This window comes from Pleurodeles waltl, chromosome 7, assembly GCF_031143425.1.
Source record: "Pleurodeles waltl isolate 20211129_DDA chromosome 7, aPleWal1.hap1.20221129, whole genome shotgun sequence".
Taxonomy (NCBI): Eukaryota; Metazoa; Chordata; class Amphibia; order Caudata; family Salamandridae; genus Pleurodeles; species Pleurodeles waltl.
Window position 1 is genome coordinate 192,375,794 of NC_090446.1, and position 288,358 is coordinate 192,664,151.

Here is a 288,358-nt window from a genome sequence, read left to right on the forward strand (position 1 = left end):
CGGGAGACTTGGGGGAACGCTGGGTGGAAGGAAATTTGTGGCTCCTCTCAGATTCCAGAACTTTCTGCCACAGAAATATGAGGAACATGTGTTTTTTTAGCCAAATTTTGAGGTTTGCAAAGGATTCTGGGTAACAGAACCTGGTCCGAACCCCGCAAGTCACCCCATCTTGGATTCCCCTAGGTCTCTAGTTTTCAGAAATGCACAGGTTTGGTAGGTTTCCCTAGGTGCCGGCAGAGCTAGAGGCCAAAAGCTACAGATAGGCACTTCGCAAAAAACACCTCTGTTTTCTTCCAAAAATTTGGATGTGTCCACGTTGCGCTTTGGGGCGTTTCCTGTCGCGGGCACTAGGCCTACCCACACAAGTGAGGTATCATTTTTATCGGGAGACTTGGGGGAACGCTGGGTGGAAGGAAATTTGTGGCTCCTCTCAGATTCTAGAACTTTCTGCCACAGAAATGTGAGGAACATGTGTTTTTTTCGCCAAATTTTGTGGTTTGCATAGGATTCTGGGTAACAGAACCTGGTCCGAGCCCCGCAAGTCACCCCATCTTGGATTCCCCTAGGTCTCTAGTTTTCAGAAATGCACAGGTTTGGTAGGTTTCCCTAGGTGCCGGCTGAGCTAGAGGCCAAAATCTACAGGTAGGCACTTCGCAAAAAACACCTCTGTTTTCTTCCCAAAAATTTGTATGTGTCCACGTTGCGCTTTGGGGCATTTCCTGTCGCGGGCGCTAGGCCTACCCACACAAGTGAGGTATCATTTTTATCGGGAGAATTGGGGGAACGCTGGGTGGAAGGAAATTTGTGGCTCCTCTCAGATTCCAGAACTTTCTGCCACAGAAATATGAGGAACATGTGTTTTTTTAGCCAAATTTTGAGGTTTGCAAAGGATTCTGGGTAACAGAACCTGGTCCGAACCCCGCAAGTCACCCCATCTTGGATTCCCCTAGGTCTCTAGTTTTCAGAAATGCACAGGTTTGGTAGGTTTCCCTAGGTGCCGGCAGAGCTAGAGGCCAAAAGCTACAGATAGGCACTTCGCAAAAAACACCTCTGTTTTCTTCCAAAAATTTGGATGTGTCCACGTTGCGCTTTGGGGCGTTTCCTGTCGCGGGCACTAGGCCTACCCACACAAGTGAGGTATCATTTTTATCGGGAGACTTGGGGGAACGCTGGGTGGAAGGAAATTTGTGGCTCCTCTCAGATTCTAGAACTTTCTGCCACAGAAATGTGAGGAACATGTGTTTTTTTCGCCAAATTTTGTGGTTTGCATAGGATTCTGGGTAACAGAACCTGGTCCGAGCCCGCAAGTCACCCCATCTTGGATTCCCCTAGGTCTCTAGTTTTCAGAAATGCACAGGTTTGCTAGGTTTCCCTAGGTGCCGGCTGAGCTAGAGGCCAAAATCTACAGGTAGGCACTTCGCAAAAAACACCTCTGTTTTCTTCCAAAAATTTGGAATCATTTTTATCAGGAGACTTGGGGGAACGCTGAAACACCTCTGTTTTCTTCCAAAAATTTGGATGTGTCCACGTTACGCTTTGGGGCGTTTCCTGTCGCGGGCGCTAGGCCTACCCACACAAGTGAGGTATCATTTTTATCGGGAGACTTGGGGGAACGCTGGGTGGAAGGAAATTTGTGGCTCCTCTCAGATTCCAGAACTTTCTGCCACAGAAATGTGAGGAACATGTGTTTTTTTAGCCAAATTTTGAGGTTTGCAAAGGATTCTGGGTAACAGAACCTGGTCCGAGCCCCGCAAGTCACCCCATCTTGGATTCCCCTAGGTCTCTAGTTTTCAGAAATGCACAGGTTTGGTAGGTTTCCCTAGGTGCCGGCTGAGGTAGAGGCCAAAATCTACAGGTAGGCACTTCGCAAAAAACACCTCTGTTTTCTTCCAAAAATTTGGATGTGTCCACGTTGCGCTTTGGGGCGTTTCCTGTCGCGGGCGCTAGGCCTACCCACACAAGTGAGGTACCATTTTTATCGGGAGACTTGGGGGAACGCTGGGTGGAAGGAAATTTGTGGCTCCTCTCAGATTCCAGAACTTTCTGCCACAGAAATGTGAGGAACATGTGTTTTTTTAGCCAAATTTTGAGGTTTGCAAAGGATTCTGGGTAAAAGAACCTGGTCCGAGCCCCGCAAGTCACCCCATCTTGGATTCCCCTAGGTCTCTAGTTTTCAGAAATGCACAGGTTTGCTAGGTTTCCCTAGGTGCCGGCTGAGCTAGAGACCAAAATCTACAGGTTTGCACTTCGCAAAAAACACTTCTGTTTTCTTCCAAAAATTTGGATGTGTCCACGTTACGCTTTGGGGCGTTTCCTGTCGCAGGCGCTAGGCCTACCCACACAAGTGAGGTATCATTTTTATCGGGAGACTTGGGGGAACGCTGGGTGGAAGGAAATTTGTGGCTCCTCTCAGATTCCTGAACTTTCTGCCACAGAAATGTGAGGAACATGTGTTTTTTTAGCCAAATTTTGAGGTTTGCAAAGGATTCTGGGTAAAAGAACCTGGTCCGAGCCCCGCAAGTCACCCCATCTTGGATTCCCCTAGGTCTCTAGTTTTCAGAAATGCACAGGTTTGCTAGGTTTCCCTAGGTGCCGGCTGAACTAGAGACCAAAATCTACAGGTTTGCACTTCGCAAAAAACACTTCTGTTTTCTTCCAAAAATTTGGATGTGTCCACGTTACGCTTTGGGGCGTTTCCTGTCGCAGGCGCTAGGCCTACCCACACAAGTGAGGTATCATTTTTATCGGGAGACTTGGGGGAACGCTGGGTGGAAGGAAATTTGTGGCTCCTCTCAGATTCCTGAACTTTCTGCCACAGAAATGTGAGGAACATGTGTTTTTTTAGCCAAATTTTGAGGCTTGCAAAGGATTCTGGGTAACAGAACCTGGTCCGAGCCCCGCAAGTCACCCCATCTTGGATTCCCCTAGGTCTCTAGTTTTCAGAAATGCACAGGTTTGCTAGGTTTCCCTAGGTGCCGGCTGAGCTAGAGACCAAAATCTACAGGTTTGCACTTCGCAAAAAACACTTCTGTTTTCTTCCAAAAATTTGGATGTGTCCACGTTACGCTTTGGGGCGTTTCCTGTCGCGGGCGCTAGGCCTACCCACACAAGTGAGGTATCATTTTTATCGGGAGACTTGGGGGAACGCTGGGTGGAAGGAAATTCGTGGCTCCTCTCAGATTCCAGAACTTTCTGCCACAGAAATATGAGGAACATGTGTTTTTTTAGCCAAATTTTGAGGTTTGCAAAGGATTCTGGGTAACAGAACCTGGTCCGAGCCCCGCAAGTCACCCCATCTTGGATTCCCCTAGGTCTCTAGTTTTCAGAAATGCACAGGTTTGGTAGGTTTACCTAGGTGCCGGCTGAGGTAGAGGCCAAAATCTACAGGTAGGCACTTCGCAAAAAACACCTCTGTTTTCTTCCAAAAATTTGGAAGTGTCCACGTTGCGCTTTGGGGCGTTTCCTGTCGCGGGCGCTAGGCCTACCCACACAAGTGAGGTATCATTTTTATCGGGAGACTTGGGGGAACGCTGGGTGGAAGGAAATTTGTGGCTCCTCTCAGATTCTAGAACATTTTGCCACAGAAATGTGAGTAACATGTGTTTTTTTAGCCAAATTTTGAGGTTTGCAAAGGATTCTGGGTAACAGAACCTGGTCCGAGCCCGCAAGTCACCCCATCTTGGATTCCCCTAGGTCTCTAGTTTTCAGAAATGCACAGGTTTGCTAGGTTTCCCTAGGTGCCGGCTGAGCTAGAGGCCAAAATCTACAGGTAGGCACTTCGCAAAAAACACCTCTGTTTTCTTCCAAAAATTTGGAATCATTTTTATCAGGAGACTTGGGGGAACGCTGAAACACCTCTGTTTTCTTCCAAAAATTTGGATGTGTCCACGTTACGCTTTGGGGCGTTTCCTGTCGCGGGCGCTAGGCCTACCCACACAAGTGAGGTATCATTTTTATCGGGAGACTTGGGGGAACGCTGGGTGGAAGGAAATTTGTGGCTCCTCTCAGATTCCAGAACTTTCTGCCACAGAAATGTGAGGAACATGTGTTTTTTTAGCCAAATTTTGAGGTTTGCAAAGGATTCTGGGTAACAGAACCTGGTCCGAGCCCCGCAAGTCACCCCATCTTGGATTCCCCTAGGTCTCTAGTTTTCAGAAATGCACAGGTTTGGTAGGTTTCCCTAGGTGCCGGCTGAGGTAGAGGCCAAAATCTACAGGTAGGCACTTCGCAAAAAACACCTCTGTTTTCTTCCAAAAATTTGGATGTGTCCACGTTGCGCTTTGGGGCGTTTCCTGTCGCGGGCGCTAGGCCTACCCACACAAGTGAGGTACCATTTTTATCGGGAGACTTGGGGGAACGCTGGGTGGAAGGAAATTTGTGGCTCCTCTCAGATTCCAGAACTTTCTGCCACAGAAATGTGAGGAACATGTGTTTTTTTAGCCAAATTTTGAGGTTTGCAAAGGATTCTGGGTAAAAGAACCTGGTCCGAGCCCCGCAAGTCACCCCATCTTGGATTCCCCTAGGTCTCTAGTTTTCAGAAATGCACAGGTTTGCTAGGTTTCCCTAGGTGCCGGCTGAGCTAGAGACCAAAATCTACAGGTTTGCACTTCGCAAAAAACACTTCTGTTTTCTTCCAAAAATTTGGATGTGTCCACGTTACGCTTTGGGGCGTTTCCTGTCGCAGGCGCTAGGCCTACCCACACAAGTGAGGTATCATTTTTATCGGGAGACTTGGGGGAACGCTGGGTGGAAGGAAATTTGTGGCTCCTCTCAGATTCCTGAACTTTCTGCCACAGAAATGTGAGGAACATGTGTTTTTTTAGCCAAATTTTGAGGTTTGCAAAGGATTCTGGGTAAAAGAACCTGGTCCGAGCCCCGCAAGTCACCCCATCTTGGATTCCCCTAGGTCTCTAGTTTTCAGAAATGCACAGGTTTGCTAGGTTTCCCTAGGTGCCGGCTGAACTAGAGACCAAAATCTACAGGTTTGCACTTCGCAAAAAACACTTCTGTTTTCTTCCAAAAATTTGGATGTGTCCACGTTACGCTTTGGGGCGTTTCCTGTCGCAGGCGCTAGGCCTACCCACACAAGTGAGGTATCATTTTTATCGGGAGACTTGGGGGAACGCTGGGTGGAAGGAAATTTGTGGCTCCTCTCAGATTCCTGAACTTTCTGCCACAGAAATGTGAGGAACATGTGTTTTTTTAGCCAAATTTTGAGGCTTGCAAAGGATTCTGGGTAACAGAACCTGGTCCGAGCCCCGCAAGTCACCCCATCTTGGATTCCCCTAGGTCTCTAGTTTTCAGAAATGCACAGGTTTGCTAGGTTTCCCTAGGTGCCGGCTGAGCTAGAGACCAAAATCTACAGGTTTGCACTTCGCAAAAAACACTTCTGTTTTCTTCCAAAAATTTGGATGTGTCCACGTTACGCTTTGGGGCGTTTCCTGTCGCGGGCGCTAGGCCTACCCACACAAGTGAGGTATCATTTTTATCGGGAGACTTGGGGGAACGCTGGGTGGAAGGAAATTCGTGGCTCCTCTCAGATTCCAGAACTTTCTGCCACAGAAATATGAGGAACATGTGTTTTTTTAGCCAAATTTTGAGGTTTGCAAAGGATTCTGGGTAACAGAACCTGGTCCGAGCCCCGCAAGTCACCCCATCTTGGATTCCCCTAGGTCTCTAGTTTTCAGAAATGCACAGGTTTGGTAGGTTTACCTAGGTGCCGGCTGAGGTAGAGGCCAAAATCTACAGGTAGGCACTTCGCAAAAAACACCTCTGTTTTCTTCCAAAAATTTGGAAGTGTCCACGTTGCGCTTTGGGGCGTTTCCTGTCGCGGGCGCTAGGCCTACCCACACAAGTGAGGTATCATTTTTATCGGGAGACTTGGGGGAACGCTGGGTGGAAGGAAATTTGTGGCTCCTCTCAGATTCTAGAACATTTTGCCACAGAAATGTGAGTAACATGTGTTTTTTTAGCCAAATTTTGAGGTTTGCAAAGGATTCTGGGTAACAGAACCTGGTCCGAGCCCGCAAGTCACCCCATCTTGGATTCCCCTAGGTCTCTAGTTTTCAGAAATGCACAGGTTTGCTAGGTTTCCCTAGGTGCCGGCTGAGCTAGAGGCCAAAATCTACAGGTAGGCACTTCGCAAAAAACACCTCTGTTTTCTTCCAAAAATTTGGAATCATTTTTATCAGGAGACTTGGGGGAACGCTGAAACACCTCTGTTTTCTTCCAAAAATTTGGATGTGTCCACGTTACGCTTTGGGGCGTTTCCTGTCGCGGGCGCTAGGCCTACCCACACAAGTGAGGTATCATTTTTATCGGGAGACTTGGGGGAACGCTGGGTGGAAGGAAATTTGTGGCTCCTCTCAGATTCCAGAACTTTCTGCCACAGAAATGTGAGGAACATGTGTTTTTTTAGCCAAATTTTGAGGTTTGCAAAGGATTCTGGGTAACAGAACCTGGTCCGAGCCCCGCAAGTCACCCCATCTTGGATTCCCCTAGGTCTCTAGTTTTCAGAAATGCACAGGTTTGGTAGGTTTCCCTAGGTGCCGGCTGAGGTAGAGGCCAAAATCTACAGGTAGGCACTTCGCAAAAAACACCTCTGTTTTCTTCCAAAAATTTGGATGTGTCCACGTTGCGCTTTGGGGCGTTTCCTGTCGCGGGCGCTAGGCCTACCCACACAAGTGAGGTACCATTTTTATCGGGAGACTTGGGGGAACGCTGGGTGGAAGGAAATTTGTGGCTCCTCTCAGATTCCAGAACTTTCTGCCACAGAAATGTGAGGAACATGTGTTTTTTTAGCCAAATTTTGAGGTTTGCAAAGGATTCTGGGTAAAAGAACCTGGTCCGAGCCCCGCAAGTCACCCCATCTTGGATTCCCCTAGGTCTCTAGTTTTCAGAAATGCACAGGTTTGCTAGGTTTCCCTAGGTGCCGGCTGAGCTAGAGACCAAAATCTACAGGTTTGCACTTCGCAAAAAACACTTCTGTTTTCTTCCAAAAATTTGGATGTGTCCACGTTACGCTTTGGGGCGTTTCCTGTCGCAGGCGCTAGGCCTACCCACACAAGTGAGGTATCATTTTTATCGGGAGACTTGGGGGAACGCTGGGTGGAAGGAAATTTGTGGCTCCTCTCAGATTCCTGAACTTTCTGCCACAGAAATGTGAGGAACATGTGTTTTTTTAGCCAAATTTTGAGGTTTGCAAAGGATTCTGGGTAAAAGAACCTGGTCCGAGCCCCGCAAGTCACCCCATCTTGGATTCCCCTAGGTCTCTAGTTTTCAGAAATGCACAGGTTTGCTAGGTTTCCCTAGGTGCCGGCTGAACTAGAGACCAAAATCTACAGGTTTGCACTTCGCAAAAAACACTTCTGTTTTCTTCCAAAAATTTGGATGTGTCCACGTTACGCTTTGGGGCGTTTCCTGTCGCAGGCGCTAGGCCTACCCACACAAGTGAGGTATCATTTTTATCGGGAGACTTGGGGGAACGCTGGGTGGAAGGAAATTTGTGGCTCCTCTCAGATTCCTGAACTTTCTGCCACAGAAATGTGAGGAACATGTGTTTTTTTAGCCAAATTTTGAGGCTTGCAAAGGATTCTGGGTAACAGAACCTGGTCCGAGCCCCGCAAGTCACCCCATCTTGGATTCCCCTAGGTCTCTAGTTTTCAGAAATGCACAGGTTTGCTAGGTTTCCCTAGGTGCCGGCTGAGCTAGAGACCAAAATCTACAGGTTTGCACTTCGCAAAAAACACTTCTGTTTTCTTCCAAAAATTTGGATGTGTCCACGTTACGCTTTGGGGCGTTTCCTGTCGCGGGCGCTAGGCCTACCCACACAAGTGAGGTATCATTTTTATCGGGAGACTTGGGGGAACGCTGGGTGGAAGGAAATTCGTGGCTCCTCTCAGATTCCAGAACTTTCTGCCACAGAAATATGAGGAACATGTGTTTTTTTAGCCAAATTTTGAGGTTTGCAAAGGATTCTGGGTAACAGAACCTGGTCCGAGCCCCGCAAGTCACCCCATCTTGGATTCCCCTAGGTCTCTAGTTTTCAGAAATGCACAGGTTTGGTAGGTTTACCTAGGTGCCGGCTGAGGTAGAGGCCAAAATCTACAGGTAGGCACTTCGCAAAAAACACCTCTGTTTTCTTCCAAAAATTTGGAAGTGTCCACGTTGCGCTTTGGGGCGTTTCCTGTCGCGGGCGCTAGGCCTACCCACACAAGTGAGGTATCATTTTTATCGGGAGACTTGGGGGAACGCTGGGTGGAAGGAAATTTGTGGCTCCTCTCAGATTCTAGAACATTTTGCCACAGAAATGTGAGTAACATGTGTTTTTTTAGCCAAATTTTGAGGTTTGCAAAGGATTCTGGGTAACAGAACCTGGTCCGAGCCCCGCAAGTCACCCCTCCTTGGATTCCCCTAGGTCTCTAGTTTTCAGAAATGCACAGGTTTGATAGATTTCCCTAGGTGCCGGCTGAGCTAGAGGCCAAAATCTACAGGTAGGCACTTCGCAAAAAACACCTCTGTTTTCTTCCAAAAATGTGGATGTGTCCACGTTGCGCTTTGGGGCGTTTCCTGTCGCGGGCGCTAGGCCTACCCACACAAGTGAGGTATCATTTTTATCGGGAGACTTGGGGGAACGCTGGGTGGAAGGAAATTTGTGGCTCCTCTCAGATTCCAGAACTTCTGCCACAGAAATGTGAGGAACATGTGTTTTTTTAGCCAAATTTTGAGGTTTGCAAAGGATTCTGGGTAACAGAACCTGGTCCGAGCCCCGCAAGTCACCCCTCCTTGGATTCCCCTAGGTCTCTAGTTTTAAGAAATGCACAGGTTTGATAGATTTCCCTAGGTGCCGGCTGAGCTAGAGGCCAAAATCTACAGGTAGGCACTTCGCAAAAAACACCTCTGTTTTCTTCCAAAAATGTGGATGTGTCCACGTTGCGCTTTGGGGCGTTTCCTGTCGCGGGCGCTAGGCCTACCCACACAAGTGAGGTATCATTTTTATCGGGAGACTTGGGGGAACGCTGGGTGGAAGGAAATTTGTGGCTCCTCTCAGACTCCAGAACTTCTGCCACAGAAATGTGAGGAACATGTGTTTTTTTAGCCAAATTTTGAGGTTTGCAAAGGATTCTGGGTAACAGAACCTGGTCCGAGCCCCGCAAGTCACCCCATCTTGGATTCCCCTAGGTCTCTAGTTTTCAGAAATGCACAGGTTTGCTAGGTTTCCCTAGGTGCCGGCTGAGCTAGAGGCCAAAATCTACAGGTAGGCACTTCGCAAAAAACACCTCTGTTTTCTTCCAAAAATTTGGATGTGTCCACGTTGCGCTTTGGGGCGTTTCCTGTCGCGGGCGCTAGGCCTACCCACACAAGTGAGGTATCATTTTTATCGGGAGACTTGGGGGAACACTGGGTGGAAGGAAATTTGTGGGTCCTCTCAGATTCTATAACTTTCTGCCACAGAAATGTGAGGAACATGTGTTTTTTTAGCCAAATTTTGAGGTTTGCAAAGGATTCTGGGTAACAGAACCTGGTCCGAACCCCGCAAGTCACCCCATCTTGGATTCCCCTAGGTCTCTAGTTTTCAGAAATGCACAGGTTTGCTAGGTTTCCCTAGGTGCCGGCTGAGCTAGAGGCCAAAATCTACAGGTAGGCACTTCGCAAAAAACACCTCTGTTTTCTTCCCAAAATTTGGATGTGTCCACGTTCCGCTTTGGGGCGTTTCCTGTCGCGGGCGCTAGGCCTACCCACACAAGTGAGGTATCATTTTTATCGGGAGACTTGGGGGAACGCTGGGTGGAAGGAAATTTGTGGCTCCTCTCAGTTTCCACAACATTTTGCTACAGAAATGTGAGTAACATGTGTTTTTTTAGCCAAATTTTGAGGTTTGCAAAGGATTCTGGGTAACAGAACCTGGTCCGAGCCCCGCAAGTCACCCCTCCTTGGATTTCCCTAGGTCTCTAGTTTTCAGAAATGCACAGGTTTGGTAGGTTTCCCTAGGTGCCGGCTTTGCTAGAGGCCAAAATCTACAGGTAGGCACTTTGCAAAAAACACCTCTGTTTTCTTCCAAAAATGTGGATGTGTCCACGTTACGCTTTGGGGCGTTTCCTGTCGCGCGCGCTAGGCCTACCCACACAAGTGAGGTATCATTTTTATTGGGAGACTTGGGGGAACGCTGGGTGGAAGGAAATTTGTGGCTCTTCTCAGATTCTAGAACTTTCTGCCACAGAAATGTGAGGAACATGTGTTTTTTTAGCCAAATTTTGTGGTTTGCATAGGATTCTGGGTAACAGAACCTGGTCCGAGCCCCGCAAGTCCCCCCATCTTGGATTCCCCTAGGTCTCTAGTTTTCAGAAATGCACAGGTTTGCTAGGTTTCCCTAGGTGCCGGCTGAGCTAGAGGCCAAAATCTACAGGTAGGCACTTCGCAAAAAACACCTCTGTTTTCTTCCAAAAATTTGGATGTGTCCACGTTGCGCTTTGGGGCGTTTCCTGTCGCGGGCGCTAGGCCTACCCACACAAGTGAGGTATCATTTTTATCGGGAGACTTGGGGGAACACTGGGTGGAAGGAAATTTGTGGGTCCTCTCAGATTCCAGAAATTTCAGCCACAGAAATGTGAGGAACATGTGTTTTTTTAGCCAAATTTTGAGGTTTGCAAAGGATTCAGGGTAACAGAACCTGGTCCGAACCCCGCAAGTCACCCCATCTTGGATTCCCCTAGGTCTCTAGTTTTCAGAAATGCACAGGTTTGGTAGGTTTCCCTAGGTGCCGGCTGAGCTAGAGGCCAAAATCTACAGGTAGGCACTTCGCAAAAAACACCTCTGTTTTCTTCCCAAAAATTTGGATGTGTCCACGTTGCGCTTTGGGGCATTTCCTGTCGCGGGCGCTAGGCCTACCCACACAAGTGAGGTATCATTTTTATCGGGAGACTTGGGGGAACGCTGGGTGGAAGGAAATTTGTGGCTCCTCTCAGATTCCAGAACTTTCTGCCACAGAAATATGAGGAACATGTGTTTTTTTAGCCAAATTTTGAGGTTTGCAAAGGATTCTGGGTAACAGAACCTGGTCCGAACCCCGCAAGTCACCCCATCTTGGATTCCCCTAGGTCTCTAGTTTTCAGAAATGCACAGGTTTGGTAGGTTTCCCTAGGTGCCGGCAGAGCTAGAGGCCAAAAGCTACAGATAGGCACTTCGCAAAAAACACCTCTGTTTTCTTCCAAAAATTTGGATGTGTCCACGTTGCGCTTTGGGGCGTTTCCTGTCGCGGGCACTAGGCCTACCCACACAAGTGAGGTATCATTTTTATCGGGAGACTTGGGGGAACGCTGGGTGGAAGGAAATTTGTGGCTCCTCTCAGATTCTAGAACTTTCTGCCACAGAAATGTGAGGAACATGTGTTTTTTTCGCCAAATTTTGTGGTTTGCATAGGATTCTGGGTAACAGAACCTGGTCCGAGCCCCGCAAGTCACCCCATCTTGGATTCCCCTAGGTCTCTAGTTTTCAGAAATGCACAGGTTTGGTAGGTTTCCCTAGGTGCCGGCTGAGCTAGAGGCCAAAATCTACAGGTAGGCACTTCGCAAAAAACACCTCTGTTTTCTTCCCAAAAATTTGTATGTGTCCACGTTGCGCTTTGGGGCATTTCCTGTCGCGGGCGCTAGGCCTACCCACACAAGTGAGGTATCATTTTTATCGGGAGACTTGGGGGAACGCTGGGTGGAAGGAAATTTGTGGCTCCTCTCAGATTCCAGAACTTTCTGCCACAGAAATATGAGGAACATGTGTTTTTTTAGCCAAATTTTGAGGTTTGCAAAGGATTCTGGGTAACAGAACCTGGTCCGAACCCCGCAAGTCACCCCATCTTGGATTCCCCTAGGTCTCTAGTTTTCAGAAATGCACAGGTTTGGTAGGTTTCCCTAGGTGCCGGCAGAGCTAGAGGCCAAAAGCTACAGATAGGCACTTCGCAAAAAACACCTCTGTTTTCTTCCAAAAATTTGGATGTGTCCACGTTGCGCTTTGGGGCGTTTCCTGTCGCGGGCACTAGGCCTACCCACACAAGTGAGGTATCATTTTTATCGGGAGACTTGGGGGAACGCTGGGTGGAAGGAAATTTGTGGCTCCTCTCAGATTCTAGAACTTTCTGCCACAGAAATGTGAGGAACATGTGTTTTTTTCGCCAAATTTTGTGGTTTGCATAGGATTCTGGGTAACAGAACCTGGTCCGAGCCCCGCAAGTCACCCCATCTTGGATTCCCCTAGGTCTCTAGTTTTCAGAAATGCACAGGTTTGCTAGGTTTCCCTAGGTGCCGGCTGAGCTAGAGGCCAAAATCTACAGGTAGGCACTTCGCAAAAAACACCTCTGTTTTCTTCCAAAAATTTGGAATCATTTTTATCAGGAGACTTGGGGGAACGCTGAAACACCTCTGTTTTCTTCCAAACATTTGGATGTGTCCACGTTACGCTTTGGGGCGTTTCCTGTCGCGGGCGCTAGGCCTACCCACACAAGTGAGGTATCATTTTTATCGGGAGAGTTGGGGGAACGCTGGGTGGAAGGAAATTTGTGGCTCCTCTCAGATTCCAGAACTTTCTGTCACAGAAATGTGAGGAACATGTGTTTTTTTAGCCAAATTTTGAGGTTTGCAAAGGATTCTGGGTAACAGAACCTGGTCCGAGCCCCGCAAGTCACCCCATCTTGGATTCCCCTAGGTCTCTAGTTTTCAGAAATGCACAGGTTTGGTAGGTTTCCCTAGGTGCCGGCTGAGGTAGAGGCCAAAATCTACAGGTAGGCACTTCGCAAAAAACACCTCTGTTTTCTTCCAAAAATTTGGATGTGTCCACGTTGCGCTTTGGTGCGTTTCCTGTCGCGGGCGCTAGGCCTACCCACACAAGTGAGGTACCATTTTTATCGGGAGACTTGGGGGAACGCTGGGTGGAAGGAAATTTGTGGCTCCTCTCAGATTCCAGAACTTTCTGCCACAGAAATGTGAGGAACATGTGTTTTTTTAGCCAAATTTTGAGGTTTGCAAAGGATTCTGGGTAAAAGAACCTGGTCCGAGCCCCGCAAGTCACCCCATCTTGGATTCCCCTAGGTCTCTAGTTTTCAGAAATGCACAGGTTTGCTAGGTTTCCCTAGGTGCCGGCTGAGCTAGAGACCAAAATCTACAGGTTTGCACTTCGCAAAAAACACTTCTGTTTTCTTCCAAAAATTTGGATGTGTCCACGTTACGCTTTGGGGCGTTTCCTGTCGCAGGCGCTAGGCCTACCCACACAAGTGAGGTATCATTTTTATCGGGAGACTTGGGGGAACGCTGGGTGGAAGGAAATTTGTGGCTCCTCTCAGATTCCTGAACTTTCTGCCACAGAAATGTGAGGAACATGTGTTTTTTTAGCCAAATTTTGAGGTTTGCAAAGGATTCTGGGTAAAAGAACCTGGTCCGAGCCCCGCAAGTCACCCCATCTTGGATTCCCCTAGGTCTCTAGTTTTCAGAAATGCACAGGTTTGCTAGGTTTCCCTAGGTGCCGGCTGAGCTAGAGACCAAAATCTACAGGTTTGCACTTCGCAAAAAACACTTCTGTTTTCTTCCAAAAATTTGGATGTGTCCACGTTACGCTTTGGGGCGTTTCCTGTCGCAGGCGCTAGGCCTACCCACACAAGTGAGGTATCATTTTTATCGGGAGACTTGGGGGAACGCTGGGTGGAAGGAAATTTGTGGCTCCTCTCAGATTCCTGAACTTTCTGCCACAGAAATGTGAGGAACATGTGTTTTTTTAGCCAAATTTTGAGGCTTGCAAAGGATTCTGGGTAACAGAACCTGGTCCGAGCCCCGCAAGTCACCCCATCTTGGATTCCCCTAGGTCTCTAGTTTTCAGAAATGCACAGGTTTGCTAGGTTTCCCTAGGTGCCGGCTGAGCTAGAGACCAAAATCTACAGGTTTGCACTTCGCAAAAAACACTTCTGTTTTCTTCCAAAAATTTGGATGTGTCCACGTTACGCTTTGGGGCGTTTCCTGTCGCGGGCGCTAGGCCTACCCACACAAGTGAGGTATCATTTTTATCGGGAGACTTGGGGGAACGCTGGGTGGAAGGAAATTCGTGGCTCCTCTCAGATTCCAGAACTTTCTGCCACAGAAATATGAGGAACATGTGTTTTTTTAGCCAAATTTTGAGGTTTGCAAAGGATTCTGGGTAACAGAACCTGGTCCGAGCCCCGCAAGTCACCCCATCTTGGATTCCCCTAGGTCTCTAGTTTTCAGAAATGCACAGGTTTGGTAGGTTTACCTAGGTGCCGGCTGAGGTAGAGGCCAAAATCTACAGGTAGGCACTTCGCAAAAAACACCTCTGTTTTCTTCCAAAAATTTGGAAGTGTCCACGTTGCGCTTTGGGGCGTTTCCTGTCGCAGGCGCTAGGCCTACCCACACAAGTGAGGTATCATTTTTATCGGTAGACTTGGGGGAACGCTGGGTGGAAGGAAATTTGTGGCTCCTCTCAGATTCTAGAACATTTTGCCACAGAAATGTGAGTAACATGTGTTTTTTTAGCCAAATTTTGAGGTTTGCAAAGGATTCTGGGTAACAGAACCTGGTCCGAGCCCCGCAAGTCACCCCTCCTTGGATTCCCCTAGGTCTCTAGTTTTCAGAAATGCACAGGTTTGATAGATTTCCCTAGGTGCCGGCTGAGCTAGAGGCCAAAATCTACAGGTAGGCACTTCGCAAAAAACACCTCTGTTTTCTTCCAAAAATGTGGATGTGTCCACGTTGCGCTTTGGGGCGTTTCCTGTCGCGGGCGCTAGGCCTACCCACACAAGTGAGGTATCATTTTTATCGGGAGACTTGGGAAAACGCTGGGTGGAAGGAAATTTGTGGCTCCTCTCAGATTCCAGAACTTCTGCCACAGAAATGTGAGGAACATGTGTTTTTTTAGCCAAATTTTGAGGTTTGCAAAGGATTCTGGGTAACAGAACCTGGTCCGAGCCCCGCAAGTCACGCCTCTTTGGATTCCCCTAGGTCTCTAGTTTTCAGAAATGCACAGGTTTGATAGATTTCCCTAGGTGCCGGCTGAGCTAGAGGCCAAAATCTACAGGTAGGCACTTCGCAAAAAACACCTCTGTTTTCTTCCAAAAATGTGGATGTGTCCACTTTGCGCTTTGGGGCGTTTCCTGTCGCGGGCGCTAGGCCTACCCACACAAGTGAGGTATCATTTTTATCGGGAGACTTGGGGGAACGCTGGGTGGAAGGAAATTTGTGGCTCCTCTCAGACTCCAGAACTTCTGCCACAGAAATGTGAGGAACATGTGTTTTTTTAGCCAAATTTTGAGGTTTGCAAAGGATTCTGGGTAACAGAACCTGGTCCGAGCCCCGCAAGTCACCCCATCTTGGATTCCCCTAGGTCTCTAGTTTTCAGAAATGCACAGGTTTGCTAGGTTTCCCTAGGTGCCGGCTGAGCTAGAGGCCAAAATCTACAGGTAGGCACTTCGCAAAAAACACCTCTGTTTTCTTCCAAAAATTTTGATGTGTCCACGTTGCGCTTTGGGGCGTTTACTGTCGCGGGCGCTAGGCCTACCCACACAAGTGAGGTATCATTTTTATCGGGAGACTTGGGGGAACACTGGGTGGAAGGAAATTTGTGGGTCCTCTCAGATTCCGGAAATTTCAGCCACAGAAATTTGAGAAACATGTGTTTTTTTAGCCAAATTTTGAGGTTTGCAAAGGATTCTGGGTAACAGAACCTGGTCCGAACCCCGCAAGTCACCCCATCTTGGATTCCCCTAGGTCTCTAGTTTTCAGAAATGCACAGGTTTGGTAGGTTTCCCTAGGTGCCGGCAGAGCTAGAGGCCAAAAGCTACAGATAGGCACTTCGCAAAAAACACCTCTGTTTTCTTCCAAAAATTTGGATGTGTCCAAGTTGCGCTTTGGGGCGTTTCCTGTCGCGGGCGCTAGGCCTACCCACACAAGTGAGGTATCATTTTTATCGGGAGACTTGGGGGAACGCTGGCTGGAAGGAAATTTGTGGCTCCTCTCAGATTCTAGAACTTTCTGCCACAGAAATGTGAGGAACATGTGTTTTTTTAGCCAAATTTTGTGGTTTGCATAGGATTCTGGGTAACAGAACCTGGTCCGAGCCCCGCAAGTCACCCCATCCTGGATTCCCCTAGGTCTCTAGTTTTCAGAAATGCACAGGTTTGCTATGTTTCCCTAGGTGCCGGCTGAGCTAGAGGCCAAAATCTACAGGTAAGCACTTCGCAAAAAACACCTCTGTTTTCTTCCAAAAATTTGGATGTGTCCACGTTGCGCTATGGGGCGTTTCCTGTCGCGGGCGCTAGGCCTACCCACACAAGTGAGGTATCATTTTTATCGGGAGACTTGGGGGAACACTGGGTGGAAGGAAATTTGTGGGTCCTCTCAGATTCCAGAACTTTCAGCCACAGAAATGTGAGGAACATGTGTTTTTTTAGCCAAATTTTGATGTTTGCAAAGGATTCTGGGTAACAGAACCTGGTCCGAACCCCGCAAGTCACCCCATCTTGGATTCCCCTAGGTCTCTAGTTTTCAGAAATGCACAGGTTTGGTAGGTTTCCCTAGGTGCCGGCTGAGCTAGAGGCCAAAATCTACAGGTAGGCACTTCGCAAAAAACACCTCTGTTTTCTTCCAAAAATTTGTATGTGTCCACGTTGCGCTTTGGGGCATTTCCTGTCGCGGGCGCTAGGCCTACCCACACAAGTGAGGTATCATTTTTATCGGGAGACTTGGGGGAACGCTGGGTGGAAGGAAATTTGTGGCTCCTCTCAGATTCCAGAACATTTTGCTACAGAAATGTGAGTAACATGTGTTTTTTAGCCAAATTTTGAGGTTTGCAAAGGATTCTGGGTAACAGAACCTGGTCCGAGCACCGCAAGTCACCCCTCCTTGGATTCCCCTAGGTCTCTAGTTTTCAGAAATGCACAAGTTTGGTAGGTTTCCCTAGGTGCCTGCTGAGCTAGAGGCCAAAATCTACAGGTAGGCACTTCGCGAAAAACACCTCTGTTTTCTTCCAAAAATTTGGATGTGTCCACGTTGCGCTTTGGGGCGTTTCCTGTCGCGGGCGCTAGGCCTACCCACACAAGTGAGGTATCATTTTTATCGGGAGACTTGGGGGAACGCTGGGTGGAAGGAAATTTGTGGCTGCTCTCAGATTCCAGAACTTTCTGCCACAGAAATGTGAGGAACATGTGTTTTTTTAGCCAAATTTTGAGGTTTGCAAAGGATTCTGGGTAACAGAACCTGGTCCGAGCCCCGCAAGTCACCCCTCCTTGGATTCCCCTAGGTCTCTAGTTTTCAGAAATGCACAGGTTTGGTAGGTTTCCCTAGGTGCCGGCTGAGCTAGAGGCCAAAATCTACAGGTAGGCACTTCGCAAAAAACACCTCTGTTTTCTTCCAAAAATTTGGATGTGTCCACGTTGCGCTTTGGGGCGTTTCCTGTCGCGGGCGCTAGGCCTACCCACACAAGTGAGGTATCATTTTTATCGGGAGACTTGGGGGAACGCTGGGTGGAAGGAAATTTGTGGCTCCTCTCAGATTCTAGAACTTTCTGCCACAAAAATGTGAGGAACATGTATTTTTTTAGCCAAATTTTGTGGTTTGCATAGGATTCTGGGTAACAGAACCTGGTCCGAGCCCCGCAAGTCACCCCATCTTGGATTCCCCTAGGTCTCTAGTTTTCAGAAATGCACAGGTTTGCTAGGTTTCCCTAGGTGCCGGCTGAGCTAGAGGCCACAATCTACAGGTAGGCACTTCGCAAAAAACACCTCTGTTTTCTTCCAAAAATTTGGATGTGTCCACGTTGCGCTTTGGGGCGTTTCCTGTCGCGGGCGCTAGGCCTACCCGCACAAGTGAGGTATCATTTTTATCGGGAGACTTGGGGGAACGCTGGGTGGAAGGAAATTTGTGGCTCCTCTCAGATTCCAGAACTTGCTGCCACAGAAATGTGAGGAACATGTGTTTTTTTAGCCAAATTTTGAGGTTTGCAAAGGATTCTGGGTAACAGAACCTGGCCCGAGCCCCGCAAGTCACCCCTCCTTGGATTCATCTAGGTCTCTAGTTTTCAGAAATGCACAGGTTTGGTAGGTTTCCCTAGGTGCCGGCTGAGGTAGAGGCTAAAATCTACAGGTAGGCACTTCGCAAAAAACACCTCTGTTTTCTTCCCAAAATTTGGATGTGTCCACGTTCCACTTTGGGGCGTTTCCTGTCGCGGGCGCTAGGCCTACCCACACAAGTGAGGTATCATTTTTATCGGGAGACTTGGGGGAACGCTGGGTGGAAGGAAATTTGTGGCTCCTCTAAGTTTCCAGAACATTTTGCTACAGAAATGTGAGTAACATGTGTTTTTTTAGCCAAATTTTGAGGTTTGCAAAGGATTCTGGGTAACAGAACCTGGTCCGAGCCCCGCAAGTCACCCCTCCTTGGATTCCCCTAGGTCTCTAGTTTTCAGAAATGCACAGGTTTGGTAGGTTTCCCTAGGTGCATGCTGAGCTAGAGGCCAAAATCTACAGGTAGGCACTTCGCAAAAAACTCCTCTGTTTTCTTCCAAAAATGTGGATGTGTCCACGTTACGCTTTGGGGCGTTTCCTGTCGCGGGCGCTAGGCCTACCCACACAAGTGAGGTATCATTTTTATTGGGAGACTTGGGGGAACGCTGGGTGGAAGGAAATTTGTGGCTCTTCTCAGATTCTATAACTTTCTGCCACAGAAATGTTAGGAACATGTGTTTTTTTAGCCAAATTTTGTGGTTTGCATAGGATTCTGGGTAACAGAACCTGGTCCGAGCCCCGCAAGTCACCCCATCTTGGATTCCCCTAGGTCTCTAGTTTTCAGAAATGCACAGGTTTGCTAGGTTTCCCTAGGTGCCGGCTGAGCTAGAGGCCAAAATCTACAGGTAGGCACTTCGCAAAAAACACCTCTGTTTTCTTCCAAAAATGTGGATGTGTCCACGTTATGCTTTGGGGCGTTTCCTGTCGCGGGCGCTAGGCCTACCCACACAAGTGAGGTATCATTTTTATTGGGAGACTTGGGGGAACGCTGGGTGGAAGGAAATTTGTGGCTCTTCTCAGATTCTAGAACTTTCTGCCACAGAAATGTGAGGAACATGTGTTTTTTTAGCCAAATTTTGTGGTTTGCATAGGATTCTGGGTAACAGAACCTGGTCCGAGCCCCGCAAGTCACCCCATCTTGGATTCCCCTAGGTCTCTAGTTTTCAGAAATGCACAGGTTTGCTAGGTTTCCCTAGGTGCCGGCTGAGCTAGAGGCCAAAATCTACAGGTAGGCACTTCGCAAAAAACACCTCTGTTTTCTTCCAAAAATTTGGATGTGTCCACGTTGCGCTTTGGGGCGTTTCCTGTCGCGGGCGCTAGGCCTACCCACACAAGTGAGGTATCATTTTTATCGGGAGACTTGGGGGAACACTGGGTGGAAGGAAATTTGTGGGTCCTCTCAGATTCCAGAACTTTCAGCCACAGAAATGTGAGGAACATGTGTTTTTTTAGCCAAATTTTGAGGTTTGCAAAGGATTCTGGGTAACAGAACCTGGTCCGAACCCCGCAAGTCACCCCATCTTGGATTCCCCTAGGTCTCTAGTTTTTAGAAATGCACAGGTTTGGTAGGTTTCCCTAGGTGCCGGCTGAGCTAGAGGCCAAAATCTACAGGTAGGCACTTGGCAAAAAAAACCTCTGTTTTCTTCCCAAAAATTTGTATGTGTCCACGTTGCGCTTTGGGGCATTTCCTGTCGCGGGCGCTAGGCCTACCCACACAAGTGAGGTATCATTTTTATCGGGAGACTTGGGGGAACGCTGGGTGGAAGGAAATTTGTGGCTCCTCTCAGATTCCAGAACTTTCTGCCACAGAAATATGAGGAACATGTGTTTTTTTAGCCAAATTTTGAGGTTTGCAAAGGATTCTGGGTAACAGAACCTGGTCCGAACCCCGCAAGTCACCCCATCTTGGATTCCCCTAGGTCTCTAGTTTTCAGAAATGCACAGGTTTGGTAGGTTTCCCTAGGTGCCGGCTGAGCTAGAGGCCAAAATCTACAGGTAGGCACTTCGCAAAAAACACCTCTGTTTTCTTCCAAAAATTTGGATGTGTCCACGTTGCGCTTTGGGGCGTTTCCTGTCGCGGGCGCTAGGCCTACCCACACAAGTGAGGTATCATTTTTATCGGGAGACTTGGGGGAACGCTGGGTGGAAGGAAATTTGTGGCTCCTCTCAGATTCTAGAACTTTCTGCCACAAAAATGTGAGGAACATGTATTTTTTTAGCCAAATTTTGTGGTTTGCATAGGATTCTGGGTAACAGAACCTGGTCCGAGCCCCGCAAGTCACCCCATCTTGGATTCCCCTAGGTCTCTAGTTTTCAGAAATGCACAGGTTTGCTAGGTTTCCCTAGGTGCCGGCTGAGCTAGAGGCCACAATCTACAGGTAGGCACTTCGCAAAAAACACCTCTGTTTTCTTCCAAAAATTTGGATGTGTCCACGTTGCGCTTTGGGGCGTTTCCTGTCGCGGGCGCTAGGCCTACCCGCACAAGTGAGGTATCATTTTTATCGGGAGACTTGGGGGAACGCTGGGTGGAAGGAAATTTGTGGCTCCTCTCAGATTCCAGAACTTGCTGCCACAGAAATGTGAGGAACATGTGTTTTTTTAGCCAAATTTTGAGGTTTGCAAAGGATTCTGGGTAACAGAACCTGGCCCGAGCCCCGCAAGTCACCCCTCCTTGGATTCATCTAGGTCTCTAGTTTTCAGAAATGCACAGGTTTGGTAGGTTTCCCTAGGTGCCGGCTGAGGTAGAGGCTAAAATCTACAGGTAGGCACTTCGCAAAAAACACCTCTGTTTTCTTCCCAAAATTTGGATGTGTCCACGTTCCACTTTGGGGCGTTTCCTGTCGCGGGCGCTAGGCCTACCCACACAAGTGAGGTATCATTTTTATCGGGAGACTTGGGGGAACGCTGGGTGGAAGGAAATTTGTGGCTCCTCTCAGTTTCCAGAACATTTTGCTACAGAAATGTGAGTAACATGTGTTTTTTTAGCCAAATTTTGAGGTTTGCAAAGGATTCTGGGTAACAGAACCTGGTCCGAGCCCCGCAAGTCACCCCTCCTTGGATTCCCCTAGGTCTCTAGTTTTCAGAAATGCACAGGTTTGGTAGGTTTCCCTAGGTGCATGCTGAGCTAGAGGCCAAAATCTACAGGTAGGCACTTCGCAAAAAACACCTCTGTTTTCTTCCAAAAATGTGGATGTGTCCACGTTACGCTTTGGGGCGTTTCCTGTCGCGGGCGCTAGGCCTACCCACACAAGTGAGGTATCATTTTTATTGGGAGACTTGGGGGAACGCTGGGTGGAAGGAAATTTGTGGCTCTTCTCAGATTCTATAACTTTCTGCCACAGAAATGTTAGGAACATGTGTTTTTTTAGCCAAATTTTGTGGTTTGCATAGGATTCTGGGTAACAGAACCTGGTCCGAGCCCCGCAAGTCACCCCATCTTGGATTCCCCTAGGTCTCTAGTTTTCAGAAATGCACAGGTTTGCTAGGTTTCCCTAGGTGCCGGCTGAGCTAGAGGCCAAAATCTACAGGTAGGCACTTCGCAAAAAACACCTCTGTTTTCTTCCAAAAATGTGGATGTGTCCACGTTATGCTTTGGGGCGTTTCCTGTCGCGGGCGCTAGGCCTACCCACACAAGTGAGGTATCATTTTTATTGGGAGACTTGGGGGAACGCTGGGTGGAAGGAAATTTGTGGCTCTTCTCAGATTCTAGAACTTTCTGCCACAGAAATGTGAGGAACATGTGTTTTTTTAGCCAAATTTTGTGGTTTGCATAGGATTCTGGGTAACAGAACCTGGTCCGAGCCCCGCAAGTCACCCCATCTTGGATTCCCCTAGGTCTCTAGTTTTCAGAAATGCACAGGTTTGCTAGGTTTCCCTAGGTGCCGGCTGAGCTAGAGGCCAAAATCTACAGGTAGGCACTTCGCAAAAAACACCTCTGTTTTCTTCCAAAAATTTGGATGTGTCCACGTTGCGCTTTGGGGCGTTTCCTGTCGCGGGCGCTAGGCCTAACCACACAAGTGAGGTATCATTTTTATCGGGAGACTTGGGGGAACACTGGGTGGAAGGAAATTTGTGGGTCCTCTCAGATTCCAGAACTTTCAGCCACAGAAATGTGAGGAACATGTGTTTTTTTAGCCAAATTTTGAGGTTTGCAAAGGATTCTGGGTAACAGAACCTGGTCCGAACCCCGCAAGTCACCCCATCTTGGATTCCCCTAGGTCTCTAGTTTTTAGAAATGCACAGGTTTGGTAGGTTTCCCTAGGTGCCGGCTGAGCTAGAGGCCAAAATCTACAGGTAGGCACTTCGCAAAAAACACCTCTGTTTTCTTCCCAAAAATTTGTATGTGTCCACGTTGCGCTTTGGGGCATTTCCTGTCGCGGGCGCTAGGCCTACCCACACAAGTGAGGTATCATTTTTATCGGGAGACTTGGGGGAACGCTGGGTGGAAGGAAATTTGTGGCTCCTCTCAGATTCCAGAACTTTCTGCCACAGAAATATGAGGAACATGTGTTTTTTTAGCCAAATTTTGAGGTTTGCAAAGGATTCTGGGTAACAGAACCTGGTCCGAACCCCGCAAGTCACCCCATCTTGGATTCCCCTAGGTCTCTAGTTTTCAGAAATGCACAGGTTTGGTAGGTTTCCCTAGGTGCCGGCAGAGCTAGAGGCCAAAAGCTACAGATAGGCACTTCGCAAAAAACACCTCTGTTTTCTTCCAAAAATTTGGATGTGTCCATGTTGCGCTTTGGGGCGTTTCCTGTCGCGGGCACTAGGCCTACCCACACAAGTGAGGTATCATTTTTATCGGGAGACTTGGGGGAACGCTGGGTGGAAGGAAATTTGTGGCTCCTCTTAGATTCTAGAACTTTCTGCCACAGAAATGTGAGGAACATGTGTTTTTTTCGCCAAATTTTGTGGTTTGCATAGGATTCTGGGTAACAGAACCTGGTCCGAGCCCCGCAAGTCACCCCATCTTGGATTCCCCTAGGTCTCTAGTTTTCAGAAATGCACAGGTTTGCTAGGTTTCCCTAGGTGCCGGCTGAGCTAGAGGCCAAAATCTACAGGTAGGCACTTCGCAAAAAACACCTCTGTTTTCTTAAAAAATGTTGGATGTGTCCACGTTGCGCTATGGGGCGTTTCCTGTCGCGGGCGCTAGGCCGACCCACACAAGTGAGGTATCATTTTTATCGGGAGACTTGGGGGAACGCTGGGTAGAATGAAATTTGTGGCTCCTCTCAGATTCCAGAACTTTCTGCCACAGAAATGTGAGGAACATGTGTTTTTTTAGCCAACTTTTGAGGTTTGCAAAGGATTCTGGGTAACAGAACCTGGTCCGAACCCCGCAAGTCACCCCATCTTGGATTCCCCTAGGTCTCTAGTTTTCAGAAATGCACAGGTTTGGTAGGTTTCCCTAGGTGCCGGCTGAGCTAGAGGCCAAAATCTACAGGTAGGCACTTCGCAAAAAACACATCTGTTTTCTTCCAAAAATTTGGATGTGTCCACGTTGCGCTTTGGGGCGTTTCCTGTCGCGGGCGCTAGGCCTACCCACACAAGTGAGGTATCATTTTTATCGGGAGACTTGGGGGAACGCTGGGTGGAAGGAAATTTGTGGCTCCTCTCAGATTCTAGAACTTTCTGCCACAAAAATGTGAGGAACATGTGTTTTTTTAGCCAAATTTTGTGGTTTGCATAGGATTCTGGGTAACAGAACCTGGTCCGAGCCCCGCAAGTCACCCCTTCTTGGATTCCCCTAGGTCTCTAGTTTTCAGAAATGCACAGGTTTGCTAGGTTTCCCTAGGTGCCGGCTGAGCTAGAGGCCAAAATCTACAGGTAGGCACTTCGCAAAAAACACCTCTGTTTTCTTCCAAAAATTTGGATGTGTCCACGTTGCGCTTTGGGGCGTTTCCTGTCGCGGGCGCTAGGCCTACCCGCACAAGTGAGGTATCATTTTTATCGGGAGACTTGGGGGAACGCTGGGTGGAAGGAAATTTGTGGCTCCTCTCAGATTCCAGAACTTGCTGCCACAGAAATGTGAGGAACATGTGTTTTTTTAGCCAAATTTTGAGGTTTGCAAAGGATTCTGGGTAACAGAACCTGGCCCGAGCCCCGCAAGTCACCCCTCCTTGGATTCCCCTAGGTCTCTAGTTTTCAGAAATGCACAGGTTTGGTAGGTTTCCCTAGGTGCCGGCTGAGGTAGAGGCTAAAATCTACAGGTAGGCACTTCGCAAAAAACACCTCTGTTTTCTTCCCAAAATTTGGATGTGTCCACGTTCCGCTTTGGGGCGTTTCCTGTCGCGGGCGCTAGGCCTACCCACACAAGTGAGGTATCATTTTTATCGGGAGACTTGGGGGAACGCTGGGTGGAAGGAAATTTGTGGCTCCTCTCAGTTTCCAGAACATTTTGCTACAGAAATGTGAGTAACATGTGTTTTTTTAGCCAAATTTTGAGGTTTGCAAAGGATTCTGGGTAACAGAACCTGGTCCGAGCCCCGCAAGTCACCCCTCCTTGGATTTCCCTAGGTCTCTAGTTTTCAGAAATGCACAGGTTTGATAGATTTCCCTAGGTGCCGGCTGAGCTAGAGGCCAAAATCTACAGGTAGGCACTTCGCAAAAAACACCTCTGTTTTCTTCCAAAAATGTGGATGTGTCCACGTTGCGCTTTGGGGCGTTTCCTGTCGCGGGCGCTAGGCCTACCCACACAAGTGAGGTATCATTTTTATCGGGAGACTTGGGGGAACGCTGGGTGGAAGGAAATTTGTGGCTCCTCTCAGACTCCAGAACTTCTGCCACAGAAATGTGAGGAACATGTGTTTTTTTAGCCAAATTTTGAGGTTTGCAAAGGATTCTGGGTAACAGAACCTGGTCCGAGCCCCGCAAGTCACCCCATCTTGGATTCCCCTAGGTCTCTAGTTTTCAGAAATGCACAGGTTTGCTAGGTTTCCCTAGGTGCCGGCTGAGCTAGAGGCCAAAATCTACAGGTAGGCACTTCGCAAAAAACACCTCTGTTTTCTTCCAAAAATTTGGATGTGTCCACGTTGCGCTTTGGGGCGTTTACTGTCGCGGGCGCTAGGCCTACCCACACAAGTGAGGTATCATTTTTATCGGGAGACTTGGGGGAACACTGGGTGGAAGGAAATTTGTGGGTCCTCTCAGATTCCGGAAATTTCAGCCACAGAAATTTGAGGAACATGTGTTTTTTTAGCCAAATTTTGAGGTTTGCAAAGGATTCTGGGTAACAGAACCTGGTCCGAACCCCGCAAGTCACCCCATCTTGGATTCCCCTAGGTCTCTAGTTTTCAGAAATGCACAGGTTTGGTAGGTTTCCCTAGGTGCCGGCTGAGCTAGAGGCCAAAATCTACAGGTAGGCACTTCGCAAAAAACACCTCTGTTTTCTTCCCAAAAATTTGTATGTGTCCACGTTGCGCTTTGGGGCATTTCCTGTCGCGGGCGCTAGGCCTACCCACACAAGTGAGGTATCATTTTTATCAGGAGACTTGGGGGAACGCTGGGTGGAAGCAAATTTGTGGCTCCTCTCAGATTCCAGAACTTTCTGCCACAGAAATATGAGGAACATGTGTTTTTTTAGCCAAATTTTGAGGTTTGCAAAGGATTCTGGGTAACAGAACCTGGTCGGAACCCCGCAAGTCACCCCATCTTGGATTCCCCTAGGTCTCTAGTTTTCAGAAATGCACAGGTTTGGTAGGTTTCCCTAGGTGCCGGCAGAGCTAGAGGCCAAAAGCTACAGATAGGCACTTCGCAAAAAACACCTCTGTTTTCTTCCAAAAATTTGGATGTGTCCACGTTGCGCTTTGTGGCGTTTCCTGTCGCGGGCACTAGGCCTACCCACACAAGTGAGGTATCATTTTTATCGGGAGACTTGGGGGAACGCTGGGTGGAAGGAAATTTGTGGCTCCTCTCAGATTCTAGAACTTTCTGCCACAGAAATGTGAGGAACATGTGTTTTTTTCGCCAAATTTTGTGGTTTGCATAGGATTCTGGGTAACAGAACCTGGTCCGAGCCCCGCAAGTCACCCCATCTTGGATTCCCCTAGGTCTCTAGTTTTCAGAAATGCACAGGTTTGCTAGGTTTCCCTAGGTGCCGGCTGAGCTAGAGGCCAAAATCTACAGGTAGGCACTTCGCAAAAAACACCTCTGTTTTCTTCCAAAAATTTGGAATCATTTTTATCAGGAGACTTGGGGGAACGCTGAAACACCTCTGTTTTCTTCCAAAAATTTGGATGTGTCCACGTTACGCTTTGGGGGGTTTCCTGTTGCGGGCGCTAGGCCTACCCACACAAGTGAGGTATCATTTTTATCGGGAGACTTGGGGGAACGCTGGGTGGAAGGAAATTTGTGGCTCCTCTCAGATTCCAGAACTTTCTGCCACAGAAATGTGAGGAACATGTGTTTTTTTAGCCAAATTTTGAGGTTTGCAAAGGATTCTGGGTAACAGAACCTGGTCCGAGCCCCGCAAGTCACCCCATCTTGGATTCCCCTAGGTCTCTAGTTTTCAGAAATGCACAGGTTTGGTAGGTTTCCCTAGGTGCCGGCTGAGCTAGAGACCAAAATCTACAGGTTTGCACTTCGCAAAAAACACTTCTGTTTTCTTCCAAAAATTTGGATGTGTCCACGTTACGCTTTGGGGCGTTTCCTGTCGCAGGCGCTAGGCCTACCCACACAAGTGAGGTATCATTTTTATCGGGAGACTTGGGGGAACGCTGGGTGGAAGGAAATTTGTGGCTCCTCTCAGATTCCTGAACTTTCTGCCACAGAAATGTGAGGAACATGTGTTTTTTTAGCCAAATTTTGAGGCTTGCAAAGGATTCTGGGTAACAGAACCTGGTCCGAGCCCCGCAAGTCACCCCATCTTGGATTCCCCTAGGTCTCTAGTTTTCAGAAATGCACAGGTTTGCTAGGTTTCCCTAGGTGCCGGCTGAGCTAGAGACCAAAATCTACAGGTTTGCACTTCGCAAAAAACACTTCTGTTTTCTTCCAAAAATTTGGATGTGTCCACGTTACGCTTTGGGGCGTTTCCTGTCGCGGGCGCTAGGCCTACCCACACAAGTGAGGTATCATTTTTATCGGGAGACTTGGGGGAACGCTGGGTGGAAGGAAATTTGTGGCTCCTCTCAGATTCTAGAACATTTTGCCACAGAAATGTGAGGAACATGTGTTTTTTTAGCCAAATTTTGAGGTTTGCAAAGGATTCTGGGTAACAGAACCTGGTCCGAGCCCCGCAAGTCACCCGTCCTTGGATTCCCCTAGGTCTCTAGTTTTCAGAAATGCACAGGTTTGATAGATTTCCCTAGGTGCAGGCTGAGCTAGAGGCCAAAATCTACAGGTAGGCACTTCGCAAAAAACACCTCTGTTTTCTTCCAAAAATGTGGATGTGTCCACGTTGCGCTTTGGGGCGTTTCCTGTCGCGGGCGCTAGGCCTACCCACACAAGTGAGGTATCATTTTTATCGGGAGACTTGGGGGAACGCTGGGTGGGAGGAAATTTGTGGCTCCTCTCAAATTCTAGAACTTTCTGCCACAGAAATGTGAGGAACATGTGTTTTTTTAGCCAAATTTTGTGGTTTGCATAGGATTCTGGGTAACAGAACCTGGTCCGAGCCCCGCAAGTCACGCCATCTTGGATTCCCCTAGGTCTCTAGTTTCAGAAATGCACAGGTTTGCTAAGTTTCCCTAGGTGCCGGCTGAGCTAGAGGCCAAAATCTACAGGTAGGCACTTCGCAAAAAACACCTCTGTTTTCTTCCAAAAATTTGGATGTGTCCACGTTGCGCTTTGGGGCGTTTCCTGTCGCGGGCGCTAGGCCTACCCACACAAGTGAGGTATCATTTTTATCGGGAGACTTGGGGGAACGCTGGGTGGAAGGAAATTTGTGGCTCCTCTTAGTTTCCAGAACATTTTGCTACAGAAATGTGAGTAACATGTGTTTTTTTAGCCAAATTTTGAGGTTTGCAAAGGATTCTGGGTAACAGAACCTGGTCCGAGCCCCGCAAGTCACCCCTCCTTGGATTCCCCTAGGTCTCTAGTTTTCAGAAATGCACAGGTTTGGTAGGTTTCCCTAGGTGCATGCTGAGCTAGAGGCCAAAATCTACAGGTAGGCACTTCGCAAAAAACACCTGTTTTCTTCCAAAAATGTGGATGTGTCCACGTTACGCTTTGGGGCGTTTCCTGTCGCGGGCGCTAGGCCTACCCACACAAGTGAGGTATCATTTTTATTGGGAGACTTGGGGGAACGCTGGGTGGAAGGAAATTTGTGGCTCTTCTCAGATTCTATAACTTTCTGCCACAGAAATGTGAGGAACATGTGTTTTTTTAGCCAAATTTTGTGGTTTGCATAGGATTCTGGGTAACAGAACCTGGTCCGAGCCCCGCAAGTCACCCCATCTTGGATTCCCCTAGGTCTCTAGTTTTCAGAAATGCACAGGTTTGCTAGGTTTCCCTAGGTGCCGGCTGAGCTAGAGGCCAAAATCTACAGGTAGGCACTTCGCAAAAAACACCTCTGTTTTCTTCCAAAAATGTGGATGTGTCCACGTTGCGCTTTGGGGCGTTTCCTGTCGCGGGCGCTAGGCCTACCCACACAAGTGAGGTATCATTTTTATCGGGAGACTTGGGGGAACACTGGGTGGAAGGAAATTTGTGGCTCCTCTCAGATTCCAGAACTTTCTGCCACAGAAATGTGAGGAACATGTGTTTTTTTAGCCAAATTTTGAGGTTTGCAAAGGATTCTGGGTAACAGAACCTGGTCCGAACCCCGCAAGTCACCCCATCTTGGATTCCCCTAGGTCTCTAGTTTTCAGAAATACACAGGTTTGGTAGGTTTCCCTAGGTGCCGGCTGAGCTAGAGGCCAAAATCTACAGGTAGGCACTTCGCAAAAAACACCTCTGTTTTCTTCCAAAAAATTGGGATGTGTCCACGTTGCGCTTTGGGGCATTTCCTGTCGCGGGCGCTAGGCCTACCCACACAAGTGAGGTATCATTTTTATAGGGAGACTTGGGGGAACGCTGGGTGGAAGGAAATTTGTGGCTCCTCTCAGATTCCAGAACTTTCTGCCACAGAAATATGAGGAACATGTGTTTTTTTAGCCAAATTTTGAGGTTTGCAAAGGATTCTGGGTAACAGAACCTGGTCCGAACCCCGCAAGTCACCCCATCTTGGATTCCCCTAGGTCTCTAGTTTTCAGAAATGCACAGGTTTGGTAGGTTTCCCTAGGTGCCGGCAGAGCTAGAGGCCAAAAGCTACAGATAGGCACTTCGCAAAAAACACCTCTGTTTTCTTCCAAACATTTGGATGTGTCCAAGTTGCGCTTTGGGGCGTTTCCTGTCGCGGGCGCTAGGCCTACCCACACAAGTGAGGTATCATTTTTATCGGGAGACTTGGGGGAACGCTGGCTGGAAGGAAATTTGTGGCTCCTCTCAGATTCTAGAACTTTCTGCCACAGAAATGTGAGGAACATGTGTTTTTTTAGCCAAATTTTGTGGTTTGCATAGGATTCTGGGTAACAGAACCTGGTCCGAGCCCCGCAAGTCACCCCATCCTGGATTCCCCTAGGTCTCTAGTTTTCAGAAATGCACAGGTTTGCTATGTTTCCCTAGGTGCCGGCTGAGCTAGAGGCCAAAATCTACAGGTAAGCACTTCGCAAAAAACACCTCTGTTTTCTTCCAAAAATTTGGATGTGTCCACGTTGCGCTATGGGGCGTTTCCTGTCGCGGGCGCTAGGCCTACCCACACAAGTGAGGTATCATTTTTATCGGGAGACTTGGGGGAACACTGGGTGGAAGGAAATTTGTGGGTCCTCTCAGATTCCAGAACTTTCAGCCACAGAAATGTGAGGAACATGTGTTTTTTTAGCCAAATTTTGATGTTTGCAAAGGATTCTGGGTAACAGAACCTGGTCCGAACCCAGCAAGTCAACCCATCTTGGATTCCCCTAGGTCTCTAGTTTTCAGAAATGCACAGGTTTGGTAGGTTTCCCTAGGTGCCGGCTGAGCTAGAGGCCAAAATCTACAGGTAGGCACTTCGCAAAAAACACCTCTGTTTTCTTCCCAAAAATTTGTATGTGTCCACGTTGCGCTTTGGGGCATTTCCTGTCGCGGGCGCTAGGCCTACCCACACAAGTGAGGTATCATTTTTATCGGGAGACTTGGGGGAACGCTGGGTGGAAGGAAATTTGTGGCTCCTCTCAGATTCCAGAACATTTTGCTACAGAAATGTGAGTAACATGTGTTTTTTAGCCAAATTTTGAGGTTTGCAAAGGATTCTGGGTAACAGAACCTGGTCCGAGCACCGCAAGTCACCCCTCCTTGGATTCCCCTAGGTCTCTAGTTTTCAGAAATGCACAAGTTTGGTAGGTTTCCCTAGGTGCCTGCTGAGCTAGAGGCCAAAATCTACAGGTAGGCACTTCGCGAAAAACACCTCTGTTTTCTTCCAAAAATTTGGATGTGTCCACGTTGCGCTTTGGGGCGTTTCCTGTCGCGGGCGCTAGGCCTACCCACACAAGTGAGGTATCATTTTTATCGGGAGACTTGGGGGAACGCTGGGTGGAAGGAAATTTGTGGCTGCTCTCAGATTCCAGAACTTTCTGCCACAGAAATGTGAGGAACATGTGTTTTTTTAGCCAAATTTTGAGGTTTGCAAAGGATTCTGGGTAACAGAACCTGGTCCGAGCCCCGCAAGTCACCCCTCCTTGGATTCCCCTAGGTCTCTAGTTTTCAGAAATGCACAGGTTTGGTAGGTTTCCCTATGTGCCGGCTGAGCTAGAGGCCAAAATCTACAGGTAGGGACTTCGCAAAAAACACCTCTGTTTTCTTCCAAAAATTTGGATGTGTCCACGTTGCGCTTTGGGGCGTTTCCTGTCGCGGGCGCTAGGCCTACCCACACAAGTGAGGTATCATTTTTATCGGGAGACTTGGGGAAACGCTGGGTGGAAGGAAATTTGTGGCTCCTCTCAGATTCTAGAACTTTCTGCCACAAAAATGTGAGGAACATGTATTTTTTTAGCCAAATTTTGTGGTTTGCATAGGATTCTGGGTAACAGAACCTGGTCCGAGCCCCGCAAGTCACCCCATCTTGGATTCCCCTAGGTCTCTAGTTTTCAGAAATGCACAGGTTTGCTAGGTTTCCCTAGGTGCCGGCTGAGCTAGAGGCCACAATCTACAGGTAGGCACTTCGCAAAAAACACCTCTGTTTTCTTCCAAAAATTTGGATGTGTCCACGTTGCGCTTTGGGGCGTTTCCTGTCGCGGGCGCTAGGCCTACCCGCACAAGTGAGGTATCATTTTTATCGGGAGACTTGGGGGAACGCTGGGTGGAAGGAAATTTGTGGCTCCTCTCAGATTCCAGAACTTGCTGCCACAGAAATGTGAGGAACATGTGTTTTTTTAGCCAAATTTTGAGGTTTGCAAAGGATTCTGGGTAACAGAACCTGGCCCGAGCCCCGCAAGTCACCCCTCCTTGGATTCCCCTAGGTCTCTAGTTTTCAGAAATGCACAGGTTTGGTAGGTTTCTCTAGGTGCCGGCTGAGGTAGAGGCTAAAATCTACAGGTAGGCACTTCGCAAAAAACACCTCTGTTTTCTTCCCAAAATTTGGATGTGTCCACGTTCCACTTTGGGGCGTTTCCTGTCGCGGGCGCTAGGCCTACCCACACAAGTGAGGTATCATTTTTATCGGGAGACTTGGGGGAACGCTGGGTGGAAGGAAATTTGTGGCTCCTCTCAGTTTCCAGAACATTTTGCTACAGAAATGTGAGTAACGTGTTTTTTTAGCCAAATTTTGAGGTTTGCAAAGGATTCTGGGTAACAGAACCTGGTCCGAGCCCCGCAAGTCACCCCTCCTTGGATTCCCCTAGGTCTCTAGTTTTCAGAAATGCACAGGTTTGGTAGGTTTCCCTAGGTGCATGCTGAGCTAGAGGCCAAAATCTACAGGTAGGCACTTCGCAAAAAACACCTCTGTTTTCTTCCAAAAATGTGGATGTGTCCACTTTACGCTTTGGGGCGTTTCCTGTCGCGGGCGCTAGGCCTACCCACACAAGTGAGGTATCATTTTTATTGGGAGACTTGGGGGAACGCTGGGTGGAAGGAAATTTGTGGCTCTTCTCAGATTCTATAACTTTCTGCCACAGAAATGTGAGGAACATGTGTTTTTTTAGCCAAATTTTGTGGTTTGCATAGGATTCTGGGTAACAGAACCTGGTCCGAGCCCCGCAAGTCACCCCATCTTGGATTCCCCTAGGTCTCTAGTTTTCAGAAATGCACAGGTTTGCTAGGTTTCCCTAGGTGCCGGCTGAGCTAGAGGCCAAAATCTACAGGTAGGCACTTCGCAAAAAACACCTCTGTTTTCTTCGAAAAATGTGGATGTGTCCACGTTGCGCTTTGGGGCGTTTCCTGTCGCGGGCGCTAGGCCTACCCACACAAGTGAGGTATCATTTTTATCGGGAGACTTGGGGGAACACTGGGTGGAAGGAAATTTGTGGCTCCTCTCAGATTCCAGAACTTTCTGCCACAGAAATGTGAGGAACATGTGTTTTTTTAGCCAAATTTTGAGGTTTGCAAAGGATTCTGGGTAACAGAACCTGGTCCGAACCCCGCAAGTCACCCCATCTTGGATTCCCCTAGGTCTCTAGTTTTCAGAAATGCACAGGTTTGGTAGGTTTCCCTAGGTGCCGGCTGAGCTAGAGGCCAAAATCTACAGGTAGGCACTTCGCAAAAAACACCTCTGTTTTCTTCCAAAAATGTGGATGTGTCCACGTTGCGCTTTGGGGCGTTTCCTGTCGCGGGCGCTAGGCCTACCCACACAAGTGAGGTATCATTTTTATCGGGAGACTTGGGGGAACGCTGGGTGGAAGGAAATTTGTGGCTCCTCTCAGATTCTAGAACTTTCTGCCACAAAAATGTGAGGAACATGTGTTTTTTTAGCCAAATTTTGTGGTTTGCATAGGATTCTGGGTAACAGAACCTGGTCCGAGCCCCGCAAGTCACCCCATCTTGGATTCCCCTAGGTCTCTAGTTTTCAGAAATGCACAGGTTTGCTAGGTTTCCCTAGGTGCCGGCTGAGCTAGAGGCCAAAATCTACAGGTAGGCACTTCGCAAAAAACACCTCTGTTTTCTTCCAAAAATTTGGATGTGTCCACGTTGCGCTTTGGGGCGTTTCCTGTCGCGGGCGCTAGGCCTACCCGCACAAGTGAGGTATCATTTTTATCGGGAGACTTGGGGGAACGCTGGGTGGAAGGAAATTTGTGGCTCCTCTCAGATTCCAGAACTTGCTGCCACAGAAATGTGAGGAACATGTGTTTTTTTAGCCAAATTTTGAGGTTTGCAAAGGATTCTGGGTAACAGAACCTGGCCCGAGCCCCGCAAGTCACCCCTCCTTGGATTCCCCTAGGTCTCTAGTTTTCAGAAATGCACAGGTTTGGTAGGTTTCCCTAGGTGCCGGCTGAGGTAGAGGCTAAAATCTACAGGTAGGCACTTCGCAAAAAACACCTCTGTTTTCTTCCCAAAATTTGGATGTGTCCACGTTCCGCTTTGGGGCGTTTCCTGTCGCGGGCGCTAGGCCTACCCACACAAGTGAGGTATCATTTTTATCGGGAGACTTGGGGGAACGCTGGGTGGAAGGAAATTTGTGGCTCCTCTCAGTTTCCAGAACATTTTGCTACAGAAATGTGAGTAACATGTGTTTTTTTAGCCAAATTTTGAGGTTTGCAAAGGATTCTGGGTAACAGAACCTGGTCCGAGCCCCGCAAGTCACCCCTCCTTGGATTTCCCTAGGTCTCTAGTTTTCAGAAATGCACAGGTTTGGTAGGTTTCCCTAGGTGCCGGCTGAGCTAGAGGCCAAAATCTACAGGTAGGCACTTCGCAAAAAACACCTCTGTTTTCTTCCAAAAATGTGGATGTGTCCACGTTATGCTTTGGGGCGTTTCCTGTCGCGGGCGCTAGGCCTACCCACACAAGTGAGGTATCATTTTTATTGGGAGACTTGGGGGAACGCTGGGTGGAAGGAAATTTGTGGCTCTTCTCAGATTCTAGAACTTTCTGCCACAGAAATGTGAGGAACATGTGTTTTTTTAGCCAAATTTTGTGGTTTGCATAGGATTCTGGGTAACAGAACCTGGTCCGAGCCCCGCAAGTCACCCCATCTTGGATTCCCCTAGGTCTCTAGTTTTCAGAAATGCACAGGTTTGCTAGGTTTCCCTAGGTGCCGGCTGAGCTAGAGGCCAAAATCTACAGGTAGGCACTTCGCAAAAAACACCTCTGTTTTCTTCCAAAAATTTGGATGTGTCCACGTTGCGCTTTGGGGCGTTTCCTGTCGCGGGCGCTAGGCCTACCCACACAAGTGAGGTATCATTTTTATCGGGAGACTTGGGGGAACACTGGGTGGAAGGAAATTTGTGGGTCCTCTCAGATTCCAGAACTTTCAGCCACAGAAATGTGAGGAACATGTGTTTTTTTAGCCAAATTTTGAGGTTTGCAAAGGATTCTGGGTAACAGAACCTGGTCCGAACATCGCAAGTCAACCCATCTTGGATTCCGCTAGGTCTCTAGTTTTTAGAAATGCACAGGTTTGGTAGGTTTCCCTAGGTGCCGGCTGAGCTAGAGGCCAAAATCTACAGGTAGGCACTTCGCAAAAAACACCTCTGTTTTCTTTCCAAAAATTTGTATGTGTCCACGTTGCGCTTTGGGGCATTTCCTGTCGCGGGCGCTAGGCCTACCCACACAAGTGAGGTATCATTTTTATCGGGAGACTTGGGGGAACGCTGGGTGGAAGGAAATTTGTGGCTCCTCTCAGATTCCAGAACTTTCTGCCACAGAAATATGAGGAACATGTGTTTTTTTAGCCAAATTTTGAGGTTTGCAAAGGATTCTGGGTAACAGAACCTGGTCCGAACCCCGCAAGTCACCCCATCTTGGATTCCCCTAGGTCTCTAGTTTTCAGAAATGCACAGGTTTGGTAGGTTTCCCTAGGTGCCGGCAGAGCTAGAGGCCAAAAGCTACAGATAGGCACTTCGCAAGAAACACCTATGTTTTCTTCCAAAAATTTGGATGTGTCCATGTTGCGCTTTGGGGCGTTTCCTTTCGCGGGCACTAGGCCTACCCACACAAGTGAGGTATCATTTTTATCGGGAGACTTGGGGGAACGCTGGGTGGAAGGAAATTTGTGGCTCCTCTTAGATTCTAGAACTTTCTGCCACAGAAATGTGAGGAACATGTGTTTTTTTTCGCCAAATTTTGTGGTTTGCATAGGATTCTGGGTAACAGAACCTGGTCCGAGCCCCGCAAGTCACCCCATCTTGGATTCCCCTAGGTCTCTAGTTTTCAGAAATGCACAGGTTTGCTAGGTTTCCCTAGGTGCCGGCTGAGCTAGAGGCCAAAATCTACAGGTAGGCAGTTCGCAAAAAACACCTCTGTTTTCTTAAAAAATTTTGGATGTGTCCACGTTGCGCTATGGGGCGTTTCCTGTCGCGGGCGCTAGGCCGACCCACACAAGTGAGGTATCATTTTTATCGGGAGACTTGGGGGAACGCTGGGTAGAATGAAATTTGTGGCTCCTCTCAGATTCCAGAACTTTCTGCCACAGAAATGTGAGGAACATGTGTTTTTTTAGCCAACTTTTGAGGTTTGCAAAGGATTCTGGGTAACAGAACCTGGTCCGAACCCCGCAAGTCACCCCATCTTGGATTCCCCTAGGTCTCTAGTTTTCAGAAATGCACAGGTTTGGTAGGTTTCCCTAGGTGCCGGCTGAGCTAGAGGCCAAAATCTACAGGTAGGCACTTCGCAAAAAACACCTCTGTTTTCTTCCAAAAATTTGGATGTGTCCACGTTGCGCTTTGGGGCGTTTCCTGTCGCGGGCGCTAGGCCTACCCACACAAGTGAGGTATCATTTTTATCGGGAGACTTGGGGGAACGCTGGGTGGAAGGAAATTTGTGGCTCCTCTCAGATTCTAGAACTTTCTGCCACAAAAATGTGAGGAACATGTGTTTTTTTAGCCAAATTTTGTGGTTTGCATAGGATTCTGGGTAACAGAACCTGGTCCGAGCCCCGCAAGTCACCCCTTCTTGGATTCCCCTAGGTCTCTAGTTTTCAGAAATGCACAGGTTTGCTAGGTTTCCCTAGGTGCCGGCTGAGCTAGAGGCCAAAATCTACAGGTAGGCACTTCGCAAAAAACACCTCTGTTTTCTTCCAAAAATTTGGATGTGTCCACGTTGCGCTTTGGGGCGTTTCCTGTCGCGGGCGCTAGGCCTACCCGCACAAGTGAGGTATCATTTTTATCGGGAGACTTGGGGGAACGCTGGGTGGAAGGAAATTTGTGGCTCCTCTCAGATTCCAGAACTTGCTGCCACAGAAATGTGAGGAACATGTGTTTTTTTAGCCAAATTTTGAGGTTTGTAAAGGATTCTGGGTAACAGAACCTGGCCCGAGCCCCGCAAGTCACCCCTCCTTGGATTCCCCTAGGTCTCTAGTTTTCAGAAATGCACAGGTTTGGTAGGTTTCCCTAGGTGCCGGCTGAGGTAGAGGCTAAAATCTACAGGTAGGCACTTCGCAAAAAACACCTCTGTTTTCTTCCCAAAATTTGGATGTGTCCACGTTCCGCTTTGGGGCGTTTCCTGTCGCGGGCGCTAGGCCTACCCACACAAGTGAGGTATCATTTTTATCGGGAGACTTGGGGGAACGCTGGGTGGAAGGAAATTTGTGGCTCCTCTCAGTTTCCAGAACATTTTGCTACAGAAATGTGAGTAACATGTGTTTTTTTAGCCAAATTTTGAGGTTTGCAAAGGATTCTGGGTAACAGAACCTGGTCCGAGCCCCGCAAGTCACCCCTCCTTGGATTTCCCTAGGTCTCTAGTTTTCAGAAATGCACAGGTTTGGTAGGTTTCCCTAGGTGCCGGCTGAGCTAGAGGCCAAAATCTACAGGTAGGCACTTCGCAAAAAACACCTCTGTTTTCTTCCAAAAATGTGGATGTGTCCACGTTATGCTTTGGGGCGTTTCCTGTCGCGGGCGCTAGGCCTACCCACACAAGTGAGGTATCATTTTTATTGGGAGACTTGGGGGAACGCTGGGTGGAAGGAAATTTGTGGCTCTTCTCAGATTCTAGAACTTTCTGCCACAGAAATGTGAGGAACATGTGTTTTTTTAGCCAAATTTTGTGGTTTGCATAGGATTCTGGGTAACAGAACCTGGTCCGAGCCCCGCAAGTCACCCCATCTTGGATTCCCCTAGGTCTCTAGTTTTCAGAAATGCACAGGTTTGCTAGGTTTCCCTAGGTGCCGGCTGAGCTAGAGGCCAAAATCTACAGGTAGGCACTTCGCAAAAAACACCTCTGTTTTCTTCCAAAAATTTGGATGTGTCCACGTTGCGCTTTGGGGCGTTTCCTGTCGCGGGCGCTAGGCCTACCCACACAAGTGAGGTATCATTTTTATCGGGAGACTTGGGGGAACACTGGGTGGAAGGAAATTTGTGGGTCCTCTCAGATTCCAGAACTTTCAGCCACAGAAATGTGAGGAACATGTGTTTTTTTAGCCAAATTTTGAGGTTTGCAAAGGATTCTGGGTAACAGAACCTGGTCCGAACCCCGCAAGTCACCCCATCTTGGATTCCCCTAGGTCTCTAGTTTTTAGAAATGCACAGGTTTGGTAGGTTTCCCTAGGTGCCGGCTGAGCTAGAGGCCAAAATCTACAGGAAGGCACTTCGCAAAAAACACCTCTGTTTTCTTCCCAAAAATTTGTATGTGTCCACGTTGCGCTTTGGGGCATTTCCTGTCGCGGGCGCTAGGCCTACCCACACAAGTGAGGTATCATTTTTATCGGGAGACTTGGGGGAACGCTGGGTGGAAGGAAATTTGTTGCTCCTCTCAGATTCCAGAACTTTCTGCCACAGAAATATGAGGAACATGTGTTTTTTTAGCCAAATTTTGAGGTTTGCAAAGGATTCTGGGTAACAGAACCAGGTCCGAACCCCGCAAGTCACCCCATCTTGGATTCCCCTAGGTCTCTAGTTTTCAGAAATGCACAGGTTTGGTAGGTTTCCCTAGGTGCCGGCAGAGCTAGAGGCCAAAAGCTACAGATAGGCACTTCGCAAAAAACACCTCTGTTTTCTTCCAAAAATTTGGATGTGTCCATGTTGCGCTTTGGGGCGTTTCCTGTCGCGGGCACTAGGCCTACCCACACAAGTGAGGTATCATTTTTATCGGGAGACTTGGGGGAACGCTGGGTGGAAGGAAATTTGTGGCTCCTCTTAGATTCTAGAACTTTCTGCCACAGAAATGTGAGGAACATGTGTTTTTTTCGCCAAATTTTGTGGTTTGCATAGGATTCTGGGTAACAGAACCTGGTCCGAGCCCCGCAAGTCACCCCATCTTGGATTCCCCTAGGTCTCTAGTTTTCAGAAATGCACAGGTTTGCTAGGTTTCCCTAGGTGCCGGCTGAGCTAGAGGCCAAAATCTACAGGTAGGCACTTCGCAAAAAACACCTCTGTTTTCTTAAAAAAATTTGGATGTGTCCACGTTGCGCTATGGGGCGTTTCCTGTCGCGGGCGCTAGGCCGACCCACACAAGTGAGGTATCATTTTTATCGGGAGACTTGGGGGAACGCTGGGTAGAATGAAATTTGTGGCTCCTCTCAGATTCCAGAACTTGCTGCCACAGAAATGTGAGGAACATGTGTTTTTTTAGCCAAATTTTGAGGTTTGCAAAGGATTCTGGGTAACAGAACCTGGCCCGAGCCCCGCAAGTCACCCCTCCTTGGATTCCCCTAGGTCTCTAGTTTTCAGAAATGCACAGGTTTGGTAGGTTTCCCTAGGTGCCGGCTGAGCTAGAGGCCAAAATCTACAGGTAGGCACTTCGCAAAAAACACCTCTGTTTTCTTCCAAAAATTTGGAATCATTTTTATCAGGAGACTTGGGGGAACGCTGAAACACCTCTGTTTTCTTCCAAAAATTTGGATGTGTCCACGTTACGCTTTGGGGCGTTTCCTGTCGCGGGCGCTAGGCCTACCCACACAAGTGAGGTATCATTTTTATCGGAAGACTTGGGGGAACGCTGGGGGGAAGGAAATTCGTGGCTCCTCTCAGATTCCAGAACTTTCTGCCACAGAAATGTGAGGAACATGTGTTTTTTTAGCCAAATTTTGAGGTTTGCAAAGGATTCTGGGTAACAGAACCTGGTCCGAGCCCCGCAAGTCACCCCATCTTGGATTCCCCTAGGTCTCTAGTTTTCAGAAATGCACAGGTTTGGTAGGTTTCCCTAGGTGCCGGCTGAGGTAGAGGCCAAAATCTACAGGTAGGCACTTCGCAAAAAACACCTCTGTTTTCTTCCAAAAATTTGGATGTGTCCACGTTGCGCTTTGGGGCGTTTCCTGTCGCGGGCGCTAGGCCTACCCACACAAGTGAGGTATCATTTTTATCGGGAGACTTGGGGGAACGCTGGGTGGAAGGAAATTTGTGGCTCCTCTTAGATTCTAGAACTTTCTGCCATAGAAATGTGAGGAACATGTGTTTTTTTCACCAAATTTTGTGGTTTGCATAGGATTCTGGGTAACAGAACCTGGTCCGAGCCCCGCAAGTCACCCCATCTTGGATTCCCCTAGGTCTCTAGTTTTCAGAAATGCACAGGTTTGGTAGGTTTCCCTAGGTGCCGGCAGAGCTAGAGGCCAAAAGCTACAGATAGGCACTTCGCAAAAAACACCTCTGTTTTCTTCCAAAAATTTGGATGTGTCCATGTTGCGCTTTGGGGCATTTCCTGTCGCGGGCACTAGGCCTACCCACACAAGTGAGGTATCATTTTTATCGGGAGACTTGGGGGAACGCTGGGTGGAAGGAAATTTGTGGCTCCTCTTAGATTCTAGAACTTTCTGCCACAGAAATGTGAGGAACATGTGTTTTTTTCGCCAAATTTTGTGGTTTGCATAGGATTCTGGGTAACAGAACCTGGTCCGAGCCCCGCAAGTCACCCCATCTTGGATTCCCCTAGGTCTCTAGTTTTCAGAAATGCATAGGTTTGCTAGGTTTCCCTAGGTGCCGGCTGAGCTAGAGGCCAAAATCTACAGGTAGGCACTTCGCAAAAAACACCTCTGTTTTCTTAAAAAAATTTGGATGTGTCCACGTTGGGCTATGGGGCGTTTCCTGTCGCGGGCGCTAGGCCGACCCACACAAGTGAGGTATCATTTTTATCGGGAGACTTGGGGGAACGCTGGGTAGAATGAAATTTGTGGCTCCTCTCAGATTCCAGAACTTGCTGCCACAGAAATGTGAGGAACATGTGTTTTTTTAGCCAAATTTTGAGGTTTGCAAAGAATTCTGGGTAACAGAACCTGGCCCGAGCCCCGCAAGTCACCCCTCCTTGGATTCCCCTAGGTCTCTAGTTTTCAGAAATGCACAGGTTTGGTAGGTTTCCCTAGGTGCCGGCTGAGCTAGAGGCCAAAATCTACAGGTAGGCACTTCGCAAAAAACACCTCTGTTTTCTTCCAAAAATTTGGAATCATTTTTATCAGGAGACTTGGGGGAACGCTGAAACACCTCTGTTTTCTTCCAAAAATTTGGATGTGTCCACGTTACGCTTTGGGGCGTTTCCTGTCGCGGGCGCTAGGCCTACCCACACAAGTGAGGTATCATTTTTATCGGAAGACTTGGGGGAACGCTGGGTGGAAGGAAATTCGTGGCTCCTCTCAGATTCCAGAACTTTCTGCCACAGAAATGTGAGGAACATGTGTTTTTTTAGCCAAATTTTGAGGTTTGCAAAGGATTCTGGGTAACAGAACCTGGTCCGAGCCCCGCAAGTCACCCCATCTTGGATTCCCCTAGGTCTCTAGTTTTCAGAAATGCACAGGTTTGGTAGGTTTCCCTAGGTGCCGGCTGAGGTAGAGGCCAAAATCTACAGGTAGGCACTTCGCAAAAAACACCTCTGTTTTCTTCCAAAAATTTGGATGTGTCCACGTTGCGCTTTGGGGCGTTTCCTGTCGCGGGCGCTAGGCCTACCCACACAAGTGAGGTATCATTTTTATCGGGAGACTTGGGGGAACGCTGGGTGGAAGGAAATTTGTGGCTCCTCTCAGATTCCAGAACTTTCTGCCACAGAAATGTGAGGAACATGTGTTTTTTTAGCCAAATTTTGAGGTTTGCAAAGGATTCTGGGTAAAAGAACCTGGTCCGAGGCCCGCAAGTCACCCCATCTTGGATTCCCCTAGGTCTCTAGTTTTCAGAAATGCACAGGTTTGCTAGCTTTGCCTAGGTGCCGGCTGAGCTAGAGACCAAAATCTACAGGTTTGCACTTCGCAAAAAACTCTTCTGTTTTCTTCCAAAAATTTGGATGGGTCCACGTTACGCTTTGGGGCGTTTCCTGTCGCGGGCGCTAGGCCTACCCACACAAGTGAGGTATCATTTTTATCGGGAGACTTGGGGGAACGCTGGGTGGAAGGAAATTTGTGGCTCCTCTCAGATTCCTGAACTTTCTGCCACAGAAATGTGAGGAACATGTGTTTTTTTAGCCAAATTTTGAGGCTTGCAAAGGATTCTGGGTAACAGAACCTGGTCCGAGCCCCGCAAGTCACCCCATCTTGGATTCCCCTAGGTCTCTAGTTTTCAGAAATGCAGAGGTTTGCTAGGTTTCCCTAGGTGCCGGCTGAGCTAGAGACCAAAATCTACAGGTTTGCACTTCGCAAAAAACACTTCTGTTTTCTTCCAAAAATTTGGATGTGTCCACGTTACGCTTTGGGGCGTTTCCTGTCGCGGGCGCTAGGCCTACCCACACAAGTGAGGTATCATTTTTATCGGGAGACTTGGGGGAACGCTGGGTGGAAGGAAATTTGTGGCTCCTCTCAGATTCCAGAACTTTCTGCCACAGAAATATGAGGAACATGTGTTTTTTTAGCCAAATTTTGAGGTTTGCAAAGGATTCTGGGTAACAGAACTTGGTCCGAGCCCCGCAAGTCACCCCATCTTGGATTCCCCTAGGTCTCTAGTTTTCAGAAATGCACAGGTTTGGTAGGTTTACCTAGGTGCTGGCTGAGGTAGAGGCCAAAATCTACAGGTAGGCACTTCGCAAAAAACACCTCTGTTTTCTTCCAAAAATTTGGATGTGTCCACGTTGCGCTTTGGGGCGTTTCCTGTCGCGGGCGCTAGGCCTACCCACACAAGTGAGGTATCATTTTTATCGGGAGACTTGGGGGAACACTGGGTGTAAGGAAATTTGTGGCTCCTCTCAGATTCTAGAACATTTTGCCACAGAAATGTGAGTAACATGTGTTTTTTTAGCCAAATTTTGAGGTTTGCAAAGGATTCTGGGTAACAAAACCTGGTCCGAGCCCCGCAAGTCACCCCTCCTTGGATTCCCCTAGGTCTCTAGTTTTCAGAAATGCACAGGTTTGATAGGTTTCCCTAGGTGCCGGCTGAGCTAGAGGCCAAAATCTACAGGTAGGCACTTCGCAAAAAACACCTCTGTTTTCTTCCAAAAATGTGGATGTGTCCACGTTGCGCTTTGGGGCGTTTCCTGTCGCGGGCGCTAGGCCTACCCACACAAGTGAGGTATCATTTTCATCGGGAGACTTGGGGGAACGCTGGGTGGAAGGAAATTTGTGGCTCCTCTCAGATTCCAGAACTTGCTGCCACAGAAATGTGAGGAACATGTGTTTTTTTAGCCAAATTTTGAGGTTTGCAAAGGATTCTGGGTAACAGAACCTGGCCCGAGCCCCGCAAGTCACCCCTCCTTGGATTCCCCTAGGTCTCTAGTTTTCAGAAATGCACAGGTTTGGTAGGTTTCCCTAGGTGCCGGCTGAGGTAGAGGCTAAAATCTACAGGTAGGCACTTCGCAAAAAACACCTCTGTTTTCTTCCCAAAATTTGGATGTGTCCACGTTCCACTTTGGGGCGTTTCCTGTCGCGGGCGCTAGGCCTACCCACACAAGTGAGGTATCATTTTTATCGGGAGACTTGGGGGAACGCTGGGTGGAAGGAAATTTGTGGCTCCTCTCAGTTTCCAGAACATTTTGCTACAGAAATGTGAGGAACATGTGTTTTTTTAGCCAAATTTTGAGGTTTGCAAAGGATTCTGGGTAACAGAACCTGGTCCGAGCCCCGCAAGTCACCCCTCCTTGGATTCCCCTAGGTCTCTAGTTTTCAGAAATGCACAGGTTTGGTAGGTTTCCCTAGGTGCATGCTGAGCTAGAGGCCAAAATCTACAGGTAGGCACTTCGCAAAAAACACCTCTGTTTTCTTCCAAAAATGTGGATGTGTCCACGTTACGCTTTGGGGCGTTTCCTGTCGCGGGCGCTAGGCCTACCCACACAAGTGAGGTATCATTTTTATTGGGAGACTTGGGGGAACGCTGGGTGGAAGGAAATTTGTGGCTCTTCTCAGATTCTATAACTTTCTGCCACAGAAATGTGAGGAACATGTGTTTTTTTAGCCAAATTTTGTGGTTTGCATAGGATTCTGGGTAACAGAACCTGGTCCGAGCCCCGCAAGTCACCCCATCTTGGATTCCCCTAGGTCTCTAGTTTTCAGAAATGCACAGGTTTGCTAGGTTTCCCTAGGTGCCGGCTGAGCTAGAGGCCAAAATCTACAGGTAGGCACTTCGCAAAAAACACCTCTGTTTTCTTCCAAAAATGTGGATGTGTCCACGTTGCGCTTTGGGGCGTTTCCTGTCGCGGGCGCTAGGCCTACCCACACAAGTGAGGTATCATTTTTATCGGGAGACTTGGGGGAACACTGGGTGGAAGGAAATTTGTGGCTCCTCTCAGATTCCAGAACTTTCTGCCACAGAAATGTGAGGAACATGTGTTTTTTTAGCCAAATTTTGAGGTTTGCAAAGGATTCTGGGTAACAGAACCTGGTCCGAACCCCGCAAGTCACCCCATCTTGGATTCCCCTAGGTCTCTAGTTTTCAGAAATGCACAGGTTTGGTAGGTTTCCCTAGGTGCCGGCTGAGCTAGAGGCCAAAATCTACAGGTAGGCACTTCGCAAAAAACACCTCTGTTTTCTTCCAAAAATGTGGATGTGTCCACGTTGCGCTTTGGGGCGTTTCCTGTCGCGGGCGCTAGGCCTACCCACACAAGTGAGGTATCATTTTTATCGGGAGACTTGGGGGAACGCTGGGTGGAAGGAAATTTGTGGCTCCTCTCAGATTCTAGAACTTTCTGCCACAAAAATGTGAGGAACATGTGTTTTTTTAGCCAAATTTTGTGGTTTGCATAGGATTCTGGGTAACAGAACCTGGTCCGAGCCCCGCAAGTCACCCCATCTTGGATTCCCCTAGGTCTCTAGTTTTCAGAAATGCACAGGTTTGCTAGGTTTCCCTAGGTGCCGGCTGAGCTAGAGGCCAAAATCTACAGGTAGGCACTTCGCAAAAAACACCTCTGTTTTCTTCCAAAAATTTGGATGTGTCCACGTTGCGCTTTGGGGCGTTTCCTGTCGCGGGCGCTAGGCCTACCCGCACAAGTGAGGTATCATTTTTATCGGGAGACTTGGGGGAACGCTGGGTGGAAGGAAATTTGTGGCTCCTCTCAGATTCCAGAACTTGCTGCCACAGAAATGTGAGGAACATGTGTTTTTTTAGCCAAATTTTGAGGTTTGCAAAGGATTCTGGGTAACAGAACCTGGCCCGAGCCCCGCAAGTCACCCCTCCTTGGATTCCCCTAGGTCTCTAGTTTTCAGAAATGCACAGGTTTGGTAGTTTTCCCTAGGTGCCGCCTGAGGTAGATGCTAAAATCTACAGGTAGGCACTTCGCAAAAAACACCTCTGTTTTGTTCCCAAAATTTGGATGTGTCCACGTTCCGCTTTGGGGCGTTTCCTGTCGCGGGCGCTAGGCCTACCCACACAAGTGAGGTATCATTTTTATCGGGAGACTTGGGGGAACGCTGGGTGGAAGGAAATTTGTGGCTCCTCTCAGTTTCCAGAACATTTTGCTACAGAAATATGAGTAACATGTGTTTTTTTAGCCAAATTTTGAGGTTTGCAAAGGATTCTGGGTAACAGAACCTGGTCCGAGCCCCGCAAGTCACCCCTCCTTGGATTTCCCTAGGTCTCTAGTTTTCAGAAATGCACAGGTTTGGTAGGTTTCCCTAGGTGCCGGCTGAGCTAGAGGCCAAAATCTACAGGTAGGCACTTCGCAAAAAACACCTCTGTTTTCTTCCAAAAATGTGGATGTGTCCACGTTATGCTTTGGGGCGTTTCCTGTCGCGGGCGCTAGGCCTACCCACACAAGTGAGGTATCATTTTTATTGGGAGACTTGGGGGAACGCTGGGTGGAAGGAAATTTGTGGCTCTTCTCAGATTCTAGAACTTTCTGCCACAGAAATGTGAGGAACATGTGTTTTTTTAGCCAAATTTTGTGGTTTGCATAGGATTCTGGGTAACAGAACCTGGTCCGAGCCCCGCAAGTCACCCCATCTTGGATTCCCCTAGGTCTCTAGTTTTCAGAAATGCACAGGTTTGCTAGGTTTCCCTAGGTGCCGGCTGAGCTAGAGGCCAAAATCTACAGGTAGGCACTTCGCAAAAAACACCTCTGTTTTCTTCCAAAAATTTGGATGTGTCCACGTTGCGCTTTGGGGCGTTTCCTGTCGCGGGCGCTAGGCCTACCCACACAAGTGAGGTATCATTTTTATCGGGAGACTTGGGGGAACACTGGGTGGAAGGAAATTTGTGGGTCCTCTCAGATTCCAGAACTTTCAGCCACAGAAATGTGAGGAACATGTGTTTTTTTAGCCAAATTTTGAGGTTTGCAAAGGATTCTGGGTAACAGAACCTGGTCCGAACCCCGCAAGTCACCCCATCTTGGATTCCCCTAGGTCTCTAGTTTTTAGAAATGCACAGGTTTGGTAGGTTTCCCTAGGTGCCGGCTGAGCTAGAGGCCAAAATCTACAGGTAGGCACTTCGCAAAAAACACCTCTGTTTTCTTCCCAAAAATTTGTATGTGTCCACGTTGCGCTTTGGGGCATTTCCTGTCGCGGGCGCTAGGCCTACCCACACAAGTGAGGTATCATTTTTATCGGGAGACTTGGGGGAACGCTGGGTGGAAGGAAATTTGTGGCTCCCCTCAGATTCCAGAACTTTCTGCCACAGAAATATGAGGAACATGTGTTTTTTTAGCCAAATTTTGAGGTTTGCAAAGGATTCTGGGTAACAGAACCTGGTCCGAACCCCGCAAGTCACCCCATCTTGGATTCCCCTAGGTCTCTAGTTTTCAGAAATGCACAGGTTTGGTAGGTTTCCCTAGGTGCCGGCAGAGCTAGAGGCCAAAAGCTACAGATAGGCACTTCGCAAAAAACACCTCTGTTTTCTTCCAAAAATTTGGATGTGTCCATGTTGCGCTTTGGGGCGTTTCCTGTCGCGGGCACTAGGCCTACCCACACAAGTGAGGTATCATTTTTATCGGGAGACTTGGGGGAACGCTGGGTGGAAGGAAATTTGTGGCTCCTCTTAGATTCTAGAACTTTCTGCCACAGAAATGTGAGGAACATGTGTTTTTTTAGCCAAATTTTGTGGTTTGCATAGGATTCTGGGTAACAGAACCTGGTCCGAGCCCCGCAAGTCACCCCATCTTGGATTCCCCTAGGTCTCTAGTTTTCAGAAATGCACAGGTTTGCTAGGTTTCCCTAGGTGCCGGCTGAGCTAGAGGCCAAAATCTACAGGTAGGCACTTCGCAAAAAACACCTCTGTTTTCTTAAAAAAATTTGGATGTGTCCACGTTGCGCTATGGGGCGTTTCCTGTCGCGGGCGCTAGGCCGACCCACACAAGTGAGGTATCATTTTTATCGGGAGACTTGGGGGAACGCTGGGTAGAATGAAATTTGTGGCTCCTCTCAGATTCCAGAACTTTCTGCCACAGAAATGTGAGGAACATGTGTTTTTTTAGCCAAATTTTGAGGTTTGCAAAGGATACTGGGTAACAGAACCTGGTCCGAACCCCGCAAGTCACCCCATCTTGGATTCCCCTAGGTCTCTAGTTTTCAGAAATGCACAGGTTTGGTAGGTTTCCCTAGGTGCCGGCTGAGCTAGAGGCCAAAATCTACAGGTAGGCACTTCGCAAAAAACACCTCTGTTTTCTTCCAAAAATGTGGATGTGTCCACGTTGCGCTTTGGGGCGTTTCCTGTCGCGGGCGCTAGGCCTACCCACACAAGTGAGGTATCATTTTTATTGGGAGACTTGGGGGAACGCTGGGTGGAAGGAAATTTGTGGCTCCTCTCAGATTCTAGAACTTTCTGCCACAAAAATGTGAGGAACATGTGTTTTTTTAGCCAAATTTTGTGGTTTGCATAGGATTCTGGGTAACAGAACCTGGTCCGAGCCCCGCAAGTCACCCCTTCTTGGATTCCCCTAGGTCTCTAGTTTTCAGAAATGCACAGGTTTGCTAGGTTTCCCTAGGTGCCGGCTGAGCTAGAGGCCAAAATCTACAGGTAGGCACTTCGCAAAAAACACCTCTGTTTTCTTCCAAAAATTTGGATGTGTCCACGTTGCGCTTTGGGGCGTTTCCTGTCGCGGGCGCTAGGCCTACCCGCACAAGTGAGGTATCATTTTTATCGGGAGACTTGGGGGAACGCTGGGTGGAAGGAAATTTGTGGCTCCTCTCAGATTCCAGAACTTGCTGCCACAGAAATGTGAGGAACATGTGTTTTTTTAGCCAAATTTTGAGGTTTGCAAAGGATTCTGGGTAACAGAACCTGGCCCGAGCCCCGCAAGTCACCCCTCCTTGGATTCCCCTAGGTCTCTAGTTTTCAGAAATGCACAGGTTTGGTAGGTTTCCCTAGGTGCCGGCTGAGGTAGAGGCTAAAATCTACAGGTAGGCACTTCGCAAAAAACACCTCTGTTTTCTTCCCAAAATTTGGATGTGTCCACGTTACGCTTTGGGGCGTTTCCTGTCGCGGGCGCTAGGCCTACCCACACAAGTGAGGTATCATTTTTATCGGGAGACTTGGGGGAACGCTGGGTGGAAGGAAATTTGTGGCTCCTCTCAGTTTCCAGAACATTTTGCTACAGAAATGTGAGTAACATGTGTTTTTTTAGCCAAATTTTGAGGTTTGCAAAGGATTCTGGGTAACAGAACCTGGTCCCAGCCCCGCAAGTCACCCCTCCTTGGATTTCCCTAGGTCTCTAGTTTTCAGAAATGCACAGGTTTGGTAGGTTTCCCTAGGTGCCGGCTGAGCTAGAGGCCAAAATCTACAGGTAGGCACTTCGCAAAAAACACCTCTGTTTTCTTCCAAAAATGTGGATGTGTCCACGTTATGCTTTGGGGCGTTTCCTGTCGCGGGCGCTAGGCCTACCCACACAAGTGAGGTATCATTTTTATTGGGAGACTTGGGGGAACGCTGGGTGGAAGGAAATTTGTGGCTCTTCTCAGATTCTAGAACTTTCTGCCACAGAAATGTGAGGAACATGTGTTTTTTTAGCCAAATTTTGTGGTTTGCATAGGATTCTGGGTAACAGAACCTGGTCCGAGCCCCGCAAGTCACCCCATCTTGGATTCCCCTAGGTCTCTAGTTTTCAGAAATGCACAGGTTTGCTAGGTTTCCCTAGGTGCCGGCTGAGCTAGAGGCCAAAATCTACAGGTAGGCACTTCGCAAAAAACACCTCTGTTTTCTTCCAAAAATTTGGATGTGTCCACGTTGCGCTTTGGGGCGTTTCCTGTCGCGGGTGCTAGGCCTACCCACACAAGTGAGGTATCATTTTTATCGGGAGACTTGGGGGAACACTGGGTGGAAGGAAATTTGTGGGTCCTCTCAGATTCCAGAACTTTCAGCCACAGAAATGTGAGGAACATGTGTTTTTTTAGCCAAATTTTGAGGTTTGCAAAGGATTCTGGGTAACAGAACCTGGTCCGAACCCCGCAAGTCACCCCATCTTGGATTCCCCTAGGTCTCTAGTTTTTAGAAATGCACAGGTTTGGTAGGTTTCCCTAGGTGCCGGCTGAGCTAGAGGCCAAAATCTACAGGAAGGCACTTCGCAAAAAACACCTCTGTTTTCTTCCCAAAAATTTGTATGTGTCCACGTTGCGCTTTGGGGCATTTCCTGTCGCGGGCGCTAGGCCTACCCACACAAGTGAGGTATCATTTTTATCGGGAGACTTGGGGGAACGCTGGGTGGAAGGAAATTTGTGGCTCCTCTCAGATTCCAGAACTTTCTGCCACAGAAATATGAGGAACATGTGTTTTTTTAGCCAAATTTTGAGGTTTGCAAAGGATTCTGGGTAACAGAACCTGGTCCGAACCCCGCAAGTCACCCCATCTTGGATTCCCCTAGGTCTCTAGTTTTCAGAAATGCACAGGTTTGGTAGGTTTCCCTAGGTGCCGGCAGAGCTAGAGGCCAAAAGCTACAGATAGGCACTTCGCAAAAAACACCTCTGTTTTCTTCCAAAAATGTGGATGTGTCCATGTTGCGCTTTGGGGCGTTTCCTGTCGCGGGCACTAGCCCTACCCACACAAGTGAGGTATCATTTTTATCGGGAGACTTGGGGGAACGCTGGGTGGAAGGAAATTTGTGGCTCCTCTTAGATTCTAGAACTTTCTGCCACAGAAATGTGAGGAACATGTGTTTTTTTCGCCAAATTTTGTGGTTTGCATAGGATTCTGGGTAACAGAACCTGGTCCGAGCCCCGCAAGTCACCCCATCTTGGATTCCCCTAGGTCTCTAGTTTTCAGAAATGCACAGGTTTGCTAGGTTTCCCTAGGTGCCGGCTGAGCTAGAGGCCAAAATCTACAGGTAGGCACTTCGCAAAAAACACCTCTGTTTTCTTAAAAAAATTTGGATGTGTCCACGTTGCGCTATGGGGCGTTTCCTGTCGCGGGCGCTAGGCCGACCCACACAAGTGAGGTATCATTTTTATCGGGAGACTTGGGGGAACGCTGGGTAGAATGAAATTTGTGGCTCCTCTCAGATTCCAGAACTTGCTGCCACAGAAATGTGAGGAACATGTGTTTTTTTAGCCAAATTTTGAGGTTTGCAAAGGATTCTGGGTAACAGAACCTGGCCCGAGCCCCGCAAGTCACCCCTCCTTGGATTCCCCTAGGTCTCTAGTTTTCAGAAATGCACAGGTTTGGTAGGTTTCCCTAGGTGCCGGCTGAGCTAGAGGCCAAAATCTACAGGTAGGCACTTCGCAAAAAACACCTCTGTTTTCTTAAAAAAATTTGGATGTGTCCACGTTGCGCTATGGGGCGTTTCCTGTCGCGGGCGCTAGGCCGACCCACACAAGTGAGGTATCATTTTTATCGGGAGACTTGGGGGAACGCTGGGTAGAATGAAATTTGTGGCTCCTCTCAGATTCCAGAACTTTCTGCCACAGAAATGTGAGGAACATGTGTTTTTTTAGCCAAATTTTGAGGTTTGCAAAGGATTCTGGGTAACAGAACCTGGTCCGAACCCCGCAAGTCACCCCATCTTGGATTCCCCTAGGTCTCTAGTTTTCAGAAATGCACAGGTTTGGTAGGTTTCCCTAGGTGCCGGCTGAGCTAGAGGCCAAAATCTACAGGTAGGCACTTCGCAAAAAACACCTCTGTTTTCTTCCAAAAATGTGGATGTGTCCACGTTGCGCTTTGGGGCGTTTCCTGTCGCGGGCGCTAGGCCTACCCACACAAGTGAGGTATCATTTTTATTGGGAGACTTGGGGGAACGCTGGGTGGAAGGAAATTTGTGGCTCCTCTCAGATTCTAGAACTTTCTGCCACAAAAATGTGAGGAACATGTGTTTTTTTAGCCAAATTTTGTGGTTTGCATAGGATTCTGGGTAACAGAACCTGGTCCGAGCCCCGCAAGTCACCCCTTCTTGGATTCCCCTAGGTCTCTAGTTTTCAGAAATGCACAGGTTTGCTAGGTTTCCCTAGGTGCCGGCTGAGCTAGAGGCCAAAATCTACAGGTAGGCACTTCGCAAAAAACACCTCTGTTTTCTTCCAAAAATTTGGATGTGTCCACGTTGCGCTTTGGGGCGTTTCCTGTCGCGGGCGCTAGGCCTACCCGCACAAGTGAGGTATCATTTTTATCGGGAGACTTGGGGGAACGCTGGGTGGAAGGAAATTTGTGGCTCCTCTCAGATTCCAGAACTTGCTGCCACAGAAATGTGAGGAACATGTGTTTTTTTAGCCAAATTTTGAGGTTTGCAAAGGATTCTGGGTAACAGAACCTGGCCCGAGCCCCGCAAGTCACCCCTCCTTGGATTCCCCTAGGTCTCTAGTTTTCAGAAATGCACAGGTTTGGTAGGTTTCCCTAGGTGCCGGCTGAGGTAGAGGCTAAAATCTACAGGTAGGCACTTCGCAAAAAACACCTCTGTTTTCTTCCCAAAATTTGGATGTGTCCACGTTACGCTTTGGGGCGTTTCCTGTCGCGGGCGCTAGGCCTACCCACACAAGTGAGGTATCATTTTTATCGGGAGACTTGGGGGAACGCTGGGTGGAAGGAAATTTGTGGCTCCTCTCAGTTTCCAGAACATTTTGCTACAGAAATGTGAGTAACATGTGTTTTTTTAGCCAAATTTTGAGGTTTGCAAAGGATTCTGGGTAACAGAACCTGGTCCCAGCCCCGCAAGTCACCCCTCCTTGGATTTCCCTAGGTCTCTAGTTTTCAGAAATGCACAGGTTTGGTAGGTTTCCCTAGGTGCCGGCTGAGCTAGAGGCCAAAATCTACAGGTAGGCACTTCGCAAAAAACACCTCTGTTTTCTTCCAAAAATGTGGATGTGTCCACGTTATGCTTTGGGGCGTTTCCTGTCGCGGGCGCTAGGCCTACCCACACAAGTGAGGTATCATTTTTATTGGGAGACTTGGGGGAACGCTGGGTGGAAGGAAATTTGTGGCTCTTCTCAGATTCTAGAACTTTCTGCCACAGAAATGTGAGGAACATGTGTTTTTTTAGCCAAATTTTGTGGTTTGCATAGGATTCTGGGTAACAGAACCTGGTCCGAGCCCCGCAAGTCACCCCATCTTGGATTCCCCTAGGTCTCTAGTTTTCAGAAATGCACAGGTTTGCTAGGTTTCCCTAGGTGCCGGCTGAGCTAGAGGCCAAAATCTACAGGTAGGCACTTCGCAAAAAACACCTCTGTTTTCTTCCAAAAATTTGGATGTGTCCACGTTGCGCTTTGGGGCATTTCCTGTCGCGGGTGCTAGGCCTACCCACACAAGTGAGGTATCATTTTTATCGGGAGACTTGGGGGAACACTGGGTGGAAGGAAATTTGTGGGTCCTCTCAGATTCCAGAACTTTCAGCCACAGAAATGTGAGGAACATGTGTTTTTTTAGCCAAATTTTGAGGTTTGCAAAGGATTCTGGGTAACAGAACCTGGTCCGAACCCCGCAAGTCACCCCATCTTGGATTCCCCTAGGTCTCTAGTTTTTAGAAATGCACAGGTTTGGTAGGTTTCCCTAGGTGCCGGCTGAGCTAGAGGCCAAAATCTACAGGAAGGCACTTCGCAAAAAACACCTCTGTTTTCTTCCCAAAAATTTGTATGTGTCCACGTTGCGCTTTGGGGCATTTCCTGTCGCGGGCGCTAGGCCTACCCACACAAGTGAGGTATCATTTTTATCGGGAGACTTGGGGGAACGCTGGGTGGAAGGAAATTTGTGGCTCCTCTCAGATTCCAGAACTTTCTGCCACAGAAATATGAGGAACATGTGTTTTTTTAGCCAAATTTTGAGGTTTGCAAAGGATTCTGGGTAACAGAACCTGGTCCGAACCCCGCAAGTCACCCCATCTTGGATTCCCCTAGGTCTCTAGTTTTCAGAAATGCACAGGTTTGGTAGGTTTCCCTAGGTGCCGGCAGAGCTAGAGGCCAAAAGCTACAGATAGGCACTTCGCAAAAAACACCTCTGTTTTCTTCCAAAAATGTGGATGTGTCCATGTTGCGCTTTGGGGCGTTTCCTGTCGCGGGCACTAGGCCTACCCACACAAGTGAGGTATCATTTTTATCGGGAGACTTGGGGGAACGCTGGGTGGAAGGAAATTTGTGGCTCCTCTTAGATTCTAGAACTTTCTGCCACAGAAATGTGAGGAACATGTGTTTTTTTCGCCAAATTTTGTGGTTTGCATAGGATTCTGGGTAACAGAACCTGGTCCGAGCCCCGAAGTCACCCCATCTTGGATTCCCCTAGGTCTCTAGTTTTCAGAAATGCACAGGTTTGCTAGGTTTCCCTAGGTGCCGGCTGAGCTAGAGGCCAAAATCTACAGGTAGGCACTTCGCAAAAAACACCTCTGTTTTCTTAAAAAAATTTGGATGTGTCCACGTTGCGCTATGGGGCGTTTCCTGTCGCGGGCGCTAGGCCGACCCACACAAGTGAGGTATCATTTTTATCGGGAGACTTGGGGGAACGCTGGGTAGAATGAAATTTGTGGCTCCTCTCAGATTCCAGAACTTGCTGCCACAGAAATGTGAGGAACATGTGTTTTTTTAGCCAAATTTTGAGGTTTGCAAAGGATTCTGGGTAACAGAACCTGGCCCGAGCCCCGCAAGTCACCCCTCCTTGGATTCCCCTAGGTCTCTAGTTTTCAGAAATGCACAGGTTTGGTAGGTTTCCCTAGGTGCCGGCTGAGCTAGAGGCCAAAATCTACAGGTAGGCACTTCGCAAAAAACACCTCTGTTTTCTTCCAAAAATTTGGAATCATTTTTATCAGGAGACTTGGGGGAACGCTGAAACACCTCTGTTTTCTTCCAAAAATTTGGATGTGTCCACGTTACGCTTTGGGGCGTTTCCTGTCGCGGGCGCTAGGCCTACCCACACAAGTGAGGTATCATTTTTATCGGAAGACTTGGGGGAACGCTGGGTGGAAGGAAATTCGTGGCTCCTCTCAGATTCCAGAACTTTCTGCCACAGAAATGTGAGGAACATGTGTTTTTTTCGCCAAATTTTGTGGTTTGCAAAGGATTCTGGGTAACAGAACCTGGTCCGAGCCCCGCAAGTCACCCCATCTTGGATTCCCCTAGGTCTCTAGTTTTCAGAAATGCACAGGTTTGGTAGGTTTCCCTAGGTGCCGGCTGAGGTAGAGGCCAAAATCTACAGGTAGGCACTTCGCAAAAAACACCTCTGTTTTCTTCCAAAAATTTGGATGTGTCCACGTTGCGCTTTGGGGCGTTTCCTGTCGCGGGCGCTAGGCCTACCCACACAAGTGAGGTATCATTTTTATCGGGAGACTTGGGGGAACGCTGGGTGGAAGGAAATTTGTGGCTCCTCTTAGATTCTAGAACTTTCTGCCACAGAAATGTGAGGAACATGTGTTTTTTTCGCCAAATTTTGTGGTTTGCATAGGATTCTGGGTAACAGAACCTGGTCCGAGCCCCGCAAGTCACCCCATCTTGGATTCCCCTAGGTCTCTAGTTTTCAGAAATGCACAGGTTTGGTAGGTTTCCCTAGGTGCCGGCAGAGCTAGAGGCCAAAAGTTACAGATAGGCACTTCGCAAAAAACACCTCTGTTTTCTTCCAAAAATTTGGATGTGTCCATGTTGCGCTTTGGGGCGTTTCCTGTCGCGGGCACTAGGCCTACCCACACAAGTGAGGTATCATTTTTATCGGGAGACTTGGGGGAACGCTGGGTGGAAGGAAATTTGTGGCTCCTCTTAGATTCTAGAACTTTCTGCCACAGAAATGTGAGGAACATGTGTTTTTTTCGCCAACTTTTGTGGTTTGCATAGGATTCTGGGTAACAGAACCTGGTCCGAGCCCCGCAAGTCACCCCATCTTGGATTCCCCTAGGTCTCTAGTTTTCAGAAATGCACAGGTTTGCTAGGTTTCCCTAGGTGCCGGCTGAGCTAGAGGCCAAAATCTACAGGTAGGCACTTCGCAAAAAACACCTCTGTTTTCTTTAAAAAATTTGGATGTGTCCACGTTGCGCTATGGGGCGTTTCCTGTCGCGGGCGCTAGGCCGACCCACACAAGTGAGGTATCATTTTTATCGGGAGACTTGGGGGAACGCTGGGTAGAATGAAATTTGTGGCTCCTCTCAGATTCCAGAACTTGCTGCCACAGAAATGTGAGGAACATGTGTTTTTTTAGCCAAATTTTGAGGTTTGCAAAGGATTCTGGGTAACAGAACCTGGCCCGAGCCCCGCAAGTCACCCCTCCTTGGATTCCCCTAGGTCTCTAGTTTTCAGAAATGCACAGGTTTGGTAGGTTTCCCTAGGTGCCGGCTGAGCTAGAGGCCAAAATCTACAGGTAGGCACTTCGCAAAAAACACCTCTGTTTTCTTCCAAAAATTTGGAATCATTTTTATCAGGAGACTTGGGGGAACGCTGAAACACCTCTGTTTTCTTCCAAAAATTTGGATGTGTCCACGTTACGCTTTGGGGCGTTTCCTGTCGCGGGCGCTAGGCCTACCCACACAAGTGAGGTATCATTTTTATCGGAAGACTTGGGGGAACGCTGGGTGGAAGGAAATTCGTGGCTCCTCTCAGATTCCAGAACTTTCTGCCACAGAAATGTGAGGAACATGTGTTTTTTTAGCCAAATTTTGAGGTTTGCAAAGGATTCTGGGTAACAGAACCTGGTCCGAGCCCCGCAAGTCACCCCATCTTGGATTCTCCTAGGTCTCTAGTTTTCAGAAATGCACAGGTTTGCTAGGTTTCCCTAGGTGCCGGCTGAGTTAGAGGCCAAAATCTACAGGTAGGCACTTCGCAAAAAACACCTCTGTTTTCTTCCAAAAATTTGGATGTGTCCACGTTGCGCTTTGGGGCGTTTCCTGTCGCGGGCGCTAGGCCTACCCACACAAGTGAGGTATCATTTTTATCGGGAGACTTGGGGGAACGCTGGGTGGAAGGAAATTTGTGGCTCCTCTCAGATTCCAGAACTTTCTGCCACAGAAATGTGAGGAACATGTGTTTTTTTAGCCAAATTTTGAGGTTTGCAAAGGATTCTGGGTAAAAGAACCTGGTCCGAGCCCCGCAAGTCACCCCATCTTGGATTCCCCTAGGTCTCTAGTTTTCAGAAATGCACAGGTTTGCTAGCTTTCCCTAGGTGCCGGCTGAGCTAGAGACCAAAATCTACAGGTTTGCACTTCGCAAAAAACACTTCTGTTTTCTTCCAAAAATTTGGATGTGTCCACGTTACGCTTTGGGGCGTTTCCTGTCGCGGGCGCTAGGCCTACCCACACAAGTGAGGTATCATTTTTATCGGGAGACTTGGGGGAACGCTGGGTGGAAGGAAATTTGTGGCTCCTCTCAGATTCCTGAACTTTCTGCCACAGAAATGTGAGGAACATGTGTTTTTTTAGCCAAATTTTGAGGCTTGCAAAGGATTCTGGGTAACAGAACCTGGTCCGAGCCCCGCAAGTCACCCCATCTTGGATTCCCCTAGGTCTCTAGTTTTCAGAAATGCAGAGGTTTGCTAGGTTTCCCTAGGTGCCGGCTGAGCTAGAGACCAAAATCTACAGGTTTGCACTTCGCAAAAAACACTTCTGTTTTCTTCCAAAAATTTGGATGTGTCCACGTTACGCTTTGGGGCGTTTCCTGTCGCGGGCGCTAGGCCTACCCACACAAGTGAGGTATCATTTTTATCGGGAGACTTGGGGGAACGCTGGGTGGAAGGAAATTTGTGGCTCCTCTCAGATTCCAGAACTTTCTGCCACAGAAATATGAGGAACATGTGTTTTTTTAGCCAAATTTTGAGGTTTGCAAAGGATTCTGGGTAACAGAACTTGGTCCGAGCCCCGCAAGTCACCCCATCTTGGATTCCCCTAGGTCTCTAGTTTTCAGAAATGCACAGGTTTGGTAGGTTTACCTAGGTGCTGGCTGAGGTAGAGGCCAAAATCTACAGGTAGGCACTTCGCAAAAAACACCTCTGTTTTCTTCCAAAAATTTGGATGTGTCCACGTTGCGCTTTGGGGCGTTTCCTGTCGCGGGCGCTAGGCCTACCCACACAAGTGAGGTATCATTTTTATCGGGAGACTTGGGGGAACGCTGGGTGGAAGGAAATTTGTGGCTCCTCTCAGATTCTAGAACATTTTGCCACAGAAATGTGAGTAACATGTGTTTTTTTAGCCAAATTTTGAGGTTTGCAAAGGATTCTGGGTAACAAAACCTGGTCCGAGCCCCGCAAGTCACCCCTCCTTGGATTCCCCTAGGTCTCTAGTTTTCAGAAATGCACAGGTTTGATAGGTTTCCCTAGGTGCCGGCTGAGCTAGAGGCCAAAATCTACAGGTAGGCACTTCGCAAAAAACACCTCTGTTTTCTTCCAAAAATGTGGATGTGTCCACGTTGCGCTTTGGGGCGTTTCCTGTCGCGGGCGCTAGGCCTACCCACACAAGTGAGGTATCATTTTCATCGGGAGACTTGGGGGAACGCTGGGTGGAAGGAAATTTGTGGCTCCTCTCAGATTCCAGAACTTCTGCCACAGAAATGTGAGGAACATGTGTTTTTTTAGCCAAATTTTGAGGTTTGCAAAGGATTCTGGGTAACAGAACCTGGTCCGAGCCCCGCAAGTCACCCCATCTTGGATTCCCCTAGGTCTCTAGTTTTCAGAAATGCACAGGTTTGGTAGGTTTCCCTAGGTGCCGGCTGAGCTAGAGGCCAAAATCTACAGGTAGGCACTTCCCAAAAAACACCTCTGTTTTCTTCCAAAAATTTGGATGTGTCCACGTTGCACTTTGGGGCGTTTCCTGTCGTGGGCGCTAGGCCTACCCACACAAGTGAGGTATCATTTTTATCGGGAGACTTGGGGGAACGCTGGGTGGGAGGAAATTTGTGGCTCCTCTCAAATTCTAGAACTTTCTGCCACAGAAATGTGAGGAACATGTGTTTTTTTAGCCAAATTTTGTGGTTTGCAAAGGATTCTGGGTAACAGAACCTGGTCCGAGCCCCGCAAGTCACCCCATCTTGGATTCCCCTAGGTCTCTAGTTTTCAGAAATGCACAGGTTTGGTAGGTTTACCTAGGTGCCGGCTGAGGTAGAGGCCAAAATCTACAGGTAGGCACTTCGCAAAAAACACCTCTGTTTTCTTCCAAAAATTTGGATGTGTCCACGTTGCACTTTGGGGCGTTTCCTGTCGTGGGCGCTAGGCCTACCCACACAAGTGAGGTATCATTTTTATCGGGAGACTTGGGGGAACGCTGGGTGGAAGGAAATTTGTGGCTCCTCTCAGTTTCCAGGACATTTTGCTACAGAAATGTGAGTAACATGTGTTTTTTTAGCCAAATTTTGAGGTTTGCAAAGGATTCTGGGTAACAGAACCTGGTCCGAGCCCCGCAAGTCACCCCTCCTTGGATTCCCCTAGGTCTCTAGTTTTCAGAAATGCACAGGTTTGGTAGGTTTCCCTAGGTGCCGGCTGAGCTAGAGGCCAAAATCTACAGGTAGGCACTTCGCAAAAAACACCTCTGTTTTCTTCCAAAAATGTGGATGTGTCCACGTTACGCTTTGGGGCGTTTCCTGTCGCGGGCGCTAGGCCTACCCACACAAGTGAGGTATCATTTTTATTGGGAGACTTGGGGGAACGCTGGGTGGAAGGAAATTTGTGGCTCTTCTCAGATTCTATAACTTTCTGCCACAGAAATGTGAGGAACATGTGTTTTTTTAGCCAAATTTTGTGGTTTGCATAGGATTCTGGGTAACAGAACCTGGTCCGAGCCCCGCAAGTCACCCCATCTTGGATTCCCCTAGGTCTCTAGTTTTCAGAAATGCACAGGTTTGCTAGGTTTCCCTAGGTGCCGGCTGAGCTAGAGGCCAAAATCTACAGGTAGGCACTTCACAAAAAACACCTCTGTTTTCTTCCAAAAATGTGGATGTGTCCACGTTGCGCTTTGGGGCGTTTCCTGTCGCGGGCGCTAGGCCTACCCACACAAGTGAGGTATCATTTTTATCGGGAGACTTGGGGGAACACTGGGTGGAAGGAAATTTGTGGCTCCTCTCAGATTCCAGAACTTTCTGCCACAGAAATGTGAGGAACATGTGTTTTTTTAGCCAAATTTTGAGGTTTGCAAAGGATTCTGGGTAACAGAACCTGGTCCGAACCCCGCAAGTCACCCCATCTTGGATTCCCCTAGGTCTCTAGTTTTCAGAAATGCACAGGTTTGGTAGGTTTCCCTAGGTGCCGGCTGAGCTAGAGGCCAAAATCTACAGGTAGGCACTTCGCAAAAAACACCTCTGTTTTCTTCCCAAAAATTTGGATGTGTCCACGTTGCGCTTTGGGGCATTTCCTGTCGCGGGCGCTAGGCCTACCCACACAAGTGAGGTATCATTTTTATCGGGAGACTTGGGGGAACGCTGGGTGGAAGGAAATTTGTGGCTCCTCTCAGATTCCAGAACTTTCTGCCACAGAAATATGAGGAACATGTGTTTTTTTAGCCAAATTTTGAGGTTTGCAAAGGATTCTGGGTAACAGAACCTGGTCCGAACCCCGCAAGTCACCCCATCTTGGATTCCCCTAGGTCTCTAGTTTTCAGAAATGCACAGGTTTGGTAGGTTTCCCTAGGTGCCGGCAGAGCTAGAGGCCAAAAGCTACAGATAGGCACTTCGCAAAAAACACCTCTGTTTTCTTCCAAAAATTTGGATGTGTCCAAGTTGCGCTTTGGGGCGTTTCCTGTCGCGGGCGCTAGGCCTACCCACACAAGTGAGGTATCATTTTTATCGGGAGACTTGGGGGAACGCTGGCTGGAAGGAAATTTGTGGCTCCTCTCAGATTCTAGAACTTTCTGCCACAGAAATGTGAGGAACATGTGTTTTTTTAGCCAAATTTTGTGGTTTGCATAGGATTCTGGGTAACAGAACCTGGTCCGAGCCCCGCAAGTCACCCCATCTTGGATTCCCCTAGGTCTCTAGTTTTCAGAAATGCACAGGTTTGCTATGTTTCCCTAGGTGCCGGCTGAGCTAGAGGCCAAAATCTACAGGTAAGCACTTCGCAAAAAACACCTCTGTTTTCTTCAAAAAATTTGGATGTGTCCACGTTGCGCTATGGGGCGTTTCCTGTCGCGGGCGCTAGGCCTGCCCACACAAGTGAGGTATCATTTTTATCGGGAGACTTGGGGGAACGCTGGGTAGAAGGAAATTTGTGGCTCCTCTCAGATTCCAGAACTTGCTGCCACAGAAATGTGAGGAACATGTGTTTTTTTAGCCAAATTTTGAGTTTGCAAAGGATTCTGGGTAACAGAACCTGGCCCGAGCCCCGCAAGTCACCCCTCCTTGGATTCCCCTAGGTCTCTAGTTTTCAGAAATGCACAGGTTTGGTAGGTTTCCCTAGGTGCCGGCTGAGCTAGAGGCCAAAATCTACAGGTAGGCACTTCGCAAAAAACACTTCTGTTTTCTTCCAAAAATTTGGATGTGTCCACGTTGCGCTTTGGGGCGTTTCCTGTCACGGGCGCTAGGCCTACCCACACAAGTGAGGTATCATTTTTATCAGGAGACTTGGGGGAACGCTGGGTGGAAGGAAATTTGTGGCTCCTCTCAGATTCCAGAACTTTCTGCCACAGAAATGTGAGGAACATGTGTTTTTTTAGCCAAATTTTGAGGTTTGCAAAGGATTCTGGGTAACAGAACCTGGTCCGAGCCCCGTAAGTCACCCCATCTTGGATTCCCCTAGGTCTCTAGTTTTCAGAAATGCACAGGTTTGGTAGGTTTCCCTAGGTGCCGGCTGAGGTAGAGGCCAAAATCTACAGGAAGGCACTTCGCAAAAAACACCTCTGTTTTCTTCCAAAAATGTGGATGTCTCCACGTTGCGCTTTGGGGCGTTTCCTGTCGCGGGCGCTAGGCCTACCCACACAAGTGAGGTATCATTTTTATCGGGAGACTTGGGGGAACGCTGGGTGGAAGGAAATTTGTGGCTCCTCTCATTTTCCAGAACTTTCTGCCACAGAAATATGAGGAACATGTGTTTTTTTAGCCAAATTTTGAGGTTTGCAAAGGATTCTGGGTAACAGAACCTGGTCCGAGCCCCGCAAGTCACCCCATCTTGGATTCCCCTAGGTCTCTAGTTTTCAGAAATGCACAGGTTTGGTAGGTTTCCCTAGGTGCCGGCTGAGGTAGAGGCCAAAATCTACAGGTAGGCACTTCGCAAAAAACACCTCTGTTTTCTTCCAAAAATTTGGATGTGTCCACGTTGCGCTTTGGGGCGTTTCCTGTCGCGGCCGCTAGGCCTACCCACACAAGTGAGGTATCATTTTTATCGGGAGACTTGGGGGAATGCTGGGTGGAAGGAAATTTGTGGCTCCTCTCAGATTCCAGAACATTTTGCTACAGAAATGTGAGTAACATGTGTTTTTTTAGCCAAATTTTGAGGTTTGCAAAGGATTCTGGGTAACAGAACCTGGTCCGAGCCCCGCAAGTCACCCCTCCTTGGAATCCCCTAGGTCTCTAGTTTTCAGAAATGCACAGGTGTGGTAGGTTTCCCTAGGTGCCGGCTGAGCTAGAGGCCAAAATCTACAGGTAGGCACTTCGCAAAAAACACCTCTGTTTTCTTCCAAAAATTTGGATGTGTCCCCGTTGCGCTTTGGGGCGTTTCCTGTCGCGGGCGCTAGGCCTACCCACACAAGTGAGGTATCATTTTTATCGGGAGACTTGGGGAAACGCTGGGTGGAAGGAAATTTGTGGGTCCTCTCAGATTCCAGAACTTTCTGCCACAGAACTGTGAGGAACATGTGTTTTTTTAGCCAAATTTTGAGGTTTGCAAAGGATTCTGGGTAACAGAACCTGGTCCGAGCCCCGCAAGTCATCCCATCTTGGATTCCCCTAGGTCTCTAGTTTTCAGAAATGCACAGGTTTGGTAGTTTTCCCTAGGTGCCGGCTGAGGTAGAGGCCAAAATCTACAGGAAGGCACTTCGCAAAAAACACCTCTGTTTTCTTCCAAAAATTTGGATGTCTCCACGTTGCGCTTTGGGGCATTTCCTGTCGCGGGCGCTAGGCCTACCCACACAAGTGAGGTATCATTTTTATCGGGAGACTTGGGGGAACGCTGGGTGGAAGGAAATTTGTAGCTCCTCTCAGATTCCAGAACATTTTGCTACAGAAACGTGAGTAACATGTGTTTTTTTAGCCAAATTTTGAGGTTTGCAAAGGATTCTGGGTAACAGAACCTGGTCCGAGCCCCGCAAGTCACCCCTCCTTGGATTCCCCTAGGTCTCTAGTTTTCAGAAATGCAAAGGTTTTGCTAGGTTTCATTAGGTGCCGGCTGAGCTAGAGGCCAAAATCTACAGGTAGGCACTTCGCAAAAAACACCTCTGTTTTCTTCCAAAAATTTGGATGTGTGCACGTTGCGCTTTGGGGCGTTTCCTGTCGCGGTCGCTAGGCCTACCCACACAAGTGAGGTATCATTTTTATCGGGAGACTTGGGGGAACGCTGGGTGGAAGGAAATTTGTGGCTCCTCTCAGATTCCAGAACTTTCTGCCACAGAAATGTGAGGAACATGTGTTTTTTTAGCCAAATTTTGAGGTTTGCAAAGGATTCTGGGTAACAGAACCTGGTCCGAGCCCCGCAAGTCACCCCATCTTGGATTCCCCTAGGTCTCTAGTTTTCAGAAATGCACAGGTTTGGTAGGTTTCCCTAGGTGCCGGCTGAGCTAGAGGCCAAAATCTACAGGTAGGCACTTCGCAAAAAACACCTCTGTTTTCTTCCAAAAATTTGGATGTGTCCACGTTGCACTTTGGGGCGTTTCCTGTTGTGGGCGCTAGGCCTACCCACACAAGTGAGGTATCATTTTTATCGGGAGACTTGGGGGAACGCTGGGTGGAAGGAAATTTGTGGCTCCTCTCAGATTCTAGAACTTTCTGCCACAGAAATGTGAGGAACATGTGTTTTTTTAGCCAAATTTTGTGGTTTGCATAGGATTCTGGGTAACAGAACCTGGTCTGAGCCGCGCAAGTCATCCCATCTTGGATTCCCCTAGGTCTCTAGTTTTCAGAAATGCACAGGTTTGCTAGGTTTCCCTAGGTGCCGGCTGAGCTAGAGGCCAAAATCTACTGGTAGGCACTTCGCAAAAAACACCTCTGTTTTCTTCCAAAAATTTGGATGTGTCCACGTTGCGCTTTGGGGCGTTTCCTGTCGCGGGCGCTAGGCCTACCCACACAAGTGAGGTATAATTTTTATCGGGAGACTTGGGGGAACACTGGGAGAAAGGAAATTTGTGGCTCCTCTCAGATTCCAGAACTTTCTGCCACAGAAATGTGAGGAACATGTGTTTTTTTAGCCAAATTTTGAGGTTTGCAAAGGATTCTGGGTAACAGAACCTGGTCCGAGCCCCGCAAGTCACCCCATCTTGGATTCCCCTAGGTCTCTAGTTTTCAGAAATGCACAGGTTTTGCTAGGTTTCATTAGGTGCCGGCTGAGCTAGAGGCCAAAATCTACAGGTAGGCACTTCGCAAAAAACACCTCTGTTTTCTTCCAAAAATTTGGATGTGTGCACGTTGCGCTTTGGGGCGTTTCCTGTCGCGGTCGCTAGGCCTACCCACACAAGTGAGGTATCATTTTTATCGGGAGACTTGGGGGAACGCTGGGTGGAAGGAAATTTGTGGCTCCTCTCAGATTCCAGAACTTTCTGCCACAGAAATGTGAGGAACATGTGTTTTTTTTGCCAAATTTTGAGGTTTGCAAAGGATTCTGGGTAACAGAACCTGGTCCGAGCCCCGCAAGTCACCCCATCTTGGATTCCCCTAGGTCTCTAGTTTTCAGAAATGCACAGGTTTGGTAGGTTTCCCTAGGTGCCGGCTGAGCTAGAGGCCAAAATCTACAGGTAGGCACTTCGCAAAAAACACCTCTGTTTTCTTCCAAAAATTTGGATGTGTCCACGTTGCACTTTGGGGCGTTTCCTGTTGTGGGCGCTAGGCCTACCCACACAAGTGAGGTATCATTTTTATCGGGAGACTTGGCGGGAACGCTGGGTGGAAGGAAATTTGTGGCTCCTCTCAGATTCTAGAACTTTCTGCCACAGAAATGTGAGGAACATGTGTTTTTTTAGCCAAATTTTGTGGTTTGCATAGGATTCTGGGTAACAGAACCTGGTCTGAGCCGCGCAAGTCATCCCATCTTGGATTCCCCTAGGTCTCTAGTTTTCAGAAATGCACAGGTTTGCTAGGTTTCCCTAGGTGCCGGCTGAGCTAGAGGCCAAAATCTACTGGTAGGCACTTCGCAAAAAACACCTCTGTTTTCTTCCAAAAATTTGGATGTGTCCACGTTGCGCTTTGGGGCGTTTCCTGTCGCGGGCGCTAGGCCTACCCACACAAGTGAGGTATAATTTTTATCGGGAGACTTGGGGGAACACTGGGAGAAAGGAAATTTGTGGCTCCTCTCAGATTCCAGAACTTTCTGCCACAGAAATGTGAGGAACATGTGTTTTTTTAGCCAAATTTTGAGGTTTGCAAAGGATTCTGGGTAACAGAACCTGGTCCGAGCCCCGCAAGTCACCCCATCTTGGATTCCCCTAGGTCTCTAGTTTTCAGAAATGCACAGGTTTTGCTAGGTTTCATTAGGTGCCGGCTGAGCTAGAGGCCAAAATCTACAGGTAGGCACTTCGCAAAAAACACCTCTGTTTTCTTCCAAAAATTTGGATGTGTGCACGTTGCGCTTTGGGGCGTTTCCTGTCGCGGTCGCTAGGCCTACCCACACAAGTGAGGTATCATTTTTATCGGGAGACTTGGGGGAACGCTGGGTGGAAGGAAATTTGTGGCTCCTCTCAGATTCCAGAACTTTCTGCCACAGAAATGTGAGGAACATGTGTTTTTTTAGCCAAATTTTGAGGTTTGCAAAGGATTCTGGGTAACAGAACCTGGTCCGAGCCCCGCAAGTCACCCCATCTTGGATTCCCCTAGGTCTCTAGTTTTCAGAAATGCACAGGTTTGGTAGGTTTCCCTAGGTGCCGGCTGAGCTAGAGGCCAAAATCTACAGGTAGGCACTTCGCAAAAAACACCTCTGTTTTCTTCCAAAAATTTGGATGTGTCCACGTTGCACTTTGGGGCGTTTCCTGTTGTGGGCGCTAGGCCTACCCACACAAGTGAGGTATCATTTTTATCGGGAGACTTGGGGGAACGCTGGGTGGAAGGAAATTTGTGGCTCCTCTCAGATTCTAGAACTTTCTGCCACAGAAATGTGAGGAACATGTGTTTTTTTAGCCAAATTTTGTGGTTTGCATAGGATTCTGGGTAACAGAACCTGGTCTGAGCCCCGCAAGTCATCCCATCTTGGATTCCCCTAGGTCTCTAGTTTTCAGAAATGCACAGGTTTGCTAGGTTTCCCTAGGTGCCGGCTGAGCTAGAGGCCAAAATCTACTGGTAGGCACTTCGCAAAAAACACCTCTGTTTTCTTCCAAAAATTTGGATGTGTCCACGTTGCGCTTTGGGGCGTTTCCTGTCGCGGGCGCTAGGCCTACCCACACAAGTGAGGTATAATTTTTATCGGGAGACTTGGGGGAACACTGGGAGAAAGGAAATTTGTGGCTCCTCTCAGATTCCAGAACTTTCTGCCACAGAAATGTGAGGAACATGTGTTTTTTTAGCCAAATTTTGAGGTTTGCAAAGGATTCTGGGTAACAGAACCTGGTCCGAGCCCCGCAAGTCACCCCATCTTGGATTCCCCTAGGTCTCTAGTTTTCAGAAATGCTGAGGTTTGGTAGGTTTCCCTAGGTGCCGGCTGAGCTAGAGGCCAAAATCTACAGGTAGGCACTTCGCAAAAAACACCTCTGTTTTCTTCCAAAAATTTGGATGTGTCCACGTTGCGCTTTGGGGCGTTTCCTGTCACGCGCGCTAGGCCTACCCACACAAGTGAGGTATCATTTTTATCAGGAGACTTGGGGGAACGCTGGGTGGAAGGAAATTTGTGGCTCCTCTCAGATTCCAGAACTTTCTGCCACAGAAATGAGAGGAACATGTGTTTTTTTAGCCAAATTTTGAGGTTTGCAAAGGATTCTGGGTAACAGAACCTGGTCCGAGCCCTGCAAGTCACCCCATCTTGGATTCCCCTAGGTCTCTAGTTTTCAGAAATGCACAGGTTTGGTAGGTTTCCCTAGGTGCCGGCTGAGGTAGAGGCCAAAATCTACAGGAAGGCACTTCGCAAAAAACACCTCTGTTTTCTTCCAAAAATTTGGATGTCTCCACGTTGCGCTTTGGGGCGTTTCCTGTCGCGGGCGCTAGGCCTACCCACACAAGTGAGGTATCATTTTTATCGGGAGACTTGGGGGAACACTGGGAGAAAGGAAATTTGTGGCTCCTCTCAGATTCCAGAACTTTCTGCCACAGAAATGTGAGGAACATGTGTTTTTTTAGCCAAATTTTGAGGTTTGCAAAGGATTCTGGGTAACAGAACCTGGTCCGAGCCCCGCAAGTCACCCCATCTTGGATTCCCCTAGGTCTCTAGTTTTCAGAAATGCTGAGGTTTGGTAGGTTTCCCTAGGTGCCGGCTGAGCTAGAGGCCAAAATCTACAGGTAGGCACTTCGCAAAAAACACCTCTGTTTTCTTCCAAAAATTTGGATGTGTCCACGTTGCGCTTTGGGGCGTTTCCTGTCACGCGCGCTAGGCCTACCCACACAAGTGAGGTATCATTTTTATCGGGAGACTTGGGGGAATGCTGGGTGGAAGGAAATTTGTGGCTCCTCTCAGATTCCAGAACATTTTGCTACAGAAATGTGAGTAACATGTGTTTTTTTAGCCAAATTTTGAGGTTTGCAAAGGATTCTGGGTAACAGAACCTGGTCCGAGCTCCGCAAGTCACCCCTCCTTGGATTCCCCTAGGTCTCTAGTTTTCAGAAATGCACAGGTTTGGTAGGTTTCCCTAGGTGCCGGCTGAGCTAGAGGCCAAAATCTACAGGTAGGCACTTCGCAAAAAACACCTCTGTTTTCTTCCAAAAATTTGGATGTGTCCCCGTTGCGCTTTGGGGCGTTTCCTGTCGCGGGCGCTAGGCCTACCCACACAAGTGAGGTATCATTTTTATCGGGAGACTTGGGGAAACGCTGGGTGGAAGGAAATTTGTGGGTCCTCTCAGATTCCAGAACTTTCTGCCACAGAACTGTGAGGAACATGTGTTTTTTTAGCCAAATTTTGAGGTTTGCAAAGGATTCTGGGTAACAGAACCTGGTCCGAGCCCCGCAAGTCATCCCATCTTGGATTCCCCTAGGTCTCTAGTTTTCAGAAATGCACAGGTTTGGTAGGTTTCCCTAGGTGCCGGCTGAGGTAGAGGCCAAAATCTACAGGAAGGCACTTCGCAAAAAACACCTCTGTTTTCTTCCAAAAATTTGGATGTCTCCACGTTGCGCTTTGGGGCATTTGCTGTCGCGGGCGCTAGGCCTACCCACACAAGTGAGGTATCATTTTTATCGGGAGACTTGGGGGAACGCTGGGTGGAAGGAAATTTGTAGCTCCTTTCAGATTCCAGAACATTTTGCTACAGAAATGTGAGTAACATGTGTTTTTTTAGCCAAATTTTGAGGTTTGCAAAGGATTCTGGGTAACAGAACCTGGTCCGAGCCCCGCAAGTCACCCCTCCTTGGATTCCCCTAGGTCTCTAGTTTTCAGAAATGCACAGGTTTTGTTAGGTTTCCCTAGGTGTCGGCTGAGCTAGAGGCCAAAATCTACAGGTAGGCACTTCGCCAAAAACACCTCTGTTTTCTTCCAAAAATTTGGATGTGTGCACGTTGCGCTTTGGGGCGTTTCCTGTCGCGGTCGCTAGGCCTACCCACACAAGTGAGGTATCATTTTTATCGGGAGACTTGGGGGAACGCTGGGTGGAAGGAAATTTGTGGCTCCTCTCAGATTCCAGAACTTTCTGCCACAGAAATGTGAGGAACATGTGTTTTTTTAGCCAAATTTTGAGGTTTGCAAAGGATTCTGCGTAACAGAACCTGGTCCGAGCCCCGCAAGTCACCCCATCTTGGATTCCCCTAGGTCTCTAGTTTTCAGAAATGCACAGGTTTGGTAGGTTTCCCTAGGTGCCGGCTGAGCTAGAGGCCAAAATCTACAGGTAGGCACTTCGCAAAAAACACCTCTGTTTTCTTCCAAAAATGTGGATGTGTCCACGTTGCACTTTGGGGCGTTTCCTGTTGTGGGCGCTAGGCCTACCCACTCAAGTGAGGTATCATTTTTATCAGGAGACTTGGGGGAACGCTGGGTGGAAGGAAATTTGTGGCTCCTCTCAGATTCTAGAACTTTCTGCCACAGAAATGTGAGGAACATGTGTTTTTTTAGCCAAATTTTGTGGTTTGCATAGGATTCTGGGTAACAGAACCTGGTCCGAGCCCCGCAAGTCATCCCATCTTGGATTCCCCTAGGTCTCTAGTTTTCAGAAATGCACAGGTTTGCTAGGTTTCCCTAGGTGCCGGCTGAGCTAGAGGCCAAAATCTACAGGTAGGCACTTTGCCAAAAACACCTCTGTTTTCTTCCAAAAATTTGGATGTGTCCACGTTGCGCTTTGGGGCGTTTCCTGTCGCGGGCGCTAGGCCTACCCACACAAGTGAGGTATAATTTTTATCGGGAGACTTGGGGGAACACTGGGTGGAAGGAAATTTGTGGCTCCTCTCAGATTCCAGAACTTTCTGCCACAGAAATGTGAGGAACATGTGTTTTTTTAGCCACATTTTGAGGTTTGCAAAGGATTCTGGGTAACAGAACCTGGTCCGAGCCCCGCAAGTCACCCCATCTTGGATTCCCCTAGGTCTCTAGTTTTCAGAAATGCACAGGTTTGGTAGGTTTCCCTAGGTGCCGGCTGAGCTAGAGGCCAAAATCTACAGGTAGGCACTTCGCAAAAAACACCTCTGTTTTCTTCCAAAAATTTGGATGTGTCCACGTTGCACTTTGGGGCGTTTCCTGTTGTGGGCGCTAGGCCTACCCACACAAGTGAGGTATCATTTTTATCGGGAGACTTGGGGGAACGCTGGGTGGAAGGAAATTTGTGGCTCCTCTCAGATTCTAGAACTTTCTGCCACAGAAATGTGAGGAACATGTGTTTTTTTAGCCAAATTTTGTGGTTTGCATAGGATTCTGGGTAACAGAACCTGGTCTGAGCCCCGCAAGTCATCCCATCTTGGATTCCCCTAGGTCTCTAGTTTTCAGAAATGCACAGGTTTGCTAGGTTTCCCTAGGTGCCGGCTGAGCTAGAGGCCAAAATCTACTGGTAGGCACTTCGCAAAAAACACCTCTGTTTTCTTCCAAAAATTTGGATGTGTCCACGTTGCGCTTTGGGGCGTTTCCTGTCGCGGGCGCTAGGCCTACCCACACAAGTGAGGTATAATTTTTATCGGGAGACTTGGGGGAACACTGGGAGAAAGGAAATTTGTGGCTCCTCTCAGATTCCAGAACTTTCTGCCACAGAAATGTGAGGAACATGTGTTTTTTTAGCCAAATTTTGAGGTTTGCAAAGGATTCTGGGTAACAGAACCTGGTCCGAGCCCCGCAAGTCACCCCATCTTGGATTCCCCTAGGTCTCTAGTTTTCAGAAATGCACAGGTTTGGTAGGTTTCCCTAGGTGCCGGCTGAGCTAGAGGCCAAAATCTACAGGTAGGCACTTCGCAAAAAACACCTCTGTTTTCTTCCAAAAATTTGGATGTGTCCACGTTGCGCTTTGGGGCGTTTCCTGTGACGCGCGCTAGGCCTACCCACACAAGTGAGGTATCATTTTTATCAGGAGACTTGGGGGAACGCTGGGTGGAAGGAAATTTGTGGCTCCTCTCAGATTCCAGAACTTTCTGCCACAGAAATGAGAGGAACATGTGTTTTTTTAGCCAAATTTTGAGGTTTGCAAAGGATTCTGGGTAACAGAACCTGGTCCGAGCCCTGCAAGTCACCCCATCTTGGATTCCCCTAGGTCTCTAGTTTTCAGAAATGCACAGGTTTGGTAGGTTTCCCTAGGTGCCGGCTGAGGTAGAGGCCAAAATCTACAGGAAGGCACTTCGCAAAAAACACCTCTGTTTTCTTCCAAAAATTTGGATGTCTCCACGTTGCGCTTTGGGGCGTTTCCTGTCGCGGGCGCTAGGCCTACCCACACAAGTGAGGTATCATTTTTATCGGGAGACTTGGGGGAACGCTGGGTGGAAGGAAATTTGTGGCTCCTCTCAGATTCCACAACTTTCTGCCACAGAAATATGAGGAACATGTGTTTTTTTAGCCAAATTTTGAGGTTTGCAAAGGATTCTGGGTAACAGAACCTGGTCCGAGCCCCGCAAGTCACCCCATCTTGGATTCCCCTAGGTCTCTAGTTTTCAGAAATGCACAGGTTTGGTAGGTTTCCCTAGGTGCCGGCTGAGGTAGAGGCCAAAATCTACAGGTAGGCACTTCGCAAAAAACACCTCTGTTTTCTTCCAAAAATTTGGATGTGTCCACGTTGCGCTTTGGGGCGTTTCCTGTCGCGGGCGCTAGGCCTACCCACACAAGTGAGGTATCATTTTTATCGGGAGACTTGGGGGAATGCTGGGTGGAAGGAAATTTGTGGCTCCTCTCAGATTCCAGAACATTTTGCTACAGAAATGTGAGTAACATGTGTTTTTTTAGCCAAATTTTGAGGTTTGCAAAGGATTCTGGGTAACAGAACCTGGTCCGAGCTCCGCAAGTCACCCCTCCTTGGATTCCCCTAGGTCTCTAGTTTTCAGAAATGCACAGGTTTGGTAGGTTTCCCTAGGTGCCGGCTGAGCTAGAGGCCAAAATCTACAGGTAGGCACTTCGCAAAAAACACCTCTGTTTTCTTCCAAAAATTTGGATGTGTCCCCGTTGCGCTTTGGGGCGTTTCCTGTCGCGGGCGCTAGGCCTACCCACACAAGTGAGGTATCATTTTTATCGGGAGACTTGGGGAAACGCTGGGTGGAAGGAAATTTGTGGGTCCTCTCAGATTCCAGAACTTTCTGCCACAGAACTGTGAGGAACATGTGTTTTTTTAGCCAAATTTTGAGGTTTGCAAAGGATTCTGGGTAACAGAACCTGGTCCGAGCCCCGCAAGTCATCCCATCTTGGATTCCCCTAGGTCTCTAGTTTTCAGAAATGCACAGGTTTGGTAGGTTTCCCTAGGTGCCGGCTGAGGTAGAGGCCAAAATCTACAGGAAGGCACTTCGCAAAAAACACCTCTGTTTTCTTCCAAAAATTTGGATGTCTCCACGTTGCGCTTTGGGGCATTTGCTGTCGCGGGCGCTAGGCCTACCCACACAAGTGAGGTATCATTTTTATCGGGAGACTTGGGGGAACGCTGGGTGGAAGGAAATTTGTAGCTCCTCTCAGATTCCAGAACATTTTGCTACAGAAATGTGAGTAACATGTGTTTTTTTAGCCAAATTTTGAGGTTTGCAAAGGATTCTGGGTAACAGAACCTGGTCCGAGCCCCGCAAGTCACCCCTCCTTGGATTCCCCTAGGTCTCTAGTTTTCAGAAATGCACAGGTTTTGTTAGGTTTCCCTAGGTGTCGGCTGAGCTAGAGGCCAAAATCTACAGGTAGGCACTTCGCCAAAAACACCTCTGTTTTCTTCCAAAAATTTGGATGTGTGCACGTTGCGCTTTGGGGCGTTTCCTGTCGCGGTCGCTAGGCCTACCCACACAAGTGAGGTATCATTTTTATCGGGAGACTTGGGGGAACGCTGGGTGGAAGGAAATTTGTGGCTCCTCTCAGATTCCAGAACTTTCTGCCACAGAAATGTGAGGAACATGTGTTTTTTTAGCCAAATTTTGAGGTTTGCAAAGGATTCTGGGTAACAGAACCTGGTCCGAGCCCCGCAAGTCACCCCATCTTGGATTCCCCTAGGTCTCTAGTTTTCAGAAATGCACAGGTTTGGTAGGTTTCCCTAGGTGCCGGCTGAGCTAGAGGCCAAAATCTACAGGTAGGCACTTCGCAAAAAACACCTCTGTTTTCTTCCAAAAATGTGGATGTGTCCACGTTGCACTTTGGGGCGTTTCCTGTTGTGGGCGCTAGGCCTACCCACTCAAGTGAGGTATCATTTTTATCGGGAGACTTGGGGGTACGCTGGGTGGAAGGAAATTTGTGGCTCCTCTCAGATTCTAGAACTTTCTGCCACAGAAATGTGAGGAACATGTGTTTTTTTAGCCAAATTTTGTGGTTTGCATAGGATTCTGGGTAACAGAACCTGGTCCGAGCCCCGCAAGTCATCCCATCTTGGATTCCCCTAGGTCTCTAGTTTTCAGAAATGCACAGGTTTGCTAGGTTTCCCTAGGTGCCGGCTGAGCTAGAGGCCAAAATCTACAGGTAGGCACTTCGCAAAAAACACCTCTGTTTTCTTCCAAAAATTTGGATGTGTCCACGTTGCGCTTTGGGGCGTTTCCTGTCGCGGGCGCTAGGCCTACCCACACAAGTGAGGTATAATTTTTATCGGGAGACTTGGGGGAACACTGGGTGGAAGGAAATTTGTGGCTCCTCTCAGATTCCAGAACTTTCTGCCACAGAAATGTGAGGAACATGTGTTTTTTTAGCCACATTTTGAGGTTTGCAAAGGATTCTGGGTAACAGAACCTGGTCCGAGCCCCGCAAGTCACCCCATCTTGGATTCCCCTAGGTCTCTAGTTTTCAGAAATGCACAGGTTTGGTAGGTTTCCCTAGGTGCCGGCTGAGCTAGAGGCCAAAATCTACAGGTAGGCACTTCGCAAAAAACACCTCTGTTTTCTTCCAAAAATTTGGATGTGTCCACGTTGCGCTTTGGGGCGTTTCCTGTCGCGGGCGCTAGGCCTACCCAAACAAGTGAGGTATCATTTTTATCAGGAGACTTGGGGGAACGCTGGGTGGCAGGAAATTTGTGGCTCCTCTCAGATTCCAGAACTTTCTGCCACAGAAATGTGAGGAAAATGTGTTTTTTTTAGCCAAATTTTGAGGTTTGCAAAGGATTCTGGGTAACAGAACCTGGTCCGAACCCCACAAGTCACCCCATCTTGGATTCCCCTAGGTCTCTAGTTTTCAGAAATGCACAGGTTTGGTAGGTTTCCCTAGGTGCCGGCTGAGGTAGAGGCCAAATTCTACATGTAGGCACTTCGCAAAAAACACCTCTGTTTTCTTCCAAAAATGTGGATGTGTCCACGTTGCGCTTTGGGGCGTTTTCTGTCGCGGGCGCTAGGCCTACCCACACAAGTGAGGTATCATTTTTATCGGGAGACTTGGGGAAACGCTGGGTGGAAGGAAATTTGTGGCTCCTCTCAGATTCCAGAACTTTCTGCCACAGAAATGAGAGGAACATGTGTTTTTTTAGCCAAATTTTGAGGTTTGCAAAGGATTCTGGGTAACAGAACCTGGTCCGAGCCCCGCAAGTCACCCCATCTTGGATTCCCCTAGGTCTCTAGTTTTCAGAAATGCACAGGTTTGGTAGAATTCCCTAGGTGCCGGCTGAGGTAGAGGCCAAAATCTACAGGTAGGCACTTCGCAAAAAACACCTCTGTTTTCTTCCAAAAAATTTAATGTGTCCACGTTGCGCTTTGGGGCATTTCCTGTCGCGGGCGCTAGACCTACCCACACAAGTGAGGTATCATTTTTATCGGGAGACTTGGGGGAACGCTGGGTGGAAGGAAATTTGTGGCTCCTCTCAGATTCCAGAACTTTCTGCCACAGAACTGTGAGGAACATGTGTTTTTTTAGCCAAATTTTAAGGTTTGCAAAGGATTCTGGGTAACAGAACCTGGTCCGAGCCCCGCAAGTCATCCCATCTTGGATTCCCCTAGGTCTCTAGTTTTCAGAAATGCACAGGTTTGGTAGGTTTCCCTAGGTGCCGGCTGAGGTAGAGGCCAAAATCTACAGGAAGGCACTTCGCAAAAAACACCTCTGTTTTCTTCCAAAAATTTGGATGTCTCCACGTTGCGCTTTGGGGCGTTTCCTGTCGCGGGCGCTAGGCCTACCCACACAAGTGAGGTATCATTTTTATCGGGAGACTTGGGGGAACGCTGGGTGGAAGGAAATTTGTAGCTCCTCTCAGATTCCAGAACATTTTGCTACAGAAATGTGAGTAACATGTGTTTTTTTAGCCAAATGTTGAGGTTTGCAAAGGATTCTGGGTAACAGAACCTGGTCCGAGCCCCGCAAGTCACCCCTCCTTGGATTCCCCTAGGTCTCTAGTTTTCAGAAATGCACAGGTTTTGTTAGGTTTCCCTAGGTGCCGGCTGAGCTAGAGGCCAAAATCTACTGGTAGGCACTTCGCAAAAAACACCTCTGTTTTCTTCAAAAAATTTGGATGTGTCCACGTTGCGCTTTGGGGCGTTTCCTGTCGCGTGCGCTAAGCCTACCCACACAAGTGAGGTATCATTTTTATCGGGAGACTTGGGGGAACGCTGGGTGGAAGGAAATTTGTGGCTCCTCTCAGATTCCAGAACTTTCTGCCACAGAAATGTGAGGAACATGTGTTTTTATAGCCAAATTTTGAGGTTTGCAAAGGATTCTGGGTAACAGAACCTGGTCCGAGCCCCGCAAGTCATCCCATCTTGGATTCCCCTAGGTCTCTAGTTTTCAGAAATGCACAGGTTTGCTAGGTTTCCCTAGTTGCCGGCTGAGCTAGAGGCCAAAATCTACAGGTAGGCACTTCGCAAAAAACACCTCTGTTTTCTTCCAAAAATTTGGATGTGTCCACGTTGCGCTTTGGGGCGTTTCCTGTCGCGGGCGCTAGGCCTACCCACACAAGTGAGGTATAATTTTTATCGGGAGACTTGGGGGAACACTGGGTGGAAGGAAATTTGTGGCTCCTCTCAGATTCCAGAACTTTCTGCCACAGAAATGTGAGGAACATGTGTTTTTTTAGCCAAATTTTGAGGTTTGCAAAGGATTCTGGGTAACAGAACCTGGTCCGAGCCCCGCAAGTCAACCCATCTTGGATTCCCCTAGGTCTCTAGTTTTCAGAAATGCACAGGTTTGGTAGGTTTCCCTAGGTGCCGGCTGAGCTAGAGGCCAAAATCTACAGGTAGGCACTTCGCAAAAAACACCTCTGTTTTCTTCCAAAAATTTGGATGTGTCCACGTTGCGCTTTGGGGCGTTTCCTGTCGCGGGCGCTAGGCCTACTCAAACAAGTGAGGTATCATTTTTATCAGGAGACTTGGGGGAACGCTGGGTGGCAGGAAATTTGTCGCTCCTCTCAGATTCCAGAACTTTCTGCCACAGAAATGTGAGGAAAATGTGTATTTTTTAGCCAAATTTTGAGGTTTGCAAAGGATTCTGGGTAACAGAACCTGGTCCGAACCCCACAAGTCACCCCATCTTGGATTCCCCTAGGTCTCTAGTTTTCAGAAATGCACAGGTTTGGTAGGTTTCCCTAGGTGCCGGCTGAGGTAGAGGCCAAATTCTACAGGTAGGCACTTCGCAAAAAACACCTCTGTTTTCTTCCAAAAATGTGGATGTGTCCACGTTGCGCTTTGGGGCGTTTTCTGTAGCGGGCGCTAGGCCTACCCACACAAGTGAGGTATCATTTTTATCGGGAGACTTGGGGAAACGCTGGGTGGAAGGAAATTTGTGGCTCCTCTCAGATTCCAGAACTTTCTGCCACAGAAATGTGAGGAACATGTGTTTTTTTAGCCAAATTTTGAGGTTTGCAAAGGATTCTGGGTAACAGAACCTGGTCCGAGCCCCGCAAGTGACCCCATCTTGGATTCCCCTAGGTCTCTAGTTTTCAGAAATGCACAGGTTTGGTACAATTCCCTAGGTGCCGGCTGAGGTAGAGGCCAAAATCTACAGGTAGGCACTTCGCAAAAAACACCTCTGTTTTCTTCCAAAAAATTTAATGTGTCCACGTTGCGCTTTGGGGCATTTCCTGTCGCGGGCGCTAGACCTACCCACACAAGTGAGGTATAATTTTTATCGGGAGACTTGGGGGAACGCTGGGTGGAAGGAAATTTGTGGCTCCTCTCAGATTCCAGAACTTTCTGCCACAGAACTGTGAGGAACATGTGTTTTTTTAGCCAAATTTTAAGGTTTGCAAAGGATTCTGGGTAACAGAACCTGGTCCGAGCCCCGCAAGTCATCCCATCTTGGATTCCCCTAGGTCTCTAGTTTTCAGAAATGCACAGGTTTGGTAGGTTTCCCTAGGTGCCGGCTGAGGTAGAGGCCAAAATCTACAGGAAGGCACTTCGCAAAAAACACCTCTGTTTTCTTCCAAAAATTTGGATGTCTCCACGTTGCGCTTTGGGGCGTTTCCTGTCGCGGGCGCTAGGCCTACCCACACAAGTGAGGTATCATTTTTATCGGGAGACTTGGGGGAACGCTGGGTGGAAGGAAATTTGTAGCTCCTCTCAGATTCCAGAACATTTTGCTACAGAAATGTGAGTAACATGTGTTTTTTTAGCCAAATTTTGAGGTTTGCAAAGGATTCTGGGTAACAGAACCTGGTCCGAGCCCCGCAAGTCACCCCTCCTTGGATTCCCCTAGGTCTCTAGTTTTCAGAAATGCACAGGTTTTGTTAGGTTTCCCTAGGTGCCGGCTGAGCTAGAGGCCAAAATCTACTGGTAGGCACTTCGCAAAAAACACCTCTGTTTTCTTCAAAAAATTTGGATGTGTCCACGTTGCGCTTTGGGGCGTTTCCTGTCGCGGGCGCTAGGCCTACCCACACAAGTGAGGTATCATTTTTATCGGGAGACTTGGGGGAACGCTGGGTGGAAGGAAATTTGTGGGTCCTCTCAGATTCCAGAACTTTCTGCCACAGAACTGTGAGGAACATGTGTTTTTTTAGCCAAATTTTGAGGTTTGCAAAGGATTCTGGGTAACAGAACCTGGTCCGAGCCCCGCAAGTCATCCCATCTTGGATTCCCCTAGGTCTCTAGTTTTCAGAAATGCACAGGTTTGGTAGGTTTCCCTAGGTGCCGGCTGAGGTAGAGGCCAAAATCTACAGGAAGGCACTTCGCAAAAAACACCTCTGTTTTCTTCCAAAAATTTGGATGTCTCCACGTTGCGCTTTGGGGCATTTGCTGTCGCGGGCGCTAGGCCTACCCACACAAGTGAGGTATCATTTTTATCGGGAGACTTGGGGGAACGCTGGGTGGAAGGAAATTTGTAGCTCCTCTCAGATTCCAGAACATTTTGCTACAGAAATGTGAGTAACATGTGTTTTTTTAGCCAAATTTTGAGGTTTGCAAAGGATTCTGGGTAACAGAACCTGGTCCGAGCCCCGCAAGTCACCCCTCCTTGGATTCCCCTAGGTCTCTAGTTTTCAGAAATGCACAGGTTTTGTTAGGTTTCCCTAGGTGTCGGCTGAGCTAGAGGCCAAAATCTACAGGTAGGCACTTCGCCAAAAACACCTCTGTTTTCTTCCAAAAATTTGGATGTGTGCACGTTGCGCTTTGGGGCGTTTCCTGTCGCGGTCGCTAGGCCTACCCACACAAGTGAGGTATCATTTTTATCGGGAGACTTGGGGGAACGCTGGGTGGAAGGAAATTTGTGGCTCCTCTCAGATTCCAGAACTTTCTGCCACAGAAATGTGAGGAACATGTGTTTTTTTAGCCAAATTTTGAGGTTTGCAAAGGATTCTGGGTAACAGAACCTGGTCCGAGCCCCGCAAGTCACCCCATCTTGGATTCCCCTAGGTCTCTAGTTTTCAGAAATGCACAGGTTTGGTAGGTTTCCCTAGGTGCCGGCTGAGCTAGAGGCCAAAATCTACAGGTAGGCACTTCGCAAAAAACACCTCTGTTTTCTTCCAAAAATGTGGATGTGTCCACGTTGCACTTTGGGGCGTTTCCTGTTGTGGGCGCTAGGCCTACCCACTCAAGTGAGGTATCATTTTTATCGGGAGACTTGGGGGAACGCTGGGTGGAAGGAAATTTGTGGCTCCTCTCAGATTCTAGAACTTTCTGCCACAGAAATGTGAGGAACATGTGTTTTTTTAGCCAAATTGTGTGGTTTGCATAGGATTCTGGGTAACAGAACCTGGTCCGAGCCCCGCAAGTCATCCCATCTTGGATTCCCCTAGGTCTCTAGTTTTCAGAAATGCACAGGTTTGCTAGGTTTCCCTAGGTGCCGGCTGAGCTAGAGGCCAAAATCTACAGGTAGGCACTTCGCAAAAAACACCTCTGTTTTCTTCCAAAAATTTGGATGTGTCCACGTTGCGCTTTGGGGCGTTTCCTGTCGCGGGCGCTAGGCCTACCCACACAAGTGAGGTATAATTTTTATCGGGAGACTTGGGGGAACACTGGGTGGAAGGAAATTTGTGGCTCCTCTCAGATTCCAGAACTTTCTGCCACAGAAATGTGAGGAACATGTGTTTTTTTAGCCACATTTTGAGGTTTGCAAAGGATTCTGGGTAACAGAACCTGGTCCGAGCCCCGCAAGTCACCCCATCTTGGATTCCCCTAGGTCTCTAGTTTTCAGAAATGCACAGGTTTGGTAGGTTTCCCTAGGTGCCGGCTGAGCTAGAGGCCAAAATCTACAGGTAGGCACTTCGCAAAAAACACCTCTGTTTTCTTCCAAAAATTTGGATGTGTCCACGTTGCACTTTGGGGCGTTTCCTGTTGTGGGCGCTAGGCCTACCCACACAAGTGAGGTATCATTTTTATCGGGAGACTTGGGGGAACGCTGGGTGGAAGGAAATTTGTGGCTCCTCTCAGATTCTAGAACTTTCTGCCACAGAAATGTGAGGAACATGTGTTTTTTTAGCCAAATTTTGTGGTTTGCATAGGATTCTGGGTAACAGAACCTGGTCTGAGCCCCGCAAGTCATCCCATCTTGGATTCCCCTAGGTCTCTAGTTTTCAGAAATGCACAGGTTTGCTAGGTTTCCCTAGGTGCCGGCTGAGCTAGAGGCCAAAATCTACAGGTAGGCACTTCGCAAAAAACACCTCTGTTTTCTTCCAAAAATTTGGATGTGTCCACGTTGCGCTTTGGGGCGTTTCCTGTCGCGGGCGCTAGGCCTACCCACACAAGTGAGGTATAATTTTTATCGGGAGACTTGGGGGAACACTGGGAGAAAGGAAATTTGTGGCTCCTCTCAGATTCCAGAACTTTCTGCCACAGAAATGTGAGGAACATGTGTTTTTTTAGCCAAATTTTGAGGTTTGCAAAGGATTCTGGGTAACAGAACCTGGTCCGAGCCCCGCAAGTCACCCCATCTTGGATTCCCCTAGGTCTCTAGTTTTCAGAAATGCACAGGTTTGGTAGGTTTCCCTAGGTGCCGGCTGAGCTAGAGGCCAAAATCTACAGGTAGGCACTTCGCAAAAAACACCTCTGTTTTCTTCCAAAAATTTGGATGTGTCCACGTTGCGCTTTGGGGCGTTTCCTGTGACGCGCGCTAGGCCTACCCACACAAGTGAGGTATCATTTTTATCAGGAGACTTGGGGGAACGCTGGGTGGAAGGAAATTTGTGGCTCCTCTCAGATTCCAGAACTTTCTGCCACAGAAATGAGAGGAACATGTGTTTTTTTAGCCAAATTTTGAGGTTTGCAAAGGATTCTGGGTAACAGAACCTGGTCCGAGCCCTGCAAGTCACCCCATCTTGGATTCCCCTAGGTCTCTAGTTTTCAGAAATGCACAGGTTTGGTAGGTTTCCCTAGGTGCCGGCTGAGGTAGAGGCCAAAATCTACAGGAAGGCACTTCGCAAAAAACACCTCTGTTTTCTTCCAAAAATTTGGATGTCTCCACGTTGCGCTTTGGGGCGTTTCCTGTCGCGGGCGCTAGGCCTACCCACACAAGTGAGGTATCATTTTTATCGGGAGACTTGGGGGAACGCTGGGTGGAAGGAAATTTGTGGCTCCTCTCAGATTCCACAACTTTCTGCCACAGAAATATGAGGAACATGTGTTTTTTTAGCCAAATTTTGAGGTTTGCAAAGGATTCTGGGTAACAGAACCTGGTCCGAGCCCCGCAAGTCACCCCATCTTGGATTCCCCTAGGTCTCTAGTTTTCAGAAATGCACAGGTTTGGTAGGTTTCCCTAGGTGCCGGCTGAGGTAGAGGCCAAAATCTACAGGTAGGCACTTCGCAAAAAACACCTCTGTTTTCTTCCAAAAATTTGGATGTGTCCACGTTGCGCTTTGGGGCGTTTCCTGTCGCGGGCGCTAGGCCTACCCACACAAGTGAGGTATCATTTTTATCGGGAGACTTGGGGGAATGCTGGGTGGAAGGAAATTTGTGGCTCCTCTCAGATTCCAGAACATTTTGCTACAGAAATGTGAGTAACATGTGTTTTTTTAGCCAAATTTTGAGGTTTGCAAAGGATTCTGGGTAACAGAACCTGGTCCGAGCTCCGCAAGTCACCCCTCCTTGGATTCCCCTAGGTCTCTAGTTTTCAGAAATGCACAGGTTTGGTAGGTTTCCCTAGGTGCCGGCTGAGCTAGAGGCCAAAATCTACAGGTAGGCACTTCGCAAAAAACACCTCTGTTTTCTTCCAAAAATTTGGATGTGTCCCCGTTGCGCTTTGGGGCGTTTCCTGTCGCGGGCGCTAGGCCTACCCACACAAGTGAGGTATCATTTTTATCGGGAGACTTGGGGAAACGCTGGGTGGAAGGAAATTTGTGGGTCCTCTCAGATTCCAGAACTTTCTGCCACAGAACTGTGAGGAACATGTGTTTTTTTAGCCAAATTTTGAGGTTTGCAAAGGATTCTGGGTAACAGAACCTGGTCCGAGCCCCGCAAGTCATCCCATCTTGGATTCCCCTAGGTCTCTAGTTTTCAGAAATGCACAGGTTTGGTAGGTTTCCCTAGGTGCCGGCTGAGGTAGAGGCCAAAATCTACAGGAAGGCACTTCGCAAAAAACACCTCTGTTTTCTTCCAAAAATTTGGATGTCTCCACGTTGCGCTTTGGGGCATTTGCTGTCGCGGGCGCTAGGCCTACCCACACAAGTGAGGTATCATTTTTATCGGGAGACTTGGGGGAACGCTGGGTGGAAGGAAATTTGTAGCTCCTCTCAGATTCCAGAACATTTTGCTACAGAAATGTGAGTAACATGTGTTTTTTTAGCCAAATTTTGAGGTTTGCAAAGGATTCTGGGTAACAGAACCTGGTCCGAGCCCCGCAAGTCACCCCTCCTTGGATTCCCCTAGGTCTCTAGTTTTCAGAAATGCACAGGTTTTGTTAGGTTTCCCTAGGTGTCGGCTGAGCTAGAGGCCAAAATCTACAGGTAGGCACTTCGCCAAAAACACCTCTGTTTTCTTCCAAAAATTTGGATGTGTGCACGTTGCGCTTTGGGGCGTTTCCTGTCGCGGTCGCTAGGCCTACCCACACAAGTGAGGTATCATTTTTATCGGGAGACTTGGGGGAACGCTGGGTGGAATGAAATTTGTGGCTCCTCTCAGATTCCAGAACTTTCTGCCACAGAAATGTGAGGAACATGTGTTTTTTTAGCCAAATTTTGAGGTTTGCAAAGGATTCTGGGTAACAGAACCTGGTCCGAGCCCCGCAAGTCACCCCATCTTTGATTCCCCTAGGTCTCTAGTTTTCAGAAATGCACAGGTTTGGTAGGTTTCCCTAGGTGCCGGCTGAGCTAGAGGCCAAAATCTACAGGTAGGCACTTCGCAAAAAACACCTCTGTTTTCTTCCAAAAATGTGGATGTGTCCACGTTGCACTTTGGGGCGTTTCCTGTTGTGGGCGCTAGGCCTACCCACTCAAGTGAGGTATCATTTTTATCGGGAGACTTGGGGGAACGCTGGGTGGAAGGAAATTTGTGGCTCCTCTCAGATTCTAGAACTTTCTGCCACAGAAATGTGAGGAACATGTGTTTTTTTAGCCAAATTTTGTGGTTTGCATAGGATTCTGGGTAACAGAACCTGGTCCGAGCCCCGCAAGTCATCCCATCTTGGATTCCCCTAGGTCTCTAGTTTTCAGAAATGCACAGGTTTGCTAGGTTTCCCTAGGTGCCGGCTGAGCTAGAGGCCAAAATCTACAGGTAGGCACTTCGCAAAAAACACCTCTGTTTTCTTCCAAAAATTTGGATGTGTCCACGTTGCGCTTTGGGGCGTTTCCTGTCGCGGGCGCTAGGCCTACCCACACAAGTGAGGTATAATTTTTATCGGGAGACTTGGGGGAACACTGGGTGGAAGGAAATTTGTGGCTCCTCTCAGATTCCAGAACTTTCTGCCACAGAAATGTGAGGAACATGTGTTTTTTTAGCCACATTTTGAGGTTTGCAAAGGATTCTGGGTAACAGAACCTGGTCCGAGCCCCGCAAGTCACCCCATCTTGGATTCCCCTAGGTCTCTAGTTTTCAGAAATGCACAGGTTTGGTAGGTTTCCCTAGGTGCCGGCTGAGCTAGAGGCCAAAATCTACAGGTAGGCACTTCGCAAAAAACACCTCTGTTTTCTTCCAAAAATTTGGATGTGTCCACGTTGCGCTTTGGGGCGTTTCCTGTCGCGGGCGCTAGGCCTACCCAAACAAGTGAGGTATCATTTTTATCAGGAGACTTGGGGGAACGCTGGGTGGCAGGAAATTTGTGGCTCCTCTCAGATTCCAGAACTTTCTGCCACAGAAATGTGAGGAAAATGTGTTTTTTTTAGCCAAATTTTGAGGTTTGCAAAGGATTCTGGGTAACAGAACCTGGTCCGAACCCCACAAGTCACCCCATCTTGGATTCCCCTAGGTCTCTAGTTTTCAGAAATGCACAGGTTTGGTAGGTTTCCCTAGGTGCCGGCTGAGGTAGAGGCCAAATTCTACATGTAGGCACTTCGCAAAAAACACCTCTGTTTTCTTCCAAAAATGTGGATGTGTCCACGTTGCGCTTTGGGGCGTTTTCTGTCGCGGGCGCTAGGCCTACCCACACAAGTGAGGTATCATTTTTATCGGGAGACTTGGGGAAACGCTGGGTGGAAGGAAATTTGTGGCTCCTCTCAGATTCCAGAACTTTCTGCCACAGAAATGTGAGGAACATGTGTTTTTTTAGCCAAATTTTGAGGTTTGCAAAGGATTCTGGGTAACAGAACCTGGTCCGAGCCCCGCAAGTCACCCCATCTTGGATTCCCCTAGGTCTCTAGTTTTCAGAAATGCACAGGTTTGGTAGAATTCCCTAGGTGCCGGCTGAGGTAGAGGCCAAAATCTACAGGTAGGCACTTCGCAAAAAACACCTCTGTTTTCTTCCAAAAAATTTAATGTGTCCACGTTGCGCTTTGGGGCATTTCCTGTCGCGGGCGCTAGACCTACCCACACAAGTGAGGTATCATTTTTATCGGGAGACTTGGGGGAACGCTGGGTGGAAGGAAATTTGTGGCTCCTCTCAGATTCCAGAACTTTCTGCCACAGAACTGTGAGGAACATGTGTTTTTTTAGCCAAATTTTAAGGTTTGCAAAGGATTCTGGGTAACAGAACCTGGTCCGAGCCCCGCAAGTCATCCCATCTTGGATTCCCCTAGGTCTCTAGTTTTCAGAAATGCACAGGTTTGGTAGGTTTCCCTAGGTGCCGGCTGAGGTAGAGGCCAAAATCTACAGGAAGGCACTTCGCAAAAAACACCTCTGTTTTCTTCCAAAAATTTGGATGTCTCCACGTTGCGCTTTGGGGCGTTTCCTGTCGCGGGCGCTAGGCCTACCCACACAAGTGAGGTATCATTTTTATCGGGAGACTTGGGGGAACGCTGGGTGGAAGGAAATTTGTAGCTCCTCTCAGATTCCAGAACATTTTGCTACAGAAATGTGAGTAACATGTGTTTTTTTAGCCAAATTTTGAGGTTTGCAAAGGATTCTGGGTAACAGAACCTGGTCCGAGCCCCGCAAGTCACCCCTCCTTGGATTCCCCTAGGTCTCTAGTTTTCAGAAATGCACAGGTTTTGTTAGGTTTCCCTAGGTGCCGGCTGAGCTAGAGGCCAAAATCTACTGGTAGGCACTTCGCAAAAAACACCTCTGTTTTCTTCAAAAAATTTGGATGTGTCCACGTTGCGCTTTGGGGCGTTTCCTGTCGCGGGCGCTAGGCCTACCCACACAAGTGAGGTATCATTTTTATCGGGAGACTTGGGGGAACGCTGGGTGGAAGGAAATTTGTGGCTCCTCTCAGATTCCAGAACTTTCTGCCACAGAAATGTGAGGAACATGTGTTTTTATAGCCACATTTTGAGGTTTGCAAAGGATTCTGGGTAACAGAACCTGGTCCGAGCCCCGCAAGTCATCCCATCTTGGATTCCCCTAGGTCTCTAGTTTTCAGAAATGCACAGGTTTGCTAGGTTTCCCTAGTTGCCGGCTGAGCTAGAGGCCAAAATCTAAAGGTAGGCACTTCGCAAAAAACACCTCTGTTTTCTTCCAAAAATTTGGATGTGTCCACGTTGCGCTTTGGGGCGTTTCCTGTCGCGGGCGCTAGGCCTACCCACACAAGTGAGGTATAATTTTTATCGGGAGACTTGGGGGAACACTGGGTGGAAGGAAATTTGTGGCTCCTCTCAGATTCCAGAACTTTCTGCCACAGAAATGTGAGGAACATGTGTTTTTTTAGCCAAATTTTGAGGTTTGCAAAGGATTCTGGGTAACATAACCTGGTCCGAGCCCCGCAAGTCAACCCATCTTGGATTCCCCTAGGTCTCTAGTTTTCAGAAATGCACAGGTTTGGTAGGTTTCCCTAGGTGCCGGCTGAGCTAGAGGCCAAAATCTACAGGTAGGCACTTCGCAAAAAACACCTCTGTTTTCTTCCAAAAATTTGGATGTGTCCACGTTGCGCTTTGGGGCGTTTCCTGTCGCGGGCGCTAGGCCTACTCAAACAAGTGAGGTATCATTTTTATCAGGAGACTTGGGGGAACGCTGGGTGGCAGGAAATTTGTGGCTCCTCTCAGATTCCAGAACTTTCTGCCACAGAAATGTGAGGAAAATGTGTATTTTTTAGCCAAATTTTGAGGTTTGCAAAGGATTCTGGGTAACAGAACCTGGTCCGAACCCCACAAGTCACCCCATCTTGGATTCCCCTAGGTCTCTAGTTTTCAGAAATGCACAGGTTTGGTAGGTTTCCCTAGGTGCCGGCTGAGGTAGAGGCCAAATTCTACAGGTAGGCACTTCGCAAAAAACACCTCTGTTTTCTTCCAAAAATGTGGATGTGTCCACGTAGCGCTTTGGGGCGTTTTCTGTCGCGGGCGCTAGGCCTACCCACACAAGTGAGGTATCATTTTTATCGGGAGACTTGGGGAAACGCTGGGTGGAAGGAAATTTGTGGCTCCTCTCAGATTCCAGAACTTTCTGCCACAGAAATGTGAGGAACATGTGTTTTTTTAGCCAAATTTTGAGGTTTGCAAAGGATTCTGGGTAACAGAACCTGGTCCGAGCCCCGCAAGTGACCCCATCTTGGATTCCCCTAGGTCTCTAGTTTTCAGAAATGCACAGGTTTGGTACAATTCCCTAGGTGCCGGCTGAGGTAGAGGCCAAAATCTACAGGTAGGCACTTCGCAAAAAACACCTCTGTTTTCTTCCAAAAAATTTAATGCGTCCACGTTGCGCTTTGGGGCATTTCCTGTCGCGGGCGCTAGACCTACCCACACAAGTGAGGTATCATTTTTATCGGGAGACTTGGGGGAACGCTGGGTGGAAGGAAATTTGTGGCTCCTCTCAGATTCCAGAACTTTCTGCCACAGAACTGTGAGGAACATGTGTTTTTTTAGCCAAATTTTAAGGTTTGCAAAGGATTCTGGGTAACAGAACCTGGTCCGAGCCCCGCAAGTCATCCCATCTTGGATTCCCCTAGGTCTCTAGTTTTCAGAAATGCACAGGTTTGGTAGGTTTCCCTAGGTGCCGGCTGAGGTAGAGGCCAAAATCTACAGGAAGGCACTTCGCAAAAAACACCTCTGTTTTCTTCCAAAAATTTGGATGTCTCCACGTTGCGCTTTGGGGCGTTTCCTGTCGCGGGCGCTAGGCCTACCCACACAAGTGAGGTATAATTTTTATCGGGAGACTTGGGGGAACGCTGGGTGGAAGGAAATTTGTAGCTCCTCTCAGATTCCAGAACATTTTGCTACAGAAATGTGAGTAACATGTGTTTTTTTAGCCAAATTTTGAGGTTTGCAAAGGATTCTGGGTAACAGAACCTGGTCCGAGCCCCGCAAGTCACCCCTCCTTGGATTCCCCTAGGTCTCTAGTTTTCAGAAATGCACAGGTTTTGTTAGGTTTCCCTAGGTGCCGGCTGAGCTAGAGGCCAAAATCTACTGGTAGGCACTTCGCAAAAAACACCTCTGTTTTCTTCAAAAAATTTGGATGTGTCCACGTTGCGCTTTGGGGCGTTTCCTGTCGCGGGCGCTAGGCCTACCCACACAAGTGAGGTATCATTTTTATCGGGAGACTTGGGGGAACGCTGGGTGGAAGGAAATTTGTGGCTCCTCTCAGATTCCAGAACTTTCTGCCACAGAAATGTGAGGAACATGTGTTTTTATAGCCAAATTTTGAGGTTTGCAAAGGATTCTGGGTAACAGAACCTGGTCCGAGCCCCGCAAGTCATCCCATCTTGGATTCCCCTAGGTCTCTAGTTTTCAGAAATGCACAGGTTTGCTAGGTTTCCCTAGTTGCCGGCTGAGCTAGAGGCCAAAATCTACAGGTAGGCACTTCGCAAAAAACACCTCTGTTTTCTTCCAAAAATTTGGATGTGTCCACGTTGCGCTTTGGGGCGTTTCCTGTCGCGGGCGCTAGGCCTACCCACACAAGTGAGGTATAATTTTTATCGGGAGACTTGGGGGAACACTGGGTGGAAGGAAATTTGTGGCTCCTCTCAGATTCCAGAACTTTCTGCCACAGAAATGTGAGGAACATGTGTTTTTTTAGCCAAATTTTGAGGTTTGCAAAGGATTCTGGGTAACAGAACCTGGTCCGAGCCCCGCAAGTCAACCCATCTTGGATTCCCCTAGGTCTCTAGTTTTCAGAAATGCACAGGTTTGGTAGGTTTCCCTAGGTGCCGGCTGAGCTAGAGGCCAAAATCTACAGGTAGGCACTTCGCAAAAAACACCTCTGTTTTCTTCCAAAAATTTGGATGTGTCCACGTTGCGCTTTGGGGCGTTTCCTGTCGCGGGCGCTATGCCTACTCAAACAAGTGAGGTATCATTTTTATCAGGAGACTTGGGGGAACGCTGGGTGGCAGGAAATTTGTGGCTCCTCTCAGATTCCAGAACTTTCTGCCACAGAAATGTGAGGAAAATGTGTATTTTTTAGCCAAATTTTGAGGTTTGCAAAGGATTCTGGGTAACAGAACCTGGTCCGAACCCCACAAGTCACCCCATCTTGGATTCCCCTAGGTCTCTAGTTTTCAGAAATGCACAGGTTTGGTAGGTTTCCCTAGGTGCCGGCTGAGGTAGAGGCCAAATTCTACAGGTAGGCACTTCGCAAAAAACACCTCTGTTTTCTTCCAAAAATGTGGATGTGTCCACGTTGCGCTTTGGGGCGTTTTCTGTCGCGGGCGCTAGGCCTACCCACACAAGTGAGGTATCATTTTTATCGGGAGACTTGGGGAAACGCTGGGTGGAAGGAAATTTGTGGCTCCTCTCAGATTCCAGAACTTTCTGCCACAGAAATGTGAGGAACATGTGTTTTTTTAGCCAAATTTTGAGGTTTGCAAAGGATTCTGGGTAACAGAACCTGGTCCGAGCCCCGCAAGTGACCCCATCTTGGATTCCCCTAGGTCTCTAGTTTTCAGAAATGCACAGGTTTGGTACAATTCCCTAGGTGCCGGCTGAGGTAGAGGCCAAAATCTACAGGTAGGCACTTTGCAAAAAACACCTCTGTTTTCTTCCAAAAAATTTAATGTGTCCACGTTGCGCTTTGGGGCATTTCCTGTCGCGGGCGCTAGACCTACCCACACAAGTGAGGTATCATTTTTATCGGGAGACTTGGGGGAACGCTGGGTGGAAGGAAATTTGTGGCTCCTCTGAGATTCCAGAACTTTCTGCCACAGAACTGTGAGGAACATGTGTTTTTTTAGCCAAATGTTGAGGTTTGCAAAGGATTCTGGGTAACAGAACCTGGTCCGAGCCCCGCAAGTCATCCCATCTTGGATTCCCCTAGGTCTCTAGTTTTCAGAAATGCACAGGTTTGGTAGGTTTCCCTAGGTGCCGGCTGAGGTAGAGGCCAAAATCTACAGGAAGGCACTTCGCAAAAAACACCTCTGTTTTCTTCCAAAAATTTGGATGTCTCCACGTTGCGCTTTGGGGCGTTTCCTGTCGCGGGCGCTAGGCCTACCCACACAAGTGAGGTATCATTTTTATCGGGAGACTTGGGGGAACGCTGGGTGGAAGGAAATTTGTGGCTCCTCTCAGATTCCAGAACATTTTGCTACAGAAATGTGAGTAACATGTGTTTTTTTAGCCAAATTTTGAGGTTTGCAAAGGATTCTGAGTAACAGAACCTGGTCCGAGCCCCGCAAGTCACCCCTCCTTGGATTCCCCTAGGTCTCTAGTTTTCAGAAATGCACAGGTTTTGTTAGGTTTCCCTAGGTGCCGGCTGAGCTAGAGGCCAAAATCTACTGGTAGGCACTTCGCAAAAAACACCTCTGTTTTCTTCCAAAAATTTGGATGTGTCCACGTTGCGCTCTGGGGCGTTTCCTGTCGCGGGCGCTAGGCCTACCCACACAAGTGAGGTATCATTTTTATCGGGAGACTTGGGGGAACGCTGGGTGGAAGGAAATTTGTGGCTCCTCTCAGATTCCAGAACTTTCTGCCACAGAAATGTGAGGAACATGTTTTTTTTTAGCCAAATTTTGAGGTTTGCAAAGGATTCTGGGTAACAGAACCTGGTCCGAGCGCCGCAAGTCACCCCATCTTGGATTCCCCTCGGTCTCTAGTTTTCAGAAATGCACAGGTTTGGTAGGTTTCCCTAGGTGCCGGCTGAGCTAGAGGCCAAAATCTACAGGTAGGCACTTCGCAAAAAACACCTCTGTTTTCTTCCAAAAATTTGGATGTGTCCACGTTGCACTTTGGGGCGTTTCCTGTTGTGGGCGCTAGGCCTACCCACACAAGTGAGGTATCATTTTTATTGGGAGACTTGGGGGAACGCTGGGTGGAAGGAAATTTGTGGCTCCTCTCAGATTCTAGAACTTTCTGCCACAGAAATGTGAGGAACGTGTTTTTTTAGCCAAATTTTGTGGTTTGCATAGGATTCTGGGTAACAGAACCTGGTCCGAGCCCCGCAAGTCATCCCATCTTGGATTCCCCTAGGTATCTAGTTTTCAGAAATGCACAGGTTTGCTAGGTTTCCCTAGGTGCCGGATGAGCTAGAGGCCAAAATCTACAGGTAGGCACTTCGCAAAAAACACCTCTGTTTTCTTCCAAAAATTTGGACGTGTCCACGTTGCGCTTTGGGGCGTTTTCTGTCGCGGGCGCTAGGCCTACCCACACAAGTGAGGTATCATTTTTATCGGGAGACTTGGGGGAACACTGGGTGGAAGGAAATTTGTGGCTCCTCTCAGATTCCAGAACATTTTGCTACAGAAATGTGAGGAACATGTGTTTTTTTAGCCAAATTTTGAGGTTTGCAAAGGATTCTGGGTAACAGAACCTGGTCCGAGCCCCGCAAGTCACCCCTCCTTGGATTCCCCTAGGTCTCTAGTTTTCAGAAATGCACAGGTTTTGTTAGGTTTCCCTAGGTGCCGGCTGAGCTAGAGGCCAAAATCTACAGGTAGGCACTTCGCAAAAAACACCTCTGTTTTCTTCCAAAAATTTGGATGTGTGCACGTTGCGCTTTGGGGCGTTTCCTGTGGCGGTCGCTAGGCCTACCCACACAAGTGAGGTATCATTTTTATCGGGAGACTTGGGGGAACGCTGGGTGGAAGGAAATTTGTGGCTCCTCTCAGATTCCAGAACTTTCTGCCACAGAAATGTGAGGAACATGTGTTTTTTTAGCCAAATTTTGAGGTTTGCAAAGGATTCTGTGTAACAGAACCTGGTCCGAGCCCCACAAGTCACCCCATCTTGGATTCCCCTAGGTCTCTAGTTTTCAGAAATGCACAGGTTTGGTAGGTTTCCCTAGGTGCCGGCTGAGCTAGAGGCCAAAATCTACAGGTAGGCACTTCGCAAAAAACACCTCTGTTTTCTTCCAAAAATTTGGATGTGTCCACGTTGCACTTTGGGGCGTTTCCTGTTGTGGGCGCTAGGCCTACCCACACAAGTGAGGTATCATTTTTATCGGGAGACTTGGGGGAACGCTGAGTGGAAGGAAATTTGTGGCTCCTCTCAGATTCTAGAACTTTCTGCCACAGAAATGTGAGGAACATGTGTTTTTTTAGCCAAATTTTGTGGTTTGCATAGGATTCTGGGTAACAGAACCTGGTCCGAGCCCCGCAAGTCATCCCATCTTGGATTCCCCGAGGTCTCTAGTTTTCAGAAATGCACAGGTTTGCTAGGTTTCCCTAGGTGCCGGCTGAGCTAGAGGCCAAAATCTACAGGTAGGCACTTCGCAAAAAACACCTCTGTTTTCTTCCAAAAATTTGGATGTGTCCACGTTGCGCTTTGGGGCATTTCCTGTCGCGGGCGCTAGGCCTACCCAAACAAGTGAGGTATCATTTTTATCAGGAGACTTGGGGGAACGCTGGGTGGAAGGAAATTTGTGGCTCCTCTCAGATTCCAGAACTTTCTGCCACAGAAATGTGAGGAAAATGTGTTTTTTTTAGCCAAATTTTGAGGTTTGCAAAGGATTCTGGGTAACAGAACCTGGTCCGAACCCCACAAGTCACCCCATCTTGGATTCCCCTAGGTCTCTAGTTTTCAGAAATGCACAGGTTTGGTAGGTTTCCCTAGGTGCCGGCTGAGGTAGAGGCCAAAATCTACAGGTAGGCTCTTCGCAAAAAACACCTCTGTTTTCTTCCAAAAATGTGGATGTGTCCACGTTGCGCTTTGGGGCGTTTTCTGTCGCGGGCGCTAGGCCTACCCACACAAGTGAGGTATCATTTTTATCGGGAGACTTGGGGAAACGCTGTGTGGAAGGAAATTTGTGGCTCCTCTCAGATTCCAGAACTTTCTGCCACAGAAATGTGAGGAACATGTGTTTTTTTAGCCAAATTTTGAGGTTTGCAAAGGATTCTGGGTAACAGAACCTGGTCCGAGCCCCGCAAGTCACCCCATCTTGGATTCCCCTAGGTCTCTAGTTTTCAGAAATGCACAGGTTTGGTAGAATTCCCTAGGTGCCGGCTGAGGTAGAGGCCAAAATCTACAGGTAGGCACTTCGCAAAAAACACCTCTGTTTTCTTCCAAAAATTTGAATGTGTCCACGTTGCGCTTTGGGGCGTTTCCTGTCGCGGGCGCTAGACCTACCCACACAAGTGAAGTATCATTTTTATCGGGAGACTTGGGGGAACGCTCGGTGGAAGGAAATTTGTGGCTCCTCTCAGATTCCAGAACTTTCTGCCACAGAACTGTGAGGAACATGTGTTTTTTTAGCCAAATTTTGAGGTTTGCAAAGGATTCTGGGTAACAGAACCTGGTCCGAGCCCCGCAAGTCATCCCATCTTGGATTCCCCTAGGTCTCTAGTTTTCAGAAATGCACAGGTTTGGTAGGTTTCCCTAGGTGCCGGCTGAGGTAGAGGCCAAAATCTGCAGGAAGGCACTTCGCAAAAAACACCTCTGTTTTCTTCCAAAAATTTGGATGTCTCCACGTTGCGCTTTGGGGCATTTCCTGTCGCGGGCGCTAGGCCTACCCACACAAGTGAGGTATCATTTTTATCGGGAGACTTGGGGGAACGCTGGGTGGAAGGAAATTTGTGGCTCCTCTCAGATTCCAGAACATTTTGCTACAGAAATGTGAGGAACATGTGTTTTTTTAGCCAAATTTTGAGGTTTGCAAAGGATTCTGGGTAACAGAACCTGGTCCGAGCCCCGCAAGTCACCCCTCCTTGGATTCCCCTAGGTCTCTAGTTTTCAGAAATGCACAGGTTTTGTTAGGTTTCCCTAGGTGCCGGCTGAGCTAGAGGCCAAAATCTACTGGTAGGCACTTCGCAAAAAACACCTCTGTTTTCTTCCAAAAATTTGGATGTGTCCACGTTGCTCTCTGGGGCGTTTCCTGTCGCGGGCGCTAGGCCTACCCACACAAGTGAGGTATCATTTTTATGGGGAGACTTGGGGGAACGCTGGGTGGAAGGAAATTTGTGGCTCCTCTCAGATTCCAGAACTTTCTGCCACAGAAATGTGAGGAACATGTGTTTTTTTAGCCAAATTTTGAGGTTTGCAAAGGATTCTGGGTAACAGAACCTGGTCCGAGCGCCGCAAGTCACCCCATCTTGGATTCCCCTAGGTCTCTAGTTTTCAGAAATGCACAGGTTTGGTAGGTTTCCCTAGGTGCCGGCTGAGCTAGAGGCCAAAATCTACAGGTAGGCACTTCGCAAAAAACACCTCTGTTTTCTTCCAAAAATTTGGATGTGTCCACGTTGCACTTTGGGGCGTTTCCTGTTGTGGGCGCTAGGCCTACCCACACAAGTGAGGTATCATTTTTATTGGGAGACTTGGGGGAACGCTGGGTGGAAGGAAATTTGTGGCTCCTCTCAGATTCTAGAACTTTCTGCCACAGAAATGTGAGGAACGTGTTTTTTTAGCCAAATTTTGTGGTTTGCATAGGATTCTGGGTAACAGAACCTGGTCCGAGCCCCGCAAGTCATCCCATCTTGGATTCCCCTAGGTCTCTAGTTTTCAGAAATGCACAGGTTTGCTAGGTTTCCCTAGGTGCCGGATGAGCTAGAGGCCAAAATCTACAGGTAGGCACTTCGCAAAAAACACCTCTGTTTTCTTCCAAAAATTTGGACGTGTCCACGTTGCGCTTTGGGGCGTTTTCTGTCGCGGGCGCTAGGCCTACCCACACAAGTGAGGTATCATTTTTATCGGGAGACTTGGGGGAACACTGGGTGGAAGGAAATTTGTGGCTCCTCTCAGATTCCAGAACATTTTGCTACAGAAATGTGAGGAACATGTGTTTTTTTAGCCAAATTTTGAGGCTTGCAAAGGATTCTGGGTAACAGAACCTGGTCCGAGCCCCGCAAGTCACCCCTCCTTGGATTCCCCTAGGTCTCTAGTTTTCAGAAATGCACAGGTTTTGTTAGGTTTCCCTAGGTGCCGGCTGAGCTAGAGGCCAAAATCTACAGGTAGGCACTTCGCAAAAAACACCTCTGTTTTCTTCCAAAAATTTGGATGTGTGCACGTTGCGCTTTGGGGCGTTTCCTGTCGCGGTCGCTAGGCCTACCCACACAAGTGAGGTATCATTTTTATCGGGAGACTTGGGGGAACGCTGGGTGGAAGGAAATTTGTGGCTCCTCTCAGATTCCAGAACTTTCTGCCACAGAAATGTGAGGAACATGTGTTTTTTTAGCCAAATTTTGAGGTTTGCAAAGGATTCTGTGTAACAGAACCTGGTCCGAGCCCCACAAGTCACCCCATCTTGGATTCCCCTAGGTCTCTAGTTTTCAGAAATGCACAGGTTTGGTAGGTTTCCCTAGGTGCCGGCTGAGCTAGAGGCCAAAATCTACAGGTAGGCACTTCGCAAAAAACACCTCTGTTTTCTTCCAAAAATTTGGATGTGTCCACGTTGCACTTTGGGGCGTTTCCTGTTGTGGGCGCTAGGCCTACCCACACAAGTGAGGTATCATTTTTATCGGGAGACTTGGGGGAACGCTGAGTGGAAGGAAATTTGTGGCTCCTCTCAGATTCTAGAACTTTCTGCCACAGAAATGTGAGGAACATGTGTTTTTTTAGCCAAATTTTGTGGTTTGCATAGGATTCTGGGTAACAGAACCTGGTCCGAGCCCCGCAAGTCATCCCATCTTGGATTCCCCGAGGTCTCTAGTTTTCAGAAATGCACAGGTTTGCTAGGTTTCCCTAGGTGCCGGCTGAGCTAGAGGCCAAAATCTACAGGTAGGCACTTCGCAAAAAACACCTCTGTTTTCTTCCAAAAATTTGGATGTGTCCACGTTGCGCTTTGGGGCGTTTCCTGTCGCGGGCGCTAGGCCTACCCACACAAGTGAGGTATCATTTTTATCGGGAGACTTGGGGGAACACTGGGTGGAAGGAAATTTGTGGCTCCTCTCAGATTCCAGAACTTTCTGCCACAGAAATGTGAGGAACATGTGTTTTTTTAGCCAAATTTTGAGGTTTGCAAAGGATTCTGGGTAACAGAACCTGGTCCGAGCCCCGCAAGTCACCCCATCTTGGATTCCCCTAGGTCTCTAGTTTTCAGAAATGCACAGGTTTGGTAGGTTTCCCTAGGTGCCGGCTGAGCTAGAGGCCAAAATCTACAGGTAGGCACTTCGCAAAAAACACCTCTGTTTTCTTCCAAAAATTTGGATGTGTCCACGTTGCGCTTTGGGGCGTTTCCTGTCGCGGGCGCTAGGCCTACCCAAACAAGTGAGGTATCATTTTTATCAGGAGACTTGGGGGAACGCTGGGTGGAAGGAAATTTGTGGCTCCTCTCAGATTCCAGAACTTTCTGCCACAGAAATGTGAGGAAAATGTGTTTTTTTTAGCCAAATTTTGAGGTTTGCAAAGGATTCTGGGTAACAGAACCTGGTCCGAACCCCACAAGTCACCCCATCTTGGATTCCCCTAGGTCTCTAGTTTTCAGAAATGCACAGGTTTGGTAGGTTTCCCTAGGTGCCGGCTGAGGTAGAGGCCAAAATCTACAGGTAGGCACTTCGCAAAAAACACCTCTGTTTTCTTCCAAAAATGTGGATGTGTCCACGTTGCGCTTTGGGGCGTTTTCTGTCGCGGGCGCTAGGCCTACCCACACAAGTGAGGTATCATTTTTATCGGGAGACTTGGGGAAACGCTGGGTGGAAGGAAATTTGTGGCTCCTCTCAGATTCCAGAACTTTCTGCCACAGAAATGTGAGGAACATGTGTTTTTTTAGCCAAATTTTGAGGTTTGCAAAGGATTCTGGGTAACAGAACCTGGTCCGAGCCCCGCAAGTCACCCCATCTTGGATTCCCCTAGGTCTCTAGTTTTCAGAAATGCACAGGTTTGGTAGAATTCCCTAGGTGCCGGCTGAGGTAGAGGCCAAAATCTACAGGTAGGCACTTCGCAAAAAACACCTCTGTTTTCTTCCAAAAATTTGAATGTGTCCACGTTGCGCTTTGGGGCGTTTCCTGTCGCGGGCGCTAGACCTACCCACACAAGTGAGGTATCATTTTTATCGGGAGACTTGGGGGAACGCTGGGTGGAAGGAAATTTGTGGCTCCTCTCAGATTCCAGAACTTTCTGCCACAGAACTGTGAGGAACATGTGTTTTTTTAGCCAAATTTTGAGGTTTGCAAAGGATTCTGGGTAACAGAACCTGGTCCGAGCCCCGCAAGTCATCCCATCTTGGATTCCCCTAGGTCTCTAGTTTTCAGAAATGCACAGGTTTGGTAGGTTTCCCTAGGTGCCGGCTGAGGTAGAGGCCAAAATCTACAGGAAGGCACTTCGCAAAAAACACCTCTGTTTTCTTCCAAAAATTTGGATGTCTCCACGTTGCGCTTTGGGGCGTTTCCTGTCGCGGGCGCTAGGCCTACCCACACAAGTGAGGTATCATTTTTATCGGGAGACTTGGGAGAACGCTGGGTGGAAGGAAATTTGTAGCTCCTCTCAGATTCCAGAACATTTTGCTACAGAAATGTGAGTAACATGTGTTTTTTTAGCCAAATTTTGAGGTTTGCAAAGGATTCTGGGTAACAGAACCTGGTCCGAGCCCCGCAAGTCACCCCTCCTTGGATTCCCCTAGGTCTCTAGTTTTCAGAAATGCACAGGTTTTGTTAGGTTTCCCTAGGTGCCGGCTGAGCTAGAGGCCAAAATCTACTGGTAGGCACTTCGCAAAAAACACCTCTGTTTTCTTCCAAAAATTTGGATGTGTCCACGTTGCGCTTTGGGGCGTTTCCTGTCGCGGGCGCTAGGCCTACCCACACAAGTGAGGTATCATTTTTATCGGGAGACTTGGGGGAACGCTGGGTGGAAGGAAATTTGTGGCTCCTCTCAGATTCCAGAACTTTCTGCCACAGAAATGTGAGGAACATATGTTTTTTTGGCCAAATTTTGAGGTTTGCAAAGGATTCTCGGTAACAGAACCTGGTCCGAGCGCCGCAAGTCACCCCATCTTGGATTCCCCTAGGTCTCTAGTTTTCAGAAATGCACAGGTTTGGTAGGTTTCCCTAGGTGCCGGCTGAGCTAGAGGCCAAAATCTACAGGTAGGCACTTCGCAAAAAACACCTCTGTTTTCTTCCAAAAATTTGGATGTGTCCACGTTGCACTTTGGGGCGTTTCCTGTTGTGGGTGCTAGGCCTACCCACACAAGTGAGGTATCATTTTTATCGGGAGACTTGGGGGAACGCTGGGTGGAAGGAAATTTATGGCTCCTCTCAGATTCTAGAACTTTCTGCCACAGAAATGTGAGGAACATGTGTTTTTTTAGCCAAATTTTGTGGTTTGCATAGGATTCTGGGTAACAGAACCTGGTCCGAGCCCCGCAAGTCATCCCATCTTGGATTCCCCTAGGTCTCTAGTTTTCAGAAATGCACAGGTTTGCTAGGTTTCCCTAGGTGCCGGATGAGCTAGAGGCCAAAATCTACAGGTAGGCACTTCGCAAAAAACACCTCTGTTTTCTTCCAAAAATGTGGATGTGTCCACGTTGCGCTTTGGGGCGTTTTCTGTCGCGGGCGCTAGGCCTACCCACACAAGTGAGGTATCATTTTTATCGGGAGACTTGGGGGAACACCATGTGGAAGGAAATTTGTGGCTCCTCTCAGATTCCAGAACTTTCTGCCACAGAAATGTGAGGAACATGTGTTTTTTTAGCCAAATTTTGAGGTTTGCAAAGGATTCTGGGTAACAGAACCTGGTCCGAACCCCGCAAGTCACCCTATCTTGGATTCCCCTAGGTCTCTAGTTTTCAGAAATGCACAGGTTTGGTAGGTTTCCCTAGGTGCCGGCTGAGCTAGAGGCCAAAATCTACAGGTAGGCACTTTGCAAAAAACACCTCTGTTTTCTTCCAAAAATTTGGATGTGTCCACGTTGCGCTTTGGGGCGTTTCCTGTCGCGGGCGCTAGGCCTACCCACACAAGTGAGGTATCATTTTTATCGGGAGACTTGGGGAAACGCTGGGTGGAAGGAAATTTGTGGCTCCTCTCAGATTCCAGAACTTTCTGCCACAGAAATATGAGGAACATGTGTTTTTTTATCCAAATTTTGAGGTTTGCAAAGGATTCTGGGTAACAGAACCTGGTCCGAGCCCCGCAAGTCACCCCATCTTGGATTCCCCTAGGTCTCTAGTTTTCAGAAATGCACAGGTTTGGTAGGTTTCCCTAGGTGCCGGCTGAGCTAGAGGCCAAAAGCTACAGATAGGCACTTCGCAAAAAACACCTCTTTTTTCTTCCAAAAATTTGGATGTGTCCACGTTGCGCTTTGGGGCATTTCCTGTCGCGGGCGCTAGGCCTACCCACACAAGTGAGGTATCATTTTTATTGGGAGACTTGGGGGAACGCTGGGTGGAAGGAAATTTGTGGGCCCTCACAGATTCCAGAACTTTCTGCCACAGAAATGTGAGTAACATGTGTTTTTTTAGCCAAATTTTGAGGTTTGCAAAGGATTCTGGGTAACAGAACCTGGCCCGAGCCCTGCAAGTCACCCCTCCTTGGATTCCCCTAGGTCTCTAGTTTTCAGAAATGCACAGGTTTGGTAGGTTTCCCTAGGTGCCGGCTGAGCTAGAGGCCAAAATCTACAGGTAGGCACTTCGCAAAAAACACCTCTGTTTTCTTCCAAAAATTTCGAATCATTTTTATCAGGAGACTTGGGGGAACGCTGAAACACCTCTGTTTTCTTCCAAAAATTTGGATGTGTCCACGTTACGCTTTGGGGCGTTTCCTGTCGCGGGCGCTAGGCCTACCCACACAAGTGAGGTATCATTTTTATCGGAAGACTTGGGGGAACGCTGGGTGGAAGGAAATTCGTGGCTCCTCTCAGATTCCAGAACTTTCTGCCACAGAAATGTGAGGAACATGTGTTTTTTTAGGCAAATTTTGAGGTTTGCAAAGGATTCTGGGTAACAGAACCTGGTCCGAGCCCCGCAAGTCACCCCATCTTGGATTCCCCTAGGTCTCTAGTTTTCAGAAATGCACAGGTTTGGTAGGTTTCCCTAGGTGCCGGCTGAGGTAGAGGCCAAAATCTACAGGTAGGCACTTCGCAAAAAACACCTCTGTTTTCTTCCAAAAATTTGGATGTGTCCACGTTGCGCTTTGGGGCGTTTCCTGTCGCGGGTGCTAGGCCTACCCACACAAGTGAGGTATCATTTTTATCGGGAGACTTGGGGGAACGCTGGGTGGAAGGAAATTTGTGGCTCCTCTCAGATTCCAGAACTTTCTGCCACAGAAATGTGAGGAACATGTGTTTTTTTAGCCAAATTTTGAGGTTTGCAAAGGATTCTGGGTAAAAGAACCCAGTCCGAGCCCCGCAAGTCACCCCATCTTGGATTCCCCTAGGTCTCTAGTTTTCAGAAATGCACAGGTTTGCTAGCTTTCCCTAGGTGCCGGCTGAGCTAGAGACCAAAATCTACAGGTTTGCACTTCGCAAAAAACACTTCTGTTTTCTTCCAAAAAATTGGATGTGTCCACGTTACGCTTTGGGGCGTTTCCTGTCGCGGGCGCTAGGCCTACCCACACAAGTGAGGTATCATTTTTATCGGGAGACTTGGGGGAACGCTGGGTGGAAGGAAATTTGTGGCTCCTCTCAGATTCCTGAACTTTCTGCCACAGAAATGTGAGGAACATGTGTTTTTTTAGCCAAATTTTGAGGCTTGCAAAGGATTCTGGGTAACAGAACCTGGTCCGAGCCCCGCAAGTCACCCCATCTTGGATTCCCCTAGGTCTCTAGTTTTCAGAAATGCACAGGTTTGCTAGGTTTCCCTAGGTGCCGGCTGAGGTAGAGGCCAAAATCTACAGGTAGGCACTTCGCAAAAAACACCTCTGTTTTCTTCCAAAAATTTGGATGTGTCCACGTTGCGCTTTTGGGCGCTTCCTGTTGTGGGCGCTAGGCCTACCCACACAAGTGAGGTATCATTTTTATCGGGAGACTTGGGGGAACGCTGGGTGGAAGGAAATTTGTGGCTCCTCTCAGATTCTAAAACTTTCTGCCACAGAAATGTGAGGAACATGTGTTTTTTTAGCCAAATTTTGAGGTTTGCAAAGGATTCTGGGTAACAGAACCTGGTCCGAGCCCCGCAAGTCACCCCTCCTTGGATTCCCCTAGGTCTCTAGTTTTCAGAAATGCACAGGTTTTGTTAGGTTTCCCTAGGTGCCGGCTGAGCTAGAGGCCAAAATCTACAGGTAGGCACTTCGCAAAAAACACCTCTGTTTTCTTCCAAAAATTTGGATGTGTGCACGTTGCGCTTTGGGGCGTTTCCTGTCGCGGTCGCTAGGCCTACCCACACAAGTGAGGTATCATTTTTATCGGGAGACTTGGGGGAACGCTGGGTGGAAGGAAATTTGTGGCTCCTCTCAGATTCCAGAACTTTCTGCCACAGAAATGTGAGGAACATGTGTTTTTTTAGCCAAATTTTGAGGTTTGCAAAGGATTCTGTGTAACAGAACCTGGTCCGAGCCCCACAAGTCACCCCATCTTGGATTCCCCTAGGTCTCTAGTTTTCAGAAATGCACAGGTTTGGTAGGTTTCCCTAGGTGCCGGCGGAGCTAGAGGCCAAAATCTACAGGTAGGCACTTCGCAAAAAACACCTCTGTTTTCTTCCAAAAATTTGGATGTGTCCACGTTGCACTTTGGGGCGTTTCCTGTTGTGGGCGCTAGGCCTACCCACACAAGTGAGGTATCATTTTTATCGGGAGACTTGGGGGAACACTGGGTGGAAGGAAATTTGTGGCTCCTCTCAGATTCCAGAACTTTCTGCCACAGAAATGTGAGGAACATGTGTTTTTTTAGCCAAATTTTGAGGTTTGCAAAGGATTCTGGGTAACAGAACCTGGTCCGAGCCCCGCAAGTCACCCCATCTTGGATTCCCCTAGGTCTCTAGTTTTCAGAAATGCACAGGTTTGGTAGGTTTCCCTAGGTGCCGGCTGAGCTAGAGGCCAAAATCTACAGGTAGGCACTTCGCAAAAAACACCTCTGTTTTCTTCCAAAAATTTGGATGTGTCCACGTTGCGCTTTGGGGCGTTTCCTGTCGCGGGCGCTAGGCCTACCCAAACAAGTGAGGTATCATTTTTATCAGGAGACTTGGGGGAACGCTGGGTGGAAGGAAATTTGTGGCTCCTCTCAGATTCCAGAACTTTCTGCCACAGAAATGTGAGGAAAATGTGTTTTTTTTAGCCAAATTTTGAGGTTTGCAAAGGATTCTGGGTAACAGAACCTGGTCCGAACCCCACAAGTCACCCCATCTTGGATTCCCCTAGGTCTCTAGTTTTCAGAAATGCACAGGTTTGGTAGGTTTCCCTAGGTGCCGGCTGAGGTAGAGGCCAAAATCTACAGGTAGGCACTTCGCAAAAAACACCTCTGTTTTCTTCCAAAAATGTGGATGTGTCCACGTTGCGCTTTGGGGCGTTTTCTGTCGCGGGCGCTAGGCCTACCCACACAAGTGAGGTATCATTTTTATCGGGAGACTTGGGGAAACGCTGGGTGGAAGGAAATTTGTGGCTCCTCTCAGATTCCAGAACTTTCTGCCACAGAAATGTGAGGAACATGTGTTTTTTTAGCCAAATTTTGAGGTTTGCAAAGGATTCTGGGTAACAGAACCTGGTCCGAGCCCCGCAAGTCACCCCATCTTGGATTCCCCTAGGTCTCTAGTTTTCAGAAATGCACAGGTTTGGTAGAATTCCTTAGGTGCCGGCTGAGGTAGAGGCCAAAATCTACAGGTAGGCACTTCGCAAAAAACACCTCTGTTTTCTTCCAAAAAATTTAATGTGTCCACGTTGCGCTTTGGGGCATTTCCTGTCGCGGGCGCTAGACCTACCCACACAAGTGAGGTATCATTTTTATCGGGAGACTTGGGGGAACGCTGGGTGGAAGGAAATTTGTGGCTCCTCTGAGATTCCAGAACTTTCTGCCACAGAACTGTGAGGAACATGTGTTTTTTTAGCCAAATTTTAAGGTTTGCAAAGGATTCTGGGTAACAGAACCTGGTCCGAGCCCCGCAAGTCATCCCATCTTGGATTCCCCTAGGTCTCTAGTTTTCAGAAATGCACAGGTTTGGTAGGTTTCCCTAGGTGCCGGCTGAGGTAGAGGCCAAAATCTACAGGAAGGCACTTCGCAAAAAATACCTCTGTTTTCTTCCAAAAATTTGGATGTCTCCACGTTGCGCTTTGGGGCGTTTCCTGTCGTGGGCGCTAGGCCTACCCACACAAGTGAGGTATAATTTTTATCGGGAGACTTGGGGGAACGCTGGGTGGAAGGAAATTTGTAGCTCCTCTCAGATTCCAGAACATTTTGCTACAGAAATGTGAGTAACATGTGTTTTTTTAGCCAAATTTTGAGGTTTGCAAAGGATTCTGGGTAACAGAACCTGGTCCGAGCCCCGCAAGTCACCCCTCCTTGGATTCCCCTAGGTCTCTAGTTTTCAGAAATGCACAGGTTTTGTTAGGTTTCCCTAGGTGCCGGCTGAGCTAGAGGCCAAAATCTACTGGTAGGCACTTCGCAAAAAACACCTCTGTTTTCTTCCAAAAATTTGGATGTGTCCACGTTGCGCTTTGGGGCGTTTCCTGTCGCGGGCGCTAGGCCTACCCACACAAGTGAGGTATCATTTTTATCAGGAGACTTGGGGGAACGCTGGGTGGAAGGAAATTTGTGGCTCCTCTCAGATTCCAGAACTTTCTGCCACAGAAATGTGAGGAACATGTGTTTTTTTAGCCAAATTTTGAGGTTTGCAAAGGATTCTGGGTAACAGAACCTGGTCCGAGCCCCGCAAGTCATCCCATCTTGGATTCCCCTAGGTCTCTAGTTTTCAGAAATGCACAGGTTTGCTAGGTTTCCCTAGCTGCCGGCTGAGCTAGAGGCCAAAATCTACAGGTAGGCACTTCGCAAAAAACACCTCTGTTTTCTTCCAAAAATTTGGATGTGTGCACGTTGCGCTTTGGGGCGTTTCCTGTCGCGGTCGCTAGGCCTACCCACACAAGTGAGGTATCATTTTTATCGGGAGACTTGGGGGAACGCTGGGTGGAAGGAAATTTGTGGCTCCTCTCAGATTCCAGAACTTTCTGCCACAGAAATGTGAGGAACATGTGTTTTTTTAGCCAAATTTTGAGGTTTGCAAAGGATTCTGTGTAACAGAACCTGGTCCGAGCCCCACAAGTCACCCCATCTTGGATTCCCCTAGGTCTCTAGTTTTCAGAAATGCACAGGTTTGGTAGGTTTCCCTAGGTGCCGGCTGAGCTAGAGGCCAAAATCTACAGGTAGGCACTTCGCAAAAAACACCTCTGTTTTCTTCCAAAAATTTGGATGTGTCCACGTTGCACTTTGGGGCGTTTCCTGTTGTGGGCGCTAGGCCTACCCACACAAGTGAGGTATCATTTTTATCGGGAGACTTGGGGAAACGCTGGGTGGAAGGAAATTTGTGGCTCCTCTCAGATTCTAGAACTTTCTGCCACAGAAATGTGAGGAACATGTGTTTTTTTAGCCAAATTTTGTGGTTTGCATAGGATTCTGGGTAACAGAACCTGGTCCGAGCCCCGCAAGTCATCCCATCTTGGATTCCCCGAGGTCTCTAGTTTTCAGAAATGCACAGGTTTGCTAGGTTTCCCTAGGTGCCGGCTGAGCTAGAGGCCAAAATCTACAGGTAGGCACTTCGCAAAAAACACCTCTGTTTTCTTCCAAAAATTTGGATGTGTCCACGTTGCGCTTTGGGGCGTTTCCTGTCGCGGGCGCTAGGCCTACCCACACAAGTGAGGTATCATTTTTATCGGGAGACTTGGGGGAACGCTGGGTGGAAGGAAATTTGTGGCTCCTCTCAGATTCCAGAACTTTCTGCCACAGAAATGTGAGGAACATGTGTTTTTTTAGCCAAATTTTGAGGTTTGCAAAGGATTCTGGGTAACAGAACCTGGTCCGAGCGCCGCAAGTCACCCCATCTTGGATTCCCCTAGGTCTCTAGTTTTCAGAAATGCACAGGTTTGGTAGGTTTCCCTAGGTGCCGGCTGAGCTAGAGGCCAAAATCTACAGGTAGGCACTTCGCAAAAAACACCTCTGTTTTCTTCCAAAAATTTGGATGTGTCCACGTTGCACTTTGGGGCGTTTCCTGTTGTGGGCGCTAGGCCTACCCACACAAGTGAGGTATCATTTTTATTGGGAGACTTGGGGGAACGCTGGGTGGAAGGAAATTTGTGGCTCCTCTCAGATTCTAGAACTTTCTGCCACAGAAATGTGAGGAACGTGTTTTTTTAGCCAAATTTTGAGGTTTGCAAAGGATTCTGGGTAACAGAACCTGGTCCGAGCCCCGCAAGTCATCCCATCTTGGATTCCCCTAGGTCTCTAGTTTTCAGAAATGCACAGGTTTGGTAGGTTTCCCTAGGTGCCGGCTGAGGTAGAGGCCAAAATCTACAGGAAGGCACTTCGCAAAAAACACCTCTGTTTTCTTCCAAAAATTTGGATGTCTCCACGTTGCGCTTTGGGGCGTTTCCTGTCGCGGGCGCTAGGCCTACCCACACAAGTGAGGTATCATTTTTATCGGGAGACTTGGGGGAACGCTGGGTGGAAGGAAATTTTTAGCTCCTCTCAGATTCCAGAACATTTTGCTACAGAAATGTGAGTAACATGTGTTTTTTTAGCCAAATTTTGAGGTTTGCAAAGGATTCTGGGTAACAGAACCTGGTCCGAGCCCCGCAAGTCACCCCTCCTTGGATTCCCCTAGGTCTCTAGTTTTCAGAAATGCACAGGTTTTGTTAGGTTTCCCTAGGTGCCGGCTGAGCTAGAGGCCAAAATCTACTGGTAGGCACTTCGCAAAAAACACCTCTGTTTTCTTCCAAAAATTTGGATGTGTCCACGTTGCGCTCTGGGGCGTTTCCTGTCGCGGGCGCTAGGCCTACCCACACAAGTGAGGTATCATTTTTATCGGGAGACTTGGGGGAACGCTGGGTGGAAGGAAATTTGTGGCTCCTCTCAGATTCCAGAACTTTCTGCCACAGAAATGTGAGGAACATGTGTTTTTTTAGCCAAATTTTGAGGTTTGCAAAGGATTCTGGGTAACAGAACCTGGTCCGAGCGCCGCAAGTCACCCCATCTTGGATTCCCCTAGGTCTCTAGTTTTCAGAAATGCACAGGTTTGGTAGGTTTCCCTAGGTGCCGGCTGAGCTAGAGGCCAAAATCTACAGGTAGGCACTTCGCAAAAAACACCTCTGTTTTCTTCCAAAAATTTGGATGTGTCCACGTTGCACTTTGGGGCGTTTCCTGTTGTGGGCGCTAGGCCTACCCACACAAGTGAGGTATCATTTTTATTGGGAGACTTGGGGGAACGCTGGGTGGAAGGAAATTTGTGGCTCCTCTCAGATTCTAGAACTTTCTGCCACAGAAATGTGAGGAACATGTGTTTTTTTAGAAAAATGTTGTGGTTTGCATAGGATTCTGGGTAACAGAACCTGGTCCGAGCCCCGCAAGTCATCCCATCTTGGATTCCCCTAGGTCTCTAGTTTTCAGAAATGCACAGGTTTGCTAGGTTTCCCTAGGTGCCGGATGAGCTAGAGGCCAAAATCAACAGGTAGGCACTTCGCAAAAAACACCTCTGTTTTCTTCCAAAAATTTGGATGTGTCCACGTTGCGCTTTGGGGCTTTTTCTGTCGCGGGCGCTAGGCCTACCCACACAAGTGAGGTATCATTTTTATCGGGAGACTTGGGGGAACACTGGGTGGAAGGAAATTTGTGGCTCCTCTCAGATTCCAGAACATTTTGCTACAGAAATGTGAGGAACATGTGTTTTTTTAGCCAAATTTTGAGGTTTGCAAAGGATTCTGGGTAACAGAACCTGGTCCGAGCCCCGCAAGTCACCCCTCCTTGGATTCCCCTAGGTCTCTAGTTTTCAGAAATGCACAGGTTTTGTTAGGTTTCCCTAGGTGCCGGCTGAGCTAGAGGCCAAAATCTACAGGTAGGCACTTCGCAAAAAACACCTCTGTTTTCTTCCAAAAATTTGGATGTGTGCACGTTGCGCTTTGGGGCGTTTCCTGTCGCGGTCGCTAGGCCTACCCACACAAGTGAGGTATCATTTTTATCGGGAGACTTGGGGGAACGCTGGGTGGAAGGAAATTTGTGGCTCCTCTCAGATTCCAGAACTTTCTGCCACAGAAATGTGAGGAACATGTGTTTTTTTAGCCAAATTTTGAGGTTTGCAAAGGATTCTGTGTAACAGAACCTGGTCCGAGCCCCACAAGTCACCCCATCTTGGATTCCCCTAGGTCTCTAGTTTTCAGAAATGCACAGGTTTGGTAGGTTTCCCTAGGTGCCGGCTGAGCTAGAGGCCAAAATCTACAGGTAGGCACTTCGCAAAAAACACCTCTGTTTTCTTCCAAAAATTTGGATGTGTCCACGTTGCACTTTGGGGCGTTTCCTGTTGTGGGCGCTAGGCCTACCCACACAAGTGAGGTATCATTTTTATCGGGAGACTTGGGGAAACGCTGGGTGGAAGGAAATTTGTGGCTCCTCTCAGATTCTAGAACTTTCTGCCACAGAAATGTGAGGAACATGTGTTTTTTTAGCCAAATTTTGTGGTTTGCATAGGATTCTGGGTAACAGAACCTGGTCCGAGCCCCGCAAGTCATCCCATCTTGGATTCCCCGAGGTCTCTAGTTTTCAGAAATGCACAGGTTTGCTAGGTTTCCCTAGGTGCCGGCTGAGCTAGAGGCCAAAATCTACAGGTAGGCACTTCGCAAAAAACACCTCTGTTTTCTTCCAAAAATTTGGATGTGTCCACGTTGCGCTTTGGGGCGTTTCCTGTCGCGGGCGCTAGGCCTACCCACACAAGTGAGGTATCATTTTTATCAGGAGACTTGGGGGAACACTGGGTGGAAGGAAATTTGTGGCTCCTCTCAGATTCCAGAACTTTCTGCCACAGAAATGTGAGGAACATGTGTTTTTTTAGCCAAATTTTGAGGTTTGCAAAGGATTCTGGGTAACAGAACCTGGTCCGAGCCCCGCAAGTCACCCCATCTTGGATTCCCCTAGGTCTCTAGTTTTCAGAAATGCACAGGTTTGGTAGGTTTCCCTAGGTGCCGGCTGAGCTAGAGGCCAAAATCTACAGGTAGGCACTTCGCAAAAAACACCTCTGTTTTCTTCCAAAAATTTGGATGTGTCCACGTTGCGCTTTGGGGCGTTTCCTGTCGCGGGCGCTAGGCCTACCCAAACAAGTGAGGTATCATTTTTATCAGGAGACTTGGGGGAACGCTGGGTGGAAGGAAATTTGTGGCTCCTCTCAGATTCCAGAACTTTCTGCCACAGAAATGTGAGGAAAATGTGTTTTTTTTAGCCAAATTTTGAGGTTTGCAAAGGATTCTGGGTAACAGAACCTGGTCCAAACCCCACAAGTCACCCCATCTTGGATTCCCCTAGGTCTCTAGTTTTCAGAAATGCACAGGTTTGGTAGGTTTCCCTAGGTGCCGGCTGAGGTAGAGGCCAAAATCTACAGGTAGGCACTTCGCAAAAAACACCTCTGTTTTCTTCCAAAAATGTGGATGTGTCCACGTTGCGCTTTGGGGCGTTTTCTGTCGCGGGCGCTAGGCCTACCCACACAAGTGAGGTATAATTTTTATCGGGAGACTTGGGGAAACGCTGGGTGGAAGGAAATTTGTGGCTCCTCTCAGATTCCAGAACTTTCTGCCACAGAAATGTGAGGAACATGTGTTTTTTTAGCCAAATTTTGAGGTTTGCAAAGGATTCTGGGTAACAGAACCTCGTCCGAGCCCCGCAAGTCACCCCATCTTGGATTCCCCTAGGTCTCTAGTTTTCAGAAATGCACAGGTTTGGTAGAATTCCCTAGGTGCCGGCTGAGGTAGAGGCCAAAATCTACAGGTAGACACTTCGCAAAAAACACCTCTGTTTTCTTCCAAAAATGTGAATGTGTCCACGTTGCGCTTTGGGGCGTTTCCTGTCGCGGGCGCTAGACCTTCCCACACAAGTGAAGTATCATTTTTATCGGGAGACTTGGGGGAACGCTGGGTGGAAGGAAATTTGTGGCTCCTCTCAGATTCCAGAACTTTCTGCCACAGAACTGTGAGGAACATGTGTTTTTTTAGCCAAATTTTGAGGTTTGCAAAGGATTCTGGGTAACAGAACCTGGTCCGAGCCCCGCAAGTCATCCCATCTTGGATTCCCCTAGGTCTCTAGTTTTCAGAAATGCACAGGTTTGGTAGGTTTCCCTAGGTGCCGGCTGAGGTAGAGGCCAAAATCTACAGGAAGGCACTTCGCAAAAAACACCTCTGTTTTCTTCCAAAAATTTGGATGTCTCCACGTTGCGCTTTGGGGCGTTTCCTGTCGCGGGCGCTAGGCCTACCCACACAAGTGAGGTATCATTTTTATCGGGAGACTTGGGGGAACGCTGGGTGGAAGGAAATTTGTGGCTCCTCTCAGATTCCAGAACATTTTGCTACAGAAATGTGAGGAACATGTGTTTTTTTAGCCAAATTTTGAGGTTTGCAAAGGATTCTGGGTAACAGAACCTGGTCCGAGCCCCGCAAGTCACCCCTCCTTGGATTCCCCTAGGTCTCTAGTTTTCAGAAATGCACAGGTTTTGTTAGGTTTCCCTAGGTGCCGGCTGAGCTAGAGGCCAAAATCTACTGGTAGGCACTTCGCAAAAAACATCTCTGTTTTCTTCCAAAAATGTGGATGTGTCCACGTTGCGCTCTGGGGCGTTTCCTGTCGCGGGCGCTAGGCCTACCCACACAAGTGAGGTATCATTTTTATCGGGAGACTTGGGGGAACGCTGGGTGGAAGGAAATTTGTGGCTCCTCTCAGATTCCAGAACTTTCTGCCACAGAAATGTGAGGAACATGTGTTTTTTTAGCCAAATTTTGAGGTTTGCAAAGGATTCTGGGTAACAGAACCTGGTCCGAGCGCCGCAAGTCACCCCATCTTGGATTCCCCTAGGTCTCTAGTTTTCAGAAATGCACAGGTTTGGTAGGTTTCCCTAGGTGCCGGCTGAGCTAGAGGCCAAAATCTACAGGTAGGCACTTCGCAAAAAACACCTCTGTTTTCTTCCAAAAATTTGGATGTGTCCACGTTGCACTTTGGGGCGTTTCCTGTTGTGGGCGCTAGGCCTACCCACACAAGTGAGGTATCATTTTTATTGGGAGACTTGGGGGAACGCTGGGTGGAAGGAAATTTGTGGCTCCTCTCAGATTCTAGAACTTTCTGCCACAGAAATGTGAGGAACGTGTTTTTTTAGCCAAATTTTGTGGTTTGCATAGGATTCTGGGTAACAGAACCTGGTCCGAGCCCCGCAAGTCATCCCATCTTGGATTCCCCTAGGTCTCTAGTTTTCAGAAATGCACAGGTTTGCTAGGTTTCCCTAGGTGCCGGATGAGCTAGAGGCCAAAATCTACAGGTAGGCACTTCGCAAAAAACACCTCTGTTTTCTTCCAAAAATTTGGACGTGTCCACGTTGCGCTTTGGGGCGTTTTCTGTCGCGGGCGCTACGCCTACCCACACAAGTGAGGTATCATTTTTATCGGGAGACTTGGGGGAACACTGGGTGGAAGGAAATTTGTGGCTCCTCTCAGATTCCAGAACTTTCTGCCACAGAAATGTGAGGAACATGTGTTTTTTTAGCCAAATTTTGAGGTTTGCAAAGGATTCTGTGTAACAGAACCTGGTCCGAGCCCCACAAGTCACCCCATCTTGGATTCCCCTAGGTCTCTAGTTTTCAGAAATGCACAGGTTTGGTAGGTTTCCCTAGGTGCCGGCTGAGCTAGAGGCCAAAATCTACAGGTAGGCACTTCGCAAAAAACACCTCTGTTTTCTTCCAAAAATGTGGATGTGTCCACGTTGCACTTTGGGGCGTTTCCTGTTGTGGGCGCTAGGCCTACCCACACAAGTGAGGTATCATTTTTATCGGGAGACTTGGGGGAACGCTGGGTGGAAGGAAATTTGTGGCTCCTCTCAGATTCTAGAACTTTCTGCCACAGAAATGTGAGGAACATGTGTTTTTTTAGCCAAATTTTGAGGTTTGCATAGGATTCTGGGTAACAGAACCTGGTCCGAGCCCCGCAAGTCATCCCATCTTGGATTCCCCGAGGTCTCTAGTTTTCAGAAATGCACAGGTTTGCTAGGTTTCCCTAGGTGCCGGCTGAGCTAGAGGCCAAAATCTACAGGTAGGCACTTCGCAAAAAACACCTCTGTTTTCTTCCAAAAATTTGGATGTGTCCACGTTGCGCTTTGGGGCGTTTCCTGTCGCGGGCGCTAGGCCTACCCACACAAGTGAGGTATCATTTTTATCGGGAGACTTGGGGGAACACTGGGTGGAAGGAAATTTGTGGCTCCTCTCAGATTCCAGAACTTTCTGCCACAGAAATGTGAGGAACATGTGTTTTTTTAGCCAAATTTTGAGGTTTGCAAAGGATTCTGGGTAACAGAACCTGGTCCGAGCCCCGCAAGTCACCCCATCTTGGATTCCCCTAGGTCTCTAGTTTTCAGAAATGCACAGGTTTGGTAGGTTTCCCTAGGTGCCGGCTGAGCTAGAGGCCAAAATCTACAGGTAGGCACTTCGCAAAAAACACCTCTGTTTTCTTCCAAAAATTTGGATGTGTCCACGTTGCGCTTTGGGGCGTTTCCTATCGCGGGCGCTAGGCCTACCCAAACAAGTGAGGTATCATTTTTATCAGGAGACTTGGGGGAACGCTGGGTGGAAGGAAATTTGTGGCTCCTCTCAGATTCCAGAACTTTCTGCCACAGAAATGTGAGGAAAATGTGTTTTTTTTAGCCAAATTTTGAGGTTTGCAAAGGATTCTGGGTAACAGAACCTGGTCCGAACCCCACAAGTCACCCCATCTTGGATTCCCCTAGGTCTCTAGTTTTCAGAAATGCACAGGTTTGGTAGGTTTCCCTAGGTGCCGGCTGAGGTAGAGGCCAAAATCTACAGGTAGGCACTTCGCAAAAAACACCTCTGTTTTCTTCCAAAAATGTGGATGTGTCCACGTTGCGCTTTGGGGCGTTTTCTGTCGCGGGCGCTAGGCCTACCCACACAAGTGAGGTATCATTTTTATCGGGAGACTTGGGGAAACGCTGGGTGGAAGGAAATTTGTGGCTCCTCTCAGATTCCAGAACTTTCTGCCACAGAAATGTGAGGAACATGTGTTTTTTTAGCCAAATTTTGAGGTTTGCAAAGGATTCTGGGTAACAGAACCTGGTCCGAGCCCCGCAAGTCACCCCATCTTGGATTCCCCTAGGTCTCTAGTTTTCAGAAATGCACAGGTTTGGTAGAATTCCCTAGGTGCCGGCTGAGGTAGAGGCCAAAATCTACAGGTAGGCACTTCGCAAAAAACACCTCTGTTTTCTTCCAAAAATTTGAATGTGTCCACGTTGCGCTTTGGGGCGTTTCCTGTCGCGGGCGCTAGACCTACCCACACAAGTGAGGTATCATTTTTATCGGGAGACTTGGGGGAACGCTGGGTGGAAGGAAATTTGTGGCTCCTCTCAGATTCCAGAACTTTCTGCCACAGAACTGTGAGGAACATGTGTTTTTTTAGCCAAATTTTGAGGTTTGCAAAGGATTCTGGGTAACAGAACCTGGTCCGAGCCCCGCAAGTCACCCCATCTTGGATTCCCCTAGGTCTCTAGTTTTCAGAAATGCACAGGTTTGGTAGGTTTCCCTAGGTGCCGGCTGAGCTAGAGGCCAAAATCTACAGGTAGGCACTTCGCAAAAAACACCTCTGTTTTCTTCCAAAAACTTGGATGTGTCCACGTTGCGCTTTGGGGCGTTTCCTGTCGCGGGCGCTAGGCCTACCCAAACAAGTGAGGTATCATTTTTATCAGGAGACTTGGGGGAACGCTGGGTGGAAGGAAATTTGTGGCTCCTCTCAGATTCCAGAACTTTCTGCCACAGAAATGTGAGGAAAATGTGTTTTTTTTAGCCAAATTTTGAGGTTTGCAAAGGATTCTGGGTAACAGAACCTGGTCCGAACCCCACAAGTCACCCCATCTTGGATTCCCCTAGGTCTCTAGTTTTCAGAAATGCACAGGTTTGGTAGGTTTCCCTAGGTGCCGGCTGAGGTAGAGGCCAAAATCTACAGGTAGGCACTTCGCAAAAAACACCTCTGTTTTCTTCCAAAAATGTGGATGTGTCCACGTTGCGCTTTGGGGCGTTTTCTGTCGCGGGCGCTAGGCCTACCCACACAAGTGAGGTATCATTTTTATCGGGAGACTTGGGGAAACGCTGGGTGGAAGGAAATTTGTGGCTCCTCTCAGATTCCAGAACTTTCTGCCACAGAAATGTGAGGAACATGTGTTTTTTTAGCCAAATTTTGAGGTTTGCAAAGGATTCTGGGTAACAGAACCTGGTCCGAGCCCCGCAAGTCACCCCATCTTGGATTCCCCTAGGTCTCTAGTTTTCAGAAATGCACAGGTTTGGTAGAATTCCCTAGGTGCCGGCTGAGGTAGAGGCCAAAATCTACAGGTAGGCACTTCGCAAAAAACACCTCTGTTTTCTTCCAAAAAATTTAATGTGTCCACGTTGCGCTTTGGGGCATTTCCTGTCGCGGGCGCTAGACCTACCCACACAAGTGAGGTATCATTTTTATCGGGAGACTTGGGGGAACGCTGGGTGGAAGGAAATTTGTGGCTCCTCTGAGATTCCAGAACTTTCTGCCACAGAACTGTGAGGAACATGTGTTTTTTTAGCCAAATTTTAAGGTTTGCAAAGGATTCTGGGTAACAGAACCTGGTCCGAGCCCCGCAAGTCATCCCATCTTGGATTCCCCTAGGTCTCTAGTTTTCAGAAATGCACAGGTTTGGTAGGTTTCCCTAGGTGCCGGCTGAGGTAGAGGCCAAAATCTACAGGAAGGCACTTCGCAAAAAACACCTCTGTTTTCTTCCAAAAATTTGGATGTCTCCACGTTGCGCTTTGGGGCGTTTCCTGTCGCGGGCGCTAGGCCTACCCACACAAGTGAGGTATAATTTTTATCGGGAGACTTGGGGGAACGCTGGGTAGAAGGAAATTTGTAGCTCCTCTCAGATTCCAGAACATTTTGCTACAGAAATGTGAGTAACATGTGTTTTTTTAGCCAAATTTTGAGGTTTGCAAAGGATTCTGGGTAACAGAACCTGGTCCGAGCCCCGCAAGTCACCCCTCCTTGGATTCCCCTAGGTCTCTAGTTTTCAGAAATGCACAGGTTTTGTTAGGTTTCCCTAGGTGCCGGCTGAGCTAGAGGCCAAAATCTACTGGTAGGCACTTCGCAAAAAACACCTCTGTTTTCTTCCAAAAATTTGGATGTGTCCACGTTGCGCTCTGGGGCGTTTCCTGTCGCGGGCGCTAGGCCTACCCACACAAGTGAGGTATCATTTTTATCGGGAGACTTGGGGGAACGCTGGGTGGAAGGAAATTTGTGGCTCCTCTCAGATTCCAGAACTTTCTGCCACAGAAATGTGAGGAACATGTGTTTTTTTAGCCAAATTTTGAGGTTTGCAAAGGATTCTGGGTAACAGAACCTGGTCCGAGCGCCGCAAGTCACCCCATCTTGGATTCCCCTAGGTCTCTAGTTTTCAGAAATGCACAGGTTTGGTAGGTTTCCCTAGGTGCCGGCTGAGCTAGAGGCCAAAATCTACAGGTAGGCACTTCGCAAAAAACACCTCTGTTTTCTTCCAAAAATTTGGATGTGTCCACGTTGCACTTTGGGGCGTTTCCTGTTGTGGGCGCTAGGCCTACCCACACAAGTGAGGTATCATTTTTATTGGGAGACTTGGGGGAACGCTGGGTGGAAGGAAATTTGTGGCTCCTCTCAGATTCTAGAACTTTCTGCCACAGAAATGTGAGGAACATGTGTTTTTTTAGAAAAATGTTGTGGTTTGCATAGGATTCTGGGTAACAGAACCTGGTCCGAGCCCCGCAAGTCATCCCATCTTGGATTCCCCTAGGTCTCTAGTTTTCAGAAATGCACAGGTTTGCTAGGTTTCCCTAGGTGCCGGATGAGCTAGAGGCCAAAATCAACAGGTAGGCACTTCGCAAAAAACACCTCTGTTTTCTTCCAAAAATTTGGATGTGTCCACGTTGCGCTTTGGGGCGTTTTCTGTCGCGGGCGCTAGGCCTACCCACACAAGTGAGGTATCATTTTTATCGGGAGACTTGGGGGAACACTGGGTGGAAGGAAATTTGTGGCTCCTCTCAGATTCCAGAACATTTTGCTACAGAAATGTGAGGAACATGTGTTTTTTTAGCCAAATTTTGAGGTTTGCAAAGGATTCTGGGTAACAGAACCTGGTCCGAGCCCCGCAAGTCACCCCTCCTTGGATTCCCCTAGGTCTCTAGTTTTCAGAAATGCACAGGTTTTGTTAGGTTTCCCTAGGTGCCGGCTGAGCTAGAGGCCAAAATCTACAGGTAGGCACTTCGCAAAAAACACCTCTGTTTTCTTCCAAAAATTTGGATGTGTGCACGTTGCGCTTTGGGGCGTTTCCTGTCGCGGTCGCTAGGCCTACCCACACAAGTGAGGTATCATTTTTATCGGGAGACTTGGGGGAACGCTGGGTGTAAGGAAATTTGTGGCTCCTCTCAGAATCCAGAACTTTCTGCCACAGAAATGTGAGGAACATGTGTTTTTTTAGCCAAATTTTGAGGTTTGCAAAGGATTCTGTGTAACAGAACCTGGTCCGAGCCCCACAAGTCACCCCATCTTGGATTCCCCTAGGTCTCTAGTTTTCAGAAATGCACAGGTTTGGTAGGTTTCCCTAGGTGCCGGCTGAGCTAGAGGCCAAAATCTACAGGTAGGCACTTCGCAAAAAACACCTCTGTTTTCTTCCAAAAATTTGGATGTGTCCACGTTGCACTTTGGGGCGTTTCCTGTTGTGGGCGCTAGGCCTACCCACACAAGTGAGGTATCATTTTTATCGGGAGACTTGGGGAAACGCTGGGTGGAAGGAAATTTGTGGCTCCTCTCAGATTCTAGAACTTTCTGCCACAGAAATGTGAGGAACATGTGTTTTTTTAGCCAAATTTTGTGGTTTGCATAGGATTCTGGGTAACAGAACCTGGTCCGAGCCCCGCAAGTCATCCCATCTTGGATTCCCCGAGGTCTCTAGTTTTCAGAAATGCACACGTTTGCTAGGTTTCCCTAGGTGCCGGCTGAGCTAGAGGCCAAAATCTACAGGTAGGCACTTCGCAAAAAACACCTCTGTTTTCTTCCAAAAATTTGGATGTGTCCACGTTGCGCTTTGGGGCGTTTCCTGTCGCGGGCGCTAGGCCTACCCACACAAGTGAGGTATCATTTTTATCAGGAGACTTGGGGGAACACTGGGTGGAAGGAAATTTGTGGCTCCTCTCAGATTCCAGAACTTTCTGCCACAGAAATGTGAGGAACATGTGTTTTTTTAGCCAAATTTTGAGGTTTGCAAAGGATTCTGGGTAACAGAACCTGGTCCGAGCCCCGCAAGTCACCCCATCTTGGATTCCCCTAGGTCTCTAGTTTTCAGAAATGCACAGGTTTGGTAGGTTTCCCTAGGTGCCGGCTGAGCTAGAGGCCAAAATCTACAGGTAGGCACTTCGCAAAAAACACCTCTGTTTTCTTCCAAAAATTTGGATGTGTCCACGTTGCGCTTTGGGGCGTTTCCTGTCGCGGGCGCTAGACCTTCCCACACAAGTGAAGTATCATTTTTATCGGGAGACTTGGGGGAACGCTGGGTGGAAGGAAATTTGTGGCTCCTCTCAGATTCCAGAACTTTCTGCCACAGAACTGTGAGGAACATGTGTTTTTTTAGCCAAATTTTGAGGTTTGCAAAGGATTCTGGGTAACAGAACCTGGTCCGAGCCCCGCAAGTCATCCCATCTTGGATTCCCCTAGGTCTCTAGTTTTCAGAAATGCACAGGTTTGGTAGGTTTCCCTAGGTGCCGGCTGAGGTAGAGGCCAAAATCTACAGGAAGGCACTTCGCAAAAAACACCTCTGTTTTCTTCCAAAAATTTGGATGTCTCCACGTTGCGCTTTGGGGCGTTTCCTGTCGCGGGCGCTAGGCCTACCCACACAAGTGAGGTATCATTTTTATCGGGAGACTTGGGGGAACGCTGGGTGGAAGGAAATTTGTGGCTCCTCTCAGATTCCAGAACATTTTGCTACAGAAATGTGAGGAACATGTGTTTTTTTAGCCAAATTTTGAGGTTTGCAAAGGATTCTGGGTAACAGAACCTGGTCCGAGCCCCGCAAGTCACCCCTCCTTGGATTCCCCTAGGTCTCTAGTTTTCAGAAATGCACAGGTTTTGTTAGGTTTCCCTAGGTGCCGGCTGAGCTAGAGGCCAAAATCTACTGGTAGGCACTTCGCAAAAAACATCTCTGTTTTCTTCCAAAAATTTGGATGTGTCCACGTTGCGCTCTGGGGCGTTTCCTGTCGCGGGCGCTAGGCCTACCCACACAAGTGAGGTATCATTTTTATCGGGAGACTTGGGGGAACGCTGGGTGGAAGGAAATTTGTGGCTCCTCTCAGATTCCAGAACTTTCTGCCACAGAAATGTGAGGAACATGTGTTTTTTTAGCCAAATTTTGAGGTTTGCAAAGGATTCTGGGTAACAGAACCTGGTCCGAGCGCCGCAAGTCACCCCATCTTGGATTCCCCTAGGTCTCTAGTTTTCAGAAATGCACAGGTTTGGTAGGTTTCCCTAGGTGCCGGCTGAGCTAGAGGCCAAAATCTACAGGTAGGCACTTCGCAAAAAACACCTCTGTTTTCTTCCAAAAATTTGGATGTGTCCACGTTGCACTTTGGGGCGTTTCCTGTTGTGGGCGCTAGGCCTACCCACACAAGTGAGGTATCATTTTTATTGGGAGACTTGGGGGAACGCTGGGTGGAAGGAAATTTGTGGCTCCTCTCAGATTCTAGAACTTTCTGCCACAGAAATGTGAGGAACGTGTTTTTTTACCCAAATTTTGTGGTTTGCATAGGATTCTGGGTAACAGAACCTGGTCCGAGCCCCGCAAGTCATCCCATCTTGGATTCCCCTAGGTCTCTAGTTTTCAGAAATGCACAGGTTTGCTAGGTTTCCCTAGGTGCCGGATGAGCTAGAGGCCAAAATCTACAGGTAGGCACTTCGCAAAAAACACCTCTGTTTTCTTCCAAAAATTTGGACGTGTCCACGTTGCGCTTTGGGGCGTTTTCTGTCGCGGGCGCTACGCCTACCCACACAAGTGAGGTATCATTTTTATCGGGAGACTTGGGGGAACACTGGGTGGAAGGAAATTTGTGGCTCCTCTCAGATTCCAGAACATTTTGCTACAGAAATGTGAGGAACATGTGTTTTTTTAGCCAAATTTTGAGGTTTGCAAAGGATTCTGGGTAACAGAACCTGGTCCGAGCCCCGCAAGTCACCCCTCCTTGGATTCCCCTAGGTCTCTAGTTTTCAGAAATGCACAGGTTTTGTTAGGTTTCCCTAGGTGCCGGCTGAGCTAGAGGCCAAAATCTACAGGTAGGCACTTCGCAAAAAACACCTCTGTTTTCTTCCAAAAATTTGGATGTGTGCACGTTGCGCTTTGGGGCGTTTCCTGTCGCGGTCGCTAGGCCTACCCACACAAGTGAGGTATCATTTTTATCGGGAGACTTGGGGGAACGCTGGGTGGAAGGAAATTTGTGGCTCCTCTCAGATTCCAGAACTTTCTGCCACAGAAATGTGAGGAACATGTGTTTTTTTAGCCAAATTTTGAGGTTTGCAAAGGATTCTGTGTAACAGAACCTGGTCCGAGCCCCACAAGTCACCCCATCTTGGATTCCCCTAGGTCTCTAGTTTTCAGAAATGCACAGGTTTGGTAGGTTTCCCTAGGTGCCGGCTGAGCTAGAGGCCAAAATCTACAGGTAGGCACTTCGCAAAAAACACCTCTGTTTTCTTCCAAAAATGTGGATGTGTCCACGTTGCACTTTGGGGCGTTTCCTGTTGTGGGCGCTAGGCCTACCCACACAAGTGAGGTATCATTTTTATCGGGAGACTTGGGGGAACGCTGGGTGGAAGGAAATTTGTGGCTCCTCTCAGATTCTAGAACTTTCTGCCACAGAAATGTGAGGAACATGTGTTTTTTTAGCCAAATTTTGTGGTTTGCATAGGATTCTGGGTAACAGAACCTGGTCCGAGCCCCGCAAGTCATCCCATCTTGGATTCCCCGAGGTCTCTAGTTTTCAGAAATGCACAGGTTTGCTAGGTTTCCCTAGGTGCCGGCTGAGCTAGAGGCCAAAATCTACAGGTAGGCACTTCGCAAAAAACACCTCTGTTTTCTTCCAAAAATTTGGATGTGTCCACGTTGCGCTTTGGGGCGTTTCCTGTCGCGGGCGCTAGGCCTACCCACACAAGTGAGGTATCATTTTTATCGGGAGACTTGGGGGAACACTGGGTGGAAGGAAATTTGTGGCTCCTCTCAGATTCCAGAACTTTCTGCCACAGAAATGTGAGGAACATGTGTTTTTTTAGCCAAATTTTGAGGTTTGCAAAGGATTCTGGGTAACAGAACCTGGTCCGAGCCCCGCAAGTCACCCCATCTTGGATTCCCCTAGGTCTCTAGTTTTCAGAAATGCACAGGTTTGGTAGGTTTCCCTAGGTGCCGGCTGAGCTAGAGGCCAAAATCTACAGGTAGGCACTTCGCAAAAAACACCTCTGTTTTCTTCCAAAAATTTGGATGTGTCCACGTTGCGCTTTGGGGCGTTTCCTATCGCGGGCGCTAGGCCTACCCAAACAAGTGAGGTATCATTTTTATCAGGAGACTTGGGGGAACGCTGGGTGGAAGGAAATTTGTGGCTCCTCTCAGATTCCAGAACTTTCTGCCACAGAAATGTGAGGAAAATGTGTTTTTTTTAGCCAAATTTTGAGGTTTGCAAAGGATTCTGGGTAACAGAACCTGGTCCGAACCCCACAAGTCACCCCATCTTGGATTCCCCTAGGTCTCTAGTTTTCAGAAATGCACAGGTTTGGTAGGTTTCCCTAGGTGCCGGCTGAGGTAGAGGCCAAAATCTACAGGTAGGCACTTCGCAAAAAACACCTCTGTTTTCTTCCAAAAATGTGGATGTGTCCACGTTGCGCTTTGGGGCGTTTTCTGTCGCGGGCGCTAGGCCTACCCACACAAGTGAGGTATCATTTTTATCGGGAGACTTGGGGAAACGCTGGGTGGAAGGAAATTTGTGGCTCCTCTCAGATTCCAGAACTTTCTGCCACAGAAATGTGAGGAACATGTGTTTTTTTAGCCAAATTTTGAGGTTTGCAAAGGATTCTGGGTAACAGAACCTGGTCCGAGCCCCGCAAGTCACCCCATCTTGGATTCCCCTAGGTCTCTAGTTTTCAGAAATGCACAGGTTTGGTAGAATTCCCTAGGTGCCGGCTGAGGTAGAGGCCAAAATCTACAGGTAGGCACTTCGCAAAAAACACCTCTGTTTTCTTCCAAAAATTTGAATGTGTCCACGTTGCGCTTTGGGGCGTTTCCTGTCGCGGGCGCTAGACCTACCCACACAAGTGAGGTATCATTTTTATCGGGAGACTTGGGGGAACGCTGGGTGGAAGGAAATTTGTGGCTCCTCTCAGATTCCAGAACTTTCTGCCACAGAACTGTGAGGAACATGTGTTTTTTTAGCCAAATTTTGAGGTTTGCAAAGGATTCTGGGTAACAGAACCTGGTCCGAGCCCCGCAAGTCACCCCATCTTGGATTCCCCTAGGTCTCTAGTTTTCAGAAATGCACAGGTTTGGTAGGTTTCCCTAGGTGCCGGCTGAGCTAGAGGCCAAAATCTACAGGTAGGCACTTCGCAAAAAACACCTCTGTTTTCTTCCAAAAACTTGGATGTGTCCACGTTGCGCTTTGGGGCGTTTCCTGTCGCGGGCGCTAGGCCTACCCAAACAAGTGAGGTATCATTTTTATCAGGAGACTTGGGGGAACGCTGGGTGGAAGGAAATTTGTGGCTCCTCTCAGATTCCAGAACTTTCTGCCACAGAAATGTGAGGAAAATGTGTTTTTTTTAGCCAAATTTTGAGGTTTGCAAAGGATTCTGGGTAACAGAACCTGGTCCGAACCCCACAAGTCACCCCATCTTGGATTCCCCTAGGTCTCTAGTTTTCAGAAATGCACAGGTTTGGTAGGTTTCCCTAGGTGCCGGCTGAGGTAGAGGCCAAAATCTACAGGTAGGCACTTCGCAAAAAACACCTCTGTTTTCTTCCAAAAATGTGGATGTGTCCACGTTGCGCTTTGGGGCGTTTTCTGTCGCGGGCGCTAGGCCTACCCACACAAGTGAGGTATCATTTTTATCGGGAGACTTGGGGAAACGCTGGGTGGAAGGAAATTTGTGGCTCCTCTCAGATTCCAGAACTTTCTGCCACAGAAATGTGAGGAACATGTGTTTTTTTAGCCAAATTTTGAGGTTTGCAAAGGATTCTGGGTAACAGAACCTGGTCCGAGCCCCGCAAGTCACCCCATCTTGGATTCCCCTAGGTCTCTAGTTTTCAGAAATGCACAGGTTTGGTAGAATTCCCTAGGTGCCGGCTGAGGTAGAGGCCAAAATCTACAGGTAGGCACTTCGCAAAAAACACCTCTGTTTTCTTCCAAAAAATTTAATGTGTCCACGTTGCGCTTTGGGGCATTTCCTGTCGCGGGCGCTAGACCTACCCACACAAGTGAGGTATCATTTTTATCGGGAGACTTGGGGGAACGCTGGGTGGAAGGAAATTTGTGGCTCCTCTGAGATTCCAGAACTTTCTGCCACAGAACTGTGAGGAACATGTGTTTTTTTAGCCAAATTTTAAGGTTTGCAAAGGATTCTGGGTAACAGAACCTGGTCCGAGCCCCGCAAGTCATCCCATCTTGGATTCCCCTAGGTCTCTAGTTTTCAGAAATGCACAGGTTTGGTAGGTTTCCCTAGGTGCCGGCTGAGGTAGAGGCCAAAATCTACAGGAAGGCACTTCGCAAAAAACACCTCTGTTTTCTTCCAAAAATTTGGATGTCTCCACGTTGCGCTTTGGGGCGTTTCCTGTCGCGGGCGCTAGGCCTACCCACACAAGTGAGGTATAATTTTTATCGGGAGACTTGGGGGAACGCTGGGTAGAAGGAAATTTGTAGCTCCTCTCAGATTCCAGAACATTTTGCTACAGAAATGTGAGTAACATGTGTTTTTTTAGCCAAATTTTGAGGTTTGCAAAGGATTCTGGGTAACAGAACCTGGTCCGAGCCCCGCAAGTCACCCCTCCTTGGATTCCCCTAGGTCTCTAGTTTTCAGAAATGCACAGGTTTTGTTAGGTTTCCCTAGGTGCCGGCTGAGCTAGAGGCCAAAATCTACTGGTAGGCACTTCGCAAAAAACACCTCTGTTTTCTTCCAAAAATTTGGATGTGTCCACGTTGCGCTTTGGGGCGTTTCCTGTCGCGGGCGCTAGGCCTACCCACACAAGTGAGGTATCATTTTTATCAGGAGACTTGGGGGAACGCTGGGTGGAAGGAAATTTGTGGCTCCTCTCAGATTCCAGAACTTTCTGCCACAGAAATGTGAGGAACATGTGTTTTTTTAGCCAAATTTTGAGGTTTGCAAAGGATTCTGGGTAACAGAACCTGGTCCGAGCCCCGCAAGTCATCCCATCTTGGATTCCCCTAGGTCTCTAGTTTTCAGAAATGCACAGGTTTGCTAGGTTTTCCTAGCTGCCGGCTGAGCTAGAGTCCAAAATCTACAGGTAGGCACTTCGCAAAAAACACCTCTGTTTTCTTCCAAAAATTTGGATGTGTCCACGTTGCGCTTTGGGGCGTTTCCTGTCGCGGGCGCTAGGCCTACCCACACAAGTGAGGTATAATTTTTATCGGGAGACTTGGGGGAACACTGGGTGGAAGGAAATTTGTGGCTCCTCTCAGATTCCAGAACTTTCTGCCACAGAAATGTGAGGAACATGTGTTTTTTTAGCCAAATTTTGAGGTTTGCAAAGGATTCTGGGTAACAGAACCTGGTCCGAGCCCCGCAAGTCAACCCATCTTGGATTCCCCTAGGTCTCTAGTTTTCAGAAATGCACAGGTTTGGTAGGTTTCCCTAGGTGCCGGCTGAGCTAGAGGCCAAAATCTACAGGTAGGCACTTCGCAAAAAACACCTCTGTTTTCTTCCAAAAATTTGGATGTGTCCACGTTGCGCTTTGGGGCGTTTCCTGTCGCGGGCGCTAGGCCTACTCAAACAAGTGAGGTATCATTTTTATCAGGAGACTTGGGGGAACGCTGGGTGGCAGGAAATTTGTGGCTCCTCTCAGATTCCAGAACTTTCTGCCACAGAAATGTGAGGAAAATGTGTATTTTTTAGCCAAATTTTGAGGTTTGCAAAGGATTCTGGGTAACAGAACCTGGTCCGAACCCCACAAGTCACCCCATCTTGGATTCCCCTAGGTCTCTAGTTTTCAGAAATGCACAGGTTTGGTAGGTTTCCCTAGGTGCCGGCTGAGGTAGAGGCCAAATTCTACAGGTAGGCACTTCGCAAAAAACACCTCTGTTTTCTTCCAAAAATGTGGATGTGTCCACGTTGCGCTTTGGGGCGTTTTCTGTCGCGGGCGCTAGGCCTACCCACACAAGTGAGGTATCATTTTTATCGGGAGACTTGGGGAAACGCTGGGTGGAAGGAAATTTGTGGCTCCTCTCAGATTCCAGAACTTTCTGCCACAGAAATGTGAGGAACATGTGTTTTTTTTGCCAAATTTTGAGGTTTGCAAAGGATTCTGGGTAACAGAACCTGGTCCGAGCCCCGCAAGTCACCCCATCTTGGATTCCCCTAGGTCTCTAGTTTTCAGAAATGCACAGGTTTGGTACAATTCCCTAGGTGCCGGCTGAGGTAGAGGCCAAAATCTACAGGTAGGCACTTCGCAAAAAACACCTCTGTTTTCTTCCAAAAAATTTAATGTGTCCACGTTGCGCTTTGGGGCATTTCCTGTTGCGGGCGCTAGACCTACCCACACAAGTGAGGTATCATTTTTATCGGGAGACTTGGGGGAACGCTGGGTGGAAGGAAATTTGTGGCTCCTCTGAGATTCCAGAACTTTCTGCCACAGAACTGTGAGGAACATGTGTTTTTTTAGCCAAATTTTGAGGTTTGCAAAGGATTCTGGGTAACAGAACCTGGTCCGAGCCCCGCAAGTCATCCCATCTTGGATTCCCCTAGGTCTCTAGTTTTCAGAAATGCACAGGTTTGGTAGGTTTCCCTAGGTGCCGGCTGAGGTAGAGGCCAAAATCTACAGGAAGGCACTTCGCAAAAAACACCTCTGTTTTCTTCCAAAAATTTGGATGTCTCCACGTTGCGCTTTGGGGCGTTTCCTGTCGCGGGCGCTAGGCCTACCCACACAAGTGAGGTATCATTTTTATCGGGAGACTTGGGGGAACGCTGGGTGGAAGGAAATTTTTAGCTCCTCTCAGATTCCAGAACATTTTGCTACAGAAATGTGAGTAACATGTGTTTTTTTAGCCAAATTTTGAGGTTTGCAAAGGATTCTGGGTAACAGAACCTGGTCCGAGCCCCGCAAGTCACCCCTCCTTGGATTCCCCTAGGTCTCTAGTTTTCAGAAATGCACAGGTTTTGTTAGGTTTCCCTAGGTGCCGGCTGAGCTAGAGGCCAAAATCTACTGGTAGGCACTTCGCAAAAAACACCTCTGTTTTCTTCCAAAAATTTGGATGTGTCCACGTTGCACTTTGGGGCATTTCCTGTTGTTGGCGCTAGGCCTACCCACACAAGTGAGGTATCATTTTTATTGGGAGACTTGGGGGAACGCTGGGTGGAAGGAAATTTGTGGCTCCTCTCAGATTCTAGAACTTTCTGCCACAGAAATGTGAGGAACATGTGTTTTTTTAGAAAAATGTTGTGGTTTGCATAGGATTCTGGGTAACAGAACCTGGTCCGAGCCCCGCAAGTCATCCCATCTTGGATTCCCCTAGGTCTCTAGTTTTCAGAAATGCACAGGTTTGCTAGGTTTCCCTAGGTGCCGGATGAGCTAGAGGCCAAAATCTACAGGTAGGCACTTCGCAAAAAACACCTCTGTTTTCTTCCAAAAATTTGGATGTGTCCATGTTGCGCTTTGGGGCGTTTTCTGTCGCGGGCGCTAGGCCTACCCACACAAGTGAGGTATCATTTTTATCGGGAGACTTGGGGGAACACTGGGTGGAAGGAAATTTGTGGCTCCTCTCAGATTCCAGAACATTTTGCTACAGAAATGTGAGGAACATGTGTTTTTTTAGCCAAATTTTGAGGTTTGCAAAGGATTCTGGGTAACAGAACCTGGTCCGAGCCCCGCAAGTCACCCCTCCTTGGATTCCCCTAGGTCTCTAGTTTTCAGAAATGCACAGGTTTGGTAGGTTTCCCTAGGTGCCGGCTGAGCTAGAGGCCAAAATCTACAGGTAGGCACTTCGCAAAAAACACCTCTGTTTTCTTCCAAAAATTTGGATGTGTCCACGTTGCACTTTGGGGCATTTCCTGTTGTGGGCGCTAGGCCTACCCACACAAGTGAGGTATCATTTTTATCGGGAGACTTGGGGAAACGCTGGGTGGAAGGAAATTTGTGGCTCCTCTCAGATTCTAGAACTTTCTGCCACAGAAATGTGAGGAACATGTGTTTTTTTAGCCAAATTTTGTGGTTTGCATAGGATTCTGGGTAACAGAACCTGGTCCGAGCCCCGCAAGTCATCCCATCTTGGATTCCCCGAGGTCTCTAGTTTTCAGAAATGCACAGGTTTGCTAGGTTTCCCTAGGTGCCGGCTGAGCTAGAGGCCAAAATCTACAGGTAGGCACTTCGCAAAAAACACCTCTGTTTTCTTCCAAAAATTTGGATGTGTCCACGTTGCGCTTTGGGGCGTTTCCTGTCGCGGGCGCTAGGCCTACCCACACAAGTGAGGTATCATTTTTATCAGGAGACTTGGGGGAACACTGGGTGGAAGGAAATTTGTGGCTCCTCTCAGATTCCAGAACTTTCTGCCACAGAAATGTGAGGAACATGTGTTTTTTTAGCCAAATTTTGAGGTTTGCAAAGGATTCTGGGTAACAGAACCTGGTCCGAGCCCCGCAAGTCACCCCATCTTGGATTCCCCTAGGTCTCTAGTTTTCAGAAATGCACAGGTTTGGTAGGTTTCCCTAGGTGCCGGCTGAGCTAGAGGCCAAAATCTACAGGTAGGCACTTCGCAAAAAACACCTCTGTTTTCTTCCAAAAATTTGGATGTGTCCACGTTGCGCTTTGGGGCGTTTCCTGTCGCGGGCGCTAGGCCTACCCAAACAAGTGAGGTATCATTTTTATCAGGAGACTTGGGGGAACGCTGGGTGGAAGGAAATTTGTGGCTCCTCTCAGATTCCAGAACTTTCTGCCACAGAAATGTGAGGAAAATGTGTTTAATTTAGCCAAATTTTGAGGTTTGCAAAGGATTCTGGGTAACAGAACCTGGTCCGAACCCCACAAGTCACCCCATCTTGGATTCCCCTAGGTCTCTAGTTTTCAGAAATGCACAGGTTTGGTAGGTTTCCCTAGGTGCCGGCTGAGGTAGAGGCCAAAATCTACAGGTAGGCACTTCGCAAAAAACACCTCTGTTTTCTTCCAAAAATGTGGATGTGTCCACGTTGCGCTTTGGGGCGTTTTCTGTCGCGGGCGCTAGGCCTACCCACACAAGTGAGGTATCATTTTTATCGGGAGACTTGGGGAAACGCTGGGTGGAAGGAAATTTGTGGCTCCTCTCAGATTCCAGAACTTTCTGCCACAGAAATGTGAGGAACATGTGTTTTTTTAGCCAAATTTTGAGGTTTGCAAAGGATTCTGGGTAACAGAACCTGGTCCGAGCCCCGCAAGTCACCCCATCTTGGATTCCCCTAGGTCTCTAGTTTTCAGAAATGCACAGGTTTGGTAGAATTCCCTAGGTGCCGGCTGAGGTAGAGGCCAAAATCTACAGGTAGACACTTCGCAAAAAACACCTCTGTTTTCTTCCAAAAATTTGAATGTGTCCACGTTGCGCTTTGGGGCGTTTCCTGTCGCGGGCGCTAGACCTTCCCACACAAGTGAAGTATCATTTTTATCGGGAGACTTGGGGGAACGCTGGGTGGAAGGAAATTTGTGGCTCCCCTCAGATTCCAGAACTTTCTGCCACAGAACTGTGAGGAACATGTGTTTTTTTAGCCAAATTTTGAGGTTTGCAAAGGATTCTGGGTAACAGAACCTGGTCCGAGCCCCGCAAGTCATCCCATCTTGGATTCCCCTAGGTCTCTAGTTTTCAGAAATGCACAGGTTTGGTAGGTTTCCCTAGGTGCCGGCTGAGGTAGAGGCCAAAATCTACAGGAAGGCACTTCGCAAAAAACACCTCTGTTTTCTTCCAAAAATTTGGATGTCTCCACGTTGCGCTTTGGGGCGTTTCCTGTCGCGGTCGCTAGGCCTACCCACACAAGTGAGGTATCATTTTTATCGGGAGACTTGGGGGAACGCTGGGTGGAAGGAAATTTGTGGCTCCTCTCAGATTCTAGAACTTTCTGCCACAGAAATGTGAGGAACGTGTTTTTTTAGCCAAATTTTGTGGTTTGCATAGGATTCTGGGTAACAGAACCTGGTCCGAGCCCCGCAAGTCATCCCATCTTGGATTCCCCTAGGTCTCTAGTTTTCAGAAATGCACAGGTTTGCTAGGTTTCCCTAGGTGCCGGATGAGCTAGAGGCCAAAATCTACAGGTAGGCACTTCGCAAAAAACACCTCTGTTTTCTTCCAAAAATTTGGACGTGTCCACGTTGCGCTTTGGGGCGTTTTCTGTCGCGGGCGCTACGCCTACCCACACAAGTGAGGTATCATTTTTATCGGGAGACTTGGGGGAACACTGGGTGGAAGGAAATTTGTGGCTCCTCTCAGATTCCAGAACATTTTGCTACAGAAATGTGAGGAACATGTGTTTTTTTAGCCAAATTTTGAGGTTTGCAAAGGATTCTGGGTAACAGAACCTGGTCCGAGCCCCGCAAGTCACCCCTCCTTGGATTCCCCTAGGTCTCTAGTTTTCAGAAATGCACAGGTTTTGTTAGGTTTCCCTAGGTGCCGGCTGAGCTAGAGGCCAAAATCTACAGGTAGGCACTTCGCAAAAAACACCTCTGTTTTCTTCCAAAAATTTGGATGTGTGCACGTTGCGCTTTGGGGCGTTTCCTGTCGCGGTCGCTAGGCCTACCCACACAAGTGAGGTATCATTTTTATCGGGAGACTTGGGGGAACGCTGGGTGGAAGGAAATTTGTGGCTCCTCTCAGATTCCAGAACTTTCTGCCACAGAAATGTGAGGAACATGTGTTTTTTTAGCCAAATTTTGAGGTTTGCAAAGGATTCTGTGTAACAGAACCTGGTCCGAGCCCCACAAGTCACCCCATCTTGGATTCCCCTAGGTCTCTAGTTTTCAGAAATGCACAGGTTTGGTAGGTTTCCCTAGGTGCCGGCTGAGCTAGAGGCCAAAATCTACAGGTAGGCACTTCGCAAAAAACACCTCTGTTTTCTTCCAAAAATTTGGATGTGTCCACGTTGCACTTTGGGGCGTTTCCTGTTGTGGGCGCTAGGCCTACCCACACAAGTGAGGTATCATTTTTATCGGGAGACTTGGGGGAACGCTGGGTGGAAGGAAATTCGTGGCTCCTCTCAGATTCTAGAACTTTCTGCCACAGAAATGTGAGGAACATGTGTTTTTTTAGCCAAATTTTGTGGTTTGCATAGGATTCTGGGTAACAGAACCTGGTCCGAGCCCCGCAAGTCATCCCATATTGGATTCCCTGAGGTCTCTAGTTTTCAGAAATGCACAGGTTTGCTAGGTTTCCCTAGGTGCCGGCTGAGCTAGAGGCCAAAATCTACAGGTAGGCACTTCGCAAAAAACACCTCTATTTTCTTCCAAAAATTTGGATGTGTCCACGTTGCGCTTTGGGGCGTTTCCTGTCGCGGGCGCTAGGCCTACCCACACAAGTGAGGTATCATTTTTATCGGGAGACTTGGGGGAACACTGGGTGGAAGGAAATTTGTGCCTCCTCTCAGATTCCAGAACTTTCTGCCACAGAAATGTGAGGAACATGTGTTTTTTTAGCCAAATTTTGAGGTTTGCAAAGGATTCTGGGTAACAGAACCTGGTCCGAGCCCCGCAAGTCACCCCATCTTGGATTCCCCTAGGTCTCTAGTTTTCAGAAATGCACAGGTTTGGTAGGTTTCCCTAGGTGCCGGCTGAGCTAGAGGCCAAAATCTACAGGTAGGCACTTCGCAAAAAACACCTCTGTTTTCTTCCAAAAATTTGGATGTGTCCACGTTGCGCTTTGGGGCGTTTCCTGTCGCGGGCGCTAGGCCTACCCAAACAAGTGAGGTATCATTTTTATCAGGAGACTTGGGGGAACGCTGGGTGGAAGGAAATTTGTGGCTCCTCTCAGATTCCAGAACTTTCTGCCACAGAAATGTGAGGAAAATGTGTTTTTTTTAGCCAAAGTTTGAGGTTTGCATAGGATTCTGGGTAACAGAACCTGGTCCGAGCCCCGCAAGTCATCCCATATTGGATTCCCTGAGGTCTCTAGTTTTCAGAAATGCACAGGTTTGCTAGGTTTCCCTAGGTGCCGGCTGAGCTAGAGGCCAAAATCTACAGGTAGGCACTTCGCAAAAAACACCTCTATTTTCTTCCAAAAATTTGGATGTGTCCACGTTGCGCTTTGGGGCGTTTCCTGTCGCGGGCGCTAGGCCTACCCACACAAGTGAGGTATCATTTTTATCGGGAGACTTGGGGGAACACTGGGTGGAAGGAAATTTGTGCCTCCTCTCAGATTCCAGAACTTTCTGCCACAGAACTGTGAGGAACATGTGTTTTTTTAGCCAAATTTTGAGGTTTGCAAAGGATTCTGGGTAACAGAACCTGGTCCGAGCCCCGCAAGTCATCCCATCTTGGATTCCCCTAGGTCTCTAGTTTTCAGAAATGCACAGGTTTGGTAGGTTTCCCTAGGTGCCGGCTGAGGTAGAGGCCAAAATCTACAGGAAGGCACTTCGCAAAAAACACCTCTGTTTTCTTCCAAAAATTTGGATGTGTCCACGTTGCGCTTTGGGGCGTTTCCTGTCGCGGGCGCTAGGCCTACCCACACAAGTGAGGTATCATTTTTATCGGGAGACTTGGGGGAACGCTGGGTGGAAGGAAATTTGTGGCTCCTCTCAGATTCCAGAACTTTCTGCCACAGAAATGTGAGGAACATGTGTTTTTTTGGCCAAATTTTGAGGTTTGCAAAGGATTATCGGTAACAGAACCTGGTCCGAGCGCCGCAAGTCACCCCATCTTGGATTCCCCTAGGTCTCTAGTTTTCAGAAATGCACAGGTTTGGTAGGTTTCCCTAGGTGCCGGCTGAGCTAGAGGCCAAAATCTACAGGTAGGCACTTCGCAAAAAACACCTCTGTTTTCTTCCAAAAATTTGGATGTGTCCACGTTGCACTTTGGGGCGTTTCCTGTTGTGGGTGCTAGGCCTACCCACACAAGTGAGGTATCATTTTTATCGGGAGACTTGGGGGAACGCTGGGTGGAAGGAAATTTATGGCTCCTCTCAGATTCTAGAACTTTCTGCCACAGAAATGTGAGGAACATGTGTTTTTTTAGCCAAATTTTGTGGTTTGCATAGGATTCTGGGTAACAGAACCTGGTCCGAGCCCCGCAAGTCATCCCATCTTGGATTCCCCTAGGTCTCTAGTTTTCAGAAATGCACAGGTTTGCTAGTTTTCCCTAGGTGCCGGATGAGCTAGAGGCCAAAATCTACAGGTAGGCACTTCGCAAAAAACACCTCTGTTTTCTTCCAAAAATGTGGATGTGTCCACGTTGCGCTTTGGGGCGTTTTCTGTCGCGGGCGCTAGGCCTACCCACACAAGTGAGGTATCATTTTTATCGGGAGACTTGGGGGAACACCAGGTGGAAGGAAATTTGTGGCTCCTCTCAGATTCCAGAACTTTCTGCCACAGAAATGTGAGGAACATGTGTTTTTTTAGCCAAATTTTGAGGTTTGCAAAGGATTCTGGGTAACAGAACCTGGTCCGAACCCCGCAAGTCACCCTATCTTGGATTCCCCTAGGTCTCTAGTTTTCAGAAATGCACAGGTTTGGTAGGTTTCCCTAGGTGCCGGCTGAGCTAGAGGCCAAAATCTACAGGTAGGCACTTTGCAAAAAACACCTCTGTTTTCTTCCAAAAATTTGGATGTGTCCACGTTGCGCTTTGGGGCGTTTCCTGTCGCGGGCGCTAGGCCTACCCACACAAGTGAGGTATCATTTTTATCGGGAGACTTGGGGAAACGCTGGGTGGAAGGAAATTTGAGGCTCCTCTTAGATTCCAGAACTTTCTGCCACAGAAATATGAGGAACATGTGTTTTTTTATCCAAATTTTGAGGTTTGCAAAGGATTCTGGGTAACAGAACCTGGTCCGAGCCCCGCAAGTCACCCCATCTTGGATTACCCTAGGTCTCTAGTTTTCAGAAATGCACAGGTTTGGTAGGTTTCCCTAGGTGCCGGCTGAGCTAGAGGCCAAAAGCTACAGATAGGCACTTCGCAAAAAACACCTCTTTTTTCTTCCAAAAATTTGGATGTGTCCACGTTGCGCTTTGGGGCATTTCCTGTCGCGGGCGCTAGGCCTACCCACACAAGTGAGGTATCATTTTTATTGGGAGACTTGGGGGAACGCTGGGTGGAAGGAAATTTGTGGGCCCTCACAGATTCCAGAACTTTCTGCCACAGAAATGTGAGTAACATGTGTTTTTTTAGCCAAATTTTGAGGTTTGCAAAGGATTCTGGGTAACAGAACCTGGCCCGAGCCCTGCAAGTCACCCCTCCTTGGATTCCCCTAGGTCTCTAGTTTTCAGAAATGCACAGGTTTGGTAGGTTTCCCTAGGTGCCGGCTGAGCTAGAGGCCAAAATCTACAGGTAGGCACTTCGCAAAAAACACCTCTGTTTTCTTCCAAAAATTTGGAATCATTTTTATCAGGAGACTTGGGGGAACGCTGAAACACCTCTGTTTTCTTCCAAAAATTTGGATGTGTCCACGTTACGCTTTGGGGCGTTTCCTGTCGCGGGCGCTAGGCCTACCCACACAAGTGAGGTATCATTTTTATCGGAAGACTTGGGGGAACGCTGGGTGGAAGGAAATTCGTGGCTCCTCTCAGATTTCAGAACTTTCTGCCACAGAAATGTGAGGAACATGTGTTTTTTTAGCCAAATTTTGAGGTTTGCAAAGGATTCTGGGTAACAGAACCTGGTCCGAGCCCCGCAAGTCACCCCATCTTGGATTCCCCTAGGTCTCTAGTTTTCAGAAATGCACAGGTTTGGTAGGTTTCCCTAGGTGCCGGCTGAGGTAGAGGCCAAAATCTACAGGTAGGCACTTCGCAAAAAACACCTCTGTTTTCTTCCAAAAATTTGGATGTGTCCACGTTGCGCTTTGGGGCGTTTCCTGTCGCGGGTGCTAGGCCTACCCACACAAGTGAGGTATCATTTTTATCGGGAGACTTGGGGGAACGCTGGGTGGAAGGAAATTTGTGGCTCCTCTCAGATTCCAGAACTTTCTGCCACAGAAATGTGAGGAACATGTGTTTTTTTAGCCAAATTTTGAGGTTTGCAAAGGATTCTGGGTAAAAGAACCCAGTCCGAGCCCCGCAAGTCACCCCATCTTGGATTCCCCTAGGTCTCTAGTTTTCAGAAATGCACAGGTTTGCTAGCTTTCCCTAGGTGCCGGCTGAGCTAGAGACCAAAATCTACAGGTTTGCACTTCGCAAAAAACACTTCTGTTTTCTTCCCAAAAATTGGATGTGTCCACGTTACGCTTTGGGGCGTTTCCTGTCGCGGGCGCTAGGCCTACCCACACAAGTGAGGTATCATTTTTATCGGGAGACTTGGGGGAACGCTGGGTGGAAGGAAATTTGTGGCTCCTCTCAGATTCCTGAACTTTCTGCCACAGAAATGTGAGGAACATGTGTTTTTTTAGCCAAATTTTGAGGCTTGCAAAGGATTCTGGGTAACAGAACCTGGTCCGAGCCCCGCAAGTCACCCCATCTTGGATTCCCCTAGGTCTCTAGTTTTCAGAAATGCACAGGTTTGCTAGGTTTCCCTAGGTGCCGGCTGAGGTAGAGGCCAAAATCTACAGGTAGGCACTTCGCAAAAAACACCTCTGTTTTCTTCCAAAAATTTGGATGTGTCCACGTTGCGCTTTGGGGCGTTTCCTGTTGTGGGCGCTAGGCCTACCCACACAAGTGAGGTATCATTTTTATCGGGAGACTTGGGGGAACGCTGGGCGGAAGGAAATTTGTGGCTCCTCTCAGATTCTAGAACTTTCTGCCACAGAAATGTGAGGAACATGTGTTTTTTTAGCCAAATTTTGTGGTTTGCATAGGATTCTGGGTAACAGAACCTGGTCCGAGCCCCGCAAGTCATCCCATCTTGGATTCCCCTAGGTCTCTAGTTTTCAGAAATGCACAGGTTTGCTAGGTTTCCCTAGGTGCCGGCTGAGCTAGAGGCCAAAATCTACTGGTAGGCACTTCGCAAAAAACACCTCTGTTTTCTTCCAAAAATTTGGATGTGTCCACGTTGCGCTTTGGGGCGTTTCCTGTCGCGGGCGCTAGGCCTACCCACACAAGTGAGGTATAATTTTTATCGGGAGACTTGGGGGAACACTGGGAGAAAGGAAATTTGTGGCTCCTCTCAGATTCCAGAACTTTCTGCCACAGAAATGTGAGGAACATGTGTTTTTTTAGCCAAATTTTGAGGTTTGCAAAGGATTCTGGGTAACAGAACCTGGTCCGAGCCCCGCAAGTCACCCCATCTTGGATTCCCCTAGGTCTCTAGTTTTCAGAAATGCACAGGTTTGGTAGGTTTCCCTAGGTGCCGGCTGAGCTAGAGGCCAAAATCTACAGGTAGGCACTTCGCAAAAAACACCTCGGTTTTCTTCCAAAAATTTGGATGTGTCCACGTTGCGCTTTGGGGCGTTTCCTGTCACGGGCGCTAGGCCTACCCACACAAGTGAGGTATCATTTTTATCAGGAGACTTGGGGGAACGCTGGGTGGAAGGAAATTTGTGGCTCCTCTCAGATTCCAGAACTTTCTGCCACAGAAATGTGAGGAACATGTGTTTTTTTAGCCAAATTTTGAGGTTTGCAAAGGATTCTGGGTAACAGAACCTGGTCTGAGCCCCGCAAGTCACCCCATCTTGGATTCCCCTAGGTCTCTAGTTTTCAGAAATGCACAGGTTTGGTAGGTTTCCCTAGGTGCCGGCTGAGGTAGAGGCCAAAATCTACAGGAAGGCACTTCGCAAAAACCACCTCTGTTTTCTTCCAAAAATTTGGATGTCTCCACGTTGCGCTTTGGGGCGTTTCCTGTCGCGGGCGCTAGGCCTACCCACACAAGTGAGGTATAATTTTTATCGGGAGACTTGGGGGAACACTGGGAGAAAGGAAATTTGTGGCTCCTCTCAGATTCCAGAACTTTCTGCCACAGAAATGTGAGGAACATGTGTTTTTTTAGCCAAATTTTGAGGTTTGCAAAGGATTCTGGGTAACAGAACCTGGTCCGAGCCCCGCAAGTCACCCCATCTTGGATTCCCCTAGGTCTCTAGTTTTCAGAAATGCACAGGTTTGGTAGGTTTCCCTAGGTGCCGGCTGAGCTAGAGGCCAAAATCTACAGGTAGGCACTTCGCAAAAAACACCTCGGTTTTCTTCCAAAAATTTGGATGTGTCCACGTTGCGCTTTGGGGCGTTTCCTGTCACGGGCGCTAGGCCTACCCACACAAGTGAGGTATCATTTTTATCAGGAGACTTGGGGGAACGCTGGGTGGAAGGAAATTTGTGGCTCCTCTCAGATTCCAGAACTTTCTGCCACAGAAATGTGAGGAACATGTGTTTTTTTAGCCAAATTTTGAGGTTTGCAAAGGATTCTGGGTAACAGAACCTGGTCTGAGCCCCGCAAGTCACCCCATCTTGGATTCCCCTAGGTCTCTAGTTTTCAGAAATGCACAGGTTTGGTAGGTTTCCCTAGGTGCCGGCTGAGGTAGAGGCCAAAATCTACAGGAAGGCACTTCGCAAAAAACACCTCTGTTTTCTTCCAAAAATTTGGATGTCTCCACGTTGCGCTTTGGGGCGTTTCCTGTCGCGGGCGCTAGGCCTACCCACACAAGTGAGGTATCATTTTTATCGGGAGACTTGGGGGAATGCTGGGTGGAAGGAAATTTGTGGCTCCTCTCAGATTCCAGAACTTTCTGCCACAGAAATATGAGGAACATGTGTTTTTTTAGCCAAATTTTGAGGTTTGCATAGGATTCTGGGTAACAGAACCTGGTCCGAGCCCCGCAAGTCACCCCTCCTTGGATTCCCCTAGGTCTCTAGTTTTCAGAAATGCACAGGTTTTGTTAGGTTTCATTAGGTGCCGGCTGAGCTAGAGGCCAAAATCTACAGGTAGGCACTTCGCAAAAAACACCTCTGTTTTCTTCCAAAAATTTGGATGTGTGCACGTTGCGCTTTGGGGCGTTTCCTGTCGCGGTCGCTAGGCCTACCCACACAAGTGAGGTATCATTTTTATCGGGAGACTTGGGGGAACGCTGGGTGGAAGGAAATTTGTGGCTCCTCTCAGATTCCAGAACTTTCTGCCACAGAAATGTGAGGAACATGTGTTTTTTTAGCCAAATTTTGAGGTTTGCAAAGGATTCTGGGTAACAGAACCTGGTCCGAGCCCCGCAAGTCACCCCATCTTGGATTCCCCTAGGTCTCTAGTTTTCAGAAATGCACAGGTTTGGTAGGTTTCCCTAGGTGCCGTCTGAGGTAGAGGCCAAAATCTACAGGTAGGCACTTCGCAAAAAACACCTCTGTTTTCTTCCAAAAATTTGGATGTGTCCACGTTTCGCTTTGGGGCGTTTCCTGTCGCGGGCGCTAGGCCTACCCACACAAGTGAGGTAAATTTTTTATCGGGAGACTTGGGGGAACGCTGGGTGGAAGGAAATTTGTGGCTCCTCTCAGATTCCAGAACTTTCTGCCACAGAAATGTGAGGAACATGTGTTTTTTTAGCCAAATTTTGAGGTTTGCAAAGGATTCTGGGTAACAGAACCTGGTCCGAGCCCCGCAAGTCACCCCATCTTGGATTCCCCTAGGTCTCTAGTTTTCAGAAATGCACAGGTTTGGTAAGTTTCCCTAGGTGCCGGCTGAGCTAGAGGCCAAAATCTACAGGTAGGCACTTCGCAAAAAACACCTCTGTTTTCTTCCAAAAATGTGGATGTGTCCACGTTGCACTTTGGGGCGTTTCCTGTCGTGGGCGCTAGGCCTACCCACACAAGTGAGGTATCATTTTTATCGAGAGACTTGGGGGAACGCTGGGTGGAAGGAAATTTGTGGCTCCTCTCAGATTCTAGAACTTTCTGCCACAGAAATGTGAGGAACATGTGTTTTTTTAGCCAAATTTTGTGGTTTGCATAGGATTCTGGGTAACAGAACCTGGTCCGAGCCCCGCAAGTCATCCCATCTTGGATTCCCCTAGGTCTCTAGTTTTCAGAAATGCACAGGTTTGCTAGGTTTCCCTAGGTGCCGGCTGAGCTAGAGGCCAAAATCTACAGGTAGGCACTTCGCAAAAAACACCTCTGTTTTCTTCCAAAAATTTGGATGTGTCCACGTTGCGCTTTGGGGCGTTTCCTGTCGCGGGCGCTAGGCCTACCCACACAAGTGAGGTATCATTTTTATCTGGAGACTTGGGGGAACACTGGGTGGAAGGAAATTTGTGGCTCCTCTCAGATTCCAGAACTTTCTGCCACAGAAATGTGAGGAACATGTGTTTTTTTAGCCAAATTTTGAGGTTTGCAAAGGATTCTGGGTAACAGAACCTGGTCCGAGCCCCGCAAGTCACCCCATCTTGGATTCCCCTAGGTCTCTAGTTTTCAGAAATGCACAGGTTTGGTAGGTTTCCCTAGGTGCCGGCTGAGCTAGAGGCCAAAATCTACAGGTAGGCACTTCGCAAAAAACACCTCTGTTTTCTTCCAAAAATTTGGATGTGTCCACGTTGCGCTTTGGGGCGTTTCCTGTCGCGGGCGCTAGGCCTACCCAAACAAGTGAGGTATCATTTTTATCAGGAGACTTGGGGGAACGCTGGGTGGCAGGAAATTTGTGGCTCCTCTCAGATTCCAGAACTTTCTGCCACAGAAATGTGAGGAAAATGTGTTTTTTTTAGCCAAATTTTGAGGTTTGCAAAGGATTCTGGTTAACAGAACCTGGTCCGAACCCCACAAGTCACCCCATCTTGGATTCCCCTAGGTCTCTAGTTTTCAGAAATGCACAGGTTTGGTAGGTTTCCCTAGGTGCCGGCTGAGGTAGAGGCCAAATTCTACAGGTAGGCACTTCGCAAAAAACACCTCTGTTTTCTTCCAAAAATGTGGATGTGTCCACGTTGCGCTTTGGGGCGTTTTCTGTCGCGGGCGCTAGGCCTACCCACACAAGTGAGGTATCATTTTTATCTGGAGACTTGGGGAAACGCTGGGTGGAAGGAAATTTGTGGCTCCTCTCAGATTCCAGAACTTTCTGCCACAGAAATGTGAGGAACATGTGTTTTTTTAGCCAAATTTTGAGGTTTGCAAAGGATTCTGGGTAACAGAACCTGGTCCGAGCCCCGCAAGTCACCCCATCTTGGATTCCCCTAGGTCTCTAGTTTTCAGAAATGCACAGGTTTGGTAGAATTCCCTAGGTGCCGGCTGAGGTAGAGGCCAAAATCTACAGGTAGGCACTTCGCAAAAAACACCTCTGTTTTCTTCCAAAAATTTTAATGTGTCCACGTTGCGCTTTGGGGTGTTTCCTGTCGCGGGCGCTAGACCTACCCACACAAGTGAGGTATCATTTTTAGCGAGACTTGGGGGAACGCTGGGTGGAAGGAAATTTGTGGCTCCTCTGAGATTCCAGAACTTTATGCCACAGAACTGTGAGGAACATGTGTTTTTTTAGCCAAATTTTGAGGTTTGCAAAGGATTCTGGGTAACAGAACCTGGTCCGAGCCCGCAAGTCATCCCATCTTGGATTCCCCTAGGTCTCTAGTTTTCAGAAATGCACAGGTTTGGTAGGTTTCCCTAGGTGCCGGCTGAGGTAGAGGCCAAAATCTACAGGAAGGCACTTCGCAAAAAACACCTCTGTTTTCTTCCAAAAATTTGGATGTCTCCACGTTGCGCTTTGGGGCGTTTCCTGTCGCGGGCGCTAGGCCTACCCACACAAGTGAGGTATCATTTTTATCGGGAGACTTGGGGGAACGCTGGGTGGAAGGAAATTTGTAGCTCCTCTCAGATTCCAGAACATTTTGCTACAGAAATGTGAGTAACATGTGTTTTTTTAGCCAAATTTTGAGGTTTGCAAAGGATTCTGGGTAACAGAACCTGGTCCGAGCGCCGCCAGTCACCCCATCTTGGATTCCCCTAGGTCTCTAGTTTTCAGAAATGCACAGGTTTGGTAGGTTTCCCTAGGTGCCGGCTGAGCTAGAGGCCAAAATCTACAGGTAGGCACTTCGCAAAAAACACCTCTGTTTTCTTCCAAAAATTTGGATGTGTCCACGTTGCACTTTGGGGCGTTTCCTGTTGTGGGCGCTAGGCCTACCCACACAAGTGAGGTATCATTTTTATTGGGAGACTTGGGGGAACGCTGGGTGGAAGGAAATTTGTGGCTCCTCTCAGATTCTAGAACTTTCTGCCACAGAAATGTGAGGAACATGTGTTTTTTTAGCCAAATTTTGTGGTTTGCATAGGATTCTGGGTAACAGAACCTGGTCCGAGCCCCGCAAGTCATCCCATCTTGGATTCCCCTAGGTCTCTAGTTTTCAGAAATGCACAGGTTTGCTAGGTTTCCCTAGGTGCCGGATGAGCTAGAGGCCAAAATCTACAGGTAGGCACTTCGCAAAAAACACCTCTGTTTTCTTCCAAAAATTTGGATGTGTCCACGTTGCGCTTTGGGGCGTTTTCTGTCGCGGGCGCTAGGCCTACCCACACAAGTGAGGTATCATTTTTATCGGGAGACTTGGGGGAACACTGGGTGGAAGGAAATTTGTGGCTCCTCTCAGATTCCAGAACATTTTGCTACAGAAATGTGAGGAACATGTGTTTTTTTAGCCAAATTTTGAGGTTTGCAAAGGATTCTGGGTAACAGAACCTGGTCCGAGCCCCGCAAGTCACCCCTCCTTGGATTCCCCTAGGTCTCTAGTTTTCAGAAATGCACAGGTTTTGTTAGGTTTCCCTAGGTGCCGGCTGAGCTAGAGGCCAAAATCTACAGGTAGGCACTTCGCAAAAAACACCTCTGTTTTCTTCCAAAAATTTGGATGTGTCCACGTTGCGCTTTGGGGCGTTTTCTGTCGCGGGCGCTAGGCCTACCCACACAAGTGAGGTATCATTTTTATCGGGAGACTTGGGGGAACACTGGGTGGAAGGAAATTTGTGGCTCCTCTCAGATTCCAGAACATTTTGCTACAGAAATGTGAGGAACATGTGTTTTTTTAGCCAAATTTTGAGGTTTGCAAAGGATTCTGGGTAACAGAACCTGGTCCGAGCCCCGCAAGTCACCCCTCCTTGGATTCCCCTAGGTCTCTAGTTTTCAGAAATGCACAGGTTTTGTTAGGTTTCCCTAGGTGCCGGCTGAGCTAGAGGCCAAAATCTACAGGTAGGCACTTCGCAAAAAACACCTCTGTTTTCTTCCAAAAATTTGGATGTGTGCACGTTGCGCTTTGGGGCGTTTCCTGTCGCGGTCGCTAGGCCTACCCACACAAGTGAGGTATCATTTTCATCGGGAGACTTGGGGGAACGCTGGGTGGAAGGAAATTTGTGGCTCCTCTCAGATTCCAGAACTTTCTGCCACAGAAATGTGAGGAACATGTGTTTTTTTAGCCAAATTTTGAGGTTTGCAAAGGATTCTGTGTAACAGAACCTGGTCCGAGCCCCACAAGTCACCCCATCTTGGATTCCCCTAGGTCTCTAGTTTTCAGAAATGCACAGGTTTGGTAGGTTTCCCTAGGTGCCGGCTGAGCTAGAGGCCAAAATCTACAGGTAGGCACTTCGCAAAAAACACCTCTGTTTTCTTCCAAAAATTTGGATGTGTCCACGTTGCACTTTGGGGCGTTTCCTGTTGTGGGCGCTAGGCCTACCCACACAAGTGAGGTATCATTTTTATCGGGAGACTTGGGGGAACGCTGGGTGGAAGGAAATTTGTGGCTCCTCTCAGATTCTAGAACTTTCTGCCACAGAAATGTGAGGAACATGTGTTTTTTTAGCCAAATTTTGTGGTTTGCATAGGATTCTGGGTAACAGAACCTGGTCCGAGCCCCGCAAGTCACCCCATCTTGGATTCCCCTAGGTCTCTAGTTTTCAGAAATGCACAGGTTTGCTAGGTTTCCCTAGGTGCCGGCTGAGCTAGAGGCCAAAATCTACAGGTAGGCACTTCGCAAAAAACACCTCTGTTTTCTTCCAAAAATGTGGATGTGTCCACGTTGCGCTTTGGGGCGTTTCCTGTCGCGGGCGCTAGGCCTACCCACACAAGTGAGGTATCATTTTTATCAGGAGACTTGGGGGAACGCTGGGTGGAAGGAAATTTGTGGCTCCTCTCAGATTCCAGAACTTTCTGCCACAGAAATGTGAGAAAAATGTGTTTTTTTTAGCCAAATTTTGAGGTTTGCAAAGGATTCTGGGTAACAGAACCTGGTCCGAACCCCACAAGTCACCCCATCTTGGATTCCCCTAGGTCTCTAGTTTTCAGAAATGCACAGGTTTGGTAGGTTTCCCTAGGTGCCGGCTGAGGTAGAGGCCAAAATCTACAGGTAGGCACTTCGCAAAAAACACCTCTGTTTTCTTCCAAAAATGTGGATGTGTCCACGTTGCGCTTTGGGGCGTTTTCTGTCGCGGGCGCTAGGCCTACCCACACAAGTGAGGTATCATTTTTATCGGGAGACTTGGGGAAACGCTGGGTGGAAGGAAATTTGTGGCTCCTCTCAGATTCCAGAACTTTCTGCCACAGAACTGTGAGGAACATGTGTTTTTTTAGCCAAATTTTGTGGTTTGCATAGGATTCTGGGTAACAGAACCTGGTCCGAGCCCCGCAAGTCACCCCATCTTGGATTCCCCTAGGTCTCTAGTTTTCAGAAATGCACAGGTTTGGTAGGTTTCCCTAGGTGCCGGCTGAGCTAGAGGCCAAAATCTACAGGTAGGCACTTCGCAAAAAACACCTCTGTTTTCTTCCAAAAATTTGGATGTGTCCACGTTGCACTTTGGGGCGTTTCCTGTTGTGGGCGCTAGGCCTACCCACACAAGTGAGGTATCATTTTTATCGGGAGACTTGGGGGAACGCTGGGTGGAAGGAAATTTGTGGCTCCTCTCAGATTCTAGAACTTTCTGCCACAGAAATGTGAGGAACATGTGTTTTTTTAGCCAAATTTTGTGGTTTGCATAGGATTCTGGGTAACAGAACCTGGTCCGAGCCCCGCAAGTCACCCCATCTTGGATTCCCCTAGGTCTCTAGTTTTCAGAAATGCACAGGTTTGCTATGTTTCCCTAGGTGCCGGCTGAGCTAGAGGCCAAAATCTACAGGTAGGCACTTCGCAAAAAACACCTCTGTTTTCTTCCAAAAATGTGGATGTGTCCACGTTGCGCTTTGGGGCGTTTCCTGTCGCGGGCGCTAGGCCTACCCACACAAGTGAGGTATCATTTTTATCAGGAGACTTGGGGGAATGCTGGGTGGAAGGAAATTTGTGGCTCCTCTCAGATTCCAGAACTTTCTGCCACAGAAATATGAGGAACATGTGTTTTTTTAGCCAAATTTTGAGGTTTGCATAGGATTCTGGGTAACAGAACCTGGTCCGAGCCCCGCAAGTCACCCCTCCTTGGATTCCCCTAGGTCTCTAGTTTTCAGAAATGCACAGGTTTTGTTAGGTTTCATTAGGTGCCGGCTGAGCTAGAGGCCAAAATCTACAGGTAGGCACTTCGCAAAAAACACCTCTGTTTTCTTCCAAAAATTTGGATGTGTGCACGTTGCGCTTTGGGGCGTTTCCTGTCGCGGTCGCTAGGCCTACCCACACAAGTGAGGTATCATTTTTATCGGGAGACTTGGGGGAACGCTGGGTGGAAGGAAATTTGTGGCTCCTCTCAGATTCCAGAACTTTCTGCCACAGAAATGTGAGGAACATGTGTTTTTTTAGCCAAATTTTGAGGTTTGCAAAGGATTCTGGGTAACAGAACCTGGTCCGAGCCCCGCAAGTCACCCCATCTTGGATTCCCCTAGATCTCTAGTTTTCAGAAATGCACAGGTTTGGTAGGTTTCCCTAGGTGCCGTCTGAGGTAGAGGCCAAAATCTACAGGTAGGCACTTCGCAAAAAACACCTCTGTTTTCTTCCAAAAATTTGGATGTGTCCACGTTTCGCTTTGGGGCGTTTCCTGTCGCGGGCGCTAGGCCTACCCACACAAGTGAGGTAAATTTTTTATCGGGAGACTTGGGGGAACGCTGGGTGGAAGGAAATTTGTGGCTCCTCTCAGATTCCAGAACTTTCTGCCACAGAAATGTGAGGAACATGTGTTTTTTTAGCCAAATTTTGAGGTTTGCAAAGGATTCTGGGTAACAGAACCTGGTCCGAGCCCCGCAAGTCACCCCATCTTGGATTCCCCTAGGTCTCTAGTTTTCAGAAATGCACAGGTTTGGTAAGTTTCCCTAGGTGCCGGCTGAGCTAGAGGCCAAAATCTACAGGTAGGCACTTCGCAAAAAACACCTCTGTTTTCTTCCAAAAATGTGGATGTGTCCACGTTGCACTTTGGGGCGTTTCCTGTCGTGGGCGCTAGGCCTACCCACACAAGTGAGGTATCATTTTTATCGAGAGACTTGGGGGAACGCTGGGTGGAAGGAAATTTGTGGCTCCTCTCAGATTCTAGAACTTTCTGCCACAGAAATGTGAGGAACATGTGTTTTTTTAGCCAAATTTTGTGGTTTGCATAGGATTCTGGGTAACAGAACCTGGTCCGAGCCCCGCAAGTCATCCCATCTTGGATTCCCCTAGGTCTCTAGTTTTCAGAAATGCACAGGTTTGCTAGGTTTCCCTAGGTGCCGGCTGAGCTAGAGGCCAAAATCTACAGGTAGGCACTTCGCAAAAAACACCTCTGTTTTCTTCCAAAAATGTGGATGTGTCCACGTTGCGCTTTGGGGCGTTTCCTGTCGCGGGCGCTAGGCCTACCCACACAAGTGAGGTATCATTTTTATCGGGAGACTTGGGGGAACACTGGGTGGAAGGAAATTTGTGGCTCCTCTCAGATTCCAGAACTTTCTGCCACAGAAATGTGAGGAACATGTGTTTTTTTAGCCAAATTTTGAGGTTTGCAAAGGATTCTGGGTAACAGAACCTGGTCCGAGCCCCGCAAGTCACCCCATCTTGGATTCCCCTAGGTCTCTAGTTTTCAGAAATGCACAGGTTTGGTAGGTTTCCCTAGGTGCCGGCTGAGCTAGAGGCCAAAATCTACAGGTAGGCACTTCGCAAAAAACACCTCTGTTTTCTTCCAAAAATTTGGATGTGTCCACGTTGCGCTTTGGGGCGTTTCCTGTCGCGGGCGCTAGGCCTACCCAAACAAGTGAGGTATCATTTTTATCAGGAGACTTGGGGGAACGCTGGGTGGCAGGAAATTTGTGGCTCCTCTCAGATTCCAGAACTTTCTGCCACAGAAATGTGAGGAAAATGTGTTTTTTTTAGCCAAATTTTGAGGTTTGCAAAGGATTCTGGTTAACAGAACCTGGTCCGAACCCCACAAGTCACCCCATCTTGGATTCCCCTAGGTCTCTAGTTTTCAGAAATGCACAGGTTTGGTAGGTTTCCCTAGGTGCCGGCTGAGGTAGAGGCCAAATTCTACAGGTAGGCACTTCGCAAAAAACACCTCTGTTTTCTTCCAAAAATGTGGATGTGTCCACGTTGCGCTTTGGGGCGTTTTCTGTCGCGGGCGCTAGGCCTACCCACACAAGTGAGGAATCATTTTTATCTGGAGACTTGGGGAAACGCTGGGTGGAAGGAAATTTGTGGCTCCTCTCAGATTCCAGAACTTTCTGCCACAGAAATGTGAGGAACATGTGTTTTTTTAGCCAAATTTTGAGGTTTGCAAAGGATTCTGGGTAACAGAACCTGGTCCGAGCCCCGCAAGTCACCCCATCTTGGATTCCCCTAGGTCTCTAGTTTTCAGAAATGCACAGGTTTGGTAGAATTCCCTAGGTGCCGGCTGAGGTAGAGGCCAAAATCTACAGGTAGGCACTTCGCAAAAAACACCTCTGTTTTCTTCCAAAAATTTTAATGTGTCCACGTTGCGCTTTGGGGTGTTTCCTGTCGCGGGCGCTAGACCTACCCACACAAGTGAGGTATCATTTTTAGCGAGACTTGGGGGAACGCTGGGTGGAAGGAAATTTGTGGCTCCTCTGAGATTCCAGAACTTTATGCCACAGAACTGTGAGGAACATGTGTTTTTTTAGCCAAATTTTGAGGTTTGCAAAGGATTCTGGGTAACAGAACCTGGTCCGAGCCCGCAAGTCATCCCATCTTGGATTCCCCTAGGTCTCTAGTTTTCAGAAATGCACAGGTTTGGTAGGTTTCCCTAGGTGCCGGCTGAGGTAGAGGCCAAAATCTACAGGAAGGCACTTCGCAAAAAACACCTCTGTTTTCTTCCAAAAATTTGGATGTCTCCACGTTGCGCTTTGGGGCGTTTCCTGTCGCGGGCGCTAGGCCTACCCACACAAGTGAGGTATCATTTTTATCGGGAGACTTGGGGGAACGCTGGGTGGAAGGAAATTTGTAGCTCCTCTCAGATTCCAGAACATTTTGCTACAGAAATGTGAGTAACATGTGTTTTTTTAGCCAAATTTTGAGGTTTGCAAAGGATTCTGGGTAACAGAACCTGGTCCGAGCGCCGCCAGTCACCCCATCTTGGATTCCCCTAGGTCTCTAGTTTTCAGAAATGCACAGGTTTGGTAGGTTTCCCTAGGTGCCGGCTGAGCTAGAGGCCAAAATCTACAGGTAGGCACTTCGCAAAAAACACCTCTGTTTTCTTCCAAAAATTTGGATGTGTCCACGTTGCACTTTGGGGCGTTTCCTGTTGTGGGCGCTAGGCCTACCCACACAAGTGAGGTATCATTTTTATTGGGAGACTTGGGGGAACGCTGGGTGGAAGGAAATTTGTGGCTCCTCTCAGATTCTAGAACTTTCTGCCACAGAAATGTGAGGAACATGTGTTTTTTTAGCCAAATTTTGTGGTTTGCATAGGATTCTGGGTAACAGAACCTGGTCCGAGCCCCGCAAGTCATCCCATCTTGGATTCCCCTAGGTCTCTAGTTTTCAGAAATGCACAGGTTTGCTAGGTTTCCCTAGGTGCCGGATGAGCTAGAGGCCAAAATCTACAGGTAGGCACTTCGCAAAAAACACCTCTGTTTTCTTCCAAAAATTTGGATGTGTCCACGTTGCGCTTTGGGGCGTTTTCTGTCGCGGGCGCTAGGCCTACCCACACAAGTGAGGTATCATTTTTATCGGGAGACTTGGGGGAACACTGGGTGGAAGGAAATTTGTGGCTCCTCTCAGATTCCAGAACATTTTGCTACAGAAATGTGAGGAACATGTGTTTTTTTAGCCAAATTTTGAGGTTTGCAAAGGATTCTGGGTAACAGAACCTGGTCCGAGCCCCGCAAGTCACCCCTCCTTGGATTCCCCTAGGTCTCTAGTTTTCAGAAATGCACAGGTTTTGTTAGGTTTCCCTAGGTGCCGGCTGAGCTAGAGGCCAAAATCTACAGGTAGGCACTTCGCAAAAAACACCTCTGTTTTCTTCCAAAAATTTGGATGTGTGCACGTTGCGCTTTGGGGCGTTTCCTGTCGCGGTCGCTAGGCCTACCCACACAAGTGAGGTATCATTTTCATCGGGAGACTTGGGGGAACGCTGGGTGGAAGGAAATTTGTGGCTCCTCTCAGATTCCAGAACTTTCTGCCACAGAAATGTGAGGAACATGTGTTTTTTTAGCCAAATTTTGAGGTTTGCAAAGGATTCTGTGTAACAGAACCTGGTCCGAGCCCCACAAGTCACCCCATCTTGGATTCCCCTAGGTCTCTAGTTTTCAGAAATGCACAGGTTTGGTAGGTTTCCCTAGGTGCCGGCTGAGCTAGAGGCCAAAATCTACAGGTAGGCACTTCGCAAAAAACACCTCTGTTTTCTTCCAAAAATTTGGATGTGTCCACGTTGCACTTTGGGGCGTTTCCTGTTGTGGGCGCTAGGCCTACCCACACAAGTGAGGTATCATTTTTATCGGGAGACTTGGGGGAACGCTGGGTGGAAGGAAATTTGTGGCTCCTCTCAGATTCTAGAACTTTCTGCCACAGAAATGTGAGGAACATGTGTTTTTTTAGCCAAATTTTGTGGTTTGCATAGGATTCTGGGTAACAGAACCTGGTCCGAGCCCCGCAAGTCACCCCATCTTGGATTCCCCTAGGTCTCTAGTTTTCAGAAATGCACAGGTTTGCTAGGTTTCCCTAGGTGCCGGCTGAGCTAGAGGCCAAAATCTACAGGTAGGCACTTCGCAAAAAACACCTCTGTTTTCTTCCAAAAATGTGGATGTGTCCACGTTGCGCTTTGGGGCGTTTCCTGTCGCGGGCGCTAGGCCTACCCACACAAGTGAGGTATCATTTTTATCAGGAGACTTGGGGGAACGCTGGGTGGAAGGAAATTTGTGGCTCCTCTCAGATTCCAGAACTTTCTGCCACAGAAATGTGAGAAAAATGTGTTTTTTTTAGCCAAATTTTGAGGTTTGCAAAGGATTCTGGGTAACAGAACCTGGTCCGAACCCCACAAGTCACCCCATCTTGGATTCCCCTAGGTCTCTAGTTTTCAGAAATGCACAGGTTTGGTAGGTTTCCCTAGGTGCCGGCTGAGGTAGAGGCCAAAATCTACAGGTAGGCACTTCGCAAAAAACACCTCTGTTTTCTTCCAAAAATGTGGATGTGTCCACGTTGCGCTTTGGGGCGTTTTCTGTCGCGGGCGCTAGGCCTACCCACACAAGTGAGGTATCATTTTTATCGGGAGACTTGGGGAAACGCTGGGTGGAAGGAAATTTGTGGCTCCTCTCAGATTCCAGAACTTTCTGCCACAGAACTGTGAGGAACATGTGTTTTTTTAGCCAAATTTTGTGGTTTGCATAGGATTCTGGGTAACAGAACCTGGTCCGAGCCCCGCAAGTCACCCCATCTTGGATTCCCCTAGGTCTCTAGTTTTCAGAAATGCACAGGTTTGGTAGGTTTCCCTAGGTGCCGGCTGAGCTAGAGGCCAAAATCTACAGGTAGGCACTTCGCAAAAAACACCTCTGTTTTCTTCCAAAAATTTGGATGTGTCCACGTTGCACTTTGGGGCGTTTCCTGTTGTGGGCGCTAGGCCTACCCACACAAGTGAGGTATCATTTTTATCGGGAGACTTGGGGGAACGCTGGGTGGAAGGAAATTTGTGGCTCCTCTCAGATTCTAGAACTTTCTGCCACAGAAATGTGAGGAACATGTGTTTTTTTAGCCAAATTTTGTGGTTTGCATAGGATTCTGGGTAACAGAACCTGGTCCGAGCCCCGCAAGTCACCCCATCTTGGATTCCCCTAGGTCTCTAGTTTTCAGAAATGCACAGGTTTGCTAGGTTTCCCTAGGTGCCGGCTGAGCTAGAGGCCAAAATCTACAGGTAGGCACTTCGCAAAAAACACCTCTGTTTTCTTCCAAAAATGTGGATGTGTCCACGTTGCGCTTTGGGGCGTTTCCTGTCGCGGGCGCTAGGCCTACCCACACAAGTGAGGTATCATTTTTATCAGGAGACTTGGGGGAACGCTGGGTGGAAGGAAATTTGTGGCTCCTCTCAGATTCCAGAACTTTCTGCCACAGAAATGTGAGAAAAATGTGTTTTTTTTAGCCAAATTTTGAGGTTTGCAAAGGATTCTGGGTAACAGAACCTGGTCCGAACCCCACAAGTCACCCCATCTTGGATTCCCCTAGGTCTCTAGTTTTCAGAAATGCACAGGTTTGGTAGGTTTCCCTAGGTGCCGGCTGAGGTAGAGGCCAAAATCTACAGGTAGGCACTTCGCAAAAAACACCTCTGTTTTCTTCCAAAAATGTGGATGTGTCCACGTTGCGCTTTGGGGCGTTTTCTGTCGCGGGCGCTAGGCCTACCCACACAAGTGAGGTATCATTTTTATCGGGAGACTTGGGGAAACGCTGGGTGGAAGGAAATTTGTGGCTCCTCTCAGATTCCAGAACTTTCTGCCACAGAAATGTGAGGAACATGTGTTTTTTTAGCCAAATTTTGAGGTTTGCAAAGGATTCTGGGTAACAGAACCTGGTCCGAGCCCCGCAAGTCACCCCATCTTGGATTCCCCTAGGTCTCTAGTTTTCAGAAATGCACAGGTTTGGTAGAATTCCCTAGGTGCCGGCTGAGGTAGAGGCCAAAATCTACAGGTAGGCACTTCGCAAAAAACACCTCTGTTTTCTTCCAAAAATTTGAATGTGTCCACGTTGCACTTTGGGGCGTTTCCTGTCGCGGGCGCTAGACCTACCCACACAAGTGAGGTATCATTTTTATCGGGAGACTTGGGGGAACGCTGGGTGGAAGGAAATTTGTGGCTCCTCTCAGATTCCAGAACTTTCTGCCACAGAACTGTGAGGAACATGTGTTTTTTTAGCCAAATTTTGAGGTTTGCAAAGGATTCTGGGTAACAGAACCTGGTCCGAGCCCCGCAAGTCATCCCATCTTGGATTCCCCTAGGTCTCTAGTTTTCAGAAATGCACAGATTTGGTAGGTTTCCCTAGGTGCCGGCTGAGGTAGAGGCCAAAATCTACAGGAAGGCACTTCGCAAAAAACACCTCTGTTTTCTTCCAAAAATTTGGATGTCTCCACGTTGCGCTTTGGGGCGTTTCCTGTCGCGGGCGCTAGGCCTACCCACACAAGTGAGGTATCATTTTTATCGGGAGACTTGGGGGAACGCTGGGTGGAAGGAAATTTGTAGCTCCTCTCAGATTCCAGAACATTTTGCTACAGAAATGTGAGTAACATGTGTTTCTTTAGCCAAATTTTGAGGTTTGCAAAGGATTCTGGGTAACAGAACCTGGTCCGAGCCCCGCAAGTCACCCCTCCTTGGATTCCCCTAGGTCTCTAGTTTTCAGAAATGCACAGGTTTGCTAGGTTTCCCTAGGTGCCGGATGAGCTAGAGGCCAAAATCTACAGGTAGGCACTTCGCAAAAAACACCTCTGTTTTCTTCCAAAAATTTGGATGTGTCCACGTTGCGCTTTGGGGCGTTTTCTGTCGCGGGCGCTAGGCCTACCCACACAAGTGAGGTATCATTTTTATCGGGAGACTTGGGGGAACACTGGGTGGAAGGAAATTTGTGGCTCCTCTCAGATTCCAGAACATTTTGCTACAGAAATGTGAGGAACATGTGTTTTTTTAGCCAAATTTTGAGGTTTGCAAAGGATTCTGGGTAACAGAACCTGGTCCGAGCCCCGCAAGTCACCCCTCCTTGGATTCCCCTAGGTCTCTAGTTTTCAGAAATGCACAGGTTTTGTTAGGTTTCCCTAGGTGCCGGCTGAGCTAGAGGCCAAAATCTACAGGTAGGCACTTCGCAAAAAACACCTCTGTTTTCTTCCAAAAATTTGGATGTGTGCACGTTGCGCTTTGGGGCGTTTCCTGTCGCGGTCGCTAGGCCTACCCACACAAGTGAGGTATCATTTTCATCGGGAGACTTGGGGGAACGCTGGGTGGAAGGAAATTTGTGGCTCCTCTCAGATTCCAGAACTTTCTGCCACAGAAATGTGAGGAACATGTGTTTTTTTAGCCAAATTTTGAGGTTTGCAAAGGATTCTGTGTAACAGAACCTGGTCCGAGCCCCACAAGTCACCCCATCTTGGATTCCCCTAGGTCTCTAGTTTTCAGAAATGCACAGGTTTGGTAGGTTTCCCTAGGTGCCGGCTGAGCTAGAGGCCAAAATCTACAGGTAGGCACTTCGCAAAAAACACCTCTGTTTTCTTCCAAAAATTTGGATGTGTCCACGTTGCACTTTGGGGCGTTTCCTGTTGTGGGCGCTAGGCCTACCCACACAAGTGAGGTATCATTTTTATCGGGAGACTTGGGGGAACGCTGGGTGGAAGGAAATTTGTGGCTCCTCTCAGATTCTAGAACTTTCTGCCACAGAAATGTGAGGAACATGTGTTTTTTTAGCCAAATTTTGTGGTTTGCATAGGATTCTGGGTAACAGAACCTGGTCCGAGCCCCGCAAGTCACCCCATCTTGGATTCCCCTAGGTCTCTAGTTTTCAGAAATGCACAGGTTTGCTAGGTTTCCCTAGGTGCCGGCTGAGCTAGAGGCCAAAATCTACAGGTAGGCACTTCGCAAAAAACACCTCTGTTTTCTTCCAAAAATGTGGATGTGTCCACGTTGCGCTTTGGGGCGTTTCCTGTCGCGGGCGCTAGGCCTACCCACACAAGTGAGGTATCATTTTTATCAGGAGACTTGGGGGAACGCTGGGTGGAAGGAAATTTGTGGCTCCTCTCAGATTCCAGAACTTTCTGCCACAGAGATGTGAGAAAAATGTGTTTTTTTTAGCCAAATTTTGAGGTTTGCAAAGGATTCTGGGTAACAGAACCTGGTCCGAACCCCACAAGTCACCCCATCTTGGATTCCCCTAGGTCTCTAGTTTTCAGAAATGCACAGGTTTGGTAGGTTTCCCTAGGTGCCGGCTGAGGTAGAGGCCAAAATCTACAGGTAGGCACTTCGCAAAAAACACCTCTGTTTTCTTCCAAAAATGTGGATGTGTCCACGTTGCGCTTTGGGGCGTTTTCTGTCGCGGGCGCTAGGCCTACCCACACAAGTGAGGTATCATTTTTATCGGGAGACTTGGGGAAACGCTGGGTGGAAGGAAATTTGTGGCTCCTCTCAGATTCCAGAACTTTCTGCCACAGAAATGTGAGGAACATGTGTTTTTTTAGCCAAATTTTGAGGTTTGCAAAGGATTCTGGGTAACAGAACCTGGTCCGAGCCCCGCAAGTCACCCCATCTTGGATTCCCCTAGGTCTCTAGTTTTCAGAAATGCACAGGTTTGGTAGAATTCCCTAGGTGCCGGCTGAGGTAGAGGCCAAAATCTACAGGTAGGCACTTCGCAAAAAACACCTCTGTTTTCTTCCAAAAATTTGAATGTGTCCACGTTGCACTTTGGGGCGTTTCCTGTCGCGGGCGCTAGACCTACCCACACAAGTGAGGTATCATTTTTATCGGGAGACTTGGGGGAACGCTGGGTGGAAGGAAATTTGTGGCTCCTCTCAGATTCCAGAACTTTCTGCCACAGAACTGTGAGGAACATGTGTTTTTTTAGCCAAATTTTGAGGTTTGCAAAGGATTCTGGGTAACAGAACCTGGTCCGAGCCCCGCAAGTCATCCCATCTTGGATTCCCCTAGGTCTCTAGTTTTCAGAAATGCACAGATTTGGTAGGTTTCCCTAGGTGCCGGCTGAGGTAGAGGCCAAAATCTACAGGAAGGCACTTCGCAAAAAACACCTCTGTTTTCTTCCAAAAATTTGGATGTCTCCACGTTGCGCTTTGGGGCGTTTCCTGTCGCGGGCGCTAGGCCTACCCACACAAGTGAGGTATCATTTTTATCGGGAGACTTGGGGGAACGCTGGGTGGAAGGAAATTTGTAGCTCCTCTCAGATTCCAGAACATTTTGCTACAGAAATGTGAGTAACATGTGTTTCTTTAGCCAAATTTTGAGGTTTGCAAAGGATTCTGGGTAACAGAACCTGGTACGAGCCCCGCAAGTCACCCCTCCTTGGATTCCCCTAGGTCTCTAGTTTTCAGAAATGCACACGTTTTGTTAGGTTTCCCTAGGTGCCGGCTGAGCTAGAGGCCAAAATCTACTGGTAGGCACTTCGCAAAAAACACCTCTGTTTTCTTCCAAAAATTTGGATCTGTCCACGTTGCGCTTTGGGGCGTTTCCTGTCGCGGGCGCTAGGCCTACCCACACAAGTGAGGTATCATTTTTATCGGGAGACTTGGGGGAACGCTGGGTGGAAGGAAATTTGTGGCTCCTCTCAGATTCCAGAACTTTCTGCCACAGAAATGTGAGGAACATGTGTTTTTTTGGCCAAATTTTGAGGTTTGCAAAGGATTCTCGGTAACAGAACCTGGTACGAGCGCCGCAAGTCACCCCATCTTGGATTCCCCTACGTCTCTAGTTTTCAGAAATGCACAGGTTTGGTAGGTTTCCCTAGGTGCCGGCTGAGCTAGAGGCCAAAATCTACAGGTAGGCACTTCGCAAAAAACACCTCTGTTTTCTTCCAAAAATTTGTATGTGTCCACGTTGCACTTTGGGGCGTTTCCTGTTGTGGGCGCTAGGCCTACCCACACAAGTGAGGTATCATTTTTATCGGGAGACTTGGGGAAACGCTGGGTGGAAGGAAATTTGTGGCTCCTCACAGATTCCAGAACTTTCTGCCACAGAAATGTGAGGAACATGTGTTTTTTTAGCCAAATTTTGAGGTTTGCAAAGGATTCTGGGTAACAGAACCTGGTCCGAGCCCCGCAAGTCACCCCATCTTGGATTCCCCTAGGTCTCTAGTTTTCAGAAATGCACAGGTTTGGTAGAATTCCCTAGGTGCCGGCTGAGGTAGAGGCCAAAATCTACAGGTAGGCACTTCGCAAAAAACACCTCTGTTTTCTTCCAAAAATTTGAATGTGTCCACGTTGCACTTTGGGGCGTTTCCTGTCGCGGGCGCTAGACCTACCCACACAAGTGAGGTATCATTTTTATCGGGAGACTTGGGGGAACGCTGGGTGGAAGGAAATTTGTGGCTCCTCTCAGATTCCAGAACTTTCTGCCACAGAACTGTGAGGAACATGTGTTTTTTTAGCCAAATTTTGAGGTTTGCAAAGGATTCTGGGTAACAGAACCTGGTCCGAGCCCCGCAAGTCATCCCATCTTGGAATCCCCTAGGTCTCTAGTTTTCAGAAATGCACAGATTTGGTAGGTTTCCCTAGGTGCCGGCTGAGGTAGAGGCCAAAATCTACAGGAAGGCACTTCGCAAAAAACACCTCTGTTTTCTTCCAAAAATTTGGATGTCTCCACGTTGCGCTTTGGGGCGTTTCCTGTCGCGGGCGCTAGGCCTACCCACACAAGTGAGGTATCATTTTTATCGGGAGACTTGGGGGAACGCTGGGTGGAAGGAAATTTGTGGCTCCTCTCAGATTCCAGAACTTTCTGCCACAGAAATGTGAGGAACATGTGTTTTTTTAGCCAAATTTTGAGGTTTGCAAAGGATTCTGGGTAACAGAACCTGGTCCGAGCCCCGCAAGTCACCCCATCTTGGATTCCCCTAGGTCTCTAGTTTTCAGAAATGCACAGGTTTGGTAGAATTCCCTAGGTGCCGGCTGAGCTAGAGGCCAAAATCTACTGGTAGGCACTTCGCAAAAAACACCTCTGTTTTCTTCCAAAAATTTTGATCTGTCCACGTTGCGCTTTGGGGCGTTTCCTGTCGCGGGCGCTAGGCCTACCCACACAAGTGAGGTATCATTTTTATCGGGAGACTTGGGGGAACGCTGGGTGGAAGGAAATTTGTGGCTCCTCTCAGATTCCAGAACTTTCTGCCACAGAAATGTGAGGAACATGTGTTTTTTTGGCCAAATTTTGAGGTTTGCAAAGGATTCTCGGTAACAGAACCTGGTACGAGCGCCGCAAGTCACCTCATCTTGGATTCCCCTAGGTCTCTAGTTTTCAGAAATGCACAGGTTTGGTAGGTTTCCCTAGGTGCCGGCTGAGCTAGAGGCCAAAATCTACAGGTAGGCACTTCGCAAAAAACACCTCTGTTTTCTTCCAAAAATTTGGATGTGTCCACGTTGCACTTTGGGGCGTTTCCTGTTGTGGGCGCTAGGCCTACCCACACAAGTGAGGTATCATTTTTATCGGGAGACTTGGGGGAACGCTGGGTGGAAGGAAATTTGTGGCTCCTCTCAGATTCTAGAACTTTCTGCCACAGAAATGTGAGGAACATGTGTTTTTTTTAGCCAAATTTTGTGGTTTGCATAGGATTCTGGGTAACAGAACCTGGTCCGAGCCCCGCAAGTCATCCCATCTTGGATTCCCCTAGGTCTCTAGTTTTCAGAAATGCACAGGTTTGCTAGGTTTCCCTAGGTGCCGGATGAGCTAGAGGCCAAAATCTACAGGTAGGCACTTCGCAAGAAACACCTCTGTTTTCTTCAAAAAATTTGGATGTGTCCACGTTGCGCTTTGGGGCGTTTTCTGTCGCGGGCGCTAGGCCTACCCACACAAGTGAGGTATCATTTTTTTCGGGAGATTTGGGGGAACACCAGGTGGAAGGAAATTTGTGGCTCCTCTCAGATTCCAGAACTTTCTGCCACAGAAATGTGAGGAAAATGTGTTTTTTTTAGCCAAATTTTGAGGTTTGCAAAGGATTCTGGTTAACAGAACCTGGTCCGAACCCCACAAGTCACCCCATCTTGGATTCCCCTAGGTCTCTAGTTTTCAGAAATGCACAGGTTTGGTAGGTTTCCCTAGGTGCCGGCTGAGGTAGAGGCCAAATTCTACAGGTAGGCACTTCGCAAAAACACCTCTGTTTTCTTCCAAAAATGTGGATGTGTCCACGTTGCGCTTTGGGGCGTTTTCTGTCGCGGGCGCTAGGCCTACCCACACAAGTGAGGTATCATTTTTATCGGGAGACTTGGGGAAACGCTGGGTGGAAGGAAATTTGTGGCTCCTCTCAGATTCCAGAACTTTCTGCCACAGAAATGTGAGGAACATGTGTTTTTTTAGCCAAATTTTGAGGTTTGCAAAGGATTCTGGGTAACAGAACCTGGTCCGAGCCCCGCAAGTCACCCCATCTTGGATTCCCTTAGGTCTCTAGTTTTCAGAAATGCACAGGTTTGGTAGAATTCCCTAGGTGCCGGCTGAGGTAGAGGCCAAAATCTACAGGTAGGCACTTCGCAAAAAACACCTCTGTTTTCTTCCAAAAATTTTAATGTGTCCACGTTGCGCTTTGGGGCGTTTCCTGTCGCGGGCGCTAGACCTACCCACACAAGTGAGGTATCATTTTTAGCGAGACTTGGGGGAACGCTGGGTGGAAGGAAATTTGTGGCTCCTCTGAGATTCCAGAACTTTATGCCACAGAACTGTGAGGAACATGTGTTTTTTTAGCCAAATTTTGAGGTTTGCAAAGGATTCTGGGTAACAGAACCTGGTCCGAGCCCCGCAAGTCATCCCATCTAGGATTCCCCTAGGTCTCTAGTTTTCAGAAATGCACAGGTTTGGTAGGTTTCCCTAGGTGCCGGCTGAGGTAGAGGCCAAAATCTACAGGAAGGCACTTCGCAAAAAACACCTCTGTTTTCTTCCAAAAATTTGGATGTCTCCACGTTGCGCTTTGGGGCGTTTCCTGTCGCGGGCGCTAGGCCTACCCACACAAGTGAGGTATCATTTTTATCGGGAGACTTGGGGGAACGCTGGGTGGAAGGAAATTTGTAGCTCCTCTCAGATTCCAGAACATTTTGCTACAGAAATGTGAGTAACATGTGTTTTTTTAGCCAAATTTTGAGGTTTGCAAAGGATTCTGGGTAACAGAACCTGGTCCGAGCGCCGCCAGTCACCCCATCTTGGATTCCCCTAGGTCTCTAGTTTTCAGAAATGCACAGGTTTGGTAGGTTTCCCTAGGTGCCGGCTGAGCTAGAGGCCAAAATCTACAGGTAGGCACTTCGCAAAAAACACCTCTGTTTTCTTCCAAAAATTTGGATGTGTGCACGTTGCGCTTTGGGGCGTTTCCTGTCGCGGTCGCTAGGCCTACCCACACAAGTGAGGTATCATTTTTATCGGGAGACTTGGGGGAACGCTGGGTGGAAGGAAATTTGTGGCTCCTCTCAGATTCCAGAACTTTCTGCCACAGAAATGTGAGGAACATGTGTTTTTTTAGCCAAATTTTGAGGTTTGCAAAGGATTCTGTGTAACAGAACCTGGTCCGAGCCCCACAAGTCACCCCATCTTGGATTCCCCTAGGTCTCTAGTTTTCAGAAATGCACAGGTTTGGTAGGTTTCCCTAGGTGCCGGCTGAGCTAGAGGCCAAAATCTACAGGTAGGCACTTCGCAAAAAACACCTCTGTTTTCTTCCAAAAATTTGGATGTGTCCACGTTGCACTTTGGGGCGTTTCCTGTTGTGGGCGCTAGGCCTACCCACACAAGTGAGGTATCATTTTTATCGGGAGACTTGGGGGAACGCTGGGTGGAAGGAAATTTGTGGCTCCTCTCAGATTCTAGAACTTTCTGCCACAGAAATGTGAGGAACATGTGTTTTTTTAGCCAAATTTTGTGGTTTGCATAGGATTCTGGGTAACAGAACCTGGTCCGAGCCCCGCAAGTCACCCCATCTTGGATTCCCCTAGGTCTCTAGTTTTCAGAAATGCACAGGTTTGCTAGGTTTCCCTAGGTGCCGGCTGAGCTAGAGGCCAAAATCTACAGGTGGGCACTTCGCAAAAAACACCTCTGTTTTCTTCCAAAAATGTGGATGTGTCCACGTTGCGCTTTGGGGCGTTTCCTGTCGCGGGCGCTAGGCCTACCCACACAAGTGAGGTATCATTTTTATCAGGAGACTTGGGGAAACGCTGGGTGGAAGGAAATTTGTGGCTCCTCTCAGATTCCAGAACTTTCTGCCACAGAAATGTGAGGAACATGTGTTTTTTTAGCCAAATTTTGAGGTTTGCAAAGGATTCTGGGTAACAGAACCTGGTCCGAGCCCCGCAAGTCACCCCATCTTGGATTCCCCTAGGTCTCTAGTTTTCAGAAATGCACAGGTTTGGTAGAATTCCCTAGGTGCCGGCTGAGGTAGAGGCCAAAATCTACAGGTAGGCACTTCGCAAAAAACACCTCTGTTTTCTTCCAAAAATTTGAATGTGTCCACGTTGCACTTTGGGGCGTTTCCTGTCGCGGGCGCTAGACCTACCCACACAAGTGAGGTATCATTTTTATCGGGAGACTTGGGGGAACGCTGGGTGGAAGGAAATTTGTGGCTCCTCTCAGATTCCAGAACTTTCTGCCACAGAACTGTGAGGAACATGTGTTTTTTTAGCCAAATTTTGAGGTTTGCAAAGGATTCTGGGTAACAGAACCTGGTCCGAGCCCCGCAAGTCATCCCATCTTGGATTCCCCTAGGTCTCTAGTTTTCAGAAATGCACAGATTTGGTAGGTTTCCCTAGGTGCCGGCTGAGGTAGAGGCCAAAATCTACAGGAAGGCACTTCGCAAAAAACACCTCTGTTTTCTTCCAAAAATTTGGATGTCTCCATGTTGCGCTTTGGGGCGTTTCCTGTCGCGGGCGCTAGGCCTACCCACACAAGTGAGGTATCATTTTTATCGGGAGACTTGGGGGAACGCTGGGTGGAAGGAAATTTGTAGCTCCTCTCAGATTCCAGAACATTTTGCTACAGAAATGTGAGTAACATGTGTTTTTTTAGCCAAATTTTGAGGTTTGCAAAGGATTCTGGGTAACAGAACCTGGTCCGAGCCCCGCAAGTCACCCCTCCTTGGATTCCCCTAGGTCTCTAGTTTTCAGAAATGCACACGTTTTGTTAGGTTTCCCTAGGTGCCGGCTGAGCTAGAGGCCAAAATCTACTGGTAGGCACTTCGCAAAAAACACCTCTGTTTTCTTCCAAAAATTTGGATCTGTCCACGTTGCGCTTTGGGGCGTTTCCTGTCGCGGGCGCTAGGCCTACCCACACAAGTGAGGTATCATTTTTATCGGGAGACTTGGGGGAACGCTGGGTGGAAGGAAATTTGTGGCTCCTCTCAGATTCCAGAACTTTCTGCCACAGAAATGTGAGGAACATGTGTTTTTTTGGCCAAATTTTGAGGTTTGCAAAGGATTCTCGGTAACAGAACCTGGTACGAGCGCCGCAAGTCACCCCATCTTGGATTCCCCTAGGTCTCTAGTTTTCAGAAATGCACAGGTTTGGTAGGTTTCCCTAGGTGCCGGCTGAGCTAGAGGCCAAAATCTACAGGTAGGCACTTCGCAAAAAACACCTCTGTTTTCTTCCAAAAATTTGGATGTGTCCACGTTGCACTTTGGGGCGTTTCCTGTTGTGGGCGCTAGGCCTACCCACACAAGTGAGGTATCATTTTTATCGGGAGACTTGGGGAAACGCTGGGTGGAAGGAAATTTGTGGCTCCTCTCAGATTCCAGAACTTTCTGCCACAGAAATGTGAGGAACATGTGTTTTTTTAGCCAAATTTTGAGGTTTGCAAAGGATTCTGGGTAACAGAACCTGGTCCGAGCCCCGCAAGTCACCCCATATTGGATTCCCCTAGGTCTCTAGTTTTCAGAAATGCACAGGTTTGGTAGAATTCCCTAGGTGCCGGCTGAGGTAGAGGCCAAAATCTACAGGTAGGCACTTCGCAAAAAACACCTCTGTTTTCTTCCAAAAATTTGAATGTGTCCACGTTGCACTTTGGGGCGTTTCCTGTCGCGGGCGCTAGACCTACCCACACAAGTGAGGTATCATTTTTATCGGGAGACTTGGGGGAACGCTGGGTGGAAGGAAATTTGTGGCTCCTCTCAGATTCCAGAACTTTCTGCCACAGAACTGTGAGGAACATGTGTTTTTTTAGCCAAATTTTGAGGTTTGCAAAGGATTCTGGGTAACAGAACCTGGTCCGAGCCCCGCAAGTCATCCCATCTTGGAATCCCCTAGGTCTCTAGTTTTCAGAAATGCACAGATTTGGTAGGTTTCCCTAGGTGCCGGCTGAGGTAGAGGCCAAAATCTACAGGAAGGCACTTCGCAAAAAACACCTCTGTTTTCTTCCAAAAATTTGGATGTCTCCACGTTGCGCTTTGGGGCGTTTCCTGTCGCGGGCGCTAGGCCTACCCACACAAGTGAGGTATCATTTTTATCGGGAGACTTGGGGGAACGCTGGGTGGAAGGAAATTTGTAGCTCCTCTCAGATTCCAGAACATTTTGCTACAGAAATGTGAGTAACATGTGTTTTTTTAGCCAAATTTTGAGGTTTGCAAAGGATTCTGGGTAACAGAACCTGGTCCGAGCCCCGCAAGTCACCCCTCCTTGGATTCCCCTAGGTCTCTAGTTTTCAGAAATGCACACGTTTTGTTAGGTTTCCCTAGGTGCCGGCTGAGCTAGAGGCCAAAATCTACTGGTAGGCACTTCGCAAAAAACACCTCTGTTTTCTTCCAAAAATTTGGATCTGTCCACGTTGCGCTTTGGGGCGTTTCCTGTCGCGGGCGCTAGGCCTACCCACACAAGTGAGGTATCATTTTTATCGGGAGACTTGATGGAACGCTGGGTGGAAGGAAATTTGTGGCTCCTCTCAGATTCCAGAACTTTCTGCCACAGAAATGTGAGGAACATGTGTTTTTTTGGCCAAATTTTGAGGTTTGCAAAGGATTCTCGGTAACAGAACCTGGTACGAGCGCCGCAAGTCACCCCATCTTGGATTCCCCTAGGTCTCTAGTTTTCAGAAATGCACAGGTTTGGTAGGTTTCCCTAGGTGCCGGCTGAGCTAGAGGCCAAAATCTACAGGTAGGCACTTCGCAAAAAACACCTCTGTTTTCTTCCAAAAATTTGGATGTGTCCACGTTGCACTTTGGGGCGTTTCCTGTTGTGGGCGCTAGGCCTACCCACACAAGTGAGGTATCATTTTTATCGGGAGACTTGGGGTAACGCTGGGTGGAAGGAAATTTGTGGCTCCTCTCAGATTCTAGAACTTTCTGCCACAGAAATGTGAGGAACATGTGTTTTTTTTAGCCAAATTTTGTGGTTTGCATAGGATTCTGGGTAACAGAACCTGGTCCGAGCCCCGCAAGTCATCCCATCTTGGATTCCCCTAGGTCTCTAGTTTTCAGAAATGCACAGGTTTGCTAGGTTTCCCTAGGTGCCGGATGAGCTAGAGGCCAAAATCTACAGGTAGGCACTTCGCAAGAAACACCTCTGTTTTCTTCAAAAAATGTGGATGTGTCCACGTTGCGCTTTGGGGCGTTTTCTGTCGCGGGCGCTAGGCCTACCCACACAAGTGAGGTATCATTTTTTTCGGGAGATTTGGGGGAACACCAGGTGGAAGGAAATTTGTGGCTCCTCTCAGATTCCAGAACTTTCTGCCACAGAAATGTGAGGAACATGTGTTTTTTTAGCCAAATTTTGAGGTTTGCAAAGGATTCTGAGTAACAGAACCTGGTCCGAACCCCGCAAGTCACCCTATCTTGGATTCCCCTAGGTCTCTAGTTTTCAGAAATGCACAGGTTTGGTAGGTTTCCCTAGGTGCCGGCTGAGCTAGAGGCCAAAATCTACAGGTAGGCACTTTGCAAAAAACACCTCTGTTTTCTTCCAAAAATTTGGATGTGTCTACGTTGCGCTTTGGGGCGTTTCCTGTCGCGGGCGCTAGGCCTACCCACACAAGTGAGGTATCATTTTTATTGGGAGACTTGGGGGAACGCTGGGTGGAAGGAAATTTGTGGCCCCTCACAGATTCTAGAACTTTCTGCCACAGAAATGTGAGTAACATGTGTTTTTTTAGCCAAATTTTGAGGTTTGCAAAGGATTCTGGGTAACAGAACCTGGTCCGAGCCCCGCAAGTCACCCCTCCTTGGATTCCCCTAGGACTCTAGTTTTCAGAAATGCACAGGTTTGGTGGGTTTCCCTAGGTGCCGGCTGAGCTAGAGGCCAAAATCTACAGGAAGGCACTTCGCAAAAAACACCTCTGTTTTCTTCCAAAAATGTGGATGTGTCCACGTTGCGCTTTGGGGCGTTTCCTGTCGCGGGCGCTAGGCCTACCCACACAAGTGAGGTGTCATTTTTATCGAGAGACTTGGGGGAACGCTGGGTGGAAGGAGATTTGTGGCTCCTCTCAGACTCCAGAACTTTCTGCCACAGAAATGTGAGGAACATGTGTTTTTTTAGCCAAATTTTGAGGTTTGCAAAGGATTCTGGGTAACAGAACCTGGTCCGAGCCCCGCAAGTCACCCCATCTTGGATTCCCCTAGGTCTCTAGTTTTCAGAAATGCACAGGTTTGGTAGGTTTCCCTAGGTGCCGGCTGAGCTAGAGGCCAAAATCTGCAGGTAGGCACTTCGCAAAAAACACCTCTGTTTTCTTCCAAAAATTTGGATGTGTCCACGTTGCACTTTGGGGCGTTTCCTGTCATGGGCGCTAGGCCTACCCACACAAGTGAGGTATCATTTTTATCGGGAGACTTGGGGGAACGCTGGGTGGAAGGAAATTTGTGGCTCCTCTCAGATTCTAGAACTTTCTGCCACAGAAATGTGAGGAACATGTGTTTTTTTAGCCAAATTTTGTGGTTTGCATAGGATTCTGGGTAACAGAACCTGGTCCGAGCCCCGCAAGTCACCCCATCTTGGATTCCCCTAGGTCTCTAGTTTTCAGAAATGCACAGGTTTGCTAGGTTTCCCTAGGTGCCGGCTGAGCTAGAGGCCAAAATCTACAGGTAGGCACTTCGCAAAAAACACCTCTGTTTTCTTCCAAAAATTTGGATGTGTCCACGTTGCGCTTTGGGGCGTTGCCTGTCGCAGGCGCTAGGCCTACCCACACAAGTGAGGTATCATTTTTATCGGGAGACTTGGGGGAACACTGGGTGGAAGGAAATTTGTGGCTCCTCTCAGATTCCAGAACTTTCTGCCACCGAAATATGAGGAACATGTGTTTTTTTAGCCAAATTTTAAGGTTTGCAAAGGATTCTGGGTAACAGAACCTGGTCCGAACCCCGCAAGTCACCCCATCTTAGATTCCCCTAGGTCTCTAGTTTTCAGAAATGCACAGGTTTGGTAGGTTTCCCTAGGTGCCGGCTGAGCTAGAGGCCAAAATCTACAGGTAGGCACTTCGCAAAAAACACCTCTGTTTTCTTCCAAAAATTTGGATGTGTCCACGTTGCGCTTTGGGGCGTTTCCTGTCGCGGGCGCTAGGCCTACCCACACAAGTGAGGTATCATTTTTATCAGTGGACTAGGGGGAACGCTGGGTGGAAGGAGATTTGTGGCTCCTCTCAGATTCCAGAACTTTCTGCCACAGAAATGTGAGGAACATGTGTTTTTTTAGCCAAATTTTGAGGTTTGCAAAGGATTCTGGGTAACAGAACCTGGTCCGAGCCCCGCAAGTCACCCCATCTTGGATTCCCCTAGGTCTCTAGTTTTCAGAAATGCACAGGTTTGGTAGGTTTCCCTAGGTGCCGGCTGAGCTAGAGGCGAAAATCTACAGGTAGGCACTTCGCAAAAAACACCTCTGTTTTCTTCCAAAAATTTGGATGTGTCCACGTTGCACTTTGGGGCGTTTCCTGTCATGGGCGCTAGGCCTACCCACACAAGTGAGGTATCATTTTTATCGGGAGACTTGGGGGAACGCTGGGTGGAAGGAAATTTGTGGCTCCTCTCAGATTCTAGAACTTTCTGCCACAGAAATGTGAGGAACATGTGTTTTTTTAGCCAAATTTTGTGGTTTGCATAGGATTCTGGGTAACAGAACCTGGTCCGAGCCCCGCAAGTCACCCCATCTTGGATTCCCCTAGGTCTCTAGTTTTCAGAAATGCACAGGTTTGCTAGGTTTCCCTAGGTGCCGGCTGAGCTAGAGGCCAAAATCTACAGGTAGGCACTTCGCAAAAAACACCTCTGTTTTCTTCCAAAAATTTGGATGTGTCCACGTTGCGCTTTGGGGCGTTTCCTGTCGCGGGCGCTAGGCCTACCCACACAAGTGAGGTATCATTTTTATCGGGAGACTTGGGGGAACACTGGGTGGAAGGAAATTTGTGGCTCCTCTCAGATTCCAGAACTTTCTGCCACAGAAATATGAGGAACATGTGTTTTTTTAGCCAAATTTTAAGGTTTGCAAAGGATTCTGGGTAACAGAACCTGGTCCGAACCCCGCAAGTCACCCCATCTTAGATTCCCCTAGGTCTCTAGTTTTCAGAAATGCACAGGTTTGGTAGGTTTCCCTAGGTGCCGGCTGAGATAGAGGCCAAAATCTACAGGTAGGCACTTCACAAAAAACACCTCTGTTTTCTTCCCAAAAATTTGGATGTGTCCACGTTGCGCCTTGGGGCGTTTCCTGTCGCGGGCGCTAGGCCTACCCACACAAGTGAGGTATCATTTTTATCGGGAGACTTGGGGGAACACTGGGTGGAAGGAAATTTGTGGCTCCTCTCAGATTCCAGAACATTTTGCTACAGAAATGTGAGGAACATGTGTTTTTTTAGCCAAATTTTGAGGTTTGCAAAGGATTCTGGGTAACAGAACCTGGTCCGAGCCCCGCAAGTCACCCCTCCTTGGATTCCCCTAGGTCTCTAGTTTTCAGAAATGCACAGGTTTTGTTAGGTTTCCCTAGGTGCCGGCTGAGCTAGAGGCCAAAATCTACAGGTAGGCACTTTGCAAAAAACACCTCTGTTTTCTTCCAAAAATTTGGTTGTGTGCACGTTGCGCTTTGGGGCGTTTCCTGTCGCGGTCGCTAGGCCTACCCACACAAGTGAGGTATCATTTTTATCGGGAGACTTGGGGGAACGCTGGGTGGAAGGAAATTTGTGGCTCCTCTCAGATTCCAGAACTTTCTGCCACAGAAATGTGAGGAACGTGTTTTTTTAGCCAAATTTTGAGGTTTGCAAAGGATACTGTGTAACAGAACCTGGTCCGAGCCCCACAAGTCACCCCATCTTGGATTCCCCTAGGTCTCTAGTTTTCAGAAATGCACAGGTTTGGTAGGTTTCCCTAGGTGCCGGCTGAGCTAGAGGCCAAAATCTACAGGTAGGCACTTCGCAAAAAACACCTCTGTTTTCTTCCAAAAATTTGGATGTGTCCACGTTGCACTTTGGGGCGTTTCCTGTTGTGGGCGCTAGGCCTACCCACACAAGTGAGGTATCATTTTTATCGGGAGACTTGGGGGAACGCTGGGTGGAAGGAAATTTGTGGCTCCTCTCAGATTCTAGAACTTTCTGCCACAGAAATGTGAGGAACATGTGTTTTTTTTACCAAATTTTGTGGTTTGCATAGGATTCTGGGTAACAGAACCTGGTCCGAGCCCCGCAAGTCACCCCATCTTGGATTCCCCTAGGTCTCTAGTTTTCAGAAATGCACAGGTTTGCTAGGTTTCCCTAGGTGCCGGCTGAGCTAGAGGCCAAAATCTACAGGTAGGCACTTCGCAAAAAACACCTCTGTTTTCTTCCAAAAATTTGGATGTGTCCACGTTGCGCTTTGGGGCGTTTCCTGTCGCGGGCGCTAGGCCTACCCACACAAGTGAGGTATCATTTTTATCGGGAGACTTGGGGGAACACTGGGTGGAAGGAAATTTGTGGCTCCTCTCAGATTCCAGAACTTTCTGCCACAGAAATGTGAGGAACATGTGTTTTTTTAGCCAAATTTTGAGGTTTGCAAAGGATTCTGGGTAACAGAACCTGGTCCGAGCCCCGCAAGTCACCCCATCTTGGATTCCCCTAGGTCTCTAGTTTTCAGAAATGCACAGGTTTGGTAGAATTCCCTAGGTGCCGGCTGAGCTAGAGGCCAAAATCTACAGGTAGGCACTTCGCAAAAAACACCTCTGTTTTCTTCCAAAAATTTGGATGTGTCCACGTTGCGCTTTGGGGCGTTTCCTGTCGCGGGCGCTAGGCCTACCCACACAAGTGAGGTATCATTTTTATCAGTGGACTAGGGGGAACGCTGGGTGGAAGGAGATTTGTGGCTCCTCTCAGATTCCAGAACTTTCTGCCACAGAAATGTGAGGAACATGTGTTTTTTTAGCCAAATTTTGAGGTTTGCAAAGGATTCTGGGTAACAGAACCTGGTCCGAGCCCCGCAAGTCACCCCATCTTGGATTCCCCTAGGTCTCTAGTTTTCAGAAATGCACAGGTTTGGTAGGTTTCCCTAGGTGCCGGCTGAGCTAGAGGCCAAAATCTACAGGTAGGCACTTCGCAAAAAACACCTCTGTTTTCTTCAAAAAATTTGGATGTGTCCACGTTGCACTTTGGGGCGTTTCCTGTCATGGGCGCTAGGCCTACCCACACAAGTGAGGTATCATTTTTATCGGGAGACTTGGGGGAACGCTGGGTGGAAGGAAATTTGTGGCTCCTCTCAGATTCTAGAACTTTCTGCCACAGAAATGTGAGGAACATGTGTTTTTTTAGCCAAATTTTGTGGTTTGCATAGGATTCTGGGTAACAGAACCTGGTCCGAGCCCCGCAAGTCACCCCATCTTGGATTCCCCTAGGTCTCTAGTTTTCAGAAATGCACAGGTTTGCTAGGTTTCCCTAGGTGCCGGCTGAGCTAGAGGCCAAAATCTACAGGTAGGCACTTCGCAAAAAACACCTCTGTTTTCTTCCAAAAATTTGGATGTGTCCACGTTGCGCTTTGGGGCGTTTCCTGTCGCGGGCGCTAGGCCTACCCACACAAGTGAGGTATCATTTTTATCGGGAGACTTGGGGGAACACTGGGTGGAAGGAAATTTGTGGCTCCTCTCAGATTCCAGAACTTTCTGCCACAGAAATATGAGGAACATGTGTTTTTTTAGCCAAATTTTAAGGTTTGCAAAGGATTCTGGGTAACAGAACCTGGTCCGAACCCCGCAAGTCACCCCATCTTAGATTCCCCTAGGTCTCTAGTTTTCAGAAATGCACAGGTTTGGTAGGTTTCCCTAGGTGCCGGCTGAGATAGAGGCCAAAATCTACAGGTAGGCACTTCACAAAAAACACCTCTGTTTTCTTCCCAAAAATTTGGATGTGTCCACGTTGCGCCTTGGGGCGTTTCCTGTCGCGGGCGCTAGGCCTACCCACACAAGTGAGGTATCATTTTTATCGGGAGACTTGGGGGAACACTGGGTGGAAGGAAATTTGTGGCTCCTCTCAGATTCCAGAACATTTTGCTACAGAAATGTGAGGAACATGTGTTTTTTTAGCCAAATTTTGAGGTTTGCAAAGGATTCTGGGTAACAGAACGTGGTCCGAGCCCCGCAAGTCACCCCTCCTTGGATTCCCCTAGGTCTCTAGTTTTCAGAAATGCACAGGTTTTGTTAGGTTTCCCTAGGTGCCGGCTGAGCTAGAGGCCAAAATCTACAGGTAGGCACTTTGCAAAAAACACCTCTGTTTTCTTCCAAAAATTTGGATGTGTGCACGTTGCGCTTTGGGGCGTTTCCTGTCGCGGTCGCTAGGCCTACCCACACAAGTGAGGTATCATTTTTATCGGGAGACTTGGGGGAACGCTGGGTGGAAGGAAATTTGTGGCTCCTCTCAGATTCCAGAACTTTCTGCCACAGAAATGTGAGGAACGTGTTTTTTTAGCCAAATTTTGTGGTTTGCAAAGGATACTGTGTAACAGAACCTGGTCCGAGCCCCACAAGTCACCCCATCTTGGATTCCCCTAGGACTCTAGTTTTCAGAAATGCACAGGTTTGGTAGGTTTCCCTAGGTGCCGGCTGAGCTAGAGGCCAAAATCTACAGGTAGGCACTTCGCAAAAAACACCTCTGTTTTCTTCCAAAAATTTGGATGTGTCCACGTTGCACTTTGGGGCGTTTCCTGTTGTGGGAGCTAGGCCTACCCACACAAGTGAGGTATCATTTTTATCGGGAGACTTGGGGGAACGCTGGGTGGAAGGAAATTTGTGGCTCCTCTCAGATTCTAGAACTTTCTGCCACAGAAATGTGAGGAACATGTGTTTTTTTAACCAAATTTTGTGGTTTGCATAGGATTCTGGGTAACAGAACCTGGTCCGAGCCCCGCAAGTCACCCCATCTTGGATTCCCCTAGGTCTCTAGTTTTCAGAAATGCACAGGTTTGCTAGGTTTCCCTAGGTGCCGGCTGAGCTAGAGGCCAAAATCTACAGGTAGGCACTTCGCAAAAAACACCTCTGTTTTCTTCCAAAAATTTGGATGTGTCCACGTTGCGCTTTGGGGCGTTTCCTGTCGCGGGCGCTAGGCCTACCCACACAAGTGAGGTATCATTTTTATCGGGAGACTTGGGGGAACACTGGGTGGAAGGAAATTTGTGGCTCCTCTCAGATTCCAGAACTTTCTGCCACAGAAATGTGAGGAACATGTGTTTTTTTAGCCAAATTTTGAGGTTTGCAAAGGATTCTGGGTAACAGAACCTGGTCCGAGCCCCGCAAGTCACCCCATCTTGGATTCCCCTAGGTCTCTAGTTTTCAGAAATGCACAGGTTTGGTAGAATTCCCTAGGTGCCGGCTGAGGTAGAGGCCAAAATCTACAGGTAGGCACTTCGCAAAAAACACCTCTGTTTTCTTCCAAAAATTTGAATGTGTCCACGTTGCACTTTGGGGCGTTTCCTGTCGCGGGCGCTAGACCTACCCACACAAGTGAGGTATCATTTTTATCGGGAGACTTGGGGGAACGCTGGGTGGAAGGAAATTTGTGGCTCCTCTCAGATTCCAGAACTTTCTGCCACAGAACTGTGAGGAACATGTGTTTTTTTAGCCAAATTTTGAGGTTTGCAAAGGATTCTGGGTAACAGAACCTGGTCCGAGCCCCGCAAGTCATCCCATCTTGGATTCCCCTAGGTCTCTAGTTTTCAGAAATGCACAGGTTTGGTAGGTTTCCCTAGGTGCCGGCTGAGGTAGAGGCCAAAATCTACAGGAAGGCACTTCGCAAAAAACACCTCTGTTTTCTTCCAAAAATTTGGATGTCTCCACGTTGCGCTTTGGGGCGTTTCCTGTCGCGGGCGCTAGGCCTACCCACACAAGTGAGGTATCATTTTTATCGGGAGACTTGGGGGAACGCTGGGTGGAAGGAAATTTGTAGCTCCTCTCAGATTCCAGAACATTTTGCTACAGAAATGTGAGGAACATGTGTTTTTTTAGCCAAATTTTGAGGTTTGCAAAGGATTCTGGGTAACAGAACCTGGTCCGAGCCCCACAAGTCACCCCTCCTTGGATTCCCCTAGGTCTCTAGTTTTCAGAAATGCACACGTTTTGTTAGGTTTCCCTAGGTGCCGGCTGAGCTAGAGGCCAAAATCTACTGGTAGGCACTTCGCAAAAAACACCTCTGTTTTCTTCCCAAAATTTGGATCTGTCCACGTTGCGCTTTGGGGCGTTTCCTGTCGCGGGCGCTAGGCCTACCCACACAAGTGAGGTATCATTTTTATCGGGAGACTTGGGGGAACGCTGGGTGGAAGGAAATTTGTGGCTCCTCTCAGATTCCAGAACTTTCTGCCACAGAAATGTGAGGAACATGTGTTTTTTTGGCCAAATTTTGAGGTTTGCAAAGGATTCTCGGTAAAAGAACCTGGTACGAGCGCCGCAAGTCACCCCATCTTGGATTCCCCTAGGTCTCTAGTTTTCAGAAATGCACAGGTTTGGTAGGTTTCCCTAGGTGTCGGCTGAGCTAGAGGCCAAAATCTACAGGTAGGCACTTCGCAAAAAACACCTCTGTTTTCTTCCAAAAATTTGGATGTGTCCACGTTGCACTTTGGGGCGTTTCCTGTTGTGGGCGCTAGGCCTACCCACACAAGTGAGGTATCATTTTTATCGGGAGACTTGGGGGAACGCTGGGTGGAAGGAAATTTGTGGCTCCTCTCAGATTCTAGAACTTTCTGCCACAGAAATGTGAGGAACATGTGTTTTTTTAGCCAAATTTTGTGGTTTGCATAGGATTCTGGGTAACAGAACCTGGTCCGAGCCCCGCAAGTCATCCCATCTTGGATTCCCCTAGGTCTCTAGTTTTCAGAAATGCACAGGTTTGCTAGGTTTCCCTAGGTGCCGGATGAGCTAGAGGCCAAAATCTACAGGTAGGCACTTCGCAAGAAACACCTCTGTTTTCTTCAAAAAATTTGGATGTGTCCACGTTGCGCTTTGGGGCGTTTTCTGTCGCGGGCGCTAGGCCTACCCACACAAGTGAGGTATCATTTTTTTCGGGAGATTTGGGGGAACACCAGGTGGAAGGAAATTTGTGGCTCCTCTCAGATTCCAGAACTTTCTGCCACAGAAATGTGAGGAACATGTGTTTTTTTAGCCAAATTTTGAGGTTTGCAAAGGATTCTGGGTAACAGAACCTGGTCCGAACCCCGCAAGTCACCCTATCTTGGATTCCCCTAGGTCTCTAGTTTTCAGAAATGCACAGGTTTGGTAGGTTTCCCTAGGTGCCGGCTGAGCTAGAGGCCAAAATCTACAGGTAGGCACTTTGCAAAAAACACCTCTGTTTTCTTCCAAAAATTTGGATGTGTCTACGTTGCGCTTTGGGGCGTTTCCTGTCGCGGGCGCTAGGCCTACCCACACAAGTGAGGTATCATTTTTATTGGGAGACTTGGGGGAACGCTGGGTGGAAGGAAATTTGTGGCCCCTCACAGATTCTAGAACTTTCTGCCACAGAAATGTGAGTAACATGTGTTTTTTTAGCCAAATTTTGAGGTTTGCAAAGGATTCTGGGTAACAGAACCTGGTCCGAGCCCCGCAAGTCACCCCTCCTTGGATTCCCCTAGGTCTCTAGTTTTCAGAAATGCACAGGTTTGGTGGGTTTCCCTAGGTGCCGGCTGAGCTAGAGGCCAAAATCTACAGGTAGGCACTTCGCAAAAAACACCTCTGTTTTCTTCCAAAAATTTGGATGTGTCCACGTTGCGCTTTGGGGCGTTTCCTGTCGCGGGCGCTAGGCCTACCCACACAAGTGAGGTGTCATTTTTATCGAGAGACTTGGGGGAACGCTGGGTGGAAGGAGATTTGTGGCTCCTCTCAGACTCCAGAACTTTCTGCCACAGAAATGTGAGGAACATGTGTTTTTTTAGCCAAATTTTGAGGTTTGCAAAGGATTCTGGGTAACAGAACCTGGTCCGAGCCCCGCAAGTCACCCCATCTTGGATTCCCCTAGGTCTCTAGTTTTCAGAAATGCACAGGTTTGGTAGGTTTCCCTAGGTGCCGGCTGAGCTAGAGGCCAAAATCTACAGGTAGGCACTTCGCAAAAAACACCTCTGTTTTCTTCCAAAAATTTGAATGTGTCCACGTTGCACTTTGGGGCGTTTCCTAACATGGGCGCTAGGCCTACCCACACAAGTGAGGTATCATTTTTATCGGGAGACTTGGGGGAACGCTGGGTGGAAGGAAATTTGTGGCTCCTCTCAGATTCTAGAACTTTCTGCCACAGAAATGTGAGGAACATGTGTTTTTTTAGCCAAATTTTGTGGTTTGCATAGGATTCTGGGTAACAGAACCTGGTCCGAGCCCCGCAAGTCACCCCATCTTGGATTCCCCTAGGTCTCTAGTTTTCAGAAATGCACAGGTGTGCTAGGTTTCCCTAGGTGCCGGCTGAGCTAGAGGCCAAAATCTACAGGTAGGCACTTCGCAAAAAACACCTCTGTTTTCTTCCAAAAATTTGGATGTGTCCACGTTGCGCTTTGGGCCGTTTCCTGTCGCAGGCGCTAGGCCTACCCACACAAGTGAGGTATCATTTTTATCGGGAGACTTGGGGGAACACTGGGTGGAAGGAAATTTGTGGCTCCTCTCAGATTCCAGAACTTTCTGCCACAGAAATATGAGGAACATGTGTTTTTTTAGCCAAATTTTAAGGTTTGCAAAGGATTCTGGGTAACAGAACCTGGTCCGAACCCCGCAAGTCACCCCATCTTAGATTCCCCTAGGTCTCTAGTTTTCAGAAATGCACAGGTTTGGTAGGTTTCCCTAGGTGCCGGCTGAGCTAGAGGCCAAAATCTACAGGTAGGCACTTCGCAAAAAACACCTCTGTTTTCTTCCCAAAAATTTGGATGTGTCCACGTTGCGCCTTGGGGCGTTTCCTGTCGCGGGCGCTAGGCCTACCCACACAAGTGAGGTATCATTTTTATCGGGAGACTTGGGGGAACGCTGGGTGGAAGGAAATTTGTGGCTCCTCTCAGATTCCAGAACTTTCTGCCACAGAAATGTGAGTAACATGTGTTTTTTTAGCCAAATTTTGAGGTTTGCAAAGGATTCTGGGTAACAGAACCTGGTCCGAGCCCCGCAAGTCACCCCTCCTTGGATTCCCCTAGGTCTCTAGTTTTATGAAATGCACTGGTTTGGTAGGTTTCCCTAGGTGCCGGCTGAGCTAGAGGCCAAAATCTACAGGTAGGCACTTAGCAAAAAATACCTCTGTTTTCTTCCAAAAATTTGGATGTGTCCACGTTGCGCTTTGGGGCGTTTCCTGTCGCGGGTGCTAGGCCTACCCACACAAGTGAGGTATCATTTTTATCAGGAGACTTGGGGGAACGCTGGGTGGAAGGAGATTTGTGGCTCCTCTCAGATTCCAGAACTTTCTGCCACAGAAATGTGAGGAACATGTGTTTTTTTAGCCAAATTTTGAGGTTTGCAAAGGATTCTGGGTAACAGAACCTGGTCCGAGCCCCGCAAGTCACCCCATCTTGGATTCCCCTAGGTCTCTAGTTTTCAGAAATGCACAGGTTTGGTAGGTTTCCCTAGGTGCCGGCTGAGCTAGAGGCCAAAATCTACAGGTAGGCACTTCGCAAAAAACACTTCTGTTTTCTTCCAAAAATTTGGATTTGTCCACGTTGCACTTTGGGGCGTTTCCTGTCATGGGCGCTAGGCCTACCCACACAAGTGAGGTATCATTTTTATCGGGAGACTTGGGGGAACGCTGGGTGGAAGGAAATTTGTGGCTCCTCTCAGATTCTAGAACTTTCTGCCACAGAAATGTGAGGAACATGTGTTTTTTTAGCCAAATTTTGTGGTTTGCATAGGATTCTGGGTAACAGAACCTGGTCCGAGCCCCGCAAGTCACCCCATCTTGGATTCCCCTAGGTCTCTAGTTTTCAGAAATGCACAGGTTTGCTAGGTTTCCCTAGGTGCCGGCTGAGCTAGAGGCCAAAATCTACAGGTAGGCACTTCGCAAAAAACACCTCTGTTTTCTTCCAAAAATTTGGATGTGTCCACGTTGCGCTTTGGGGCGTTTCCTGTCGCAGGCGCTAGGCCTACCCACACAAGTGAGGTATCATTTTTATCGGGAGACTTGGGGGAACACTGGGTGGAAGGAAATTTGTGGCTCCTCTCAGATTCCAGAACTTTCTGCCACAGAAATATGAGGAACATGTGTTTTTTTAGCCAAATTTTAAGGTTTGCAAAGGATTCTGGGTAACAGAACCTGGTCCGAACCCCGCAAGTCACCCCATCTTAGATTCCCCTAGGTCTCTAGTTTTCAGAAATGCACAGGTTTGGTAGGTTTCCCTAGGTGCCGGCTGAGCTAGAGGCCAAAATCTACAGGTAGGCACTTCGCAAAAAACACCTCTGTTTTCTTCCCAAAAATTTGGATGTGTCCACGTTGCGCCTTGGGGCGTTTCCTGTCGCGGGCGCTAGGCCTACCCACACAAGTGAGGTATCATTTTTATCGGGAGACTTGGGGGAACGCTGGGTGGAAGGAAATTTGTGGCTCCTCTCAGATTCCAGAACTTTCTGCCACAGAAATGTGAGTAACATGTGTTTTTTTAGCCAAATTTTGAGGTTTGCAAAGGATTCTGGGTAACAGAACCTGGTCCGAGCCCCGCAAGTCACCCCTCCTTGGATTCCCCTAGGTCTCTAGTTTTCAGAAATGCACAGGTTTGGTAGGTTTCCCTAGGTGCCGGCTGAGCTAGAGGCCAAAATCTACAGGTAGGCACTTAGCAAAAAACACCTCTGTTTTCTTCCAAAAATTTGGATGTGTCCACGTTGCGCTTTGGGGCGTTTCCTGTCGCGGGTGCTAGGCCTACCCACACAAGTGAGGTATCATTTTTTTCAGGAGACTTGGGGGAACGCTGGGTGGAAGGAGATTTGTGGCTCCTCTCAGATTCCAGAACTTTCTGCCACAGAAATGTGAGGAACATGTGTTTTTTTAGCCAAATTTTGAGGTTTGCAAAGGATTCTGGGTAACAGAACCTGGTCCGAGCCCCGCAAGTCACCCCATCTTGGATTCCCCTAGGTCTCTAGTTTTCAGAAATGCACAGGTTTGGTAGGTTTCCCTAGGTGCCGGCTGAGCTAGAGGCCAAAATCTACAGGTAGGCACTTCGCAAAAAACACCTCTGTTTTCTTCCAAAAATTTGGATGTGTCCACGTTGCACTTTGGGGCGTTTCCTGTCATGGGCGCTAGGCCTACCCACACAAGTGAGGTATCATTTTTATCGGGAGACTTGGGGGAACGCTGGGTGGAAGGAAATTTGTGGCTCCTCTCAGATTCTAGAACTTTCTGCCACAGAAATGTGAGGAACATGTGTTTTTTTAGCCAAATTTTGTGGTTTGCATAGGATTCTGGGTAACAGAACCTGGTCCGAGCCCCGCAAGTCACCCCATCTTGGATTCCCCTAGGTCTCTAGTTTTCAGAAATGCACAGGTTTGCTAGGTTTCCCTAGGTGCCGGCTGAGCTAGAGGCCAAAATCTACAGGTAGGCACTTCGCAAAAAACACCTCTGTTTTCTTCCAAAAATTTGGATGTGTCCACGTTGCGCTTTGGGGCGTTTCCTGTCGCGGGCGCTAGGCCTACCCACACAAGTGAGGTATCATTTTTATCGGGAGACTTGGGGGAACACTGGGTGGAAGGAAATTTGTGGCTCCTCTCAGATTCCAGAACTTTCTGCCACAAAAATATGAGGAACATGTGTTTTTTTAGCCAAATTTTAAGGTTTGCAAAGGATTCTGGGTAACAGAACCTGGTCCGAACCCCGCAAGTCACCCCATCTTAGATTCCCCTAGGTCTCTAGTTTTCAGAAATGCACAGGTTTGGTAGGTTTCCCTAGGTGCCGGCTGAGATAGAGGCCAAAATCTACAGGTAGGCACTTCACAAAAAACACCTCTGTTTTCTTCCCAAAAATTTGGATGTGTCCACGTTGCGCCTTGGGGCGTTTCCTGTCGCGGGCGCTAGGCCTACCCACACAAGTGAGGTATCATTTTTATCAGAAGACTTGGGGGAACGCTGGGTGGAAGGAAATTTGTGGCTCCTCTCAGATTCCAGAACTTTCTGCCACAGAAATATGAGGAACATGTGTTTTTTTAGCCAAGTTTTGAGGTTTGCAAAGGATTCTGGGTAACAGAACCTGGTCCGAACCCCGCAAGTCACCCCATCTTGGATTCCCCTAGGTCTCTACTTTTCAGAAATACACAGGTTTGGTAGGTTTCCCTAGGTGCCGGCTGAGCTAGAGGCCAAAAGCTACAGATAGGCACTTCGCAAAAAACACCTCTGTTTTCTTCCAAAAATTTGGATGTGTCCACGTTGCGCTTTGGGGCGTTTCCTGTCGCGGGCGCTAGGCCTACCCACACAAGTGAGGTATCATTTTTATCGGAAGACTTGAGGGAACGCTGGGTGGAAGGAAATTTGTGGCCCCTCACAGATTCTAGAACTTTCTGCCACAGAAATGTGAGGAACATGTGTTCTTTTAGCAAAATTTTGTGGTTTCCATACGATTCTGGGTAACAGAACCTGGTCTGAGCCCCGCAAGTCACCCCATCTTGGATTCCCCTAGGTCTCTAGTTTTCAGAAATGCACAGGTTTGCTAGGTTTCCCTAGGTGCCGGCTGAGCTAGAGGCCAAAATCTACAGGTAGGCACTTCGCAAAAAACACCTCTGTTTTCTTCCAAAAATTTGGATGTGTCCACGTTGCGCTTTGGGGCGTTTCCTGTCGCGGGCGCTAGGCCTACCCACACAAGTGAGGTATCATTTTTATCGGGAGACTTGGGGGAACGCTGGGTGGAAGGAAATTTGTGGCTCCTCTCAGATTCCACAACTTGCTGCCACAGAAATGTGAGGAACATGTGTTTTTTTAGCCATATTTTGAGGTTTGCAAAGGATTCTGGGTAACAGAACCTGGTCCGAACCCCACAAGTCACCCCATCTTGGATTCCCCTAGGTCTCTAGTTTTTAGAAATGCACAGGTTTGGTAGGTTTCCCTAGGTGCCGGCTGAGGTAGAGGCCAAAATCTACAGGTAGGCACTTCGCAAAAAACACCTCTGTTTTCTTCCAAAAATTTGGATGTGTCCACGTTGCGCTTTGGGGCGTTTCCTGTTGCGGGCGCTAGGCCTACCCACACAAGTGAGGTATAATTTTTATCGGGAGACTTGGGGGAACGCTGGGTGGAAGGAAATTTGTGGCTCCTCTCAGATTCCAGAACTTTCTGCCACAGAAATGTATGGAACATGTGTTTTTTTAGCCAAATTTTGAGGTTTGCAAAGGATTCTGGGTTACAGAACCTGGTCCGAGCCCCGCAAGTCACCACATCTTGGATTCCCCTAGGTCTCTAGTTTTCAGAAATGCACAGGTTTGGTAGGTTTCCCTAGGTGCCGTCTGAGGTAGAGGCCAAAATCTACAGGTAGGCACTTCGCAAAAAACACCTCTGTTTTCTTCCAAAAATTTGGATGTGTCCACGTTTCGCTTTGGGGCGTTTCCTGTCGCGGGCGCTAGGCCTACCCACACAAGTGAGGTAAATTTTTTATCGGGAGACTTGGGGGAACGCTGGGTGGAAGGAAATTTGTGGCTCCTCTCAGATTCCAGAACTTTCTGCCACAGAAATGTGAGGAACATGTGTTTTTTTAGCCAAATTTTGAGGTTTGCAAAGGATTCTGGGTAACAGAACCTGGTCCGAGCCCCGCAAGTCACCCCATCTTGGATTCCCCTAGGTCTCTAGTTTTCAGAAATGCACAGGTTTGGTAGGTTTCCCTAGGTGCCGGCTGAGCTAGAGGCCAAAATCTACAGGTAGGCACTTCGCAAAAAACACCTCTGTTTTCTTCCAAAAATTTGGATGTGTCCACGTTGCACTTTGGGGCGTTTCCTGTCATGGGCGCTAGGCCTACCCACACAAGTGAGGTATCATTTTTATCGTGAGACTTGGGGGAACGCTGGGTGGAAGGAAATTTGTGGCTCCTCTCAGATTCTAGAACTTTCTGCCACAGAAATGTGAGGAACATGTGTTTTTTTAGCCAAATTTTGTGGTTTGCATAGGATTCTGGGTAACAGAACCTGGTCCGAGCCCCGCAAGTCACCCCATCTTGGATTCCCCTAGGTCTCTAGTTTTCAGAAATGCCCAGGTTTGCTAGGTTTCCCTAGGTGCCGGCTGAGCTAGAGGCCAAAATCTACAGGTAGGCACTTCGCAAAAAACACCTCTGTTTTCTTCCAAAAATGTGGATGTGTCCACGTTGCGCTTTGGGGCGTTTCCTGTCGCGGGCGCTAGGCCTACCCACACAAGTGAGGTATCATTTTTATCGGGAGACTTGGGGGAACACTGGGTGGAAGGAAATTTGTGGCTCCTCTCAGATTCCAGAACTTTCTGCCACAGAAATATGAGGAACATGTGTTTTTTTAGCCAAATTTTAAGGTTTGCAAAGGATTCTGGGTAACAGAACCTGGTGCGAACCCCGCAAGTCACCCCATCTTAGATTCCCCTAGGTCTCTAGTTTTCAGAAATGCACAGGTTTGGTAGGTTTCCCTAGGTGCCGGCTGAGCTAGAGGCCAAAATCTACAGGTAGGCACTTCGCAAAAAACACCTCTGTTTTCTTCCAAAAAATTTGGATGTGTCCACGTTGCGCTTTGGGGCGTTTCCTGTCGCGGGCGCTAAGCCTACCCACACAAGTGGGGTATCATTTTTATCGGGAGACTTGGGGGAACGCTGGGTGGAAGGAAATTTGTGGCTCCTCTCAGATTCCAGAACTTTCTGCCACAGAAATATGAGGAACATGTGTTTTTTTAGCCAAGTTTTGAGGTTTGCAAAGGATTCTGGGTAACAGAACCTGGTCCGAACCCCGCAAGCCACCCCATCTTGGATTCCCCTAGGTCTCTAGTTTTCAGAAATACACAGGTTTGGTAGGTTTCCCTAGGTGCCGGCTGAGCTAGAGGCCAAAAGCTACAGATAGGCACTTCGCAAAAAACACCTCTGTTTTCTTCCAAAAATTTGGATGTGTCCACGTTGCGCTTTGGGGCGTTTCCTGTCGCGGGCGCTAGGCCTACCCACACAAGTGAGGTACCATTTTTATCGGGAGACTTGGGGGAACGCTGGGTGGAAGGAAATTTGTGGCCCCTCACAGATTCTAGAACTTTCTGCCACAGAAATGTGAGGAACATGTGTTCTTTTAGCAAAATTTTGAGGTTTGCATAGGATTCTGGGTAACAGAACCTGGTCCGAGCCCCGCAAGTCACCCCATCTTGGATTCCCCTAGGTCTCTAGTTTTCAGAAATGCACAGGTTTGCTAGGTTTCCCTAGGTGCCGGCTGAGCTAGAGGCCAAAAGCTACAGATAGGCACTTCGCAAAAAACACCTCTGTTTTCTTCCAAAAATTTGGATGTGTCCACGTTGCGCTTTGGGGCGTTTCCTGTCGCGGGCGCTAGGCCTACCCACACAAGTGAGGTATAATTTTTATCGGGAGACTTGGGGGAACGCTGGGTGGAAGGAAATTTGTGGCTCCTCTCAGATTCCAGAACTTTCTGCCACAGAAATGTATGGAACATGTGTTTTTTTAGCCAAATTTTGAGGTTTGCAAAGGATTCTGGGTAACAGAACCTGGTCCGAGCCCGCAAGTCACCCCATCTTGGATTCCCCTAGGTCTCTGGTTTTTAGAAATGCACAGGTTTGGTAGGTTTCCCTAGGTGCCGTCTGAGGTAGAGGCCAAAATCTACAGCTAGGCACTTCGCAAAAAACACCTCTGTTTTCTTCCAAAAATTTGGATGTGTCCACGTTTCGCTTTGGGGCGTTTCCTGTCGCGGGCGCTAGGCCTACCCACACAAGTGAGGTAAAATTTTTATCGGGAGACTTGGGGGAACGCTGGGTGGAAGGAAATTTGTGGCTCCTCTCAGATTCCAGAACTTTCTGCCACAGAAATGTGAGGAACATGTGTTTTTTTAGCCAAATTTTGAGGTTTGCAAAGGATTCTGGGTAAAAGAACCTGGTCCGAGCCCCGCAAGTCACCCCATCTTGGATTCCCCTAGGTCTCTAGTTTTCAGAAATGCACAGGTTTGGTAGGTTTCCCTAGGTCCCGGCTGAGGTAGAGGCCAAAATCTACAGGTAGGCACTTCGCAAAAAACACCTCTGTTTTCTTCCAAAAATTTGGATGTGTCCACGTTGCGCTTTGGGGCGTTTCCTGTCGCGGGCGCTAGGCCTACCCACACAAGTGAGGTATCATTTTTATCGGGAGACTTGGGGGAACGCTGGGTGGAAGGAAATTTGTGGCCCCTCACAGATTCTAGAACTTTCTGCCACAGAAATGTGAGGAACATGTGTTCTTTTAGCAACATTTTGTGGTTTGCATAGGATTCTGGGTAACAGAACCTGGTCCGAGCCCCGCAAGTCACCCCATCTTGGATTCCCTTAGGTCTCTAGTTTTCAGTAATGCACAGGTTTGGTAGGTTTCTCTAGGAGCCGGCTGAGCTAGAGGCCAAAACCTACAGGTAGGAACTTCGCAAAAAACACCTCGGTTTTCTTTCAAAAATTTGGATGTGTCCACGTTGCGCTTTGGGGCATTTCCTGTCGCGGGCGCTAGGCCTACCCACACAAGTGAGGTATAATTTTTATCGGGAGACTTGGGGAAACATAGATTAGCAAAACAAGTGTTTTTGTCCCTTGTCTTTCTCTACATTTTTTCCTTCCAAATATAGGAGAGTGTGTAAAAAAGACATCTATTTGAGAAATGCCCTGTAATTCACATGCTAGTATGGTCACCCCGGAATTCAGAGATGTGCAAATAACCACTGCTCCTCAACACCTTATCTTGCGCCCTTTTTGGAAATACAAAGGTTTTCTTGATAGCAATTTTTTACTCTTTATATATCAGCAAATGAATTGCTGTATACCCGGTATAGAATGAAAACGCACTGCGGTGTGCAGCTCATTTATTGGCTCTGGGTTCCTTAGGTTCTTGATGAACCTACAAGCCCTATATATCCCCGCAACCAGAGGAGTCCAGCAGACGTAACGGTATATTGCTTTCGATAATTTGACATTGCAGGGAAAAGTCACAGAGTAAAACGTAGAGAAACATTTATGTTTTTTTCACCTCAATTTCAATATTTTTCTTTTTCAGTTGTTATTTTCTGTAGGAAACTCTTGTAGAATCTACACAAATGACCCCTTGCTGAATTCAGAATTTTGTCTACTTTTCAGAAATGTTTAGGTTTCTGGGATCCAGCATTGGTTTCATGCCCATTTCCGTCACTGACTGGAAGGAGGCTGAAAGCACAAAAAATTGCAAAAATGGGGCATGTCCCAGTAAAATGCCAAAATTGTGTTGAAAAATTGTTTTTTCTGATTCAAGTCTGCCTGTTTCTGAAAGGTGGGAAGCTGCTGAGTTTAGCACCGCAAACCCTTTGTTGATGCCATTTTCAGGAGAAAAACCACAAGCCTTCTTCTGCAGCCACTTTTTCCAATTTTTTTGAAAAAAACGAAATCTTCCCTATATTTTGGCCAATTTCTTGGCCTCCTTCAGGGGAACCCACAAAGTACCTCTAGAATCCCTCGGATGTTGGAAAAAAAGGATGCAAATTTGGCTTGGTTAGCTTATGTGGACAAAAAGTTATGAGGGCCTAAGCGCGAACTGCCCCAAATAGGCAAAAAAAGGCCTGGCACAGGAGGGGGGAAAGGCCTGGTAGCGAAGGGGTTAAAACACGTTTCAATGAATAATATTATTAATGCAGCATTAGTATAAGCATTTCACATCTAAAATAGGTAATGTTTAGATTACGCTCTCCCAGTCCCTCCTCTGATGACGCTCGTCATCACACAAATCTTTCTTCGGTCTAGTTTTTCACCTTGCGCATGATGCGCATTTAAACATCTTGCCGTTTATGAGAACTTTCCCATATTTCATTGAACATTTTCTCTCTTTCACTTTCTTCATTTCGTCTGGCTCTTTTAGTCCAATTTCTTTTTACTTTGTCATTGATTTTACATGCCCCCCATAATCCTAATAGACAAACCAAAACAATTAATAGACCCATCAACATTTTTGCAAGTACCCCATTCCAAATATTGGTAAACCAGCTTCCAACTCGGGCAATTCCCTTTCAAAATTTCTCCCAAACACCAAGTTCTTTCAGATCCTTCAAATCTGTACTATCTCTAGTAAGGTTAGTAAGCATGCTTCTAATTTTCTTACTGTTATCTGGAATAAATGAGCAACAATGACGCTTATTAAGCATTTTGCAGACACCTCCACTCTTTGCTAAAAGAATGTCTAAAGCAAGCCGATTTTGAAGAGTCATAGCTCTTTCTGCAGCAAGTTCAGTATCCATCAGGAGTAAGGCTCCTGAAAAATGTGTCAACATGTTATTCACTATAGTAGACAACTTTTGAATTTTCATAGAATTCAAGATAACCCCTACTGATGGGATTATGGCTCCAAATATATCACCAATGACAGGCGCCACTGATTCTCGTTTTTGTGTAGAATGTTGCAATTCAGACGTCTTAGGTATTTGTTTCAAGTCATCAATCTGGTATATCTTTGGGAATACTATCCCCAAATAACATGTTCCATACCATCCCTTAGGGAGACGGTAAGAAGTATTTAGCCCACAGATGTAATAGATTCCAGGAATTGCTGGATCTTGTCCATTCAACATAAAGGTCCATTTGCTCTGAAACAGAAACACATGCCTACACTCACTCGTACCCACAAACAAATTGTCTTGATCCGATTTTGGCCTACATACACAAAGCCTACCTACATGTAATGCATCTATAGTTAATTTGCCTTGCGTTTTGATTGCAGTATAAACATAATCATTTGCATAAGTACGTTTTTCTAATCTTTTCTCTAACCTTTCTTTTAATATTTTGCGTCTATCATCTATGTGATCTAGGAAGCTCTTTTCTACAGGCGACAGTAAGCAAGTCAAATTGTTGCGATGTGCATAAGCAGTTCCAAATGTAAGTGTTGGCTCAAAGAATCCTCTAACTATTTTTATATCATGCTCTTTAGCTAGTTTATTCAAGAATTCAATCACAGGCACAAAGGAAAACACAACATCCAAATTCGAATAAAAGTATTGCACATGCTCTTGATTATAGAATCTTGTTAGTAGCAAGCTGCAACTAATTCCATAAGTAAGAGGGAGGCTATGATAGGTAACTCCCTCCTGCACAGACGAATGAATGTTAGTACATACATAACAATCCTTTGCATCCATTGTTTCCACATACTCATTTAGTAAGCGATAGAAGACATTAGTAGATAGTTCTCCCTTTGCATTAGTCCCTTCATGCATATGCCTTGCATCCTGCTCAAATCTCTCCCACTGTGTTAATTTAGAAGTAGTTTCAGGTTTTGAAGTTGCGTTAATAGTTTCTTTCTCTCTCCATGGCATTCCCACAATCACTCCCACAATCATTACTGCACACACAACACCTATTATAAGACCTAACCAACCACACACCTTACTTCCCTTGCTACTATTTCTATTGTAAGCCATTTTTGTATAGAATCAGTATAGCAGATCAACAATCAACTTGAGGATAAACTCGTTTTTTTTTTTTTTCCTGCGTATATTACAGCGTCTTCACTCACTCCAGGACCCTTTTCGTCAATTCAGGTTAGCAGCTTGTCGTAATCAGGTTTCTTTAAAAGTCAAGTCCGGTTTAGTGTCACTTCCAGTAGTTTCTAAAGTCTCTTTCTTTTCAATTATTCGGAATTTTATTTTTAGCCAGGTTTTCTCCTTTGAATTCCTTTTCAGGTACCGTAGTATTGCCCTGGTACTTCTCGATCAAAACAGAATGCTAGGAATTCTTGTTGCCATTCAGATGTTGTAGCATACACCCATTCAGGACCTGTATATCTTCTGTTCGCGATTCTTTTTCTCTTTAATCTTCATTCACCTTGTTGTTCCCCTTCACTCAGATCATCTGCTTCTGAGGCATCACTCTCTTCTATTATGGTGTCATTCGATACCTCTCGTATTTTAGGATGTGATTTGTCTGGCCAATTATCGCCTCTATGTGTCTTTTCTCGACGTTTCCCATCACGACGTTGGACAGCAACCTCCTCTTGTGATATGGTGTTTTCTCTTGACGGACCTGCAACTGGTTCGGGAGATTCTGACACGTTTTGATTTGTATCTACAGTTTCTCCTTCTCTTTCTTCTTCTGGTTCTATGTTGGGTTCAGATTCTAACCCGTATTCGTCTACTTCTGGGACAACCTCTCCTTGGCTTAGTTCTCCTGCTGCTTCTACTGAGATAGGCACTCTGTCACCTCTCTCGAACTCATTGATAGCTTGAGGGACAAGGCTGTTCTCAGTGCGCTCTCCGGTAGTCTCAGTTCCTTCTCGATTATTTTTCTGACTCTGAGACTTCTCTTCCTGAAGTTGCTGTACCGGAAACTTCAAGTTCCTCTTCAACAGGACACGTTACCTTTTTCGTGTGACGGCATGTATCCAGTTGGGAACCCCGGCACACTTCACAGTAGTGGTGGTCGTCAATATTACTTGATACGGTCCTTTCCAACGTGGTTCTAAACACAACTTTTTCACGTGCTTCTTGACAACCACCCAATCTCCAGCTTGCAGAGAGTGACCTGGATCGCCAATTGGTGGCAACGTGTTAGCTTCCACCTGGTGAGAAAAAGAGCGAATCACGTCAGCCAAACCTTTGCAGTAATCCAACACCATATCATCTGTAATATTCACTAGTGCATTTGCAGGTACTGCCGGTAATCTCATTGCTCTGCCCATGAGGATTTCATGGGGGGACAGTCCCGTTTTCTTGTCTGGGGTATTTCTCATAGACATCAGTACTAGAGGTAAGGCATCTGGCCATTTCATGTTTGTTGCTGCACACATTTTTGCCATTCTTGATTTCAGAGTACCATTCATCTGCTCAACTAGTCCTGATGCTTCAGGGCGGTAGCTACAATGCAGCTTTTGTTCAATGTTGAGTGCAGCACACAGGAGGTTTAATCACCTCATTATCAAAGTGTCTTCCCCTATCTGATTCTATAGAAACCGGAAACCCAAATCTTGGTATCAGTTCCCTAAGTAGTAGTTTTGCAACTGTAAGACTGTCATTCCTACGTGTGGGATATGCCTCAATCCAATGACTGAAAACACACACAATCACCAACACGTACTTCAATCCTCCACAAACAGGCATCTCGATAAAATCCATTTGCATTTTGTTGAATGGACCTCCAGCTCTCCCAATGTGGCTCAAAGTTACCACAGTTCCTTTTCCAGCATTCATCTGTTGACAGATGACGCACCTGTGGCAAGTGATTTCTGTGGCATGTCTGAATTTTGGATTGAACCAATCAATTTTAAAGGACCTGATCATGGCATCCCTTCCTAGATGTGCCTGCCCATGATATAGCCGGGCAAACTGTGACAAAAGGCTATTTGGCAAAACCAATTTTCCCTCTTCTGAAACCCATAAGTCATCAGCTCTTTGTACACATTGCATTCTTTGCCAAGAGTGTTTCTCCTCTTTGCTCGCGCGACCTTGTAATGTTTTCAGTTCATCTAAGGTGTCAACCACTCGTAATGCCATATTTAAATGTGTGTCATTTTCAGATTGTGGTAACAATTCCCATTGTTCCTTAAACGATATACAGTTCAATGCACAAAATCTTGCGACTTGATCTGCATAGCCGTTTCCCATCGACACAAAATCTTGTGACCTGATGTGAGCACTGCACTTCACCACGGCAATTTCTTGAGGTAACTGAATCGCTTGCAACAAATCTCTTATTTGTTCACCGTTTTTTACAGGAGAACCAGAGGAGGTCATAAAACTCCTCTGTGACCAAAGTTGGCCAAAATCATGTACAATTCCGAATCCATATCTGCTGTCAGTATAGATGGTGAATTTCAAATTTACAGCTGCGTGGCATGTTTTAGTAAGAGCAATTAATTCAGCCACTTGTGCAGAAAACACTCTCTCGAGCCAGGAGGCTTCGACAATGCCAGTTATGGTACATACCGCGTAACCGGCTCTCAATGTTCCTGTTGAATCTCTTAGACAGGACCCATCGACAAACATAATGCAATCATTTTCTTTTAGTTGAGTGTCCTGAATATCGGGACGAGGCTTGGTGCACAACTCAGTCACCTCAAGACAATCATGTTCAAATTCTTCCCCATCTTTGATTTCAACATTTTCATTAGGAAGTAAAGTTGCCGGGTTCAGTACAGTGCATCTTTTAAGGGTGACATTCGGCGACCCCAGTATGATCGTCTCATATCTAGTGAGACGTGCAATTGTCATGTATTGTGTCTTAGTTCGTGTCAAGAGAATTTCAACTGAATGTGGAACCATTACTGTCAGAGGGTATCCCATGACTATGCCTTCACATTGTAAAAGGCTCTGACCAACTGCTGCAACTGCCCGCAAACAACCCAGTAAGGCTGCTGCGACAGGGTCCAAAGTAGCTGAAAAATATGCTACAGGGCGATTTGCATCTCCGTGGACCTGTGTTAAGACAGACAAAGAACAAGCATCACGTTCATGACAAAACAACAGAAAAGGTTTTTCGTAGTCTGGCATTCCCAATGCTGGTGCCCTGCACATGCATTCTTTTAATTCTACCAATGACTCAAGCTCCTCTTTTGACAAAGTTATAGGGTATGGCTCATCCTTGACTTCCTTTCCTGTCAGTTTTATTAACGGTTTTGAGATGATTGAGAAGTTGGGTATCCACTGACGACAGTAGCCCACCATTCCCAAAAACATCCTGACATCTCTTTTTGTTGTTGGAGGATTCATCTGCAAAACAGCTGTTATTCTCTCCTTGGAAATTCTTCTGGACCCTTTCTCAATCAAATGTCCCAAGTATTTTACTTGTTTCTGACAATATTGTAACTTTCTGGGCGACACCTTGTGTCCATTCTTTCCAAGATAATTCAGTAATGCAATGGTGTCGTATTTACAACTGTCTCTGGTTTTGGATGCAATTAGCAAATCGTCGATGTACTGCACAAGAGTTAAATTAAAAGGCAGCACAAGAGGTTCCAAATCCTTTTTCAGTATCTGATTGAAGATGGATGGTGACTCTGAGAACCCCTGAGGAATTCTGCACCAACTGTACACTTTATCCAGGAATTTGAAACTGAACAAAAATTGGCTATCCTCATGAAGAGGTATCGAAAAGAAAGCTTGCGATAGGTCTACTACAGTAAACCATTCAGCATCACAGGGAACCTGAAACATTATTACCGCTGGGTTGGGTACCACAGGACAACATTTTATCACGATTTCATTTATTTTTCGCAAGTCTTGCACAATTCGAACTTTTCCACAGGGCTTCTTTAAACCCATGATGCGTGAGTTACAGGGACTGCTCAAGACTTCTTTCAGAACTCCTTGTCTGAGAAAATCTGCAATTATTTGTGACACCTCAATGAGGACATCTTGGGTCATGTGATACTGTGATACTTGTGGGAACACTGCATTTGGTTTGATCTGAACTTTGACTGGTTCTACTCCTTTTATTAATCCCACTTCCTTTCCGGTCAAATCCCACACTTTCTCTGTCACTGTTCCCTGCAATTCAGCAGGTAAGTCAATTAATGTATGCATTGGGAATAAAGTAATCAAAGGATAGTCTTCATTTGTTCCTGCTTCTTCCTCTACAAATTGACTCTCATCTCCCTCATCGTCACTGTTTGTCTGTACCTCAATTCCATCATAGGAACAGGTAATCGAACATTTTGTCTTACACAGTAAGTCCCTTTCTAGTAAGGATACTGGACTTGAATCGCATACAACAAATCTATGCAGCCCTTGGAAGTTGCCACTTTCAACTTGCACCGGATCAGTAATCGGGTTAGTCAGGTACTGATTTGCTACTCCAACCACTCGTATAGTACGCCCTGAGAGAGGTAATCTTGGGACTTCTGCACTTCGAACTGTAGAGCGTGTAGCTCCTGTGTCGACCAAAAATGAAACCTTATAGCCCATTACTTTTCCCTCTACGTATGGGCCTCTCTGATCCACCTCTAGGGATGCTGCAAGGCTGCACTCTTCACTGTCTGAGCTATCATCTGACCAATCCTCATTCATGCCATTTTCACCTCGTAATGGGAACTGTTGTACAGTGTTATTTTGATTTGTTACCTGACCTGTGACCTGATGAGGAAGCATCACCTGTTGCTGTCCCATTGGAGACATTGGTAATTGCATTTGCTGTCTAGGCACCATAGGAATCTGCTGTTGCACTGGTTGCATTTGTATTGACTGAAAACGCAGCATTTGCATCTGCTGCATGGGCTGTACCCCTTGCATTTGTACCAAATTATTCTGAAAATTTGAGTTTTGATGTCTCATCTTTGGACCTCGTGAATTCTGTAAGGTACCAACATTTGTGCTTTGCTGAACTGCACCATCCTGCACCATTTTGGACATTCCCGTTTCCAATGCCCCACGCCCCCGCACGCGTGACATGGTGACATCTTTTTCACTCCTTGAACGTCATTTTGAATAATAACATTATTCATGTCCGAACCACAGTTCACAAACCCTCGGCCTCGGCCTCTCGGCTGTGCCTGAAACACACCATTCATTTGCGGTTGTTGTTGTTGTCTTATCTGCTGAACTCCATTTCCCTGTATTCCAGCCTGTGCAGCCCTTATCTGATCACCATCACCTTTTCCTTTAACTTTTTCTGCTTCAACTCGATCTCATCACTACAGTACTTTGCATACTGCAATACCTCATCAATCGGTTTAGCTTGCCAACAAATCAAATGATTCTTAATCATTTGACTGACCTCCGGTCTCAATCCTTCAACAAATCTAAACACAAGGTGGTTCATGTCCTTTGGTTCAATTGTCTCAGTACCACTGTAATGTTTGAACGCTTTCAACAATCTCTCGTAATAAGCATGTATTGACTCTTTAACCTCTTGAGAGGTCCGGTCGATTTTCTGCCAATCAGTCACTTTCGGCGACACCTTCTGTTTCAAAAACTCAATCACTTTATGATAATATTTCATCACCTCTTCTGAGGGTGCTCCGGTCACCTTATCTCTTGCTGGCTCCTTCGTCGGCCAATCTACCCCTCTCTTGCACTCGAGCCACAAGTCAGGCGGAACAATGATCTCAAACAAAGTATTCAAGTCTTCCCAGAGACACTTTGCAAGTTTCACAAACCTGTCTGTTTGTTGATACCACTCGATCGGCTTCTCCCTTAGCCTAGGATAATCATTTGTAAAAGATAGAATGTCTCCTCTAGTCCATGGCACATGTACTAAAACACCACCAGCTGTCTCTCTCATAGGTAATATTTTTACCGAATCCAAATCAGGTGAGGTCCTAGCTTGATTAGACCCTGGACTATCACTCTTACCCTTATCTCTTTTCTTTGCCCATCTGCCTTCCCACTTCTCCAATGCACCCCAAATCTGTGCACTTTGCAGCAGTTCTCTCAAATGTGCTTTCATGCCTGAAGATCTCATGTGTTCAAAATCCTTTGAATCGAAATCTAATCTGTAACTCCTTTTCAAATGTTTAGTGTTTCTGATATCGATATTGTATTTGTCTGCTAAATTTGCCAATCTCTGATGTACTTTGCCTACCTCCTTGGTGATTTTGGGACACAGATATCTTAATTCTGCTTCTGTATATGATTCCAATCTATTTACTCCCATTGTCCCTTCCACTAACTCTGCAGCTTCTGCCCCTAGTCGTACAAGTTCAGGTATTCGTCTTGTTTCTCTTTCTCGGGTTCAACTGTGGTCACTGTAGTCTTGTGTGAAGTATAGGTTTTCTCTAACCATTCGTTTAACTGTTGTAGCGTAAATCCCTGCAGTGAAATGTTCCCTGCATGTATCATTGGAGAGTGTGAAGTATTCGTACTCATGGTTTGGGGTTAGAACTCCCAAACCTGCTTGACGCATTGCTTCGAGAGGTGCCCCCACTGGACTAAGGTCCATTAAGGGTCTCGGTGGCTCATTTGCTTGCTCTCCAGGGGCCATTATCTGTGGTGTTCCCATATGCCCTCCTCTTATCGCTTCTTGAGTCATCACTCCCTGATCACACACCCCTGCTTTACCTTGTGCATACAATGGTACGGGGGGACCAACAGTAATGGGTAACGATATAGCGGCAGGTGTCTGCCCTGGACCCAGACCTCTTGGAGCCTCAACACCGTAGGTCTGTTCCAACGTACCCGGAACAGGTACTAACGGTGGTCCCGCTACAGGGTTATACCCTGGTATCAACTGTGGTGGCGGTTGAGACATTAATTTCGGAGTCGATTCAATCTGTATTAGTTTTGGCTTTGTGTATATCGGGTCTGGCGGCACTATCAAGTTTGTAGTAGTCTCAAGCACTGGAACATCAGGGTAGATTCTCCTTATCTGCGGTGGAGGTTGCAACTGTATCGGCATGTCGGGTGCAGTGGGTACACTGACACCATTCTGTGTCAAAGCTGTTTCGCTAGTCTGTACCGTATCAGTAACTCCCTTTTCCTGCGTCTGGTTCCCAGGATCTAAGCTAGTGCTGGGAGCGCTGTCGCTCACCGCATACGGTGGCGGACGATCGTGTAACAATCTATCCATAAATACCTCATCGTCTGAATCATCGTCCTCTTCCCAGGATCTTTCATTTTCTTTAGATTTGCCTGAGTCTTTATCAGTTTTACAGGAGGCTTTCTTTTCCCGTGTTTCTTCTCCCTGAGTTATTGCTGGGAATAACTTCAACCCATCTACAATTCCCCTTCTCCACATTTTGCTCTCGTTGTCCCACCTGGCCTCTGCATAGGATTTTTCTGCCCTTCTCAGTCTTCTCTGAAACCTTTCTTGTCTATGTTTAAGAGCCATTAGGTCCCAAATCTCTAAAGCCTCATATTGTGCCGGTCTTGGAGGTGGCTTTTGTGTACTTAACATCCACCTCAGATTTTCTAGTACCTTTGGATTGAACGTCCCATGTTCTGGGAACGCTAAACACCCTTCTTTCTCTGTTAATTTGCGCCACTGCTTCATCCATAAACAAGGCGCGACACCTTTCTCTTCCATAACCGTATAAGCTGGTGTTCCCTCAGGTGGTGTAGGTTCCCCATCAGTTGCTACAATATATACATCTCCCTTTAGAGCGCTCTTGAATGCTTTGACAAAATTCATTTTTACGATTCTCTTATTTGATATTTGATCAGAAATGGCTTAGTTCCCAGGACACTCTTCACCCGCCCTTTCTCAACCTATTGCCTCTCACGGACGGCAGCCAATCCGTGCGCGACCCTTCTCGACATCCGACCTATCTCAGCGCGCCACCACTGACGTCACACTCACACAGACAGCAGCTGACAAAGTCTTGCGGCTTGTCCGCTCCTCACTGACCCTTACAACTCACACAAACTAATGCAATTTATTGCGAGCACCTCAAAATGACAACTCAAATATGTCCGTTTACTACAGGAAGGGTAACACATTCGCTTCAGAACTTTACAGAGATTTCACTTGAAGCCTCAGCCGCTACTCTCTCCTTATCAGTTCCCGCATACGCAAGCAGAATTCGGCCCGCAAATTCTACTCTCGACTTGTCAATGACTCCTTCTAGTGCACTTTAGAATTTGTCAAATCTCCATTGAAGGTTTCATACATGCATTATAACTCAAACTTGATTTGCCAACCACGTCCGATTGACCTATTAAACCGCACAGATTACAACATAGACCACATTTATCTTCATACTCCGGAGTCTTAGACCTTGACAGGTCCGTACACAACAACCAACCACGTGGATAATTTTGAGCAACAAGCGCTACATTCACATGAAGTACGCCAACTTCCCTACTCTCATACGGTGGAGTACGCCTACCCCTTCTAAACAACACTTAATTTGGCCTAATTCACACAGATTTTCACAAACACCTGCACATTGCATAAGCTTTAGGCAAGCACAAAAGACCCTAACAACACATATTATTGCGCAGAGAACATTCCCAACTCATTTAGGCAGGCTCGGAGATCCCAGGAAAGCCATGGCACGCTTAGAAACCAATCATACCTCCGATTTGCATTATCACAGAAAAACAAATTAAATAATGAATCTCCGTCTTAGGGCCCCCAAGGGCCAAACCGTCGCTCTGCTACCAGAGCTGTTAACGCGTCCTTCTATGCTAATTTATACACATTAGGACTCGTTTTAGACCGATGAATCTTTTGACCCAGTGGTGAGACACCGTAAGACGAGGTAACTGATCAATATATCAAGCAATATATCAACAATATTATCAACATATATCACCACAATATATTTCAGTTTAGACATTGGTTAAAACTGTCGGCGCAACCATGACCTTTCAGTCATGAATAACCACACCTTTATTGAAGTTTTGTGAATTTTATTCCCTATTGATTACAATCTAACAGCAAATGTATTAATCTCAAAACCAAGAAGCAAAAGAGCATAGTCACAATATGGCAACTGTGATAAGATTTTGACAATGAAAAGATCAGAACCATTAAGACACTAACATAAGAGATACACAAGTCAGAATGCATAGAACATCATATAAGCCCAATTCAGGATAGTACAATGTCAGTCATGTTCGTTTGTCAGTCAAGGTGAATATCTAATCTAACCACTAATTAGCATCAGCATGTTGGACTTCATGCAAAAACAATTTAGAACACCGATTTGGAAAACATCTAACAAAGGTCTTCTAATCAAAAATACAGCAGTTGGTACCTAGAAAGGAAAAGAGATTGGACAAATTACAAAAGCAACTGTCATAATTACCCTCCTCTGTATGAGTCAGCATACAGGTTCAGACTTCGTCTTCAGGACATCAGTTTGATCGTCGTCAGTCTATCTAGGTAAAGAACAGGGGACACTTCCCTCATAAGGAAGAAAGTGTAATGGGGTGACTAAGGGTGAGGATGGTTTATTAAGTCTCAAGTCACCAAACAGAGTGACAAAGTTTCTGGATGCAATCAATATCATTCCCTAACTAGATCTCTCGAGTCTCCTGTGTCATGAGTTTTTATCCCTTTTTCGTGATACCTTCCCCCAAAATTCTATTGGATAGTCATTACACCCCACTATCTGTAACCTATCAAATTATACATTAAGTAATGCATTTGTCATTTCATGATAATTCATAACATTTTGATTGGTCTTCATAATTGACGTTTTCATAGGTGGCACATCCGGGGTTACTTAATTCTCTGGCAAATTCTTCGGGTCAAAAGTTCTCTTTTCCGTGGTTGAATGTCCTTGAATGTTTCTAATAATGTTGCAAAACGTTTAAAACTTATACTAAAGCAGCTAGCATGCGGATGAGAAAAACTAGCATTGTTACATAAAACGGAGAAAAAGAACAAATGCAGGGTCATGGCCTTTTGCAAGTCAGCACACTGTAGAAACAGAAAAAATATGCTTTAATATGAGAGCTACACGGCTAATTCTTCGACTCGCGCTAACTTAAGGCTCATGGATTCTAATAAATGCAATCTTCGTACGTGTTAACATATTCAATTAATCACAATAAGAGTAATAATTTCTTATAGTTGATATTAGTATATGCATACAATAATTCTCCACGTTTAAAACACGTTTCAATGAATAATATTATTAATGCAGCATTAGTATAAGCATTTTACATCTAAAACAGGCGCATATGATTACCGTAGGCGAGGCACCTGTAGTGAGGCTCACCCACAGTAAAAAGTCCAAAAACTGGGTGATTCTGGAGCAGAACCCAGTGCAACAGTTATCATGGACCCCAACAGGATGTCATGTCACACAAGGTTTTATTCCATGATGTCATGGCAGCATAGCATGGCAGGATCAAACCATATTTCCTTTGCATTCTGTTCTACCCCTTCATTTCATGGGTTGGTTTTCCAATCCTTTTGGATCCTTTCCCTACATTATAAAAAAATATTTTATACCATTGAATGGTTACTTACTTGGTCTATTAAACCTTTCAAAGTGATACTTTGGATAGTATATACGAATGGGTAAGCCAACATTAGTGAGGTATTGCATTAAACCTTTCAAAGTGATACTTTGGATAGTGTATACGAATGGGTAAGCCAACATTAGTGAGATATTGCTTTCAACACTTCGTGCAAAATAATGTGATGGTTACAACAGATAGCTAAATATGTGCATTAAGCTTTTATCTATGACCAGAAGTACTCCAGGCTCCTGCAAAGGAAGGCAGACCACTATCTAGCAGAGGGGCAAGGAGTGGCTTAGGGTTTGAGTGGTAAATGACTTTCCTTTTGCAATACCAGCTCTGAATTTGTGAAGGTATTCCTCCTTTTTTGTCAAATCACTCTTAGCAATCCTTTTATAAATTATACAGCCTCCTATAATTTGGTCTCATCCTCCCTACTATTCAATTATTACAAGAAAAGGCACAGTAGCCCAGTGCAACTCGTCTATAACTTACCCCAATCTTCCTGACTCACCCAGCCCTTAAATTCAATCCCATCTCAATATGAGCACATTTCTCCAACAGTTGTGACTCCTTTCTGGCTTGATTTCTGTTCAATCCATCAATCAGTTTCTGTAACGTGCAACTACTCACCCATGAGTGTCTCAAGGTGCTGGTGGTGGGTCTAGGCCTCATTCGAAGAGCCATGTTTTGTGGTTCATCCTGAAGATGGTGAGAGATGTGCCTTGTCTGAGGTCCTCAGGCAGGTTGTTCCAGCTCTTGGCTGTGAGGTATGCGAAAGATCTTCCTCTGGTGGTGGATTTCCAGATGTGTGGGATGGTAGATAGTGCCTGCTGGGTGGAGAGGAGGGGTCTGGCGGGGTTATGAAAGGAGATGTGATGTTTCAGGTAAGCTAGTCCGATGTAGTGCAGGGCCTTGTAGGTGTGGGTGAGTAGTGTGAAGTTGATTTGTTTCTCTACTGGGAGACAATGGAGGGTCCTCAGGTTTTGGGAGATGTGTTCTACCTCCCAATAACCATGCAACTAAGCATACTAGTGTTTGACACCTAGCTGAAGGCCTGCTTTAAACTTAATCTTACCCTATACTGCCACTTACTCGCCTCATAGCCAATGGAAAAAGTATGGGTCATATTTATGGCAAAGTGGCACAGTGCAGCGCAGCAGGTCACCTTGCTGCACTGCACTGCATCACTGGGAAAGGACAGGAATGCACTGCATGTAAGACATATGACGCATTCCTGTCCTTTCCCTCTAATGGTCTGTCTAGCGCCAATGAAGGCACTCTTGCACCATGATGTAAGGGTGCCTCCATTGCATGCAGGATTTTTTTGTGCAGGAAGATGTGCCTTCCTGTACAAAAACATTCCTCATAGGCATATTCCTCCATGTGTGTTACAGAATGTAGCACACATAGAAAGAGGAAGTTACAAGGAGAAATAAAGAGCTTTCTCCTCACTATGCCTAACCTGCGGAGGCACAGCTTTTTAGCACATTCCCAGATCTACCAGGTTTGATAAATCTGGGAATGGAGGAATACACACGCAATGCCCATGAATGCCTTCTTTGCACAGAGTAATGCAATGCAGCAATTTGTGCAGCATTGCATTACACCAAATGTTTTAAGACATTCAACGTCATGCAAAGTGGGTTTTGCATGGCTTCAACAATCTGACCTAGAGGTTTGTGTCAAGCATGTACTACGTTGCATGATGCCAGCATGACACAAAGCTCTCCTAAATATGTCCCTATCTGCATAGCATTTTGGGTGGAGGGTGTACCCTAGATTGGATTGGAAGTCTGTCTGCAGTCATACTCAGGAAAGAGGAGGAAGAATGAGAGCAGGGCCACTGAAATTTATGCTGACACACCACTATCCCACAAAGGCCATGGTGCCCCTCCATGATGTCTCTATTAATGTTGCTCGTCATGATCAATTAAATTGTGCCAACACAGTGACAACAGAGGTGTTCTTCTCCATACCTGTCCTGTTGCAAACCAGTTGTCCCACTGTGTCCATCAACTGCCCCTTTCACGTTTTTAATAGTTCTCCTCCTAATCTCTCTTTCTGTGTTTGTTAAGTACTCTACTTTCCTTACCTCATCCATTCCATAACCCCCTTCAAATAGCGTTGTAATACATCTGAACATGCACAATACTCTCTTCCTTGACTAATGAGGCTGAGCCTCACCCACCGTCCCATTGTCAGTAATATGTGTATAGCATACTCCTTAACTGCCTTCCTCTACCCTCTGTAACTAGTGACTGCTAATGGGGTTGGTCAACACACAGCAAAAACCAATATTCCCTCCTTTCTAAGAGCTTCTTTTCTTACCTGCTAACTCTCCTATAATCGGTCTATACCTTAATACAATGTTTTTCTAACAGCCTTCCTAATGCTAGTGGCAGTGGACCAACAGCGCTAACAGGGATGACATCCCAGGGATTGCAACAGGATATCGCAATGAAGCTGGTGAGGTAAAAAAACGCATCATAGCCACCAACTAAACTAAAAGAAAAAACAGTAAGTGGAAACTTCAAGACCGAGACTACCATCCAGCTAGTGACAGTACTCTAACGGCAGTGCTCTTTTGCAATATGGCTAAAAGTTTATAGGATCTCATATCTGTTACATACAATGTGTTAAAATGAGCACTTCAATTTGCGCAGTGGCAAAAGGCATGTGTACAAACTAATGCTTCTGAGTCATGCTGCTGCAGGCATCCTGTCCAATGTCAGCTCCCGAGTTGGTCTTGGGTAGGTGGAATGTGCAGAATCCTTGGCATGAGAATGATGTGTGAGTATTGACGACCCAACAAGCGCTCTAAAAAAGCTTACCTTAGGGTGACTGGCCTACCAGTACAGTCTTCGCCACCCACTCTCCTCTCCCTGGGAAGTTCCTTGTAGGGGACGTCTTTGGCGCCTCCATTTTCCTAAATCCTTCTTACTTCCAGAACCCTCTAATGAGAAGTTCTGGGATACAAATATTACCAAATCCAAATTTGTGACTCTGGGATTCAACCTAAAGGTTTATTGTTGAAACAGATGCTGTGACCAAGTCATTGGGACTGTGCTTTACAGCTTCAACAAAGATGATGATTTAGAATACCCCATTTTCTAGTGCCTGTTCAGAATGGAGAAATATTTTGATGGCAACTCACAAATCCTTTGAATTTTCTATGTTTTTTAAAATTCTATTTCCTAACTATAACATCCCTGTAACCTTTGTTTTTTTAAGTAAATATACATATAAATATCAGTCACACTCCACACTCCACTATTTGCAAAGTATTCCATATCTTATTTCTAATTGTTTATGTTTATCTATCTATCCATCTATCTATCTATCTATCTATCTATCTATCTATCTATCTATCTATCTATCTATCTATCTATCTATCTATCTATATATATATATATATAGATATAGATATAAATATGAGTGTATATATCAGCACAGCAACCAAAGGTCATTATGACCCTGACAGTAAATCCCACTTACCTCCACGCTGACAGCCGCCAACTTACCGTGGCGGTGGATATCTGTTCACCATAGTATGACACACACACATCAAGCTGACAGAATTTAGCCACAGACACAAATCTGCCAGACCAAAGGTCAGTGATAAACTGGCGGTATCAAAACCCACACTGTTACGCCAACAGAAAAATGCCCACCACATTATGACCCACAAATCACCATGGCGGACATTCAACGGCAGTAAACCATTGGTGGTACATACCACCGCGCACAGAATGGGCAAAACAATACTACATTTGACAATTCAAACAACACACACCTGCCACCCATACGCACACCACACCCACACACACACCACTATAAAACACACACCCATATTACCCACAACCCTTTACAAATACCAATAAGCACCACCAGACTGACACCAAGACCACTGACACAATTACATACACACACCACATACACCCATACATCCCTCACGCACCCCACTTCACACACCCCAACACATTACTCAACACACCTTCACCAACACACATCACACAACACCCATGGCACCACAAAGGCACCACCATTTCACTGAGGAGAATTTAAGGGTCATGGTGGAGGAAATCGTCAGCGTAGAGCCACAGCTGTTTGGAGCACAGGTGCAGCAGATATCAGTAGCAAGGAAGATAGAGCTATGGTGGAAATTCATGGACAGGGTCAATGCCGTGGGACAGCACCCCAGAACAAGGGACAAAATCAGGAAGAGGTGGAACGACCTACGGGGGAAGGTACGTTCCATTGCAGCAGGGCATCAGCTCGCTATACAGAGGACTGGAGGTGGACCCCCACCTCCTCCCCCACAACTCACAGCATGGGAGGAGCAAGTCTTGGCAATACTGCATCCTGAGGGTCTGGCCGGAGTTGGAGGAGGACTGGACTCTGGTAAGTCAACCCTCTACTATTATCACCCGCCTACCTGCATGTCATCACATACCCTCACCCTCACCCCCATCACTCCACTACATCCCACACACCTCATCATCACATCTCACTAATACCAATGCCAACCCCTGCGTGCCTTACCAATGCATGGACACCGCTCACAACCCTGCATGGATACTCATCACTAAAGCATGCACAGCATAGAGAACTAACAATCCCACCATACACCTACATAGACAAGTAAATGTTGACAGGGCAACAACAACCATAGAGGGGAAGCTAGAGATGTACAATGTGTCATACACATGAACTATAACACATCATTAACATCCCCACAGGTACCCCAGCCAATGTCACCGGAGAGGAGGTGCCAGCACTATTCAGTCCCCCAACAGAAGAGGCCCACAGTGATGACAGTAACTCTGGACTTTAGGATCTGGACAGTCTACCTGGCCCATCAGGGACCACTGGACAGCCAGATACCCAAGCCCAGTCACAGACCACCACAGAGCCTCCCGCATAAGGATACAACACCAGAACACCCACCTAGCGTACCCATACCTCTGTCCCCAGGACACGTCAATCAGCAGTGTGCACACCTGTACAGGGACCCCAGGCCACACCTCACCTCCAAGACAATCAGGGACCTGGAGTCAGTGGCAGTGGGTACACGGTTCAGGGGACAGAGGCACAGGCCACCAGGGACACTGGGAGGACTGCTGTGCACCAGGGGGAGGACTGCACCAGGGAACCAACTATCCAGGAGGCACTTGAAGAGATCCTGGGAGCCTATCAACATTCCCAGGACACGATGGGCCAGACCCTAGACAACGTGCAGGAGAACAGGAGGCTGCAGGAGGGACAGTATCAGGGGATCATGGAGGACTTGCAGGCCATCAACAACACCTTGATCTCCATAGCAGGGGTGCTGGCAGACATGGCAAACATTATGAGGGAGGCAGTCTCACACCAGCAGGCCCCTGTCAGTAGCCAGTCATCTGAACCGCCTTCCAATTCAGCTGCCGCTAGTGGCCAGGAGGCCCCGGCACAGGACTCACAGGCCACCAGCACCCCTCCCCCTGCAGAAGGTGAACCCCCCGCAAACGTTCCCTGCGATCCAGGCAGATGCCAGAGACACTTGGCAAGACCCCTGCCAGGAAATGAGACTCTCCTTATTGTCCCCCTTGAGTCCCACTCAGTCACCCCGTCCACCTTGAACTGCCATTGTTCCCCTTCCTATGTCCCCTTGAATAATGCACCTGTGCTACGAACAGACTGGAACAAAACCCTGGACTTTCTTACACCATCACCCCATCCCATTACACTTTCCCCACTATATATTAGCACTTCAATAAACACCCTTTCATAAAAATCGATTTCGAGTATGTCATGTATTTCACATATGGATTGATTGAAACAGGTACAAACATTGCAAATGAACTGTACATAGAATGAGCATAGAATTAATGACCTGTAGCTAGCTGTTGTGATCACACCAGGAGTATTTGTCAAATCACCAACATCTGCTAAATGAATAGCCAGAGGAAACAGTAAGTGGGCATAGAAGTGGGAAATACCAGCATGCCAATGCCACACAGAATACAACCAAAATCATTGAAATGTTAAGTTACACCATCTCACCTGTGTGTCATTGGAAGTACTGACGCATTACAGATGTTCTGTTGTCCTCATCATCATCCTCCTCATCCTCACTGTCCACAGGGTCCACTGCTGCCACAGGGGCATCTCCAGTTTTCTCCTGCAGAAAAGCGACATGGCGTCTGAGGGCCAGATTGTGCATAATGCAGCATGCCACTACTATCTGGCAGACTTTCTTGGGTGAGTAGCACAGGGATTCACCTGTTAGCTGGAGGCACTGGAACCTGGCCTTCAGGAGGCATAGGTCCTCTCAAATATCCTTCTGGATAACGTTCTTCTGCCCTTGTCCTAGCCTTCCTCACAGGGGTCAGCAGCCATGATAGATTTGGGTAACCAGAGTCACCTTCAAATATTGAGGGACAACATTTAGCCACACACTATCCTGTATGGCCAACACCATAGCCATACACCAACATATACTGGGTGGGAACCAGGGCTCATCTATTAGCCACACCCTGTGCCTCTGTAGTGTGGACATCGCATTTGGGATGCCGTTATTCCTCAGTACAAAGGCATCATGCACTGACCCAGGACACTTAGCATTGTCGTGGGAGAAATGCTGGTCTGCCAAGCACACCATCTGCATATTCATAGAGTGGAAACTCTTACGATTCCTGAACACCTGTTCATTCTGGCGGAGGGGGGAAAAATGCAATATGTGTTCTGTCAATCGCCCCAATTATGTTGGGGATATGTCCCATTGCATAAAACTCTGCCTTCACAGAGGCCAAATCCTCAACCTGGGGGAATGCAATGTAGCTGCACATGTGTTTTATCAGGGCAGACACCACTCTTGTCAGCACTATTGAGAACATTGGCTGTGACATTCCTGCTGCCAAGCCCACTGTCACTTAAAAAGAACCAGTTGCCAGGAAATGGAGAACTGATAGCTCTTGCACAAGAGGTGGGATCCCAGTGGGATGATGGATTGCTGATATCAGGTCTGGCTCCAATTGGGCACACAGCTCTGTGATTGTGGTCCTGTCCAGTCTATAGGTAAGTATTATGTGCCTGTCCTCCAGTGTGGCCAAGTCCACCAGGGTTCTGTACAAGGGGGTATGTCTCCATCTCCTATTCATCCACCGCAGTAGGAATCTAAGGGACAAAAGAGTGAGGAGGCTGTCACAAACTGAACAAAGGAGCCACAACAGCAGTCTGCAATCTATAAACACGTAATGGGTCAGTGTGATTTGTCCAGTATGTGCCTATTTCTCCTGTGATGCAGTATTATTCCATAGGCCTGCCCCCCCCCCTGAAATGGCATTCTCCTGTCCTGTGTGAGGGACAGGTGGAAGTGAGGTAATGCTGCTGACATTGTGCGCTGCGGCGGGAGGCAGTCGGGAACCGCCGTGCAATTCCTCATTGGTTAACATTGGGCCCTATAGGGTAGAGTGGCCAATGGTGATCTATGCCGGCGGTGACGGTTTGCACCGTCACTGACGTGACAGCCATTTTCTATCTGATTTCTCACTTGTTTCCTGACCTTCCATAGGAGAGGACCTACTTTGCATGTGCTGCTGTGACCTGTGCCTGGGACATACTATGGCCCGTGTGACCAGGGAAAGGGACCCAGCCTTCAATTTAGAGGAGATGGAGAGACTGGTGGATGGGGTCCTACGCCAGTACGGACTGCTGAATGTGCCTCCAGACCAACAAGTGAGTACACTGTGAATGTATGGAGGTGTGTGTGAAGGCAACGTGTAACGGGGAGGGATGTCCTCCTGGCTGGGTACACATTGAGTGCTGGGCTATAGTGATGGAAACGGGTACAGTGGGCCATTTGTGTTACAGGTTGGACTGTTTGGTTAATGGTGTTCTCCTGTCTGTGTTGCCTCTGCAGGTCAGCATCCATCAAAAGAAGGGTATGTGGCATGCCATCTCCAAGGAGGTGCAAACCCTGGGGGTCTCTAGCAGGCAGAGCACCCACTGTCGCAAACGGTAGGAGGACATGAGACACTGGGCTCGGAAGACCGCGGAGGCCCAGCTGGGGATGGCCTCCCAACAAGGAAGAGGTGCCCGTCGAACCCTGACCCCCCCTGATGGCCCGCATACTGGTGGTGGCCTATCCAGAGCTGGATGGGTGCTTGAGGGCATCACAGCAGCCACAAGGGAGTGTGTACAGTGGAGATCGTTGAAACTCATGGCTGAAGGGGTGGTATCCGGGTGGTGGTTGTGTGCCAGTAGGCTAGGCCAGATGTAGCAGCGTAGGTCCTCTGGTGGCTAAGGGTCTGAAGGGGAAATACTGCCTACCTAGCTTGTTAGCATCCACTACTGGTCTGGTCTGCGTGGGTCCCAGGTGTGCTGCAGTTGGCGGTGTGTGCTCCTCCTCATGCCTTGGTGGCTAGCAATATCACTGGTAGTGCAATGCATAGTGCGTAGGCCTGTCCCCTGTGTGTGAGTGTGCTGTGTACGCCAACGGTGGTGTTGGTGCAGTCATTGATCCAGTGTATCCTTTGTCTCTCTCCCCCTTTTCTTGTTTTGTCATACTGTCCTTATGTGCATTAGCATCATCTGGCGGAGGAGCAGAGGCACTAGCGACTGAGGGAGCTACATCCCACAGGGCCCAGGAGGCAGAGTCCACCAATGATGAAGGCATCAGTGGGACAGAGGGCGACGGGAGCACCACGGCGGAGACTGTAGGGGGCAATAAAGACTCTTATACATCCTCTGATGGGAGCTCCCTGGTGGTGGCAGACACTTCTGTGACCACCCCAGCTACAGGCACAGCCGCTAACCCCATACCAGCACCGTCTCCCAGCAGCCCCTCAGCGAGTTGTCCAGGAGGGTGGGCATCTCCTTCACCCCAGGCTCCTCAGGCCCTGCCCCAGTGAGCCCTGCTGCCCTGAGTGAGGAGGCTATTGACCTCCAGAGATCCATCTTTGTAGGGCAATCAACCATTGTAAATGCCAACCAGAGGCTGGCAGCCCAGATGCAACAATCTAATGGATGCCTGGAGGGCATTCACACTGGATTGACAGCCCAACAGACATCGATCCAGGCTCTGGCCTCCTCTCTGATGGCACCTATTGTCCCTGTTTTAACCGTCCCCCCTCCAACTTCCACTTCCCAATCCCATTCTCCTCAACCCCAACCCATCCCAAGCACATAGCCAGACGAGCATCACACAAGACAACACCCGAGTGTCACAAGCAAACACAAGCACCAGACTTCATCCCACAGGCACTCACACAAACACTATTCAGTTGCAGACACAACATCCACTATTTTCACTGTCTTTCCGCCTCCTCCTCCACCTCCCTCCCAGTTACATCCACACTCAGACCTGCATGCACTACATCATCCATTGCCTGCATCATCACCACACCAAGCAGAACACACACCTCACTGGCAGACAACTCCACATCATCCATGTACAGATACCCTGTGTCCTCCCCCACCCTGTCTGTCCCCCCTCCTAAAGTACACAAACACAAGCACTCAGAGATCCAACAGCCATCCACCTCGCAACAGCATACAACCCATGCACCTGCACCCACATCCAGTAGACAAACACCTCCAACAACTACTCCCTCATCCTCCACTCCCATTTCTTCTCCCTCTTCCCGCCCTAGTGTCGCTAAAAAGCTTTTCATTTCTACCATTGACCTCTTCCCTACCCCTCCCCCTGTCCTGCACGTATGGCCAGGGTACCAAAAACCCAGCCAAGCACCTTAGTCAAACAGTCCACAGGCCCAGTTCCATCACCACCTACTGGTGATGGAAAGGATTCCAGGCCACAAATACTGAAGGGGAAAGAGCCTCCACCAGCCAGCAGAAAGGGGAAGGAGCCTGCACCAGCCATCAAAAGGGGAAGGAGCCTGCACCAGCCAGTAGAAATGGGAAGGAGCCTGCACCAGCCAGCAGAAAGGGAATGGAGCCTGCGCCAGCCATCAAAAAGAGGAAGGAGCCTGCACCAGCCAGCAGAAAGGGCAATGAGCCTGCACCAACCAGGAAAAAGGGGAAGGAGTCGGCACCAGCAGCTGTCACAGAACCCCCACCACCAGCCGTAGTTGTGCAGCCATCAGTGAGTGCAATTGCTGAGCAGGAGCCTCCCACGACCACCACCACCACAGTGCAGCCATCGGAGGGAGCAGGGGCTGAGCAGGAGCCTCTCATGACCACCACCACCACAGTGCAGCCATCGGAGGGTGCAGGGGCTGATCAGGAGCCTCCCACTTCCACCACCACCACAGTGCAGCCATCGGAGGGTGCAGGGGCTGAGCAGGAGCCTCCCACTTCCACCACCACCACAGTGCAGCCATCGGAGGGTGCAGGGGCTGAGCAGGAGCCTCCCACTACCACCACCACCACAGTGCAGCCATCGGAGAGTGCAGGGGCTGAGCAGGAGCCTCCAACAACCTCCACCACCACAGTGCAGCCATCAAAAGGTGCAGGGGCTGAGCAGGAGCCTCCATCAACCTCCACTACCACAGTGCAGCCATCGGAGGGTGCCGGGGCTGAGCAGGAGCCTCCAACAACCACCACCACCACAGTGCAGCCATCAGCGTCAGCAGACGCCATATGATCCAGCTTCCATGGGCTGCTGTGCGGCCTGCCACCTCCAGAACCAGTGGGCAAGACACCCACTTGAGAGACTGTGGCCTTGCACTCCCCAGGACCAAGCACAGGGCATGCTGCCTCCTCCAGTACCGGTGGGCAAATCATCCACTTAAGAGACTGTGGCCTTGCACTCCCCAGGACCAAGCACAGGGTATGTTGCCCCCTCCAGAACCAGTGGGCAAATCCCCCACTTCAGAGACTGTGGCCATGCACACCCCAGGACCAAGCACAGGGCATGTTGCCCCCTCCAGAATCAGTGGGCAAGTCACCCACCAGAGAGACTGTGGCCTTGCACTCCCCAGGACCAAGCAAAGGACATGTTGCCCCCTCCAGAACCAGTGGTCTTGTTTCTGCATCCGGCTGAGGTGCCCTCCCTCCCCCTGAGGTGCCTGCCTATTTGCCAACTGATGCCCCTGCAGTGTTCTCTCCGGATTTGTGAAGGGAACGAGTGGGGCCTTGGACTTTGCCCTGTGGCCCCTGTGAACTGATGACTGGGCAGTGTCCCTTTGTTGTACATTTGTACATATCTGTTGCATTGCCAAATCAAATTTTTACTTTTGATGTTGATCTTATTACAATCACTTTAGTCAATTCAGGCGATTTACAGGGATAAATTGTTTTTCGTGTGCAGCTGGTTGTGTGTATGGTGTGTGTGTATGGGGTGTGTGTTGTGCGTGTATGTGTCACTGTCGTTTTCCTCCCCCCACCTCCTTGTGTGCTAGGCAGCTTTACTCACCGTCATCGTCTTCGCCGGCATTGGTTTCGTGGTGGAGCATAACGTAGAAAATTATCGGGAAGACTTGCAGTTCTGGTTCCATGGTGGCGTGGTTCTTCCCTGTGTCTTCAATGGTGAGTCCTTTCACTTCTGTACTCTGTTTTGGCCAGGCTTTTGATGGCGTTGGTACCGCCCTGGAAACGTTGGCGAATAGGCATGTCATAATCTGGTGTGCAGAACTTTGTCTTCCGCCTGGCTGTAGCCAGCTACCGCAGTGGTGGCTCTTATTTCCGCTCTGGCGGTCAGTGTGGTACATTGGCTGTCTTTCAGAGATATCACCGCAATGATCATAATTTGGCAGTACTTTCCACTAGCCTGTTGGTGGTATTATCGCCACTTTATCACTGACCGCCAGGGTCGTAATGAGGGCCAAAGTCTCTTAAGATAATCAAGCACACTCCAGATGAGTAGTGAAATCCTATTAAGTTTATTTAGGGCAATACACTCAACGTGTTTCAACACAGCACTAATCTTGATCATGAGTGACTGTGGCTAGTGAGAACAAACATAAGTATAATGGATTGGTACATAAAAATAATCAAAGGACTGAGGAGCAAGAGTAACAGTAAGCGCCATCTTGTAATGTCTGCCTCATTGCTGAAAATCACCCCATGCAGCATTGTAAATATTAACATTGTTACTGTAGATGTACTGCCATTCTATGCTTCATAAAAGTTTCAAAATGAAAAGGCAAAAAGTCATAACAACAAGAATAAATGACATAAAAAAGCCCATCCTATAAATAAAGATCATAATTGTACATATTGTTTGAGAACATCTCATATAGCAATGTATTAACTTCTCACAATGACTGAACACAGATGTAGTTAAAATATCAATCGGTGTCACCACTGAATGCACATCATGACAAAAACAAGTATGAGCGTGAAATATGCAAGTCACACACTGAGAAAATTGGGGAATGAGGTAAGTACCCCATACACAAAAAATACTAATTGTTCACCAGTGGACACAAAATATAAATCAAAAATAAGGTCCAGGTGGCTTTTCCAGGTTCCAACAGACGATCACGTGCCATATTCAGGGACTGAAAGTACTGGTGGCACACATATACGTTTTGGCAGTCCCCACTGGTAGTTAGGACTATGTTTCCATAGGTAATGGATTTTTGGGGGTGCTGAAACCTTTGATGCCATTTGATGAACTTTCACAAAACATCCAAAGAAAGTCTTATCCACCTCAGTTTCTTCCTGGAATGTTTCAGGGTGATCCATAAAGCGGGGGCTGAGAAAAATTAAGGAGCACAGCTAAAAGTTGCTCCTGCCCAGGCAAGAGTGAAGGAATGGAGCCAGCTCCTGCTGCACACCTGCTAGGTGCTGGCTGGGGAGCTGGCAGGGGCCTTGAGGCTTTGAAAATCCCCCTGCAGCCACCAACTATTTACATGTTGTGGGTCGCCCAGCTGGGCACCAAAACATCCACTTTAGAAATAATGTGTGGCTCCTGCTGGCACCCGCAGTGGGTGCTGGCTGGGCTGCTGGCCAGGGGCCGTTCTGGACGCAGGGATTCTCCCCACAGCCCCCAACAATGTAAGTATTGTGGGTGTCCTGGAAGGGAACCCACTTTAACAATAATGGTCTCTCCTGCCTAGGACCCACAATGTTTGGAAGCTGGGGAAATGGCAGGGACAGCAAGGCCTTGAGGCACCCACCAGGGGCCAAAGTTCATATAAAGGTTGGAAAATATGGGTGAGACTTGAGGCATAAAAAAAAATGAGTAGGAAGAATTATAAATGAGCGACTTGAGCCATTCATCATTCACTGTTCCAGACAAAGAACACCCCATAATGCCCTGCAAAGACTTTTTATTTATATTTTTGAATCCTGATTTTTGAGTCCTGGAGGGGACAGGGGCACCACCAAGCATTTCTTTAATATTGTAGAGTGCTTGAGGGAGCACAGCAGCCCCCCAAAAAATTATAAAAAGCACAGTAAGTCTCCTGGGTAATTGAATCCATGACCACAGGTGAGCTTACTACAAGGTATTAAAAGCACGCTGATGGAGTTGTATGGGCTTCAGTTTGAGAGTTAGAGTGCAGGGACCCCCTTGAGGTTGGTTCTATGGGTGCTTGTTGTGACCTAAAAATGTTTTTAAAAAAGATTCAAAGACAAGTTTAATTGACTTTTTAAAATACTTTATTGAAAATATTTTGTGATAATTGCTATTATCAAACATTGCAATTTCTAAATGTATTTAATATACTTTTGATTAGAGCTATGGGGGACTTTTTGAAAAAGCTAATACATCTACCTGACTTATCTTGAAGTGCTACCCCTTGATAAAACCAATAAACCCATTTTTTATATTTTTGTACTGAGCTTTTGACAAAGCTAGTAGGTCTGCCTTACTTAAAATGACACCGGATTATATTGTTACATGACATAGTCGCTGTGTGCATCCAGCCCCACACCGCACATGGGCTTAAGCCATGCACAGTAGAGGGTTGGGCTTCCATGGGAGGTTAGCTGCATGGCACAGGCTAGGACCTGCTCCCAACCCCATGCCGCCCATGGCCCAGGGGGCCCTGTATCCAACCCCATGCTAATGAATGTACCAAATTACCTGAAAAATAAAACTGGAAATTCATTGAAGACAACAAAGGATAAAGTGACATTATATTTAGAAAGTATAAAAATGTCTTGTTTTTCTTACCTTAGAACTTTCATTAAAAAAAACAAAAGTTAAGGGGCCTTTATAGTTAATTGAGCATGTCAGTTAAAACAGAAAATGTTAAATGACCAAAACCACTGAAATGTACTGTTTGTCAAGTACTCAAGTAATTATAACTTGTGCCCTAGAGGGATATATGTAAATTAATAAAAGGGATGGATAGATAGATAGATAGATAGATAGATAGATAGATAGATAGATAGATAGATAGATAGATAGATAGATAGATAGATAGATAGATAGATAGATAGATGGATAGATAGATAAACATAAACAATTAGAAATAAGATATGGAATACTTTGCAAATAGTGGAGTGTGGAGTGTGACTGATATTTTAAGTTTTAAGGTGGATGAATATCTTATTTAAAAAATACAAGATAGTTTGCAGTATTTTAATATTAAGTTGTTTAAATTAATACTTGAATATCAAAAGTACATATTAAATAGTCAATTAGATTTTTAAGTTACATTTAATTACAAAGTTATCTTTTAATGTAAGGAATTTAGGGGTAATGGTAGGGTAATATATTCACAGGTTAAAATGAATACTGGAACAAACAATATTCAATATTAAATAATGAAATAATTATTAATATCTTTTTATCAAATAGTTATTTTTAGGAGTAGACTTATGCAATTTAGGGGTAATAGGAGGAGAGTGTAGTGCTAATCAGGATTAAAATGAATGTTTGCATATTAAACCTCCATGTTAATTAATAAATTAAATTCTTTCATTTTGTAAAGTTACAAAGTTATTTTTAGAACCGGGATGTAAGGGATTTAGGGGTGATGGGTTGAGATTGTACTGATACTCAGGTATTGAAATTATTGCTCATGTATTAAACTTGGTAATGACTTAAACATTAAGTCAAAAAAGTTTAATTAGTGTATTTTTTTATAATTCTTTAAATTTATTTGATAAGTTGATACTTCAATATGTAACTTTAATACAACATTTAAAATGTAAATAAACATTTATAAATATAAAAGAAAAGAGACACGACACACATGCAGTTGTGTTCCAGTGGTAAGCAATTATACATTTTTGTAATACTAAAGTCTAAGTGGAGTTTACTGTAAAAACATGTAAGGGAGGATTAAGTGTAGAAAGGAAGTTATATTTCTTTCATTTTTGTGACATAATGTTATTTTTCCCACACACTTTGCTGCAGACTATGTACAGCAAGATCTGACTTTTTGATGTGGTTTTGATTTTTAAACTTTCATTTTTTTAATGCTTTGGATATTGGATATTGATTGATGAATTGAAAGAAAAGAGGCACATGACATGTAACTACCCCTTTTAAAATTTTGATGACGGGTTTTCAAACTATTACATTGAAGATATGTGGAGACAGGGATATTGTTTGTTGAGAGGTAGGTACAGTGTTTTTAAAAATGTACTTAACCTCTCTTCTGACACTTTTATTTGTTTGTTACAAGGTACATTTTCAAGTATTTTGTTTAATTTTTGGCAATTATAAGGTTTTAAATAGAAAATATAGTGTAATCCTAATACAGGCCAGTAAAAGGATGTTAAAACATTACCAACCCTCGAAAAATGAAACCAAATTTAGGTAGGATCATTTTCAAATGTTTAAATCATAATTTAATGTACAGTCAATTGTAAAACTATCAGTGTAGAAAGCAGAGTAAATAGAAAAGAGGACACATGGTAGTTATTTCATAATGAGGTTAGCAATCAGTAATGGAGTTTTCGAAATCGTCTACACCAGTCAACCTGCCAAATTGTTGAATTTTTTTAAAGGAATTCCTCATTCATGTTGTTGGACTTGACCTTCTTCATGGTCACCCTAAAACATTTTGCCTTCACCCCTATTCTTTCTGAACCCGTTTTTGTTGACTTTTACGACTCTATGCACTTTACCACTGCTAACCAGTGATAAAGTGCTTGGGCTCTCTCCTTTAAACATGTTAAAATTGGTTAAACCCCAATTTCCAAATTTAATTTACTTCAATGGTAAAGTTGGATTTTAAGTCAGAAATCTAGAAATGCCACTTTTAGAAACCTTTGTTTCCACCCGTCAGCCCAGTATGAAAGTCATAATAAGGTCGATGAGGAGGTCGCTAGTAAGGCGGCAATCCCCCCGTCGGAGGTTCGGCAGATGGGTCTTCCCGTCCGCCAAACTCGTAATTGGGCCCTAAGTGTGTAGAGGATTCCCTCTCAGGTAATAAAACATAGATTAATGATGTAGTCTTGTGGTTAATGGACGTCTGAGTAGTATACATTTGGTTGATTAGATAGGTTGTTGTTTTAAGAGTTTCATCCAGCATTAAAATACCCTTTCTCTCAAGTAGTAATAGATTTGTGAGCAGTTAGAAAGTTTTTATATTTTACTTTCAGGGCTTTAATGACCATATAATAGGAAGGGTTCATGTGTTTAAGTTTCTGTAAGGTATTAGTATCTCACTATGGCCCTCATAACAACTTTGGCGGTAACTGTCGCCTACCGCCACAGCGAAGGCCGCCAACATAGCGTTGCAGTGGCTACCAGCTGCCCACCCGCATTATGACCTTCAAAGGAATTCCGGCAGAAGGCTGGCGGAATACTGTTGACGGTCATGGCGGCGGACAGCGGTAAGGTGACGCTGTTGTCAGCAGCAGCGACACGCCAGAAAAACACCGTCTACTGTATCATGAGCAATGATACGGCCTGGCGGTGTTTTGCTGGCGGTTGCTGCTGCTTACAGCAGTGCTGCGTCCCGTCTCCTGCCGTAGGACCCCCTGCAAGCAGGTAAGTTGGGTTCTCCAACAGGAGAGGGGGTGGGGGTGGTGTGTGTGTGTGAGGGTGTTGTGTGTGTGTGTGGGGTGTATCTGTTTTTGTATGCGTGCATGCGGATGTGAGCCTCATTGAATGAGTGCATGAATGACTGAATATGAGTGTACGTGTATGTTGTGTGTTGTGAATGTGTGTGTGTGACAATGTATGTTGGTGTGTGTTGCGGTGTGTGGGTGTGTACGAGTGCATGCTTGGGTGCATGTGGGTATGCATGTGTGTATGATTGTGTATGTGTTCACGTGTGGGAGTGTAAATGTAGGGGGGGCAGGAGAGGGAGGGAGAGGGTGGGGAAGGAATCTGGGGAGGGTGAGACCCCTATCAGTGCCAGGGAAGAAATTCCCTGGCACTGATAATGCCTACCGCCATGGTTTTCGTGGTGGTACGCTTGCTACGAAAACCATGGCGGTAGTCGGGGTCATAATCTCGAGGGTGGGATTTGACAGCCGCTGGGCTGGAGACAGAAGTCTCCAGCCCAGTGGCTGTTACCACCCTGGTGGCCGGAGTGGTATATTGGCGGTTTGGGAAAAGGTACCGCCGCCACCCCAAATTACTGCCTATATGTTTTGAGTTAGGTAGGTATAGATTAACTTGCCTGTATTATACTATTCACCATTCTTTTTAAATTTAGAAAGATGAGTAATTTTGCAGAAACATTTTTATGGAATATTTGAATGTACCTTTATTAGTAGTGAACCTTTTGGGTCACTAGAGGAGCTGGCTAAGGTATTTAGCTATTGTACAGTGACAATGTCCACTAAATTTGTTGCTAAGTTTCTTCTATATGATTATCAACATTAATTAATGTGCCTGTGCCAGAGATTGTGCGGTAATGTACACACATCCACTGCATCTTTGGTTCTGTATTCATGTCCTTACAATAAACATACCCAATGCATGTTGCCTCATTTCTGTAAAACATAGGTGGGCAGTGGCATGTTCCCCATTGCACCTGTGTATCTGGATCTATAAGTGAAAAAAGTGAGAACAAACAAATCACTGTTTAGATATTTTTTAAAAAGTGTATCTTGTAAGTTCTTTAAGATCTGTGAAATAAAAAGTTAATTTCTTGGGTTATTTTTTTCAGCCTATGCAAATAATGGTTTATTTGCTGAAATCCAGAAAATGATTATTTGATTTTTATGGCAATTTCTGTTACTCACTTACAATTTGTAAATGTGATTACATTTTTTGGTTCTGGTCTCTTCGCATATGTTGCCAATACCGACGACCTGCATGTGGCAGAGACAGGCCATCAGCAGCGGCCAGAGGGGCCCATGTATCTTGTGTCCATGTTCCAACAAAAAGTCTTGACACAAAGAACAATACATTTCTAAACACCAGCAATAATAAACTAAAGGTAACCAGCCAAAGAAAACATGGTCAGACTTAAAAGCTCCTCTGGGCGGGACAACACAATAATATGGAGACAAGCCATCCAACGACAAGCAGGAAGGTGAGCCAGACAGCAAAGCCATTCAATTATGTGTAAAGGGCAGACCCAAATCAAATGGTACTCGCATGTTAAAGTATTGATTATAATGCTGCCTGTAACAGTTAGCTAATGTAATCTGTAGCCGGACCACAAAATCAAATAAAAACAAATGTTAATTTAAAGATGAAAAATAAGAAAAATAAAGTAGAAGGAGGCATGCAAAGCAAGAATGAAAATTAGAGGAAATACTAGCAAGTATAGCTGCCCACACCCAAAATAATATAACAGGTCCAAGTTGTGTATAATAAATAGCATGTGTTCACTGAACCAGTCACTGAGGTGTGAACAATCACTCAGGAAAGCTCTATTACAGTGGCTCCCAACCTGTGGTCCGGGGACCCCTGGGAGTCCGCAAAGCCTTCACAGGGGATCCGCAACTGCTTAGAAAATTCAATTATATTAACAGATCAATAAAGTGTACATAAATAAAGTGGGTAGATGTAGAATTGAAACTTCAAAACATACTGTAAATATCAAAGATTTTGAAATTGGAGGCTACAAATTAAATTAGTATCCTCATATTGATCTGTGGAAGCAGTTCAGGAGCATCAAACAGAATACAGTATAGACGATGTGTGGTTTTATTTAAATTTTGAACATTTTTTTTATTTTATTTATATTTGTTTGCAAATTATCATTTGTGTATGAGTCTGATGAATGCTTGTTTCTGTATATTTTTGCGTATTGTTTTGCAATTCAAATCATAGACAATGTTTAGGCCTGGGTCCCCAGCCTCCAGTAATGAATCAGCGATGGGGGGTCCCCAGATTCCAATAACGATTCAGTGGGGGTCCTTGGGTTGCAGTAATGATAAAGTGGGGGTCCCCTGAAGTCAAAAGGTTGGGAACCACTGCCCTATTAGACCAGAGAGCTGGTAGTCAAAAAAATATTACCCTTTCAATTGCTCTCCACAAGGATCAACCATTATTCCGATGAGAAACTGACTTAATTAACAAAAAAACGAATGCAACATTGCCTTTCCCAAGGGTTGCATTGAAGCCCTTGGTCTGATACGAGACTTTAAAAATCGCATAGTTTAATTGACTGCGTAGTAAAGGAATAATTCACATAATCTAAGGGACATTTGCTAAGGACCAAGGCCAACAGCAAATCCTAACAAAAGAAAAAGTTACGGCAAAACAACAGAGAGACAGATTTAATAGGGGCTTGAGTTGCTCTCACATTTCGCAAGGCGATGCAGGGCAAAACCACAAGCCCTTGACTGGGATTTACTAAGCCAGACAAAGTCACCTCGCATGTCTCTGTGTGGTTTAGTAAATACATGTTGACCCAAGACATTGTATTTTGCAGCTTTGTGCTCCCTTGTGTCAGAGGGGCATTCAATGGGTGGAGTTTTGGAGTCCAACACAGCTCCCCATGGATTTTGGCTCATTCCCAGATTTACAAATGCGTGTAAACCTGGGAATACTTCAGAATGATACACCTTTGAGACACAGGGAAATATTTTTTACTTTTTCTATGTGGGATGCATTTCACATCAATCATAGAAAAAGGGAAATGCCATAAAGGATTGGTTTTGTGCAGGGTTTCCCTTTCTGCACAAAAAGATTCCTCCTTGTAATATAGAGTGCCTGTTCCGACGTTCGCAGCACACTGTCAATCACTCAATCAAGTCAGGGAATTTGTAAAGCGCACTACTCAAGGCGCTGGGGGGGGGGGGGGGGGGGGGGGTTGGGGGGCACTGTGTGCCAGGACAAGGAGGCAGCAGAAATGTGTCATATCTTTGTAAAAATGTTGCATTTCTGATGTTTCCATTTCATTCAATACAGCACATCAAGTTGCCTTGCTGCGCTGTTTGAAATATTAATAAATCTGCCACACAGTCCTTGTTCCCATAAACCTCACTTGCTGTCAAGTCTCAGCTTAAAAATGTTTACTAAATAAAATGAGTGTGTCCCCAAGATTAATTGTAATCCCTGGGCATGAGGAGAATGACTTCAAGAAGAGAAGAAAGACAACTACAAACATGATATACAAAGCAGGCGTTCTTCATAGCATCAGCTAAGAATTATGCAATATAGGGTGTGATAGGACATCTGGTAGCACAGACGTTATGAAATATGATTATGGTAATGACAACTTATAGGACAGGAATGGGAAAAATGATGCAGTGTCAAATTAATTCGCTGCAAGCGAGAGAATAGAATTGACAGCAGTTAAGGAACTGTAATGCTGAAAATGTTCAACAAATATCACTAATACACAGAAAAGGTGCACCATGGGCATCAACGGTGCAAGCCTCCCTCACGGAAAGAACAGGTACATCAGAACGAGTATCAGTGCCAGCTTTCCTTATGCATAAAACAAATACAGCAACAGCAGAACGAACCTCCCTAGCACACACTATAGATGCTCAGGGACACAGCAGTGAAAACTCCCCTCACACACAGGACAGGAGCATTAGAAGCAGCAGCATTTTCTTCTTATCACATACACGAAACAAATTTGGTACAAGCAGCAGCAGTTAATTATTTTCTCAATCACAGAACAAATACCTCGCATTAGCACCATTGCAGCCTATCTTCACATAAAAGCTACACCACATAATCTATGAGCGTGAACCTCTTCCACATACACAGAACATGTAAAACAAACCCCTTTCCCTGTAGTGTGGTAGTAGAAATTCTTAATTTGTGTTTTTGTTGTCAAACACAAGCCGGTTTGGCATTATAAATTATTTTTCTAAGAAAGTGTTTATGTTACAATACCTTCAGCTGTAAATGTTCTTCCCTATTAAAGCAGAAGCAAAGATACTTTGCACAAAGTTTGTGTGTAGAGAGGCATCAAGATGGACTGGATGTGGCCCAAACCAATTACTAGTGGTCAAGGTTAATTCAAGTCTTCCCGCCTTTACTGACTTTTCTTTTTCGTAGTGGTTACAATTGTGGTTATTTCTGTTGTCCCTACCATTTAGGTAGTTGATGTTGCACTTCCTATCCCTGCAGTGGAAGCAGCTGTTGCCTCTCGAGACACCTGCTGCCGCAATAGCTGTTATTGTTGATGTTATCCCTCCTCTTATTACAATTGTTGTCAATACTGTTTTTCTTGTCTTGCTGGCAGATGTTGTTACTGCTGTTGATCCTGCAGAGTTGGCAACTGCAGTCTTTGTTATGGTGACACTGTTGTTGCTCCTTTTATTCCTTTTATTGCAGTAGCAGTTGATGTTAATGTCCTTGCTCTGATTTCCATTACTGACAATGCTGCTGTCCATGCCTAGTTTGCAGCTGTTACTATGATAGTTTAAGCAGTGGGTGTTTTTATCTTTCCTACTGCACCAGCAGAGGTTGTTGCTGATGTTCTTGAAAACGTGGTAGATGTGTGGCAGTATGATCCCTGCTATTGCAGCAGCTGTGATCACTGCTGTTGAAAGAGCTATTATTGCTCTGGTCCTTGCTCGGATGGTAGATTAGGTTGCTATGGATGTGTGCAAACATGGGGGATGCCCGAAATAACACTGGCAATGAGGAAAGTCTGTAGCGCATTTACAGAGTGGAAACTACTTTCTTTAATCCCCCTCACCAATGATAAAGTAAAATATATTTTTTGCTATCACCTGGATTCTGGCATACAGATAAAACTGCCACTAACCAGACACAAAAACAGGAGGCACAGGTTATTTTTTGTTTTTTTTATTGAGAGTGCAAGTAAGTACAAAAAAGTCACATGAAGTTGTGGCTTTTATACATATCAAATATAAAATAAAAACTACAAATTCATAGGAAGTATCGAAAACCCTTGACATTGTTCAGGACAGTCATTCAACGATAGGAAAAGCAAGGTAAGTGGAGTAAACAGCAATCTCTATCCTGATGCTAAGTATTCTAATAAATTCCCCCAAACATGGTAATATTTCACCATGGATCCTCTGGTCGTTGCTATCTGCTGTTCCAATTCATGTTTCTTCTACCTCCTTCCACCTCTGCCCTTGGAATATTCAGTCTAGACAGAGACAAGACATAAAAAATCTAATCAGTAGTGCCTATACCAAACAACATCATTGTTGGGGTGTAAGTTATTTGGGAAGTTTGTACAAGAGGTATTTTCTGCTCAACTGGGGACCAATATGATTAAAGTTTGGGACCGGTAATAAACATATGGACAGTATTGGCTGCATCGGCCGCGCATCACAGATAGCTGTATATTCTATCATACCACTTGCTCAATTTATATGGGCTAATTTAGAAATTAAACAGTTTGTGATAAGTCTGACCTCTCAGTCTAGCAGGAATAAGAACCTTGCAAAGCTGTCTTAGAGAACTGGTAAGATCTTGCTCTGTGATCTCCTCCCCAGGCTACGAGTCCACTTATCAGCCCATATTCCCAAGTCTTTGGGAAAGGATTAAATAAGACAACTGTACTTATCGGAAATGCTATACTGATGTTTACCAAAAATCATTTGTACAATATTGGGAGGGGCTAATGGTTTAGGATGTTAATATCCTTACTCAATAGGAACGCCCAGATCTGTAAATACTTTACGAAATCCCGAAGGGGAATGGGAAATTCTATCTGGAAATCAGTGAATGGTTTAACCTTGAACTTGGCCATCAAATTCCCCAACCAGTCAACCCCCAAATTTCCCCAGAAACCAAATTAGGGAGAGACAAAACGGTCAGGTAAGTCTGAGTTGTCTATCAATGGCATAAAAGCATTAAAGAGAGGAAATCCCAAAGACCTCCTCATACAGATCCAAATCTTATCAAGGGCGAGCATTGTCTTAAGTCTAACTTTTTTGGATAATTCTTTACTTTGAAATTTGATACAACTAGGATTAGGGACCTGTGCAAATGAAATGACATGGAGCCAATTCTCAGGATAGGGTTCATACTTCGTACAAACGCGATTGTTTATGTTGGCCCAATAGTAGCAGTGCCCAACCACCTTCAGGTATTGAATTATAAACTTTTAAGCAATTTCCGCAACTTCTTTCCCTTTCAAATAAATCTTGGGGCTACTCAATCTAACATTTTAAAGTACATATAAGAAGCGTAAAAACGTAATGAGTGAAAAAGATAGGACATCTTAGGAAGAAGGGTTGTATTAATTAAATTAATTCACCCAATTAGGAAGACTGGTAAATGTATCCACTTAGCCAACAAAAGCCTAATCTGCCGCAGTTGTGTTGTTTGGTTATATTCATAACATTGCTAAATGGTAAGTGCCAGAATGATACCCAGATATCTGGATCTAGATGTCACCATCAAATCACAATTGTTTGCCCTGCCTGCTGAGACAATTTGTGGGCATTTAAACTATACCCTGAAACTTGGCCAAAGTCTACCACTAGGTGTTCCACCCATTGAATCACAGCGTCCAAGCCATGTGAAAATATTAACACGTCCTTAGCATAGATAGCAGCGGGGGAGGAAAGCAAGAGATATGGGTTCCTTGGAATAGCGCTACGCAAAAGTCTAATATGTGACTCCATATATAAAGCATATAGAGCTGGTGATAGTGGGCAGCCTTGACGAGTACCGTGCAAGATGGAAATAAAAGGTGTTAATGACTGATTTATTCTAATCTGAGCTTTTGGGGCCTTATAGATAGCTTGACCAAATTAAAAAATCTGGAACTAAAATTAAATTGGCCAAGCAATTCCCAAATAACCGTCCAGGAGACGCGATCAAATGCTTTCTCAGCATCGAGTAACATAATGTTCAGCAGTTACTGGAGTCTCACCACGTTCTATTCATGTAGTAATTAAGTTAGTGCGAGAAGCTGTATCCATCTTTGGAATTAAGCCATGCTGCACGGGTGGCACAAGCTGAGAGACAACCTTATTGATCTAATAAGCCAAAAGCTTGGGAAATAATATTAGGTTATTTGGAGACAGAGTTGCACACTACTGTGTTGACTTCTGATGATTTTCCCACTGTAAAATGTGCCACTGGGCCAACTTTAAAACACATGATTGTGAGCTGATTTAGGTTAAAATTAATATTATGTTATTATGTTTGTTAGACCTGACAGTTTTTGGGTGGTCACCACTAACTCTTTGCCTGCCTCCCTCCACATTTGGACACTGTGGTGGTCATTACAACCATGGCGGTCGGTGTTAAAGCGGCGGTAAGACCGCCAACAGGCCGGTGCTAAAAGAAATGGAATTACGACTGTGGCGGAACCCGCCAATATAGACAGCCACTTTAATACTACGACCGCCACAGCAGTACAAACAAACACAGCGGCGGCCACCGCCAACAGACAGGCAGAGGACAATGTACTGCCCACAGGATTACAACCCACCAATCCGCCACCTTTTCTTGGGTGGATTCACGCGAACAAAAACACGGCAGAAACAGGACTTCGAAGGGAAAACGCTCACCTCTGCACACCCCATGAGGAACCAGGACACCATGGAACCAGAGCTCCAGACTTTTCCAGCCTTTTCTCTTCCTGCTCCTCTACCAGGAGCACGAACGCCAGCGGTGAAGACCACGGTGAGTACTGCACCTACGACACAGGGGAGGGGGAGGGAAAAAACAGTGACACACACGTGCAGCACCCCCACCCTCACCCACTTCAACACACACGCTAATACATCATGATACATCACAGTTACACCCCCAACCCCTCCTGGAAGAATGCAAGGACAAAAGGAAATGAGTCAAATTATTGTGATATATTCAATTACATACATCCAAAATATTTACAAATATATACATTTATACTATATACAATTAAATACACCAAGAACACAAGTCCAAGGGAGTCCACCATCATAGTCTGTGGATCACTGGGCCCAAAAGGCATGGGCGAGGTCCACACAAGATACTCGAACAAGATGGAGAGAACACTGCAGGGGCATCAGATAGAAATAAAACAGGCACCTCAGGGGGAAGGGAAAGGGTGGGCACCTCAGCCGGTTGAGTGCACGACGCCATGCCCACTGTTCAATCCTGGGGAGTGCAGAGCCACAGTCTCTCAAGTCTCTACAGTGGGTGGTTTGCCCACTGCCATATCCTGGGGAGTGCAAAGCCACAGTCTCTCAAGTCTCTACAGTGGGTGGCTTGCCCACTGTTCAATCCTGGGGAGTATAAAGCCACAGTCTCTCAAGTCTCTACAGTGGATGGTTTGCCCACGGTCCAATCCTGGGGAGTGCAAAGCCACAGTCTCTCAAGTCTCTACAGTGGGTGGGTTGCCCACTGTTCAATCCTGGAGAGTGCAAAGCCACAGTCTCCCAAGTCTCTACAGTGGGTGGTTTGCCCACTGTTCAATCTTGGGGAGTGCAAAGCCACAGTCTCTCAAGTCTATACAGTGGGTGGGTTGCCCACTGTTCAATCCTGGGGAGTGCAAAGCCACAGTCTCTCAAGTGGATGTCAATCTCCACTGGTTCTGGAGGGGGCTTTGTGCCCAGAGTGCTTCATCCTGCCAAGGACTGGGGTAGTGGATGTCAATCTCCACTGGTTCTGGAGTGTCTTTGTGCCCACAGTGCTTCATCCTGCCAAGGACTGAGGTAGTGGATGCCTTTCTCTAATGGTTCTAGAGGGGGCTTTGTGCCCAGAGTGCTTCATTCTACCAAGAACTGAGGTAGTGGATGTCAATTTCTACTGATTCTGGAGAGGGCCTTGTGCCCAGAGTGGTTCATCCTGCCAAGGACTGAGGTAGTGGATGCCTTTCTCCACTGGTTCTGGAGGGGGCTTTGTGCCCAGAGTGCTTCATCCTGCCAAGGACTGAGGTAGTGGATGTCAATCTCCACTGGTTCTGGAGGGGGCTTTGTGCCCAGAGTGCTTCATCCTGCTCGTGACGGCCTCAGTAGCATCAGAGCTTTTGGCGCTCATGGGCCTGCAGTGCTTGTGGTGGCGGTGTCTTTGGCAGCGGTGCATGTAGCGGCGGTGTCCTTGGCAGCGGGGCTTGTGGTGGCGGTGTCTTTGGCAGCGGTGCTTGTGGCGGCGGTGTCTTTGGCAGCAGTGCTTGTGGCGGTGGTGTACTTGGCAGCGGTTCAGCTGCTGGCGGTCCTGTCTGTGGCAGTGTGGCTGCTGGCGGTCGCCTCCTGGGCAGCGGTTCAGCTGCTGGCGGTCCTGTCTGTGGCAGTGTGGCTGCTGGCGGTTGCCTCCTGGGCAGCGGGGCTGCTGCTGGAGGTCCTGTCTGTGGCAGTGTGGCTGCTGGCGGTCGCCTCCTGTGCAGCGGGGCTGCAGCTGGTGGTCCCCTCCTGGGCAGCGGGGCTGCTGCTGGCGGGTCTGTCTGGGGCTGTGTGGCTGCTGGCGGTCGCCTCCTGGGCAGCGGGCTGCTGCTGGCGGTCCTGCCTGGGGCAGTGGGGCTGTTGGCAGTCGCCTCCTGGGCAGCGGGGCTGATGGCGGTCTTCATCCGCTGTTCTAATCTTCCCAGACTTGCTGGTTTTCTTGTGCCCCTTCCCCACCTTGGAAGGTGTCGCAGCTGACTCCACAATCCCAACTGTACCCCTGGGAGCTGCTTTGGTGGCTGGTGTCTTCCCCCTCTCCCACCGGGCACTGGCCAACTTTTGATGCTTGACAGGTGGGGGACTGTCCATGCTGTGGCTCCTTGCCACACTGCCTGCCCTGCTGCCTGGTGCACTCCATAATCCGGTGACTACTGGCACCACTGGTCCCGCCTATGTTGTGGCTGAGGTGCTAGGTTGGGACCTGGAGAGTTGGGCCCTAGGAGACTGACGGGGTGGGGGAGGTGAGGGAAAGAGGTCAAGGGTGGCCAGGAAAAGTTTCTTAGGAACACTGGGACGGGTAGGTGGAAGGGGTTTGGGAGTGGAGGAAGAGGTAGTGGTCATAGGAGGTGTACGTTTGCTGACTTTGGGTGAAGGTGCATGGGCTGGAGGCTGTCATGAGGTGGATGGCTGTTGGGTGGGTGTGTGGCTGCGTTTGTGTACCTTGGGAGGTGGGATCACAGACACACTGGGAGAGGACACAGGGGATGTGTGAATGGTAGTGGGGGTTGTGACTGCACGTGAGCGGGGTGTGGTGGTGGGTGTGCTGGTGATGGAGGTAGTGGCTGAAGATGTAGTGCATGCAGGTGTGAGTGAAGACGAGACAGGGAGGGATGAGGGAGACGTGGAGGAGGGGGACACAGTGGAGGCAGTGGATGTTGGTATGTCTGCAAGTGTCTGATGCTTACGTGAGTGCCTGTGGGATGTGTGGTGCTTATGTTTGCCTGAGCTTCCTTTATGTGTTGAGGTGGGTGCATGTTGGTCTGATGGTGTGCTTGGGATAGGCTGAGGTACAGGGGTGTGGGTCTGGGTAGAGGAAGTTGGAGGGGGGAGGCTAGAGACAGGGGCAATGGCTGCCATCAGTGCCGAGGCCAGAATCTGAAAAGCTTGCTGATGGGCTGCCTGACCAGAATGAATGCCCTCCAGGAATGCATTGGTTTGTTGCAACTGCCTCTCTACACCCTGGATGGCATTCAAAATGGTAGACTGCCCAACAGTGAGGGACCTGAGGAGGTCAATGGCCTCCTCACTGAGGGCAGCAGGGGTGGCAGGGGCTGAGGTGCTTGGGGCGAAGGTGGTGCCCACCCTCCTGGGTGAGCGGGCACGGGGCAAAGGCTGAGGGGCTGCTGGGAGGGCGGTGCTGGGGGGGTGGCGGCTGTACCTGTAGATGCGGGGGGCACAGATGGGCCCGCCACCGCAAGGTAGCTCCCATCAGAGGAGGAGTCCGTATCGCTGGTGTCAGCTCCTGTCCCCACCGTGGAGCTCCACTCGCCCCCCGTCCCACTGGTGAATTCTGAGTCCGTAGTCTCCCTCCTGCTCCGGTGCCACTGCTCCTCCACCTGATGATGCTAGTACAGGGAGACCACAAAAAGGGGGGGGAGACAGAAGAAAGACATGTTGGGTGCATGCAATACCGTGACCATTGGCGGACATGACAGACACAGAAGCCCCCTGCACTATGCCGCGCACTTAGGGTCCACTATTTAATCCCTGGGACATTGTTTACAAGGCTATGACCGATTTCTGCACACATGGATGTCACAGGAGCCTGACTAGGTGTAGTTGGCACTGTACCCAGGTGGAGTGGGGTGCCACAGGGTCTGCCTGAAAAAGGGGACTTAACTAGCAAACTCGCCCTGGCCTAGGGGAGCACACAGTCCACCTCCCCCACCCAGACACCTACAATGTGCGCTGAATCAGCTGAATGAGAGTGTTCTCACCCCCTTGTTGCTGCTGTGATGCCCTCAAGCGCCCATCCACCTCTGGGTACGCCACCGCCAAGATCCTGAACATCAGGGGGGTCATGGTGCGACGGGCACCCCTCCCACGTCGGGAGGCCATCCCCAGCTGGGCCTCCGCTGTCTTCTTGCTCCAGCGGCGAATGTCCTCCCATCTCTTCCGGCAGTGGGTGCTCCGTCTGTGGTAGACCCCAGGGTCCAGACATCCTTGGCAATGGCACGCCAAATATCCTTCTTCTGGTGGGTGCTGACCTACAGGAATTGTACAGGGAACAAGAGAAGTTATTACCAACTGCACCATCATAGTCATTGGCCCGCATCCCTACCCTTGCCATGTGGCACATGCACTCACTGTCATTTCATGCACGCCTCATTCGCCCCCCCATCTTTCATCCACACCACTCCACACAGGCATTGCCCATATAGCATGCTCCCAGTGTACTTACCTGTTTGTCTGAAGGACCGTAGAGTAGCGTGTACTGGGGGAGGGCCCCATTCACGAGTTTCTCCAACTCCTCCGTGCTGAAGGCAGGGGCCCTTTCCCTAGACGCACGAGCCATTGTCTCTTTCAGACTGAGGTCACAGCAGCACTTGCAGTGTAGGTCCTCTCCTGTCGAAGATCAGATATCGAGTGATTGAGCAGATAGAAAATGGCGGTCACGACCGCGGTGGTGTGTACCGTCACCGCTGGCGTACATCGTCATTGGCTCCTGGGACCTATAGGGTCCAATGTTAACCAATGCAGAATTGTGCCGCGGTCTTTGACCGCCTACAATGACAGTGTACAACGCCAGCGCAGGTACCTCATATCCCATTGTCCCACTTTACAGATCAGGCAGCTGCCATTTCAGGGGCCCACATGGCTTTATTTTTAACTGCGTCACACATACCTAGGCCTTGGCTCAACACTCATACAGGCAAATTTCGGTTTATGAATAGTTTTCTGAGTAAGCTGTGTTTACGTACCTCAGAGTTGGTTGACTCTGTGCTCGCTGTTCTCCTCCATAGGCACTGTCCACTGGGGCATGTGAGGAGATGGCAGCATCCTCCGGTGTACAGACCGCTGGTGGACCTGTCGACAATGGAGGAAAGACATGTGATCATCACCTACAGGCTTGATCGTGCCACAATCCTGGAGCTGTGTGCCAATTGGAGCCAGACCTTATGTCAGCTATCCGCCATCCCACAGGAATACCCCCTCAAGAGCAGGTGCTGTCAGTACTCCATTTCCTTGCAAGTGGGTCATTTCAAACAACAGTGGCCATAGCATCAGGGATGTCCCAGCCTATGTTTTCCAACGTGTTGTGCAGAGTGTTGTCTGCCCTGCTGAAACACATGCGGAGCTACATCATTTTCCCTCATGTGGAGTATTTGCCTACAGTAAAAGGTGACTTCCATGCCCTGGGACATATCCCCAACATCATAGGTGCCATTGATGGGACACATGTGGCCTTGGTCCCCCCGCAGGAGTAAACAGGTGTACACAAACCGGAAGAGTTACCATTCGATGAATGTGCAGATGGTGTGTTTGGCAGACCAGTACATCTCCCATGTTAATGCCAAATTCCCTGGCTCAGTGGATGACGCTTACATCCTGCGGAATATCAGCATCCCTTATGTGATGGGGCAACTCCAGAAGCACCGTATGTGGCTATTAGGGGAGGACATGGAACCAAATCAGTGGGAATAGTTGTCTGGGCATATCCCTAAGGGTTAGTGTGTGTCTAACAGTTGTCCCTGGCCATTTGCAGGTGACTCTGGTTACCCCAACCTGTCATGGCTACTGACCCCAGTGAGGAATCCCACGACAAGGGCAGAGGAACGCTACAATGAGGCACGTGGGCAAACTAGAAGGATTATAGAACGCACCTTCGGCCTCTTAAAGGCCAGATTCCGGTGCCTCCATCTGACAGGTGGCTCCCTATACTACTCACCGAAGAAGGTGTGCCAGATAATTGTGGCCTGCTGTATGCTGCACAACGTGGCTTTGAAACGGCAGGTGCCTTTTCTGCAGGAGGATGGGCCAGATGGTGGTCTTGTGGCAGCTGTGGAGCCTATGGACAGTGAAGAAGAGGAGGCAGAAGAAGAAGATGTCAACAACCGAAACAACATAATCATGCAATACTTCCAGTGAGACACAGGTAAGAAGATGTAACTGCTTCCCACATCTCATTCTATTGTTGGAGCTAGCATAAGTCTGTCATTTTCACTCAGTGTATGGACCCTGGCTTGTTACCTTGGCTTTCCATTTCACATATCTGGCTCCCATTTTGTGCCCTGTGCTACGTTTACTGCTGGCCTACAGCTGTGTTACATTGGTAAGTGAACAAGTACATTGACATTGGTATATTCCAGAGATTTAGCAATTCCACATTTGTGAAAGCACAGAATGACTCCAGCTTGTTTAGTGATTCAAGTGTGTTTATTTGCGTGCAAATAAGTGGAGGGGGGTATATAGGCCCGTATTTATACTTTTTGACGCTAAACTGCGCTAACGCAGTTTAGCGTAAAAAAAATTTGCGCCGGCTAACGCCATTCTGAAGCACCATGCGGGCGCCGAATTTATTGAATGGCGTTAGACGGCGCAAGCAGACCGGCGCTGCCTGGTGTGCGTGGAAAAAAACCACGTACACCAGGCAGCGCCGGCGTTGGGAAAAGTGGCGCTAGGGCGTCTTAAAAATGGTGCAAGTCAGGTTGATGCAAAAAATCGCCTCCACCCGATTTGCGCCATTTTTAACGACGCCCAGACGCCATTTACATGACTCCTGTCTTAGTAAAGACAGGAGTCATGCCCCCCTTGCCCAATGGCCATGCCCAGGGGACTTATGTCCCCTGGGCATGGTCATTGGGCATAGTGGCATGTAGAGGGGCACAAATAAGGCCCCCCTATGCCACCCAAAAAAAAAAAAAAAAAAATGCATACTTACCTGAACTTACCTGAATGTCCCTGGGATGGGTCCCTCCATCCTTGGGTGTCCTCCTGGGGTGGGCAAGGGTGGCAGGGGGGGTCCCTGGGAGCAGGGGAGGGCACCTGTGGGCTCATTTTGAGCCCACAGGCCCCTTAACGCCTACCCTGACCCAGGCGTTAAAAAGTGGCGCAAATGCGGGGTTTTTTGACCCGACCACTCCCGGGCGTGATTTTTGCCCGGGAGTATAAATACGACGCATTTGCGTCGCCGTCATTTTTTTCGACGGGAACGCCTTCCTTGCATCTCATTAACGCAAGGAAGTCGTTCACGGAAAAAAATGACGCTATTTGCCCATACTTTGGCGCTAGACGCGTCTAACGCCAAAGTATAAATATGGCGTTAGTTTTGCGCCGAATTTGCGTCGAAAAAAACTACGCTAATTCGGCGCAAACGGAGTATAAATATGCCCCATAATGGGCTAGGGTGATGGTGGAGGAATGTCCATGGCAGAGTCCAGTCTATTAGTTTCACAGGTGCATTGTCCAATGGGCCATAGGAAGTGGAGCAATGGCAGTTTAAGGGGGACAGGGGGTCAAAGTGGGACAGAAGGGTGACATTCAGGGGGGTCTTATTTCCTGGCGGGGGTCCTGGCAATGTTCTTTGTCTTGTTCCTGGATCTCAGGGACTGTTTGTGGGGTGGTTCTCCATCTGCAGGGGGTGGGGTGCTGGTGTCCTGTTGTTCCTGTGGCTGTGCCTCCTGTCTACTAGCGCCGGCGGAGGTGGAGGGCTGTTCATCGCCCAGGCTAGTGTCAGGGGCCCGTTGGTGTGCCACTGTGTCCAAGGTGTTGAAAAGGTCTACCAGCACCCCTACAAGGGTGACCAGGGTGGTGTTGATGGACTTCAAGTCCTCCCTGATCCCCAGGTAGTGTTCCTCCTGGAGCTGCTGGGTCTCCTGAAACTTGGCCAGTACCGTGCCCATGGTCTCCTGGGAATGGTGGAAAGGTCCCATGATGTTGGAGAGTGCCTTGTGGAGCGTCGGTTCCCTGGGCGTGTCCTCCCCCTGCTGCACAGTAGTCCTCCCAGCTTCCCTGTTATCCTGTGCCTCTGTCCCCTGAACCGTGTGCCCACTGCCACTGCCCCAGGTCCCTGATCGTCCTGTGTTAGTGGGGTTGCCGGGGTTCCCTGTAGTGGCGGACACACTGCTGATTGACGTGTCCTGGGGACAGTGGGATGGGCCTGCTGGGTGGGTGCTGTGGTGGTGTTTCCTGCGGGGGGAGATTCAGTGGTGGTTTGTGACTGTGTCAGGGGAACCGACTGTCCCGAGGTCCCTGATGGGCCGGGCTGGTCATCTTGATCCAGGCGTGCAGAGCTGCTGTCGTCACTGTGGGCTTCTTCTGTGTGGGGACTGGATATGTCTGGCACGTCCTGTCCGGTGACATTGGGTAGGGTTCCTGTTGGAGTGTAAATGCATAGTTATTATATGTGTGTGTGCCATCTTGTACAATGGGTGAGTTACCCTCTACTCCTGTGCTTGCATTATTGGCTTGGTCCTTGTGTGATTGGTGATTTTGGGGCATGAGTGAGTCTCTCTACTGGACATGCTTTGGTGATGGGTGTCCATGCATTGGTGTTACATGCAGGGCTTGGTTTTGGGATGTGTGGGTTCTGTTAGTGGGGTATCTGTGGGTTGTTGGGGTGATGGGTGTGAGGGTGGGAGTATGTGATGGCATGCTGGTGGGGTGGGGGGATAAAGAAGTAAAGATTTGCCTTGCCAGAGTCCAGTCCTCCTGCTACTCCTGCAATGCATAATTGTCAAGACTTGCTCCTCCCATGTTGTTAGTTGTGGGGGAGGAGGTGGGGGTCCACCGCAGGTCTCTGTACAGCAATCTGGTGTCTGGATACCACGGAACATTCCTTCCCCCGTAGGTCGTTCCACCTCTTCCTGATGTCATCCTGTGTTCTTGGATGCTGTCCCACTGCGTTAACCCAGTCGACAATTCTGTTCCATAGCTCCATCTTCCTTGCAATGGATGTCTGCTGCACCTGTGACCCGAATAGCTGGGGCTCTACCTAGACGATTTCCTCTACCATGACCCTGAGCTCCTCCTCTGAAAACCTGGGGTGTCTTTGCGGTGCCATGATGTGGTGTGGGTGATGTGTGAGGTGGTGTATTTTGTGATTTGTTAGGGGATGTGTTGGTGTGTGTTGTTTGAGGTGCGTGGATGTTGTATGAGTGATGGTGTTGTGTGTCTGTGGATGCTGGTGTTGCGTTAGGTAGTCTCTCTTTCGGGCCTTCTTCCAAATTTCTGTTTGTAAGGGATTGTGGGTGATGTGGGTGTGTGCTTTATATTGGATTGGGATGTGTGGATGTGGTGTGTGGATGTGTATCAGGTGTGTGTATTTTGAATTGTCCAATGTGGTTATGTTTTGTTAGTGTGTGTGTATTTTGAGTGCGGCGGTGTGTACCGCCAATGGTTTACTGCGGTTGAAAGACCGCCACGTTGATTCGTGGGTCGTGATACTGTGGGCATATTCCTGTTGGTGTGATGGTGTGGGTTTTGGTATAGCCAGTTTATCACTGACCTTTGGTGTGGCGGACTTGTGTGGGTGTCTGTATTGTGGCGGATTCCGAGCTGTGGTTGTGATACCTGTAGCGGAATTCCACTGCCACAGCGGTATGTTGGTGGTCCTCTGCACGGTGGAAAGTGGGATTTACTGCCAGGGTCGTAATGAGGGCCTTTATGTCACCCGTGCATCACATACACCACTATGACAGAGTGCTGCAACATTCATTTTGTGGAGTATTTATGTTGTGAAAATGGAGGTCTCTCAGTTTGAGTAGTGGATATTTGAATGCTGATGCTTACAGCAGTGCTCTCTACGGCATCTGCCATTATGGCATTACATTATGGCAGGTATTGTTTCCATGTCAATATTCGATAGTAGGTCATGTCTAATAGTTTGAATGAGGTGTGATATATCCTCTGATTTGAGCAGATCTCCGCTTTTACATCCTACTTTTATTTCTTCTGCCATAACGTTTTGTGAATTAAGGGGCATATTTATGAAATTATCACACAGCTCAGTGCAGTAAGTGATCTTGCTGTGTTTCGCTGAATGTTAGGAAAAGGGCAGGAATGCTCCGTACTTAACAATATTATGCACATTCCTGTCATTTCCCAGAGCTGGTGCACAATGTGCTGATTAGCGCCAACACAGGCACTCTTGCCCCATGGTGCAAGGGTGACTGAGTTTTAAGCAGGTTTGTTTTTATGTAGGAAGGGCCACTTTCCTGCACAAAAACAATCCCCGGAGGCAGCATACATCGAAAAAGGAAAAACTGAGGAGGAATAACGTATTTCTCCTCGTCACTTCTACACCCCTCTAAACCTAGAGGGGTGGAGAAGTTTCAACACATTCCCCGCTCTACCAGTAATGGTATAGCTGGGAATGTATCAAAATCAATGAATGTTGCATGGGATCACCAACCAACCACCCATGGAACGTCCCCCCGGGGGAGAGTAACGCAATGCAGTGGAAATCACAGTGTTGAGTTACTCCAGATTTCTCAAGCCACAAAGGGATACGCTAAGTTGCCTTGTATGGCTTGATAAATAAGTAGATGTGTCACACTTGCACTCCATTGTGTGGTGCATGTGCGATGCAACTACATGATAAATATGGCCCTGTATTTGTAGCAATCCTTTCACGTTTGCTGCTGCTTGCTGTTATCTCCTTAGTGGTTCTAATTTTCTAGGCTTGTTTTTGCGTGTTCCGGCCTGGCTTCTTGGCATCCTGCTAGCTTCATACATATTGGCTGCAAGTGGGATAACTAAATGGTCTCGTAACACTTAAGCTAGTACTACATACAATTATCATGGCTCTCAAATAATAGAAATCAGGAGAATTTTATTTAATTTTCATTTAAAGCACATACCATATCTTTGGAAACATATGTGTCAATCTGAAAATGCACCCCAACAATAACTCCTTTGTACGACACCTAAAATATTTTAATTATTTTGGTGACTGCTCTGCAAAAGGGCAAGATTTTCTAGTGGATTCATGTTTTTGAGGGAACAATTTAAAATCTACTGGAAAAGGAACAGCCACATCCAGTAAAATACTAAAATAGACCACAATTACTTTTACCAGCAAGAAAAACTGGAAAGTGCACATACAATTTCACAAATTTCTGTTTCTTCTAGACCAAAGATAATAAATATGAAATGCATTGAGGTCTGATCCAAAAATAAGCAACAAATGAAGTAACACAACAGCCAAAGGTATTGCCAATGAAAAGTGATCCTACTGACCTAATAAGAGAGAACAATGACTGTACCATCATATTTACCATGGTGGCTACTTGGGGATTGTGGGAACAAGAGCGTCTGTTTAATTGAAGTAGAAATGAAGAGAAAGAATATATCTATCAATAAATAAAAAGGTTCACAAACCTGACATGTTCAATGCCTATACCCTACTACAAAATTGTGTTGTATTACTGTCACAATGATCCTTTATTTTGCATAAAGTGAGCAAATGTATGTTCAACATGTTAAAAACATCCTAATTTCCTATATTTTTAAAAAGAGAACCTATGAAACAACCGAATATACAGGAAAAATCATGTATTTTTCAAAAGTATGAAATTCTTTAACAGACAAATACAACAGTACATTTTATAAACACCAAAATTTAGAGGCTCCTCAGCCTCCCCTGGTCAACATCTCACCACATGGGAACAGCTCATGACACCGAACACCACAGCCATAATGAACTCCACCCACTCTGGAGCACCCAATAATCCATGACCCCACCACCTCTTCAACTTAGGAAGTGATGGGATAAGCCACCAGCTCACCACCATCCTCAACGCATTAATCGCCACAGTCACCTTGATGCATGGAAACACACAGATGTCAGACTTCCCCACAAAAAACCCTCAGCAGACCCCAGCGATCTCCAGAACTTCCGCCCCATCTCCCCGCCAAAAGTCCTGGCAAAGGCCATCAACCATCAGGTCAGGGAACACTTGAAGAGAAACAACCTGCTGGACCTCTCTCAATCAGGATTCTGATCCAACCATAGCCCTGAGAACGCCATGATAGCTGCCACAGAAAACATCTGCACCCTACTCTACAGAGGCTGCCCCGATCCTCCTCCACGTCTCTGCAGCCTTTGACTCCGTTTTCCACGTCACACTCAGGAAGAGACTGCACCAGATCGGAATCATAGAAGACACACTCAACTGGAGTACCTCATTCCTCATGGGATGTATGCCGAGAATCTGTCTCCCCCATTTACCTCTCAACCCAAGAGCACCATCTGCAGCATTCCTCAAGGTTCAATCTTCAGCCCCAACCTCTTCAACATGTACATGATGCCTCTAACCGACTTTGTCAGAACCAGAACAGCGACATCATATCCTACACTAACGACACCCAGCTCATCCTCACACTCTCAGTAGGCCACACAACAACAACAACTTCCACAACTGCATGAAGAACGTCACAGCCTGCATGAAAGACAATTGTCGGAAGCTCAAAACGAACAAGGAAAAGAGTTGATCTACGGCAACAATACTCCCTTTGGAACAACACCTGGTGGCCCTCCGAACTTGGACCCACCCACACCCCCACCAAAAGATCACATTCACAACCACAACATCGTTCTGGATAGCAAACTCACCATGAATCGACAGATCAACACAATCTCCTCTGCCTTCTTCCACACACTCTGCATGCTCTGAAGAATATTGAAATGGCTCTACACAAGCACCAGAAAAACAGTCATGCAAGCCCTAATCATCAGCAGCCTGGACAATGGCACCATCAAACTCAAGAGAAGGCTCCAGACGATACAAAAGTCAGCAGCCAGACTGATCCTCAACCTGCTCAAATGGTCCCACATCACCCAGCACCTGAAGAACCTCCACTGGCTTCCTGTCAAGAAAAGATGCCAGTTGAAACTATTGTCAAATGCCTACAAAGCCCTCCATGACCAAGGACCATCCATGAACCACTGCCTGAACTTCCACCAACCATATAGAAACCTTTGCTCTGCCTCCCTTGCCCTGGCACAGTTACCGTGCAACTTCAGTCGCCACAGCAGAGGACGGTCCTTCTCCCACCTTGTCCCCAAGTCCTGGAAAGCCTTCTCCCTCCACCTCTGAATATTACCCTCACTGACAGACTTCAGGAAGAAACACAAGACTTGGCTTTTCGACTAAACCCATCAACTCAGAACTTGGAAACCTTCACGGATGATAAGACATGATCTACACGTAATGATTGATTGATGTTAAAATCAGAGCTTCATTTGCAATATAAAATAAAGAGTTGATGCTTGCATCTATCACTATGATACAGTGAACATGTATCAGTCTACAGATGGCAAATCTGTTAAATAAGGCTTGCATTATGTTATCAGAGCAGCTGCAATAACAGTGACCACAGAGACCACACCTGCCGCCATGGCTAAGGCTTCCAACATGTTATCAACCATTACCACTGCATGGGCATTGGTCATATATTTCTGGAGAAGAAAATGAAATCATAAATCATTTTTCCATTCTAGTACCTTGTATGGAAATATTAAATGTTCAGATGGAATGAATCACCAACCATTTGCAGATAATAATGCCAGCATGTGGTAATTATCTTACATATACTTTGAAGAGGACAAAAAGTATTTGAAGGTGACTGGGACTTAATATCAGACATGAAGCTCTTTTGTGTCCAAATTCTATTTCAACAGCAACTTTATTGGTTCATTTCTGTGACATTGTTAAGAAGAAACTAGTTGCCTCTAATTCCAGTCGTCCAGCATTTGGTGTCTTTCACAGATTCACTTGCTTGAAGTGTTTAATTTTTTAACATATAAATGCTAGGGCCAATGTTATTTCTCAGGAGGCCATTACAGCTTTCTTCACTCATTGTCCCTACCTGTAATGCCAAATTACACTACCAAATGTTATCTCCGAACCATCACACCTCTGGAAATGGGATAGTTTGGATTATTCTAATACACTCAAAGCTTTGAGAATGATCTAGACTAGCCACAAAACCGATAATATCATGCTTTATTAATGTATATATATATATATATATATATATATATATATATAGACTTCTTAAACATCATGTGGATGTGCCCAGTTTAAAAATAGCCAAACAGCACAATTGTGTGGTGGATTCTTATAAATATGTTGCAGTGTTAAGGAACAAGTGTGGGAACCGACCTCCTGCAAAAACTGGCATAAGTTCCTCACTGCATACTTGAATCGTTCCCCATCATCAGACTGGGAAATACTAGCAATTGTAAATACCAAAAACTATGTTAAAGTGGCCGTAGGCCCAAATAATTCCACTTATTTAGTAGCACATTTACCTCACTTGAACTGATCTGAAACTCAACAAATGAGGTTAATGTGTTAGCTACTCTATTCCCCCTAGAGCCCACTTAATCGCAGATGTCATCGAACCAGTGTGAAGGGTACAATCATTTGGGTAATGAGACTCTGACTGGAAGTGAATCTGTGAAAGATACTAATGCTGCAGAACTGGAGTTATAGGTAAGCAATTAGCTTCTTCTCTAGAGTTGAATCTTTAATAGATTCTCATGCTTTAATCAGAAAGTGAGCAATCAAACAGCACCAACTGTGGTTATCTGGTCTCACCAGACTGGGACAAAGTCACACATTCAGACAGACTGTGATGGACAGCAGGTCAGATAGAGGACCCAGTTAGGCATGCTCATCGAAAGAACTTTAAATCCTGGTTGCGGAGCTTTATGTGATCCTGCATCGAAGACGCATCACGCAACAGAGGCAGTACAAGGATCTGGTACGGAAATGCGGCACAGAGTGGCAGTTACAGGAAACTGCAAGATTTTGATGTAAAGACCTGTGTCATCATCAAGAATGCTGTTGACAAGGTGCTTGTGATGAGAAGTCCTATGTAGAAAATGCATTGCACACCGGCTGGTTCTGAAGAGGATGAGAAGCTTGCAATGAGGAGTACTGTGTTGTGTTGAGGGTCTAGGACTGGAGTGGCACCACTTAAGAGGGTAGGACTCACAGAAGACAAAGTCCAAGTACTGGGCTTAAGGCAGTTGGAGCCTTCTGTCCCTGACGCTTTTGTCAGGAGGTCAGCTAACTAGCCCTTGGAGCCACTCTGGTGGTCCTGGGGTCAAGAAGCAAATCCAGTCCTTCACTCAGACAACAGGCCAGCAGGGCTACAAGATAAGGGAGTAGTAATCCTTCTGGAAGAGCAATGCAGCAGTCCTTCCGAGTCTTCCACAGGTCTAGAGATGTACTGAAGAGTTGGGTCTGAGGGGTCCAATATTTATAACTAGGGCCAACTTTGAAGTAGGAAAAGTTTCTGGAGGTTTCCATGTCCAAAGGATCTTGGAGTTTCGTACCTACCTGACCTGGTCTCAGATTGTGTGGGGTCACAATAGACTAGTGTCAAAACCTATGTGAGCATGCTCAGGCGGAGCCTTTGTGATGTGCAAGTGTGGTAGTTAACAACTCCTACCCCTCATCAAGTCAGAGATGGTCCATTCTTTCAATTGAGTCCTATTTTCCAATTGTCTGGGATCAATGGACAAAGACCAACTGCCAGCTCCTCCTAGTCATGTGACCCAGAATACAGACAGCAGTCCCCAAATGGTTGGCACAATAAGCTACCTACTTTCTTAAAGTGGTATTTCCAGTGACTTAAAATCCACTAACCTACTAAAGAGGGCATTAATCACAATTTTCAGATATCAAACTCGACATTCCTATATGCTTCCAATTGAAAGTTAGCACTTATCGCATGTTATTGTTTGAGAGAGGTAGGCCCGGCACTAATGATAAACAAATGTAAGAGTTTTTCACTACTGGGCTGTAAAACTTAAATTACATGTCCCACTTTTCAAATACACTACACCCTGATCACTGGGTTGTTTAGGAAATACCCTAGAGGTGACCTATGAATTAAAAAGGAAGGTTTAGGCCTAGCAAAAACTTTATTTTATCAGATCAAAATGTCAGTTTAAAACTGCACAGAGAAGCTGAAATGGCCGACCTGAGACCTGTTTCAAGGGCTACTTAAGTGGGTGGCACAATTAGTGCTGCAGGCCCACTAGGAGCATTTGACTTGCAGGCCCTGGGTACATCCAGTACCACTTTGTTAGGGACTTAGAAGTAAAGTAACTGTGCAAATTGGGAATAAGCCAATTTTACTATGTATAAAGGAGACAGGGCAATCACTTTAGCACTGATTAGCATTGGTAAAGTGTACAGAGTCCTAAGGCCAACAAAAACAAGATCAGTACAACAAGTGGAGGAGGAATACAAAAGATTTGTGTGAAGACCACCTAAGGCTGTCAGAGCTAACACTGAGGGATGTACTATATGCGGTCATAAGCATTGGATGGCGAATGCACATGTAAACGTTACTTCTGGTAAACAAAACAGGGGAATTTCAGTGATTTGTTTAATTTAAAATGTTACCTTTTAAACTTTTAACTAACATTTTCACCTAACTATAATGTCACTGTAACCTTTGTTTTTTCAGTGAATATCTGAGGTTATTTTTAATGTAAAGTTATAGTAAGATATTACTACCATACCTAACTGTAATGGCACAATAACCATCAGTTGTTTTCAGTGAATTCATTAGTTTTTTCTATCCTTTGTTTTTTCCAGTGAATGTTTACTTTTTAAAATATAAAGTAACAATATAAAGGAGTGTCATTTTAAGCAAGGCAAACATGCTAGCTTTGTCAAAGCCCAGAACATAAACTATAAAAGACAAGCCTATTGTCTTTATCAGGGGAATCACACATCAACATTTATTAATCAGACCTGTTCTGGTTTGTTAAAAATCGCCACCATAAATTTGCAATAACCACAACCCAATGTATTCTTTAATAATACTCACGATAATGCTCAACAATAATAATTGAAAAATATTTTTTTTAAACACATTTTTATTTGAATCAACCTAAAACATGTGTGTTGCATTTTTTATTAACACTCTTCAGACCACAAAATGCAGCCATAGGACCAATACAAGGGGTCCTCGCAATCCAGAAGATGAGCATAGAGCTGAAGCCTGGAGTGCTCTAAAAGGATTGTTAGGCTCTCCTTGGGTTATACATTTAATGTACCGGGAGAGGTTGCTGTGGTACCTGCAGCACCCCAACATGCTTACTTTAATTGTTTGTGGTGCCCTGTCCCTTTCTATAGATTCAAGTCTATAATTCTCTAGTGTGGACCTTCTAGTATGTACCAATCTCGAGGTACTCAAAGAACCACTCTAGTTGGCCAAACACATGGAATCTCCATGAAAATATACCCCTCTAATCACAATATTCATGTCATGAAAATTCCATGTGTGCAGCCAACTAGAGCGGTACTATGGGTATTACCCAGTAGTCTGCATGTGTAAGTTATGTATAAATATGAGAACATAGTTAAATATCAAAAAGGAAGTTGCTTCCTTGGCTGAACTTCTGTTATTTTCTTAAATAGACACACATGATTTTCTGGGATCCCTGGGAAAAGAGGCACTCACCTTCTTTCCATACCACTCATTGGTGGACAAAAAGTGGCTTTAACAATTTAAAAGATTGAAATCAGCTAACAGGTGGTGTGGCTCCTGAGAAAATGCCTTAAGGGTCTGTCACTATTCTAGTCCATGAGACTGGGTGCTGAGGCACCATCAAACCACACCCACAGGACAGGGCCCAGGGCATTGAATGTTGTGGAATCATAAACCCTCCATAGCCCTTTGGTACGGTCAATTGTAGCAAGCAACACCGATGTTACCTCCCAAATAAGGTCATTTACATTTCTCATGTTGACTGTGATTAACTAGAGATATTAAACACGTTGGAGAATGCCACACAGGAATTGGAGAGATTCAAGTATCCCATCCACTATTTATTTTCTTTCTTGGTTTCCTAAGAGAAAAGCCCTGCTGTAACGGGTATGTCCATATGTTTGTAATTCCAGATAAGTGTAGCCATGCAGTACAAATATGTTAGTACCTCAGATTTACAAAGCTCCCACCATTTGCATTTCATCGGGAACACAAACTCCACTAAACACAGCCTTTAATAATGAATTTTGCAAAAATATGTACATTTTGTGGATTTTCAGCTGTCGGAAGTGATATCAGTCCTCTCGAAAATGTGCTGTTCATATCTTTGCGAGACAAAATCAGGGTTTAATGTTCTCGACTGTCTTTTTCAGCAGGTAAGTCATACTTCCTTATTAAGCAAGGAATGTGAATTGGGACCATTGTAACAGAAAATGTTTTTTTTAACATCTCAGCTAAATTGAGTTTATATTTATACTTAAATGATGCCCCAGCCAACACTGCATGAATCATGTTCGAACCGAAATTCAAGTGTGTGCTATTAATACATTTTTTTTAAAATGTGAGTATGCCTAACAAAATTAGGTATATTTCCATGCATGCTCTCCTCCAATAAGCCATGAGCCTTTGCAAGATTTTTAATTCTTGTGTATTCGCGTGCAACATGAATTCCAAAAGCAGCACAAAACATAGCAGTTTTGTTAAACAGATGTAGAACAGATGTTCAGTTTTGGATGTTAAATGTGTTGCATATCTATAAACTAACCACATTTTTCCTCTCAGAAAGGAAATGACACCTAGATTCCACACATTTTCTCCAAGGCACACAAGGTTCCTAAACTGGCAGGAGATGCCAAACAGGAAACATTCCTGGGACTGAATTTAATTTTTGCATGAGAACTGTAAGAACACTGTTTTACTCAATCAGACCGTATGCTGGGTATTGAATGGTCAGCCTGATACAGATCTGCAGTAGAAGGAAAGACCAAAGTGTTAAACATATAAAAATATAGTGGATTGTTATCACGAATGTTTTCAATCAGCGATGTGGTTCACGGAATGGGTTACCACCATTTGGCACATATTTATACTTTTATAGCGCCGCATTTGCGCGACTTTTTGACGCAAAGGCGGTGCAAACATACAAAATAGAATTGTATTTTGTAAGTTTGCGCCGCTTTTGCATCAAAAAAATTACGCAAATGCGGCGCTAAAAAAGTATAAATATGGGCCTTAATGTGCACTGAAGTGTCCTCTGTCACAGATTAAGAGTTTGAGTCTATTTCAATACAAAGGTATACAAGTTCAATTCATCTTTTTTCAGATTTGTGTAAAACCATAAAAGGCAGTACAATATATCGTTACCAATATAAAACACGATTAAAACAATCATATTCATTCTGACTAAGCAAACGTGTATAAATTAGAGATAGACTTCTAAATCAACACTCCGTAGATTTCCTACTTCTTGCTGCCACTTTAAGACTTTAAGAAATGAATGCACACTGAAACATACATCTGAACTTCATAAAAGCTGAAGATAAAATAACACATCTTTGTATTTCCTAAAATCAAGATGTTTTGAAATCGGCTTTAAATAAAGTACAAATGGGCCTCTATATTATTTTTTTTTTTAAAGTGTATCAACTTTTGTTTCGATGAACCTTCACAAGGGCAGGCCAAAGTGCACATTCCTTGATTAAAAGTGTCTTCCCAAAGATTAAGAAGACACCATACAATACCAACCCTACAATGGAATAAGAGAGATCTCTCCAAAAGAGAAAGAAGTAGGGATAGATAGATCACTGCTACTTCTGGCAATCTAAACACAGTGTACTCCTGGCTGTGCCTTCATTATATTCTGAGCATATTGTGTTAGAGTGGCAAAAATTGTGAAATCTGGCCTTAACCACTTTCTTGTCAGACCTTAATAAAGTGCTCACTGCGTGAAACACATCAGATAAACCTAACTCACAGAATAGTTCACAGACGCATCATAGCCAGGGCTTTGACCGGTCCCTATCTAGTTTGAAACAATCTAAAATAATGTCCCTGCACAGGCTGGCATTGGCATTAGTGCATATGTTAAGGCAAAAGTAAAAGGGAGGCTAATTTGATTTTATCTGTAATTAACGGTTGCCTTAGCTCAGAGTGAATAATAAAATATGAACTGGTCAGGACAGATAGAGCGAGCAATCGTCTGCAGATACAGTTCTCCTCTGACTGTATGGAGGAAGTATTAAAATAGCCCAAACCACTGCACTGTACAGGACAGCGGGAACACATTTTGCATTGTAAATTCAAAAGGGACTTTGATCCATGCATAATAACAGTAAGACCTTCTAGAATTTGGTACAAGGTTACACTTAATAGCAGCGACTTGATATATTCATGACATAAGAAGACATTTTAGAAAGCAGTCCCTAGTCTGCAACCCACCAGACCCTCAAGGTTGAGTGTCTGACCGAGTAGATCATGACCTGAAAGGTGATTTTCCTTCCTTAGTCCATTGTTAGTGAGATAGTGAAAGCCATTCATCTCTTAATACCCCAGCTTCATAATCCCCTGGCAGAGCTCAACAACAAATCCAGAGCTCATTTGATTCAAATTATAGAAATTTTAAAAAGTGGTTTGCTTAGAGCTCTTACCAAGGTGAAACCATTTAGCCTTTCAAGGGTCCAGTTAGAGCCAACATTGTGAAAGATCTAGTTCATAAGCTTTCACATGAATCATTGGCATTTTCTTACATTATGTAAGTCCCTTCCTTGATAAAAAAGCAAATCTGCACACAAACCAACCAAAACCGGTTTCCACTTAGGCCTCATCAGTTAGGTACAGCTTGAGTCCTGTAGCAAAGTGAATATGGGATGCAAATCTTGCCATACCTGGTTGACATAGTGCATCTACTCCAATAAACAACAAGGTGGTAGAAGGAATGATTTAGCAAAGGATGACCACGCAGTGCCACATTCCAGTCCATCATTTTCAGCTCCCTAATCTACTCTATACAGAGACCAGTCACATGCAAAAAGGTCTTGGTCCTGCACTAAAAGGAATAGTCTACACTAAACTGCAGACCAGATCCCCTCCAAATGGGAACACAAGTAATCCTAGACTGTCCTCAGATTCCAGGAGGGGGAGTGTCCCCTTGTAGTCACACTTACGTCAAAGGAGGCGCTCGCTGTGCGCTTAACCCGACCCCTCGCCGGACCGCTTGACGTAAGTGTGGCTATAAGGGGACACTCCCCCTCCTGGAATCTGAGGCCAGTAGCCTTAGATGTTGGGGCCTCCATGAGGTATTTCCTTTCCAAAGGGGGCACCCTTCAATTGTTAAACATTCCTTCCCACCCCCTTATTGAGGGTGGACTGTCTACCTGCACATTGTATGATGTTTAGGGATCCTAGGCCCTGAAGAATGCCCCCAGACCTTCCTTGGCTCATAGTAGAGGGCAGACACATGTCGGCCAATTTTTAGATAGGCGACCGAGTGAGTCCTTACTCTCACTGAGGTGTCCCATCCTTGTTTTAATACACCAGCAGACACCACTATTAAAAGTGTAGATTACACACTGGTAACTGCCTAGGTGTTTTTATCTTCCCTGAGCTTAGCTGGATCCCACTAACTCCAGATAAAAATATATTTACGCACTCCCTCCCGTTCCTTTAACGGTGAGGTTGAGCCGCCCAGGTGGCACTGTCCAACCTGGGTGGGGCTAGTGGTCAAATGATGAAGCATGACACTATATAGTGTGTGAGACCACCTAGTCCATAAAGGAAATACCCCCTCCCCTCACTCACCACATCCCACAGCACTCACACTCCACTTTTTGACACCCAGCGAGGTCTAGGAGCCCACGGATAATCTCTTGTGGCTTTAGCTCCATATCATTGGTGAAACCCATACTTTTTTGTGTTTATCGGATCACTTAGAATGCACTGCAGAATATCATTTTTTGTCCATTACGCAACTCTACACAAAGACCAGCCACAAGAAAATCAGTCTTGGTCCTCCTCCAATACAAATGGTCCATACAGAATTGGGCCAGGCCAGGATCCCTTCAAACGGCAACCCAAGCAAGCCCAGAGGGGTTTCGGCCTATAGAGGCTCGCCAATGATGTATAGTTTGAATCCTGTGACACAGTGAGAAAAAGACCCATGTCTGGGCATCTACTTCAACAAACAATAAGGTGATAGAGGCAATGTTTGAACTAATCTTAGCCACTGGCAACCACCTTGGCTGCATTCAAGGAGTTTGTAGTCCACTATGTCATCATATACAGAAACCATCCATGCTATAGTATGTACTATCATATGTATTTGTAAAGGACACTATCACCCAAGAGGGTATCCTGTCCCTGAGCAGAAATGTGGTACTAGTCCTGCCTATGGTAGGTTGGTTAATTAAAAAGCCAGGTCTTCAGCATCTTGCAGATTTTAAGATAGGAGGCGGAGGCTCTGATGTGGACTAGGTGTCCATTCCATGTTTTAGGAGCGATGTAGAAAATCTCCTGTCCTCCTGATCTGGATGTGTGGATGTGTGGGATATGTGTGAGTAGGAGTCCTGCAAAGCAGAGGTGTCTGGGTGTTTGGTAGATGGGGATGTGACTGTTAAAGGCAGGTGTGTATGCCTTGAACATGTGTGTTAGATGTTTGAAATGAGTGAATTTATGTATCAGCAGCCAGTGGTTCTCCCTGAGATGTGGTGTGATGGGTATTCTATGTGAAAGGCTGAGGATAAGCCTGGTGGCCAAATTCTAGATGGTTTGTATGCTTCTAGCGAGTTGCTTGGTGATCCTGGCGTAGAGGATGGTACTTTAGTCAAACTTGCTTGTGTCTAGGGTGTGGGAGACAGTTTTTCTGGTGTTGCTTGGGAACTATTTGAAGATCTTCCTCATCATCCTCAGGATGAGAAAGCAGAATTCAGTGACTCCGTTGATTTGTGCAGTCATGTCCACTTTGCTGTCAGTGATTATTTTGAGGTTCCTAGCATGGATGCTGGGTGGGGACTATGGATGCTGATTGTGGGTGTGGGTCCGGGTTCGGGTTTGGCCGGCCACCAGTTAGAATCCAGAGGTGAGACGTTCTTGCCAAAGTTCAGTACTTCTGTTTTGTCAGTGCTGAGCTTAAGACAGTTGACTTTCATCTTGTTACCGAATTTGGTCATGCAGATGGTGAAATTGCCTCTTGTATTGGGGACTCATCTGAAATGGAGAGTATGAACTGAACATCATATGTGTGGGAGAAGATGTTGATGTTGTGTGCATGGATGACATTGGCCAGGAGGATCAAGTATGCATTGAAAAGGGTGGCACTGAGTGATGAACTTTGAGGTCCTCTGTCGATGAGTTTGCTGGCCCTTCGAGAAGGAAGGTGTCTAACTGACAGCTTGTGTTCTATCTATTAGAAAGGAGCAGATCCAGCAGACAATGGGTCCTTGGATGCCAATCTCATGCAGGTCTTTGAGGGGGATGGAATGTGAGACTGTGTCAAATGCTGTGGAAGGATCATCTGGGAGAAGTTATCTCGCTTTTCTAAAGATACTGGGATATTTCTTCACATATTAGGATGTATGAATCATTGTGATATGTAGTTTCATAATTTTGCATAAAGCCCCTTGCAATGTTGCTGGATAGCATGACATCTAAATGTCTGGCTCATTTAATCACATTTGCATTGGCTAATTGAAGCCCTCGTGCTAAGATGATATGAACTTTCCCTTGATTTAATTTATAGCATCATAAAATGTCAAATTAACTAATTTTCTGGCCAATGATAAATAATAACTAATGTAAGTCAGAAGTAAAATCTGCAACATCATTGGCATGTGCAGTTGCATGTTTTGAGAATCCAGACTCTATCCTGCCACATGCATGAGTTCTGAGTAAATTTGACCCTGTATATCCAGAGCTGCCTTCTCCTTCTCGTGCTGTTCCAGCCTCTTTAGTTGTACTCTTTTAAAGAAGGTCTAAAATATTGGTCCCAAGGGTGTGAAGGTCCTGCCCAACAGCTTTTTTATCCCATTTGAGATCGAATTAAATCTCACCAGTGATATCTACGTTGGGTGTATCGATGAAACAGCAGTATATGAAGCCCTGAAGAAGGTCTTGAATAGGACGAAACGCATTGGCTATTTGTGGCTACCTGTTGAAGAAATTATATCTGAAATGAAACTGGAATAAAGGATATAAAATAAACATTTTTTAAGAAAATCTGAAACTGAACACAGACTTTTTTTTGATGTCCCACAAGATGGATTTCTTTGTTGAAGTTTTTTTTCCTTTCTCAGAGAAGGTACGTCCGATACAAGTGTTAAATGTGTATAACGCCTTATCCATCTACAAGACTCCCAACTTTAATTATATCTGTTTCCCTTTGAATGTGGTAAAAGCTACTGAAAGGAAGCAATACATTTTTTTTGTCCTCACAAACCTGTGGCATAAGTTAACTCCATATCACATGAACAGAAAAAGAAACCCCACTCGTATATGGAGATAAGTAACGCCAGGGAGCTCAGATCTCTCTCACTTAATCTCAACGCAAGAGTTTGCATTCAAGATAAAGATTGATCTGGCCACTAATCATAGGACAAAAACGTAATAATAGAACCCCATCAAACATTAATCTCCTATGACCCTCCATTCCATAACCATGACCATATTTCTACCTTCTTTTCCTTATTTAGATTATTTCCAACCATATCCAAGTTTGATGTACCAATAGGTGCATCAAACCAGTCAGTATATGAGTGGGAAGAGACAGATGTCCACTTCCGTAAGATTTCCCTCCTGGCCAGAAGTATTGCATAAAATAATACTGTCTTCCTCGCTCTGCTGTTTACTTACCCTTCTTCCGGTGTACTGAAGATTACTAAGGGGAGACTCAGTGAGATATGTTGCTTCACAGTACTTGAGATCACCTTACATACTTTTACCCAGAAACTATGTACCGCTGGACATTCCAAAAACATATTAATGTCAGATGCTCTAAGTAAACCACATTTTGCGCAATTAACTGGCTCTCCTCCTCTCATCTTAGAAAGCTTACACGAGGGTAAAAAAAAACTATGCAGAGTAAAAAGATGATTCCTCATTAATGATGCTAGATTAACTTCCTTATAAGCTATGTGCATTGATGTTTTCCACCATACTTGTACTTGATCTAAGGGCATCACTTCCTCCCAAAGAGAGTTGGGCAACTTAAAATCACCGTCCATCGTATCCACCAAGCCCCAATACCAACTCAAAACCTCCTTGAGCTGCCCATGATTTTTAATTAAATTGTCTTCAAACTGATTTGCTGCCCCCAACCTGACTGCAGCCTTCTGAGTCCAATTCCTTAGTTGAATGTACTTTAACCTAAAGAAATGTCCTCCTGTCCGCTCCGTAAGCTCTTCCCAGGATAACAAAGAGCTATCTTTAACTAGATGCCCCCAGAATGTAATCCCTGCTCTCTTAAGAGGCAAAGCCAATACATCTGTCAAACATTCGGGGGTTCCCGGGGAGTCCTACACCGGAGCGCAATAACTATAATACTCTATTTTTGCCACTTGCCATGCCCTGTACCAAACTTTTGCTGCATCCTGTAATATTTTCAACCTCACGTTCTTGAAAAATTTGGGGTCTCCGAATTTGTGTAAAAAGTATATTGCTGCACCTTTTTCAGTTGCTACCATGCAATTAAGCATTTCTCCAACCGCTGAGCGATCTCGGGAAGAGAATAACATTCTAACATTCTTAAGTTGAAATGCCCACGCATAGTACTGTATGTCAGGAAGAGTAAGGCCCCCTATCTCTTTTCTTCTACGCAATTTCTTCCATGCAATCCTGGGGCCTTTTTGCGCCCAAATAAAAGAGTTAATTTTCTGTTGAAGCATGATCAAGAGTCTTTTATCCATTTGTAGGGGAATCAAGTTATAAAGGAAATTCAACTTAAGTACGATTATCAATTAAACCAAATTTACTCTTCCAATAATTGTAAGAGGAAGGTGTAGCCATCCTAGCATTAACTTACTACACTCTTTTGCCACAGACTTGATATTAACCTCTGCAATTTGTTCCACCTCCTGGACAATTAATAGCTCTAAATACCTCACTGAGTTTGTAGTATGGCAGCTATCAGCCTCCAGGTTCCATACCATTATCTCAGTTTTTCAGGATTGATATGATAACCCGAGATCTTCCCAAATTCCTCAGCTGAGTTCATTAATGCAGGTAAGGTAGCAGATAAGTTTGAGGTGCAAACTAAAAGATCAGCAGCAGCGAAAGCCACTTTATTCACACACCCCTTACTACTAAAGGTAGAAATTCTAAGATCCTGCCTAATCCTTCTAGCAAAAGGCTCTATATACAATTCGAACAACAGATGAGAAAGGGGACAGCCTTGTCTGGTACCCCTAGTTATCATAAAGGGGTCAGTAAGCCTCCAATTCACCAGAACCCTAGCCTCTGGCACCTGATAAATCGATCAAATTGCCCGACAAAATTTACTACCCAAATTATTCTGTTCAAGAATTAAATTTAGGTAATTCCAATTGACTCTATCAGACGCTTTTATCACATCGAGGGCTATAACTGTTAAAGGTTCTTGGTACGTAGTAGCTAAGTCAATGGCACCAATTAGGTTAAACGTTTGTTCATACATAAACCTGTTTCGAATAACACATTTCTGATCTGAATGGATCAAATCACTTATCACCCCACTCAACCTATTTTCCAGTATTTCAGCATAGAGCCTGTAATCACTGTTCAAGAAAGATATTGGTCTATAGGATTCACATCTTACTGGGGGTTTCCCTGGTTTTAAAATGATAGAGATGGTTGCTTCATGCCAAGAGACGGGCGCTAAAGCATCTTCCTCGAAAGCTCTGAAAACAATTGAGACATTAAGGGAACTATAGACTCATCCAAAACCTTATAAAATTCAACAGGGATACCATTGGGCCCGCCGCTTTCCCCCTCTTACTCTCTTTTAGAACTGCTCTTATTTCCTCCTCCGTGATAGGACTTGTCAAATAGGACTGCTTACCCTGTGGAAGACGAGTAAGCATATCAATATCTAACCAATCACCAACTACCTCAGTCTCCACTTCCCCCTCCTCCTTATAGATCAATGCAAAGAACTTTTGAAAGGCCTCTTTTCTATCATTGGGGGATGTCAAATTAACCCCCGAATAACTATCCAATACCTCCTCTATACTACCCCGTGACAGATCTTTCTTAATTTGCCAAGCTAGTAATTTTCCCATACTTTCTCCATATTCAAATTGGGCCTGCTTACTTGCCTCCCATCTTTTTGCACTCCTTACTTGTAAAACCGATTCCAACTGCTGCCTCAACTGTCTTATCTTATTATTCAACCTCCTCATATTTAGTATTACATAACCAAATTTACTGCTCTATACCCTCCAATTCCTCTCTGTACCGCTTTCTTCTATAGCTGGCAAGACATATAGGGGCATATTTATACTCTGTTTGCGCCGGATTTGCGTCGTTTTTTTTTACGCAAATCCGACGCAAAACGAACTCCATATTTTTACTTTGGCGTTAGACCCGTCTAGCTCCAAAGATCTTGGAGTTTGTGTCATTTTTTAGCGTGGACACCTTCCTTGCGTTAATGATATGCAAGGTAGGCGTTCCCGTCTAAAAAATGACTCCGAGGCATGTGCGCCGTATTTACACTCCCGGGCAAAAATGACGCCCGGGAGTGGGCGGGTCAAAAAAAATGACGTCCAGACGCTTTAGCGTCATTTTTTAACGCCTGGTCAGGGCAGGCGTTAAGGGACCTGTGGGCTCGGAAGGAGCCCAGAGGTGCCCTCCCATGCCCCCAGGGACACCCCCTGCCACCCTTGCCCACCCCAGGAGGACGCCCAAGGATGGAGGGACCCATCCCAGGGAACTTAAGGTAAGTTCAGGTAAGTTTTTTTTTTTTTTTTGTGGCATAGGGGGGCCTGATTTGTGCCCCACCAACATGCCACTATGCCCAATGACCATGCCCAGGGGACATAAGTCCCCTGGGCATGGCCATTGGGCAAGGGGGCATGACTCCTGTCTTTGCTAAGACAGGAGTCATTTCAATGGGGGTTGGGAGTCCAAACAAATGGCGCAAATTGGGTTGAGGCGAACATTTTGCCTCAGCCTGACTTGCCCCATTTTTTGGCGCCCAAGCTCCATTTTCCCCTACGTCGGCGCTGCCTGGTGTAAGTCATTTTTTTTTACGCACACCAGGCAGCTCCGCCGGCTAACGTCATTCCATAAATAAGGCGCCCGCATGGCGCTTTGGAATGGCGTTAGCCGGCGTTACATTTTTTGACGCACAACTGCATTGGCGCAGTTGTGCGCCAAAAAGTATAAATACAGCCCATAATCTTCTCCCTCATTACCACCTTGAAAGTGTCCCAAACTACACTTCTAGAGGCTGATCCCTGATTAATCCTGAAGAATTCCTCGGCATCTCTACGAAGATAACCAATGACCTCTTCCTCTGATAAGAAAGCCCTATCCAAAGTCCATCTTCTCCCACCTACCTCCTGGAGACAACTCATCCTTAAAATCACTGCTGCATGATCAGACAGGTGTGCAGGTGAATAAGTAATGTATTTTACCAAACTGCACACTAACTTCTCAACTAGAAAATAATCAATTTGAGATGCATGACCATACTTTCTATTATAAAAAGAAAATCCCTGCTCCTCACCTACTCTTTGTCTCCACAGATCACAGAATCAAAAATCTTTCATCATTAACTTAAGGTATTCTTGAGAGTTTGGCATACCCGCCGACCTGCATTTTGCTGACCTATCTAGTTTATTATCTAGAACCACATTGAAGTCCCCAGCCATGATAACAGGATCTGAAAACTCCAGAAGATGGAAGAAAACCATTCGGAGAGGTTCTATGTCATCACAGTTTGTGCCATAAAAACCTACAAATGTGAATGTCCTACCTCCCAACTGCAGAGTAACTATAATACATCTACCTAGGTTATCCGCTGTTACCGCTAACAGTGTTTGTAAGGAAATGCCTCCTTGGCATGGTTGCCCCCTGACTTTTTGCCTTTGCTGATGCTATGTTTACAATTGAAAGTGTGCTGAGGCCTGCTAACCAGGCCCCAGCACCAGTGTTCTTTCCCTAACCTGTACTTTTGTATCCACAATTGGCAGACCCTGGCATCCAGATAAGTCCCTTGTAACTGGTACTTCTAGTACCAAGGGCCCTGATGCCAAGGAAGGTCTCTACGGGCTGCAGCATATCTTATGCCACCCTGGAGACCTCTCACTCAGCACAGACACACTGCTTGCCAGCTTGTGTGTGCTAGTGAGAACAAAACGAGTAAGTCGACATGGCACTCCCCTCAGGGTGCCATGCCAGCCTCTCACTGCCTATGCAAGTATAGGTCAGTCACCCCTCTAGCAGGCCTTACAGCCCTAAGGCAGGGTGCACTATACCATAGGTGAGGGTACCAGTGCATGAGCATGGTACCCCTACAGTGTCTAAACAAAACCTTAGACATTGTAAGTGCAGGGTAGCCATAAGAGTATATGGTCTGGGAGTTTGTCAAACACGAACTCCACAGCACCATAATGGCTACACTGAAAACTGGGAAGTTTGGTATCAAACTTCTCAGCACAATAAATGCACACTGATGCCAGTGTACATTTTATTGTAAAATACACCACAGAGGGCACCTTAGAGGTGCCCCCTGAAACTTAACCGACTGTCTGTGTAGGCTGACTAGTTCCAGCAGCCTGCCACACTAGAGACATGTTGCTGGCCCCATGGGGAGAGTGCCTTTGTCACTCTGAGGCCAGTAACAAAGCCTGCACTGGGTGGAGATGCTAACACCTCCCCCAGGCAGGAGCTGTAACACCTGGCGGTGAGCCTCAAAGGCTCACCCCTTTGTCACAGCCCAGCAGGGCACTCCAGCTTAGTGGAGTTGCCCGCCCCCTCCGGCCACGGCCCCCACTTTTGGCGGCAAGGTTGGAGGGAACAAAGAAAGCAACAAGGAGGAGTCACTGGCCAGTCAGGACAGCCCCTAAGGTGTCCTGAGCTGAGGTGACTCTAACTTTTAGAAATCCTCCATCTTGCAGATGGAGGATTCCCCCAATAGGGTTAGGATTGTGACCCCCTCCCCTTGGGAGGAGGCGCCAAGAGGGTGTACCCACCCTCAGGGCTAGTAGCCATTGGCTACTAACCCCCCAGACCTAAACACGCCCTTAAATTTAGTATTTAAGGGCTACCCTGAACCCTAGAAAATTAGATTCCTGCAACAACAAGAAGAAGGACTGCCTAGCTGAAAACCCCTGCAGAGGAAGACCAGAAGACAACAACTGCCTTGGCTCCAGAAACTCACCGGCCTGTCTCCTGCCTTCCAAAGAACTCTGCTCCAGCAACGCCTTCCAAAGGGACCAGCGACCTCTGAATCCTCTGAGGACTGCCCTGCTTCGACGACGACAAGAAACTCCCGAGGACAGCGGACCTGCTCCAAAAAGACTGCAACTTTATCCAAAGGAGCAGCTTTAAAGAACCCTGCAATCTCCCCGCAAGAAGCGTGAGACTTGCAACACTGCACCCGGCGACCCCGACTCGGCTGGTGGAGAACCAACACCTCAGGGAGGACCCCCGGACTACTCTACGACTGTGAGTACCAAAACCTGTCCCCCCTGAGCCCCCACAGTGCCGCCTGCAGAGGGAATCCCGAGGCTTCCCCTGACCGCGACTCTCTGAAACCTAAGTCCCGACGCCTGGAAAAGACCCTGCACCGGCAGCCCCCAGGACCTGAAGGACCGGACTTTCACTGCAGAAGTGACCCCCAGGAGTCCCTCTCCCTTGCCCAAGTGGAGGTTTCCCCGTGGAAGCCCCCCCTTGCCTGCCTGCAGCGCTGAAGAGATCCCTTGATCTCTCATTGACTTACATTGCGAACCCGACGCTTGTTCTAACACTGCACCCGGCCGCCCCCGCGCCGCTGAGGGTGAAATTTCTGTGTGGGCTTGTGTCCCCCCCGGTGCCCTACAAAACCCCCCTGGTCTGCCCTCCGAAGACGCGGGTACTTACCTGCAAGCAGACCGGAACCGGGGCACCCCCTTCTCTCCATTATAGCCTATGCGTTTTGGGCACCACTTTGAACTCTGCACCTGACCGGCCCTGAGCTGCTGGTGTGGTAACTTTGGGGTTGCTCTGAACCCCCAACGGTGGGCTACCTTGGACCAAGAACTGAACCCTGTAAGTGTCTTACTTACCTGGCAAAACTAACAAAAACTTACCTCCCCCAGGAACTGTGAAAATTGCAGTGTCCACTTTTGAAATAGCTATTTGTGAATAACTTGAAAAGTATACATGCAATTGAAATGATTCAAAGTTCCTAATGTACTTACCTGCAATACCTTTCAAACAAGATATTACATGTTAAATTTGAACCTGTGGTTCTTAAAATAAACTAAGAAAAGATATTTTTCTATAACAAAACCTATTGGCTAGATTTGTCTCTGAGTGTGTGTACCTCATTTATTGTCTATGTGTATGTACAACAAATGCTTAACACTACTCCTTGGATAAGCCTACTGCTCGACCACACTACCACAAAATAGAGCATTAGTATTATCTCTTTTTACCACTATTTTACCTCTAAGGGGAACCCTTGGACTCTGTGCATGCTATTCCTTACTTTGAAATAGCACATACAGAGCCAACTTCCTACATTGGTGGATCAGCGGTGGGGTACAAGACTTTGCATTTGCTGGACTACTCAGCCAATACCTGATCACACGACAAATTCCAAAATTGTCATTAGAAATTGATTTTTGCAATTTGAAAAGTTTTCTAAATTCTTAAAAGACCTGCTAGGGCCTTGTGTTAGATCCTGTTTAGCATTTCTTTTAGAGTTTAAAAGTTTGTAAAAGTTTGAATTAGATTCTAGAACCAGTTTTAGATTCTTAAAAAGTATTCCAACTTTTAGAAGCAAAATGTCTAGCACAGATGTGACTGTGGTGGAACTCGACACCACACCTTACCTCCATCTACAGATGAGAGAGCTAAGGTCACTCTGTAAACTAAAGAAAATAGCAATGGGCCCCAAACCTACCAAAGTACAGCTCCAGGAGCTTTTGGCAGAGTTTGAAAAGGCCAACCCCTCTGAGGATGGCAACTCAGAGGATGAAGATAGTGACTTGGAGGGAAATTCCCCCCCTCCAGTCCTACTTAGGGAGAGCAGGGCTTCTCAAGCCCTGACTCCACAAATAATAGTCAGAGATGCTGGTTCCCTCACAGGAGGGACCAACAACTCTGAAATCACTGAGGATAACTCCAGTGAAGAGGACATCCAGTTAGCCAGGATGGCCAAAAGATTGGCTTTGGAAAGACAGATCCTAGCCATAGAGAGGGAAAGACAAGAGATGGGCCTAGGACCCATCAATGGTGGCAGCAACATAAATAGGGTCAGAGATTCTCCTGACATGTTGAAAATCCCTAAAGGGATTGTAACTAAATATGAAGATGGTGATGACATCACCAAATGGTTCACAGCTTTTGAGAGGGCTTGTGTAACCAGAAAAGTGAACAGATCTCACTGGGGTGCTCTCCTTTGGGAAATGTTCACAGGAAAGTGTAGGGATAGACTCCTCACACTCTCTGGAAAAGATGCAGAATCTTATGACCTCATGAAGGGTACCCTGATTGAGGGCTTTGGATTCTCCACTGAGGAGTATAGGATTAGATTCAGGGGGGCTCAAAAATCCTCGAGCCAGACCTGGGTTGACTTTGTAGACTACTCAGTAAAAACACTAGATGGTTGGATTCAAGGCAGTGGTGTAAGTAATTATGATGGGCTGTACAATTTATTTGTGAAAGAACACCTGTTAAGTAATTGTTTCAATGATAAACTGCATCAGCATCTGGTAGACCTAGGACCAATTTCTCCCCAAGAATTGGGAAAGAAGGCGGACCATTGGGTCAAGACTAGGGTGTCCAAAACTTCCACAGGGGGTGACCAAAAGAAAGGGGTCACAAAACCTCCCCAGGGGAAAGGTGGTGAGACAGCCAAAAATAAAAATAGTAAAGAGTCTTCTACAGGCCCCCAAAAACCTGCACAGGAGGGTGGGCCCAGAGCCTCTTCACAAAACAATCCTGGGTACAAGGGTAAAAACTTTGATCCCAAAAAGGCCTGGTGTCGAAACTGTAGTCAGTCTGGACACCAAACTGGAGACAAGGCCTGTCCCAAGAAAAGTTCCACTCCAAACTCCAATCCAGGTAACACTGGAATGGCTAGTCTCCAAGTGGGATCAACAGTGTGCCCAGAGCAAATCAGGGTCCACACTGAAGCTACTCTAGTCTCTGAGGGTGGGGTGGATTTAGCCACACTAGCTCCCTGGCCGCCTAACATGCAAAAATACAGGCAGCAGCTCTTTATTAATGGGACAAGTGTAGAGGGCCTGAGGGATACAGGTGCCAGTGTCACCATGGTGACAGAGAAACTGGTTTCCCCTGGCCAATACCTAACTGGAAAAACTTATACAGTCACCAACGCTGACAATCAGACTAAAGCACATCCCATGGCAATGGTAACTTTAGAATGGGGAGGGGTCAATGGCCTGAAACAGGTGGTGGTCTCCTCAAACATCCCAGTAGACTGTCTGCTTGGAAATGACCTGGAGTCCTCAGCATGGGCTGAGGTAGAACTAAAAACCCATGCAGCCATGCTGGGTATCCCTGAACTGGTGTGTGTAAAAACAAGAGCACAATGCAAGGCACAGGGTGAAAAAGTAGAGCTGGAGTCTGGAAAAATGGCCCAGCCTACCAAGAGAAAAGGAAAGTCAGTTGGGAAACCAACTGCAACACAATCAGAAAAAGAGAACCTCTCTTCTCAGGAAGAAGTTCTGCCCTCTGAGGGAACTGAGCCTTTGGAGCTTGAACCTTATCAGGTTGAGCTCTTAGGCCCAGGGGGACCCTCAAGGGAGGAGCTGTGTAAGGGACAAGAAACCTGTCCCTCTCTTGAAGGCCTTAGGCAGCAAGCTGCTGAAGAGTCCAAGGGCAAGAAAAATGGAACACATAGGGTCTATTGGGAAGATGGACTCCTGTACACTGAGGCCAGAGACCCCAAACCTGGTGCCACTAGGAGAGTGGTAGTGCCTCAGTCGTTCAGAGAGTTTATTCTGACCTTAGCCCATGATATTCCCCTTGCTGGGCATTTGGGACAAACCAAGACGTGGGAGAGGTTAGTCAACCACTTCTACTGGCCCAATATGTCCCAGAAGGTTAAGGAGTTTTGCCTCTCCTGCCCCACCTGTCAATCCAGTGGTAAGACAGGTGGGCATCCAAAGGCCCCCCTCATTCCACTTCCAGTGGTGGGGGTCCCCTTTGAAAGAGTGGGTGTTGACATAGTTGGTCCACTGGAACCTCCCACAGCCTCAGGAAATATGTACATCCTAGTAGTAGTGGATCATGCTACTAGGTATCCTGAAGCTATTCCCCTTAGGTCGACTACTGCCCCTGCAGTAGCCAAGGCCCTCATTGGTATCTTTACCAGAGTGGGTTTCCCTAAGGAGGTGGTGTCTGACAGAGGTACCAACTTCATGTCAGCATACCTAAAACACATGTGGAATGAGTGTGGAGTGACTTACAAATTCACTACACCATACCATCCACAAACTAATGGCTTAGTTGAGAGATTCAACAAGACATTAAAAGGCATGATCATGGGGCTCCCAGAAAAACTCAAAAGGAGATGGGATGTCCTCTTGCCATGTCTGCTTTTTGCTTACAGAGAGGTGCCACAGAAGGGAGTAGGATTCTCACCCTTTGAACTTCTGTTTGGTCACCCTGTAAGGGGACCACTTGCTCTTGTTAAAGAAGGCTGGGAGAGACCTCTTCATGAGCCTAAACAAGACATAGTGGACTATGTACTTGGCCTTCGCTCTAGAATGGCAGAGTACATGGAAAAGGCAACCAAAAACCTTGAGGCCAGCCAACAGCTCCAGAAGTTTTGGTATGACCAAAAGGCTGCAATGGTTGAGTTCCAACCAGGGCAGAAAGTCTGGGTTCTGGAGCCTGTGGCTCCCAGGGCACTTCAGGACAAATGGAGTGGCCCTTACCCAGTACTGGAAAGGAAGAGTCAGGTCACCTACCTGGTGGACCTGGGCACAAGCAGGAGCCCCAAGAGGGTGATCCATGTGAACCGCCTTAAGCTCTTCCATGACAGGGCTGATGTAAATCTGTTGATGGTAACAGATGAGGATCAGGAGGCAGAGAGTGAACCTCTCCCTGATCTTCTGTCATCAGACCCAAAAGATGGCTCAGTAGATGGAGTGATCTACTCAGACACCCTCTCTGGCCAACAGCAAGCTGATTGTAGGAGAGTCCTACAGCAGTTTCCTGAACTCTTCTCCCTAACCCCTGGTCAGACACACCTGTGTACCCATGATGTGGACACAGGAGACAGCATGCCTGTCAAAAACAAAATTTTTAGACAGTCTGACCATGTTAAGGAAAGCATCAAGGTGGAAGTCCACAAGATGCTGGAATTGGGAGTAATTGAGCGCTCTGACAGCCCCTGGGCTAGCCCAGTGGTCTTAGTCCCCAAACCTCACACCAAAGATGGAAAGAAAGAGATGAGGTTTTGTGTGGACTACAGAGGGCTCAACTCTGTCACCAAGACAGATGCTCATCCAATTCCTAGAGCTGATGAGCTCATAGACAAATTAGGTGCTGCCAAATTCTTAAGTACCTTTGACTTGACAGCAGGGTACTGGCAAATAAAAATGGCACCTGGAGCAAAAGAGAAAACAGCATTCTCCACACCTGATGGGCATTATCAGTTTACCGTTATGCCCTTTGGTTTAAAGAATGCCCCTGCCACCTTCCAAAGGTTGGTGAATCAAGTCCTTGCTGGTTTGGAGTCCTTTAGCACAGCTTATCTTGATGATATTGCTGTCTTTAGCTCCACCTGGCAGGATCACCTGGTCCACCTGAAGAAGGTTTTGAAGGCTCTGCAATCTGCAGGCCTCTCTATCAAGGCATCCAAATGCCAGATAGGGCAGGGAACTGTGGTTTACTTGGGCCACCTTGTAGGTGGAGGCCAAGTTCAGCCACTCCAACCCAAGATCCAGACTATTCTGGACTGGGTAGCTCCAAAAACCCAGACTCAAGTCAGGGCATTCCTTGGCTTGACTGGGTATTACAGGAGGTTTGTGAAGGGATATGGATCCATTGTGACAGCCCTCACTGAACTCACCTCCAAGAAAATGCCCAAGAAAGTGAACTGGACTGTGGAATGCCAACAGGCCTTTGACACCCTGAAACAAGCAATGTGCTCAGCACCAGTTCTAAAAGCTCCAGATTATTCTAAGCAGTTCATTGTGCAGACAGATGCCTCTGAACATGGGATAGGGGCAGTTTTGTCCCAAACAAATGATGATGGCCTTGACCAGCCTGTTGCTTTCATTAGCAGGAGGTTACTCCCCAGGGAGCAGCGTTGGAGTGCCATTGAGAGGGAGGCCTTTGCTGTGGTTTGGTCCCTGAAGAAGCTGAGACCATACCTCTTTGGGACTCACTTCCTAGTTCAAACTGACCACAGACCTCTCAAATGGCTGATGCAAATGAAAGGTGAAAATCCTAAACTGTTGAGGTGGTCCATCTCCCTACAGGGAATGGACTTTATAGTGGAACACAGACCTGGGACTGCCCATGCCAATGCAGATGGCCTTTCCAGGTTCTTCCACTTAGAAAATGAAGACTCTCTTGGGAAAGGTTAGTCTCATCCTCTTTCGTTTGGGGGGGGGTTGTGTAAGGAAATGCCTCCTTGGCATGGTTGCCCCCTGACTTTTTGCCTTTGCTGATGCTATGTTTACAATTGAAAGTGTGCTGAGGCCTGCTAACCAGGCCCCAGCACCAGTGTTCTTTCCCTAACCTGTACTTTTGTATCCACAATTGGCAGACCCTGGCATCCAGATAAGTCCCTTGTAACTGGTACTTCTAGTACCAAGGGCCCTGATGCCAAGGAAGGTCTCTACGGGCTGCAGCATGTCTTATGCCACCCTGGAGACCTCTCACTCAGCACAGACACACTGCTTGCCAGCTTGTGTGTGCTAGTGAGAACAAAACGAGTAAGTCGACATGGCACTCCCCTCAGGGTGCCATGCCAGCCTCTCACTGCCTATGCAAGTATAGGTCAGTCACCCCTCTAGCAGGCCTTACAGCCCTAAGGCAGGGTGCACTATACCATAGGTGAGGGTACCAGTGCATGAGCATGGTACCCCTACAGTGTCTAAACAAAACCTTAGACATTGTAAGTGCAGGGTAGCCATAAGAGTATATGGTCTGGGAGTTTGTCAAACACGAACTCCACAGCACCATAATGGCTACACTGAAAACTGGGAAGTTTGGTATCAAACTTCTCAGCACAATAAATGCACACTGATGCCAGTGTACATTTTATTGTAAAATACACCACAGAGGGCACCTTAGAGGTGCCCCCTGAAACTTAACCGACTGTCTGTGTAGGCTGACTAGTTCCAGCAGCCTGCCACACTAGAGACATGTTGCTGGCCCCATGGGGAGAGTGCCTTTGTCACTCTGAGGCCAGTAACAAAGCCTGCACTGGGTGGAGATGTTAACACCTCCCCCAGGCAGGAGCTGTAACACCTGGCGGTGAGCCTCAAAGGCTCACCCCTTTGTCACAGCCCAGCAGGGCACTCCAGCTTAGTGGAGTTGCCCGCCCCCTCCGGCCACGGCCCCCACTTTTGGCGGCAAGGCTGGAGGGAACAAAGAAAGCAACAAGGAGGAGTCACTGGCCAGTCAGGACAGCCCCTAAGGTGTCCTGAGCTGAGGTGACTCTAACTTTTAGAAATCCTCCATCTTGCAGATGGAGGATTCCCCCAATAGGGTTAGGATTGTGACCCCCTCCCCTTGGGAGGAGGCGCCAAGAGGGTGTACCCACCCTCAGGGCTAGTAGCCATTGGCTACTAACCCCCCAGACCTAAACACGCCCTTAAATTTAGTATTTAAGGGCTACCCTGAACCCTAGAAAATTAGATTCCTGCAACTACAAGAAGAAGGACTGCCTAGCTGAAAACCCCTGCAGAGGAAGACCAGAAGACAACAACTGCCTTGGCTCCAGAAACTCACCGGCCTGTCTCCTGCCTTCCAAAGAACTCTGCTCCAGCGACGCCTTCCAAAGGGACCAGCGACCTCTGAATCCTCTGAGGACTGCCCTGCTTCGACGACGACAAGAAACTCCCGAGGACAGCGGACCTGCTCCAAAAAGACTGCAACTTTATCCAAAGGAGCAGCTTTAAAGAACCCTGCAATCTCCCCGCAAGAAGCGTGAGACTTGCAACACTGCACCCGGCGACCCCGACTCGGCTGGTGGAGAACCAACACCTCAGTGAGGACCCCCGGACTACTCTACGACTGTGAGTACCAAAACCTGTCTCCCCTGAGCCCCCACAGCGCCGCCTGCAGAGGGAATCCCGAGGCTTCCCCTGACCGCGACTCTCTGAAACCTAAGTCCCGACGCCTGGAAAAGACCCTGCACCCGCAGCCCCCAGGACCTGAAGGACCGGACTTTCACTACAGAAGTGACCCCCAGGAGTCCCTCTCCCTTGCCCAAGTGGAGGTTTCCCCGAGGAAGCCCCCCCTTGCCTGCCTGCAGCACTGAAGAGATCCCTTGATCTCTCATTGACTTACATTGCGAACCCAACGCTTGTTCTAACACTGCACCCGGCCGCCCCCGCGCCGCTGAGGGTGAAATTTCTGTGTGGGCTTGTGTCCCCCCCGGTGCCCTACAAAACCCCCCTGGTCTGCCCTCCGAAGACGCGGGTACTTACCTGCAAGCAGACCGGAACCGGGGCACCCCCTTCTCTCCATTATAGCCTATGCGTTTTGGGCACCACTTTGAACTCTGCACCTGACCGGCCCTGAGCTGCTGGTGTGGTAACTTTGGGGTTGCTCTTAACCCCCAACGGTGGGCTACCTTGGACCAAGAACTGAACCCTGTAAGTGTCTTACTTACCTGGCAAAACTAACAAAAACTTACCTCCCCCAGGAACTGTGAAAATTGCAGTGTGTCCACTTTTGAAATAGCTATTTGTGAATAACTTGAAAAGTATACATGCAATTGAAATGATTCAAAGTTCCTAATGTACTTACCTGCAATACCTTTCAAACAAGATATTACATGTTAAATTTGAACCTGTGGTTCTTAAAATAAACTAAGAAAAGATATTTTTCTATAACAAAACCTATTGGCTAGATTTGTCTCTGAGTGTGTGTACCTCATTTATTGTCTATGTGTATGTACAACAAATGCTTAACACTACTCCTTGGATAAGCCTACTGCTCGACCACACTACCACAAAATAGAGCATTAGTATTATCTCTTTTTACCACTATTTTACCTCTAAGGGGAACCCTTGGACTCTGTGCATGCTATTCCTTACTTTGAAATAGCACATACAGAACCAACTTCCTACAGTGTTGCATTCACCTGCAGCTTGACTAGGATTGCTACCCCCCTAGCATTAAAATTATGTTATGTACAAACATAACATCGTACCCATTTCTGAGCTTTAAACAGAGTTAAACTTTCCTCTTTGGCTAAATGCGTCTCATGCAAAATTATTATATGTGCTGGAAAATCCCTAAGGAACTGCAAGATTTTTCTAGTCGTAACTTTAACCCTTAAGCCATTGACATTCCAAGACATTAATTGAATTAGTCTTTCCCCATCTCTCTGGCACCCTGTAGTCTTGTCCAATTATGCCTGAGTAGCCTGAGGTGTATAAGGTTATTGTCTCCCTTTCTCCTACCATTTCCCACTCGGTGCACCCCTAATCTCCCCTACTGTGAGCCCCACTGTGCCCCACACCCTACACTCCCACCACGGGGGAACCCCCCCTCCTGTTGACAGACCTTTTGGCCCCATTTAGAGTGCCTGTGAGCTCCCCAGCATTCTTTACACGCTATCTCCCTTCCTTATGCCTTCTAATACTTCGTCTGCTAAAGCGGGATCCCTAACATTATGCATTCTATTATTGTACATCACACAAAGAGTTGCTGGAAATTTAACTTGGGCTACCGTACCTGCATTTTTAAACTCTTCCAATTGTTTTCCCAACTCCCACTGTCTATTACCGTTACACTGGAAAGTTGAGATCTGATCTCAAATGAGAACTCCTCAACTCTTAAGGATCTCAAACCCAACGCCTTTGCCAATATTTTCTCTTTCAACAGGCACATTTGAAAATTAACCAAGATCTTTCGCGGGTTCTTCTTATTAGGGTTTCTCCTGAACAGATCTCTATGAATCCTCTGAATGTCATTCATGATCTCAGAGTCATTTTCCTCCAAAACCATTGTATTTTTGATAAGAGAGACTACATATGTTTTCAAATCGTCTCCCTCTGCTCCTTCTGGCACATTTAAGAGTCTTAAATTATTCCTTCTCAAATAATTTTCCAGATGTTCTAATTTCTCTTGTAAATTATGCTCACTTTCCTTTAGTAGTTGAATTTCCTCTTTATTCCTACTCAGCTTCCACTTTATAACCTCAACTGATTCCTCAAGGGCTTGAGTTCTAAGTGACAAAAGATCTAAACAAAATTCCAGTGATTCACAACCCAACCTTATCTCTCCATGATTTGCCTCTGAGACCGCAAATCCCTTGTTGATATTATCTTTAAGTGACAAAAACATACTTTCCAATTTAATGGACTCCCGTAAAATAATCTGCTCTTGGTTATCTAAAGGGGGGGAAGGTTCCGTAGTCCCTTCGGGTCCCTGAGGGTCCCGAAGGGTCGGGAGAATCAAGCATCTCCAATGCGTCCACACTCTCCCTGGCCTTACCCTGACTATCGTGATGGTCTCCATCCTGGAGTGATTAAACCAGTATAGGGGGTATGGTCCCCTCCTTCTCCAATTCCATGTCTTGCGAAGGTGAGGGTTACTGTCGCTGCTTCTGCTCTTTTGGTACTAGGGATAGGAGTTACTAGTGGCAGAGCCTTAAACAAGCCCTTAAGGATGGAGTAACGTTAGCTTCGACAATGCTTGTTTTCTGCTTGATTTGAACTTTTTGAGAATTATTCCGGACCTCTTCCCTAAAGAGACTACTACCTTGAAGTTTCTCCTCCTCTTCTCCAACTCCCCCACCTAAAGATGAGCTTAACCTTGTTAAATTAGTCATTTTGCCTTCCTTCTTACGCCCCCATTGCTTGCCTTTTGCCAGAACGGGGCCTCTTACTGTCCAACAGTAGTCCCCCACCTCTGAGGTCGAGCAAACCCTTCCTCTCCCTCCAGTCGCCTTCACAGATTCCACAGGGTCCAGGATTGTGCTCCACGCCGATATGTGCCCTGCATCCCGACTAATCCTGACTCTACTTGCACTCCTCCAGAGGGGAACGCGCGATGCTGCTTGAGGGCTCCTACAGAGCTCCAGGTCAAAGCGCACCCAGCCTGGCCCCCGATCCGGGCAGTCCGCGGCCCAGGCACAGTCACCGGAGCACATGTACCTACTGCTCCGAGGTACACAGAAGAAAATAGCCCCCGCGAAGGAGACACCCGCCGGGGAGCTCAGGTACGACGGTCACCGTGCAGTGATCCTCCTCCTTGTCGACCTCAAGCAATACATTATAACATTTTTTGTTGTTGTGCACCATTACTTTGAAGTTAATAGATACAGTGTGTTATGTGTTACCTGTTTTGTGATTTTGTGTTAGTTTTCTGTTAGTGATTTGTGTGCGTTGTGCATTTACACAGCAGCGTAACTCTGCAGGAGAACCACATTTGTTTGCGTTTGCACCATTAGGCTGTGTTATGATTTCACGTTAAAGACAACAGTACAATAAACACACTCCTATCAATAAAGCATCTTTGGAAAATAGAGATCGAATTTCTCGGAAAACTCTTCTTTTACGTCTGCTCTGCTTGAAAGCTTTAACATTTCAAATGTATAAGCCGGGACTCCTAATTCTTGCGTGTTATGCGTGGATGTTCTTTAGAATATTGTACTATCACGTTTCATAAGAGGCGATTGCCTGTAGATGGCAGTCATAATCCATGCGTTTTATTATGTCAGTATGCATTTTCACATCTTTAAAAGGGACGTAAAAAAATACTTATATTATATTAACTTTGTCGTGTTTGCTTATTTATTCTTTTATTTAGTATCAGCTATAGCGCAAAGATAACCCTGGCTGTCCGTGCGTAGTGTATGCGACTTTTTTTTACAAGAGCAGAAATGAGTTTAAGGCGTTTCCGTAAAGTTGCAAATGGTAGGTTAGCTAAAAATTGTAGGGATGGATAACCGTAGGTAGCAAAATAGGGAACCCTATTTTTCTTAGCACTTTCTGCAACGAAATAGTAGAATTAAAATGAAAAATAAAAACTATAATAGCTTTGAACAGTAATGTCATGGCCTACTATGTTTCTATGTGCCTTTTGATACCCAAAAATATTTTTTGATTTAGCTAGGTTTTTTTCACATTGACGAGAACCCATCATCTTCCCCAATAATAATGTTTTGAATTTTTTTTTATGGCAAAACAAGCCCTGACAAAGCCAAATTCTGCCAGACAAGGCCAGGCCTAATGATTTTGCCAATGCTTATATTATTATCTTACTTTAACACGATACATATTGAGCATATCGCTCATTGGAAGGAACACGATTGCGCACAATGTTGCATGCCCTGAGGTTAGTAGGCCAAGCATGGATCACGATTAAATGTCTTTCAGGTGCTGAGGTCCGTACACTACCTGAGTCGCTAATTTTCCCCAACCGGCTACTCTCAGTTAAATCCTGCCATACAATTTACTTCTTTTGACATTTTTAAGGAGCTGTTATTTATGTCATGCAGGACCCCACTTGCACATTAAAAGGAAAGCTATTAAAAATAAACCCAAGACCACCAGATTCACTGAACCTTTTGTTTGATGGTGTCTGGTGGGTTCCTTCACGTTTATGGTCCTTTCACTTTTAAAAACACTCTAACTTTGTCTTTGAAGGTATGTTTTTCAAATTGCCATTTTAAGACTATAATGGACCATGGAGTCAGACAATAAGTCTATTTATTGGCCCTTCAGATCTTCAGATAAATATGCATAAATAAGGATTTGCCGTATTTGACTCATAATCCGCATCTAGTGCATAATCTGCTAATTTTAACAAAAAGGTTGTTTTTTTACTTAAACGGATCAAAAGTTTCTAAAATTGAAGTGACCTGTGATGCGACGCAGTGGAAGGACATATGCAAATATTAACTGCTTATCTTTCAGTTGCTTATTACTTTAGTTGAATGTAAATCTGGTGTTAATGAGGTGAAATCCGTGCCAGACAGTGTTAACCTGAAAAAATGATAAAATTATGAACTAACACTATCGCAAAATGTGCAGCACTAGTTACACATTTTGCTGCATAAATTGGTTGACTCTGAAGCATAATTTGTCCCTCCCATGCCACATTATACTGAGGCTAGTGTATGCTGGCCTAACCAGTCACAGATCCTAGGATAATTAGGGACATATTTAAGAAATGTGATGCTGCACACAGTGCAGCGCCACTTTTCTTGCGCCCCATAGCACCCCCTAATGGCACCATGTGTGCACTGTTTTAAAATATGGCACACCGTGGCGGTAGTGAGGGGACGCTAGTCTGGAGCTTTTCAGGATTAGCATAAAAAATGTTGACGCTAATCCTGCAAAACTCATTGAGGACCATTGTAATCAATGGTGTGCCTCCTTTTAACACCCGCTGTGAGTAGACGTTAAAAGTGCAGAAAAAAAATGACACAAAGAAATCTATTTGATTTCTTTGCACCATTTTTTCAGCTTCCCTAACGGGGGAACGCCCCGTTTGCATAAATTATTCCTGGCACAGACGTAATATAGCACAAAGGGTTACAAAGTGGCATAATGCATGCAATGCACCACTTTGTGAATATGGCATGGGGATTTTGGCCTCGTTGGGGCACATTAGCACTAAAAAAAAATATGCTAATATGGCGCAAGGAGGTGCTAGGGTCTCTTAAATATGCCCGATAGGGTTATACAGGCCTCACTTGACTGTTGTGGTATTATTGTCACAGATGCAAGGGTATACTCGGATATATATTTTTTTCTGCCCGTTTCCATCATCACATTGGGAAAGGCAGGGTCCTAGTCCCCGAGTTATTGCATGTCTGAGGAGCATCATTGGACTGGCCGTTCTGCCACTGTCGCATTTTCCTCAGGAGATGCAGGCCACGGTCTGTTTTACAGCAGGGACTGCCTGCCATATCCCAAGAATGCACCTTTTGCCACATTCTAGATGTGGCCTCCAGCAGCGTCAGACTGGTTTGAACATTTTTGACATAGTTGATTTTGGTTTTCAATCTTACCCTGTTGAGATGTGCAGTGTTCAAGTCAAAGCAAGTTCCCAAACAAATACGGCTAAAAGTCACCATCCCTTACTTTAATATTCAGTGCATGCTGGACTCAGCACCATGGTTTGCAGTATTCTGCTCGACAGTGGTTGTTTTCTTATAACATCCTAAGATGGGGCATATAGCTAGTGTGAGAGACTGGCTCCCTGTTGCAGTACCCCCCCCCCACACACACTTTTTGCCTGGTTTCTGAATGCGACTTGGACTGGAGTGCACTGGGATCCTTCTAATAAGGTTCCCAGTGCCAGTGTTCTTTCCCTAAATCATGGTAAAAGTAATTGGATACATCTTTAGCTATCACAATGAGGGACATATTTATACTCTGCTTGTGCAAAAATTGCGTAATTTTTTTACGCAAATTCAGCGCAAACCTAACACCATATTTATACTTTGACGCCCGACCCCGCAAACATCAAAATTTTGCTGTGTGCGTCATTTTCTGGATGCGTGAAACCACCTTGCGTAAATGACATGCAAGGTAGGCGTTCCCGTCCAAAAAATGACTTAAACACCTGTGCGCCATATTTATCCAACCGCGCAAAAATCCCGCACGGCTGGGAGGCGGAGGCGGAAAATGGCGCACAGCCCCATTTGCGTAAAAAATTAACGCTGGGGTCAGGGCAGGCGTTAAAATGTGGCAAACACACCAGTACTTAAGGAAAACACACAGAAGCAACATCAGAGCTGCAAAAGGAAGACATTGAGGTGCTATTCATCCAGCATGCATGAAGACGCACAGCACAGGACCAACAGCAGCAGCTTCTACCACACCAGCAGGGACCCCAAAGACAACGCAGAAAGCAGGAGCGGATATTCCGGACCAGGACAACCCTTCAGGGCCTCAGAGAACATGACATCATCCAGAGGTACAGACTAAACTGGCAAGCCATACAGCAGCTGCTGCGCAACATTAAACCACAGTTGGCACCCAGCTTGCAGACACCCAACATTATTCCACCAGATACCAAGCTGCTAGCTGTACTTCACATGTTGGCAAGTGGCTCCTTTCAAAGCACTGGCGCCCTGGTTGCCGGGATATCACAGCCATCATTCTCTGCCTTCTTGCCCAAAGTACTGGATGCAATCATTGGACTCACACCCCGCCACATCTGCTTCCCAAACACACAGCTGAAGCAGCAGGAGACCAAACAGGGCTTCTACCAAATCAACGGCTTCCCACACTTGCTTGGTGCCATTGACTGCACACATGTACAGATTGTGCCACCTGCTGCAACCGAGCATCTATACCGCAACCGGAAGCACACACACTCCATCAATGTGCAGGCCACCGGGATCACCGGGGATTGATCACCAACATCGTGGCAAAGTATCCTGGGAGTGTACATAATTCATTCATCTTCCGCCCCTGCACCATCAATCAACACTTCCAGGATGGAACTTGTTGGTAAGTACAGAAACCTAGTTATATACACACAGCACAGCAACCCTGTAGAACATACAACGCATACACCACTACATGGACAAGGGCCTGGAAGACACTGAGGTTGTGACACTGCTAGTCATATTTGATATCCTGACCCAATGGGAAACACACCTATGGACAAATGACAGATGCAAATAACAACAGATGCCACTCGAGGAGCCACAAATTTAAAACCACACAGTGACAATGACGTGGCCTTAACTGGCAGTACAACTTGGAAGATGAACCTTCCAATATCACATCAATAACACTCAATCACACACCCTTCCAAGCAATACGTACTGTGTAAGGGGTGTGTAATATGTTTCGCTGCAGGTCAAACACCATGCGACACATAGCATGATGATGATGACTCTAATGAAGGGGACATGGAATCATTGAGGCAGTACCAACATCTCACATCACTCCTGGGGTGACATTGCCCGCTAGCAATAAGGAACTGGACTATGCTAAGAACACATATTGATGTGACATCATTGCAAAGTGCACATTGCTACACATACGGATCAAGACAATTACACATATACACAACAGATATACAGGCATATGGACCTTCTGACAATTAAACCTTCACCCCCAAAACCAAGTTAGCCACCTTACCTGGACCAGGTTCAGTAGTGTAGGTACACGTTTGCACATGAGCCAGCTCGGTGAGGGCACAAAAATAGGTTTGCATAGAACTTGTCACACATGGGATATTTGTGCATTGTCAATTGTCAACACTTCAGTGCTGCAAACCTATGGAGATGTGTTGTACATTTTCACCTAGCCAAATCATAGGGCCTCACTATTGTTTTTCACATGCTATTACATATGTTGAATTGGATGGGATTCTCAGGCCACATAGTGCAACTGTGTTACCACCACTGTGGAATCGATTCTGTGTGTGGAAGTATCATGTCACCTCCAGTGAAGACACATGGACACTTCTTTCACATGGCATAATGCATGGGAGATACACAATGTACTGCAAGTTTACAAATATACCGCTGATATCCGGTCATTCAGCCAAACACCAGTTTTGGGAAATAAACAACCCAATGCTGATAGAACATTCTAAAAGCCCAGGATTCCACACAGTAACACAAACACAGATGAGTCACAGACGACACAAGATAACAACTGTGATGCAAAGTGATAACCAAGGTGCAACCAAAATCCAAATATTTACACTCATTTTCTCTTTCAGCTGATCAGGGGTATGGGATCCAGCCATGGATCATGACCCCATTTGCCAACCCAAGCACAGCTGCAGAGAGTGCCTATAATTAGGCCCATTGGAGGACACGCACCATAGTAGAGAGGACTTTTGGCACCCTGAAGTCAAGATTCAGGTGCCTCGACATCACCGGAGGCAGCCTCTTATATCCACCTGAAATGGCCTGCAAGATCATTTTGACCTGTGCCATCTTCCACAACATATGTGTAAGGAGGAACATTCCGCTCTATGAACCAGACCCACAAATGCCTGAAGAGGTGAAAGAGTAGGATGCTGTCCATCAACATGAGGGGGACCATCCAAACACTGCAGCAGGATTGTGTCGGACACAACACATTGTACACGACTTCTTTAAACTCTAGTCACCATCACCACTGTCTTACCATATGTCATTATACACCTCACTTCATTACTCAATCATGGTCTGGGTAATTATTTATGCATCATATGATCCCTAAGAATCATAATCAGAGCTTAGCCTCATGGAGCATTGCAGAAATACAGATTAGGATACAGAAAAGCCACATCACATTTGATGGGTATGAATGTGCAGCCAACATCACACATGGTGTTAATTACATATATCCTGTCTATTTCACATTTGAAGGGCAATATCAGAGGACCACAGCTATGAGACACATCCATATTGCCAACATGGTCCATTGCAGCATATGGCACACAACTAAGACACCATCAATCATAATTTGAAAAAGTCCTTCATACATGAGGCAGTGGATGTGCTATTTTATTGTTAACAGGAATGTATGACCAGACCCTTGACAGCAGTAAGTGTGACATCAGCTATCTCTGCAAGGATCATATGTGACAAGAAGTCCATGTAAGCTGCAAATGGATAGCACGAGTGCCCCAGGTATGACAAGCATTGCTCACAAGACATGCCCTGCGCATGCCATCACAGGTTATAAGTCCTGCTACTGCCATGTTTTCAGTCTCTCCCCACCCTTCTCTAGGGGGCCCTGTAAATGGACTATTTGTACCCTGATAACCTTCATCTACACACACTCAGACTCCCATTCTGACTCCTCTGTGCTTCCCTCTTTAGTATTGCATGCCATAGTCATAGTTCATCTGTCTGCATGGACTTCAGGTGCGATAATGCACTGCCTGGTAGTCTGTAGGACCTGTAATCACCTGCCCATTGCTTCCCATGAGAAAGGTATTGTTGGCCCTTTGAACTTGATTCTCACCTACATGACTTGTGAGAGACTGAAGCTGCACACACTTATGAGCACTTCCATGCAGACCGGCCATTTGAACCTGCACTGCCATTGCTGCTGCCTGGAACTGCTTAGAAGCTGCCCTTTTTTGTATATCCTTGTTGTGCATTGCTGTATAAATCACTTGTGTAAAACAGGCCTTGGGTTATTGTGTAACATTGCAGTCCACAGCACAAATACAGTTTTTATTTTCTACAGTGTGGTTCCAGCTTTTCCCAGTCAGAGTCTGCTGACTGTGTATTTGCCTTGTTCGTGTTTGTTCCTGACAAAGCCTGCATCCTGTTAGCCTGACTGGTTCCTGTCTTTGTGTTACCATAGAGGTTCGCTGTGGCTACATTTGTCTCAAAGTTGCTTTCCAATCCCTCTCTTTCCTCCTGGGGTATTGTGTCTGGTAGGTCTACGATGAATCCTCAAATAGATTGTATAGTGTAATCAGTGTAATTATCATATCATAGTTTGGGCCATGTATTCAAATAGCCTAATCCAGGCCCCATCCCTTGTCTGGGTTTCATGTATGCATGAGTGGCAAACAGTGACAGTGTACTATGGCTGTATGCATGGATTTGGTACGGTGCCTCCAGCACAACAAACAAAGTTTGCTAATGTGTATGAAAGGACAAAACATGTTTGAGCCCTGACGGTCCACACACAGATTCACATTGGCCGGAACCCATTGATGGTGCTTGCGTGGTGACTAGCTGTGAGATTAATCAGCACAGAGGCACTGATGTTCAGTGTTGCAGTGGGAATTTTAGAGGCCACCCTGTGTACAAATGTTGTGATGAAACCTGCCTGTTTCATATTACTGATCCATTAAGTTTGTGAGCACACCAAGGTTGCCCTGTTGTCAGCCTCATAAAACTTCTGCAGTGCCATAGCTGGACTATCCCCATGTGTGTTGTTAATTTCTCTTTGACTTTCGGTCAATTCTGCTACGACAGATACTCTGTTAATGCAGGGAATGGCTCCACAGACTCATGACTAGACCTGCATGTAACTGTGACAACATGGAGGCCAATACTGACACAGGGTACACATGGCCACACACTTGAACCGGACACCTTTGTGCAATGAACCACCGGAAATATGTGAACACATGCAGCATGGTCTGCTGGTCCTCCACTGCCACAGGAGAAACATAGGTCATGTATAAGACTCAAAATGTGGTGTAACATTACATTTTTGGATTGGTTTTGGGACTCTGTGTCACAAACACTGTACCTACCTAGCATTTTCAAATGCCTGACTCATGGGTAATATACAAACAAGTGACCAGGAAGTGGTATCCAACATTCCAGTACATGTGATGGCTTACCCTTGTAACATTGCCATTATCAAACGTCCTCTATCTATCCTGTGCATAGTTTGTCATGGTTTGTCATGGGAGATGTTTTGTCCCCAAGGTCAGGGAAGTTCACACAGCATTAGATGCTACGGGTATGACAAACACATACACTGACGGATGTACCACACTGAATGGCATCTGATGGTTATCCACATTTACAACACATGCATACAAGCACATTGTTCAAAAGACGTGATGTCACACAGAGGCACAACAACAATTGAAATAGCTAATCCACAGACATAAACACACAGGCAATAAGTGAATGTATAAAGTTGAGTAGCCTTGCTATCCTCTATTGATGCACCACCGGCTCAAACTAGGGAATACAAATTTATATTCCAAATGTATGGGTTGCTGTTGCGTCAGTTAAGAGTGCTCATCTGGCACAAAAACATGAGTATTAGAGTCTGCAGTAGTGTGGTCTGCCACAGGTGCCCAAACACTGGAACACACAATGCAGGCCCTAACAGCCTATCTCTGTATAGTTACAGCTTTCATGTACGTTAAAAATGAGAGAAATGACACAAACACAGTTAAAGATAGATATTTTGACGGAAACACATAAAAAAACATGCATATGCATCAAATTTTGCCGCATATGCGTTAAAAAGTTACGCTCACAGCCATTATACATCCATTGGTCCTTAGCGGTAATTTCTACACTGCACCCCATGAAATTGGTTATCAATGAAAAATATATTGAACTTTAAATACGGGGGAATTTTTAAGCATTTGCGTCAAAATATTTAGACGCAAAGCCCGTAAGTGCATCACAATAAAAACGTACCACATTTGAGACAGGAAGTGATGTAATAGGATATCCTGTTTACAGAATGGTTCACTTTCACTTTGCAGCCTATGATTCTTCTAGACTGTTTGGCTGTACTGAGAGTTTTGTCTGTCCAAATTGTGCTTTTGTCTCCTGTGTGCCATTCTAATTGTCATCTGTTGTTTTTTGTAATTGTCTCAGTTATTCAGTGTAAGTGTGTTTTTGTCTTTTTTGGTGTCTAATTTTGTCTTTGTACTGTTGGGAGTGTGTAGTGGGTTTTGTTAGTTGGGTAATTGTTGGTCTGTTTGTGGATTATTTAAGTTTCATTTTCCTCCCCCCTTTACCTATATTTTCCTCTTGACCCCTTCCTATCCCTATTATTTCTGTCATGTTGGGTAGGCCACGTCTGGGGAGAATGGGTGAGGAGGAGCTGGGGACATTCATTTGGCTGGTGTGCCACTTCCTCCCCCTGATGTTAGAGGCTGGTGGCAGGGTGATACAGTGGTATCATACGGAGCGAGGAGGCTCAGGTGGTCTACAATGCTGTACCATCTGAATCGAATATTCAACACACAGCGCAACAAACACCAACTCAAGTATCGCTGGGCTGACCTTGTTGCCAGAGAGCAAGACCTGCTGAACCACCTGGGTGTGGTGATTGGTGGCCCTGTTGGTGAGTACGATTCAGACTAATGTGCACATTTAAATGCTCTGTAGTGACATTAGCAGATTTGTTGACATGCTGCATGCAACGTTTGTGGACATGTGGAATGCAAGTTAAATATACAGTGGCCCTGATTTATACAATATTTGCTACACATTACCGTCATTTGTTGACACAAAAGCTGCACAAACTTACAAAACACAACTTGATCTTGTAAATTAGTGCTGCTTTGACGTCAATAGATGATGGTAATGCTGCTCAAACTTATGTTTTATTCATGGTCTGTGAGTTTACCAGGAATGAGATGTATTACACATGCTAAAGCAAGGAATGAATGTAGTCCCCAATTATTTGGAATACATGTCTGAACTGTATTCATGGCCATACGTACAAAGTTCTTCCTAACCTCTGGTAATATCTTAGGCTGATACTTTGACTTGGTTTGTGCAGTATTTAAATTAGAAATGGATGCCAAAGTAATGCACATGGGATAATATCTAAATGTTTGGTGCTACTTTCCATAGCTGTAATGTAAAACATGAAGCAAATGCTACAAATTGAAGAAAAACTAAATATCTGGCCCTCTGTTCATTGTTTCTGTGTGTTGTAATTTGCCTTTGGCACAATTGCTGGAACAGAGCTGATGCATTTGCCATCAGTGTCACTTTATAGCCATGCTATTCTCATAAGTTAATGGTCATCATGGGATACCTGAACTTGGTGAATGCATGGTCACAAATCTTACTTGCATGATGTTGGGCAAGGGACCCCTGACCGTTTGCATCATACATATAAAGTGACAAAATAATTTTCTAGTTTTCGTTTGGTACAACCCTTCTGATCTAGTGCAGCATATGTACAATAGTTAACTTCCGAGTATGAAGGCTATCACAGACATGGGTCTATGCTAAGATCAGCAGACCAGCATTCCTGTGACTGCTGCCATTCCCAAGGTGCATACAAATTGAGACCTACCTCATCAAGATTGCCACAGTCGGAAATTTGCTAAACCATGTTTCAATTAGGGGACAGTGTAAGTTTGTTGTATACCCGCAGATCACCCAACTTGGCAAATGTAAGATGATGAATGTGGCTAACTGTGATTTACAATACCCGATATAGGTACACAGGGCAATGAGTGACACATTTCAGGTGCAATGACTACACCTGTGCCCATGCATTCTGTCACGGATGATCAAAATAGACACTGTCAGCATATATTTCTTTGTTGCTTTGATTTTGATAAATGGCCAATCCATGTTTAGCGTAAGATTGTCATCAAGTAACATACAGGATCCTTGCCATCATGGTGTCATAGGGGGCATATCCGGCTCTGGGTACACTGGCAATGTGGCATATGTAACCTGCAGACAACACAGGCCCACATGTAATGGACCATAGAAAGCATAATAATTCATGAGCTAAACTCAACCGACATTAGCAGCACACAGTAACTGATTGTCCCTTGATGCACAAGCCTGAGTGACTGGTATTGCAGTGCACCAGGCATGTGGCTTTACAAGTCTGTCATAACAACAAATGAAGAAACGGAGTACCCTCTAAAAATGAATCTGCAACAAATTGAGTAATCAGGTTTGTCACCACATGATTGTTAGGGCCACTGCATGTGTGCATATGTGTGTCTATCACTCACTGGAGTGACAGGGTCAATACATGTTGGCAGTGATATGTCTGTTGGGGTGTCTACATGCCTGAGGTGCTGCTCTATCATATATAATGTCACACACAGTAATTTTTTGTTCCAAGTGTTGTACAGTGCGCAGACATTGAGCACATTTCACCCTTCCATGTTTTACAGGTGGACCAGCCCCCTACACAATTGGATAAGTGGCTCGATTTGGGGACCCAGACATATCCAGTAAGTGTTGATGTGTTAGTTCTGTGTTGTGTTTGCAGCTGCTGTGTGATTGACTCCTGTGTGTCGGACACATAGCAAGGTATGATGTGCTGGCACATGATCTGATATGGGACTTGACTGGCGTTTGCCTTGTTTTTCTATATTTGAGTTGGACAATCAGTGGCATAGAGTCATTTTTGGGGAATCTAGTGCTGAGCTGTAGGCATGGGCAGGTGAACAGGGTGATATTAGTTGCTATATTTATGCCAATGAAAATTTTGGTGGTAGCCATTTTCATTATTTAGTCAGCAAGTCATACCCTGATTCACACAGAGCAGGGATGCCAAAGTATTACCCACAGACTTGAGCCTCCCTTTTAACTAATGAACATGTAGGACTGTATGTTTGACTTCCTAGCAGCATCTAGCTCCACATGTTGTGCTACGTTTATGTGGCACTTGAGTAGAATGTCATAGGTGTGCATGCAGCTCAAGCCCAGATGGTTGCTTGCATCTATGTGCTTGTTTTTGGAAAGGTTATTAGCGGTAGCAAATGATGTGGACAATTGTCCTCAATTAGGAACATAAATGTGGATGTGATTGTCCAATGTTTGTGTCTATCCTAGCTGGAAGCCCTCCTTTCCTGTGGTGGACTGACTAAACCCATTGACAGCTGTCCACAGCTTCCTGGCTGTCCTTGATTTTTGAAAGTATGTGTTGCATGTCCATCACCCCATGAGGCACAGTGTTAGGGTCCTTAAATATGTGTACCTAGGTGTGAGGATCCCAGTGTAGAAGACAGACATGTAATTCCAACATTCATTTGTTTCGACCTAGGATACCCCCTCATGATTAGCAACTGCATACCATCCTGGCAATTCCATTTACAAATCACAGATCTTGTGGGCCTTGATTGTCATTCAGAAGATAGTCATTAGTTGGCCTCTCACATGTGGACTACTTGCAGCATTTGTTATGTGACTAATGGCATAACAATGATGCATAGATCATTTAAGTAAGTACACACATTTTTTAACATTGCTGTGCTGTTAGATAGGAGATGTGTAGGTTGCATTGGCATGTACTTCCTCAGGGACAATCTATCATCCGTACTGTGATTTGGGCTGTTTAAACTAATTTTGAGGAAGTGTTTGAATATCATCAGTAGATGTATCACACAATGATGTAACTAATGTTTGGCTATCTTATTTATTACAGCTTCCAATATGGATGCCAATCAGATTTGAGAATTCTAGAGGAGGGTGATGCGTTACCGCCACATTCTGGATGTGGAGTCTGGGTTCCACATCATGGAACGGCATTATCGCCATGAGAGAGCCACAGGGGTCTGAAGGGCATTTGCCCAAGGGGGCCCATCTGTGTCCACAACAGCCGCCAGCACCACCACTCCGACCCAAGTGGCACCAAGGATGACAGCCACTGTTGCAGGTCCCTCGACATCATCCGCTCCTGGGCCACTAACATCAGCTCATGCACCTCCCCCTACAAGCATGGCACCAGCACCTGCCCAACCATCCACTAGTGGCACACAGACCACCCCTGCTGCAGTCATTGACAATGCGGAACTTAGGAACATGCAACATGACATGCAACAGATGTTGCGCAGGATGGACAGGCTGCAGCAGGAGGTGTCCCGCAACAGCAGGAGGCTGCGTGGGATAAAAAAGATCCTGCGGAGGGCAAACTTGTAACTGTTGGACCCTCAGCCATGATTCCTTCCCCTCCCTTCTCTTTCCTGGTTCTTATATTTAGTGGGTTTAGGGGGCTTAGTGTTAGGTTAGAATAGGCTGTTAGATTAGTTAGTATAAGTGGGTTGTGGGGTGAAGGGTATTATATTTTTACATGTGTTTTATTTGTGGGTGGGTGGGTGGGGGAAGATGTTGGGGTTTTTGTGTATACAAATCAAAAATATAAAAAAAATATAAAAAAAAACAAAAAAATATATATTTGTTTAGGATAAGATAGTATGTGTTTAGGTTACTATATGTTCTCCTACATGTGTCCCGTCATATAAGGGGGTTGATGTTCAGAATGTTTAATTAAATGTGAAAGGTAAGTTTAGATTAGGGTAGTTAGGGCCAGTTGTGGGTAATGTGTAGTTAGCATAGGTTAGGTTAGTTAAGGTGTTTCCCCTAGTTTTACTATCCGTTTTTTACTGTTAAATAAATATTTAGGTACTCCTTTACAGTATGTGTCATATGCTTGTGGATCAGGGCCTTGGCATGGGTGAACAGTGTCAATTTAGTATTAGCATTTGTATTCCATCCTGCATCCAAATCGCATTATTATTGACATGGTTATTCCCACTTCCAATTGAGCTGTCACATTGGCAGCTACACCAAAGCTACTTCTCAATGCATCTGCCATCCATTGCACCCACCACACAAGGTTACTATGGTTCCCAATGTGTTGTTAAGTTTGGATGTGCGTTTTCAATCAGTCATCGTTTGAGACCTGATTTGGAATCTTGGGCACTGTGGTACGTCTGCCTGCAGCATGATGTTGATGTGGACCATGATAAGGTGAGTGATGTTATAGTCTTATGTAGTATTGTATGCATAACTCACAGCTGTAATTTCTTACATTGTACTCCCAGGTCACATATTTGTTCATACACTCATACACATCCATTCCTGCTGTATGGTGTGTGTGTGTGATGATAGTTTATAGTCAGATGTCACATACATAAAGATTGTCTAGAAGGGATTTTTTAACATATTGATTTTCTGCTTAAACATCCCTTGAAGCTGACTTTTTCAGTCCAACACAGCATTATAATATTAGTTTTATATTTACTTCAGAAATAAGCCTCAGGAAGCGCAGATGATGATACAATCCAGAGCCCAGTGCATAGTTCTCAGCCCACATTATGTGAAGGTAGTTGTCTTGACATTTTAGGGCCATTGACATGTGACGTACATCACTAAACTCCTACACGGTTGATGTGTCACATTACACAGAGACAAAGTGGTTGTGTAAGTGCTATTTATTTTAAAGTGCTGTAGTGCAATATTTACATAGTCCAGGATTGTGAGTCCATTAGTGTGATGCATTCGATTGCGATACTACACAGGTGCAATTGGACAGGTCTTTGGCCATGCTGGGGTGAACTGTCATACAGTGCAGCGGAACATGATTTGCCAATGAGGTAGTGAGAGACAATCACAGAGCATAGTGTCAAAGCAAACAGTGGGCTGGAGAACAGTGCATGTGAGCAGCTGTTGCAAAACTGGCATGTTGACAAGCACAGGACCTAGGATAAAATTGCTCATTTGGCATGGACTTCTGCTACCGGGTACTCTTACGAGTAAAGGTGATCTGTTCCCAGTCTTCTTCTTCTGATGTGTGTGTCGTCTCCTCTGCCCTTGGTGGTGTGGGTTTGAAGGGGCAACACACACTTCAGTGTTTGACGACGTGGAGTCAGAAATCCCGGTAGCTTCCAACTGTGGGGCTATTAAGGGCAGTACTGCAGCAAGGAGGAGCTGCTGGTTCTTAAGTACAGCAGCTACATCACTGTGGTAGGCAGCCAGGTTGGTCTTGAGAATATCATTGTTGCAATCGTGCATGCAGTGAAAGGTTTGGTGTGCAAGGTGTTGTGGCAACTCCCTTACTGCAGTGCTGATTTCCTTTACACTTTGTTGAAGTTCTTGCAGGATAAATGTTTGCGCTTGCATGGCTGCTGCCTGTTCTGCAGATGACATCAAGCACGAATGCACCCCCTCAAGGCTGGCTGCCACATTTTGTATCCCCACCTGCACCTCCTTGGACAGCTCCCGCTGTACTCCAGCTACAGTCATCTCAAAGCTGGTGCCACTGTCATCAGAGTTCTCAGCTAGGTAGGAGCTGGCAGGTTGTACAATTGGGGTGGTGGGTGGGTCCTCTGTGATGGCGGCTACTTCTGTGCTCCTCCTTGTGACTGAAGGTGGGGTATGGAGGGTCCAAGGACATCTTGGAGGGTGTGCTGGCTGATGTTTGTCAGACCGTCATCCATGTCATCAGGGAATTCCAGAACAGGCATATACCCAGGAGAGCCTTCATCCTCTGCAGTGAGATATTGTACAATTAGTGTGTCTGTGTTGTGGCATTTGTATTGTGACGTGCCTGACTTCCTATTATTTGCACAGTTTGATCTTGGTTCCTGTTCATTGTTCCTATCATTAATATTAGCATTCTCCCAGGCCTATGCCCCACCTGAATGTCACATGTAGTGTGGGCAGTTTTGGGACTTTTCTGCGTCACATCCTCTAGGTGTAGGTTCCTGCCAAATTGTATGTTGCCACCTTCTTGTCCTATTCAACTCTCTGTCTACTTCCATTATCATGGTGTGGCCTTGCACTGGCTGTGGTTGTTCTGATGACATTTGCACCACACTTAAAATTTAGAAACTGACCCAGTCTCTAATATTTCACATCCACCTATATGTTGCTGAGACCTAGCATATACTATGTATAGCACTGGCATGGCACGACACGGGTGTCAGCATTGGTATTGTGTACTGCTGATGTTGGGGAATGTGTGCTACATTGGATTGCACTGATGGTCCTGCATTGGATTGCACTGATGCCAGTGTTCCATTTCCTCTTATGACTGTGCGGGTGTGTTTCACTAGCTAGACCCATAAGTCCTACCCCTCAATGCTGTTGTCTTAGCACTATGACACTTGAGATGTTGCATGGTGGCATTGCAGCTATTGTGACCCAGGCACATGGTAGACCCTAACATGTGCAGCATGGTATGACATTACTGCTGTGTACCTCATAATGTTTATAACAATACCTGATGTTTGTAGTGACTATGGACATTAGCATTTGACAGGATTAGCACATTTTTATTATTTACAGGGGATTGATAACGTTGTCATCCTGAATCCTCTAATTTGGGTGTGTTTGATCCATGGGCATGTGACGGCCATTAACTAGTTGACCTGCACACACAGCAGAGGTGGTAGTGGCAACTGTTGTCAATGTTAAATACCACTTGCAGATATGGCCTGAGACTGTTAATTGATACCTAATTCATGTAGCGACAATACCAGCTGTCGCGTGACAGCATGCCAGTTTTACATTGTAACTTACCCTCCTGGTTGGCTTTGTTTTTCCTACATCCTTGGCATTGTACCATACACCGATGCAAAGGTTGTTGGTGTAGTGTTGTGCTGTGCCCCTGGTTTGCCCTGCACAGCCCATGACCCCGGGCCGTGTCCCTTTGCCCTTTCCACTACCTGATTATCATGGCTTAAATGCATTTTGTAGTAGGTATGTCCCCCCCCACTTGCAGTTAACAATTAGACATTTTAGTTCCCCATGCCACTTACCCTTCACCTGTGTTGTATCAGCGCTGTCCTGTCCTTGAATCCCTGTTACGATCTCCTTTGGGATGACGGCTGCCACCATCTCCTCCATGTGGTCCAGGGCCTCCTGCGGTGCTGGACTCCCACCTCCAGTCTGCAGTGCTGCCTTCCTGTTCCTTGCCATTTTTTCCTTGGTCCTGGGCTTTCAGTCATGCCAGCACTTCTTGCACTCGGTGACTGTTCTCCATACTTCTGCCACACTGTTGATCTTATCGACAATTTGATGCCAAATTGCCTCTCACCTAACAATTGGCAATTTAGAGGTGACAAAAAGTTGGTACTGGTGTTCGTTCACCTCTTTCACCAGTATTTCATGCTCCTCTGCACTGAACCGACACTTCCTTTTCTTCTTCTCCCTCTCCTGAGTCTTGTGTGGGTCCTACTGGCTGGTTCCAGGTCAGTTGTCATCTTCTTGGGGACTCTCATAGCTTCTGGGATCCATTTTGGGTCTCCTTTGCACATTTTGCTGTGTTTGCTCTGCTTTTTGACGATATTGCGGCAAAAAGGCGCGTATCTGGTCTGTGACGTCGTAAACCGGATTAAAGTCATTTTCGCCCCATTAACGTAATTGTTCTTTACGACGTGGCGCATTGGTTTGAGTAAAAAAAAAAAGGGCTTTAACCAGTGGTTTGCGCCGCCGAGCATCAAAGTATAAATTTGACGCCTGAGTGGCGCAAAGAAATGTCGTTAGCCGGTGTTAAACCTTTTGATGCAAAACTGCATTGGCGCAGTTTTGCGTCAAAAAGTATAAATATGGCCCTAAGTCCCTAATAAAAGGTACTTAGGTACCCAGGGTTTGGGGTTCTATGGGTAGGCTCCTGAGAGCAGCAGCTGTGATTGTGCCATCATCAAGAGCTATGCATCCAGATGCACCCAACAGTGCTATATCAGGCTGAGTGTCCTGGTGCAAACCTAAAATACAAACTCAAGATGGCACACTCCGTGTGTGCCCTGTACACCCTACACTGCATTTATTATGGGTAAGTCACTGCTCTAGCAGGCCTTCCAGCCCTAAGGCAGGGTGTACCATACTATTTGTGAGGGCATAATTACATGAGCAATATGCCCCCACTGTGTTCTTGCCAAACCTGGGACATAGTGAGTGAACAGAGAAGACATTTTAATGTATGCGCTGGACACTGGTCAACACAGGTTTCCCAGCAATATAATGGCTACTCTGAACCCTGGGTTGTTTGGTATCAAACAAATCAGAATGATAAATCCAAACTGGTACTAGTACTGGGTTTATTATAAAATGTACCAAGGGGTTACTTTAGAGGTGCCCCCGGCAAAAACCAACTATCCTGGCATGGTTGCTGACTGGTTCCAGCAAGCCTGCCACATCCAGACAGCCAATACACAAACCCTGGGGGAGAGCCCTTTCTCTCTGGTTTGCGAAACAAAGCCCTTCCTGGGTGGAGGATCTAACTCCCCCTCCCTCATGAATGTGCACTGCCCTGGCAGTGTGCTTCAAAGGGCTAATGCCCTTGAAACTCGACCCCCATGCTTGCTGTGAGCAGGAGATGGCCTTCCTCTTTGCAATCACCCACTCTTGAAGGGAGCAAAGGTGGTAAAACACACAAAGGGTAGGAGGAGTGGCCTCACCTAGCCTGCACCACCCCTAAGGGGCTTGCAGGCGAAGTGGACCCTTCATTTCATTTTTCTCCATCTTGGGACGGAGGAAAATAGCCAATGAGGTTTAGGGAAATGAATCTTCCCACAGGAAGTGGTCACAGTTGGGGGTGTAGCCACCCAAGGGTAAGTATCCCATTGGACGCTACCAGGTTCCCCCTAAAACGCCCACTAAATTCAATATTTAGTGTGCTTCCTTAGACCAAGAAAACAGATTTGAAGAGGATTCAAAGAAGAAAAGATGAACAGCCCCAAAAGAAGACCACATCAAGAGAACTGAGGACCTGCTGCACAAGAAAAGGTGCCAAACCCTGCCTGCTACACCCAGGACCTGAGAATCACAGCTGTGGAGGAGCTGGACACTAGACCAGGGGACCTCCAGGCTTCAAGAATCATCCCAGATCTCCCTCCTGAGTGGAGGCACCACTCACGATAATCAAGAAACCTGCAAAGGACCAACAAACCAGTGAGGGTCACTTCACTGAATCGCCGATACCTCCACGACCGGAAGTCACAGCCAGACCTGACGAAACACTGAAGCCCGCGTGGATGTGACCTACAACTCTGCCAAGTTTGGTGGCACTGCACCCTCTAGTGGCTGAGTTACAGTAATACCCTGGGAACAGGTCAGCTGACATCGGACAAGGAGAAAACCAGCTCCTCCAGAGCTGAAAAATGATCAGGAGGAAGCTCCAGTCAAGGGACCTCAGGAACACCCTGGACCTCCGACTAGAGTGCCTTCGTTGTCCTGTAAGCAACCCTCAAGGTGACTCACCTCCAGCTCCAAAGGACTCCGTTGCGCACAGCTCCTAGACCTCCAACTCGCCCTGCAGCTGTCCACCCTGGGCGTTGCATCGCGAGATCTGCTGTATGCCCCAGACCCCAAACCCATGTGACCTCAACAGCCTAAGAGGATGCCAAGACACCATCTTTAAACCTGCAAACTACCTCCTTTTTAAGTGGCCCCTCCAGGTGGCCCTGTGCCTGTGCCAAGAACCTCTCCAACGCTGCTCCCGCCAGAACCGGAAGCCACATGAGGCTCTCCAGCTGGCACAGTGTGCCCACAGACTGCTGCGACCAACCTGCAAGAGAAGATACTGGTAACTCAACTGTGTGATTTGTACTGCATGTTTAAAGGTGACTGTGCATTAATTCCGTAATTATGCACAGAAAGTTTAACTTTGCTAAAACTTCAAACAGTCCTAACTTGAAAAGTACTTATTGTATTCTAAAGAAAATGTGTAGAAAAGTCTGAAGTGTTTTTATAAATTCTGGTCTTGAGTTATTCATTGAGTATGTGTGGTGCATGATTGGATTTGTGACTACTGCAAATGCTTAGCAGATCTCCTCGATTAGCCTAACTGCTCGATGAGCTTCCTTAACAATTGGAGCATTAGGTCATCTAATTTTTACCTCTGGAAATCGTGTGGTTGCCTGAACCCTCCGCATAGTGTGCTTGGTTTTGCACACTGCAGAGAGGGCCAGCCTCCAACAGCTACGGTACAGAAATGTCCATCCATCAATAAAGGTTGGTGGTCAACCCACGATGGCCGAAGACTGAGTAAGGATTGCAGGGTGGATGGTTACAGGAAGACCAAAAGAATAAAAAAAAGAGAAAGAAACAGACAAAAAGCTAAAAATATGTGGGAGCACATGATGTGAGAGATCTTCTCCTCCATGTTTTGGGAGCACCAGACGTCCTCCATGAGGCGTATTTCCTATCCAAACACGCTGGACATGTATATGCCTGATCAGATAACATAACCTTACCCTCTTTCATGGAACCTTCCATTCATCCACTACCTGGACTGATTGACAAAAGGCTACCTGGACTGATTGACAAAGGGCTAAACATAAGCTTCATAACCCTGGCGGATCTTCCCATATCAATACACCAATGGGATTTGATTCACAAAGACCTCTTTTGGGTAATCACTCTGAATGGTGATTTGTGCTGCCACTTACATGACCTCTTTTGCCTTCACCTCTCCACTGTACATAAGACCTGTCTCTTGAAGTCAAGCCAATACAGAGTTTGGATCCGATTCTTCTATTGCTGTTGTTGCTGGTGTTCTTGTTGCTGGTGTTGGATGCTGTGAGACAAGACTGCCCTCTCTGGAAGTTGAAGGCGGCACCCCAGAACTCGGGAGTGGGACTCTAAATTCCAGTTGTTCTTCTTCCAGGTGTCTAGCTTGCTCAACAATCCACCTCTTGTATTTTGAAACATCCCCTGTAGAAAAAAGAATGACAGTGAGCAGAATTAGTTTGTACCGTGGATCAAGTAGTGTGGCACAAATGTACTCTATGGATAAATTGCTGTAATTTTGCAGCCTTGCATTACAAGCCAAGCAAAAGATTAAGCTTGCTTCTTTGTTTTCATTCTCACGTCCGAGTGTGAACCTTTCAGTCACCTTTTAGCTAGTCCTGTAGCAGATGCAACAACAGGATAGCTTGGCCCATCGTAATGTCCTAGTTGCTAACTTCCTGTGTGAAATCCTCAAAAGGGAGTAGCATGTGTGTCGGGCATTTGACTAGGCCCCCTTTGTCCTCATCAATGGTCATAGCTTTCCCAATTGCATCAACTCTTCTTTGAATGACATAGTCATTGATCTGTCCTTACTGTTCAAACGGATGTTGCAACATATAATAGGCCTAGCTACAGTGTGTTGGACCCTCCTCTATCAGGGCTTTAACTGGTACTCTAGTAGCATGCTGAATAATCTGCAACTGCTTCAGGGCTTTGAAAGAATGGCTGAGATGTGTGCAGATTCATCTGCAAGTGGCCAGTTGGTTACTGACTTTCTGTTCTTTTTATAGAAAGCCTAGCACAACTAGGTTGATGTGGTGCGCCAAACACAGGACCCTTAAATAGCAACCATCTGCTATGGCCTTGACAATTTTACTGCCATTGTCTGTGGCAACAAATCCAGTTCAAAGATCTTTCGATCGCAGTCATTCTGACCTCTTGCTGTTAAATGAATCCAAGATGTTTGCAGCTGTATGTGATTTTTCCATTGTGAACATGACTACTGTCACATGTCACTGAAAGCTCTTAAAACTATCTTCTGGGCCAAGACCTGTAGATAACTTTTGCTTAATTCCCGCAAAAGAGATCCAGTGTGTAGTGATGCAGAAGTAAACAGTTGCCTGACAACTAGTCCACATGCCTGTCGTCAGGTGGGGGGGTCTGGACAACACCTTGCTGCAAAACTTGTGCAACCAAATGCAGTGCTGGAAAAGCAACTCTGGTAAAATAGGCCTGACTTGGAAATTTCCATTTTGGGCACATGGCTGCCACAAATTCTATGACTCCCACACCTTCCACAAAAGAAGAAGGGTTGAAGTCCTGCGCTAACATTTTTGCCAGCTTCCCATTGTATAAACGTTCTGTTGTGTTGTTGCAGTCATAGGGCCCTTCCTGCCTAAACATGGCAGTAATAGTATCCTGGATTTTCTTCATTTCTGGGGCCACTGACGCAGGCAACCTTCAAGAAGTAGGTGGTGGTAGACTCAATGTGTATCGTCGGGCAGTCAGTGTATGCCATGGTGTCTTCATCTGAGTCTGAGGCCTTCATTATGAGTTTGGCTGTCTTTTCGTGAGACCGCTGTGGTGGTGGCAGCTAAAATACCAGCAGTGATGGCGGTATCCCGACCACCGTATTACAAGTCAAATGCTGAAGACCACCCAAAAAAAGTCACAAATCTGACACCACCAGGTGGAACGACGGCGGGAGAGAGGTGGTCCCACCACCAGCCATCCACGGCAACAACATCCTGCCCTCTATATTACGACCCACAAATCAGCCCAGCGATCATTGCACAGCAGAAAACTATTGGCAGTGCGAACCGTCACGCTCAACTTGTCACCTCCACCAGAACCCAACACCACATTGGACAGTATGAATACCCTACACCTGACAAACAAACCCACACTACACCCACCCACACCCACCACTATAAAACACACCCGCACAAAACCCATAAACCATTGCAACTACAACCACAGACAGACAGCGAGGAGCCACAAACCCATCAACTACCACTTATACACCATAGCACCACATATACACTTCACTCGCAGCACAAACTACACAACTGCACCATCAACACCATACACACATTACAATTGCAAACAAACACCACAACACACCAACACACCAAGCTAAGCACCCTACACCCCATCAAGCCCCAAACACCTCACCAGTGCAAATGTCACACCCCCAAAACCACATCATTACCACCATGCCCCCTCAAAAGCTCCCACGATTCACACACAAAGTGTTGAGGGTCACGGTGGATGAACTCGTCAGGGTAGAGCCACAAATGTTGGGAGCACATGTCCAGCAAACATCCATTGCCAGTGAAAACAGTTATGGCGGAGGATAGTTGAAAGGGGCAACTCAGTGGGCACCCATCCATGCACAAGGGAGGACATCAGGGGGAAGGTGCGGTCCATGGCTTCACAACACCAAATTGCCGTCAACAAGACTGGTGGTGGGCCCCGCTTCCTCCCCTGAGTTTACATCGTGGGAGGAGAAGGTCTTGGACATCATGCATCCTGAGAGCCTTACTGGAATAACCGGAGGACTGGACTCTGGTAATTCAACAACTTTCCCCTGGCATCAACAACTCCTGTACAGCATGTGTCCCCAACACCCTATTACTTCCCAATTCTCCCCCATCTTACACTTCCTCCCCCCACTCAATCACCTAATGCCCCTCCCCTGCATGCAACACCACCCCACTGCCACTTTCCCCACACAGTCCCTTCCTAGTGCTTGGATAGCACTCACAATGACAATCACTACAACTCCCACAATACATTATTCCCTACACGCGAAAAGCTGATATTCCCCCTTCACAGTGGAACCCCAGCTTGTAAAATCATCACACCAGCTACACCACCTGGATGTTTGGACTGCGTACTACAACATGGCAATGGCAGCAATGCTATCCACTATCCAAAACCCTCAATGAAACATGGAACCAATGTCACAATACATGTCTCACAAACAATGTCTGCAGTGCTGCATCTATCATTACCATCACTGGGAATCAAGTCAAGCCACTGTATGCATGAGACCATGAAAATAACAAGTACAACTCCACAATGTAACTCTCTCCCTCTCCATCCACAGGTACCCCTGCCACTGCCACCCTGCAGAGGATGCCAGAGGCAGCCAGCCCTTCCTAGGAAGAAGGCCCCAGTGGATGTCTGGACTCTGACGACTTACCTGGCCCATCTGGGACAACTGGTCAGTCCACCACCACCAGCCCCACCCTGCCCACATCTGAGTCCCCCACTCAAGTGGCAACAACAGCACAGCCAACCCCTCATCCCCAAACCTGTGTTTCAAGGACTGTACAATCAGCAGTGTGCCCACAGTACAGGGACCAGAGTCAACCCCTCACACCCAAGACGATGAAGGTCCTGGTGTAACTGGGAGTGGGCACACTATGCCAGGGGCAGAGGCGTAGGCCAAGGGATGGGGTCCCAAGGGAAACAACTGGCCAGGAGGCCATCTCCAAAGTCCTGGGAGCACACGAGCAATCCCAGGACAAGATGGGCCAGATCCTCTCAGTCTTGCAGAAGAACCAGAGGCTGCAGAGGGAATACCACCAGGAGGCCATGCAGCAGTGGCAGACTCACAATGCCACCATAGCCTCCATTGCAGGGGTAGACAAATCACTGTGTGAGTCCTCTACCCACCAGTAGGGCCCTTCCACTAGCCACATACCAACTGAGCTATCCACTTCTGCTGCAGCTAGTGGAATGTGGGCCCACAGGACCCACAGACTACCATCACCCCTCCCTCTGTAGCTGAGGAACCCCACACAAACGAGGTCATCCAGCCAGATATCCTGCAGGACCTGATGCCAAGACCAAAACCACTCCCAGGAAGTGACCTTCTTCTGAACATTCTCCCTTGTGTGCCAATGAGACACCCCATTGACTGTCCACTGTCATGTCTCATTTTCCCATGGCCCCTTGGATACTGGATCTGGACTAATTACAGCTGGTCCCACTAGTCTTATGATGTCACCCACCATGACCCCACTCATCATGCATTGCACTTGTGAATCACAATACACAGCATTGAGCACAGCTACTGCTTACCTGTCTTTGTAACAAGTAAGATTTACTGTTATACAATATCTCATTACAGTTAACACATTGACCATTAAACGTCTGGAAGATGGACAGAAAGGTGAGTAATATGCAGGGAGTATGTCAGTAGAACAGACATTCTGAAATCTTGTGTCAAGGGAGCCACCAGTCAAGGCAGAAACCTGAGTAGCACCACCCAACAGACCTGCAAATTGACCAAGTCAGAGACAGCCATCACAATAAGAGTCAATGTTGCACACTCAACACACAAGCAGTACATTGTCGAGCTCCCTAGTGTCAACACCAGGGCAGTGCGCGCTCTATTGGCGACTAGAATGCAAAAACCCAGCACTCTCAAAAGAACGTAATTTATGCATTGTGCTGATATGTTGTTGTTTAACCTTTTGCATTGCAGAGCTTAATCCTGAAGACTTATTTTTAATGTGTTTAAAAATACTGTTCATTTGCAATGTATTGCTGCAGGCTTTCAGAGTGTGTTAGGGTGTGGTCCCTTTCCAGGGCCTTCCAGAGACTTTCCCTGCAGCATGCCTGGGTGTGGTTGTGGGCTGGGCCAAGACCCTATAAAAGGGAGCCAGCCCAGCTCCAAGCGCTCACTATTCAGAGGTCCCGGTGCAGAGCAGCAGCTACTTCCTGAGCTCCTGTCCCGGTGGCCTATTTGATCTTCCAGGCCTCTGCCCTTCATTCTTCATTGGTGATCCTTGTTCTGGGAGGTAAGACGGTGGTTGGGCTGGCCTCCCGACGCTGTATCGAGAACTTTCATATTCTTGGTCTAATTCTTTAATGATTAACAGATTACTTTGCGCGCTACCATTTCTTGACATTTACATGGTGGCTAATGAATCGGCAAGACGCGCGATTCGTTTCATGCTGATTTAATCTTGTTATTCATTGCGCACTACCATGTCTTGACATTTGCATGGTGGCTTGCGAATTGGCAAGACGCGCGATTCGTTTCATGCTGATTTGATCTTGTTATTCATTGCGCGCTTCCATTTCTTGACATTTGTATGGTGGCTTGCGAATAGGCAAGACGCGCGATTCGTTTCATGATGATTTGACTTTGTTGTTCATTGCGCGCTACCATTTCTTGACATTTACACAGTGACTTACGAATCGGCAAGACACGCGATTCGTTTCATGATGATTTAACTTTGTTGTTCATTGCGCGCTACCATTTCTTGACATTTATATGGTGGCTTAAGAATCGTCAAAAGACGCGCGATTCGTTTCATGGTGCTTTAATCTTGTTATTCATTGCGTGCTGTTATTTCTTGCCATTTACATCGTGGCTTACGAATCGGCAAGACGTGCGATTCGTTTAATGGTGATTTAACCTTGATATTCATTGTGTGCTACCATTTCTTGACATTTTACATGGTGGCACTCGAATCGGCAAGACGCACGATTCTCTCCTCGAGCTTAATTCATGTTGTTCATTGTATGCCACTATTCTAAGACATTTATTAGGTAATATTCGAGTTGACAAGTTGTGTGATTTGTTTCATGAATCCATATTGTGTTATTCATGGTGCACAATCCTTTTATGGTGTTTACTATATAAATATGAAAATCTGCAATGTGCGCAATTCGTGTTGAAACATTTCAAGAGAACACAGAAGGCCAGAGTTTCTAGATGCAATATTGCATGGTCCTAGTATGCATTCCCAAAAAAAGGATTCATATGACTGGTTTAGAACTTATTCAGAATGTTTTCCTGATTCTCATGTAAAGGAAAGTACTTGAATTTGAAAGTTTCATTTAATCCATCTTGATTTCCTTACAGGTATCCGGCCATCTTGAAACTTAGTCATTTTAAGCCTAATTCTTAGGTTGTTCATGTTTTCAGAATGACTAGGCTTAGAGTCAAAGTCTAGTATTGATTTCATGAGATGTAATTTTCATATTGTGTATTTTAACCTTTTTCTTACTACAGGTCTCCTTCCAAGCTGTTCCCTTCCTAGTCCCCTCTTCCCCTCTTGAACTCTCTTAGCCTCTGTGATTTATCTATCAGAGTCTTGGAGCTGTTCAGTGGTGGACTTGTTGGGAACATGCGCAGAACCCGAGGATCTGGTGACTCTGACAGAATAGTGAGCCCACAAATTATTATCCTCCTGGTTTGTGAATGTTCTCAGCGTGGCCACGCTGGACGAGTTAGTCAGGGCTATCACCCAGCTCCAGGCAGAGGTGGTATCATCCAAAGAATTGACAACTAGCCTAGCTGAGAGAGTGGGTCAGTTACAAGATAAGGTAGAGAAGAAGGAACAAAGTCCCACAGGTGTGTCTTGGCCAGGTACTTCATCTCAGACTTCTGGAAGTAATCCAACAAGCATTTCCCTCAATGTCCCTTCCGCAATTCCTTTAGCTCCCCCAGAACGTTTCTCAGGTGACCCTTTGAAAGCGCAATCTTTCCTGGTTCAAGTGGAACTACACTTCACCTGTAGACCACATACTTTCCCAGATGCCCAGTCCAAAGTAGCTTTCTTGTTATCATATCTGTCTGGGGATGCATCTACCTGGGCAATTCCTCTTGTGCGTAAAGATAGTCCCTTGTTGTACAACTGGAGATTTTTTGTTGGTGAGTTTGAGCGAGTTTTTGATCGTAGAACTGTAACACAGTCAGCAGATCGTGAATTATTAGATTTACGCCAAGGGAATCAGGACCTAGTGTCGTATTTAGCCAACTTTAACTGGCTGGTTGCCGAGACATCCTGGCCTGAAGAAAAACAAGTGGTCTTGTTTTACAAGGGACTCAAAGAGGAACTAAAATATATCTTAGTGCAAATCGACCCAGAACCTACAGACTGTCAAGAATTAATAAACCTTGTCTTGAGGCTTGATCATCGTTTAACAGAACGTAAAGGAATGCGCAAAAAGACTGACAAATATTCATGACATGTTCATGATAACAGAGACTCAAGAACTCCGAAAGAAAGAACGCCAGAACCGATGGAAATTGGAACCATCAGAAGACCTTTGACCAAAGATGAAAAGGACCTACGCAGAAAAAATGGACAATGTCTTTATTGTGGGCGGAAGGGTCATTTTGCCAAAGATTGTCCAATCAAACCAAAGCGCAAGCAAGGTCCAGTTCAGATGGTCACAGCCAATGCACAAGTTGAGTTGGGAAAACTAAAACACCTGAGATGCAGAGAAGGGTTGCTCTTGGGTGTCACCATGGACCCTTCACAATCTAGACCTCTTAAACTGGAAATAAGAGTTCAGGTGAAGAAAAAGATCTATTTAAAAAAAGCTCTAGTCGATTCTGGGGCTACTGGGAACTTTGTTGACGCCCAATTGGTTCGTGCATGGGGGATCCCATGTAGTGAAAAGAAGACCCCAGAAATCATCCAGGCAGTCGATGGAAAACTCTTGACTGGAGGTCCAGTAACTCTTCAGACTATTCCCTTGTCGATGATTTGTGAAGATAAGAATCAAAGAAAGAAACATAAAGAGAAAATCATCCTTGACGTGATCCATGCTCCCCAATATGGGATTATCCTTGGCTTGCCATGGTTAACTCATCACAATCCAGAGGTCAATTGGGCAGAACGAAAAATCATGTTCTCATCTGCGTTATGTAAAGAACAATGTCTCCAAAAGATTCAAGTACCAAAAGTCTGCAACTCTTACATAGCTACTGCCACGGAGAAAGAAATTCAGCTGCCCAAACAGTATTCATCTTACAAAGATGTATTTGATGAGAAAGGAGCAGAGACCCTACCTCCTCATAGATCTTATGACTGTCAAATTGATCTAGCCCCAGGTGCGATACTTCCCAACTGTCGTGTGTATGCCTGTCAGAACATGAAAATCAACATTTATGAAAATACCTAGATCAATTTTTGGAGAATGGTTTCATTCGCCCCTCTAAGTCTCCTGCAGCTTTGCCTTTGCTTTTTGTTCCAAAAGCTAATGGAGAACTTCGAACTTGTATCGACTACAGGGGATTAAACAAAGGCACCATCAAGAATAAATATCCTTTACCCCTAATTCGGGTATTATTGGAACAAGTAAAGATAGCAAAAATCTACACGAAGCTTGACCTTCGAGGTGCTTACCATTTGGTCAGAATGAGAGAGGGTGACGAATGGAAAACAGCGTTCAATACAAGATATGGCCTTTTTGAATACACCGCCATGCCTTTTGGTCTGTGTAATGCTCCAGCAGCATTTAAATTTTTGTTGAATGACGTTCTTAGAGAGTACATTGCTTTGGTTCCTCCCAGGTTGAATGAACAAGTGTACAGGAATGGGAAAAACTTTTACTCCATAAATGTCCTTGTGGTATATCTCTCTGACCAGTATATCTCCCAAGTGATGGCTAAGTTTCCTGGTTCTGTGCATGACTCCTTCATTCTGAGGAACAGCAATGTCCCACACATGTTGGCACAACTACAGAGAGAGAAGGCCTGGCTCATTGGTATATGTCCAATTGTATGTGTGCATCTGTTATCTCACCTCTCTTCACATTCTGCTCATTTTGATCTACTCAGACAATGAAAACGAACATGTCCAATATGTCAAGAAAATTCTTGCAGCCCTTCGAAAACACCATTTATATTGCAAACTAACCAAGTGTGAGTTTCATGTTACCACAGTTGAGTTTTTAGGGGTTATTCTTACCCCTCAAGGTATGGTGATGGCAGAAAAGAAAGTAAAAGCCGTATCTGATTGGCCCACCCCAAAGACTGTTCGTGATGTACAATGTTTCCTGGGGTTTGCAAATTTTTACTGGAGGTTCATAAATCATTTCTCCCAGACAGTGGCTCCAATCAGTAAGCTATTAAGAAAGAAAGAAAAGTTTGTATGGTCCCCAGAAGCTGACCAAGCCTTCTCTACTTTGAAGGAAGCTTTCTCCACTGCCCCAGTCTTGACTCATCCTGATGCGAATCGACCTTTCATAGTGGAAGGTGATGCTTCAGATGTAGCAATGGGAGCCGTCTTATCGCAACGAAATAAAGACACTGGTCAACTCCATCCTGTAGCTTATATGTCTCAGAAGTTGAACGAAGCCCAACAGAACTATGTCATTGCTGAAAAAGAGCTTCTGTCGATTTGTGACGCCTTTAAAGAATGGAGACATAATTTGTTGGGTGCCAAATACACTGTCACAGTATATACTGATCATCGTAATCTTCAATTCATGAGTTCCGCCAGACTTTTGACTCCTCTGCAATTACGCTGGATGCTGTGTTTTGCCAAATTTGATTTTGTAGTAACCTTCCGGCCTGGTAAAGATAATTGCAAAGCTGACGCCTTGTCCCGCCAAAAGTCTACCACGTTGCCTGCATTCCAAGCCTCCAGAGGTATCATTGCTCCTGACAAGGTTCTATGTATCATAAAAACTGAAGATTTCTTTGAAGAAATTCGCAACTCTTTCACTGTTGAGAAATGGCAAACATGGGCCCAAGCAGACCCCAAAAAGTCAATCAAGCAAGGACTACCCTTTCACGACGCTCGTTTGTTCGTACCCACTACCAAACTTCGCAAGATAGTGTTTCATTGGTTGCATGTTATACCTACGGCAGGTCACCCAGGTACTCCTAAAACTCTTGAACTGATCCAACGCTATTTTTGGTGGCCTACCCTAACAAAAGATGTAAAAGCAATGGTAAACAACTGCAAAGTCTGTGCTCGCACTAAAACAAGTCATTCAAAACCAAAAGGGTTGTTACATCCACTTCCAACCCCAAGTCGTCCATGGGAACACATTTCTTTAGACTTTATTACTGGTCTGACAGTGGTTCAACAGCATTCAGTAATTCTGGTGGTAGTAGAAATTCTCACGAAATATGGACATTTCATTGCCTGTAAGAAATTGCCCATTTCTAGTGAATTGGCAACTATTTTACTGAACAGAGTGGTTCGTTATCATGGACTGCCAAAAGTTATCCTCTCCGATCGGGAGTCGCAATTTGCCTCCAATTTCTGGAAGACATGGTGTAAAACACTCCAAGTGACATCTACACTATCTACTAGTCACCATCCTCAAACAGATGGTCAAATGTAGCTGTCCAGATGTTTGAGTAAACCACACAGTAAATCCTTCAACACATGACTGAACATGGGCAGTGACATCACTGCTGCCAAGCCCACTGTGATCTGGAACAAGCCTGAGGCAAGGAAGTGTAGCACAGACAACACCTGTACTGTTGGAGGTAATGCATAGGGATTACGTATGGCAGCCAAGAGATCTGGCTCTAACTGGGTACACAGTTCCATGATGGTCTGACGGTTCAGACAATAGTTCTGTCTGATGTGTCTTTCTTCCAGTGTAATAAGATCGACTATGGTCCATTACACAGTTGCATGTCTCATTCTCACCATTGCACGGTATCTAGGAATAGGAGAGAGGAATAGTCCCAGGTTGATGTCGACAGTTCACAAGCCACCGAACACTATACAAGTAGCACACAAGAGTAGTGTGGATATAACGCTGAAGTACACTGAATCCATTTGGCCATGTAGACTGACCCTGTATGCTATTGTTGATGACAGTTACAGCCCCACCAGACAGCTTGGCACACACAATACATTTGACACTTCCATGTAAGAACACCCTACTCCCACAGGTAATAAGGTATTAGTGAGGTTTGAACATATAGATATTGTTACCCCGTCTATTAGCCAGCAAGTGACTGCACATGTTGTGTCATAGTTATCTGTGCATTATCCATGAATATCACGTGTGTGAACCATGTTTTGATTTGTAAATATAGGTAATCTATGCACATGTCACTAAAATCATACATGACGCACATATCATTCACCTACAATACACTACATACATATAAAATGGCAGCCACCTGTTCTGCAAGCATAGGACAGATGGAAGTGACCTAATTCCGATAGGGTTAGTCGTCATGGCAGTAGGCGGTCTCAACCGCTGTGCAACTCCTCATTGGCTAATATTGCCTATAGAAGACTGCAGCCTTTGATGATCACCGCCGGTGGTAACGGGGTGGACGTGCCCGCCATTTTTTGTTGCATAGCTCACTTGACTCCTGACACTCATGCAAGCAAGACCTCCACTGCGTGAGCTGCTGGTTGTCTGTCTCTGGAAGCCATTATGCCACATCCTGCAGGAGACAGGGCCCCTGTCTTCACCCAGGAGGAGCTGGAAAAACTAGTCGATGTGGTCCTACTCATGTATGGACAGTTGTACGGGGCACCCGAGCAGCAGGTGAGTCAAATGTTCATGTACTGTCTGATAGTGATGTGTGTGGGTCTGAACCGCGTTGGGACAATGCACACAGATGGCAAAGGAGTTGGTGCGTTAGTGCCGTACGTACACATTTGTGTGGTCATGAGATGTGTCTGATGTGTGGAGTCCACTGATGTTGCTGTAATGCCACTTTACATGACTTTCTTCTTCTGTCTGTGTCATCCATGCAGGACAGCACCCATCAGAAGAAGTAGATTTGGCGTGCCATTGCCAAGCAAGTGTGGACCCTGGGGGTCCATGCCCGGCAGATCACCCACTGCAGAAAGCTGGGGATGTCCTCCCAACGAGGGAGGGGTGCCCGTCGGAGCCTGACCCCCCAATGGGCCACATTGTGGCGGTCGCCTACCCTGAGGTCGATGGGCACTTGAGGGTAGCACAGCAGCCACAATGGGGTAAGTACACACTCACAACTTGCTAATGGTAGGCATGTATGGGTTTGGGTAGCCTACTAGTGGTAAGATGCAGTGTAGATAATTGGTAATTGCACATTGGCTATGGGCCTCCTCATTGACAGGAGCCAGTGTCCCTTTGTCTTCCATCCCGCCTCCAGGTACCTGTGCCCAATCCCACACCCTTCTCCCCACACCCATCCAGAGCACACAGTCAGACCACCATATATCCACCTCAAAAGACACGGTTTACAAAGACAAACACAAGCACCACAAGTCACAACACCGCCATGCACACAGACAACAGACACATGCAGACACAACTACATTCACTCCCTACACAGACTCCCCCACCACCTCCTCCCTCACAGACACTAAACCACTCAAACCTGCTATCACCACATCAACACTCCCAGATTCAGCCAAAAGTCTCTTCGTGTCCACCATCACCACAATAGCAGAAGCCCATACATCCAACCCATACACCACATGTGCACTCACCAAGACTACCAACACGCCCACATGCAGAACATCCACCTTACCTGCAGACACCACCCCAACAGACACTCGCACATCCACCCTGGCATCTCCCTGCATCTCCTCCCCCCTCCTCCCAATACATCTAAATGTCCACACTCACACACTCAACACACTCCCAGCACACACATGGCACCCACCCACGCTCCAAAACCCAAGGCACATACACATACACTCCTCTCAAGCACTACCTCTCCATCCACTTCCAAAATTTTTCCCATGGCCATTCTTTTGTCCCTAAAAAAAGATTCCTCTATGAGTTTGCCCTATTCCCTCCCAGTGACAGTCCCTGTTTCCCCCAAGCACCCTGCTACCCTCCCCAAACCCAGTCCTTCCACTT